A 205,640-nucleotide genomic window follows, 5' to 3' on the forward strand; every position below is an offset into this window, starting at 1 on the left:
GCTCTTTACCGCCAGGACCCTTCCCCTAATAAATACTGCTTTGGCCATTGTTCAGGGAGCCATCTTGGCGATGGCAAGTTCAAGTGTGCTCCTTTGCTTTGCCAACCAAATAAAGCTTCTTTCACTTTCAGTCTTTATAGCCGCACCAAGTGAGGACCAGAGATCCTGGTAACAGTGAGGATGGTACAGGACTGGGCAATGTTTCCTTCTGCTGTACATAGGGTCGCCGTGAGTTGAAATTAACTGGATGGCACCTAAGAACAACAACAACAGCCTCCTGGACTGTGAAGCAATACATTTCTGTTCCTACCACTTGTGGTATTTCTGTTACAGCAGCCCAGGTAGCTAGACCAGTCCACTGAGCAGGGGGGTGGGTCTGGCGCTGTCCACCACTGATGCCCCCTGCCCCCACCAAGCACACTGCCTGGCACAGAGCAGGCGTCCAGGGAGCTTTTGTAGCATGCGCTCAATGGGAAGGATTAGGAATCCCGAGGCCCAGTAGTGTGGCCCAACTTCTTCCCACCTTCCCTGGCTCCCTCTGTCAGTCGAGTCTGCTGCACCCCTCTTCTGTTGTGTGCAGCCCCAGGCAGCTCAGCTGGGACTGCCATTCACAGCACTGCAACCCCGGTCCCAGTGTGGTCCTCGGCCCAAGGCATGTGACCAAGCAGGGCCAATTAGACGCTTTCCTTGAGGTTTGCTATAGAGATTTGGCAAGGGGGTGGCCTGTCTTTGAGATGACAAACCATAAGAATGAAAGTTCTGGCCACAAAGAGGGAAGGAGGGTGGTGCAGAGATGAGAAGTGAGAACAACAGGCAAGAGAGACATCCCCCTGAGTGGGAAGATGGTTCCTCTGACAGGCCTGCCATTTCCATGAGCAAATAGATTCCCTGTGGGGCTTGTTTGAGGTGGGTTTCTGTCATTTGTGAGCAAAAGTGCCCTGACAATTATACAGATCCTGGCCAAGGTCCCGAGGTGGGCAGAGCCAGGGGGAAGAGGGCGGACACACACATAAGTAATCTGGGTCTTTCCTTGCAGGGGAGTTCCTGGGTGGTGCAAATGGTTAACATGCTCGGCTGATAACCGAAAGGTTGGAGGTTTGAGTCTACACAGAGGCACCTCAGAAGATAGTCCTGGGGATCTCCTTCTGAAAAATCAGCCATAGAAAACTCTCTGGAGCACAGTTCTACTCTGACATGCATGGTGTTGCCACGAATCAGGGTCAACTCAATGGCAGCTGGTTTTCTTTTTTTTCCTTGCAGGAGCCCAGTTGGGCTGGTGGGGAGTGGGAAGTGGGAACAAGAACCCAATCTGCAACAATGAAGCAATAGATATATGAGTGTCACAGTGATGAGGTGGGAGGTGGCTGGTGCCCTACAGGGACCTCTGAGTGTCTCAGATGCATGGGAGGCTGGGACCACTTCTGGCCCAACTAGTTGAGGGGGGCTTTGAGGAGCTGGTGGCTCTGGGGCTGGGCCTTGAGCTGGGCAGGGTTAGAGTAAGGACTTACTGCTGGAGGTGGGTGTGGCAAGAACAATGGCTGGTGACCTGAAATGCCTAAGGCTTGCTTCCTGTAGGCCAGCGAACCTGGAGGGTGCAAGAACCCAGGGAAGTCTGGCAGCTGGGCCTGGTCTGGGTGGGGCTCTGGGTACACCTGCTATTCAGGCTGTCCAAAGAAAGAGAAGGTCCTGCAGACAGCTACCCATTGCACCTCATGCTGCCTGCTGAAAGCCAAGGTCAGGGAAGACTCCACGTTTGCAAAGCAGGGATGCTGGATTTTCCCTGGGAGCAGGGTTCCGAGGGAGCTGCCCTCTACCTGGTCCCTGGGTCTCTTCTGTGAGCTAGACACTCCTTGGCCCTGGAGCTGAGCTGGGGCGCTCTCCTGGAGGGTCCTGGCAGCCAGGGTGCAGGTGGGGTTGGAGCAGGTACCCTCTGCTGATTCCCTGCCCCACAGCTCGGTGCTGGGGGAGATGCAGGGGTGTGGGGCAGTAGGGGGGGGGCCCTTAAATGACAAAGGCAAAATTTAGAGAAGGGGGGCTGAGCCCGGATCCTGGAGCACATGGGGAGCCCCGGGCATACTGGGGGCAGCACTGCCAAGGGTCTGCAGGGGAAGTCGGGGGACTGGCGCGTCTTGCTGGGCTTCAGGTGGCTGCTGAGAGCAAAGCCACTGATCCTGCTTTCAGCCGACAGGCGGTCCCACTGCGGTGTCCGTTTCCCCGGAGGGCCGCCCGCGCGCACTGGGGAGGTGACAGCAGCTTGCGTGCCTATGCGTGGCTGCGCCTGCGGCGTCCGCCTTGACACACGCGCGGGACCGCGTGGCTGTGGCCGCAGGCGGCCGTGCGGAGGAGCCGCCGCGCGTGCGCGTGGGTGCAGGTGGCCGGGAACCCACGTGGGCCACCCAAACAAAGGCGGCGCCGCGTGACCGAGCTCGCGTGAGCGCGGCGCCGCTCGCCCCCGCCCCGCGCACTTTCCCCGCAGCCCCGGAGCCGTTGCGCCGGGCGGGGACGGAGGTGGCGCGGGCGCGGGTCCGCTGGGCCGGGCTGGGCGGGCCTGGGCGGGGCGGGGCGGTGGCCGCTTGGGTGTGGGGGGCGGCGCGGGCGCGGGGCGGGTCCGCGGGCACCGACCGGGGCGAGGCGCGGGGCGGCGCGGGCGCGGGGCGGCGGGGCCTGGTCCGGCCCGGGCGGGGGAAGCGGCGGGAACGCGCGGGGCGGGGCGGGGGCGGGGCGGCGGCTGCGCAGCCGTGGGGGGCGGGACCCCGGGGGCGCGCAGACTCCGCGCAGCGGGACGGGAGCGCGCGACCTGGCGCCGCCACCGCCTCCGCGCTCGTGGCCGGGACCGCGGGGCCGCTCCTCGGGCTCCCGCCGCCCTGGGCTCCGGGCCGCGGCAGGTGCGGGGCGGCCAGGCAGGCCGGCGAGGGAGGCGCCGCGGCTCGTGGATGAGAGTTGACCCCGATCTCCGCGCAGGGTAAGCACGCGGCCACCCACACGGACCCAGCACGGGCACGCACCGGCGCGCGGTCACGCTCCCTTGTGCCCAGCTAGCCGCGCCGGCCGAGCCGCGACCCCCCGCGCGGGCGCGCCCGAACACACGCCCCGGGTCCCCCGGGCCGCTGTGCGTCCGGCCAACCCCCCCCCGCGCCCGGTGTGGCCGCGGGCGAGAGGAGAGGGCGAGGTTCGGGGGCGCCGGCTCCCCCTCTGCCTCGCGGTGCGGGGCCGGGGCTGGGGCTGGGGTCGTCCGGGCGAGGCAGGGTCCCGGCCAGGCCGCTGGAGGGGGACGAGCCGGGGCCCGGGCGCGACATTGTCGACCTTCCGTCACTCTTTGGCGGGACAGAGGAGGGGGAGGGAGCCCCCAGCTCCTGTGACCCCAGACACGACCCCCCAAACTTACGGCTCCTCGCCCCCTCCTTGCCCTGTGTCTTCTCCATTGTTTGGGACCCGGGACTCTGCCGGGCAAGTTGGCACCGTGGCAGGGGTCCAGGCCCGCGCGCCCGCGCGGAGGTGGGGTGTGGTGTGGCGCCCCGGGCCGGGCCTCACAGGCCAGCGATCGGGGAGGGAGGAGAGCCGAGTTGGCCTGTGGCAGGAGCCGGAGCCGGGTGGTTCTTGGGGGAGGGAGCGGTAGTTCCTCCCCCGGGAATGGGTGGGGGCCGAGTGTGACCCGCAGAGGTTAACTCCACGGTTGAGGCTGTTGCCAACCTTGTATTTCCCGAGTGGAGTCAGTTTGGGGGAGATCCTTTGCAGGAATGGGGTTTTCCCCTTGCCTTGCTGTGCAGAGTGGGGAGGACCCTGGGCCCCAGCCCCCTACTCCCCACTGAGCTCTGGGAGCTGTTTCAGGGCAGGGAGGTAGGGGAGCAGGGCCAGGAGGTAGGGGAGCAGGGCCAGGGCTGTGTATGGTTAGGGGCAGAGGGCAATGAATAAGCTAGGAAGGTGCAGTCCTGCCCCCCATCACCACTGCTCTGTGACCTTGGGCACTGAGAAGTCCTGTGCCTCAGTTTCTCACCAGTGAACTGGAGAGGGTCTGAGAGTTAAATGGGATGATGCTAGCAGATGGTGCACTCTGGCTGGGCACACCCAGGGTCAGGGCTCAGGACATGCTGGCTGTGGGTGGTAGCACCCTTTGCCCTGAAGGCTGTGGCTGAGCTGGGAGGAGGTGGGGAAGGGGTTCAGCTGTTGATTGGCTCTGCCAGGGAGTGTCCTGGGACCACTTGGGGCCATGCAGACAGGCTGGGTATTCCAGGGGTAGCCCCTGCACCTCCTGAAGTGGTTAGTGTAGTTAGAAGTTAAGGTGCTTGCCAAGCACGGAGCCCTGGTGGTGCGGTGGTTAAGAGCTCGGCTACTAACCAGAAAGTCAGCAGTTCGAATCCACCAGCAGCTCCTTGGAAACCCTGTGGGGCAGGTCTACTCTGACCTATAATAGGGCCTCTGTGAGTTGGAATCAACTCAGTGGCAATGGGTTTGGTTTGGTATGCTTGCCACATCCTGCAGCTATTAGCTGGGACACCAAGATTGGGCTCTGTCCCTTCCTGCTTCCCATGGAAGACTCCTTGGAAGGCCCACTGCCTGACCAGGAAGGGACCCGGCCCACCTGCCTCCTGGCTTGGCAGTGATGTTGACCCTTTGATCAGATTGTCATTTCTGTAGCACCCTGTGACCTGACCAGCGGTGGGCTGCGGGCGTGTGCACTGGGCCTGGTGACCAGCAGGTAGGAGCCCTTGATGGGCTCACTCCCCTCCTCTGCCTTTATGGTCTCAGACACTGGCTGGTGGTGTGTGGAGTGAGGCTGTCCCATGAGGCGGCTGGTGAGGGGGAGGGCTGTCCCTGATGTCCAGTCTTCATGCACGTGGGAAGGCCATATTTCCTGGAAACTGCACAACAAAGTCTCGAAGTTGTGGTTCCCGTTGTCGTGGCCCTGGAGCCTGTTTATCCTGGATGTCCTCCTGCAGTGGGCATTGGGCCAGTCCAGGTGGTCCCTCTCCAAACCGTGGCTTTGCAAATCTCCTACTTCTTATCTGCAGCGTCCAGCCAGCTCCGGCACTGGCTCCGTGTGACCTCTGCTGTCCTCCCCTCCCTGGGCCCCATGCTCACCAACTATCAAATGAGGGAGGAGTCAGCCCCAGGGGCCCTGAATAACCAGTTTTGTTGTATAATAAAATAGCATAGTGGTTCAGGCACAATGAAAGCAAAGTGCTATTAGATCTTAGTGGTGCCTTGGTGCCCGGGGAGGCTGTGAAGCTTCATTTTCGTTTTTCACAAAGAGAATAGCGAGTGTCGAAGCCAGGCTCCAGGTTACAGGATGCAACGGGGTAGGATGCTACAGAGGTACTGACCACCGGCTCCATGCGATCACTACAGTCGGAGGGACTGAGTGCTTCCCTGGGGTCCCCACGTGTGCTCTGTGTTAGTGGTTGTGTCGTCTGGAAGCCGGGCATCTCGTGGACCCCAGGGGCCCCTTCCCTTCCTGGGGAGCACCACACAGAGGCACCACAGTTTGGGGTTTCCCTCTGGGAGCTGGACATGCCCCAAGTGTTGTGAAGGAACGGGCTCCCACCTGGAGTGGAGAGGCTGCAACCAGGTGTTCATTTCTGGCCCCACCCCACCCCAGGGAGCAAGCCAGGTGGGCCCCGTGTGAGCTAGGTGGCTCCTCGGCTGCCGGCCTCTGACCGCTGGTCTTGGGTCCTCTGTGCGGTTCAGGATGGGGGCTCCTGCTAGTGGCCGTGTGTCGTTAGTTGCCCTTGAGTCTGACTCATGGTGACCTCACGCATGACAGAAGGACTGTTGCCTGGTTCTGTGCCATCTTGGTGATTGTTGGTGTGTCTGAGCACTTTAGCTTCGGTGAGGACTTAGGAGCAGGACCAGAGCACCTACTGAGTGCCAGGCCTGTGCCAGCTGGAAAGGAGAACCAGACCTGGGAACTGGCTGGAGGTTTGGTCACCCCCCTCTCTGAGTCTGGCTCCTACCCTGCAAGGCGGGCTCGGGAGGCCTCCCGGGGCTGTCAGGAGTAAAGGGGAGTTTTTTTGAAAAGCCTGGTGGTGGGTGCTGCCCAGAGGCCCTGCTGACTGTAGGTGTGGGCGCAGTGTCCCTGCCCTCGAGGAGCTTAAACAGGGCTGGAGAATGAGAAAGTGAGCCATAGGCGGGCACACGTGGACGCCCTGGGAAAACCATGCGTGGACTCTCACCTTGGGACCCCACATGTGTCAGAGCAGAAATGGGCCATAGGGTTGTCAGCAGGGCTTCCATCTGGTTTGTTCTGTTCACCTGGGGATCTATAAGAATTACCTGGGGATCTCGTTAAACTATAGATTCTGATTCGGTATACCTGAAGTGGAAATGCAGATTCTCAACAGGGGTTGGAACTCGAATGAACCCTTCGAAGCCCTGGTTTTCAGTGGCTGATTTTCTAGGAGCAAGGATGGGGAGACTTCGTCTCATGTACTTTGGACATGTTGTCAGGAGGGACCAGTCCCTGGAAAAGGACATCATGCTTGGTAAGGTAGAGGGTCAGCGAAAAAGAGGAAGACCCTCAACTAGGTGGACTGACACAGTGTCTGCAACAGTGGGCTCAAACAGCAGTGATTGTGAGGGTGGGGCAGGACTGGGCAGTGTTTCGTTCTGTTATGTGTAAGGTCACTGTGAGTCGGAACGGACTTGACTGCATCTAACAACAACGACAGTTTTCCAGAAGCGGATCACCAGGCCTTTCTTCCGAGGCATTTCTGAGTGGCCTTGTACCTTCAGCCTTTTGGTTAGCAGCCAAGTGTGTTAACCATTTGCACCGCTTAGGGACTCCCATTTGTGTATTAAAAACCCGTTGCCATTGAGTTCACTCCGACTCATGGTGATCCATTTGTGTCAGAGTAGAACTGTGCTCCATAGGGTTTTCAAGGACTAATTTTTTGGAAGGAGATTGCCAGGCCTTTCTTCTGAGGTGCCTCTGCGTGGACTCAAACCTCCAACGTTGCGGTTAGGAGCTGAACTTGTTCACCGTTTTCAACACCAGGCACTCCACGTGCTGGGAGGCAACTGCTGTTTGCTGAGCGCAGAGAGATGGATGTCTGCGTGGAGGTCTCCGGGCGAGTTTTACCACTCACATTTTTGTAGGCAGTTGGTTTGAGGTGCCTGTGAGGCGGCTCGGGGGCTCTTTAGGCATTGCTGTGGGCTTCGGTCTGTTTTTTTCTTGGTGGCATGGGAGTGGGGCTCTCCTGGGCAGAGTCTAGAAAACACCATCTGTAAAGGGGCAGAGGTCAAGCCCTCAGCAGTCAGGTTGTTCTCTGTTTTCTCTCAGCTGGCTGGTGCATATGGAGGAGGACTGGTCTCTTGAGTGTGGTGGTGATTTCACCAATGGTGTGTAAGACACGGCCCAGCCCACGACAGGTCAGCAGCTGCCTCGGTACCCAGGGCACCTACTAGGAGACACGGAAATGCAACTGGTGGACTTGAGAACTTAAAGGCAGGGTGCTCCGAATTCTGTTACAGACGGAGACCAAAAATGAGGGTTTTCTTAATTAGAGAAAATGGTTTTCTCTTCGCCTTTGGTGTCTGCTCCGGGCTGGGTGGAGACTTACTTTGAGTGATAATAAACCACTATTGACAGCCACGACTAAGGGCTATTGTAGGCATTTGAATTATAACTGTGGGTTGTGATTACGTTTAAGCCCTGTGATTAAAGTTCCCTGCGGTTACACAGGGGAAGACGGGAAGTGTGGGCCTACCCCCAAAATGAATAATACTAATGGAAATCGTTCAGTACGTGCAGCCAACATTGCGCCGAGTGCTTTACACATGCTGCCTCATGGAGTCCTCACGCCATGCGCTTTCACCCCCTTTCTACAGATGAGGAAGCTGAGGCACACAGAGGCTAGGCAGCTTGCCTGAGTTTCCAGTTAGTTAAATCAAAGAGTTGGGTTTTGAACTGGAGTTCGGTTCCAAAGAACTACCCAAGCTCACCATTTGCATAATAATCTTTTCGTAAAGTTCAGTTAAATTTTGGGGAGTTTTCTGAAAGAAATGTAGAAAATAAATTCAGTCACGGCGAGAAGGGAAGATCTATCTTTGCCACCAAATATACAATGAAGAGAGGTGACGTATCGCTTTCTCGCCCTGTGGCATTCTAAGCTCTTTATGTAGCTCGTCTTCATGACAACCACGAGGGAGATGCTGTTATTATTTTTATTAGCACCATTTCACAGATGAGGAAGCCCGGGCACCGAGATGTCAAGTACCATGTTTTCTTGCAAATAACGCATCCACACGTATAACGTGTGGACGTAATGGAATTAAAATGAAACAGTCCTGGCATAGCATGCCCGTGCATGTAGCATGCATCTCTGGTGACATCCCCGGAGGTGAATCTCAGCCCCGTTCACCTGTCTTGCCACGTTACAGGTAAATTGTATCATTCTCTTCATTTTCTTTAATCTTCTGCTTATGTGCATAGAAATTGTCTGAAAATGTTACTTTTGATCATAATTGTATAGTAAAGATATAAGCCGAAGTCAAGAAGTCATGGATCGAGTTTGATAGTCCCCTGGTGATTGGAAGATAAATGATCAAAACTGTGCATTTGTTTCTATTAATTCAGGTCGATTATTATAGCGCATTCGCTGAACAGTTGAAAGCGAAAACCTGATCGGATCATCTTAAGTGAAATTGTTAGGTTATGTTGTTGTTACTGTTGTTAGGTGCCATTGAGTCAGTTCTGACTCACAGCAACTCTGTGTACAACAGAATGAAACACTGCCTGGTCCTGCGCCATACCCACAACCGTCGTTATGCTTGAGCCCACCGTTGAAGCCACTGTGTCAGTCCAGCTCGTGTTAGATTTGTTTATCTCGTAGTTTAGTCATGTCTCCTTAGTGTCAGTTGAATTTACCTGTTGCCGTTGAATCAACTGAACTTAGCGGTGTGTAAAAAAAATTTGCATAGCTTGCTTAAAAAAATAACGCACAGGGGACGGTTGTGCGGTTGGAACAAAACCATCTAACCCGCATGTTATTTGCAAAAAATACGGTAATCTTCCCTGAGGCTCCAAGCTCATGGGCGGCAGAGCTGGGCTTGAACTGGGTGGTCTCTGCTCCTAACTAGGGCACCATGTGCAGGGACGGTTGTCGTGGTTGTCAGCTGTCATCGCGTTGCCCGACTCATGGCGAGCCCACACACAGCAGAACGAAACGCTGCCTGGTCTTGCTGCATCCCCATGATCGGTTGCAGATTGAACCATTGTGATCCATAGGTTTTTCACTGGCTGTTTTCTGTTTTTTTTTTAATTTTTATTGTGCTTTAAGTGCAAGTGTACGAATCAAGTCAGTCTCTCACACAAAAACCCATAAACACCTTGCTACACGCTCCCAATTACTCACCCCCTGAGACAGCCTGCTCTCTCCCTCCACTCTCTCTTTTCGTGTCCATTTCACCAGCTTCTAACCCCCTCCACCCCCTCATCTCCCCTCCAGGCAGGAGATGCCAACATAGTCTCAAGTGTCCACCTGATCCAAGAAGCTCACTCCTCACCAGCATCCCTCTCCAACCCATTGTCCAGTCCAATCCATGTCTGAAGAGTTGGATTCGGGAATGGTTCCTGTCCTGGGCCAACAGAAGATCTGGGGGCCATGAGCACCGGGGTCCTTCTAGTCTCAGACCATTAAGTCTGGTCTTTTGAGAATTTGAGGTCTGCATCCCACTGCTGTCCTGCTCCCTCAGGGGTTCTCTTGTGTTCCCTGTCAGGGCAGTCATGGGTTGTAGCTGGGCACCATCTAGCTCTTCTGGTCTCAGGCTGATGTAGTCTCTGGTTCATGTGGCCCTTTCTGTCTCTTGGGCTTGTAATTACATCGTGTCCTTGGTGTTCTTCATTCTCCTTAGATCCAGGTGGGTTGAGACTCATTGATGCACCTTAGATGGCCGCTTGCTAGCGTTTAAGACCCCAGACTCATTGGCTGGTTTTTGAAAGTAGATTTCTGGGCCTTTCTTCCTGGTCCATCTCAGTCTGGAAGCTCTGCTGAAACCTCTTCAGGTTCACAGGGATACTTCAGCCTCCACTGACAGACGGGTGGTGGCCGTGCGTGAGGCATTGGCTGGAAATGAAACCCAGGTCTCCAGCATGGAGGGTGAGACCTCTACTACTGAACCAGGGACGGTTAGGTGGAGACAATGCTGGGACCTGCCACTGTGTGTCCTCTGGGCCTCGCCTGGGTCACCTGTAATGAGAGGCCTGGCTTAGGATGTGGAAGGCTGCTGCTTCCTTGTCGTTCCTGCATCGAAGACCTCAGCTGGGGCTGGGCGGAGCGGCTGGGAGTTGTCTAGGAGGCAGGGCGCAAGACACCTGACCCATAAAGGGGTCTGAGGAGGCAGAGTGGGCCTGGAACTGCCAAGCTCTGTGCCTAGAGAGGAGTCCCTTGTCCATCTTGTCCACCAGGAGTCGTGGGAATGAGGCTCCATCTTGGCCCTGTCTTTGCCGCTGAGGCCAGGGTGGCAGGGGGGACCTTGGTGCTGGGCACCACTGAGGGCCGTGCAGTCGAGGACTCCTGGGAGATGGTTCACCCCTCTCTATTGGAGTTTGCAGAGTGTCGGGGCTTGCCCCCCATAATCACTGGAAAGGGTTGCCGTGTCTAGCCAGTCCCCTGGGTAGAGGGAGAGGGCTTAGAGCTGTCTGGGGTGGGTTTGCAGGGCAGGAAGGTGGGAGTGCCTCCCCAGTCCCAGTTTGTGCCCTGTGGTGGCCCCCCCAGAAGAGAGGCACAGACCTCTCCCAGCCCTTTTCTGTGCCCTCTGAGGGTGGCTCTGGGATGGCAGACTCCTGCTCTGTGCCCCCTTGCCCGAGAGGGCTCCTCTAAGCTCCTGTGTAGAGAAGCCCTGCCTTATTCTCCCTGTGGCTGTCACTGCCCACGCTGCCCCCAGGTCAGCTCCGTGAGGGCGGACCTCTCGGCTTCTTCAGCATCCTTGCCTGCATACCCAGGCAGCCCCAAGTGGGGGCTCTGCGAAGGTTTGGGGACCGAGGGGCCGCTGGAAGGATGAGGGTCGGGCAAGGCCTTGTCTGGAGGGGTGTGGCTCAGATGGCTCGCTCTGCAGCACCTGGGGGCCCTGGAACCCTGGCCCTGGTGGGGAAGGGGCCAGGGGTTCCTGCCAGCTCCCTGAGGGAGTGGGCGAGGCCGGGCATCAGAGTGTTTTGTTTTTGAGATATAATTCACATACCATACAATTCACCCGTTGAAAATGTCCATTTCAGTAGTTTTGAGTGTAGTCACGGAGTTGTGCAACCATCGCTACGGCCTAATGTTAGAACATTTTCATCACCCCAAAAAGAAACCCAGTACCCTTAGCCATCACCCCCTCAGCCCTCCTAGCCCCATATATCACCACCCACAGTCTTCCCTAGTATTAACATCTTCTGTTAGGCACGGTGTTGAAGCGCTTGGCCCTGATTGACGGGAGAGGGCTGTGGCAGTCTGCTTCGATAAAGATTACAGCCTTGGAAACCCTATAGGGCAGTTCTACTCTGTCCTGTAGGGGTGATATGCGCCAGCAGCGACTCGATGGCAGTGGGTCTGTAATATATTTCTTACAATTAATGAACTAATTCTGATACATTATTACTAGCTAAAGGCCACGGCTTATCCTGATTTCCTTAGTTTTTCTCTAATGCCCTCTTTCTGTCCCAGGATCCAATCCAGGGCTCCACAGAAGATTAGTTGTCATCTTTCCCCAGGCTCCTCTGAGCTATGAGTTTCTCAGACGTGCCTTGTTCTGATGACCTTGACAGCTTTGAGAAGGACTGCTCAGGCATTTTGTAGGAAGTGTCTTCGGTGGAATTTGTTCGGACCACGGGAGTTCCTCTGTTGGAACCTGGGTGTTTTTCTCCTGACAGGACCGGGGTTTTGCTTTTTAAGAAGAAGACCGCGGAGTACCATCGGCCTGACTCACCACTCTTGGTGTTGACCTTGGTTGCCTGGCTGAGGGAGTATTTGTCAGGTTTCTCCGCTGTAAGTTACCCCTCTTCTCCCCCCTTTCCATCCTGTACTCTCTGGAGGAAGTCACTATGCGCAGGCCACCCTTGGGTGGGGCGCTGGCTGCTAACCTAGCGGCTCTGTGGAGGAAGACTTGGCGATCTCCCGTTAATACCACAGCCTAGGAAACCCTATGGAGCAGTCCTACTCTGTCTTATGGGGTTGCTGTGAGTTGGAACGGACTCGGCGGCACACAACAACAACCTTGTTGGAGCATCTACCTAAGTTATTTGGAATTCAGGGGAGATTTGTGTCTGCCCTCATTTATTAATCTATTCAGTCATTTATTTCTGTAAGTATGACTACACACATACGTGTTTTTATTTATTTATTCGTTAAAAATTTTTCTAAAAATTTTGGTGGAAATATATGTAGCAAAAGATACCCCGTTTCAGCAATTTTTACATGTATAGTTCAGTGACATTGATTATGTTTTTCAAGTTGTGCAAGCATTCTTGCTGTCCTTTTTCAAATTATTCCACCACCGTTGTCCCAAACTCACTGCCCCCTAAAATTCCCATCCAGCCTTTCAAGTTGCCTTTGTCAATTTGATTTCACACGGATAGTTCTTTAAAAGAGCACAGTGCTCAAGGCAGACATATTTTACTAATTAAGGTAAACTAGTTTTTGGTTCAAAGAAGACTTCAGGGGATAGTTTTGGTTTAAGGTTTAAAGTTCTAAGATTAAACAGATACTTATTTTATACTTTGGATTATAAGCCAATACTACGGGATTCCTTTCGTTGCTCAGATTGTCCCACTTGTGGCCGCTGGGAGCTCTTTCAGTTGGTTTCTTTGTCCTTTTGACATGCTTCCATCAGTGTTATTATTTTTTTCTTCTCTTCCCTTTTCTCTCTCTTCTATTGATTTATTTTTTGAACCCTTACTTTCTGGCACTACAAAATGCTCCAGGCTCACCTTGTCTGTTCTTCTGCCCCAGCCAAAGAATCAGCCATTTCTCCAAGGGGCCCTGGTTTTATTTTTTAATTGGAGGATGATATTAGAAACCAAGATCTGGACACTGGGTGAGCTTGTTGCTGTTGGGGTGTCATTTCTCTTAGGTCTTCTCAACTGACAGAGTGAAGAAATGTACCTGTGTGTACTAACCTGTGTGTATACATACACTGTAAGCGTTTCTGTGTATAAGCGTCTGTGTCTATGTTAATCTAAATACGAGTTTATTCTGCGTGTCTCCAGCTGTAATCCATCACCGCACGGATCATTCCAGCCTCCTCCTCATCTGTAAATTTTCACTTCAGCAGTGAGAAACCTGGCTTCCAGCATTTACTTAATCGTTCCATTCCAGTAAACGTGTATCTTGGGATCAGAGTTGTTAACCTGTACCCCCGTGGGAAACAGTGTCATTGACTTGAGTCCAGTGCTTACTTAACCGCAGTTCCTTTTGCCTTTAGTCTCAGACTCCTGACACGCTGTGGAGACACAGCCGAGGGGGAGTTCTCTGCATTCCGCCTCCCCCGAGGTCGTTTTCTGACCTGCAGGGAGAGGAGAAGAAGGAAGCCTTGGAGAACTGGGGACCTCGCTGCTGGGCTTGGTCATGGCGCCCTGCAGGGACTGAAGCTCAGACCTCGGCATCCCTTTGAAATTTGAAAGTGGTGCTGACTTTGAACTTGCCCCAGAGGTCTGGCTCATCCACATGGAGGAGAAAGGCTGCCGGCAGGACCGTTTGGAGCCCAGATGGATCACTGACTCAGATACTGGATGTGTCTGTCCCCTCCCTGCCTCTGAACTTGCTGCTTTAGCAGGAGGCGGCCTTTGAAAGAAGGGAAAGCCGTCTGCACATTGTGCTACCCAGCGGCAAGTGCACTGAGCGTTTGCTCTCTCCTGGCATTACCCTCATCCCAGGCATCCTTGCTGAGTACCTGTCCTGCTCAAGGCCCGTGAGGAGTGTTGGAACAAGGGAACTGAGTGGGTAGCAAGGCTGCGTCATCCTGGGCACCTGCCACCCCAGCTTCCATTGCTGTATGGTGCGTGGTGGAGTCACCGCCCCATCCCCAGGGCTTGTATGTCCTGGTCAGTGAGGCCAGGTGGTAGGTGGCAGCCACTTGGGGGTCTTTGAGCAGAGCTCTCTTAGCTGAAAATCTGCAGGTGGGAGGGTGAGAATGTGGAGAAGTGGATGCTGAAGTTGGGGTGCTGGAGGGGACCCAGGCTGCAGGAGCTGAGATGCCCCAAGTCCCAGGAGGCCTGAGTTTGGGGGGCACTTGGCAGGGGGGTTATGTTCCTGAAGAGAGGAGTAGCCATCCATGCGGGTTCAGAGGTCACCTGCACGGCAGCTCTCCGTTTTGTTCCCGTTCCTTCTGGGGATAAAATGAGTCTGGGCGAGGACTCAGTGGCTGGCACAGGGTCTGGGCTCCTCTACTGAGCGGCGTGTTGGGGCTCAGCGTCTCTGAGGATGCCACCAGCCCCCTCCTGTCTCTCCCAATTGATGTGGAGGGTTGCAGAGTGGTGAGTGGGGAGCTGCGGTGCAGTTTGTGCTGTCCTATACATGTGGGGAGGTGCTGTGAGGACTGTGCTATCCTGTACATGTGGGGAGGTGCTGTGTGGACCGTGCCATCCTATACACGTGGGCAGGTGCTGTGTGGACCGTGCCATCCTGTACATGTGTAGGGAGGTGCTGTGTGGCCTGTACTGTCTACATATGTGTAGGGAGGTGCTGTGTGGACCTTACTGTCTGTACATGTGTAGGGAGGTGCATGTGGACCGTGCCATCCTGTACATGTGTAGGGAGGTGCTGTGTGGACCTTACTGTCTATACATGTGTAGGGAGGTGCGTATGGACCGTGCCATCCTGTACATGTGTAGGGAGGTGCTGTGTGGACCTTACTGTCTATACCTGTGTAGGGAGGTGCGTATGGACCGTGCCATCCTGTACATGTGTAGGGAGGTGCTGTGCGGACCTTACTGTCCATACATGTGTAGGGAGGTGCTTGGTGGATCGGATCGTACCATCCTATACACGTGGGGAGGTGCTGTGTGGACCGTGCCATCCTATACACGTGGGGAGGTGCTGTGTGGACCGTGTCATCCTGTACATGTGGGGAGATGCCTGTGCACCATACTGTCTATACCTGTGTAGGGAGGTGCTGTGTGGACTGTACCATCTACACATGCTTGGGGAGGTGCATGTGGACCGTGTGGGGAGGTGGTATGTGTACAGTGCTATCTCTACGCGTGTGGGGAGGTACCATGTGAACCATACCGTCTACACACTCAGAGAAAATGAGGTTCCACAGCAGTGCCCCCACTCCGGCAGGAGTGCCCGGCTCAGAGGGCCCTGAAGACCTTTCAGAGACAGGAAAGTGCACATCAGCATTGACACTGGTGGGGAGTTTGGCATTGATACCCTGAAGCCATCAGAATAGGCAAATGCAGAGACCAGAGTTCAGCAGTGGTTAGGGGGCCGTGGGCGGGGCAGTCATTGCTTAAAGGGCACCGAGTTTCTGCGAGAGTGATGGAAAAATTTGCGAACAAGGTAAATATAACTAATGTCACTGAATTGCACACATGAAAATGATTGAAATGGTAAATGTTTTGTTTTATAAATTTCACCACAAAACAAAAAGTTGGAAGCAACTTGGAGCAGTTAAAAATGCGGAAACCTGCTGTATCCCAGCACCTGGCCTCCCACCCTTAGAAGACCCAGGCTATAAACAGTGCCACTGCCACAGTCCACACCCTGATTGAAGGCTGGCTGTGTCCTTTGTTCATTGCACCCAGTCGCCCTGGTTTTACCCAGAATTCTGACATGCTGAATTAGGCATCTGCTTTTTTTTTTTTTTTGATCTGGAGCAGGAGCGGGACATGGGGGTCCATGGAGCACATCCCAGGGGCTGTGAGAGGGCCGGTGATCTGGGGGGCCCTGAGCCGGGGCCAAGGTGCTGAGAATGTCGTGGGTGTGTGAGTCATTTCACTTCTTCCTCCAAGAACTGAAACCAGGATCCGTGTGTGGGAGTGGTAGGGGGCAGGGGCTGCTGGGAAAGCCCAGCTGTCAGGCACCTACCGCCATCTCTGGGCCTGGGGCTGTGCACCCTGCAGGACCACGGACATGCCCTCGACTCCTGGGCTGGCTTCCTCTCCTGTTCCATCTGGAAAGGAAGGCCGGGCACCCTGCTCTGGGTCCCACAAAAGCAGTATGTCACCAGGGAGGCTGGACTCAAGGCCCTGTGTCACCCCGTGCAGCGTGTCGCCAGGTGGGCTGGCCGGAGCTGTGTGGAGGGTTTATGGCCGGGCTGCCTGGTGGGGGTTCTGCGGTGGCCGGACACGGGTCTGCCTTGCCCTGACCAGACCGAATGAGCACACAGCAGGCACAATTATCAGACCCGACCAGGTGGAGAAGGTGCTGTTTTGTTCAACAGCCACTGCTGAAGAATGCAGGGCCATGTGTGAATCATTTCTAAAGTATTCCATCCAAACCGTGAAGTAATGTGTAAGCACCTGAGAGGGAAGGAGCCCTAGTGGCTCAATGGTTAAGTGCTCGGATGCTAACTGTAAGGTCAGCGGTTCAAACCCACTTGGGCTCCGTGGGAGAAAGACCTGCCAATTTGCTTCCATAAAGATTAAAAACCAAAAATAAAATAAATAAACAACTAAACCCGTTGCTGTTGAGTTTGATTCCAACTCGTAGTGACCTTGTAGGACAGAGCAGAACTGCCCCGTGGGGTTTCCAAGGAGTGGCTGGTCGAACCGCTGGTCTTTTGGTTAATAGCCATGCTCTTAACCACTATAGCCTAGAACACCCTGTGAGGCAGTTCTGCTGTGTCACGTGGGGTCACTGTGAGGTAGAATCGACTCAATAGCACCCTACAGTAACAACTTAGAGAGAGAGTGAGAGGACCCAAAGCTGGCTGGCAGGCTGCACCCAGAAGTGGAATTTAAATAAAGGAAATTGACTCGTGGTCACTGTTGGTCCTTAGAACCTGTGTGCCCAACAGCTGAGGCGGCAGGTGTGGGCCCTTGGTGCCACTGAGTGTGTTTGGAGAAGAGGAAGTGAAATATGACTCAACAGTCAGGACGCTGGGGCACCAGGAGCAGGGCAGGGCATGGAGGATGGTGCTGGGTGGGGGCAGGAGGGCCCTCGTCCTCCTCCCTGCGCTGGCAGGCTGCCTGAGTGTAACGGCCAGACAGGGAGCCTCCCACATCCCAGGACCAGGGGCAGAGCTCTGGGCGGGGGGGCGGGGGTGAGGGCATCAGCATCTGGTCGGGGGAGGGGCGGGGGGAGGGAGTGTCCCGTGTGGAGGACCAGGGCCAGGAGGGCAGGCAACGTCAGGCTTAGTCTCTGGAAGCCTCACTACTTCTGCTGGACATCAGCAGTGGAGGAGTCTCAGGGCGGGCAGGCCCTGGAGGTCAGCTCCAGCCGCCCCCCTCAGCTGCCAGAGCAGGGCCCTGTGGAGATCCTGGGCACCCGGGGACGGATGGACAGCAGGGCCCAGGTGATACTCATGATTGCCAGCACTGTTCCCAGCCCATGGGACCCCTCTCTTGAATGGCCAGATGGCCTCTGGGCTCTGAAAGGCTCTCGTGCAGCCCTTGGTGGGGATGGTAGCCACCCTTAGGGAGTGTGCATTCCACCTGGGTTCCTGAGAGGCTGCTTGCCTGCTTCTCAGGGGGTCCTGGGCTGGGCTGTGTTCATATAGATGTCTGAAGAGTAGGCATTTTCTAAGCTCTTACAAGGCTTGCGTCTGACTTTTAGCAGCTACTGAGCTGCATCTGGGTTGGAGCTGCTGCTGCATATGAGAAACGGGAATTTGAGGTGCTCCCAGGGTGGAGGAGCAGGGAGTGCCTACTGCCCTTCCCTCTGTCCTCCTGCCCCATCTGCCCGCCCTAAGGCCAGTGTGGCCAGCTTCCTTCCTGGGTCCAGATCACTCTCCTCTGCCTGCCTCCACCCCGTGGGCCCTTCTATTTTCCCTGCCCCCACCTGTGGGTCCCTCTCCTCTGTCCCCACCCTGAGGTCCCCTGGCCTCTTCCTGCCCCACCCCATGGTCCCCTGGCCTCTTCCTGCCCTCACCCCGTGGTCCCCTGTCTTCTCCCTGCCCCCAACCCGTGGGCCCCTCTCCTCTCTCTGTCCCCACCCTGAGGTCCCCTGGCCTCTTCCTGCCCCCACCCCATGGTCCCCTGTCCTCTTCCTTCCCCCACCCCCTCCTCTCCTTGCCCCTACCCTGTGGGCCCCTCACCTCTGCCTCTACCTGTAGTTCTTCTCCAGGCACCCTGAGCCCCATAGCATTGTTAGTGTGTGGGGCCAGTGTTTGGTGGTCCCCAGGGTATGGGGAATGAGTGTGGATGTCGCAGTGGACAGGGCTGGACAGAGCCCAGGGTGAACGCAGGCCAGCTAGAGCCTGAGGGTCCAGGGGCTGTGCCTGAGCTCCCCTTTGTGCCCCCTGAGGTGAGGCAGCAGTTCTTGTAGCATCTGAGACGTCCCATGTAAAGTACTGACCGTAGAGGTGACCCTGAGTGGCAGCCGCTTGTGCTGGGCAGAGTGTGGGTACACGGTAGGTGCTCAGTCAGCACCCATCAGAGGCACCCCGCTGAGTTCCCTGTCTTGCTCGTGTTCAGTCAGCACCCATCAGAGGCACCCCAGTGGGCTCCCTGTCTTGCTGGTGCTCAGGAGAACCCTTCTGGAGCTGAGGAGCCCTCATCTGATGTCCTTGTTCCCTGCTGTCTCTCGGCAAAGTCTCTGCCATCTCCCCAAAAGCCCAGGAGCCTCGTGAAGAGGAGGGGGCCCTGAGTGTCTGTTGGGGCTCCTGCCTCACATGGTCCCAGGTTGGACGTTGGGAGGGACTGGGGCAGGAAGAGGCCAGGGGACCTCAGGGTGGGGACAGAGAAAGGAGAGGGGCCCACGGGGTGAGTGGCGATTACAGGCTGACTGACCAGTTTTTGTTGTTGTTAGGTGCCGTTGAGTAGGTTCCAAGTCATAGATAGCTACCCTCCGTTCCACGGAATGAAACACTGCCCGGTCCTGCGCCATCCTCACAGTGTTGTTATCCTTGAGCCCATTGTTGCAGCCACTGTGTCAATCCACCTCGCTGAGGGTCTCCCTCTTTTCCCCTGACCCTCTTCTTTATCAAGCATGATGTCCTTCTCCAGGGACTGATCCTTCCTGACAATGTGTCCAAAGAATGTAAGGTGCAGTCTCGCCATCCTTCCTTCTAAGGAGCATTCTGGTTGTACTTCTTCCGAGACAGATTTGTTCGTTCTTTTGGCAGTCCATGGTGTATTCAATATTCTTCGCCAACACCACAATTCAAAGGCGTCAACTCTTCTTCGATCTTCCTTATTCGTTGTCCAGCTTTCACCTGCATTATGAGGTGATTGAAAATACCATGGCTTGGGTCAGGCTCACCTTAGTCCTCAAGGTGACGTCTTTGCTTTTCAACACTCTCAAGAGGTCCTTTGCAGAAGATTTGCCCAATGCAATGCGTCTTTTGATTTCTTGACTGCTGCTTCCATGGCTGTTGATTGTGGATCCAAGTAAAATGAAATCTTTGACAACTTCAATCTTTTCTCCATTTATGATGTTGCTCATTGGTCCAGTTGTGAGGATTTTTGTTTTCTTTATCTTGAGGCGTAATTCATACTGAAGGCTATGGCCTTTGATCTTTATTAGTAAGTGCTCCAAGTCCTCTTCACTTTCAGTACGCAAGGTTATGTCATCTGCATAACTCAGGTTGTTAATGAGCCTTTCTCCAAACCTGATGCCCCATTGTATTTGCTCAGCATACAGATTGAATAGGCATGGTGAAAGGATACAACCCTGACGCACACCTTTTCTGACTTTAAACCACTCTGTATCCCCTTGTTCTGTCTGAACAATTGACCTATGTACAGGTTCCTCATGAGTACAATTAAGTGTTCCAGAATTCCCGTTTTTCCCAATGTTATCCATAATTTGTTATGATCCACACAGTTGAATGCCTGACTGATGAGAGCTACTTTTATCTGAGCACCTCTTGGGCGCGGGGGGCTTATAGGGGTGACTGCCACCCACCTAAAACCCCAGAAGGGGCCACATTGTCCCCACTTTACAGATGAGAGGTTTGGCGGTGGGGCTGGGGACCTGCAGGGGGCTCTGTTCTGGAACCCCCACCCCACCAGAAGTCCTGTGTCTTGGTATACCTGGCCTCCTTGTTCCGGCTTCTCTGATTCTCATCCTGCCTACTTCTAGAAGGGTGGCAACCCCTAACTGGGTGCAGGCGGGCGTGCTGAAGCCTGGTACCCATACCCCTCCATCCTGGGGCTCCCTGTCAGCTGTGCCTGGACCCCAGCCCCATCTCTTTCACAGTGGAAGGGGCAGCTGCCAGGACCAGCACGGTGACCTTCCAAGTCCCTTCTGGCTTTGGCCTGCACTTGCCCCTCACTCGGAGTTGCTGGGGAGGGCCGGGGGCCTTTAGGGGGGCTGCCCCAGGGCCTTGGTTTGCAAGCTTTGGTGGTGAGCTGGTGGCGTGCCCTGGCCGACCCCGGAGACTGAGCTGGTCTCCTTGGTGCTGGGCACAGGGGGAGGGGCCCATGGAAGTCCCTGGCATCCAGCCTGTATGGTCCCAACACTGCCCGCTTAAATCGGCCCTGGAGCCCGTGCCCCTGACTACCATTACTGAGAGGGATGGGAGGGGACTTTATCAGCGGGGACAGGCTGAGAGAGGGAAGGGAGGGTAAAGGAGAGGAGAAAGGAAAGGCAGATTGAGTGAAGAGACTGCCAGCCCCCAACAGTTAGCTGTGGCCAGCAGCTTGGGAATGCTCGGGAGCATAGACAGAACCATGGGGCTATTCCCAGAAACCAACGACCCCACCGAGGACTGTGCCTGGCTGTTGTCCCCTCCTCGTTCCCGGCTGCACAAGGCAGGGACTGTCCTGCACATCACTGTGTCCCAGTGCTTGCCCTCAGGCCTGGCACGCACATCGAGGGTGTCCTGGCATGTTGGTTGTTACTGACCCTGCCATCATCCCCTATCCAGATTACGTTGGTGCACAAAAATAGTCATGAAGTGGGCTAATATCTCCTAATTACACCCACTCCTCACTTATCGACATGGTTAGGTTCCACAGATGAGGTCATTATGTGAAAATCATAGTTATGCAAAAATAGAGGATGACCACATCAGATTACAAAATGGAAGTTGACTACATCATTACTTAACCATCAAATTATATCGTTAAGTGACTGCCAGATTTTGTCATTACCTAACTGCCAAACCACTGAGAATCATGGCCCAGCCAAGTTGACACAGAACCTTAACTATGAAAGCCACCTCACACCTTGGTGTTCATTACTGCCAGCCATGCGTTGTTAGTGTGCAAAATAGTCGGATAGTAGGTTTTTTACTATTGTCGTAAATGTGAAATGTCAAATAATGAGATAGTTGATGAGTGAGGAGTAGGTGTGTATTGAAGATATAGAAGTTTTAAGAATTAAAACTAGGAAGTTTATCTCCATTTTATCTATGGGGCAGGGTGGAAAGGGCTGTGCAGGAAGCGAGGCCAGCCTTCACTGCGCCGCCCCAGTGACTTAATCTGCAAATGAGTATTGTAGTTTTAAGTTAGGCAAGTGTGCATTTTGAGTAATGACTGTTTGACTGTAGGATTAAAAATAGCAAAGTGAGTTGTTTGCACTGAGTCATGGGGAGAAAGCTCACCGTGGTTACGCCACAGACTCAGCCATTCACGAGGATGATGGGCTCCTTCCCGAAGACTTGAGCTCAAAGCAGAATTCTCATCGTGGAAACCAGTGAGCCGGTTGCTGTTGGGACCCTGACTCATGGCACCCCATGTGTGTCAGAGCAGGACTGTCCGTAGGGCTTTCAATGGCTGGTTTTTCAGAAGCAGATCTCCAGGCCTTTTTGCCGAGACTCCTGTGGGTGGACGTGAACCTTCAACGTTTCGGTTAGCAGCTGAGCACGTTAACCAATTGCACCATCGGGGACATCATGGGAATCTTTGAAGTTCCTGGTTTGCACTGATGGGTTCGTGCCCTGTGATTGACCTTGAAAAAAATCTCTATTGTCAGGTGGCACAGACAGTTAAGCTCTCGGCTACAAACCGAAAGGTTGGCAGTATGAACCCACTCAGGTGCCTCAGAAGGAAAGTCTGGCGATTTGCTTCCAAAAGGTTACAGCCATTGACAACCTTGTGAAATACAGCTCTACTGTGCACACCTGGGGTCGCCGTGTGTCGGAATCGACACAACAGCAACTGGAAACTGGAGTGTCAGGTTTCCTGGCAGCATCTCCACCCGGCACTTCCAGGATGGGCTAGCATCGTGGAGGCCAATCACTGGGTTTCTGCCTTGTTACCAGTTTTCCTACATATAAAGGTTGACCCTGCTGTGTTGAGACAAAGAATTTTGGCACTAAAGAGAGCCTGTTGTGACCCATTTGTGAAGTATTTCAGACTCGCTTGCAAGAGTATTTTGTCCTAAATTCTGTATAATTAGAAGACATAAACCCTAGTTGGTGATTATTTTTGTGCACCAACATAACCTAAATTAGAACAATCGCATGTAGGTTTTTAAAAAAGAAAGCGTTTTAACAAAAACAGAAAAGGAACTGATTTTAGCTACACTGTTCTCCAGTGCTTGAAAGTAATGCATCTTTTGAAGTGACATTGAACCCTTTATTTGCTCAGTTATTTGACTTCGCAGACCTTTTTCTCTTCACCTGTAGCGGGACGGTCGATCTTACTGAAACTTGTAAAAAGTCCTCATCCATTCTGACTTTGAGGCGGGATGAGCTATGACTGGGCTCTCAGTTACCCAGTTTTCTCTTTCCTCATCCCCAGGCTAAGCCAGAGTTTGTCTGCAGGCTCCCGTGTCATACCATGTGACAGTTAAGTGGACACAGTTGGATGAGGGAAGGGCATTCTTGCTCATCCTTTTGGCAAATATTCTTCAAGACCTTCCTGCTAGGCCCTGCCACACAGGGAGGGCAGATTGTGACTCTCACCACCGCCCACTTGGAGGACGTGGGCCAGCATTGCCCTAGTGGCTGAATTTGGATAGCAGCATGTATGGGTGTTAGGAGGCTTTCAAGAGGGAAGACTCATGAGTTGAAGGTTTTCTTTTTTCTTTTCACCTTCTTTGGACCTTGAGTACCTAGAATTGGTTACGTCATAATGCTTGGGTCATTGTGTCATCATCCGTCCATGCATGACACTCTTTTGTTTATTTAATTACTTTTAATGGTGTAATCAGCTCCCGTGAACTCATCCGAGGGTATCCTCCATCTAATCCAGTGTTCGCCCAGCTCCCCCCGCTCCGGGTCTCCATCTCCACTGCCTCCGCCTGTGTTCTTGTTGCCCTGCTTTCTTCGTGTTTACCTTTACGTATCATTTCTATGGAATTTCCTGGAAGAAGTACAGCCAGCATGCTCCTTAGAAGCGAGGATGGAGAGACTTCGTCCACATACTTTCGACGTGTTTTCAGGAGGGACCAGTCCCTGGAGAAGGACATCACGCTTGGTAAAGTAGAGGGTCAGCGAAAAAAAGGAAGACCCTCAACAAGATGGATTGACACAGCGGCTGCAGCAGTGGGCTCAAGCATAGGAACGATTGTGAGGATGGCATAGGACCGGGCAGTGTTTCGTTCTGTTGCACATGGGGTCGCTACGAGTCAAAACCGACTCAAAGGCACCTAACAACAACATATAATTTCCTCAGAAGTAGAGTTATTTTCAGTTCTTTAAATTTTATTAAAAGGGTAATACACTTACGTCATCTCTTAGAAGTTGTTTATTTTCTTTTTCCCGCTGAATATTGCAGTGCTAAGGTTTGTCCATATGGTTGCTTGTAGTCACGTTTGCTTCATTCATTCTCCTGCTGTTTCTAAAATGTTGTTGCCATAAACAGTGCCGCTAAGAGCATTGTTACGTGTGCTTTCTCGTTGTGCGTTCGTATGAGTTTCTCTCGGGTGAATATCTGGAGTGGAAGACCCACTTGGTATTCCTTGGATATGTGTGTGTTCAACTTTAGGAACAGTGCTAGCCATTCCCACAGTGGCTGGGCCATGTTATCCTGTCTCAGTCACCTACTGCTCCTATAACAGAAATACCACAAGGGGGTGGCTTTAAAAAACAGAAATTTATTTTTTCAAAGTTTAGGAGGCCAGAAGTCCAAATTCAGGGTGCTGGCTCTAGGGGAAGGCATTCTCTCTGTCCACTTTCGAGAAAGGTCCTTGTCTCTTTTCAGCTTCTGCTCTTGGGCAGTCTTCATATGGCTTGGCATCTCTCTTCCCCCACCTCTGCTAGTTCACTTGCTTGTTTAATCTCTTTTAGATCTCAAAAGAGATTGACTTAAGACAACCTTACATTAATTCTCTCTCATTAACATGACAAAGAAAACCCATTCCCAAATGGGGTTATAACCACAGGCATAAAGCCAAAAACCAAACCCGTTGTTGTAGAGTCGATTCCCACTTACGGCGACCCTACAGGACAGAGTAGGATTGCCCCACAGAGTTTCCAAGGAGCAGCTGATGGATTCGAACCAGCAACCTTTTGGTTAGCAGCCATGCTCTTAACCACTTCACCACCAGAGCTCCAACCACAGGTATAGGAGTTAGGATTTACACATATTTTTGGGGGACACAGTTCAGTCCATAACACCCTTCCACTGACAGTGATTAAGAGGAACCACGTCCTAGCACTTGGAACTGACGGACTTAAATGTGCTGTTCAAATCGGTGCCATTCAAATCACTAAATAAAAACACAGAAGAGCGTCCCGCATGGACCAGTGACGACACCGTGTAACGAATGACCCAAGGAGCCTGAGTTATCCCGCTCAGTCCGTACGTTTCCCTGCTCACCAGCGACGTTCGGCACCCCTTTGCACGTTACTCAGCCGTGCGTTTCCCCTCCTCGGAGATGCTTGCTGATACCTTACGCCCCTTCCCTGTTGTGTTGTTTGTGGTCTTGTTGATCTGCAGGGATTCTTTGTATGTTCCTGATACTAACCCCTTACAGCTGTCGGTAACTGTATCGCCTCCCACACTTACGGGGTGGCACCGTCGTACTCTATCTCCTCCTACTTTTATCGGGGGGGCGCTGTCACCACTGTTTATTTCTAAACTTTTCTCATTATCCCAAACAGAAACCCTGTACTCATTAAGCAACACCTCCCTGTCTCCCTCTATGTATTTGCCTGTTCTAGATATTTCATGTAACTGCGGGGTCATGTAATATTTCACCTTTTGAATCTAGCTTCTTTCACTCAGCGTAACGTTTTCATGGTTCATCTGTGTCGTAGCGTGTATCAGAACTTACTTTCTCTGTAAGAGGGAAGACTCATGAGTTGAAGGTTTTCTTTTGATCTTTGGACCTTGAGTACCTAGAATTGGATAAGTCGTAACGCTTGGCTCCTCGTGTTATAGTCGGTCCATGCATGACACTCTTTTGTTTGTTTAGTTCCTTTTAATGCAATAAGCTCCCATGAACTCACCACCACCCCGGAGGGTAAACTCCATCTAACCCAGTGTCCTCCTAGCTCCCTCTGCTCGAGGTCTCCCTCTCTACCGCCTTTATGGCTGAGTAGTATTCCGTTAGGAGCCCTGGTCATGCAATGTTTAAGCTCTCGGCTGCTAACTGAAACATCTGTGATTTTGAACCCACCAGCTGCTCCACGAGAGAAAGACTTGGCAACCTGCTTCTGTAAACATTACAATCTAAAAAACCTCGTGGGGCAGCTCTGCTCTGTCACGTGGGTTCACTAGGAGTCAGAATTGGCTCAACAGCACCTAACAACAGTAGTCCATTGTATGTATGCACCATATTTTGTTAACCACTCACCTGTTCTTCAATATTTATGTTGTTTCCACCTTTTGCCCAATACCGATCTGTTACCTACCACTGCGTCATCTTAACAAAAAAAAAAAAACCCCCAGCCACGTTGCCGTTGAGTCGATTCCAACTCATAGCAACCCTATAGGATAGAGGAGAACTGCCCCATAGGGTTTCCAAGGAGCAATTGGTGAATTCGAACTGCTGACCTTCGCAGCTCATCTTAGGGCCTGGTATCTGGCCCTGCAAGGCCCTCCTCCCTGCCCCTCTTATCGTGATTGGATCTTGAAAGACTGGCGGAAGTGGACCAGACAGACTGGGTGGGCATGGAGTGGGGTGGAGAGATAATAAGAGGATCCTTGGCCGGGATGGGCACGCAGCACGCAGGTGTGAGGGGCCAGGTGTGTTCAGGGGTCTGTGGGAAAAACTGGAGTGTCTGCAAGGAGCTGGGGCAGAGGGAAGCTCTTGGACTTCCCAGAGGCCTTGGTGGAGGAAGGGGTGTCTCTGTGGATGGTGAGGAACCTTGGAGGTGAGTGCCCAGGAGGGCAAGATCATGGGGTGTCAGGGAGCCATATTTATTTACCGGTGGAGGGTGGCAGGTACCACAAGGCAGGGGAGGTGTAGAACCGCCCAGGAAGTAAGTAGAGCTGGGTCCCAGTGGACAGTTGACCCTAGCAGGGCCTAGAGCCTAGGAGGGGGTCTGGGCTGAGATGGTGCTGGGAGCCATCCTGGTCCTGGGCGGGGCGGAATCTCTCAGAAGGCTGCGGAGTGATGGGAGTGAAGGGGAAGTTGGAGCCCTTAGAAATCCGGGGTGAGGGTAGGTCAGGGCTCCAGGCCTGGAAGGCGGCCGCACTTAGCGCTTTCTGAAGCCCTTCAGAGAAGGCCTGCTTCTATGCTCTGGCTTCCGCCAGTGTGGCTGTGTTGTCTGTGGTTTGGTGCCGTTGTGTCTGCCGCAGTAACCAGCGTGTAACTGTGACCATCTGTGAGCTGGGCCTGTGTCCGATGCTGCAAGCAACAAGCTAAGTCAGTCCACTGTTTCTGGGCCCACCTTCCGGGGCCCACCACCCAGGGCCCACAGGGCCCAGCCTGGGAGGCCAAGCAGAGGGAAGCTGGGGTTCTTTGCCCCCCACTAAACTGCCAGGCCTGGAGAATGTGCCCTTCAACCCAGGACACGAGCTTTTTGCAGCCTCCTGGGAAATGAAAGAAGGAGCGGACGGTGCCCAGGACAAGTTTTCAGGCTGGTGGGGCAACTCAGGGGCCCTGGTGGTACAGTGGGGAAGAGCTCGGCTGCTAACCAAAAGGCCAGCAGTTCAAATCCGCCAGCTGCTCCTTGAAACCCTATGGGGCAGTTCTACTCTGTCCTATAAGGTCTCTATGAGATGGAATCGACTCGAAGGCAGTGGGTTTTTGTTTGTTTTTTTAGGGCTGCTCAGGGGTTTCACTACAGATGCAGATGAGTAACACAAACTTGTGGGGGCACTGGCCTCGGCAGGCCTCAGCCCTCAGGTTTCTGGACTTGGGAGAAGTTGGCCCTCGGGACAGGTTTTTCGCTTGGGACTGTTGGAGGTGGTGTCCTGCCCCGAGGTTTGTTTTCACCATCACGCTTCTCTAGTGCTTCCCCACCACAGGCCCCTCACCCCGCACCTCGCGTACCAGCCAGGTGGCTATGCTCTGAGTGAAGCAGTGATCACATCCGGGGCCCAATGGTTGGTAGAGGTGCCAGATCCCAGAGGTGGAGGACTCTGAGACGAAAATGGGGTTCCGTTGAGGCAGCTCAGCCCTGGGCCAAGCTGCAGACACCACTCCTGCCCTGACACCCCAACCCTCCCCTGCCCATCCTCACAGCACCTCAAAGTGTCGAGTGCCAGATGGTACAGACCCGCAAAGCCTATGTTGCCCAGCAAGGTGATGATCCTGAGGGCACAGGTGCAGGGGTTGTGTGGCCACAGCTGAACCGGGTCACCAGGCCCTCGGCCTTGAATCTGGCTCTCCTTCCCACCTCTGCTGTCTCCCAGGATGGCCAGGGAGGCTGCGGGGACGGGCATCAGGGAAGGAGCTGACCCAGAAGGCCTTGTGTCTTGTCCATCGAGCCCTCTGTCCTGGTTGGGGGCGCTGGCCACACTTTGCTGATCTCCCTGCGGTTGTGCTTGCCCTGTGTACCAGGCCGGATGTGCACATCCACCCCGCAGACAGCGGTTGGACTGCCCCATGGCCCCTACTCTGTGTATCCTCTGGACATAGCTCTGGATCAGACGGTACGAGGGAGGTCTGAGAACCACGGAGCTGGAGGTTTCCTCCTGTGTCCCCCAGAACTGGTTGTGAGGACAGAGACTGGCCGAGGCGTTCACCTGGGGAGGGAGACTCATGCCCAACTGCTGGGGTCCAGCTGAGTCTTATTTGGTTATATCTCATTGGGGAGGACAGACTAGCCCAGGTCTGGCTCAGTGCACGCCATGGAGAGAGACTCCCGGGCTGGCTGGTGTGGTTTTGCACTCCGGGTCTTCTCTGGTTAGACTGCATTTATGAGGCTAATAATTACCTGTCTTCACAGGTGTACGTGTGCTTAGTATGACAGGTGTCACCAGTAGCCCCTCCCAGAGCCACAGGCCCTTTGGCCACAGGAAGGGCCTCCTAACCACCTACTTCCGGCTGGTGCTTCCTGGGCGTGGCCAGGTGCTACACACTTGACATGGGGTCACTCACCTCACTGAACTGCAGCTGAACTTGTTTCCTTTGGAACTTGGAGATTAGGCCCTTAAGGTGGCATCACCTGGCCCCTTAGGGCCCTTCTTCTGCTGGCCCCCGAGACCTCCGCATCTTTGCAGAATTTGTCCAGCTGGTGGGTTGACTCAGCTGCTGTCTCAGGTAGGGCCAGGAGCCACCCTTCTCAGATCTGTGCACAACTTGTTTGCCTAGCCCAGTGGGGTGGTCACGCCTGCTCTCCACAGTCCAGCCCTCCCCAGGAACCAGTGCCCAGACCTTGGACCCCCTGGTGGGGCGGGCTGAGAGTGGCTCCCCGAGCAGGGGCGGTACAGAGACACGCCCTTTGATGTCTGAGGCCGGAACCCAGGTGGCCTCTCAGGTGCCAGGCGTGGGCCTGGCATCGCCTCACAGGGCAGCTATTGCTCACTCGGTGTTGACTCTGGCAAGTGGCATGCCGTGGGCAGGGCTGCTTTCAGGAGACTTTGCTCTGGCTTAGTGTGGAAAAGGCTGGGTATCCCAAAGAGAAATGATCAGAAGCCCCCAGAGACGGGTGTGGAATGACACCATGTGGTGAGTGGGTCTTCCTTAGATCCAGTCTCTCTCTCTCTCTCTTTCTTGTTTTTTGGTTTTCATTAGGACAAAAACAAATGCAGCTTTATTTGCAAGTTACTGTTCTGGGGCACTTTGGTATAAAATGTAGGTTTTTAACCCGTGATCAGCTTGTAGACCTTGCCTGGAACATGGGTGGACGGTGGCGTGCAGCCTGGGTGGTTGCATTTTTCAGTTCACTAAGGGTTTGGCGGTGGCGGCCTTCTCTTGATCCAAACTTTGATGAAAATTCTTGCAAGATGCCTGTGTCTCCTTTCCTGCTCTGGTGAGTAGAGAGTTGTGATGGGGATGGATGGAGTTGCCATTTTGTATATTGGTTTTTGTTGCCCATAATGGTAATTACTGAAGCACAGGATGTTGTCTGGGGTATGTCCTGTCCTGGAGCCCTTTGATAAAGTTGCTCCCTTTTTCTCCTCTTTCCTTTTTTTTAAGTCAGGTTTATTAATGTATAATTTATGTACAGTAAAATTCACCCTTTTTAGTCTTTTTTTTAAATCGTGAAAACGTACACAACAAAGCATACGCCAGTTCAACAATTTCTACTTGTACAAGGCAGTGGCGTTGATGATACTTGTCAAGTTAACCTTTTAGTTTTGACAAACTCATATGGCCATGTGGCCATGGCCCCAGTCAAGATATAGAACCATACCATCACCCTCCAAAATTCCCTTGAACCCTTTTGCTCAAGCCTTCCTCCACCCTAGCCCCTGGCAGCCCCTGATCTGTTTTCTGTCCTTACAGTTTTGCCTTTTCCAGAATGTCATAAAAGGAATCATACAGGATGGAGCCTTTTGAGCCTGGCTTCTTTCACTTGGCTTAATGCCTTTGATTGTTGTTGGTGTCTTGGTGTATCAGATGTTCCGAGACTTTGAGAACATCCAGGCAGAGTCCTTCTTTTTATTGCTGAGTGGTGTTCCCTTGTACAGGAGTCCCTGGGTGGCACAAACCTTTAAGCTCTCAGCTATTGGCTGATAGGTTGGCTGTTTGAACCCACCCAGAGGTGCCTTGAGAGATTGTCCTGGTGATCTGCTTCCGAAAGGTCACAGCCTTGGAAACCCTATGGAGCATTTCTCCTCTGCATGCATGGGGTCACCGTGAATCAAAACAGACTCGACAGCAACTTACAACGACAGGGCACCATTGTACAGATATACCAGTTTGTTTATTCATTCGCCAGCTGAAGGACACGTAGGCTGTTTCCATTTCTTGGTGATTATGGGCAGAGCTGCTATAAAGTTCATGTAAAAGTTTTTGTGTGAATATAGGTTTTCACTTCTCTTGGGTAGATATCTAGGAGTGGGTCATATGGTTAGGCGTGTATTTAACTCTGTAAGAAATTGGCAAACTGTTTTCAAGAGCAGTTGTACCATTTTGCATTTCCACCAGCAGTGTATGAGAGTTCCAGTTGCTCTGCATCCTTGTCAGCACTTGGTATTGTCAGGTTTTATTTTAGCTGTTTTAATAGGTGCGTATGGTACCTCAGTGTGTGTATTTATGGTTTTTCTTTTTTGGATGTAAATATACGTTTTATTTTTAAACTGCCCCAACAGAATGAACAACTTTGTCTCCCTCACATCTGTTTTGGGAACCACCATGACTATCAACTTCCGAAACACTTTCATCACCCCAAATAGAAACTCTGTACCCATTGGGCAATGACTCCCCAGTCTTCCCTCCCTCAGCTACCGGTAGCCACTTATCTACTTTCTGACTCTATGCATTTGCCTATTTTAGATATTCCAAGTAAGTGGGACCATACAATATTTTTTCTTTTGTGTCTGACTTATTTCACTCAGCATGACGTTTTCAGGGTCTGTCCATGTCATAGCGAGCATCAGGACTCCATTCCTTTCTACAGCCGAGTTAGTGCATTCCTCCTCTTTTTAGAAAATGAGTTGTCTTGATTTGTTTACTGCTGGATTGTGGCTGATCAAGGATTCTAACCCACTGCCACTGAGTCAATTCCGACTCACAGATTCTGTTTAGTTGAAGTACTCGTGTGTGTGGGAGGGTCTATGTGGGTGCAGTCCTTAGTTTAGAAGGTAGCAGCCCTCTGCAGGAGGGTGGGGGACCCCATGGTCAGATGGGGTGCTGTGGCACCCGAGAGGCAGGTATACCTGATATCAGAAATGGGCTGTTGCTGCTGCCACTGGAAGCCAAGTCTCAAGGCCCCGAGAGGGCAGATGAGGGCAGGATGGGTGGGGCTTTGTCCACTTGCAGCCACCCATATCAGCTCCCTGGGGCAGATTTCGGGCTGGAACTAAGAGGGGAGGGACAAATGTGGCCAGAGGAATGAGTGAAGGGAGGAGGCGTGTATTGAAGAGGGGTTAATGCTAAAAGGTAAGACAGTGTCCCCTGCATAAGCTGGGCAGGGCAGGGTCCTGGGGACCTTGTGTGACGGGGCAGCTCAGGAGTGGAATAATGAGGTGTAGGGTGACGTGAGGACATTTCGAGGCTTCGAAAGCATCCAGAGGGGCAGCGAAAATGAGGGACACCTTCCATGAGATGGATTGACACAGTGGCCACAATGGTGGACTTGTTCCTACTGATAGAATTGCCCTACACTGGATTACAGGTAGTCTGTGGTTTGCGATGGGGTTCCGTACCAGCAACTTCATTGTAAGTTGGTTCTGATGTAAGTTGGATACTTCATTTCAAAGTAACAACTGATGATTCTGATGGTACAAAACACTGAATGAGATCACGCTATGATGAAGTCGGAGTTGTCATGGCTGTCAGGTGGTGGGCAGTTCGGTTGTTGCGTGTTGTTCGAGTTGGAAATTGTCCACCTTTCTGTCTGTTACGCCTCCCACACTGATGTCATTGTAAGCCGGGCCATAGCCTGCTCTGCGGCAGTGTTTCGAACAGTAAATCATAAAACTGGACATCTGGATGTGAAATCTGAGAATGGTAACATCAGCGAACTACTCACTGCGGCACTGTTTGTGGTACGCATCACTGACGGTAAGATGTACAAAAAAAAAAGGGCGGTGGTAAGTGCGGTTCGTGGTAACCCGACTGCGTCATAAGCTGGGACTACCTATTACAAATCTCGTCTCACATTAAAACACCAGGACAGCTTGCTGTTTGCGCCAAGATTTCTGAAAGGACTCCTTATTTAGTCAGAAAGGCTGTTGTTGTTCGGTGCCATCAAGTCGGTTCTGACTGATAGCAACCCCGTGTACAACAGAGTGAAACACTGCCGGGTCCTGCACCATCCTCACAATCGTTGCTATGCTTGAGCCCACTGTGTCAATCCACCTCGTTGAGGGTCTTCCTCTTTTTCGCTGACCCTCTACTTTACCAAGCATGATGTCCTTCCCCAGGGACTGATCCCTCCTGACAACATGTCCAAAGTGCATGAGACAAAGTTTCGCCGTCCTCGCTTCCAAGGAGCATCCTGGCTGTACTTCCTTCGCCCTACGCTGATACTGCCCCATTGACATAACACAGAAAACCCTATGCCCAAATCAGATTATAACCACAGGTATAAAAGGATTTACAACACAGATTTTTGGGGGCCACGGTTCGGTTCACAACACTGAGCCACACTTTGCGAACCACCGTTTTAGGCACTGAGAGAGATTTCCCTCCAGGGGTGAACGGGCCTCCCTCCCCCATTTCATTTAAATCCTTCTTGTTTGTTTTATTTTAAAATTTAGTTTTAAAGTTTTAATTTACTGTTGAGTAGTCAACACATTCAGAATTCAGAACTGGAAAGGAGTGGAAGTGTAGGATGGGTCCCCAGCTGCCCATCCTGTCTCCTCAGCAGGGTCACCAGTGTCCAGGCGGGTCCTTCTGAGCTGCTGTCTCTGTCATTGTTCTCTCTCTTCTTCTGCTGTTTCTTCCTCTTCCTCCTCCCCTCCTCCCTTCCTCCCCGTGGCAGTGCATACTGGTGAGTGCTGTGCTCTCAGTGGGTAACTGCATTGGCCACCTCACCACAGAGTGTATGAGGGCCCCCCTCCTTGGTAAGGTCAGGGCTCCCTGTGTGACTGTCCCCTGGGCGTGGACACTGAGGTTGCATCCAGCCTTTTTTTCCCAACTGCAGAAACCACTCTGCAGGGTATAGCCACAGTGGAGAGCAGTTTGGTGGGTCCTCAAAAAGTTGAACATAGAGTCACCGTATGGCCCAGCAACCCTAGCCCTAGGTGTGTACCCAGAAAAAGTGAAGGCAGGAATGCAACAGAAACCTGTCCACCAGTGTTCATTGCTGCACTTTTCACAACGGCCAAAAGGTGGAAACAGCCCGTGAGCGGATAAGCAAAACGTGGTGTATCCGTACAGTGGACTATCACTCAGCCGTAAAGCGACATGAAGTCCTGATCCGTGCCACAACACGGCTGGACCTTGGTAACATCATTGCTGAGTGAGATAAGCTGGTTGCCAAAGGACAAATACTGTATAATCTTACTTACATGAAATAAACAAATACGTAGAAAGCAATGATTGTTGGTGGTTACAAGGGTGAGAGCAAGGGGAAAAGAGGACGTTCTTGCTTAGGGGGTGGTGAGCGTGTGTTGATGGTGGAGGAACCGTTAGGAAAAGGGTAGCGAAAATGGCAGCGTGACAGGGAGAATGTGATCGGCTTCACTGAATTGTACATGTAGGAAGCGTTCAGCTGATGTATGTTTAGTCGTGTTTATTTTCAGCACGATTAAAACAAAAACAAGAACCCCGTTCTCCCTGTGCCTTGTCCGTGCATCATTCCATGTGTGTGAAGAGGGGAGACTCCTGGAAACGCAGTTGTCATTTTTCTAGATATTGAAAAATCGCCCTCCACTGGCCCTTAGGAGAGACCCAATCTCTGTCCTCGCGTCCACGCCGGTGCGCCTTTGCCGGTCCTCTAGGTAGGCTGATTATTCCGTGTGGTTCTAACCTGCATTTCTCTCACTGTAAGTGGGTTTAATCGTCTGTCTGTGAGCGTTTGAGAGTTGTTTGTTTTTCCTTGTTTGTACCTTTTACATTCAAGTTTATCATCCATCTTGAATTGATTTTGGGAAGGTATGAAGTGTGAATCTTGTGTTATCTTCCTCCAGATAGCCACTCCTCCCTCCCCCCGCCCCCAAAATAAAACAAAACTCGTTACCGTTGAGTTGATTCCAACTCATGGTGACCTCACGTGTTACAGAGTAAAACTGAGTTCCTTAGGGTTTTCCTCTCTGTAATCTTTACAGAAGCAGATTGCCAAGCCTTCCTTCCGTGGTGCCGCTAGGTGGGTTTGAACCCCTGACCCTTCGGTTAACAGCCAAGCGCTTAACCTTTGTGCCACCAGGACTCCTTGATAGCTGCCTGGGTGTCCCTAATCACTGAGTAACTTTTCTCTGTCCCTCCAATTTAAAATGCCACTTTGGTCCCGTGGTTCTTGTACATTCCAGTTTGTTCCGTGGCTCTGCTGCATGTTCTTGTCACCCTTTTAAAATACGGTCGCTGTCTCAGGTTTTACTCCATGGTGGGGCTGGTGCCCTTCATCACTCTCGTTTTCCTGAATTTTCCCGCCTATTCGATGTGCTTGTCCTTCATTATAAACCTAAGACTTATGTTGCTTCCTTTAGAATCTTTTTGTTGTTTTTTTTGAGATGATCCCATTACACTGACAGATTGGTTAAGGGTGAGTTGGTCTCTCTGTATCTGTTTTGTTCCTTTAGCTGATTTCCAACTTACAGAAAACTTGCAAGTTCTCTGTTTTCCTCACTCATTTAGTCGATATTTATTTATTCATTTTAGTGTTGACTTGTGGATTCTTATTTAATTCAGTTGTGGCTAACATATTATTTTGATGACCTGATGACCAAGGTGCCCTGACTCAGTCACCTCATATGCATGAGAAAGCTGGACAATGAAAAAGACAGAAGAATTGATGCATTTGAATTGTGGTGTTGGCAAAGAATATTGAGTATACTGTGGACTGCCAGAAGAACAAACAAATCAGCCTTGGAAGAAATATCACCAGAATGTTCCTTAGGAGCGAGGGTGGAGAAACTTTGACTCGGTTACTTTGGACACGTCATCAGGAAAGACCAGCCAGTAGAAGCGGACGTCATGTTTGGTAGGAGAGGGTAACCTTTCACGAGATGAACTGACGCAACAGCTCCAACAGTGGACTCAAACATACCAGTGATCGTGAGGAAGGCACAGGACAGGGCAACATTTTGTTCTATTGTATGTAAGGTCTCTGTGAGTCAGAACCGCCTTGATAGCCACTAACAACAAGAGTCGTATTTTACCATCATTATTTACTTTAATCTCAGTTTGTCCCAGATGAGGGCAGTGGAGCCCCTTTAAGTTGGCCCCTGTGTCCTTCTGGCCCGTCTCCATGGTTCTTTGAGCACTGACTTTCTTTTCAGCCCAGGCCCACTTGTTCTTTCCCTCTGCTAGCCTGGGAATCAGCCATTTCTCTCAGGAGCCTGGTTCCTTTTAATGGAGAAGGGATATGTCTTAGTTATCTAGTGCTGCTATAACAGAAATACCACAGGTGGATAGCTTTAACAAACAGACATTTATCCTCTCACAGTTTGGGAGGCTAGAAGCCTGAATTCAGGGTGCCAGCTCCAGGGGAAGGCTTTGTCTCTCCATCAGCTCTGGGGGAAGGTCCTTGTCATCAATCTTCCTGTGGTCTAGGAGCTTCTCGTCACAGGGACCCCGGGTACAAAGGATGCACTCCCCTCCTGGTTCTTCATTCTTTGTGGTGGGAGGTCCCTCTCCTCTCTACTCACTTCTCTCTTTTATATCTCTAAAGGGATTGACTCAAAATACAACCTAATCTTGTGGATTGAGTCCTACCTTATTAACATAACTGCCTCTAATCCTGCCTCATTAACATCATAGAGGTTAGGATTTACAACGCATAGGAAAATCACATCAGATGAGAAAATGGTGGACAACTATGTAATACTGGGAATCATGGCCTAATCAAGTTGATAAACATTTTTGGGGGCCACAGTTCAATCCCTAACAGGGTATTTAGAAACTAAGATCTGGGGGACAGATGTGCTCATTGCTACTGGGTGTCATTGTTTCTAGCCCCTCTAAGTGGACAGAGCTAGGAAACACCTGCCCATATCTGCACATATAATTGTCTGTGTATATGTATATGTGTGTGAATATATTTATATATACATAAGACAGCACACTTCTGTATTCATCTCTCTGTGAGTTCACACAGGGCTCCTTCCGTCCTCCCTCTTTCTATGTAGCTCCCTCCTCCAGCATGAGAAACCTGGCAGTTGTTTCAGAGTGGATAACCCACCTCTATTCCACCTCAACATAAAGAACACAAAAATCCTCACAACTGGACCAATAACCAACATCATACTAAATGGAGAAATTAATGATGTTGTCAAGGGTTTTATTTTGCTTGGATTCACAATCAATACCTGTGGAAGCAGCAGTCAAGAAATCAAACGATGTATTGTGTTGGGCAAATCTGCTGTAAAAAACCTCTTGAAGATTTTGAAAAGCAAAGATGTCACCTTGATGTCTAAGGTGCGCCATGGTGTTTTCAGTTGCCTTCTGTGCATGTGAAAGCTGGACAATGAATAAGGAAGACTGAAGAATAATTGATGTTTTTTTTTGAGTTATGGTGTTGGCAAAGAATATTGGACCGCCGTGGACTGCCAGAAGAACAAACAAGCTGTCTCAGAAGTACAGCCAGAGTGCTCCTTGAAAGTGAGGATGGCAAGACTCATGTATGTGTTATCAGGAGAGACTTAGTCCCTGGAGAAGGACATCATGTTTGGCAAGGTAGAGGGTCAGCGAAAGGGAGGGAGACTTCTGATGAGATGGATTGGCACAGTGGCTGCAACAGTAGACTCAAACAGCAATGACTGTGAGGATGGCCCAGGACCAGGCAGTGTTTCATTGTCTTGTACATAACGGCCGCTATGAGTCAGAACCAACAGCACCTAAAAATCACAGCATTTGTTTGGAGGAATCCCTGGGTGGTACAAACAGTTAACGCTCTCGGCTGCTAACCAAAAGGTTGGGGGTTTGAGTCTACCCAGGGGCACCTTGGAGGAAAAGCCTGGTGGTCTTCTTCTGAACAACAAGCTATCGAGAACCCTGTGGGGTGCAGTTCTACTCCGACACACGTGGGGCTGCCATGAGCCAGAGTTGACTTATTTGAATGGAGTTCTTTTTATCGTTCACCGGAGGGCATAGAGCCCCTGTAATGTGTCCAAAAGCACCTCTGTATTATTCATTTGAAATATGTGGTGGTGCTTGGGTTTCCATTTGTATTCCACTTTGAGGTAGAATACATCTCCCTTTCCTGGTTGAGTTCCTTTGTTCTCTTGTTGAAGCATGTGACATGGCTCCAAAAGCCAGGTGCACACAAAAAGGTCCCCTCAAAGACGTGTCACCCCCATTCCTTCTGTTCTCTGCACCCCACTCCCTTCCACCCCTCTGCTGACAGTCCCCGGTGCCTCATTCTCCCTGTGTTTCTCTTTGCACAAATGAACAGGTAACTGCCCATCACGTTCTCTTTTATTTCTCCTCCTTTCCAGGTCGGAGCAGCACACGAAGCGAATGATGGATACACTCATCAGGTCTTTGCTTTTTCACTTGAGGAATTAGCCTGGCACTTACTCCACGGCAGCGCATAGAGGTTTCCAGAGTGGACTCTCTTGGTGGCATGTATTCTTGTTCAGGCTCACGACAGACCTTCCCACTTGCTCGGCTCTCTCTCTCTCTCTTTCTCTGGTCTCGTGATGGGTTCTGGCACATTTTTATGGAAGTTAATTTCCAGGCACCTCATTGCCTGGAGTTTCTCTCTCTGGGTGTTTTTTCAGGCCTCGTGTCTTGGGGTCAGTGGGGCCAGCTGACTGGGCGATGGGAAGGCAGTGGTGCTGGGCAGAGCCTCCAGGGCTGGTGCTGCCCTTGGACAGTGTCCTTGCCAGGAAGTGACTGGGCATGCCCCACTTGCTTCCAGGTGGCACAGGAGGGCTCCGGCCTGGAGTCAAGTCCCCCAGGGCTGTGGATGCTGTATGCACCAGGCTGGTGGCTTTGAGATCCTGCGAGTCACCCACAAATGCAGGGGCCCTCAGGTGCCACTAACTTGACGTTTCTTTATATAGAGAGTTCCCGTGTTTAGGTCACAGGTGTAAAGGGGTATGTGCCATAGTGGATGGCTTGGGAAAAAACCTGAATTGGGTTCAGACTTAGCTGTGCCACTTGCGGGTGACTTGCAGACCTGGTGGGCCTCAGAAAAAAGGTGGTAGTCCCTGACCCCATCTCAGGCTCAGCTGCTCTCTGAGGGGGCAGTCCCAGCCTGGAGGACACACAGCGTCACTGTCCAGTCAGCACAGGCCAGTCCTTTGACCCCAAGACACAGGGGCCACAGAGAGCCCAGGGGAACTAAAAATAGTCACCAAAGGGAGAAACCCCACACAACAAACTGCCTGGAAACGAGCATTTACACTGAGGTGCTGAGCTGTTGGGGAGGAGCCATGACTGGGGACTGGTCTCCCAGGTGCATGTCTGGCCCCGGAGCAGGCTGCCATCATCACTAGCGCCTTGTAGGGTTTCCTGCAGTGTAGCATCCAAGAGCCGTGAGCTAGTGCCTAGGGGCTGGGCCTGGACGGAACACTGACCCTGGTCCTTTACACCCTTTGTGATCTGCCGCCTGGTGTGGTCCCAGTGGCTTGTCAGGAGAGGCATCAACTCTAGAAGGGCAGGGGCCCAGAGGTCTGGGAGACCCTGACATTTCATTTGGGGACCCTTGGGGCTGGATGGCATTGAGCACAGCCTGAGGACGGCGGGCGGGCCCTGGAGTAAGGGTTTATTAGATGGGGCTGGGAGGGGCGACCCTGGCCCAGATGCTTAGGTCCCCTTGCCCTGTGGACGGCCTACCTGGTCTGCATGGGTGTAGCTGTCTGGTTTCTGCTCCCAGCGTTGTCTCTGGCCTCTTTCTTCCTCCTGGGAACTCACATTGTGCATTTGACCTTGGCCCCGTTTCTCGCGTCTGCCCCTGAGTGCTGCCAGGAAAGAAGGAGGTGAGAAGGAAGCTCTGTTGTTGACTGAGCCTGGCTCCATTTCTTGCATCTGCCGCTGAGTGCTGCTGGGGAAAGAGGCACCATTGTTGACTGAGCCTGGCTCCCTGCGTGGTGTTGACAGCTTGAGACAGCAGAGTCGAGCAGTAGTAGGCTGGAGCCAGCTCATCCCAGTAGCCACAGTGAAAGGCCTAGGTCCAATATTTGCCACTCCCCAAAAAGTTCTGAGCCGGGCTATAGTTCAAAATGGATGCTGGTCCTGAGTGACCAATGTCCAAAAAGAAATGGGAGGAGTGAGACAGAACCCCCATGATGTGTTATTAAAAACCCCGTTTCCTTTACTGGGCTTACCCACCCTCCCTCCCCACTAGCTTTGCATTTTAATCCCACTTTTGCTTGGAGGTTTTATGTAAACCCATGGCGCCTACATAGTACGATTAAGAATGTTGACAACATAACTTGTATGAACTCCTTACATGTAAACCCTTTTAAAAGTAACTGGCCTGCCCGCCCTTGCTGAGCAGTCTTGGCAGCAGCAGCTCTGACTGACTCCATTTCCTTATACACGAAATCTAGGTACCTTTCCTGTTCTTCCACCTCGGTCCCTCGTTTATTGGCCAATACGAGTCATGCCGAGCACGAGCCTGGGGTCTCTACCTGGTAACATTTCCAAGAGCTGATATTTAGGTTGTCAGGAATTTTGTGAGTTGGCCATGAGTAAAAGTTAAATTATATAAACTTACAACTATAATGAAAACAAAGATACTAAATACTCTAATACCCCTTAGAAGTGGGGATGGTGAGACTTGGGCTCACTTACTTCGGACATGTCATAAGGAAAGACCAATCGCTAGGAAAGGACATCACGGTTGGTAAGGCGGAGAGTTGACGAAGGCAGGGGAGGCCCTTGGTGAGATGGATTGACATGGCAGCCACAACAATGGAGTTAAACATACCAACAATCATGAGGACAGTGCAGGACCAGGCAGCGTTTTGTTATGTCTTACATAAGGTCGCAATGATCGAGAGCCAACTTGGCAGCTAACAACAAATACTCAAAATGCATTGCTTCTGAATTATTTCACTACAGTTTATTGTTGTCTGTGCTCTTGGGGTTATCCCTGTCTGTTGTGTCCGTGTGGTGGGAATGGTCTAGAATGATGGCGACTGTGCATTTCCTCCAACATATGTGCTCGCTCGGCAGCATAACTTTGGCAGCTTGAAATTGGCCGTGGGGAGTCTTTACACTGTGGGAATGGGCACACATCACAAACCAGGGCTTCGCTTCACTTATTGTGCTGTTGGTTGTCCAGGCTAAGGAAAGTAATGGAGAAAATGCTGATATGCAGATTAAATGTAAAAAGTATGCAATGTTTGTAGCTGTTCATCGTGAACGGCACAGAAATTGAGGAAGCATCCTTCTGCTGGTAGGAAATTGCCGTCTCATTCAGCGAAGACCTTTGCCATGTCGTGGACTCACCGTGATATTCCAGTACATGTCTTGGTGGTGTTTTGTTGATGTAAGCAAAAGTCTCAACCAACATTCTTGTTGGAACCATACTCATTTGTCATGGGTTGACTGTGGATACAAGAGTTTAGCAGAAATTAATGGAAGTGTTCTATGGAAATCAACTGGCTATGTGGAATTTACACTAAAGAGTACTCTGTATTTTGTTGTTATTTGTGAATTGTGTGCTAGAAATTAAACCCAGTTGCCATCGAGTCAGTTCCGCCTCATGGAGACCCACAGGACAGAGCAGAACTGCCCCATAGGGTTTCCGTGGCTGCAATCTTTATGGAAGCAGACTGCTACGTCTTTCTCCCGTGGAGCAGCTGGTGGGCTCGAACCACTGACCTCCCAGTTAGCAGCCAAGTGCTTTAACCACTGTACCACCAGGGCTCCTTGAAGTGTGTGCTACACTTCCTTATATCAGTAAAACTTATAATCCACATGTGTGCGTGCATTTATGCATATGGTTCCCCTCTTCCACTGTCAGCTCACCCCTGAGTCAGGAGCACAACCCACTTCACGGAGGGTGGAACGCAGGCTCAAAAAGGGGCTCCCAGCTCCCCCCTTCCTTCTCTGAACAGGTGTGTATTGAAGCAGAGCCAGTGTCTGCAGCTTGGGTGTACCCAGGAATTCCTGGGGAGCTGCGCCCTCCCAGATGGAGATTGGGGTCCCAAGGATCTGGGAGGAGCCCAAGAACTTGCATTTCTAACAAGCTCCTGCATCCTTCTGGTGGGTCTGGTCTGTGGCTCACCCCAGGGCGACACCCAACCAGACAGGGAGCATGGGTTCCAACAAGGAGCCTCAATGATACAGAAGTTGAGGGCCCCAAGTCAAGGAGACAGGATAACAACATTAAAGGGGGCCACCTGAGAGAGGGCGGTCGAGGAAGAGGAGCCAGAATGGGAGCAGGAGTGGTATGTGGGCATCCCCCAGGAGGTCCACTGGTCGCTGAGTGTGGGGAAGGGGAAGGGGCAGGGCAGGGCAGGGCAGAGTGTGCTGGTGAGACTTCGCATCTTACCCTGGTTTTTCCCCCGGCAGGCTCTGACTGCAGTGTGGCGGAGAGGTTCCACGAGGCCCTGGGGCCATTAGTCATGGGGGCGACGGTGGTCTGGGCCTGGCTGGGGTAGGGGATGGAGGGCAGAGGCATGGACAGATGTCGGCCAATGTGGAGCCAAGTGGCTGGAGCATGTAGTTGGTGGCTAAGCAGTGAGGGTGGGGGAGACCTAGGGACCCTCAGGGCCTGGCTTGAGCAGCAGGTGAGTGTGTTGAGTCCTTTACTAGGATGGGGACTCTGGGAAGGTGCTGAGAACCCTACTCTGTGCTCAGTGTGTTGTGGTTGAGGTGCTTATGAGGTATGCAACAGGGGGCTGGGGAGCAAAGTTGCCAGTCAGCAGGGCCCCAGGGTGTTGGCTAAGCCAGGAGTGTCTGGGATCCTGCTGCCCTGCAGGCCCTGAGCCCACCCTGCAGGACCCGGGCACAAATCCAGGGCGAGGGGCTGCTTCCTGGACAAGCTTGGTTTTTGGGGACCTCTGTCATCTGGTGTGGCATAGTGGTTAAGTGCTACGTCTGCTAACCAAAAGGTTGGCAGTTCAAATCCACCAGGTGCTCCTTGGAAACTCTATGGGGCAGTTCTACTCTGTCCTATAGGGTTGCTATGAGTCAGAATTGACTCAACAGCAGTGGGTTTGGTTTTTTGGTTTGGTCATCGGGTGTGAGCCAGGATCCTGAGCCTGATGCTGGGGTGACAGTGAGGAGGCTGGGGGACAGGCAGGGTCAGCATCGCTCAGCGGGCTTCTGGGTCCAGGGGAGCACCCAGGTCCTTAGGCATGGCCCGGCTGCTCCTATGCGGTGGTGGGAGGGTGTACATGGGCAGCTTGCTGGTGTGGGGCACTTGGGGTGTCACTTAGAGATGAGCTGCAGTCGACGTCTCCTCCTTAGTTGAGCCCTCGGTTCCTAAAGAGCTCAGGATCTGCCCTCATGGGCTCCCTAGCTGGGGGCTGGTGTTCTGGGGTCTGACAGCCATCCCAGGACAGACTTGGCAGGGGACCGGGCAGTCTGCTGGGCGTGGTTTTGGGGAGGGGGAGGAGAAGGATGCTCAAGTCTTGCTCAACTCTGTGATTCCCCACAGGAATCTTGTTTAGGAACAAGGGCTGCTTCCTGTGGGAAGCAGACACTGTTTACCGGGGATCTGCAGGAGAGCCGCCGGGTAATGATGGGGTGAGGGCCACAGGGCTGGGGACCGTGGAGGGTGGAGGAGGGGTCCAGCGGGGGGAGATGGCATGTACTGCGGGCGAGGGGGTAGTGCTGAGGGGGGCGTCTGGGGGACTTGGCCCAGCGTCTGAGGCCAGGAACCACTTCTTTTTAAATCTTGGGCCAAGAGGGAGAAGTGAAGTCCTTTGCGGTCCCCAAGCCCAGTGTTCCCCAGACACTGCCCCCTTTGTGTCCAGAAGCTGGTCAGTGGTTTCACAGTGGCGTGCCGTGTCCCAGGGCTAGCAGGGGGCTGGTCGCGGAGCCCGGAGCTGCTGGGCCCTGCTTCCCAGGGGCCAGGGCTCCTCGGTGTCAATCCCTCTCTGTGGCACACATTACCAGTTCCTTGCAGAGTCTCTGGTTCTGGAGAATGGGGGGCCTGAAGTAGCTGCAGCCGAGGACCCCTCCCCAGTGCATCCACTTCCAGATGGAGGTACGAGGGTGGTGGGGGTTGAGGGGACACAGGCCCTGCCCGGAGCAGATGCCCCAGCTGTCCCGGGGGCAGGGGTCTTCCAGAGCCCATTTGGGTCCCCTGTGGAAGGGCTGCGGCAGCACACGGATGGTCAGTTAGCTGTCAGCCCCCTCTTACCCCACCGAGATCCAATGGTACTGTAGTTGTGCGGCCCAGGGAAGGTTCAGGAGGAGGGAAGGGAGGCCACCTGGGGACCAGGCAATGCTGTGGGAACTCGCAGGAGAAAGGAGCCAGTTGTCTAAGAGTGTGGGTCCAGCCACACAGGGTCAGGCAGGAGAAGACAGAAGGGAGGCTGGTCTGAGAGGGTGACCTGCACCATTGGAGGTGGACATGCAGGAAGTTTCTGGAAGCTGGGCATTCCCAGTGGGTGGGCCTGGAGGTACATGTGGAGGAGGTGGGGTCAGCTGGAGGGGTGAGTCTGTGGAGAGTGTCTGGGACTGCAGGTTCAGGAGTTGGGGCTCCCTTTCCATGGGTCGTGGGGTGAGGGATGGGTAGCTGGGAGGGGGTGGTTGGGTGAAGGGAGGGTGGGGGGAAGCAGTAGCAGAAGGGAGGGGCAAGGAAGGCCTGGGCAGGAGGTCACCCCTGGATGTCAGCTCTGTGGCCCCATGGGAAAAGCCCCCACAGCAGGCTCAGCCTTGGGTTGGACACAAGCCTTGCCTTTTCCTGCCCCAAGACAAGGCTCCAGGCACAGATGCCCTTGGCCTCGGGGTCCTTGTCTGTGAATTGGGGGCACCTACGTGAAGGGGTGTCACATGTGCTGGGACGGGAGGGAGCACAGCTTCGCTGCGTCCCAGGGTGAAGGTGGCTGGTGTGATACTGGCTGCACCCTGGTCCCTATCCCACCCCAGCACTAACAGTCATTCCTGTCCAGTAGCAAGGAGAGCGGTGGGCCTGGGACTGGGCCTGCTGGGCTCGGTGGCATCTTTGGATGCCCTTGGCCCCTCACCCTTCCCGAGGGCTGATGTGGGTACCAGGACAAGAAGCCCCGGGGTTGAGGTGGGCTTGGCAGCTGCCGGCACAGCTGGCACCCACGCTGAGGCCGGGAGGGGAACCAGGCAGGGCGGCACTCGCTCCTTTGTCTCTGGCGGCCACTCATTCGCTGGACGCTGGACGGAGCTGGGGCCGGAAGGCCACCCCCGCTACAGGGAAGGCGAGAACCCCAGAAGGTCGGGATTCTCTGACACAGAGCCCTGAAGCAGTGCTGGCAGCAGCCATTCTCGGGGCACGGCTCACCGACGAGCGAACAGTCTCCGCTTTCCTCCAGGTTACAGTTGGGTACTGTCTGCTGTGGGATTAGGAACCCCAATGCCTGGCTGGTTTCCCCTGACCTCTCCTCCCAGGGCGCTCAGGGAGGAGGAATCCCTCTTGGTCTCTTGGAACCAAAATAAGTAGGTCAGACATTGCTGCATTTCCCTGACCCTGCTTATTTGTATCTTTAATCAAAATTTGTATTTTTAATCAAAAAAGTGATAAGAAAGCATTACAGAAAATTTGGAGAGGGAATCCTCTGGACTTCTTTTTTTTTTTAAATGGATATATTATAGTTTGTTTAGCTATTTCCTTACTTTTCAGTTAGGTTATTTCCAGGTTTTCACTATTAAAAATAAATAGTATTAGGAAAAGCTTAGGAAACTCAGAAGTTATGAGAGAAGGCTTACAAGTTTAACCACATAGAACTTAAAGCTTTTGAGCCGCACTAATAATTTGTTAGCTGCCATCAAGTCCGCCCTCGACTCACGGGGACCTTGAGCACAATGGCTGGGTTGTTGTTGGCTGATGTTTTGGAAGTAGACTGCCAGACCTTTCTTCCTAGTTCACCTTAGTCTGGAAGCTCTGCTGAAACCTGTTCAGCGTCATAGCAACACGAAAGCCCCCATGGACAGCTGGGTGGTGGCCACACATGAGGTGCATGGCCAGGAATCGAATCTGGGCCTCCCGCACGGAAGGCGAGAGTTCTGCCGCAGGCTTCTTGTTAATAACAAAACCAGCTGCCATCCCGTCGACTTCAACTCCTGGTGACCCGTGTGTGTCAGAGCAGAACTGTGCTCCACAGGGTTTTCAGTGGCTGGTTTTTCGAACGTAGATTGCCAGGATTTTCTTCTGGGTGGACTCGAACCTCCAACTTTTCCGTTAACAGCCGAGCGCATTCACTGTTTGCACACCACCTGGGGACTCCTACTAATAACTAAAACCCAAAACCAAACCCGTTGCCGTTGAGTTGATTCTGACTCACACATGACCCTACAGGACAGAGTAAAACTGCCCCATAGGGTTTCCAAGGAGCAGCTGGTAGATTCGAACTGCTGAACTTCTGGTTAGCAGCCATAGCTCTTAACTATTGTGCCGCCAGGGTTTCCATAGTGACCCTGGGGTGATACAAATTGTTACATTGTGATATTAATCTCTCTTGTCTGGTGCAAGCTAACAAGGCCTGATGTTGGCAGAGAAGAGGAGACGCTCTCAAATCCTGCTGGTTGGCGATCGCATCGCTAAAACCGTTTTGGAGGGCAACGTGTTCGTAGACAGAGAAGTTTAAATGCATCCCCACTTTGACTCGGTAGATTCACCCCTAGTCTACAGAAATATGCTTACACATGTGCAAACAGCATTGTGCAGTTCAGTGAAGCTTTGTAAAACTGAGAAAGTGGAAAATTTAAAAAATAACGCTGAAAATAATTGCTCGTCCTGCCTTTTTGCACAGGTACAAGTAATTTTCTAGGAACAGCACCTGGGAATTTCAGAGTCAGAGTTTGTACCAGGGCTTGGGACAAGTTCCTTCCTGTTGACACCCCTGCTGAGAATTTGCATTTCCAACAAGTTCCCACGCGGTGCTAATGCTGCTGGTTAGGGACCAATTATGAGAACCGCTAGTAGAGCAGTAGGTCTCAAAATTTGTCATACATGAGACTCACCTGGGGATCTCCTTAAACTGTAGGTTCTGATTCAGTGTATCTGGGGTGGAAAGGCAGATACTCAGCAGGGGTTTGAATAACAACGAACAAGTTTGGAGCCCTGGTTTGTACGTTTAAAATATAAATTAAAAAAAAAAACCAAAAACCTGTTGGCGTCAAGTTGATTCCGACTTACAGCGACCTATAGGACAGGGTAGAACTGCCCTATAGAGTTTCCAAGGAGCGCCTGGTGGATTTGAACAGCTGACCTTTTGATTAGCAGCTGTAGCACTTAACCACTACGCCACCAGGGTTTCCAAAACGTGAATAGATGCTGCCAAACTGCCTTCCAAAAAGGCTGTGCCAATTTACACCCGTATGAGAGTTTTGGGCAATTCTCCCAAGCTTGGATATTATCGATCTTACTGATTCTGGAAGTTTTACAGAGGAAAAAATGGTATGTAGTTGTTGTTTGGATCTGCTTTTTCCTGCTTACTGTTGAGTGAGAGATCTTTCCGTGTGTGTATTTACCACTTGTCTGTTTCCTCCTGTGACCCACTGGAGTTTTTAGATGTTTTCAGTAACGGTGGCCGCAGTGTGGTCACCTTTGTCATGTCCCGTTGGCGGCATTCTGTGTGGTGGTTTTTCAGGATTCCACGGGGGAAGTCCGTGGGCAGTCGGAGCTCTCCCAGGTTCTTTGGCGTGGACTTCCTGAGCGTTTTCAGGCACGCGACACTCTCCACAATCTGAGTTTTTTCCTAAGATGGTGATTTCAGAGGTGGAGTCACTGTGGCAAACAGCATCACTGTGTTGGTGATTTTTTTTTTTCTGTACCTTAGATGAAGGTTTATAGACCAAACTAGTTAGTACACATATTGTTTTGGGATATTGGTTGCCAACCCCACGACATGTCAACACTCTCCCCTTCTCGACCTTGAGTTCCCTGTTATCAGCTTTCTTGTGCCCTCCTGCCTTCTCGTCCTTGTCCCTGGGCTGGTGTGCCCCTTTAGTCTCATTTTGTTTTATGGGCCTGTTTAATCTTTGGCTGAAGGGTGAACCTCAGGAGTGACTTCACTGCTGAGCTAAAAAGGTGTCTGGGGACCATACTCTCAGGGTTTCTCCAGTCTCAGTCAGATCAGTCAGTCTCATCTTTTTTTTTTTCTTTTTCATGAATTAGAATTTTGTTTTACATTTTTCTCCAGCTCTGTCCATGACCCTCTACTGTAATCCCTGTCAGAGCAGTCAGTGATGGTAGCCGGACTCTATCTAGTTGTGCTGGACTCAGACTGGTGGAGGCTGTGGTAGTTGTGGTCCGTTAGTCCTTTGGACTAATCTCTCCCTTGTGTCTTTAGTTTTCTTCAATCTCCCATGTTCCTGAAGGGGTGAGACCAGTGGAGTATCTTAGGTGGCCGCTCACAGGTTTTAAGACCCCAGATGCTACTCACCCAAGTAGAATGTAGAACATTTTCTCATAAACTGTTAGGCCTATTGAGCTAGATGTTCCCTGAAACCATGGTCCCTGCAGCCCCCAACCCAGCAATTCGCCCCTCAGGGAATTTGGACGTGTCCATGGAGCTTCTGTGACCTTGCCTGGGACAGGTTATGCTGGGTTCCCCAGTGCTGTGTACAGACTTCTGTGTTGGTGATTCTTGATACATCTGGCCACGGGATTTCACGCTTGTTTCCTTCTCGGTGAGGTTGAAGTCTTCCGTACGTGGTGGTGCTGTTAGTTACAATTCAGTCGGTTTGACTTATGGTGGCCCCACGCATTACAGAGTCGAACTGCTTCGTAGGGCTTTCTTAGCTGTGATCATAACTGGCGACACTGCTGGTTGGGTTTGAACCGCCAACCCTTAGGTTAGCAGTCAAGCATAAGCGTTGCGCCATCCAGAGATATTTTATGGGCGGCGGTGGGCGGGCTTCCTCTTGCTGTGAATTTCTCTGCCGGTGGAGTCTGCTCATTCATGGCCTGAGCTTTTTCGATTTTTATCAACTTATTCAAATGGTTTTACAACAGAGATATTAACCTTCATATATCATTTCTGCTGCAAGTATTCCCCGTTTCGTTGCATTTTCTAGTAAAAATAAAAGTTCTATTAGAAATTAAAAGTAGGAAATAAACAAATGGTTTGGTGGGTCGACTCATTTTGGTGGGAGGCAGGTGGCAAGCGTTCAGCCGGCAGATCCGGGGCAGGGGTATCTGCTGCCTGGTGCTCCCGGGGTGGGCCCGGGCCACATGGGGGTGGCTGTGTGACCTTGTCTGCCCTCTCCCCTCTCCAGGGACCCCGACCGTCATGTTAAGGTGAAGCAGAGGGGTTCGGTGCTGAACATGCTAAGAAGGCTGGACAAAATCCGGTTCAGAGGTCACAAGAGAGACGACTTCCTCGACCTGGCGGAGTCTCCCAATGCCTCGGACACCGAATGCGGAGAGGAGATCCCCCTGAAGATCCCTCGGACTGCACTGCCCCGCGACAGCGAGGAGCTGAGGGACCCTGTGAGTGCTGTGTGCGTGCCACCTGCCTGGTCTCAGGCTGATCCCTTGGGTAGGAGTGAAGGTAGGGGGCTGTCCCAGCTCAGTTCAGCACCCTGGTCCCTCGGGTGGGGTGGGGGCTATCCCCCTCCGCAGATGCCAGGGGAACATGGCCCTCGGAGGGTCCAGTCCTGCGCAGCTGGAGAGAGACAGATACCAGGTTTTTGCCCCCTCATTGTGACTCCCTTGGTCGCCCCCACTGCCGCAGATCTCACGGGGGCTCTCAGCCCTGGTCGGTAATACAACAGCTTCCTTGCTCAGGGTTTAGCCTGAGCCCTCTGCCTCCTGAGTGGTTTCCTGGACGGTTGGCACTCTTCTTGTGGGAACGTGATGCTGAGGGCCCAGGCCTGACCCTGGGAGTGTTGACATGGAGTGGGGTGGGCAGGCAGGGACTGTCTGGAGGCAGGGGCCCCCTCACCTGCCTGGCTTGCCCAGCTGGCTGGGCCAGGGTGCACTTCACTGACCCCTCATCAGCCCCATGGAGTCCGGCTGGGCCTGTGGGCAGTCGGGTGCACTTCATTTGGGGCAACATGTACCCGTTGGGCATCTCTACTGGGTACCTCTGCTGGGCACTGTGTCAGGGCACTGAGGCTGGGCACCTCTGCTGGGCACTGTGGCTGGTTACTGTGGCTGGGCACCTCTGCTGGGCACTGAGTCTGGGCACTGTGGCTAGGCATCTCTGCTGGGCGCTTTTGCTGGGCACTGTGGCTGGGTACCTCTGCTGGGCACAATGGCTGGGCATCTGCGCTGGGCAGTGTGGCAGGGCACCTCTGCTGGGCACTGAGGCTGGATACTGTGTCTGGGCACTGTGGCTGGGTACCTCTGCTGGGCACTGAGGCTGGATGCTGTGGCTGGGTACCTCTGTTGGACACCGCAGCTGGGCACTGTGGCTGGGTACCTCTGCTGGGCACCTCTGCTGGGCACTGAGGCTGGATGCTGTGGCTGGGCACTGAGGCTGGGCACTGTGGCTGGGTACCTCTGCTGGGCACTGAGGCTGGGCACTGTGGCTGGGTACCTCTGCTGGGCACCATGGCTGGGCACTGCAGCTGGGCACTGAGGCTGGGCAGGGGTCAGACACATGTGGTCGTCACCTTCTGGACGCCTGCAGAAATCATTGAGTCAGTGGCGGGGGACTTATTGTGGCCCTTCTCTGGCCAGACATGACCACTGGGCTCAGCATTTTGGGCATGCCTGTCTGAGTCCCCATTGCCAGCGAGGGCCCAGACTGTCTCTTGCCAGCTGTGGACACCCAGTCTGGTGGCCGGGGTGTTACTCGAGCCCTGGCCAGCATTCTCAGGGTGTGGCTGTGGGCGGGCCTCCCAGGCCTGCATTACTAATGCTGTCTAACAGGACGGTGAGCGCGAGCGAGTCCCCAGGCCCGGATGAATAATTTACCATGCAGCCTCTCAGCCGGCCTGCTCGCCTGGGTGGCCGGGCTGCTTTCTGGGCTGGGCTGCAGGGCTCCGGTTTGCTCTGCCTGTCCTCTGGCTGCTGGGCCTGGGTGGCTGGGGCCCAGCCTGGTGTGTCTCCTAACGTGGGCTGTGCACACAGCAGAGGGAAGCAAGGCTGGAAGGAACGGTGGTACCTTGTCTTGCTCTTGTGCACCTGCCTGGAAGGCTGGGGGCTGTGGGTCTGGATGGTGGTGGGCGCCTGGGGAATGAGAGTCCCACGCGTGGTCCCAGTCTCAGCGGGGAGGGGGCAGAGCTCTTTTGCATGAGGGTCTTGGCCTGGGCTCGGTGGTGCCTGCCTGGCTCTGGAGACTGTCTAGGTAGAGACCCAGTCTCTACCTATAGCTAGGCCCTGGTTTGAGCATGTGTGTGTCTGCGGGGGCATAAGGCTGTGTGAGAGAGGAAGACAGTGTGGAATTCAGACATTTACCAGCCATGAGGCCTTGGGCAAGTCACCCAGCCTGGTGGGCTTGTGTGCAGGTCACAAGGGTTACTGTAGAAGGTCTGGGTGCCTGGTGTGGTGGGTGTCTGCAGTGTGGGCTCCTGTCCCTACGAAGACGGGGCAGGCAGAACTGGTCAGGAAGCACCCTCTGCCTGGGGCCAGGAGTACAGTGGGGTGCAGGGCTCCCTGGGTACAGGTCTGGGTGGGGGAAGGGGAGGGGGATGATAATGTTGTCTGCCTCTTAGCATGCTCCAAGTATTAAAGAAGATAATACATGAAAAGTGCTTAGCCAGCATCCCACACATCGTTAGCATGCAGGCAGCTGTAATTATTAATGACCATGAGTTATTGATGAATAACCCTCCCCTGGGCAGCAGGCCACCCTTCACAAAGCCTTCCTGTAGCTCTTGGCATATGCCCCTCTCTCTCCATTCAGGCCGCATTCACCAGTACCACACTGAGGCCCAAATGGGTGGGGTGCGCTGTGGATTCTCTCCCACACCTGGCCCGCCTGCCCACTCCTTCCCTCGGGGGGCAGCTGCTCTTCTTCCCCTCCTGTGCAGGTTCCCAGGACCACTGGGGATCCAGAAACAACAGCAGGGCTCTGTGGTGCTTTATGTCATCCACGTACTGGGCTGCTCACCATTTAAAGTGCACACTTCAGTGGTTTTCCATATATTCACAGGGTTGGGTAACCATCACCGCAATCAAGTTTTGAACCTTTTCATCATCCCCAGAAGAAACCCCGTACCCGTTAGCATTCACCTCCCATCTTCCCCTCCCCTCCCCCCAGCCCCTGGCGATCACCAGTCTGCTTCCTGTCTCTATGGATTTGCCTGTACTGGACATTTCGTATTGATGGAATCATGCAGTGTATAGCCTTTTGGGTCTTGCTTCTTTCACTGAGTATCATGACCTCAAGGCTCATCCACATTGTAGCATGTATCAGGACTTCATTTCTCTTTATGGTTGAATGACATCCCAGTGTGTGTACATGCCACAGCCTGTGTGCCCGTTCATCTGTTGATGGACACGTGGGTTTCCTCCTTTTGGCTATCATGAATAATCCTGCTATGAACATTCACGTGCAAGTTTCTGTGTGCACAAATGTGTTCATTTCTCTTTGGTATGAACCTAGGAGCAGAATTGCTGGATCATACGATAACTCAGTGTCTAACCATTCGACGATCTGTTGCCTGTTTCCCCCAGCGGCTGCCCCATTTTCCATTCCCACCAGCAGTGCGTGAACGCTTCCCTGATTTTCTTTAGCGCAGTTGGGCGCCCACCATGTTGGCTGTGCTGTACCCTGGTTTCTTCGTGCACCTTGGTGTTGCTCGGAGCTCTTTCTCCAGGGTCAGGCTAGAAGGAGCTGCTCAGCACCCTGCAGTGGGATACCCACCCTTTTATTTAACCTCCCCCTGGCACACGTGGGTGGCTTTAAGGGTCAGAAATTTCGTGCGTCATGGTTCTGGAGGTTAAAGGTCCCAATCAGGGTCTCAGCTGTGTTGAGCCTGTCTGTAGCCTCTTTTCTAGTTTCTTGTGTCTGCCAGCAATCCTTGGGGTTCCTTGGCTTGTGGATGGGTCCTCACGTGACATCTGTCTCCCCATGTGTGTCGTGTCTATTCTGCCCTTTTTATAAGATACCACTCAGAAGTGATTAGGTTTAGAACCCACCTTACTGTGGTATGAATGACCCCTGGTGGCCCAGTGGTTTAAGCACTGGGCTGCTAACCACAAGATTGGTGGTTCAAACCCACCAGCCATTCCAAGGGAAAAAGAAGTGGCAGTGTGCTTCCATAAAGATTTATAGCCTTGAAAGCCCTATCAGGCAGGCAGTTCTACCGTGTCCTATGGGGTGGCTATGAGTCGGAATCAACTCCATGGCAGCGGGTTCTACTCTGGTATGGCCTTATTAACATGACAAAGGAAACCCTGTTTCCAAACAGGGTCCTATTTACAGATACAGGGGTTAGGACCTCAGCACATATTTTTGGGGACACAGTTCAGACCTTCCAGTCTCTCGGCCTGGTCCTCCCCACCCCCCCCCACCTGCCCGTGTAGGACATTGTCCTGCATATGGAAGTGCTGAACGCGCGGTGTGCGTGTGTCACTCCCATGGCTACTGCCAGAGTGCTCACCTAAGGGCCATTTGTCTTCCCGTAGCAGGCAAGGGTCTGTCCGCCCGCAGCCTCGCAGCTGACACAGCCACCAGCGGGTAACGATGGCTTTGCCGAGGGCTCTGAATTGGCTTGGTTTTTATCGTGAGGAGGTTGGCCATCTCTGCATGTGTCTGGGCTTCATTCTGTTCTCTCTGTACCCGTATTCCTGATGGGGGCAAAGGAGGTGAGGGAGTGAGTTCATGGAGGGTGAAGATCAGGCTGGAATAGGAGATGAGGGACGAGGGGGACAGGGACAGAGGAGGGGGTCCTGGGCTGGCAGGTGGTCACCAGGCAATCTCTCCACAGGTGAAGGGGGTCAGCAGAGGCATTCATACTGCACATCTGCGGAGCAACGTTCTAATCAGGAAGAGTAAATGAAATATACCCCACTTCTCACTTATTGACACAGCTAGGTTCCAAAGACCGGGCTGTTATGTGAAAAATGGAGGATGACCACATCATATCATGAAATGGAGGATGACTACATCATTACATACCTGCCAAATTACATCATCACATAACTGCCAAATTAAGTCACTACATACTTGTAAACCACTGAGAATCATGGCCCAGCCAAGTTGACATGCAACCTTAACGATCACAACCAGCATTACTCTTGCCTCACACCTCAGCATTCATTACTGCCAGACGTATGTTGTTAATGTGCAAAATAGTCAGATAATAGATTTTTTACTATTGCTGTAAATGTCAAATGTTGGATAACGAGGTAGTTGATAAGTGAGGAGTAGGTGTATTTACAAACTGCCACCTGGAAAGATGACCCATGGGAGAGCAGGTTAGCCTGGAGGGTGGGAGGTGATAGCCTGTGAAGGTCTTTGGGGCATGTGAGCTGGGCTGGGGGTAGACAGGCTGTCATATCTCATTTCAGTTCAGTTCAATTCAACATGTAAGACCTGCCTTTTCCTGAGACACAGTATCACTATCTCTGGCCTTGGCCTTAATGTGATGGGGATGGGGGCAGGGTTCAGCTCAAACATCATGAAAGGGGAGAGGGTTTTGGAAGAGAGCTAGACAGAGGCAGAGAAGGAGAAACGGGGATGGGGGCCACTGGTGTGCATGTCTTGAAGCTGCACCAGGTGGAGCTGGAGGGTGAGGGGTGGGGGTGTGGGAGAGGGGATATAGTGGGGAGCTCGGCTCTGGCCAGCATCATTGGCAGGGCGGCCTGGGAGCGGTGAGGAGGTCTGGGCTAGGAGGTCGCATGCAGGCAGCTGTTTTTGTGTTTGGGATTAAAAAAAAAAAAAACAAACAAAAAAAAACCCCAAAAGCTGTTTTTTGCTGGAAAATATCAAAAACATCACACAGACTTAGAATTGAGAGGGCCCTGTGGCCCACGCTCCCCGTGTTCATCATCCCCAGACCCCCCTCTCAGTGGTGTCTCTGCCCTCCCTCCCTAGGCCAACCCCTCCCACTGGGTTAAACCATCGCTGTCGAGTTGACTGTGACTCATGGTGACCTCATATGTGTCAGACTAGAACTGTGCCCCGCAGGGTTTTCAATGGCTGGCTTTTCAGAAGTAGATCTCCAGGCCTTTCTTCCAAGGCACCTCTGGGTGGACTCGAACCTCCAATCTTTTGGTTAGCAGCTGAGTGTGTTAATTGTTTACACCACCCAGAGACTTCAAAGCAAATATCAGGCATCTTGCCATCTCATCTTACACCTGTCAGGATCCACCTGGGGAAGATGTAGAACAAGTAGTCACAGGGTATGGGGGTCCAGCTGTAGGGTTTGTAGTGCCTCCTCATGACTGAGTTTGATTTGTGTGGGTGGTGCCAGGTGGGGCACCAGCAGGAGCGTGTGCTCCGCCAGCCTCCTCTGCCTCCGAAAGCTGCACTGTGGAGCTAGCTCCACTGGACAGAGGTCCCCCCTCAGGGCTGCCCCCTGGCACGGCGTTTTGCCTGCTTGGAGCCCAGGCCAGAGCTGCACCAGCCTTTGCGGGAGCACCAGGCTGCTGCAGGGGGTGTTCGGGGACTGAATGCTCTTAGTGCCTAGTGTCCATGGGCTCCCAGCAGGAGCAGTGCACACCTTCCTGCCTGCAAGCCTCAGGTCAGGGAGGGACCCCCGAGTTTGCAGCTGCTGTCATCCCTGGGCGTTTCACCTGGTGGCCAGCAGGTGGAATGACCTGGCTTTGGGCCGTGTCCCATCTCCCGTGATCACCCCTGCCAGGCTGCGGACACATAGGGAACCACAGCCTGTGGAAGCTCCGGCCCAGGACTGGGAGGCTAAAAGTCCTGGAGGTCAGACACCCAAAACCTGCTGTTCCTCGAAGCCTCTCCATCCTCCTTGGCTGTGGCCTCCAGCAGGTGACACATGTTATTGCAAGTCCACTCGGTACTGGCCCCGGAGGACCTGGCCGAGAGGGGCCTGGAGGCATGGCTCCAGGTCAGGCCCCCACTGTGGGGTGGGTGCACCCCCACCCGCATGCACGTCCACGTCCCCTGAGGGGCAGTGGCAGCAGCAGCATCACTGTGGGCAGACAGCCCAGCTCCTTGCACCCCGAGTCCGGGCTGCCACACCTCCTCTTTCCCGCTGTCAGTACCTGCCAAGCCTGGGCACAGAGCAGAGGTTGCCTGTAATCCAAGCTGATCGTCTCCATGTTTGTGAGATGCTGCTGGGCCTTCTGGCAGTAAGGGGAAGGCCCCACTTGGAGTTTGGGCACCTTGGACCTCAGGGCCTTGACCCCCCCCCGGCTGCCCTTTTCAGATTATCCAGCGGGGCCACGGAGGTGCCCTCTCCCCCTCCCCTGCCTTCCAGCCTTCCCCCCTTTGCCCTCCAGCCTCCCCCCGCCCCCGTCCTCTTCAGAATTCCTGTCTGTGCAGCTCCCAGGACGAAGGCCCAGCCCCGTGGGTGTGAGGGTGGCAGGTCACATGCTCTGCACTGTCACATGGGCGGGCGCGGTGCCCACCCAGGCCCGCCTGCCTCCTGACTTTTTCTTGGCATCTCTCCACTGTCTCAGTGCCTCCGCTCTAGGCTGGGTGGCGAACCGGCCAGGCTGGTGTAGATGCCGCTAACACCTAAGATCAGTGTTGGTGACTGTCCACGAGGTTTGGCCTCAGGCTTTTGGTTTAAATACTTTATTATTTCTTAGTCCACCTCACAGTGACCCCAGGGCTGTCTGAGTGGTCCGAGATGATCCTCCCACCCACAGGCAATGCTGAGGTGATGATCTGGGTTCCTGCCGAGGTTCCCTGGAGCCCCGGGCTGTCGGCCCACCTGCCGACCGCCACCTCAGGGCCCCTTTGAGATGCTGCCTCACCCCTCCTGAGGCTCCGGGACATCTTGGAGATCTGAGGGGGAGAAGTGGGGGCCATGTGGGCCACCCCTGAGTGCCTGGTGTTCTCTTCCAGGCCGGCCCGGGAACCCTCATCATGGCTGCAGGGGTCCAGGACTTCAACCGGACAGAGTCTGACCGGCTGAACGAGATCAAAGGCCATCTGGAAATCGCCTTGCTGGAAAAGCACTTTCTCCGTGAGTACCCTGGAGGGACGGGAATGGGGCCAGTGTCCTGCTGAAGTGCCTTTAGGACTGGGCTGATGGACCCACTGCTGGCTCCATCCCTGGACGCGTAGGGGGATGGCTGTGGCTGGTGTGAGTCCCTACCTGTGGCCTCAGGAGGCCTGCACTCTCTGCTCGGCCATGGGGCCATTGCCCTGGAGTAAAGGAGGCTCATGAGGGAAGAATAAAGTGTCCCAGGAAAGTTCTGTTTGTCTTAGCGAACCTGGTACAGTGTGCTGCAACGGTGAGCTCAAAATCGGTCAGTTTTGTGCCTCTTGAAGGAACCTGAAATTTCACATCCTGGTGTGTTCCTTGAGTGGGTACCAAGGAGGAGGGGGTGCAGTGGGGTTCACTGTTTTCTCACATGTCGGTACCTGGGCTGTTTGCGCTTCTCAGCCATGGCGTCCTCACCTCTTTGGCTTTGTCTCTGGGGTGGTGCTCACAGGAGATTGTTCTGGAAGGGCCTGTGGAGCCTGCATGGGGCCAAGCGCCTTACAGACTGGTCTCGCGCCTCACTGCCCCTCTGTGTACTCCCTACGTGACAGTCAAGGACACCGAGGCCCATTGGGTACAGTCCTCTGAGGCTCATGGGTTCAAGCCAAGCAGCGTGATTTTAAGGGCGAGCCTGGTGACACCCTGACAGTGCTGTGGAGTGACTCAGTCTCCTCACGCATTGAAGTTGCTGTTGAGCTGGCTCAGGTGGGGCGGGGGCCAGGCTGAGTCTGCCCCAGGCTGTGGGAGGGATTGGATCACCTGGCTATAGAGCTGGCCACATGGAGCCTGGGAGGGTGCGCTAAGGTGTGCGGCATTGGGGTCCCTGGGGCTTGGGGGTCTCTGTGTGAATGGCTGTTGTAGCAGGTAAGCATGGGAGCACACTCCTTCAGGTGTCTGTCGGTCTCTGCCGCTGTCCAGCAAGTGCTAGTGGAGCACCTCTGTGGGGAGGTTGTTCCAGGGGCCCGGAGAGGTAGAGCTGGACAGACCTTTCCTGGCCATCAGCCCCAGGACACCCGCCTCACCGCGTGGACCGTGTGAAGTTGCCCTTTTGTGGGTCAGAAACAGCTGCATATTGATGGTGTGCGAGGCTCAATGAGCCACCAGTGCAAAGTGCTCCCAGGAGAGGAGAGGGTTCCGTGAGAGTATCTAGCAGAAGCCCTGGCCTGGGGCAGGGGGCCTCCAGGGGGAGGGATTCCTTGGGTGGAGATGGGAGGGGGGAGGCAGACAGGGAGACAGGTCGGCGGGGTCCTTGTGATGCTGTCAACTTAGATTCATTTTGAGATGGGTCAGGACCCAGTTACTAAACCAAGACAGAAGCCTAGGGCACCGCTTGGCTGATGGACCTTGTTGAAAAGGTCTTCCTGGTCACGGCGCTCGGCTCCTGGCCCCCTGGGACCCCGCTTGTGCTTTCTGCCATTTGTGCTTTGCCAAAGGACTGCCTAGTCTGGCTCCCCATCAGCTTCTGTAGCGAAACCACACACTTCAGCTCTGACAGCATGTGGGAGGGCAATTACGGGCACTTTTTTAATTATGAAAAGTTTCGCATCCTCACAGAAATAGAGCAAATAGCGTAACGAATGTCTCACGTGCCTGCCATCAGCTTCAACAAAATCAGTTCATAGCCAGGCTGTTTCCTCTGCACCCCCATCTCCCCCCCACACCCCCACCTCCCCCCCGAGGCCCCACCTCCCCCACTGATTATTTTGAAGTCAGCCTCAGCTGTCCTATCATTTCATTTGTGAATATTTTAATATGCAGTGTAGTATGTTCTAAAAACCAAGGCCACGAGTCCAATATCCCAACTAAAAAAAAAAGTTTTTTTAATATCCGCAGAGATCCAGCTTAAATTCAACTTTCCCTAAAACAAACCAACCAACCAGCCAACCAGTTGCCATTGACCTGATTTCGACTCATAGGGCCCCTATAGGACAGAGTAGAACTGCCGTATAGGGTTTCCAAGTAGGGGCTGCTGGATTTAAACTGCTGACCTTTTGGTTAGCACCCAAATGCTTAACCACAGCGCCACCAGGGCTCCCAACTTTCTCTGAGTGTCTCATAATTTTTTTGCATCTTTGAATCAACAGCCAGACCAGGCTGTATGTTGTGATTGGTTGGCTTATCTCTGACATCACCCACTCTGTAGGCTCCCTCTGCTTCGCCCTTTTCCCCCTTTTGTTGAGGAGCCAGGTCACTGCCCGTGGAGTTGCCTACACTGGACTTTGCTGATTGGGTCCCCGGGTATTAGCATGTGATGTAGCCTGGCTGTTGTCCCCTCTACTTCCTGCAGGGAGGACCTAGACACTCGATAGAATTCAGGGTGATCTTTTGGGGGGCTCTTTTGTTGGTGGTGTGTCCTTCCAGGAGGTGATTTTTTTTCTTTAATGTTAGGGTCTCGATGATTATTGCTAAGACCCATGATTTCACTGATGACGGTGATAGCTGCCGCTAAGTCGACTCTGACTCACGGCGACTGTATTAGCTCTTTGGTGCTGCTGTAACAGAAATACCACACGTGGGGGGGCTTTAACAAGCAGGATTTTATTTTCTCACAGTTTAGGAGGCCAGAAGTCCGAATTCAGGGTGCCAGCTCTAGGGGAAGGCCCTCTCTCTCTCTCTCTCTGTAGCTCTAGGGGAAGGTCCTTGTCTCTTTTCAGCTTCTGTTTCTTGGTTGCTTGGAGATCTCATGTGCCCTGGTGTCTACCTCCCCCCATCTGTGCTTGCTCGCCTGTGCCTAATCAGCCTGGTTTATATCTCAAAGGTGGTTGGTTTAGATGCAGCGGACCCTGAAATCGCTTAATTAACATAATAGAGAAAACCATATTCCCAGATGGGATTATACCCATAAGTACAGAGGTTAGGAATTACAAGACATATTTTTGGGGGACACAGTTTAATCCCTAACAGTGACCTTATGTACAGCAGAATGAAACATTACTTGGTCCTGCGTCATCCTCACAGCCGACAGCATGTTTGAGTCCATCATTGGAGCTACTGTGCCAGTCCCTCTCCCCGAGGGTCTCCCTCACCCTTAGTGGCCTCTGCATCTCCAAACATGATGTCCTCCTGTAGTGATTGATCCCTCCTGATAATGTGCTCAAAGCAAGCAAGTCAGACAATGTTCTGCTGTGATCCGTAGGTTTTTATGGGCTAATTTTTGGCAGTAGATTGCCAGGCCTTTCTTCCTAGTCTTGTCTCTGTAAAAACAGCATGGGGGCAGTGTCTGACCTCCTCCAACCCCACAAGGGGGAAGGAAGACCAAGATCAACAGCACAAAGCTGACTTCCATGAGGTGGAGGAGGCCAGACAAGCCTCCTCTCTCTGCCATCTTTACTAATTCTGACACCAACCATCCTTCACACAGCACTCTTGACTTCTCTGCTGCGTTTGATAATTCATTGTGATAACCACACAGAACTCACAGAGCACACTCACCCTAATAAATTATGGGGTTTATTAGGGAAGTAACAGGTAGAATTCAGGCTCAGGAACACTCAGGATACAGTTCTTCCATCAGGACGACCTCTTCCCAGCCGTGCTTGCAGGCACGCCTCTCCCTGGCCCTCAGTCTCTGCCCAAAGGCACTCAGCTTTCTCTCTCCATGGGCCAGGAGAGACCCCAGGCTGCTCGGTCTTTCCTATTGGTCTCTCCTTCCTTGGTGGTGGGTTCCCCTTCTCTGCTCTGGAATTAGCTGTCTTTTAAGGCAAAACTGACCAATCCCCTTGGTAGGCCACAGTTACCCTATCATACAGTCACCTGGGTGGGAGTTACAAGACCATGGCTGGAAAGGCCACACACAAGAGTAATTAACTGCACCGCAGTCTTAGTGTGAAAGCTCCGCTGAAACCTACCCGCCCTGGGTGACCCTGCTGATACTTGAATACCGGTGGCATAACGTCCAGCATCACGGCAATGGGGAAGCCACCACAGCACAGCATGCTGACAGGCGGGCGGTAGACCATTTCATTAGAGGCTGAGGGTGGTCATTTTTCTCCTTCTGCCTTTCTTTCTCCATTCGCTACCTGACGCGTTTCTGAAAGCCAACTTCCCTTCATCAACTGTTTGGTCCCCCTGAGGTGTCGTCCATACAGGAAAGTCTGGAGGCGTGCGTGACTTCCCCCCTTTGTTTCCCAGTTCTCAGAATAATGAGCTGGTGTCAAAGGTGACCGGTGATGGTGTTGTTTTATTTGCGTTTGGCGTCATCGTGAGGTCACGGGTTTAACCGTACGTGAAGCGCTGTAATCATCGTAGTTGCCATCTCCGTGATACTCACCCCTGTGGTCTGAGAGAGCCCTTGCTTTGTGGTGTAACAAGATATTCCAGGTTCATCTTAACCATTTCTGCAAAGAGCCCTGGTTCCTTTTGGTGGAAAATGGTATCCAGAGACTCAGTGAAGATTCCAGGGCACTTGCTGCTGCTGGCTGGTCCTCCTTTCTCGGCCTTTTCAGCGGACGGGGCTGGGGCATCCGGAGATGACCTGAATTCACATCCAGAACCCTGGGCTTTTCCCCTCACCTCATCAAACTGCTGTCTCTCTTGTGCTGAGAATCCTGGTTCTCCGTGAGTGGCACCAACAACCGCTTGTTTGTTTTAATCTCTTAATAGCAGACACAGCAGCCTCAGAATAAAGTATCAGCACTACCGTCAACAACGGGATTACTAAAAACCGCTTTTGTTTGTGTTTGTTGGCAGTTCTTTTGTCTTCAGGGTAGCGCAGTCACATTGCTGTGTCTCCAAGTCGCGGGCGGGCGGGGCGCGTGCTCCTTCGCTGTGGCTGCGTCATCTACCCCGCACAGAGTTGGGCTTATTTGTTTTTGGTTTTTTCACTTTAAATTTTTGAGAATTGCTGGGATTTTTTAATTTTAACTTTTCTGACACAATTTTAGAGTTACAGAAAATTTATAAAATCAGTACAAAGGATTTCCCATACTCTTCACCTAGATTATTCCCCCAAAGTTAATATTTTTCCATATTTGCTTTATCTGTGCCCCCTCCTACCGTCCTTCCCTCCTATCCATCCCTCTGTCCATCCATCCATCCGTCCATCCATCCATCCATCCATCCATCCATCCATCCATCCATCCGTCTGTCCATCCGTCCATCCGTCCACCCACTTACCCATCTACTCACTCGCCCATCTACCCATCCATCCATCATCCTCCCGTCTATCCACCTATCCATCCATCCACCATCTGTCTTTTTTTTTTAGCTGTGTGAGAGTCGTTTGCAGACTTGATGCCCCCTTAAGCTTGCAATACTCTTGTGAATTCCTGAAAGCAAAGATACATAACCACAGAACAGTATAGTTATCAAAGTCGGGAAATTAACATTGGTGCCGTATACTATTATCCACGACCTTATTCAGTTTTCACTATTTTGCCCCAGTAATTGTCCTTTATAGCAAAATAAAATCCCGAATCGCACGTTGCGTTCATTTGTCCTATCTCTTTGGTCTCCTTTAATCTGGAGCAGCCCCTCTGTCTTCCCTTGGGTGTCCTGACATTGACATTTGTGAAGAGCACAGACCAGTTACTCTCTAGACTGCCCCTCAAGAGGCTTTGTGTTCTTTCTGGTCATGATTAGGTTCAGGTGATATAATCTTGTCCCCAGTATCACATAAGTGATGGTATGTCCTTGTCACTGCACTGTGTCAGGAGGCACGTGATACCATTTTGTCCAACTATGCCTGGAGGCCCTGGGTGGTACGAATGGCTAAGCACTCGAGTACTTCCTGGAAGGTTGGTGGTTCAAACTCACCCAGAGACGAGTGGGAAGACAGGCCTGGCGATCTGCTTCTGAAAGGTCATGGCCTTGAAAACCCTGTGGAGCAGGCTGTTCTGCACACCCGGGGCCACCAGGAGGCGGAATCAACTCTGCAGAAACTAGTAACGACAACAACAACACACGGTGTGGTAATTTCTGTTACAAGTTATTTTTTATTGCTGATGTAAAATGGTTTATGGGGCTCCGAAGTCAAGGCAAACTAAGAGAAGCTGAGTTCCTTTCCCTGTTCTCCCCCCCCGTTCACTCCCTTCCCCTACAGATAACCAGTTTTCTTTTAATTTTACTGTTTATCCTTCCATTAAAATGTTTATAGAACGAACGTGTGTTCGTTCTTACCTTTCCGCTTAGTAAACATCAGCACGTTCACTCTTCCCCCACACTTATATCCTGCGGATCAGATCACTCCAAATGCCACGTAAAGGTGTCCCCTGATCTGTTGTGCCTCTGCATTCGCTGTGTGGAGTCGTGTGCTTCAGTCAGCCTGTTCCCTGTTCATGGACAGTCTCCATCCTTTGCCATTAGAGAAGTTACAGGGAGTCCTTGCCAGGCTGGCTGTGCCTTGAGCACATGGGCTGTGCTTACTTATTTTTATACCCTGAACATCTAGCACGGTGTCTTGAATGCAGTATTAGTTCAGAGAATGGAGCAACTACATAATTGCAAAAAAACATAGAGTTGGAATTTGCACGGGAGAAGCTGTTCCCTTCTTCCATTATTTCCTTGATCTCAGTACCCAGAAGAATATAGTATATAAGAAAGGATAGAATACAATCTTGGGATCCACAGAGATGTTCTAGTTGTCATTAAACCTATTTCTGTGTGCTGGTTTGTTGATCCCTGGTCTGCAGGAGGGCATGTGTCTGAGGGGTACAGAAAGAGCTTTGGGTCTGGGTTTGGGATGCCAGGCTTCTAGTTCTTGACTCAGCCTCTAATTAGTGGGTAAACCCAGTGCTGTCGAGTCAATTCTGACTTATAGCGACCTTATAGGACAGAGTAGAACTGCCCTATAGAGTTTCCAAGGAGCGCCTGGCGGATTTGAACTGCCGACTCGTTGGTTTGCAGCTGTAGCACTTAACCGCTATGCCACCAGGGTTTCCTGTTAGTGGGTATCCGTGAACATTTTGAACATTTAACCATTTAGGGCCTTGCCCCCCGCCCCCGCCCTGTCCGTAAAACGACTAAGTGGTCAGTGTTAAAATTCCATTCAGTTGTCTCTGGTACTTTCTCTCAGAAAGCAGAACCATTATTCTTCATGGAGAGGAGGTAATGGCCTGACCATACTGCTACTTTCTTCGCTTATTAAATATTGAAGATCACAAATGTTCCTGTGAGAAAATGACATCGGGTGAAGATTGGCTTGTGGCTGAAGGCAGGATCCTGAATTTGTTAAAGAAGCACATAAATAAATTAAAGCATCGTGCATTTTCTTTTAGCCCCAACTTCACATTTCAACCATTGCTGGTTTTCAAGGATAAATACATGATATCCCACAGTTTCTGTACATGAGTTTGCATTTATTGATCACCTGCTGTGTGCAGGCTCTGGGGAATGAAGCTTTCCCGCAGCGTGAGGTGCTCTCACAGGCTCTACCCCAGAGCAGGTGGTACACTCACAGATGGTTGAACACAGAGAAAACAAAAGGGTATCCGTAAACCACACTCCAGCGCCGCTGCTCTGTGGGGCCAGTCCCTTCTGAGGCCCTGGGAGGGGCCCTGGCAATGGATTCTCTTGGTCATGCCTCTTGGTAAAAATTTGCAAAAGTAAGATACATTTACGGGCATTGACAGGTGTCAGCTAGGTGAATTGTTAGGGGTCCTGGTGTAAGAACGGCTTCCAGGAATAGCCCTCCGGCCCACGGAGCCGACTCCCCTGGCACTGTCACATGGCGTGTGAAGAAGTTGAGGAGAAGAAACATTCAGAGCCAGGAGCTAGTCTATGGTATCCTTCTGGTGAGCAGCTGTGTAACATTGTAACCAGAAGATCCGGGTTTCTGCAGATGCCGGAGTAAAACCAAAGCTCTGATTGTATCTCCAGTCAGGACGGTCCTTGCAAATGCAGCGTATAAATTATAAATTCACCTTCTTTTAAACGTCTTTCGATAGGAACTATGTGAAGGGAATTTATCAGAATTCTTGTGTTTATTCAGCATAAGTGTATAGCACGGCTATAAATAGCATGAATGTCTCTGATTTGACAGCCGCCTAAACGTTTACACAGTGTCATCGGTAATGAACTCTGAAGTGGAAGGAAACTTTCTGAGCTGTTAATGAGAGAAAACAAATTTTGCTCAACAGAGGAAAGCTAGTTTTCATTCCCGTGCCTCTACAGAAAATGATGTTATAGACTCTTACCAGGTAAAGAGGTGATCAGAGAAGATGCAGCTCCTTGGCTGGGTCTGGTGTTCTGGGGTCTGACATTTCTACCTCTGTTCTCCCTGTTTATTTGGTGGTGGTGGGCTGAGAGGATGAACTCCCAGGGCCCAGGGACTGGTCCGGTCTGGTTCTGTTTCTGTCATGATGCATTTATTAAAGGGTTTCTGCCCGTGAGGACAGGGCTGGGTCCCGTGGATGGATAGCAGGTGGGTGACCCAGACAGACAGAAGGGAGCAAGCAGATTGAATGAGTAGAAGATGAAGACAGATAATATAGACGAGAGGTGCTAACTAAAAGGTTGGTGGTTCAAACCTGCCTAGCGACTGTGAGGGAGAAAGACCTGGCAGTCTGTTCCTGTAAAGGTTACAGCCTACAGAACCCTATGGGGCAGTTCTACTCTGTCTCGTGGTGTCACTGTGAGCCAGAATTGACTTGATAGCACTTAACAACAGCAACAACAGACATCTGTATTACATAGATTTTTTTCAAGGGAAAAAAAAACCAACAAAGTTTCATGTTGTTGTTAGGTGCCATCGAATGGATTTCGGTTCATAGCGACCCTAGGTACGACAGAACGAAACACTGCCCGGTCCTGTGCCGTCCTCACAATTGTTGTTATGCTTGAGCCCATTGTTGCAGCCACTGTGTCAATCCATCTCTTTGAGGGTCGTCCTCTTTTTTGCTGAACCTCCACTTTACCAAGCATGATGTCCTTCTCCAGGGACTGGTCCTTCTCGATAACATGTTCAGAGTACGTGAGACAGTCTCGCCATCCTTGCTTCTAAGGAGCATTCTGGCTGTATTTCTTCCAAGATAGATTTGTTCGTTCTGTGGCAGTCCATGGTCTATTCGTATTCTTTGGCAACACCACAACTCAAAGGCATCAGTTCTTCTTCGGTCTTCCTTATTCATTGCCCAGCTAGAATTTCATGGCCTTTAAGAAAATTAGATGTCTGATTGCCTGGGCTTTGCATTTCACATTTCTGGATCACTGCCATTGCCAGATGAAAGTCTGCTCTTTGTTAATTGTTCCCTGACCGTGCTCGGCCTGAGGCTGCCCCTTGCCTGGGACAGGAGGTCTTGGAGCACGGGGGAGAGCTGGTCCACCAAGCAGCATTGCTGGGTGAGGATGAGGCCTGCACTGTGTCGCCCTGGGGTGCCGACTGCTTAGCCAGAGGGGATGCTTGGCCTTGGTGGCCTGGCTGTGTTATTCCGGCTGCCTGTTCCCATAGTCTAGCAGGATCACTCATGCTCTGGATGATGGTAGAGGCGAGTTCCACGGGGAGTGTTAAGTCAGGAGCCACTGCTCATCTCTGTAGCCTCTCTTGTCAGCTCTCTGTGTCCTGCCCCACAGGACAGGTCGCCAGCTCTTTGGGCCACTGGTGAGAAGGGTTGGTGCTTTCCTCATTTGCAGTGGCACCACTGAGGTCCTGCATGCACAGTGAGCAGAGAAGTTCCCCAGGCCAGCATGCCCTCCCCGTACTCTGCCACCTCCTAGTGCGGTTCCCACCTCCTGAACCCTTCGTCTGCATGGATGAGGCTGCCCTGATGGGGAGGGGCTACCCAGTGACATTGGTGAAGTATCAAGGTAGCACTTGGAGTGGTCTGACATTCCAGCTCCTTAGGGGGCCCCTTTTTCATCTACATCTCACCACTGCTACGAAACTGGACTCGCCTGGGAGACAGTGAAGCTAGCTGCTGCTTATCTATGAATTCCCACAGCATAGGCCCAGTACCTGGCAGCTAGTGTATGCTCAATGCACATTTGGATGGAAGAATGGATGGAAGGAAGGAAGGGTGGATCAATGAGTGGGTGAGTGGGTGGATGGATGGGTGAGTGAAGAGATGGATGGACAGATGGATTGATCAGTGGGTGGGTGAGTAGGTGGGTGGACAGGTGGGCTGATGGGTTGGTGAGTAGATGAATAGACGGATGGTGGGTGGATGGATGGATGAATGAATGAATGGGTGGATAGATGGATGGATGGACAGATGGATGGGTGAGTGGGTGAATGTGGGGATGGATGGATGAATGGGTCGATGGGCTGTTGAGTAGATGGATAGATGAATGGATGGATGGGTGGGTGGATGGATGGATAGATGGGTGGGTGGGTGGATGGATGGATGGGTGGATAGATGGATGAATGAGTGAGTGGGTGGGTAGATAGATGTATAAACAGATGGATGGGTCAATGCGTGGGTGAGTGGGTGAATGTGGGGATAGATGGATGAATGGGTTGATGGGTTGGTAAGTAGATGGACGGATGGGTGGGTGGATGGATGGATGGGTGGGTGGATGGGTGGGTGGGTGGATGGATGGATGGATGGATGGGTGGGTGGATGGATGGGTGGGTGGATGGATGGACAGGTGGGTGGATGGATGGATGGGTGGATGGATGGATGGGTGGATAGATGGATGAATGAATGAGTGGGTGGGTAGATGGATGGATGAACAGATGGATGGGTCAATGGGTGGGTAAGTGGGTGAATGTGGAGATAGATGGATGAATGGGTTGTTGGGTTGGTAAGTAAATGGACAGATGAATGGATGGGTGGGTGGATGAATGGATGGGTGGGTAGGTGGGTGGATGAATGAGTGGGTGAGTGGTGAATGGGTAGATGGAGAGGTGGGGGATGGGTGGATGGATAGGTCAATGGGTTGGTAAGTGAATGGATAGCTGAATGGATGGATGGGTGGGTAAGTGGATGGATAGATGAATGGATGGGTGGGTGGATGGATGAATGGGTGGGTAGGTGGGTGGATGAATGAGTGGGTGAGTGGTGGATGGATAGGTAGGTGAATGGGTAGATGGAGAGGTGGGGGATGGGTGGATGGATAGGTCAATGGGTTGGTAAGTGAATGGATAGCTGAATGGATGGATGGGTGGGTTAAGTGGATGGATAGATGAATGGATGGGTGAGTGAATGGATGGGTGGGTTGTTCCCTCCACTGGGGATACCCCCTGCACATCCTTTGAGGCCCCTCTGGAAGCTCCCACCAGAGCCTGCCCAGCCCCCATGTGCACCTCCTGTGCTCCCACCTGTCTGGTGTTTGGTCCCCAGGTGCAAGTTTCCTGTGTGCCACCTTTCCTTCCTGGTGAGCTTGCCCACTTGGGGGCTCAAGACCATCTACTTACCAACCCACCCACCCATTGCCCCCCACCCACACTGAGCCCAGGTGCGTAGCAAAGAGCTTGTTGCCTGGTGGTCATGGGAGAGGACTGAGTTGTGTGTGTAAGGGGGCACAGCTGCTGGGTGCCAAGCACTTGGTCAGAGAGAGATGGAGAACGAGGGCATGGCATGGGGGATGAGAGTCTTCACCGTCAGATGTGTGCTGTTCCTGGCTCCGGGGTCCTGCAGTGGTGGTGTACACGGTTCCTGGCTTTGGGGTCCTGCACTGCTGGTGTACATGGTTCCTGGCTTCGGGGTCCTGCAGTGGTGGTGTACATGGTTCCTGGCTTTGGGGTTCTATACTGCTGGTATACATGGTTCCTGGCTTTGGGGTCCTGCACTGCCGGTGCACGCAGTGCTGGCATTGGGGTCCAGGGCAGCAGAGCCCACAGAAGTCAGATGCAGGCGCTACCATCTGTTGCTCAAAGACAGTCACAGGTTCCTGAAAATCAGGTGTCCTGGGTGAAAGAATGACTGAGGTCCTACTTCTTATGACAGTGAAACCTGTGGAAGCTGGAGCTTGATTGTGAGAGCTGGAGCTTGATGGACTGCCTTGTTTTCCAGGTCTCACCGGTTTCCTGCCTTTGTCAGGGTGTGCAGTCTTACTATTTTTCTATTGCTTGTTTTAGAGGAAAATATTTTAATTTTCCTTCTTTGACAGGTTTCCATCTGACACGGGTTCCAGGTTTCTCAGGTGTTAGTATTCTTTCACATGGCAAAAATGATAACATGCTACTTGCCACCCCAAACCCCATCTGCCACCCTAAAATGTAACCGAAGCACAATGACGTGCCAACGGGTAAGCAGCAACTTGTCATGTTGAAAAGTAAAGTGGGTAAAACATTGCTTACTGGTCCCAAACAATCAGTATGGTGGTTGGCAGTGTTCATTGTCCATAAATGTTATCTCTACGAACAGTAAGTAACAGTAGTAAGTAAACGTCAGGGGGAAATGCAGACAGAAGTTTACGAGAGAAGGCAGCTCCTGAAATGACCTGCTTTCCTCAGGTGAAGAAGAGAGGAGGATGCGAGCGGCCCTTTCTCCACTGCTGCTGAAAGAGGAGATAGCAAGTCGGCTCAGGAGCTCCACGTGATTCTCTGGCCACTTCTGGGGGCGGGGTGGGGGAGGGGAGGCAGTGGGGAGGCCATGGCTTGACCTTCTAGAAAGGTCTCTTGATGGTGAATTGGGCTGAGCTGCCCGGAGGTGTGGAGACCAGGTGGGAGGTTGCTCCAGAGTTCAGCGTGAGCGGAGGAGGTGCAGGGGCAGAGCCTTGGGTGGGCGGGGCCTCCAGGTGTGCCAACCTCCTGCTCTGGCCAGGTGGCAAGGCAGCTTTCTGCATAGGCCCTAAGTCTGCAGTCCTGGCTTGCTGCTGGAAAGGAGTTTTATTTAAGGGTTATCACTTGATTTTTATTTTTGCCTGAAGTGGGGCCTGTTGAATCGGGTGCCAGGAGGATTCCTGCTTGAGAGTTCTACTTTTGCAGGTTTTAAAATAGCCTCCAGCACTGTTTTCCTTCCTCTCAGTAACGTCCAGTGGGGCAGGAGTATGGGGCTGGGTGGCTGCCTTCAGCTGTCATCCGGTTCCCTGGGCGGAGGTGGCTGAGGCCAGGTGGTCTCCTCTGCTGCCTTTGATTTGGGGATGGCCAGTCTGCACTTGAGAGGATGCTCTTGGGGGTGCACCGGAGTCACCGCTGACTTTGCTGCCCTGTCCCTCTCCCTCCAGACACGGGGTGGGGGTAGACCTGAAGGGTGGCCTCCTCCAGCCTCTGTCCTAGGCCATTTTTGTAGGAAAGGCTTCATTATGGCATGTTCTTCTTGTCTTCAGGAGTCCCCATGGCGGTAGCTCATTTTGCCAGGTCCCTTTGAAAGCAGTGGCCAGCGAGTAAATAACACAGGTTGCGTGCTCAGCTGGAGCAGCTTGTTAGGGGAGTTGACACGGATTGTTTAGACAGCTGGCCGTATGGACATAGCATTTGGATGAGCTCATGGGAGACCTGGGGGTCTGAGGGTTCCTGTGGCCTCATGGAGTGTTCCTGGGTGCCCCCCCTCCCCGGTCACACTCTGCTGGCCCTCTGCTGTCGGGGCCGGGGTTGGGGTGTAGGGACCGGCCTCATCCCCTCAGCAGGGGCTGGCACCCCACACCTGCACAGTCTCGCGCTCCTTCCTGTTGTCTGGCCTGAGGCCACAGAGCTCTCTGACCTGCTCATGTGGGCGTCTTTGTTAGCTGAAACCCAGCGAAGCGAACTCGAGGATTGCAGTACAGAGTTCTCTCTCTGGGTGCGCCCTTGGAACTAAGGGCGTTTTGGGGTCTGACTCATTCCTTGGCCCAGACATTTTGGCTCCCCGTGGCCTCCCTGGGCTTCTATGCCCCTGACAGGCCCCGGCAGTCTGTACCATGTCAGCCGACACCGCCCCAAGGGCTCAGCCCATGATGGCTGCCCCTCCTTGGAGTGGAGCCAGTGACCTGGGTAACCTCAAACCTTCTACCAAGTGGCTCTCCAGCCCTGCAGAGCTGCAATTCTGTGGTCTGACATGCTGGGGCTGCAGCTTTCACTGATGGAGACCCTCCCTGTACTTGGGTGAACCTCCCCTGTTACCTAGGTGAGCCTTACCTGCAGTTAAGTGAACCTTGTGTTATGTTGGTGAGCCTCACCTGTATTTAGGTGAATCTCCCGTTACCTAGGTGAGCCTTACCTGCACTTAACTGAACCTTCTGTTACCTGGGTGAACCTCCTGTTCCGTAGGTGAACCTTACCCATTACGTAGGTGAACCTCCCCTTTACATAGCTGCTGGCAGGTATGAAATTGAGTGCTTCCCTCCCCACGGGTGTGGTTTTGCCAGCCAGGTGCAGCGGGAATCTGAGGGGTAATGCAGGCAGAGGGTCTCATGAGAGTGAAGGCCCCTTCTGCAAAGCAGCCCGTGAGTGCGTGGAGTCAGGACACGCTTATAGATGGTTACAGCAAACAAGCGTGTCCCCTCAGCTGTGCACTTTTCATAAGCGTTTAGAGAAGGTCGCAGAGTGCTTACATTGTCGGGGTCTTGGCATCTGCCAGGCATGGCAGCGTGTGGGGGTGCTGGTGAATTTGCTACAGGTGGGCTTGGGGGCACAGCTGGGGTGGTGAGGAGGATGCTGAGAGAGTGTGGCTGCTGGGTACCCCGTGCCCCCAGAGGGTCATCTGACCTGCTAGAGGAGGATCCCCATGTTTTGTGACACTGGGACTACAGGGACAGGAAGGTCCCCCTGGGGTCATGTGCTGCTCTGCAGAGCCGAGATCTTCCTCAGAGAACCAGAGTCCTCACTGTTCCAAGCCCAGCTCCCTTCATGACCCCTCCTTTCACAGTGGTGGCCTCAGGCCGACACTGTCTCTGGCCAGCGAGGGGCCTGGCCGCCCGGGGCAGTGACCACCTCCCAGACCTTTTTAGGCTGCTGCATGTGTGGAGGAGCGCTGGTGACACAGTGGTTAAAAGAGTTCAGCTGCTAGCCAGAAGGCCAACAGTTCAGTCTACCAGCCACTCCGTGAAAACCCTATGGGGCAGCTCTGCTCCAACCTACAGGGTCAGTATGAGTTGGAATCTAACTGATGGCACCGGGTTTAGGAGTAGACCTTTGTCACAGTGGCCTGAGGATACCCGTACAGGGAGCATCTGAGGGGCCCACTGCTCACTCTGTGTGTGGCATTGCTCCTCACCTCTGTCCCCCAGGAGACCCTCTCGGCCCTTAACTGATGGGGGAGTGGGCGCTGTTCTGGGGGCCCTGCATTGTTGGGCTTGTGGGGGGCTTAGCATATGAGGAGGTTTCAGGCTTCTGTACCCACAGCAGTGGAGGATTTCCCGGGACTGGGGCCTGGGGCTCTGGGGGACAGCTGGGGCACCTGGGAGGTGGCCTGAGCAGAGAAGGAAGCTTGGAGCTGTGGCTGTGACGACTCACAGAAGGTCACAGAGGTGACCTTCTCAATGACCAGGTCAGAGCTTTCCTCTGGGCAGAAAATCGGCCCTCCCATCTCTTTTCTTACTGTGAGAGGAAAAGGGAAAATCGATGCCTGGGTTCTGTAGTGCCTTTGTCCTGTGGAAAGTGGCGGCTCCCTGTGCTGCGACTGACCTGAATATGTCACCGTCGGAGGGAGCTGGACCCATATTAGCCTGGTGGTGAGATCCAATCGTTTCAGTATTTGTAAGGAGAGCTGCCCAGCCTTGTGGGGAGCCGTAGGCTCAGAGAGAGGAGGAATTCACAGGAGATAAATAGTGAGAACTCCCGAGTGGTTTTCTCTATCCAGCTGTCTTTGTACCACCAGGGAGGCAGGAGTCTCTCCGTGGCTTTGCTGCTGACTGGAAAGCTAGCTGGCCAGAGTTGGAGGGTGCTGGTCTACAGTGGGCCTGAGCCCCAGGAGATGGTCGCTGTTCCACACAGTCTGCCCTGGGTGGCCAGGCCCCTCGCTGGCCAGAGAGAGCGTCGGCCTGTGCTGCATTTATGGAGGGAGCGGGCGTGGAGGGAGCTGGTGAGGTGGGCCTGGAAGAATGAGGACTTTTGCTCTCTGGGGAGGATCTCGGCTCTGCAGAGCAGCACCTGACCCCAGGGGGACATTCACCCAGACCAGGTAGGGGGGCGAGGGTCTCCCCTCAGTCCCTGGGCCAGCAGGAGCTCCTTTGGCCACAGATTATGGTCTCCAGGGAATCACGGTTGGCTGGTCATGGCCTCCAGAGATGCCATGTGCCAGTCCCCTGATCCTGTGCACGAGCCTTCCCACGTGGCAAAGGGGCTGTATGGTTGGTCAAGTGAAGGACCTGAGGTGGGTGATGTCCCGGATCACCTGGGCGGGCCCCTTGTTATCGCAGGGGTCCCTGTAAATGGAAGCGGGAGGAGGAGGGCCAGAGAAGGAGCCTCGAGGATGGCAGCAGAGACTGGAAGATACTACAAGGCTGGGTTTGAAGGTGGAGGAGGGGCTGTGAGCTGGGAGTGCAGAGGACTGTGGTGGCCTCCAGGAGCTGGAGGAGGGAAGGAGACAGCGTCTCCCCTGGAGCCTCCAGAAGGAACTTCTACAGGCCTGCCCACACCTTGATTTAGGCCGTCTGAGACTCGTGTGGGACTTCTGGCCTCCGCAGCTGTGGGAATAAATTTGTGTTGTTTTAGGACACTGAGTGCCACTGGGAAGGGGGGAAGTCAGGAGGGACAGTTGGAGGGGTTGTGGTGGTGAGTCCCACCCCTGGGGACATCCAAGCAGGTGGGGGGCGTTTGTCAGGGAGAGCCAGAGTCAAGGACACTGGGCCCCTCCCTGCCCAAGGCCCCTCCTTCCCTGAGATCCTTTGTGGGCCAAGCGTGTGTTCATACCCCCTGTGGACGGGGCGTGCACAGGTACCCCTGTGGGCGGGGCATGCACTGGTACACCCCTGTGGGCGGCGCGTGCACTGGTACCCCTGTGGGCGGGTTGTGCACTGGTACCTGCTGTGGGCGGGGTGTGCACTGGTACCACCCTGTGGGTGGGTTGTGCACTGGTACCCGCCGTGGGTGGGGCGTGCACTTGCACCCTTGCTGGCCGGTGTGGTGTGTGAGGCAGGTCTTGGGAAGGGACCTGTGTGTCCACACGTGTTCGCATTCATCTTGGGGCTGTGACAGGCCGCCCACCCAGGCTGAGGCTCTACCACATGCGGAAGCTGCACCACGTTGACCTTTCACAGCTTGGTGACACGGGGGGAGGGGGAGTGCAGGGCTGCTGAGTGAGGGAGAGTGATTTCCTGTAAGAAGAAGGAATGGATGTTAGTGAAGGCAGGGGTGGCTGCAGGGCTTCCACTAATGCATGTGGAGGGAAAGGAGGTGTCCAGGGCAGGCTTGACCTTCAGATGAGGCTCGAAATCAATGGACAGCACTGGGATTGGGGTACGTGTGGGTGTGGAGGGGCTCAGAGGAGCAGGCGGGGAAAGTGCCAGAACACTCCGAGTTTGCTCTTTCCTTCTGCCCAGGTAACCCGGCCAAGAGCGCATCTTTCCGGGGGCTAGACTGATAATGCGAAGTTTTCCACATGCTGACAGTCGCTGTTACACGTGAAGATGACAGAGAGACACGTGGTTTAAAAGCTTTGTCTTAGTTACCCAACCCAGCCCAACCCAACCCACCGCCGTCGAGTCAATTCCCACTCACAGCGACCCTATAAGGACAGAGTAGAATTTTGCCCCATATGGTTTCCAAGGCTGTAATCTTTATGGAAGCAGACTGCCACATCTTCTTCCCGTGGAGGCTGGTGGGTTCAAACTGCCGACCTTTCAGTTAGCAGCCGAGTGCTTAACCCCTGCACCACCAGGGCTCCTCAGTTACCCACCCAGTGCTGCCCTAACAAAATATGCAGCACGTGGGTGGCTTTAAGGAACAGAAGTGTATTGTCTCACAGTTCCAGAGGCTCAAAGTCTAAGTGAAGGTCTTGGCCATCCTTCCATGGCTTCCTCCTTGTTTCTGGCGTCTGCTGGCGATCCTTGGCGCCCTTTGCTGCTAGATGGGTCCGTGCGCGGCGTGTCTTCCCCCTGTTGTGTCTCTGTATCTATTCTGCCCTTTTTATACAGACAGCACTCAGTAGGGATTTGGTTTAGGACCCCCCGGTCTGGTATGATATCCCTGACATAACAAACCCCCCCAGACCAAACCAGTTGCTGCTGAATTAATTCTGCTTTGTGGCAACCCCACGCGTGCAGAACAGAACTGTGCTCCGGAGAGTGTTTAAGGCTGTGAGCTTTCGGAGGTGGATCTGGGCTTTCTTTTGCGGTGCCTCTGAACAGATTGGAGCCCTGGTGGCACGTGGCTAAGAACTCAGCTGCTAAACAAAAGCTTGACAGTTTGAATCCACCAGCTATTCCTTGGAAACCCTGTGTCCTACTCTGTCCTGTAGGGTCATTATGAGTCGGATTCGACTCGATGGCCGCAGATTTTCTGGGTGGACCGAGACCTTCAATCTTCTGGTCAGTAGCCAGCACTTAACTGGTTATCCACCCGGGAGCCCTGACATAACTAAAGAAACCCCTTTTCCAAGCAGAGCCATGTTTGTAGGTACAGAGATTAGCACTTCAACATAACTTTGGAGACACAGTTCAACCCATGACAAGGCCCGTGGCTTCCTTGGAGAACGCGTCTGAGCCTCTTTGCAGGTAGAGGTGACTGAGCCAGGTGAGCGCTCACCTTTGGAGAGGGAACCCTCCTGCCTTCATCTGCCGAGTACCTGGTTTGCAGGTTTCAGGACTGTGCCTCCACTGAGTCCCAACTGTATGCCTGGCGCATTGCTGGGGAGGGCCGGGGACTCCCTGGGAAGGAGGCTGTGTGGGCCGCCTGGGTCCATGAGGCAGGGCGCTCCATCTCAGGTGGACACAGAGCTGAGGATGGAGGTAAGGACACAGCCTCGCCTGGTGCCAGCGGGCATGCGGTCTCTTCTAGGAGGAAGGACTTTCAGGTGCCCCATGCCCCCCATCAACGGTGAGCCACCTGTACTTGGAGACACCAGTCCCGCCTACCAAGGAGCACACGAGGGCTCCCCAAGAGCCACTGGTCAGGCTGGGGCCAGTGTCTGGCCCGTTCACCTGTGGTGCCGCTCCCTGTGACACTGGAGCCTCCGCTCTGGGCAGGGGGTGTCTGTGTTGTTTCTGTGCCACCGCCAGCACTTCATACAGCCCCACACATTGTCCATGCTCTGTGGGTGTGTCCTGGGTGAAGGCACCGAGCGGAGCAGCAGGCTGGGGGCAGCTGCATCCCCTGGTGAGGTCAGCCTGGAGCCTAGTGGGGCTCATGGTGAAGGGCCAGGCTGGCGTTCTGTGCTCTGACCAAGGGGTTATGCAGTGGACCCTGATGCCTGTGTCTCCCCTGAGGTCCACCCCGACCTCCCAGCTGGTCAGCATGTATGGGGTGGGGCGGGGGGAAATGTCTGTGCTGGAGCTCTTCCAGGAGTGCCGGGACCCTGGTGGAGGCTGGGGGGACTGTGCTGCTTAGGCATGTGTGTGGGATCCCTGTGCTCGGTATAGGGTGAATACGGGGTGCTGGGATGCAGGTGTCTGTGTGGCGTCGCGGCCTGGGCACCAACTTGCCCTTAGCACTGGGTCTCCCCAGTCTTCTCTGCAGTAGATCCATGATGGACCTGTGGTGTGGCGTCTTAGCTCCCTCAGTAGGTCCATGATGGTGACCTGCGGTGTGGCATCTTACCGCTGTGCCCTCAGTAGATCCGTGATGGTGACCTGCAGTGTGGCGTCTTAGCACTGTGCCCTCAGTAGATCTGTGACGGTGACCTGCGGTGTGGCGTCTTAGCGCTGTGCCCTCGGTAGATCTGTGATGGTAACCTGCGGCGTGGCGTCTTATCGCCCTCAGTAGATCCGTGATGGTGACCTGCGGTGTGGCATCTTACTGCTGTGCCCTCAGTAGATCCGTGATGGTGACCTGTGGTGTGGCGTCTTAGCACCCTCAGTAGACCTGTGATGGTGACTTGCGGTGTGGCATCTTAGCGCCCTCAGTAGATCTGTGACAGTGACCTGCGGTGTGGCGTCTTAACATCGTGCCCCTGGTAGATTAGGGTCTGTGACGGTGACCTGCGTTTTCTTCTCCCACGCAGAGGAGGAGCTTCGGAAGCTGCGAGAAGAGACCAACGCAGAGACGCTGAGGCAGGAGCTGGAGCGTGAGCGGCAGAGGCGGCTGGAACTCGAGCAGAGGGTCCAGGAGGTGCTGAAGACCAGGTAGTGAGGTCACATCTGTGGGGGATGCCCCGGAGCCAGGCTGTCCCAGGCCCTTCTCCCCCGCCGAGAGTCACCGGGGTTCCAGGAGTCCTTGCTGGAGCCTCTGCTTAGAGCCTGGTGGTGGCCCCAGGGCCAGGAGCTCGCCATCCGTGTTGGGATGCGGCCCCTGCAGGCCTGTATCTTGTCTGTGCCCCCCACCTCCCCCACCTCCACTCCCCGCTGTGCGGAGCCCCTGGGGGCAGAACTCCTTCTGGCAGGGTCCTGAGGCCCCTGTTGGGTGGGAGGTGCCTCCTTGTCCCTCACCCTACTTCCTTAGCCCCCTGCCAGCGTCTGCTGGGCCCAGAGCGTCATGGAAGCATCACCCCTCAGTGCTGGAGGGATCTGAGGGGAGAGCTGGGGGTCTCGAGCCTGGCCCATTTCTTGTGTTTAAAGCTCACCTGTGCAGTTTCTGGGGGTAGGTTACTTGGGAAGGAGGCTGCCTTCCTGTGCCTCAGTCTCTTCGTCTGCAAAGTGGGGGCATAGGTACTGCCATTACTCCCCAGAGGGATGAGAGTTGCAGCAGAGCCTGAAGCCAGGAGGGAGCCGACCAGGGGTGGGGGCGTTGAAGAATAACTCTGCTAGGAGCCCTAGAACCGCCTCTTCCTCTGAGTCTTGGCCTGCAGACCCCCATCCCTCCTCCTGCTCTCCCAGCTCCTGACCGTGTCCCTGCCCCAGAGGGCTGGCTGGAGCTCATGGGATCCTGACCCTCCTGACCCCCCCCCCCAATGCTTTCCCGCCCTCACCTTCCCCCAGTCTCTGCTGCCCATTCAGCGTGCTCCCCTGCCCCCTACACCTGGCCCGGCCTTCAGAGGACATTGGACACCCCACTGTGCGTGCTGAGGCCTCGGGATGTGCCTGCCTAGGTCCCACTTTGCCTGGAGGGTGTCACCCAGGCTCTGGGGAGGAGGTGTCTCCTGCCCCACCCTGCACACATGGGCACTGCCATCTTTGCATCACGATGCCCTGAGCAAGAAGCGGGTCACTCCAGAGTGATGTGTGTGCAATATAAAACCAGCCCTGACTGCTTTCCGTGAGTTCTCCACACTGTGGCCAAACGGTCCTGTAGCCTGGAAGGTCAGGCCAGCAACCCCTGTAGCGTCCAGACCCCACAGGCCCCACAGCCCCTCAGTCTCCAGCCCCCAGACCCCCATACCACACCACTGTCCACAGCCCTCCACCAGCACCCCCACCAGAAACTGGCTTCTTGGTAGATGAGAGAGCATTGTCATTGTTATTAATTATAATTATTTGTGAGGTCACGCTCTTGGCAGGGGTGCAGTGGCCTCTGTGAGCTGCCCCTTCAGCCTGAGGCCGACCCCAGGTGACCACGTGCTGCCCAAGGTCCAGTCCCTGTAAAGGAAGCCCCTCCCCTCCCTATCACTGCAGATGCAGCTTCCTTAGGGTTTTCTCACTGCATCCTCTGTGCTGAGAAACAGGTACACTGGGCTGCCTTTGGGGGTGCTTCCTGGCCCTCCTGGCCACTGATGACAGCCCTTCCTGTGTTTTCTCTTGCTCTCAATGAAGGCCGCCCCTCCACCTGGCCCCGCCTACCCTGTCCGCCACCCCCTGGGCTGCCCCGGGTCAGTGTGGCCTGTTGGGGGGCCCTCCAAGGCTCCCCCTGGCTCGTCTAGAGAAGGGAGCCACCCCACTGTGCCACTCTGCTCTGGCTATGAGGTTGCCACCCCTCCTCGGGTCAGAAATTGGTACACAGGCCCCACAAGTACCTTGCTGGTGCTGAGCCCTCTCTGAACATCTGTAGAAATTCAGAGTTTAAATTGTGGTTAATTGACATTGAGGCACAGCCAGGGGCTGACCTGGGTGTGGAGGCTGAACTCTTATCCCGCACTGTCCCAGAGCCATCTTATGGTACCCACCCCCACCCCACCAGGGTTTCTGCCCACCAGGGACACGCGTTCGTGTCTGGCTTCCTCTGGGGGTGGTGGGTGGCCCACTGGGCGCAAGGCTGACTTATGTCCCTGCTCACTGTCTCTGAGTGTCTGCATCCTTTGTCTCCCTGCCTCTTACCCACCCAGCTGCCACTTGGGCTGCAGTCCTCATTCTTCCAACAAAGCTCATTGGGGGCCACAGTAAAGACACTTTTAGGTGTGGCTGAGGGTGGAGGCAGAGGGCCCCAGGGAGTATCAGGGGCTGCTCTCCTGCTCTATATAGGGGTGGAGTGTGTAGTCAGGAACCTTCCAGAAGTTTCCAGGAGGAACCTTCTGGAAGCTGAGACCTGAAGGAGAAGGGGTCCAGGGGAGCAGGAGGCTCCAGGCAAAGTGACCTCCTTGCCATCTTGGTGATGGTTCGAGGTGGGTCTGGGGTGACTGGGACCTTCAGGGTGGATAAGTCTGTGGAGGGGTCCCCCTCACACATGTACATGTTCACACGCACCCCAAACCCCTCACACCCCAAAGCTGCAGGTGAGCTACAGCCACAAGCACTGGTGGCAGTAGAGTGAGGGGTTAAAACACAATCTTTCTGTTTTTAGAAACTTCTTTTTTGTTTTTCAGAAAATTCCTAAAAAATCGCACACTCCAGTTATTGACCCCAGAAACTGTGAAAACACTGCTGTAACGAGTTCTGTTTGTCCGTTGCCCACCCTTCAGTGGTCTCCTAGTGTGGTTTCCCCCACAGCTTCTGTAATGGCCCTGATCCCACAGCCCCATGGTCAGGGAAGGTGGACAGGAGGCCAGAACGCACCTTCTGGACTCGGTGCTGTCGTGACTGGCGCTGCTGGTGCCTAGTTGCGGGGAGCCGGGTGCAGAAACAAAACAGGCCTCGATGACCGTCTGGTGCCCCCACCCCAGCCTAGTCCCAGGGGGCAGGGCCAAAGGGCGTCGGGTCACAGCGGGGCCTCACCCTGGGCCTGGCATTGAATACCAGTCTGGCTTAGCTCTCTGCCCTGTGCCCGTGGGTGATTATGAACCAGGGAAGATTAACCAATTACCAATTGCCATGGAGTCTCAACTCCAACTCATGGCAACCCCGCGTGAGTCAGAACAGAACTGCTCCACAGGGTTTTCAGTGGCTGTTTTTTGGAAGTAGATCACCACCTCTTCTGAGGCACCTCCAGGTGGACTCGAACCTCCAGCCTTTCAGTCAGCAGCCGAGCGTGTGAACCATCTGTACCACCCAGGATGTAAAATTAGATTTTACAAGAGAAATTCTGAGATGTTCCACCCCAAACTCGTTTGTTTGATCATTGACGAATATCAGCTTCAGTCATTCGGAACCTCTTTGAAGGATCAGCAGTTGTTAAAACGACACAATGGCCTTTCCTCCGATAAGCACAGTCAGGTGGCGTTATGCTGCTTTGAAGACGCCCCATCTATGTTGCACTTACCATCGGAAGTGGTGGCAGGGCAGCTTGCTGGAACGTGTCGGCAAGGCTGTCCCTCTGTCTTCCTTTTAATTAAGAAAGGGTGACTGTATCAGTCTGCTTCCTGTGCCCAACGCACGCTCAGGCAAAGTCACAGTCCACGCATGGCGGGTGTGAAGGAGGTGGATGCTCTCGGCTGGGGTACGGCTGGCCCTCAGGAGTGCCTGACCCCGCCTTTCTGTTCCCAAAGGTGGCACATTCGTATCCAGACGCTTGTTTGCTTCTAGCAGGTGACCGTACTGGGAAGAATCACCTGGCCGATACCCATGCAGTGTCATTAGCTGCAAAGCAAACAGGGACAACCAGCAGTGCTCAGAGCCCCAGGCTGTTGCTAGAGGGGCCCTGTGCATCACAGCAGGTGTGCCTTGCTCCCTGCGCTGAGTCCTTGTGGCACACCTGGACAGAGGTGTTGGTGGGCCACAGTGTTTTCGTGCTCTGGTGAAGGGCATCTCGTGGAACCCCAAGACCTGGTCAGGAAGCTGCCCCTGGACCCCGAGCTGTGGTTCCTGCCCCGTCTAGACCTGGAGTCTTGTATGCGCCCCTGGACCCCGAGCCATGGTTGGTGCCGAGTCTAGGCCCAGAGTCTTGTATGTGCGCCTTGACCCCAAGCTGTGGTTCCTGCCCCTTCTAGACCTGGAGTCTTGTACATGCCCCTGGGACGCTGAGCAGTGGTTCCTGCCCAGGCCTGCGGTCTCGTACACACCCTGGACTCCAAGCCATGGTTCCTGCCCAGCCTAGGCTTGCAGTCTTGTGCATGCCCCCAGACTCCAAGCAGTGGTTCCTGCCCATGCCTGAAGTCTCCTACACACCCCGGGCTCTGAGCTGTGGTTCCTGCCCAGGCTTGAAGTCTCATCCGTGCCCTGGACTCTGAGCTGTGGCTCCTGCCAAGGCTAGGCCTGGAGTCTCATAGGTACCCTGGGCTCTGAGCCATGGTTCCTGCCTGACTAGGCCCAGAGTCTTGTGTGCACCCCAGACTACAGCTCCTGTTCTGTGGTCCCCATTTTGCTGGCTGCTTTGAATGTGGGTGGTCACGGGGAGGGGTGGGACCACGGCCCTTCTCCGGGTCTCTGTCTCTTTGGTCTCTGCCGTCTTGATGTCCTCCTCATCCACCCTTCATTGTGTGCAGGCTTTGTCTCTTAGCCCTGCCTCCTGGTGGGTGTACTTGGCTGCCCCCTGCTGTCTCCCTCCTCCTCTATGCCAGCTGCCTGGTCTGCATTGTAATTACAAACCCCAAGCCAGTGAACGTGCCCCCTGATGGATGTACTCAGTCACCCCCACCTGCTGTCTCCTCCAGCCAGCGCGTCTTCTGCACCCAGATGCCCGGCCTGCAATGCAATTACAGACTCCAAGCCCGTGAACCGGGCTGGTTCTCACAGGGGCTGGTGGGAGCCGTGTGAGGCACTGGAGCCAGTCCCCTCACCACTGGTGACATGTACGTGTGCCCAGTCTCCGTCTGCTGTCCTTGTCCTCCTAGAGCACGCTCTGCCCTCCCAGCCTCCACCGAGGTCTGCTTGGGGCGCTGCTCCCCAACGACATGGCTTCCTGTGTGCTGGGAGCTGTGTGCAGGCAGGTCACGGGGTATGTCTGTACCCAGGCCAGGGCAGGAGGATCAGGGCCAAGTAGGCTGGCCAGGACAGAAGCCCCGCTGGGGGACAGGTGCAGGCAGCCATGGGGATGGGCCCGTAGTCAGGAGCCAGCAGGTGGCAGAGACTCTGGGAGGGGCTGAGCCAGCAGGGCTCAAGGCCCCAGTGCCTGTGTGGCCTGGGTGAGGCTGGGCAGGGTCCTGCTGATCTAGGTGGGGGCAGCAGGTAAGGCAGGTAACTGACACAGCCAAGCTAGGACCTGGACAGAGACGTTGAAGTGGGATTTCCCAGCTGTGGCCTTGCGTTATGCTTGACACATGCACGTGCAGGTGTGAACGAGTATCTTATTATTAGCAGACAAATTAGTAACATGGGGGCACTGGAGGTTCGGTGGTAGAATTCTCGCCCTCCATGCGGAGACCCAGGTTCGACTCCTAGCCAGTGCACCTTGTACACAGCCCCTGGAGCTCAGAGCTGAGCAGGAAGGACCTGAGCTCACTGGTGTAAGCCCCACCCCAGGGTACACACAGAAAATGAGGCCCGGGAGGGCGTGCCTCACCAAGGAGCACGCTGGATCAATCACCCTGGGTCTAGCAGTGGAGGCTTATGTGTTGCTCGCATGCTGAACAGGTTTCAGCAGAGCTTCCAGACTAAGACTAGGAAGAAAGGCCTGGCGATCTGAAATCAGCAAGTGAAAACCCTATGGATCGCAACAGTTTGATCTCATCCGATCATGGGAATGGCAGCTAGCAGGACCAGGCAGTGTTTTCCTCTGTTGTGCATGGGGTCACCTTGAGACAGGGTTGACCTGATGGCAGCAAAGAACAATTAGTAATATGAGAGTTATTTATTCTGAGCAAGAGGGTAAAGAAAGAAGTAAAAGTGTTAAGTAGAATAGGAAAGAAGAGTTGTATATTTATAAGATGTTATTTACTCAGCTGGAGCCGTGGTGGTGCAGTGGCTAAGAGCTGTGACTGTAACCAAAAGGTCGGCAGTTTGGAAACCCTACAGGGCAGCTCTACTCTATAGGGTTGCTATGAGTCGGAACTGACTCCATGGCAGTGGGTTATTTACTCAGTTAGGAGTCTCTGGATCGTGCAGAAGGTTAAGTGCTCGACCTCTAGCTGAAAGATTGGCGATTTGAATCGACCCAGAGGTGCCTCGGAAGACTGGCCTGGCAATCTGCTTTTGAAAGGTCACAGCCGTTGAAAACTTTATGGACCACAGTTGTACTCTGCAGACGTGGGGTCACCATGAGTTGGAATTGACTTGATGGCAACTAACAACAACATTTTTTCAGTTATTAAAACACAAAAAGTGTGCCCATGGCAAAGCCAGCTCTGTGCCTGCCCGCCACCATGATAATCAGTGATCGAACGTCAAGGGTTTCCACACCCAGGGGTCGGTGAACTGAAGCACTGTCCCGTGCAGGTGGTTCCCTTGGGGAGGGCTGGGACTCTGCAGAGTGCTGGCCATGCTCCATTTCGTACTAACGGCCCACTCACCTCTTCTCCCCTCTCTCAGATCCGAGGAGCAGCCGGCTCAGCAGCCTCCCAAGGGGCAGGCGCAGGTTAATAACGGAGCAGGTAAGCAGGTAACGTTGTTGGATGAGGGCTCTGTCTCTGGCCTCCCCGCGCAGCTTGGTATCTCCTGTGGAACCGGGTCAGGGTCTCTAACGCGAAGTGGTGACTAATCAGAGCAAACACAAGTCATTCAACCAGAATGCGATTCCGTTTTCTCCTGAAAGTGAAGCGCGTCGTCCGCCTCAGCCTTCCCACCGAGGATCTCAGGGAGGCAGTCCCATCAGTCCCCAGGTCATGTTGCTGATGGCTTGGTGGCCTGTCTTCATTGGCTGGCGATCGTCAGAGGGGACTGCATGGGTGGTGGCCCTGGGTCAGGGACAGGCCCTTTTTTCCTTTTCTTCCCGCCCCAAGCTCCTGTTCTCTTTCTTACTCAACGCTCTGTAATCATTGGTTCAGAGGTTGGTGTGGGTAGACACCAAGGGCCCCAGATCCACGGGGTCCTGGCTAACGCCCCTGCTGGCCACAGCGCCCATCCCTGTAGGCTGGCCACTCCCAAAACCTCCCTGTCTGTGCCTCTGGAGCTCAGAGCTGAGCAGAAAGGGCCTGAGCTCACTGGTGTAAGCCCCACCCCGGTGTACAGACAGAAAATGAGGCCTGGGAGGGTGTGCCTCACCAAGGAGCACCCCAGATCGAGCAGCCTGGGTCCAGCACCCCGGGTCGAGCCCAGCCTGCACAGAGCTGGGTCTCCTGTGCCTAGTCAGGGCTGCACCGTACTTGCTCTCACAGGCAAGATGGCAGACGCCCAGCTGCACAGCCTGGTTCTGAAGCCTTCCAGGAGCCCAGGGCTGGACCAACAGAAGCTGGGCTCAGGTGGGGGCTTGGCGGTGCATCCTATAGGTAGATCCCAGCTCTTAGGCCCCTGGGCCAGGCTTAGTTCTAGAGTCCTTTGGACAACCAGCACAAGACCCCAAGAGACCTTCACCTCTCACAAAGAGATGGACTGCCTCCTGTCCCTGAGTCAGAGAATGTGATGGGAAGGCCATGACCCATGTCCTCCCATCCAGAGCCTGTCTGATGGCTGTGACCCACACTGCTCGGGGGCGGGGGGAGCAGCGTGTGGTGGGGGGGGAAGAGGGCTCCAAGTACCAGCCTTCCAGCCCCCATCCTGAGGATGGGTGGCAGCCACCGTGCCCTGGGAGGGTTGAGCACTGGGATGCAGGCCGTGTGAAGGTGTGGAAGGGAAAAGCCTTGTTAGAGTTGTCTGTTTCCTCCAGGGAATTAGCCTCCCCTGGCCGCTGGCCCCGAGTGCACAGCCAGAGGCCCTCCTGGTCGAGGTTAAGGAAGAGAAGCAGATAGGCCTCGTCGTCATGGGCAGGGCTCAGGCAGGAAGTAAAGCCTGGCCTGCATAGACAGCAGGTTCACGTTCCTTAGACTTGGGGCCAACTGCAGCCCACCAGTTAGAAAAAAATCAAAAGAAGAATAATATTTTGTGACGTGCGAACATTATCTGAATTTCAAATTTTCAGTGTTTTTTTTTTTTTTAATTGTGCTTTAGGTGAAAGTTTACAGCTTGTTAATTTCTCTTTCAAAAATGTACACACGTATTGTTTTGTGACATTGATTACAGTCCCCACAATGTGACAGCACACTCCTTCTTTCCACTCTGGGTTCCCTGTGTCCCATTTGACCGGTTCCTGTCCCTTCTGCCTTCTCATCCTACTTTTGGACGGGAGCTGCCCGTTTGGTCTTGTGTATCTGATTGAACTAAGCAGCACATTCCTCCTGTATGTTGATAGTTTTCTTATAGTCCCGTCTAATCTTTACCTGAAGAGTGGGCTTTGGGAATAGTTTTAGTCCTGGGATAACAGAGCATCTGGGGCCATAGTTTGGGGTGTAAATAAAGTTTTATTGGCAGCCAGCCACGCCCATTTGCTTGCCTATTGTCTCTGGCTGCTTTCGTGCTACACATAAAGGCTGAGCTGAGTAGTTGCAACTGAGACTGGGAACAGTATGGCCTACAGAACCTTAAGTATTTACTCTCTGGCTTTTTACTGAGCAAGGTTGCCGACCCCTGCCTAGTTCTCTCAACTCAGGAGCTTTGTGACACTCTAGACCCTCAACTAAGAAACTTTGTAATCCTTCTGACCTTCAACTAAAACTTTGTAACCCTCTAGACCCTCAGATAAGGAGCCCTGGTGGTAGCACAATGGTTAAGCACTCAGCTGCTAACTGAAAGGTTGATAGTTGGAACCCACCCAGCGACTCCGCTTGAGAAAGACTGACAGTCTGCTTCTGTAAAGATTACAACCAGAAAACCCTATGGGACGGTTCTACTCTGTCACACGGGGTCGCTATGAGTCGAAAATCAACTCCAGGACACCTGAGGACAACAGACCCTCAAATAAGAAACACTGTAACCTTCTAGACTGGCAACTAAGAAACTTTGCAACAGTGTAGGCCGTCATCTCAGTCTTTGTAACACTGTTGTTGTTGAGTGCTGTGGTGTGGAATCTGCTGCACTCCTAGCAGCCGCGTGTATAACGGAATGATGAGTTACCCGGTCCTACGTCATCCTCACAACCACTGAGCCCGTTGTTGCAGCCACTGTGTCAGTCCATCTCATTGAGGGTCTTCCTCTTTTTTGCTGACCCTCTACTTTACCAAGCATGATGTCCTTCTCCAGGGACTGGTCCCTCCTGATAACACGTCCAAAGTACATGAGATGAAGTCTCACCATCCACGCCTCTAAGAAGGATTCTGGCTGTACTTCTGAGACAGATTTGTTCCATCTTCTGGCAGTCCATGGTATATTCAGTATTCTTTGCCAACACCGTAATTCAAAGGCATCAATTCTTCTTCGGTCTCCCTTATTCATTGTCCAGCTTTTACATGCGTATGATGTGATTGAAAACACCATGCTTGGGACAGGCCCACCTTAGTCCTTAGAGTGACATATTTGTTTTTTTTCTTAACTTTTTTTCACACTTTAAAGAGGTCTTTTGTGGCAGATTTGCCCAATGCAATGCTTTGATTTCTTGACGGCTGCTTCATTGGTTGTGGATCCAGGTAAAATGAAATCCTTAATGACTGCAGTCTTTTCTCTGTTTGTCATGATGTTGCTCATTTGTCCAGTTGTGAGGAATTTTGTTTTCTTTATGTTGAGGTGTAACATTGTAGACTCTCAACTGAGAAACTTTGTAACCCTCTAGGCCCTTAACTTAGAATCTTTATAAGGTTCTAGTTAGGGTACCAGAAGCAGCCTACCAAGGGTCCTTAACCCCAGGCTGCTCTCTCTGCCCAGAGCTCTTCATGCCTGGGGCCTCTGGGCCTCTGGGCATTCCTGAGCCTTTGGCCCCAGTGTCCACACCCCTCAGCTGCTTCTGGCCTTGGTTTCCTCAAGGCCTGCCCCTGGGCACACGGGCACACGGAACAGAGCACACTGTGCCTTCTCTCCAGTCCCTGTGCTCCTTAACACTGGTCAGACAGCGCTCCCTGCAGGTGATTGCACAGCCTGCTTTCGAAGGGACAGACTTTTGATCCACAAAACGGTGCTCAAGCGTGGCAGGATTCCAGAATCTGCGATCTGGGTCTCTGGCTAAAGGTTTTAGTTGTTGGCGAGCAGGCTCTGAAATTGTCACGCGCTGACATCTGCCTGTGAGCTACCCCAGGCCTGGTGACTTCACTCACTGGGGCTTATCCCCTCCCAGGACGTAGGCCCCAGCAGGTACACTCATTCGGGGCTCCAGGGAAGGGGCCCACCCAACCATTACCTGAGATGGTTGGGACTGAGGGAAGAGACAGGAGGGAGGCGTTGTGGACTCCCAGACAGGCTGAGCTGTTGCCTCCGTGGCGCCAGGTGCTGCGGACAGCTTCGAGCCAACAGCCTCAGCAGGGGAGGGGCCAAGTGTGAGAACCTCAGATGTTCAGGCAGGTACAGAGCCCTGTTACTGGTATTTGTTTGTGCTTCAGGGTAGAATCTGGGTTGTGTCCCCTCTTCAGAGAGCTGGGCCTTAAGGGTTTTGGCAAAGACCGTCCATTTTTCAGCTTTGTAGGGAAGCCCCACACAGGAACTGCCAAGCCCCCTGCCATCTTGGGGGGTTTTTCCTGGGTCCCCACCCTGGTGGTAGGTGTCTGCTCTGAGGCACCCCCCCCACTTCAGCAAGAAGCCCACCAGGCAGATGTGGGAATGGAGGCTCTAACCTCAGCAAGGGGTGCAGACCCTGGCCAGGCCCTCACTGAAACTCACCTATCCCCACAGACCGCCGGGGCCAGGGGCTGTGCACCCGCCTCCAGAAGTGGTTCTACGACAGGTTCGGGGAGTACGTGGAAGACTTCCGGTTCCAGCCAGAGGAGAGCACTGTGGAGGCAGAGGAGCCCCTCAGCGCCAGGAGGTAGGCCTGCTTGATGTGGGGGCGGCTCTGCCTGGGTCTACAAGGTCCAGCTCTGTGTCGGGGGCTGGGAGTGCAGCTCTGTGTCTGGAGCTGTGGGGCCCTGCTATGTGTCCGGGGCTGGCCTCGTTTGAGGCTTCAGAGGGAAATGCGGTGTTTTGTGTTGTTGGATGAATCTGCTGGGTTTGGCTGCTGCGGCCCTGGAGGCTCATCTGCGCCTTGTCCTGAGGAGCAGAGGAAGACAGCTTGGGCGTTGTGACAGAGTGACAGCTGAGCGTGCGTCCCCTGCTCTGCCCACCCAGTGCTTTTACTTGCGGTTTGTGCAGACTGTTGTGTGGGGACAACAGGCTCGGGGCTCACAGCTGAGAACCTGCTGCCTGGAGCTTCCTGCATTGGATGGTCAGCTTGTCCACTCACCCCTCGCCCACTCTGACCTTCAGCTGTCATGCTGGGCCCTGTGCTAGGCCCGGGGGACCCAGACCGGCCAGGTCCAGCTCTTAGAGGACTTGGTTCTTGTGGGACGTGGTGAAATGCCCCTGGCCTCCTAATGTGCTCATTGGGTGAGGAGTGCCATGGGCTTCACTGTGCTTGGTGGCCCTGTGCAGGGTGGGAGCATGCACGGAGGACATCTTCCTGTGCTCTCTGTGCTCCTCGAGCACCATAGTCACGGGGCAGGAATGCAGAGCTGGCAATAAGTTAACTTCTCTCCCCCCTCCCCTTAGGTTAACGGAAAACATGAGGAGACTAAGTAAGTACTATGACATTCCTCTGTGGCTTTGTAACGTGCTCAACATTGTTCTTGGGTGATGGGCAGGACCTTCAGGGGACAGGGGTCCCGGGGTCACGAGCCAACCTGAGCTGCTTCCGGAAAAAGCCCCTTCTGTCCTTAAGGGAAGGTTACATTGGAAGTCTGTGTTCGGCCCACCACGTTTGGGGGCTGTGAGTGGGCAGAGGCCACTCCCCCCGCCCTGGGCCTGGGAGCCCCAGCGTTTGAGGTGGAAAACAGTGCTTCTCTCCTGCTCGCCCCTCCAATGTCTCCCAGGTGCTGAGGGTGCAACGGAAGCTCCTCCCACGTGTTTCTGGCCCCAGCTCCCCTCTCTCCCCCTGCCAGCCGTCAACACGGCAGGTGTTGGATGACTTTTGGGCACTGGGGGGTAGTCCCCACATGGACGGCATTGAGGTGGCTATAGGGGCACTGGGTTGGTGCAGGTGGACTGGGAGCTTTGCTTGTCTGGCTCTATGTCAGGCGTGTGGATCCAGGCTGACCTTCCAGGAGGGACATACCGAGGCCGTGTCCATGGCTGACTGCAGCCATGACTGTGTTCTGTCTGCAGAGCGCGGTGCCAAGCCTGTCACCAACTTTGTGAAGAACCTCTCTGCCTTATCTGATTGGTATTCCGTCTACACGTCTGCCATTGCCTTCATTGTGAGTGATGCTCCATGGGGATGGGGGCCATCGGGGGTGGAGCTGGGCCACCATCCTTTCCCAAGTGGCCCCGGGCCAGCCTTGGCCACTGGGATGCAGCCAAGGAGATTTCCCGAGGGACCCCGTCTTTGAGTGGAAGGACATAGCACTCTGCATGCAGATGACAAGTCAAGGTGGCAAGGGATCTGCCCCACCTCTGCCCCGGCCCACCTTCCCGGGAAACTGTGCTCAGGGTGGCTGCTGCTGTCTGGGGCCCTCAGAAACCTCTGCGCCACCTGGTTCTGTTATCACAGAGGCCAGCAGGCCGTCTGAACCACCTCCCAGGACTCTGCCTGAGTTCTGTCCTGCCCCCTTCCTAGCAACCCCTCAGGCCGTAGTTCTCTGCGGGGACAGGGGGGACACAGGGGAGGGGCCCATGGTGCTTGTGGCATGTGACACATGGTAGGTTCTCAGCCAGTAGTTGGCCACCTCGCCCACTTCACACCAGGTCGTGGTGATGCCTATGCTCTGGTGCTTGGGAGCCACGACAGGGTCAGCTGGGACCTCACGTAGGCTGGGCTGTTCAAGACCCTGTGAGGACTGGGCCAGGACCCTTATATAGGCCGGGCCATTCGGGATTCCATGTAGTCTGGGCTGGGCCGGGACCCCGTCTGGGTTGGGCTTTTCAGGACCCCATGTGGACTGGGCTGGGACCTCTATATAGGCTGGGCCATATGGGACTCCATGTGGTCTGGGCTGGGCCGGGACCCTGTGTGAGCTGGGCCAGGAACCCTATATAGGCTGGGCCATTCAGGACCCTGTGTGGGCTGGGCTATTTGGGACCCTGTGTGTACTGGGCTGTTTGGGACCCTCTGTGCAGTCGGCACCTCTTGCTGATCTCGGCCAAGCCCAGCAACTGCCCCCGCAGACGTTGAGCCTCCTGCCTGTCCTCTGCGATATGTTCTCCCACCACCCCTTAGTGGTTTCCCCTCCCCCTGTAGCCCGAACCAAGGACACAGCCTTCTTCTGGCATCCCCATCGTTCCTGTATCTGAGTCACTGCAGAGATGCAGGGGCCTGGCCCCGCTCAGCACTGTCCTGCCAGCTGGGCTCCTCGGGACTGCCTGGGGAGGGAGGAAGGAGGAGTGCGCGTGGCCCGTGTGTGTTGGGGTGACTAACCCTCCCGCCTGTCTCCCTCCATCTGCAGGTGTACATGAATGCTGTATGGCATGGCTGGGCCATCCCCATGTTCTTGTTTCTGGCAATCCTGAGGTTGTCCCTCAATTACCTCATCGCCAGGTAGGTGAGCGGTGCTGCTGTGTGGCGGCTTCATCCCATGGGATGCCTGGCCGTGGCATCTCCCAGTATCTTCGCAGACAGTGTGGCAGGAGGGGTGCTGGGCCAGCTCCTCAGCAGCACTGATGTCGGGGAGTCCCCTGTTAGCCTTGATAATACCCAGGCAGGGTGCTGGACGATACCCTGATGCAACCCCGACTGGTTCCACACCCCCAGGTAGAGATATGTCCAGGCCCCCAGCTTCAGAGGCCAGTGCCTGCTCCCCGCACTGGGCTGTGGTTGGGCAGGGACGTTTCTGGTGGCCCAGCAGGCGGGCCAATACCATCGCAGAGGCTCTGTTCTCCACGAATGTCTTAGTTATCTAGTGCTGCTGTGACAGAGGTACCGCAAGTGGGTGCCTTTAACAAGCAGACGCTTATTTTCTCAAAGTTTAAAAACCAACCAAACCCATCGCCGTCAAGTCGATTCCGACTCATAGCAACCCTACAGGACAGAGTAGAACTGCCCCATAGGGTTTCCAAGGAGTACCTGTGCCGACCTTTTGGTTAACAGCTGAACACTTAACCATTGTGCCCCCAGGACCCGAGACTAGAAATCCAAATTCAGGAGTCTGTGCTGGGGAAAGACTTTCTGTCTGTTGGCTCTGGAGGAAGGTCCTTGTCTCTTTGAGCTTCTGTTCTGGGCAGTTCTACTCTGTCCTGTAGGGTCGCTATGAGTCAGAATCGAGTCAATGGCAACTGGTTTGGTTTTGGTTTTTGGACCTGGGTGATCTTCATGTGGCCTGGCATCTCTCTTCCCCCATCTCTGCTTCCTTGCTTATTTGTCTAATCTGTTTTATATCTCAAAAGAGATTGACTCAAGGTACACCCTACACTGATCCTGCCTCATTAACATAACAAATATAACCCATTCCCACATGGGGTTATAACCACTGGCATAGAGGTGAGGATTTACAACACGTATTTTTGGGACACAACTTAATCCATATCAGGGGGGTTCCCGGGAGGCTCATGGTGTGAGACGAACAAGACATAGTTGAGATCCAGAGCGAATGCCAGTGGTTCATAGACGGGGTATTTGCCGCTGCAAACGTTTTCCGCCACCACGTCAACAGTTCATTGAGTCAGTGCTATTCTGTTCATGCTCCCATGAGCACACGCCCTCCCACAATAAGGGTATAGGTGGAGCTTGTGGGAACCAGCCCCTGTGAGGACCTGTCCCCAGACGGGCTGTATTGGCCAGCCCTGTGGGAACCAGCCCTTGTGAAGACTTGTGCCCAGACGGGCCATGTTCCCTGGCCCTGTGGGAACCAGCCCCCATGAGGACCTGTCTCCAGACGGGCCATGTTTCCTGGCTCTGGGGAAACCAGTATCCAGGAAGACCCGTCACCAGACTAGCCGTGTTTCCTGACTCCTGGGCACTTTTGGGGGTTTATTGGCTGGTGGCTGCCCGGTGGAGTGAACTTCTCCTGGACCCTTCAGTCTGAAGATGGGTACCCCTGCATTCCACATTTTTACTCAGCCTTTCAAAATTCCACATTTGTATAAGCTAATTAAAAAAATTTTTTTAAATTTTTCTGGGTCATTCTATATCTCATTTGCGTTTTTTCCCTAGAAAAAAGGACTTAAATACTCTGGAAGGGGTCAGCAGTACCCAGCGCTGAGGTCCGGTTAGCCAAAGGACTTGCTGTGACTGCTTTCAATGAATTTGTGTTGAAATGCTCCCCTCCCACTCCCACTGGCTACACTTGAACGTGGGCCCCCAGAACCCAGAGGAGGGCCAGGGAAGGTGAACTGGACCCTCCACTCCCAGGAATCAGGAAGGGGCCCTGGAGGCTCCCAGCCAAGGCGGGGGTGTCAGAAGCCGCCCTCTCCCCTCTGCCGGCACCTAAGGAGCATTCAGGGTGCCCCCTCCCTGGTTAGGAGCATGGGAGACGGGGGTATGATGTCACCTGTAACTGAGCAGTGGCTCCTTGTGTACAGGGGCTGGAGGATACAGTGGAGCATTGTTCCGGAAGTGTCCGAAGTTGTGGTGAGTCCTGTGAGGGCACAGGGCATCCCCGTCTCCCCAGTCAGTGGCAGCTGTGTGGAAGGGCCTGGAGGTTTCCAGAGGACCCTGGCTTGGGGCATGTGGACAGCCACTGGGAATCCCGCCCACTGGCCTCCTTGTGCCCAGGTCCTCTGGCTGTTTGGGCATACCAGAGTTGCCACCAGGTCCTTGGGGTGGGAAGGGCCACCGACTGTTTTTGTCGGTAATTTTCAGTGGAAATTCTCTTTCCCATTTGACTGAAGGAACCTCCCAAAGAAGACTTGACTGTGTCCGAGAAGTTCCAGCTGGTGCTGGACGTGGCCCAGAAGGCCCAGGTATGGCCACTGGGCCAGCCATGGGAGGTGGTCCCTGATGGTCCCATCTAGGCGGTGGCTGATGCTCGGGCCCTAAGCACCCCCAGCTCTAGGCCCGCTGTTGGCTGATTGAAAGCTGACTCATGTGTGCGGGGTGGGGGGAGGGTCTCTCACAGACAAGCAGCCCACTCCACATCTGCAGCAGCTTTGGTTTGGAGGGTGGGCCCCCTGATGAAGCCTGAGCTAGTCTAGAGCTGAGCTCCTGGAGGGACCCGGCCTGGGCTGTCCTTGCCAGTGTCGGAACACTGACCAGACATGTCACCTCCTCCCGGGCCATGAGGCTGGCCAGGACCACAGGGTGGGGTTGGCACAGCTGGTGTCTCTCGGTTGCGGCCAGCCCGTGGTCTCGCCCCCCGGTTGTCTGTTTGCCCCATGTCACGTGTGCTACAATCATGGTTTCGTCTTCGCACAGAACCTCTTTGGCAAGATGGCCGACATCCTGGAAAAGATCAAGAAGTAAGTCTCAGCCCGACCCGGCGGTGCGGTGGGGCCCGCCGTCCGCTGAGCCTCCCCTCTCCCTTCCAGCCTGTTCATGTGGGTGCAGCCCGAGATCACGCAGAAGCTGTACGTCGCACTGTGGGCCGCCTTCCTCGCCTCCTGCTTCTTCTCCTACCGCCTCGTGGGGCTCGCCATGGGTAAGGGCAGGTGTCTCGCCTTTTGGCTGTCCATCAGAACCACCGCGCGGGTACATATGATACAAGGAGGGGACAGCGGTGTCTGCTTCCCGGCCAGTGTCTGTGAATGTCGCATACAGGGTTAATTCACACTGGCGTTCTGCCGCAGGCAGGCTGGGCCTCCTGTGCCTCATCCAATCACGTTGTCAGATGGCTAAATCTGGACCTTGAAAAAAAACCTGTTGCCATTGAGTCAATTTCGATTCATAGCGACCCTGTAGGACAGAGTAGAACTGCCCCATAGGGTTTCCAAGGAGCATCCAGTGGATTTGAACTGCTGACCTTTGGGCTAGCAGTCTGAGGTCTTAACCACTGGACCTAGAGACATGATTTTTATTGGTTGCCGTGGATCCTTGTCTCCGACTCACAGTGACCCCGTGTGTGTCAGAGTAGAAATGTGCTCTGAAAACCCAGTGCCGCTGAGTCTTAGCAGTAGGGTTTTCAATGGCTGATTTTTCAGATAGATCCCTAGGCTTTTCTTCCAAGACACCCCTGGGTAGACTCGAACTGCAGCCTTTAGGTTAGCAGCTGAGCGCTTTAGCTGTTTGCACCCCTCAGGGCCTCCAAGACACGATTAGTGTTTCTTGCATCAGGCATGTCCTTTGTTTCTAAGAACCCCTAGTTTGCCACAGAGAAGAAGGGGTTGTGGGACCCTGGGGCCTCCAGGCTGCTGCTCTTAGGTAGTCACCATGGGGTGTATGACAAGCATCCTTGAGTGCTTGTGGGCTTGGGGTTACCCCTGGGAATGGGGACCCTGGTTTGGGGTGCAGGGACATCAGGCAGTGCCCGTGAGCTGGGGAAGTAGCTGCCAGCGTTCAGTGACGTGGCGTTGGGCCCAGGATCATCTCCACCCTGAAACAATCGTTTCTTGATTTGATTATCTGGAAGGGAGAGGGTGTGTGGCTGGGCAGCGGGCACCAAGCTGTCTGGATGCGGGTATTGGCATGACCAGGACCTCATTGCATGGCAGCTTCCGGCAGCCCTCCTCACCCACTTCCATGCTGCTTGCTTTACTCTCTGTTTCGTGCTGGCACCAGGCCTCCCTCCTTGCTCTTTTGGGCCATGGGAGCCAGGCGAGCACAAACAGGGTGGCCCAGCAAGCTGTACAGTGAGGGAGTGGAGCACGGGCTGTGGGCTTCACACTTGATGAGGTATGGGAGGGGCACTCGGTTTCAGGGTGCCCCTAGAGGAGTAGTCAGTTCAGTTGTGTTGCTGCGGCGGAAGGGGAGGTGACCTCATGCGGCCTTTCCTTGACACCTTCAGTCATCAGGGAGACGCCCTGCAGTGAGGATGGGGCCTGTGTCCTGGCAGCCACAGCGTGTGGGGACACAGCGGGATGCAGAGGTGCTAGGCAATGGCGTGTCCCTCCCACAGCCAGGGTGGAAACGTGTCACTGCCTGGCACAGTCCTGCTCCCCTTGCCCGCTGTGCGGCTTGTGGCCCGGGGAGGGGGGGTGCTGTTCATTGTTGACTCATTGGATCTGTTGTCTGCCACTGGACTGTGACCTCCTGGGGGCAGGAACTTTGTCAGTTTTGTTCATTTTTAGCCCCAGCATTGGGCACAAACCCCGCTGGTGCTGGATACCTGGATGGATGGTGGGCAGGGGAACGGACAGCTGAAGGCCCTTTTTTTGCCTTTTAAATTTTTTTAGAGCAGTTTTAGGTTTACGGAAAAATTATACAGAAAGTATAGAGAGCTCCCATCTCCCCGCTCCCCCCTGTACGCTCTTTCTCCCGTCATTACCATCCAGCGTTCTGAGGTGTGTTTGTTACCATGGGTGGGCCAGTGTTGATACATTGTTACTAACTGATGCCCATGTTTTCTTAGGGTTCTCTCTTGGTGTGGTACAGTCCTGTGGTTAGGCCAAGCCCTCGATGTCCGTGTCCACCAGTACAGTGTCACACGGAACAGTTACACTGCCTCCTGGTGGCCGGTGGTTTGTTCTCTTTTCTGAGAGTTTTATTCTGTGGCCTGAGCCCCTCTGGGTTTGTGGTAACAAATTCAAAAGTGACCCCTCCTCAGCCCTCGGCTGCTTCATCTTTTTGCTTCCGACTGCCCCTCTGCTCTGACTCCCCCAGGGCTTCTCACCTCCCTGCTGGCCCCCTCTTGCTCTGTGGGTTTGATCAGGCTCCCTGGCCTGTCTCTTCCCTCTGTGGAAAGTGCTGGGGCTGTCACGCTGAGCAGACAGGCAGGATTGCTGAGTTCTAAGTGAAAGGGGCTTGCTTTCCACCCCTTCAGGACTTTATGCTGGAGTCAAGTTTTTCCTCATCGATTTCGTCTTTAAACGCTGCCCGAGGCTCCGAGCCAAGTACGACACGCCCTATATCATCTGGAAGAGTCTCCCTACGGACCCCCAGCTGAAAGAGCGTGCCAGTGCTGCCACCGTGTCACGCCGGGTGAGTGCCAGGCCCGGGCGGGGGGTGAGGGTGAGGGGCTCTCCAAAATCCTGTCAGCTCTGGACTCAGAGTTCTGTGCCAGCTCAAGACTCATCTGGGAGCTGATGTTTTCTGGATTGTTTGGGGCCCTAGAAACAAACACAGAGCATGTGACGGCCCCCCGTTACTGGGCATGGCTGTCCCTGAGACTCATCCTGCCCTTTGTGTCTCTGTTAGGAGCCAGCTGCCCTGGGTGGAAGGTGGGTGTGGCCACCACGGGGAATGGGCTCCACCTGAGTGAGGCCAGTGGGCACACCCTGGGCGGGCAGGGCAGGGTGTCTTGGGCAGCTGGGCCAAGCAGCACCTAAGAAGGGCCCCCTGGCACCAATGGGCTGCCCTGGGCCCCTAGCACCTCTGGGTGTCATACGCCATGCCCAAGCAGGCCACAGCTCGCCTCAGGCCTCCCAAATGAGTAGGGGTCCTGGGCCCAGCGGGACTCCAGGGTGGTCTGGTGGCTTCCTGGAGGAGGGCATGTTGGTGAGCAGGGTCCTGTGTGTAAGTGTCCTGAGGAGAAGGTGTCCTGTTAGTGGGAGCAAAGCTGTGGGGTGGGCGGCCCGGGTCCCAGGACTGCAGACCTGTTTGGAGCCAGGACTCACCCACCAGGGCAGCTCCGCCTTGGGGCGGCTCAGCCTTGGAGGTGGCTCATCTGGGTGGAGCAGCCTGTGCTGGGTGAGCTAGCCTGGCTGGCTCTGGCCACCAGGATGGCTCCATGCCTGGGGCTCAGTCTGCTGACCTCAAGGCAGGAGGCTCCTCTTACAGCATCGGGGGGACAAAGGCCTGTCTTGGTCTTGGGGTGGCCGGGAGGGGGTTTCCTGGAGGTCAAGACTGGGGAGCCCCAGTCACTCTCGGAGAGGGTGGGGGAGCGAGGATGTGCTACTCAGTGGGGGCCATCCCCACCGAGGGTTTGCGCCCAACTGCTGTGAGAGAGCATACTGGAAGCATGTGGCAGGGCACCTGCATGCCTGTGCTTGCGGCTTTGCTCTGTGTGTCTGACACGTCACGTGGACCCTTTCTCTCTTGTCGTGTCCCACCTGTGTACCTCCCTCCGGCCAGCTCTCAGGCCACGACAAGGTACTGTGCCTGTGTGCCAGCCCTCACCTGTGGCCTGATACTGTGCCGTGAATTTGCTTGGTGTTTTCCTGCTGCACTGGGTGGCCTGCCCCGCACCTGTTTGGGTCTCTGCACTGTCCATTTTAAATGCCTTGCGCTGGACACACACTGGGCAGCAGCTGTCCTTGGTGGTGTGTGCTGGGACGCAGGCTTAGTGCAGCCCATGTGGTGGGGACGGCCGTAGGGAAGTTGAGGGGCAGCGAGGGTCCCCCCACTGCGGTGGGGCTTCTCTGCCCAGAAGACAGGGGGTGGCTGTGACTAGAGCCAGGCACGGGCAGGGGCCTCAGGGGGCCTCACCCCAACCCGGCCATAGTTTGCAAGAGTGCAAGCCTGCAGCCTGTCTGAGTTTGCAGTGGGAGCTGTCCCTCCCCGCTGCCTGACCAGGGCCTCTGCTGTCCACAGCTCCAGACCACCTCCTCGCGGAGCTGTGTTTCCAGTGCACCAGCTGGCCTAGGCAGAGACGAAGATTCCGGTCGCTTTCATGGCACCAAGAAGGGCAACTTCCATGAAATCTTTAACCTGACGGAGAACGAGCGGCCACTGGCAGGTGTGTGTGCAGTGATCAGACACTGGTTGTGGGCTGGAGACCCCACCACCACACACTGACCACAGCCCGGGGACCTCACCAGATACTGACAGCGGGCCAGGGGAGGGGTACATACACAGAGTGGTGACCCTTCCATGTCCCAGAGCTCCAAGTCAGAGGGGAGGCCAGTGGGTGCGGCTGGGAAGCTCGGGGTTACAGCCACATCCTGTGTTTGGGAGTGGAGGCCTCACAGGGCCTTTCCCTGCAGACGAGGTGGGGGAGGGCATGCTCCCGGCCTGTGCATGACAACAAAGGTTCGACGGGCCTGCTCCCGGGTGCGGGGGCGCACTGACCCGTCAGGTGCTGTGGCCGCCTGGAGCACCAGCTGCTGCCTGAGAGAGGCAGGCCCAGGGCTCTGGTCCACCTCTCGACAGCAGTCTCCTGTAAGGGTACCGCATGGTGGACTGTCAGTGAGATGTCCTTTTACACGGTCCCTCCCGACCCCCACAGTGTGTGAGAGCGGCTGGCGCTGCTGCCTCATCAACAGAGATCGCAAGATGCCCACTGACTACATCCGGAACGGTGTTCTCTATGTGACGGAAAAGTGAGTGAGGCTGGGCAGGCGCCGAGAAACTGGGGGGGAAGAGCACAAGGGGGCTTCTTGTGGAGGCGCCTGGACAGGCGAGTGGCCTGGCGAGCAGTTTCCAGGGCCCCGACCTGGCCTGAGCACCCAGAACCAGGCAGTGGGCTGCCTGATGTGGGGCTGAGTCCGGGAGCCCCTGCCAAGAGCCTCCCTGTTCTTGCTAAAAATCCAAGCTTCTGGGGGAGGGTCCCGCCTCGAACCCAAACATGCTCTATACTCTCATCTCAGTGAATCTGGGGTGCACTGGCCTGGGGTGCTCGTGAGGGGCTCCGGGTGTTTAGGGAGGTGAGGAGTGAGGTCCCAGCCACAGGACAGGGGGTTCTTGTACTGCCCGTTGGGGGCACAGCAGCCTGAGGTAGCTTTCTTCTCTCTCCTGAACAGGACTGTGTGGAAGGCTTACCTTGAGGCTGCCCTGGATGTGGGTGCGGGAGAACCTGGGGTGGGGGGCTGTTCTCAGCCTTGTTGGGGTCCTTGGTGTCCCCTCTCTGTCTCCCACAGCAGCCACCCAGGGCCTCACCTCCCTCTCTGCCCTCTCCACTGAAGGAACTGGTGGAGGAGGTGCCCTGGTCCAGCGTCAGGGACGTGGTCTCCTCCTGGAATCTAAATCTTAGGTTTCACATATAACGGTGGCTTTTGTTTAACTGTGAAACTACCTAAGAGAGAAAGCCTGTGTGAAAGGCCAGCCGTCACACCAGAAGTGGGGGCTACTCTGCAGGGGGGTGTGGGAAACTCCCCCAGTGGCCCAGTTGATAGATTGCATCTCTGTCCGTCCCTCCCTGCTCAGTTACTTGTGCTTTGAAAGCTCGAAATCCGGGTCTTCAAAACGAAACAAAGTCATCAAGCTGGCAGACATCACAGACATCCAGAAGGTGGGTGTGACAGCCACCCCCACCACCACCCTGTGGCTGGGCCGCTTCCATGGCTCCCTGTGGTTCAGGAAGAGGCAGCCATGGGGGCCTGAGGCTGGGGACTAGGCTGGAACCTGGATAAGATTAGTGTCGCTGGCTCCAGAGATACCCCCAGGCATTGCCTGAGCCTGCGCCGGGATGCCCTCCTCAAGGGGCTTGATGCAGAGCTCCCTCCGCTCCCTCTGAGCCTCTGCACCTGCTGGCTGCACTGTGCGGTGCTAGGCCGGGGTGGGGGGTGTGCAGGCACATCCTCTCACTCCTGTGGAGCACAGCGAGGGTGCCTGCCAGGCTGTGTGGAGTGGGGGGTGGGTTCACACCCAGGCTGTGTGTGTGGATTGGGGGGTGGGTTCACACCCAGGCTGCGTGTGTGGATTGGGGGGTGGGTTCACACCCAGGCTATGTGGAGTGGAGGGCGGGTTCACACCCAGGCTGCGTGTATGGAGTGGAGGGCGGGTTCACACCCAGGCTGTGTGGAATGGAGAGCAGGTTCACACCCAGGTTGTGTGGAGTGGAGGGCGGGTTCTCACCCAGGCTGCATGTGTGGAGTGGAGGGCAGGTTCACACCCAGGTTGTGTGGAGTGGAGGGTGGGTTCACACCCAGGCTGCGTGTGTGGAGTGGAGGGCGGGTTCACACCCAGGCTGCTTGTGTGGAGTTGGGGGCGGGTTCACACCCAGGCTGTGTGTGTGGAGTGGAGGGCAGGTTCACACCCAGGCTACGTGTGTGGAGTAGAGGGCGGGTTCACACCCAGGCTGCGTGTGTGGAGTGGAGGGCGGGTTCACACCCAGGCTGTGTGGAGTGGAGAGCAGGTTCACACCCAGGTTGTGTGGAGTGGAGGGCGGGTTCTCACCCAGGCTGCATGTGTGGAGTGGAGGGCAGGTTCACACCCAGGTTGTGTGGAATGGAGGGTGGGTTCACACCCAGGCTGCGTGTGTGGAGTGGAGGGCGGGTTCACACCCAGGCTGCTTGTGTGGAGTTGGGGGCGGGTTCACACCCAGGCTGTGTGTGTGGAGTGGAGGGCAGGTTCTCACCCAGGCTGCGTGTGTGGAGTGGGGCTGGGTTCACACCCAGGCTGTGTGTGTGGAGTGGGGTGGGTTCACACCCAGGCTGTGTGTGTGGAGTGGAGGGTGGGTTCACATCCAGGTGGTCAGACTCCTGGGCTGTGCTCATAACCCTGTGCTATCATCTTAAGTCTGAGACGCCTCAGAATGCACATATCCACCCTAGATGTGCCCTGGCCCGTGTGCAGCCTGGCTGGGGGCTGGGAACAGGTGACCTTGTTCCATAGACAGAGGAGGAGATTGGCTCCATGGGGCCACCTGCGAACAAGGGTGGGGGCTGAACCCACTCCAGAGCCTCGCACCAACCATGTGCCCCCTGCCCTCTGACACACACGCCTGCCCCACGCAGGTGGCTGGGCCCCCCCAGCTCCTTCCAGGCCCCAAGCATCCTGGGTAAAGGTGCAGGTCCCAGGAGGGTGGACACCAGCGGTTGGTGTGGCAGGTCTCCCTCCAGGTCTCCATGGGAGTAGGGTCTGTCTCACCTGCCCTTGGGGTTGGGTAGCAGGGACAGTTGCCCTTTGGTGACAGCACTGGGGAGTGTGTTCTGTGCCCCATCCCTACCTGCAGTGCCCTAGGCATCACCCATTCGGGCCAGCTCTGTCCCCATTGGCAGCAGGGTTGGGGGGCAAGTCTCAGTCAGATAGCTCTGAGATGCCCTTTGCCATCCCGTGCAGCCAGGAAGCCCTGGCTCCTCCCTGAGACCCTGCCCCAGGTGGGCGGGGGGGGGGGTGGAGGGGCGGTGAGGGCTGCAGGCAGCCCTGGGAGGGGCCCATGGTGACACATGTGCTCTTGCCTTACAGTACAAGGTCCTCTCTGTCCTCCCAGGGTCAGGCATGGGGATCGCAGTGTCGACACCCTCAACCCAGAAAGTAAGTGCTGGTGGGCCTCAGGGGGGCCGGGTGGGCACAGGGCTTGGGGTGGGGCCTCGGGGGGGCCAGATGAGTGCAGGGCTTGGGGTGGGGTCTCGGGGGGGCCAGATGAGTGCAGGGCTTGGGGTGGGGTCTCGGGGGGGCCAGGTGGGCACAGGGCTTGGGGTGGGGTCTCAGAGGGGCCAGACAGGTGCAGGACTTGGGGTGGGGTCTCGGGCCTCCCCCTGGCAGCAGACAGCTGCTGTGCTCTCAGGAGTTTGGGCCTGGGAGACTTGCCCTTTCGGGGACTGCAGAATTAGCTTCTCGGGACCGGGGAGAAGGCGAGGCCACGTCTGGGTGGGTGTGGGTCTGCCCTTTGAACCCCAGCCCCTTTGCTGATGAGGGCAGGTGGGCCTGGTGTGCTGGTCTGGGGTCCGAGTGGCTGCCGGCTCACCAGGCCCCCTCCCGCCAGCCGCTGGTGTTCGGGGCCATGGTGCATCGTGACGAGGCGTTTGAGGCCATCTTCAACCAGTACATGAAGATCACATCAGCAGCAGCCGCGGGCGGGGACAGCTAGTACCAAGGCCTGCACTGCTGGGATTGCCCTTTAACTGTGTGGTAGTGGAAACAATCGGACATACTCATGATCTTTTGCAATAACCCCGGACCGTGGTTTCTGCTGTGCAGCCCCGAATCTTAGACACCTCCCAGTGGGGCTGGGTCTGCAGGCTGGTGCTGCTGCCACCGGCACCTGAAGCACTTTTTATGCACATTCGGGACATGGAGGGGGAGGGTCCCTCAGAAGCCTGGGTGAAGGAGGACAGCAGAGGCCTGTCTCCGCTGCCACCACACCTGGCTCCTCCTGGTTCCAGCCGGGATGGAGAAGGTCCCCCGCGGCTTCAGAACATGGAGGCGTCCCAACCACCAAAGCCATAGCCGGGGCAGGGTGTGGGCTCCCACCTCTGAGGTGGAAGGTAAAGGAGACATCAAGGACCACCGAGGGAAAGGGGCTGACCGGTCTTACCCTCCCTCAGCAGGACCCCGCTGTGTTTGTCCTCGGGGTGGGCAGGGCTGGTGGGGGCACAGCTCCGTCCGCTGACCCGGGCTCGTCTTGGGCATGCGGCTCTGGGCCGAGCCTTCCGCGAGCCGGTGGGAGGGAGTGGCGGTGGCGCAGAGCAGCGCCTAGGTAAAAAGCACATCTCCCGACACTTGCTGCTTTGGAGGCCAGGGGAGCGCCCACCCAGCCTTTGGGGCGCTCCCAGCTCTGGCGGCACTTGGAGAAGTCACCCAGCTGACCGCAGCTCTGGGCTGGGTTCCAGTCCATGTAAGGGGGCGGGTGACTAGGGCAGGCAGGAGTCCCTGGGTCCATGGTGCTGGTCATCTTGGAAGGTCACCGCCTGGCGCCCAGAGGGTAGGGGCCAGGGCTTTCCCACCCTGACGTCCACCAGTGCCCACCTGTGCCCAGCCGCTGCCCTCCCCGGGAAACAGCCTCCCATGACTCCCACACCCTGGGAAAAGGTGGCCGATGGGGGGCTGGGGAGCGGTTCCCGGGCAGGGTTTATTCTGAGACCCCTGCATTTGGCTTGGACAGGAGGAGACGCCCATTTGGAGGCTTCCGGACAGGCGGGCAGCCTCCCTGGAGAAGGGGTGGGCGGGGCTGCAGACGCGGCCAGCAGAGCAGTGACCCCTTGGTCCACTGGCATGTCCACCCATCCGGAGCTTCTGCGTATCAGGAGGGCGTTTTTTGAAGAAACAGAAGATTATATTTTTTACAGAGAGCAAGCTGTTTTTCTTATTTTTGTATCATTTTTCAGATGTGATTTTTACCTATCCTCCGACCTTCATTTGCTGGCTTGGGGAGGAATCTGGTGGCGGTGGTGGCCTGTTAACCCCCTCACGTGGGCGCTGAGGGTCTCGCAGCTGGTTCCAGGGAGTGCTTTGGGGGGGGGGTGACACCGGCCAGCCAGGGGAAGCACGTGCCCCACCTGACGTGGTCCACAAGGCTGCGGGGTGGGGGGAGCTGGCGGGCAGTCGGCGTCGTCCTGTCCTGTAACCGCTCGGGAAGGAAGGCGGGCCGCTGCATCCCTGGCTTGGCCCTGACCTGGGATGCATGTGGACTGGTTCACACAGGGTTATGTGGAAGCCTCGGGGACACGTGGGATCACACTCCAGGGGGACTGCCCATGGTGCCTGAGGCGTGGCAGGGGTGGCCCCGAACTGGCCTGGGGACGGCTGCACAGGGACCCCTGCTGCCAGTCACATCCCTTCCACAAGCCTGGCAGCAGCGTGGGGGCTGAGGCCCACAAGGTCTGAGTGCCACCCCACCAAGTGCCTCTGTTTAAGTGGCAGGAACTCTGTCCCTGAGCGCAGGGCAGGGGTGTAGGGGGTGTCCACTGTGGGAGGGCTTTAATTTCTTGCACAGAAGTGGGTGGTTTAGCCGGAGTCCCTTCTAAGGAGAAAGGGCAATGAAAACTGACCACCACGGATGGCCTGGGAGGCCCCGGCCCAGCACGTGGCTGTAGCTGGGGTGGTGGATGGGGCCTGACCCGGCGTCTCACACTCTCCAGTGGCAGCAGGTCCTTCCCGGGAAGCCGGTGAAGGCAGACAGCCTTTGTCAGGGCGGACTCGGCCCTCTGGGGCCGCTGGGCTCCTGCCAGAGAGCGGGCCCGGCCGTTCTTAAGGAATTGGGTGAATCTGGGCCGATATTTAATTTCTACAACTAATCATTGACCTAGAGTGAATGTTGACTTTTTTACGTCTGAAGCTTGAGTCTGTTCTGGACCTGTGAATACTCGTCACCTGTGTAACTTTTGTCCAACAAAAGGATTGTACTGTATGAGGAACCCATGGAAACAATTCCCCTGTAACATTTTTTTAAAGAAAACTGTTTAAAGAAAAAGTCTTGTATAAATTATAATTTTTATTTAAATAAACCTGAAATGCCTTGTGCTAACGCATGCGATTTAAGTGCGTCTTGGGGGGTGGAGGCAGGGACCTAGGGGGCCGGATGAAGGTGCTGGATTGTGGGCATGGAGAGGCAGGGAGCAGGGTGCCCAGGGTTCCAGAAGATTGTCAGTAGGGGAGTCAGGTGGCAAGGCGGAGGTTGACGGCGGGGAGCCGTCCAGGGTCAGCATGGGGAGGTGGGGAGTGGGGCTGTCACCTTGGGGGCAGGCAGAGACAGGCAGAAGCAGCACCTTGAGTTGGGATGCAGGTCCTGGCCCTCCGACAGGTGGCACCCTGCCTTCCTGGGGACTGTTAGCTTCTGGGGAACAGACACTGCCCAGGCCCGACCTACTGACCATTTGTCATCCCTTTTTCTGGCAGAGGAGCCGGTGGCTGTGACCTCGAGGGTACTAGCCTCCTCTCCCCTCAAAGTCCAAGGTCTGAAGGGTGGGAAGGTTCACGGACCTGGGCACAGGCTCCCCCAGCAGCCCTGTGGCTTGGCCACTCCACACACTGGCACTGGGCACAGTGGGGTGCAGGAACCTGCCCAGCTCTGAGACTGCCCCAGTGGTGCACTGACCTGGGCCAGGGCACCCATAGCCCACAGCTGCCCATAGCTCTGAGCCCTGGTTCCCCAGAGTGAGGTGGAGGCAGGATCTGGACCAAGTCTTGTGGATCAGCTCTGCCTTCACAGGCCTGGCCTCATGAAATTGTGTATTCGCATACTCTGTCCATCCACTTATTCACCCATCCATCCATTCATCTGTATTTCCATCCCTCCACCCATCCATCTATATCTCCATTCATCCACATTCCCATCCATTCCCATCCATCCATCCATCCATCCATCCATCCATCCATCCATCCATCCATCCATCCATCCATCCATATCCATCCATCCATCCATCCATCCATCCATCCATCCATCCATCCATCCATCCATCCATCCATCCATCCATCCATCCATCCATCCATCCATCCATCCATCCATCCATATCCATCCATCCATCCATCCGTGCATGCTGGCCTCGCCAGGCACTGGGCCCTGTCTTAGGTGCTGGGATACAGCAGTGAAGAGACCACTACCCCAGGACACTGACAGCCACAAGCATCCTCAGGAACGCTGCCCTATTACCCCTCTCCTGGGTGATCCTCTCAAGAATACAAACACACTGCAATTTTCCCATCTCTGAACAAAATGAATTTCTCCGCACCCCACCTCTCCTGCACCTACCAGCCAATCCTTGCTTCTCTTTGAGGCACAACCCATGGTCTCTCCACCCCCCAATCAGTCTTTGCCCCTGAGAGCCCCTCCCACTGCAACTGGTCCCCATGGAGCCAGTCCCATCTGCTTGGCCTTATATCTGCAGTGGACACACAGTGCCCCCTCCTTGTGTCTTCCTGAGAACACCACACACTGGAAGGAAAAGTGGGGGCACAGAGTGGGGAGCGCCAGGCCGTGGGGAGCACCAGACCGTGGGCAGCGCAGGCCCCACAGGGGAGGCACCACTTGAACCAAGCCATGAAGGAGGGGGCAGCAGTCGCCAGGTGGGTCTCTGGGCAGCCTGTGTTCATGCCCAGCGGTGTTGTGGGTGCTGCCTTGCCCAGCACCATCGCCCTGAGCAGCCTGGTCTCTACCTAAAGGGGCTTCAGAGAGCAATGCTGCCCCTCCATGCGCCTGCTTTACATGGACTTAATCATTTCAGGAGATGATTCGGGAGCACACATAGAACCATGTCACTGCTTTTTTTTTTCTTTTTTTAAATATTTTGATAACTACATTTCAGTGTTATGTTTCCTTTGCAGCCCTGTAGATTTTAATTTATACACTAAAACCATTACTCTGAGAGGGGCCTTGAGGCTTTATCTGGCTGACAGAGTGGGGTCTGGGGGACATCAGGTCAGGAACCCCTGGTGGGGGCCCTGTCCCCACTGCAGGATTCAGGCCGAAGTCAGCACCCTGACTGCTGATCGGAGGAGGTTTATTGGTTTATTGTGGAGGCAGGGGAAATTGGGGGACAGAGGGGAGCCAGAGCACAGATGGAGATGACGCTGTGGATGGTTTTGTATGGGGCCAGGTATTCTCTTCATAGGTATTTTCTATTTTTTTTTAATCTAGTATTTAATAAATTGAATGAGTGAATGAATAAGTAAAACCAAAGGGCTACACAGTGACCACAGAGGAGGGTGCAAGCTGACCAGGGAGGATGACGAATCCAACTCTGCTCACTGAGGTCACGAGGGACATGGAGGGAAAGGACCCCAGGCTGATGCTCTGCTGCCCTCAGACAGGACACACTGCAGGTGGGTGTTCTCAGCATTAACCAGCAGGAGAGGGTGACTCTCAACCGCTGTACCTAATGACTTAGCCTCAAAAAAGAGAAGGCAAAATTGGCAGTAAGTAACAAATCCACCAACATCTTAGTAAATGACAGACCAAAAAAAAATCAATAGGACGTGGCACGGCTGAATACCGTGATTAACCTTGTATAATGGGTCTGTGCATCCAGCTGTGCGCCTGGCAACAACAGGGTAATACTCTTGTCAAGTACATGAGAACATTTTCAAAAACTGACCACATGATGGGCATAAAGCAAGTACCAACAAAATCCCAAAGACTTCAGAGTGTGCCACACACACCACTTTGTCTAGCCAATAAAGTTTAGAAATTAAGAAACACTTATAAACTACCGGGTCAGGAAAGAGATCTCACGCACACACACACACCCCAATAAGAAAATGTCTCGAATGGAACAATTACAGAAGCACTGCAAAGCAACACGACAAATACAGGACAATTAATACCAGAAAACCAAGGTTACAAAACAAGGGCAATGGCAATAAAATTCAAAGCTCGTTCTCTCGAGTGACTAATAAAATTGACCAAGTTCTGTAGAGACTAATAAAAGGAGGAGGAAAAACACAGCGGACAGTGTTAGGATTTTAAAAGGTGATGTAGCTAGAGACATGAGATGTTAAAGAGGTTATGAAAAATAATTTTATGCCAATAAATTTCAAAACGTCTGTGAACTGAACAGAGTCCTGGTGGCATGGTGGTTAAGAGCTATGGCGAGCTACGTCTACTAACCTGAAGGTTGGCAGTTCAAATCCACCAGCTGATCCTTGGAAACCCAATGGGGCAGTTCTACTCTGTCCTACAGGGTTGCTATGAGTAGGAATTGACTCGAAGGCAACGGATTTGTTTTTTCTTGGTATACCAGACTATAGACTAAGTAAGGACAGCTCCATTTTCTGTGGCGAGAATACCTTTGCTACCAAAACCTGCCAAGAAAACTGTGAGAACAGAAAATTATGGGCTAAGTGATTATACATAAAAAAAAAAAAAAACCCTCAAATAAAATACCAGCAAAGCAAACACAGCATCCTGTAAAACAGGCTGATGCGTCACGAGCAGGCCGGGCTTGTTCCAGAAACGCGAGGTTAACTTGCCATCGGAAAATCGGTCTCATTTGCATTAACAGTTAAAGGAAACGGAATCAATACGATTTGTCTCAAGAGATACAGAAACAAAAAGCATTTGGTATGAACTGGCATCCATCCATGATTTTAAAAATAATTTAGCAAACCGATGAAAAGTTGAAAGCATCCTGTCAGGGTCCAGTTGGGAGGCTGGGCCCACACAGTGTATGAAATTAAACGGGGAAAGTTCAAAGGATTGTGAACTACACAGGGATAGGAGTCAAGGGAGGGGAAACTAAGGGGCTGTTAGCTGCTGTCAAGTCGGCCGACTCATGGCTGCCCGCGCACGATGGGATGAAATGCTGCCTGAGTCTCCGCCACCCCGTGATCAGATGGGGATCGGACTGCTGTGATCCGCAGTTTTCACTGGCTTATTTTTTGGAAGTGGGTCGCCAGCCCTTTCTTCCTACAGTCTGGAAGCTCCACTGAAACTTGTTCAGCGTTACAGCAACACGCCAACCTCCTCTGACGGACAGGTGGTAGCTGCACTGACTGGGGATTGAACCAGGGTCTCCCACACGGAAGGCAAGGATTCTACCACTAACAACCATTGCCCCCCACTCGTTGGGTGCTGTCGTCGAGTCTATTTCCACTCATAGCAGCAACCCCATGTGACAACTGCCCCATAGGATTTCCTAGGCTGTAGTCTTTACAGGAGCAGATCAGCAGGTCTTTCTCCCCCAAAGCTGCTGGGTGGGTTTGAACTGCCAACTTTTCAGTTAGCAGCCAAGCGCTTGACCATTGCCCCACCATGGCTCCTTGCCCCCTATCAAAGGGTAAGGTAACTGCACGGACTACAGGAATCACAGATGGAGGGGGCAGCCACCACCCCCTGACTGAGGCAGAACACCGAGGAAGGGTCTAGAAGCCCCTGCCAGAGAGGGTGGTAAGGGGCTGTGCTGATGGGACTCTCTGGAATCCACCTTTTGTGAGCCGCCCGCTGCCAGCACGCAGCCCTGAACCAGTGTCCCTCCAGCGCCCTCTACTGCCCATGTCTAGCATTGGACCAGCCAGAAACAACGCCAAGGCCCCAGAGAAGAATGGATGATGGTGTCTGCCTGGAAGTTCACAGCTCACCGGGCTGGGCTACCACTGCCCAGCAGAGTCACGAAGCCCCCAGCTCTGCACGCCCACGTGGGTGCATCCCAAGTTAGGGAAAACGACACTCAGTGCAATCACTGTTTTAGAAAGTGCAACACCCGTGAGGCCAAACGGCAGACTGTCAGAGAATGAGAACGTGGGGAAAAGCCAGGACCCGATAAACTCAAATTCCATGATGGCAGTTGCCTCCGAGGGGGGGCAGGGAGCTTCCCGTGAAGTTCAGTTTCTCGGTGTGCGTGGAGGGTGCGCCATTGTTCTGTTTATCCTGGCTCTTTAAAGTGTAGATGGACGTTTCCATAGAAAACACTACGCTTCGAAAATGACGAGGATTTATAAAAGAAAGGAAAAAAGCCAAACTCTGCCCAAAGTAACTTTATTTTTGTCTTCTCAAATGTATCAGGTCAAATGTGCCATTTTCTAATCTTGAAACCAGCAAGATTTGAAAGAAAATTAAGCAACCTTTTCCCCACCAACACTTCCCTGTCGTACAAGATTGCATTAAGGGACAAGTCAAATCTGTGCCCCTCGTGACTCGGGGACAGCTTACAAGGCTCTCCGCTCCTCATCAGGAGAAGCGGAAAGTCCTGGGCTGACTGCTGCCTAGTTTTTTTTGCACCAATGAGCAAGGAAGTTCATCAAAACGTAGACTAAACCTTCTAAGTGACCCTATGTTCTCATATCTAACCGTCACTTTTCTTGCTTGCTTTCTTTTAAAACTATGAACGACTGTGTTGTGGCTATTCCAGCTAAGTGAGGATACATGAGGGCTGGAGCCTTTGATTAGGCCTGTCTGAGGGGTCACCTCCTGCCCCGTGTGCAGGTCACCTGGGGGCTCGGGGAATCCTGCCATGAGCCCAGAGAAGTTTCTAGGTTTGCCCTTTTGAATGTCAGTATGCAGTTGGTGAGAACACCAGAGCTATGCCAAAACTGGCCCCTCGGCATGGCCGGGGGTATCTTGTTGAGCGTAAAATGCTGACTCTTTGCCTGGGCCCTGTCTCTACAATTGGCAGTGGATTTTAGGGTGGGCCATGCATTGGAAAAATTTGCCGGGGACGATAAAGGCTTCGAGGAATCTTTGGGGGACCCTGCAAAGTAACACAATTTCAAGGGGCAACACCAGGGCTCCCAGGGCTCCACAGCACCCCCAGGAACCCTCTTCCCGCAGCCCACTCGGGGCTGGGAGTGACACTGTGCCTGACCCTGTGGTCCTGGGAAGGACCGTGTGCTGCGTGTCCTCTACCCCGTATGCCAGTGCTGCTCGGGGCTCCGGGGACCCCGGCCGCCACTGCCTGCTCCCAGGGAGCTGCCGGCCTCCACCCAGGAGCAAAGCATTCAGACCAGAAACAGCTGCTTTCTGTGCAACCATCCGATCACGTGGTCCGTGAACAATGCCGGAGACCTGCCCTTTATCCTGACCGGGGCAGGCCAAAATGCTGCAGCAGGAACCTTGGCGTCCACGTGACAACGTAAACCGCTCTGAATGGAGTCTCAGGACAGTGTTAGAGGGACACACTGCTTCACCTGTGACATCCACCCCGTCAGCATTGCAGGACAGCCCTCCTGTAACAGTCACCTCCCTGCAAACCAGAGTTCAAGCTGCCTCTCGCTGTATTTCAAATTATTTTACAGACACTTCACCATGCCTACGGGCATGGATAAAAATAACACAAGACAGAGACACGACTGAGAAGTGGCCATGGGTTTGAGCAGGAATGTTTTCAGGGGGGTCTCCTCTAGCTAGCCTACACCCACGTGCTTTAGCAGGAGGTGAGAGATCAGTCAGGACAGGGACAAAACACAGACAATGAAGACGCCACTGACAGTTCTGGCTGAAAAGGATGGAACGTTCAATAAATACACAGGAATGAGTATGAAGAAAGGAAAAACGCAGACCCGCGGGGCTCCGGAGCCGGCCCCACAGCCCCCCCGTGGCTGGAACGTGTGCCCTGCCTGGGGCAGGATGCTCGTGTCTCAAGTTCACAAAGAATCACAAGGCGCATTTTTTTTACCTGTCGAATGCCAGCTTCTTCCCGTTTCCCTCGCAAAGCCTAGCTGTACCATCTACCTCTTGTCGATGTACAGCATCGGTGTTCTCCATTCGTGACGGTAAAAACCTGGCTAGCACTTTACAAACTGCCCCCGCGGCCGAGTCCCTGTTTATGGAGCCCCAGCTCCTGGCACCTGTTTACAGAGTGAACCCCGGGGCTCCTGCTGCCGGCTGAATTGTCTCAGAAGCCAGACTAGGTTGAAAGCAAGGGCTGAGGTTTTAAGGATAAAATCTTCTGACTCCTAGTGCCTAGTGCCTGCCTTACACTGAAACGGCCTAAAGCTTTGAGGTCGCCTCCAGCAGGACCGTGTTGCATTGTAGTTGCAGAGTGCAGGAAGGACCAAGCGGTCACACTGTGGTCATAACCTAAGGTGAAGATAAAAGGAAGGCGGAGAATCCACTGCCTTCCAGAACTTGACCACAAACAACTACAGGACAAGTCTCGTGCCTGGCCAGAGAGGCCTTGTGGCCACCTCGTGCCCGGATGGGGCAGCCTCAGTGGCGTGCGCTCCTATTATCACGTTCCTAAGAGTACTGCAGAGGAGCCACTAAGTGTGGCCGTTTGAAAATCTGTGCGGCTGGCGTTGTTGAAATCTACGGAGCAACGCCCCTACCTCTGCGGATCGGTCACGTGAAGCCCAGCCCAAGGAGTCACAAGGAACTCAAGATGCCAAACATATACAGGACATTGCTGACCACAGGTCCTTTCCTGAAATCAAGATTGAACTATCAAAAATAAACGTCTAGAGTTCTAGAATGCATATATCGCCATAACTGGTCGGTCGCCGTTTCCTTCAGTTGCTCCCACACTTGCCCTGGGGCGGCAGCAACGTGGATGGGGCGTCAGGGGCCTCAGCCGTGCGATGCTTGCTTTGGATTCTCTTCAATCCCCCGTGCAAAGAGCCGAACCAGCTGGCAGTGGACCCTGCAGAGCAAACAGCCACATCTGAAGCCTTGTGGGTCCCTCCACCTGCAGCCCAGAGAGCCCCACACCTGGCCGGGGTCGAAGGCGGAGGCTCCCCTAACCGTGGACCAGCCCTGGGCCCGTCACCTGTGGGTCAGGGGTTGCAGTGACCCACTTACCCTCTGAGCCCCCCATTTTGTGCACTGGGGAGCCAAGGAGAGCCACATGGGGCCAGGACTAATCCCAAACCCTGCTCACTAACTCCTCACAGTGACAGACCCCCATTCAGCCCATGCTCTCGTTTCAGTAATTTGCAGAAAAAGCGGGTGCCCAGGGTGCGGGTGAGGCCTCAGAGCTGGCAGCACCTGCACACAGAGATGTGTGAGAATCATCGTGGAGAGAGAGTGGGCAAGAACTAACGTCACTGAATTGTGGGCACAAAGAATGCTGAAAGGCTCGAGACTTGTTACATAAACAGTGCAATCTGTAAGAGCCGCAACGTGATGGGACTGCCTTGTTTTTCTGCGTCTCACAAGTTTTCCACCTTTGACAGGCTGCAGTCTTACCACTTTTCTATCAGTCGTTTTAGTGGAAAATATTTGCGTTTTCCTTCTCTGACAGGTTTCTGCCTTACATGGTTCCGCCTCTTACAGGTTTTACTGTATATTTACATTAAAAAAAAGAAAAAAGAGAGGGAGGGAGGGAGGAAAGGAAGAAGGATGGGGCACTCCCTCCTGGTGGGCCCCACGCTGAGGCAGTCCCTGGAGTTTGACGCTGGGGTCCCAGCCCCCTGCAGGGGACCGTGCCTTCTACAACAGCAAGCTCCGGGACGAAGACTTGGCTCGGGTGATCTGAGTGGGCTCCTGGGTCCCTGCCTGCGGGGCCTGCCCCACACACGAGAGCACCTTTCATTACACCGAATGATATCGATGACGACTCAGAAATCTGTGAGTAATACGAATCCTATAATGACATCATTCACTGTTCAAAACATGTGAGCTGTATTTCTTAAAAGAATGCCTCTCCGAATTTTTAACGTCTCCTATTTCTTTAGTACAAATGTAAGCCGTCATCAAATGTTACCCATTTCCTTGTAAGATGAGTCAACAGAGCCGAGTCCTGAGTGTACAACGGTCTCAGTGGGTTTTCTGTAATCCTCCTGAGTGGGGCGGGCAATCGCTCCCTGCTAACCGGGTCCTGACCAAAGCAGCAACAGCCCAGATGGTGGTGGCCCATCCAGGAGCATCAGACACACGACCTCGAGGTCTGAGAGCCCCACTCCATCAGCTTGTGTGGGCGCTGGTGGCAGAGCGTCTCGACCCTGCACCTGGGCCACGACTGGACGTCACATCGAAAGTGGGGCGCCATCAGACAGTGGCACGCCCACGACCTTAGATACTTCCGCTTCAACATCAGGGTACACGCGTTCCCCACTGTCCAGTGTTGGGGGAGCGGGGCACTGGTGGGCCCCCTCGCCATCCTTCTCATGTAATCTGGACCCCCAACGCATGGTCAGCGAGTGCCAGGTTTGGTTTCGGTAAAGCAGACCAAGACCTTAGAACCTAGTGCCATTGAGTCGATTCCGACTCATAGCTTGAGCCAGGTGCAAAGTGAGCTGTACAGAACCCTCTAGACTTCTACAGTGTCCTCCGGCCTCATACGAGTTTCTCACCCACACCCAGTTTAACACCCTTTTTTGTAAACAACTTCGAGTTTATTGTGTCTTTTCAAATCATTAACTTTCGATCCCATATAAAAAAAAAAAACCAAAGAAGAAACGACCTTTCTTTGTGTGCCTGTTTCATCTGGTTATGTAATATAATTCACCCCATTACAGATTTCCAGAACGAAACACAATGGGCCCCTAGGAGTTTGGGAAGGTCATCATTTCCCCACTTGGCCAGGCAGATCAGGGAGCAGGCATGGCAGACTCCAGCAGGGCCAGGCCTGGGTGTGCTGGGTGCTCGGGCCTCTCAGTGTCCCCAGGTTCCACACAAGTGTCCTCTGGGCTTCTCTACCTGGGCACAAGGGGGCAAGGTGGCAGGTGGGGCCTCCAGGCTCCAGCCCCTCTGGTTCTCCCTGGGCCAATCTAACCAGCCTCACGGCTCCAAACTCCCTGGGCACGCTTGCAGGCCACACCAACTCCCTATCTTCCTTGGCCACGTGCCTCTAGGAACCCGGCTTCCTTCCCCTGCTCTTCCTCACCTTCTTCTACCCCATGCCCCGCCACGTCCCTGTGGCCAGGCTGTGGTCTATGCTGGGACGGGGGCTCCTTGAGGGCTGGGACCTTGTCCGGCTGGATACAGCAAGCCCAGGACTTAGAAAATGTCCTGAAGGTGGTTCTCTTTTGTTCTTTAGCTAGAAGACGAATGAGAATGCCAGGCCAGAGACCAGTGCCAGTGCCAGGGTGGAGCGCCGGGGGTGGGCGGTGGGGACAAAGGAACACATGGGAGAGGAGTCAACAGCCTCTGACAGTGAACTTCACATGCGAGGAGTGTGGAAATGGCAAGTGTTTTGTTACCTATGGATTTACCACAATTAAAAACAAACCCATGACAACTACCTGCAAAACAGAATGCAGCCTGGCTAGACACCCTAGAGTCTTCCCAAAACTAAGATAATGCTATCTCACCCCAGATTTCATAACGGAAACAAAAAAGCCCATTTACAGTGCACTGTTAGCGTCTGTGTTCTAGACTGTAAGACGCAGGCGTCACCACAGCTCCGGGAGCACTTGGTGCCTTGCTCTCCTGTGGCACACGTCCGTGGGGACACATAGTGACTCAGCTGGCTCAGTGGATGCAGGCAGGTGACCGGAGGGCCTGCCTGCCCTCACCTGGCCTGAGGGCCCAACTGGCTCACTTGGCCCAAGGGTCTGCCTGAGCTCACCTGACCACCTACCTGCACTTACCTGACTACCCGCCTACACTCACCTACCTGCCTGCACTCACCTGGCCAGAGGAATACTGTGCTCACCTGACCACCCACCTGTGTTCACCTGACCACCTGCCTGCACTCACCTGACCATCTGTCTGTGCTCACCTGACTGGAGGGATACTGTGTTCACCTGACCACCCGCCTGCCCTTAACTGGCCTGAGGGCTCAACTGGTTCACCTGACCTGGGGGCACATCTGTGCAAACCTGGCCTGAGGATCCACCTGTGCTCACCTGGTGTGAGGGCAGGCCTGGACTCATCTGACCACAGGTACTGCCTGTGCTCACCTGACCACCTGCCTTCACTTACCTGACCACCCACCTGCACTCACCTGTCCACCTGCCTGTGGTCACCTGACCACCCACCAGCACTCACCTGACCACCCAGTTGCCCTCACCTGTCCTGGGGGCCCACCTGTGCTCACCTGGCCTGAGGGTCCATCTGTGCTCACCTGGTGTGAGAGCAGACCTGCACTCATCTGACCACAGGTACTGCCTGTGCTCACCTGACCACCTGCCTGCACTCACCTGGCTGGAGGGACACTATGCTCACCTGGCCACCTGCCTGTGCTCACCTGACCTCGATGGCAGAGTTGCTCAGAACCTCCCCGTCACAGTTCCAGGAGCTGTTGGAGGCGGTGCAGCAGCACGCGGGGTGGTCCCTGCAGAGTTGCCCAAACCGCTTCTTGCTGCCCTCCCTGAGGTCGCTGTCCTCGTCCTCCAGGTGCTTCGATGTGAACTGGAACTTCTTAACACGATAAACTTCCACAAACGTGAAGTCAAACTACCGAGAGAGGGTGAGAGGGACAATGTCACTCCTGAAGTCACTGGGCTGGGGACGTGGAAAGTCCCAAGACAAGCCTCTCAGGTCTCAGCCGGGGGTGGACCAGCGAGCCTTTTCCTTTGGCTGCACACAGTGCCCTTCTCAGGGGACACCCCCACTGGGTCAATACCTCTGACTCATTACTTAGAGACAGTGACACCTGCCTTCCCAGGACCAGTCAAAGAGACTCACACTTTTTAAGGAATTCTGTACTTAATTAGTAGCGATTTGTAGAATTTTCTATTATCGTTTCAGCAAGCACTATTTAAGATGAGGAGCCCTGGTGGTGCAGTGGTTAAGAGCTCGGCTGCTAACCAAAAGGTTGGCAGTTCGAATCCGCCAACCGCTCCTTGGAAACCCTATGGAGCAGTTCTACTCTGTCTTCCAGAGTTGCTGTGAGTCAGAATCGACTCAATGGCAATGGTTATTTAAGATGTCATATTAAAGCTGTGTTGGCCTAGAACTTAAATAAAAATTTTTACAAAAAATAGAGACTGTCACCAAAGTCTCAGTTCTGTTGACATCACAGATGCAACGATGTCCATGATGTCGGTGACGATGGAACGGCTCGCTGGAAGCTGGAAGGGCCTGAGCGGAGCCCACATCTGGGAGCCTAAGGAGTGTACTGCCAGCAGCCTGCCAGAGCAGTGTGGCACTTCACCGCTCTCTTCGTTCAGCTTTTAAGCAGGAAGGGAAACACCAGGTGGGAAGATGCATGTGAACCCTCAGGCCTCGCTGCTTCTGCCATGGAAGGTCTATATTTTTATGTGACATTCTACAAGGAGCAACTGTCACTAAGAGTTTAGAAATCAGTGAAAAGCAAACAAACAAACAAACAAAATCTGTTTTTCCTTCCTTTGAATTAAATAATGGATTTCTACTCTCCATAACCGCCACTGGTCTGTCGGTTTGTGATGCTGGAAACTGTGCCGCCGGTACATCAAACACTAGCAGGGGTGCCCGTGGTGGAGAGGCTTCAGCAGGGTCAGCTCTCGGCAGCTAAGGACAACGCCCTCTGTAAATCACATTACCTCAATGTGATCGCTTGACGCCACAGGTCACACAGAAAAGCCACCTCCACTCACCTGGTCGTACTGGTTGGTGTGCCTGACCAGGAATCTCAGGAAATTGAACCTGGAGCACTTCCGGATGAGGATGAGGTCGGAAGACCCATCCCCCAAGTGGGCAGCCGGGGAGAGGCCTCTGGGGCTCCGGGGACAGGCGCAGGACATGTTGGTGGCGTTGATGGCCAAAAACTTCCCACAGACCACCTTCCACTCCTCCACCTCCTCTGAAGCAGAAAGAGCAGGGCAGACGTCACATGATGCAGGACATGGGTGCAGGATCAGTGTTCTCATCCTGACAGGAGCTGGGATCAAATCACCTCTGAGCCCCGCTCTGGTCTGGGCACCTCAGGGGTCACTGGACCACACCATTAGGAGTTCATGCTACGGACTCCTCATCATCAACACCAACAGCACCCACCTGAAGACTGCCCACCTGCCCAGGAAGCTGACCTGACTGCTGTGCCCAAGGGCTTGCTCCCTGCAAAGGCACAATGGCCTTATGGACAACGGCTTGGAACAGGAGTTGGCAAACTATGGCCCACAGACCAAACCTGGCCAGTCACCTGATTTTGTGTGGCCTTTTTTTTTTTTATGAGCTGAGAAACAATTTCACATGTTTAAATCGTTGGAAAAAGTCAAAAGAATACTTTGTGCCATGTACAAATTACGTGCAATTCAACTTTCAGTGTCTAGAAATATAGTTTTCTTGGTATGTAGCCTGGTCCTCTCCCTGACGTATTTTCTGTGGCTGCTTTCACTCCACAGTGGCAGAGTGGAGCGGCCGCGGCAGAGACCACATAACCCACAAGTCTAAAACACAGACTACCTGGACCTTAACGGGAAAAGTTTATGGTCCTATTCTAGAGGATAAGGAAACAGGGGCCCTGGCTTGGTGTTACAACAGCGACTCAGAGGAAGATGGCGTATGTGGAAGTTTCTACAAAATCTATTGTCCCCAAAGGTCTGGTCAACGACAGCAATTTGCTGCTGCCTGAAGCCAAAGAGAAAACCGATATGCAAGGAGACACAGAAAAATGAAAAAGACAAGACCTCAGGGAGACAAGCCAGTGTGCTGAGCGACGGCAGAAAGTTAAAAAAAATTCTAGAACACATGATTATAGCCTGGAGACTGTCGGATAGAAATTACCAGTGTTTTCTAAGCCATACAGTGATTTTTTCTGCTCTTCTTCGAGCTGCTGCTTGCTCTGCCTGCAAACAAAGCATCTGAAAGACAAGAACAACGAGCTTTTCTTTAACACCTGTATGTAACAGTGAAATACCTGTCTCTGGCACACAGAAAAATATCCCGGCTCTTTTCATGTAATAAACGGCTCCATTTCAAAGGCTTCACTGGATATATTTCTTGTACATACTAATTTGAATTTTCAAAAGTAGATCTACTTTTAAAAAATTACTCATCGACGTGTTCGTCTCTAAAATTTATTGCTGTTGTTGGGTGCTGTCGAGTCGAGTCCGACTCATCGCGACACCACGTGGCAGAGCAGAACTGCCCTGTAGGGTTTTCTAGGGTGTGATCTTTACGGAAGCAGGTTGCCAGGCCTCTCTTCCACAGCGCTGCCAGGTGGGTTTGAACCACCAACCTTTGGGTTAGCAGCTGAGTGCTTACCTGTTGCCCCCACTCCTCTAAGATGTACAAACATCGTGAACAGCAAAAACCACAGCACACGCTCCACCCTCTACACGGCCCTTTGCACCCAGGCCTGGAGTCGGCACAGCGCCAGCTGGGATCAACGGCTAAAGTGCAGAGTCCACCGGGGGACTCCAGGTGGGTAAGAGTTCATTTACTTTCAGATAACAAACGCTGAAGAGCCAGCTTAGGACACTGCCACTGTGGTTGTTAGGTGCTGCTGAGTTGGTTCCGACTCACAGTGACCCTGTGTACAACAGAACGAAACACTGCCTGGTCCACTGGCCTAGAATATCTTTTGGTCTCAGGTACCACCGGGCTCACACGGTGTCAGAAAGGACAAGCACTGGCCCTGCAAAGTGGCCCATCAATAACCAGACTCATGGCAACTGCCTCTCAGTATTCTGACTGTACGGCCTCAAACCCTCCACTGAAAGGAAGGAAGGAAGGAAGGGGCTCGGGGGAAGGAGGTCCTAAGTCGGAATGACTTAAACCTATAAAAACTAAACCTGTGCTTTGGAGTCGATTCTGATTCATGGTGACCCTATAGGACAAAGGAGAATTGCCCCACAGGGTTTCCAAGGCTGTAAATCTTTATGGACGCATACTGCCACGTCTTTCTCTTGAGGAGCAGCTGGTGGGCTCGAACCACTGACCTTTCGGTTAGCAGCCCAGTGCTTAACCACTGCACAGCCAGGGCTCCCTGAATGATTTAAAGGGCAGGTTTGCGGGGTTTGATCCACTCTACTCTGCAGAGCAGGATTATCAGAGAGAGGCTTCGCTGTTGCCAATGTGACGCCACGGCCTCGGGACAACTGGTTATAAAATTGAGCTAAGGTTCTCCTTTAAGCTAATCACGTTACCACATGTATTAGGGGGCGAGGGGGGATTCACTAGAGAACGGCTGTGTCTGTGCACATGACGTCTGCAGCTGGGGCTGACTCTTCACGGTCTGCGGTGGACAGCCCATGCCCTTGGGTGGTATTGTGCCGGTTCCTGGGTGGTGGCCTCGGCTGGTGAAAGGGCTTCTGTGGAAGGGCTTGCTGGGCAGGGAGAGCCCACTGCCTGCCCCGACCCCCGACCCCCGACCTTCAACTGCTCGCACGGCTGCTCACCCAGTGGTCGGAGGTACTCCTGGGGACCTGGGGCGCCTGCAGCTGGACTGCTGGCCTGGTGGTGGGCCAGGGCCTCCCCCTCACCTGGGACGGGGGCCCGCTGGTTCCCCTTTGTGCCCTCCTCCCTAGGCAGCTACCTCTGGCCTGCATTCAGGGGCCCACCAGCAATCCTGCTGATTTGTCTGACTGGGCGTGGGGTTCACATGGCACAGGAATGGCTCCCAGGTGGGGGTGAGGCCAGAAGGCTCCACATGCATTTCCCACCAAAAACCCAGGCTCCACCCAGTCCTGCCCCACGTGGTATCTGTGAGTCATGGTGAACAGGGAGAGTTTGTCTTTCCTCATCTCTCACATGCGTTCCTGTCCATCAGACCCCAAAAGTGTGCAAAAGACCGTCCCCCAGGAGCAGATGTGTGGATGGAGCCCTCACCCAGTGGGAGAAGTATGGCCTGGCCTCCCATTGCCTCCGTCGTGTCCTTACCCGTGGACGGGGACCATGCTGTCCTGCCCACAGTGCAGGGCTGGGGTGAGACTCTCTGTGACTCGTGGGGCCCTGCACACACCTGAGGTGCCCACATTCAGAAGACACTTCCTGTGCTCACCCTTGTAACAGAAACACCACCCAGCCCTGCTTTAAGCCACGTCACCTGCCATAGAAACAAGTAGGAAAAGTGCTTACCCTGCCCGGCAGGGTTTCCTGTCCCTCGGAGAGCCCACGGTGTGCTGGGCTGGGAGGAAAGAGACCATTCCTTCATAGTAGTGATGGGACAGAAAGGTCTTTAAACCTGGGGACAGGGCGTGGTGGATAAAAACGTCCACAGGGTCAGTAAGTGGTTATGACACCGTGACCACCACCTTCAGAAACACCGTGAATCTGTCTACAGAACACCGAGGGGCTGAAGGACAAACACCCCAGCTTCCTGTTTTCAGAAGGCACGGTATCCATGTGGGCTTGGAGACTCGGGCCCCCACGTCCTGAGACCCATTGGCAGAAGCAGAGAGAGACCCAGCCATGCTGGGGACCTTGTCCCAGGCTGCTTTCAAGTGGACGTCTTTGCCTCCAGGAACCTTCACTGGCCTCTGCCTGCAGACAGGTGCTGGTGTCCAGCGAGGACCCCCACGCCTCCCTACTCTGAAGAAGACATCATCTCTGCCCCTTCCAGACTGTCAGCAAAGTCCCCAGCGTCCGCTGTGCTTGGCCTGGCCAAGGCCATCCGTGACCCGTGGAGCATCTAGAAGGACTCAGGTCAGCAGTCCAGTACCATCTGGAAGGCTGCAGACGGCCCCCCGGCCAGCTGTGGTGGACTGTGCACTGTGCCACCAGGATGTCACGCCTGTGTGCCCCCACACGGCTAAGGCAAAGTCGTCCCAGGGGCACACTGACCCCAACATGTTTGCTGGGAATCTGACCAACTGTTCTGAGAAAGCAGCCAAGTTGGACACAGAAAGTGGGCGGAGGCACGAGGGGGGGCGCCTGAGGGCCTGGGGCCACACTGGGGACCAAGCTGTGACCCCGCCACTTCTGAGGCTGGGGCTGCAGTGCCCTCAATGGCCACCATGTCTGTGCACAATGCCACTGGCCCCAAGCACTGCATGGGCGGCCTCCATGGTCTAAGACATCTGGGCCGTCCCAGAGACAGGGGAGGGAGAGAAAGGCCCTCTGCCATCAGGCCCGCCCTGATCTGACCCCCAATATTCCAAGACCTTCCATCCTCCGCCTGGTGCCCAGGCCCCACCCATCAGGTACCGTCCCCATAGTGGTGACAAGTGGGCCGACACTCATCTGCCTACCGCTGGGGCGTAAGCACCAGGCCAGCAGGGCTTCCTGCCCACTCTGCCCACAGGGAACCAGGGCAGGTACACAGCAGGTTCTCCACAGATACATGAATGAACACATGAGTGGCTGAGCGAAGGAATGATGGCTAGCTGATCTATAAAGCCAACAAGGCAGCTTGTGCTTGAACAGCAGTGCAGTTGGCTACGGGCAGATGTCTAAGTCTGAACTTCTCAACAGTGACCGCTCCTGCTATTTTGATGAATACGCTCAACCCATAAGCATGTCCTTACTATGCTTACTGCTTTATTTTTTTCTATCAAAACTTCCACTTCCACAGTCCAGGACAGCTGGCTGTGACCCACCTTATGGACGTGAAAATGGACGCTGGGATCTCTCTGGATCTCAATCAGTCTATGACCTCCAACAGAGAACTCAATGTTTTCTATCAAATTTACCTAGTCTGGATCCGGGGCATGGAACATGGACCCCAGAGTCCAGGCTCAGATACACACCGCTCTCTGGACACAGGCTCAGACCCAAGGTCACCGCTCTCTGGACACAGGCTCAGACCCGAGGTCACCGCTCTCTGGACACAGGCTCAGACCCGAGGTCACCGCTCTCTGGATACAGGCTCAGACCTGATGTCACTGCTCTCTAGATATGGGCTCTGGCCCATTGTCACCGCTCTCTGGACACAGGCTCAGACCTGACATCACCGCTCCCTAGATACGGGCTCTGGCCCATCGTCACCGCTCTCTGGACACAGGCTCAGACCCACTGTCACCGCTCTCTGGACACAGGAAGACCAGGCGCTCGGGTTCCTAGCTGTAAACCAGGGACAGTGGTTTTGTAGGTTACATCACGTGAGGTGGGTAAAGGTAAAGGCACCCGGTCTGCCACCAGCACGTGGCAGGTCTGCAGCTGCGTGGACGGCTGGGAGTTACCTGAGAAGTCGTATCTGACGAGGCCCATCCACCGCTTCTTCTCGCTGTCCTTTATGATGTCCCCGTAGAAGCCGTAGCCCAGCAGGGACACGGAGTAGCGCAGCAGCGTGCTGTTGTGGTGTACGGCAGACACGTCCATGGACAGCGAGTCTCCTGCGGGGAGGGGTGCCCACCGTGAGCTGGCACATCGACCCCAGGCCGCACCCTTCCCATCAGACTGCGGCCGCCCTGTCGCCTTCGACGGGACTTCCCAAACAGAACCGACTTGTTGCCGTCGAGTCGACTGTGACTCCTGGCGACCCCACGTGTGTCAGTGAGAACTGCGCTCCGTAGGGCTTTTAATGGCTGGTTTTTCAGAAGTGGATTGCCAGGTCTTTCTTCCGAGGTGCCTCTGGGGGGGCTTGAACTTTGAAACTTTTGGTTAGCAGCCAAGTGCTTAACCCTTTGCACCACCCAGGGGCTCCTCTGCAAACAGAGGAGTTAATTAAATAAAACGTAAAATGAACAGAATGTATTCAGTGTAGTGGCCCACTTCTCTCGGGGCACTGTGGTACTGGGTCTGCTTTTCAATGACGAAATCTCCCTGATGGCAAAGACGGGCTTGGGAAAGTGAGAACAAAACTGTCCGTTGTCACCACGAGGACTGCTGCCTGCCACTGACTAAGGAAGGCACATGGCATTTTAAAATACAAAATAAGGAAGGTATTATTTTTAAATATAATATTTATGTTACTTCTAGTGTGCGGAGTAATACTTATCGGGGCAGGGGCAGGAAAGGAAGCTAGAAGCACAGCCCTTGCCAAACGGGCGCCTCAGTGAGATGGGAGAGGCTTCAGGGAGCCACCGCTCCCCCTTGCGTCCAGGGCTCAAAGCAGGCCCTTTGTGTGAGACTGTTGACAGAGGGCTAAACAGCTCTGCAAATCTTCCAAGCTCTCTGCAAAGAGCTGAGAGCAGGCTCAGTGTGTGGACAGCTGGTCGACTGCAGCAGCTGCCAGTTCACTCCTGCACTCATCCGTCTGCAGACATGAATTGAGTCTGCTCTGCCGGGCCTGTCGGGAGTCGGCCGGTGACTGGCGTGCTGCCCTCGGCCAGCGTGTGCGTGCTGGGGGCAGTGAGGGCGAAGACAAATGCAAAATGGGTAAAACAGTTTCAGACAGTGACAGATTCCATGAAGAAGGTATCGCAGGATGAGAATGGGACAGAGGGTGCAGGGGCAAAACGGGGTGGCATCCAACAAGGTGACATTTCAGCTGAGACCCCCCAAACGATTTAGCAGTGTGCCCATGCAGAAGAAGGGAGGGAAGGGGCAGCACAGAGCACCGAGACCTGTCTGAGGACATGAGAGGCCAGAAGGAACAGTGGGCTCCAGCCCCTGTGGCCTCCGGTGTGTTGGTCGGGGACGTGCCATGGACCCTGGTGCCTGCAGCCACTAGGGTGCTAGGCAGAGGTGTGCTGCAGACCCAGGCCCACAGGGTGCTGGGCAGAGGTGTGCTACAGACCCTGTCCTGTAGGGTGCTGGGCAGAGGTGTGCTACAGACCCTGGCCCACAGGGTGCTGGAAAGAGGTGTGCTGTGGACCCTGACCCACAGGGTGCTGGGAAGAGGTGTGTTTCAGTCCCTGGCCCACAGGCTGCTGGGAAGAGGTGTGCTGTGGACTCTGGCCCACAGGGTGCTGGGAAAGGTGTGCTTCAGACCCTGATCCATAGGCTGCCGGGAAGAGGTGTGCTGTGGACCCTGGCCCACAGGGTGCTGGGCGGAGAGGTGTGCCGTGGACCCTGGCCCCTGTGGCTAGCAGTGTACCGGTCGGGGGTGTGTGTGAGGGGGTTTACACTGTTAAAGCTTCCTCTGACAGCTGTGGGAAATAGGACTGGACAGAATCTTGGCCGGGGGAGCTGAAGTTGGGAAGAGGGGTCAGCCCAGGAAAGACCTTGGAGGAGACCTTGCCAAGGGGCAGCTGGGCAGGATGGGCAGCAAGGAATCGGGCTGCTCTGGCATCCATCGCAGCCAGCAAAGGTCTGCCGAGAACGTGAGACAGGTGCCTACCGATGACGATGTGCAGGGCTGATGTCTCCGCATCGTTGGTCCCGACCGTCGAGTAGCACACACAGTCTGTGGACCCTACAAAGGCAAAGCGAGGTCCTTAACACATCCTAATTATCAACCCAGCCTGCAGTATGCTCTGCCTTTCCTTCCACGTCCTGGAGTAAATAAGAGGAATAAGCAGGACGTGTCCTGTGTCTACAAAGTGCAAATACGGAGACTGACTCATGACAAATACGAGACTGAACTTGTAACGATATCAACGAGGTACTTATAGGACCACACGCCTCTGCGGGCATTGAGACTGCTCCTGAGCTGCATCTTAGAACACGGGGCTCCCGTGTCTGCCATCTCGGGCTCCCCACCTTCCTGTGCTCTGCCCGGAGAGGTGATGTCTATGGTCCGTCTACACAGGTGACCTCTGTGGTCTGTTTACACAGGTGATTCCTCACCCAGCTATCACACAGGTGACCTCGTGGCCCCTCCCCAGCTCCTCACACAGGTGATGTCATGGCCCCTCCCCAGCTCCTCACACAGGTGACATTGATGGCCCCTCTCCCAGTTCTTCCACACAGGTGTCTTCAGTGGCCCCTGGACAACAGTGTTTGCTTCATGGCCCAGATCACAAGAGCGAAAGCAGACACAGAGTCCTCACCAGGAGGAAAGTGTACGTCAAGCAAGGGGGACATGAGAAGGTCACAGAAAAAACAGCACGTGTTCATACTGAGACAAGACTTAAAGCAATAGCACCGTGCTTCACTGCAACGTCATCTTGTTTCTGCACCTGTGCAGTAAGAGGCCAGGGACGGGGCCCAGCCCAGTCTGCAGCTGCCCCCGCCACCTGACACAGTGTGGAAGGACAGGCGGATCCCACCCTGAGCCTCACTGACCACTGTGCACACACACCTGGCCGCCGGGCACACATACCTGGCCTCCAAGCACACACACCTGGTCGCCAAGCACACGCACCTGGCCACCAAGCGCACACACCTGGCCACCGAGTGCACACACCTGGTCGAGACTTTGCCTCCTCATGGCCACTCCCTCATCTGTAAGGTAGGGGTGGCCATGGGGTGACCTCAAAGTGCTGGGGGAGGAGGGTATGAGTCACTAGCCCACAAACCACTCAGAGCAGCACTGAGCTCCTGCCTGGACGGCTGTGATGTGACTGCACTGGACTGGGCCACCTCGTCTTGTCTTGGTTTCAGCTGGGTCATCGTGGAGGTCACTGGTCCCAGCCCCAAGTGGGCACAGAGAGGCCCGGGGTCCCCAATCTGAGTGGGCACAGAGAGGCCTGGGGTCCCCACCCCAAGTGTCACAGAGAGGCCCTGGGTCCCCAACCCTACACATTCAGACTCAAGAGGGCTGGAATGGGCTCAGGAATCTGAGTTATTAATCGGCCCTGGGTGACCTGCTCAGCAGTCCAGCAGCACTAGGCTAGATTTCCCAAGAACAAACTGTGTGACAACCTCTGGAGTTGCCTGATATTGCTACACACATAAGCCGCATAGACTAAGGTCCAAGTTCTCATAGACCGAGAGGAAGACCCTCAAGGAGATGGACTGACTGAGAAGAAGACCCTCAAGAGATGGACTGACACGGCGGCTGCAACAACAGGCTCAAGTAGAACAACGATTGTGAGGACCGGGCAGTGTCCCGTACTGTCGTACAGAGTGTCGCTATGTGTCGGAACTGACTCGATGGCACCTAGCGACAACAACAAGGTCCACCAGGGAAGAGCACGGAACACGCCGCCCTCATCTGCAGGTCTCCCTCATGGGGGACACTGATGAAGCCTCCAAGTTCATGGTCCCAAACAGACAATGTGGGGCTGCAAATGCTCTTTATGAACTCAGAGTAACAGAGCCTGGTCAAGCTTTAGGTCTTAATGGAAGACGCTTCATTACTTCATCTCAGTGGATAGACAGCCTCTTCTGTTTGGTGACCTATATAAATACACACATTTATCTAAGTGGCTGGTAGACCTGAACTGACAACCTTTCGGTTAACAGCCGGGCTCTTAACCACTGAGCCACCGAGGCTCCACTCTCAGTATGTATGTGTGCGTGTGTGTATGTGTACATATATGTATGTATATAGACATACGTTGTTATGTATCTATATACACATATATGTATATACATATGTTGTCATGTATGTACACACCCATACACGTGTATACATACATGTTGTGTAGGTATAGACATACATGCCTACACAGCATACGTTTATATATGTATATGTTGTTACGTACATATACATACATGTGCATATACATACGTTGCTGTTAGGTGCTGTCAAGCCTGACTCATAGCGACCCCACGTGACAGAGCGGAGCTGCCCCATAGGGTTTCCCAGGCTATGATCGTCATGGGAGCAAATTAGGTCTTTCTACTGAGGAGCTGTTGGTAGGTTTGAAGCGCAGACCTTTCATTTAGGGGCTGAGTGCTTTAACCACTGTGCCACGAGGGTTCCTTATAAACACGTATGTACATGAACATGTATGCACATGTACGTATGTATGTACAGCCATTGGTGGTTCAGCGGTAGAGTTCTCGCCCTCCATGTGGGAGACCCCGGTTCAATTCCTGGTCAACACCCCAAGCACAGCCGCCGCCCGTCTGTCAGCGCAGGTTTGTGTGTCGCTGGGACGCTGAACGGGTTTCTATGGGGCTTCTACACTAAGGTCGACTAGGAAGAAAGGCTTGGTGACCTACTTCCAAAAATCAGCCAGTGAAACAGATCCCTGTGGACACAACAGTCCGGTCCCATTGCACATGGAGTCGCCAGCTTGACAGCATCATATAGAGGTGACTAATTATTGAAATGCAGTTAACGATATCTAAGAAAAACCATGGTTTGGCACTATTTGCCGCCCCCACATCTTTATAAGTGAGGGCAGCTGAAAACTGAGTGCTAACACCAGGTCCTATAAACCCAAGAGCTGCTCTTTATTTCTGGGCCCTGTAGAACCCAGTCACTCTGGATTAAGCAGACATGAAAGCAAAGTCGGAAATCTTATGAAAAGACTTCAAGCAGGGTTCTGTCCTGGGGGAGAAAGGTAAGTATGTCCAACCTTGCTACATCATTCTTTTATCATCGCAAAATTTATGGTCACAACAATACGAAGCCTTGCTGACCCCAACGCCCAAGTCTTGCCCTTTAGAAGCTGCTCGAGAGGTGGCTTGTCAACAGGTGACTGCGGCTGCACAGAGGGGGGTCCATGTGCAGGGAAAGAGGGCCATGTCCAACTTCCGCCGCACCTCGGGCCCTGGCCAGTTCGGTGAGCTGCTATTATGATCTCCCAGAGCGGCTACCTGATTACTCCACGTGACAGTAAGATGCCCGAGCAACAATTACGGACCTATTTAATCAAAGACACAAATTTTGTGCCATCAGAAAATGAAAGAAAACGTTATTCGAAGCCAAGAGCTTCTGGCAGACTTTGCCCCAGCTGAACTCAGCGGAGGGGACGTCACACCTCAGCAGAGCCTCTCAGGGATCCATTGCACCCCCACTCCACACTGCTCCCGTCTGTGGGGCAGACAGATGTCAGTCAGTCAGAGCACCTCCTGACGCAGGGCACCCCCAGCTGCCCGCCATGTGGATAGCGCTTCTGCTCCCCAACAAGGGGACCCGTTTAGAGTAGCACCCCATCCCCCACCCATGTATCTGGCCCTGTATGAACTTGGGGGTGGGGTGAGGAGGGAAACTGCATGGCCCACAGGGAACACGTGTGACTGGACATCTTAGTAACCATAATTGTTGTTAGCTGCCATCGAGATGGCCTTGATTCATGGCAATCCCGCGGGTGCAGAGCAGAACTGCTCCACAGGGTTTTCAGTGGCTGCGATCTTTTGGAAACAGGCCGCCAGGCCTGTCTTCTGAGGCGCCTCTGGGTGGACTTGAACCTCTAACCTTTTGGTTAGTTGTTGAGCGCTTAACTGTTTGCAGCACCAGGGCCTCTGTAACTGACTGGATCTAATTACGACAGCGTTGTTGTTTAAGTGGTGCTGGGGGCCTTCTCTCTATGGACCATCTCCCCCAAGTGTCACCAGATGGGTTGAGTGTTTTTGTTTTTCTCACAGTAAAGTGTGCGGCCAGGCTATCCTTGTCACTGCTCAAGGGAACCTCACCCAGCGTGTTCTTTACAATCGACGTGAAATAAAGCTCCTCTCTCTATAAGTACCTGTTTCCCCAAAAGCCAAGTGAAAGGGTTTCAAATAAACCATTTTCCTTCGATACAGCATTAAAACCATCATCATAGTTACAGACCCATGAGCCATTAAGCTCACACAATCCCTTGGATGCGAGTCTCTGTGCTGAGAACTCCAAGACGCACCATGCCAGAGATCACCGACCCTAGCACCATCGTGGTCAACGACTGAGCATTAACGGGTTAAATGTAAAGGGCGGCTCCCTAAAGTCAACGTTACTGCGTGTTACTAGGGGCGGGGGGAGGGACTGAAACAAACAAACTAAAAAAATTCATTGCCATGGAGTCAACTCTGAGTCATAGCGACCCTGTAGGGCACAGTAGAACTGCCTCCATAGGGTTTCCAAGGCCGTAATCTTTATGGAAGCAGACTGTTCATGGAGCGGCTGGTGGGTTTGAACAGCTCACCTTTCAGTCAGCAGCTGAGCACTTAACCACTGTGATACCGGGGCAGAGCAGATGCATTTAAAAGGGGCTCAGGAGCAGAGAGCCCTGGTAAGGGCCACCCCTCAGGCAGGGCAGGGCAGGGCAGGGCAGGGCAGGGCAGGGCAGGGCAGCCCACCCCACCCATCGCTCTGGGTGACCTGTGGCCTTGGGCCCACTCTTAAGCCACACAATGGGGTGGTTAAGTCAGTGGTAAGCTTGTGGTGTGGACGGAAGCTGTGTGTGGAACGTTTGGCTGCAGCCAGCCACTACACACTGGATGGAGGGGAGGCCCTGGCCCAGCTGAGTTGTTTGCAAAGCCCTGGACTAACCAGGCACAAGCCTGCACCCTTCACTCAGCTAACCCCGTGAGTTTTCCAAGAATGAGCTGCTTCCTAGAAAGATGTCAAACACACCAACGCCAACCAGCGTGGTTCCAGTCTCCCTCCCGCACCTCCCTAAAACCTGTTGCCGTCAAGTCAATTCCGATTCACAGTGAACCTATAGGACAGAGTAGAACTGCCTGATAGGGTTTCCAAGGAGTGGCCCAGTGGACTCAAACTGCCGACCTTCGGTCAGCAGCCAAGCTCTTAACCACTGCAGCACCAGGGCTCCCCCACGCCTCCCTGCACATACACAAAGCTGGACAAGCCAGTTCTCTGGCAAGGACACACGGCTGGCTGTCAGGTAAACCCACTGCCCATTGTTAGGGCCAAGGCTAAGCCACCTGCCCCAGCAGGTACTTCTGGAAATGGCAGGGGTGGTGCCCAGCGTGATGCTGCCATCTGCTGAGGGCTGGGCGTGAAGTAGGCCGGGGTGTTGTTAGGTGGGGTGGGAACAATCCTGCTCGCCAACACGTACTAGGGCTGGTTAGTGGATCACCAACCATCTCTCAGAACAGCATACAATAGTTGAAAGAAATCATAACTTACATAAAAGCATGGGCCTGAAGGAGAAACCAAGACTGGCATTTCCCCACTGTTGGCACCGCACAGTTGCCGTTGAGTTGATGTCAGCTCATGGAGGGACCCCGTGTGTGCAGAGTAGAACTGCTCCATAGCGTTTTCAAGACTGGGACCCTTTGGAAGGAGAGTGCCAGGCCTGTGGGTTGGAACCTGGTGGGTTGGAACCACCAACCTTTCGGCTTGTAGTGGAGTGCTAACCATGCACCCCAGGGACTGTGGGCTCGGCGGTCTCTGCAGGAGACCCTCAGTAACTACACTGAGAGCAACACACTGCCTGGGGTCCCTGAGGCTGCTTCTGCACGGACACTCCCGATGGATGACAGGGCCGTACCCGCGGGGATGATGCCGATCCTGAGAGGGCTGGGGACCAGGGCGGCGCGGGGGTGGTTCTGGTCCACGCCGGCATTCTGCTGCGTCCTTCCTATCAGGCCATGCAGGACCTCACTGAACGTGCCGTCCCCGCCGACACAGACGATTCTGTGGAGGAGCACAGCGTTAGAACCGCGCAGTCTCCCGGAGAAGATGAGCGAGACGCTCCAGCGACAACACACTCCATCCTCACCCCACGCTTGGGGTCAGCAGTGTCCCACCAAGTGATGATCAGGCTGACTCGGCATCCAGCCTCCCTCCTAGTGCTCTGCCCCCGTCACTGCAGCCCAAACGGTGTCCCGCTGTCCCATTGCCTGCAGCAACCATTAGCTATGCTGCTTGTCCTCTGCTGCCTCGGCTGGGTGGCCACCTCCCTGTGACCTTTCTCCCTCTGGCTCACTCGCTCACTCCCGTCTTTTCAGAGCTTCCACGCCAGTGAGAAGGCCCCACGGTCATTTACACGCTGACAATGCTCCCAGCAGCCCTGCACAGAGGACTTTTGATTCCGTTTTACTTACAAGGTGGAGTCCCTGGGTGGTGCAAACCTAAAGACTGGAGGTTCAAGTCTAGCCATAGGTGCCTTTGAAGAAAGGCCTGGAGGTCTACTTCCCAAAAAATGAGGCTCTGAGAACCCGGTGGCCCACCGTCCTACTCTGACACACATACTGGGGCTCGGGCTGTGCAGGCTGCTGGGGGCACACGGCTGCGCGGAGGCGGGGGCTGGATAAGTGAGCCCTTGCACGCCCACACTGCTCGCTCTCACAGGCTCATCCACAGCACACCTCTCTCCGGGTGCCAGCCCTCCCCGGCCCTATGAGCCTGCCCTTCCCTTCAGAGCCAGTGTGAACAAAGAAGTAAGTCAGAGAGACAGGGCCTCTCCTCTATGCCCACGTCCTTGCCTCTGTCCCCGACCCACAGATGTGAATCTGGCTCACCCGCACCCTCTACCCTAAATGACCCGCACCAAGGTCACAGGAACCCCACCCTGCAGGCACCCTCTAAAACATCTCAAATGATCACCGGGGCCACCCTACAGCAGGTGACACGTTGGTCCTTCCTTCCCTCCATGAGGCTCCCGCCCAGCTCCCACCACACACTCTCACGGGTGCGACCTCCGACCCTTCTCTCCTATTTCCCACTCGGCTCTTTCATCAGAGCACTCAAACGCCGCGCCATACAGAATCCAGAATGCAGCCCCTCTGCCACTGCGGGCCCCCAGCCACCCAAACGCTGACTCCTAAGTCTACATCTTCCAAAGAAATCCACGTCTTCTTCCAAGACCCTCTGCTGAGGCCCACTCTCCACACTGCCAGGTGTCCCCTGGGGGCGCATTCACCCTCTGGGAACCCCAGCCTCCATGATCACTTATTCCCACGTCTCCTCAGCCCTGAGACGGCCATGATCACACCCGTGGACAAGGAACCTCGGCACAAAGGGTGAAGTGGTCCGTCCAGATGGCACGGTGGGGCTGGGGCATCAGAGCGGGCGTCAGGCCTTTGCGCTGCCCTGACCCCACACCTCCTGGCTGGCACGCTCTAAACCTCTGTACCAACCACCTGCAAAACCTGCCTCAACACCCGCCTCCTGGCTTAGGCAGTAGCATCACCCTCCCACTCACCTGGGTCAGAAGCCTCAGCACCATTTTCACTAATATCCTGCCGTGGAGGTCTGTCAGTTCTACCCCCAGTGTCTCTGGAAACGCCCTTCTCTGCATGCAGCCTCTGCACTGTCCAGCTCAGTCCTCACCACCTCCTGCCCACCACACTCATCCAACACCCGGCCTGGGCCCCGACCTTTCCCAGCTCGTTGCTAATCGCCACATGGCTTTCAAAGTACTTTCCCTGCCCCTAGGGTCTCACTCGCCTTTCACGGCTGCGCGGCAGGCACTGGGCTGGGTTAGAAGACAGCCTGCCCTCAGCAGCTGGCACCATAGCAGGCGCAGACAAATACAAAACAGCAAGCAAAGGGCCAAGCTGGCATCACATGCCTTCTGGCAGATGCACTGCAGAAAACACGACAGGCCTTTCGTGTTAGTGTGGCCCCAGGCCTGGCCTGGTTCCCGTCACGAGGAAGCACCAGACGGCCCAGCCGGAGGGACAGTCTACAAAATGACTGGCCAGTGCGCCTCACAACTGTCATCACAATACACAGAAGGAGGCAGAGTGGCCGTTCCACACTCAAGGAGACTGAAGAGACACGTGGTGCACATGGTTAGTGCACTCAGCTGCTAACTAAAGGCTGGCAGCTCAAGTCCACCCAGAGGTGCCTCGGAAGAAAGGCCTGGCAATCTACATCCAAAAAAATCAGCCACTGAAAACCCTATTTAACACAGTTCTTCTCTGAAACACACGGAGTCGCCAGGGTCAGAGCCAACTCGACGGCAACTGAGTCTGGTAAAGAGACGTGACAACCGGATTCAAAAACAAGACAGGGTCCAGGGTTGTCTTTTGCTATAAAGAAGTATGGAGCATCTCACATTTTCTGAATAAGGGCTGGCAGAAACGGTGGCTGTCACTTGCCAAGTGAGCCAGGAGCCAGCTGCCCCCAGGGAAAGGGCTTGTGTTTGGAGGTGAGCGTTTTCGTCACAACTCACTGGTTAGGAGACTTGGTAGGTAACCAAGACCCAGCTCCTTCCTTCACCGGCTGCAGATGAAGATAACGTCATTTGCTGCCATGGCTGCTGTTCAGATTAAGATCGGGGGTGATGTAATTGAAAGAATACTACCTGCACTGCGCTGACATTTGAGACAAAGGAAGGAACGGCCCTCCGACCAGCATTCTGAGGGTAGGGACTGGTTTTATTTCCTTTCTAACCTCAGCACCCGAGGAAACTCTAAGGGGCGGTTCTACTCTGTCCTATAAAGTCGCTATGAGTCAGAATCGACTCGAAGGCACACAACAACAACAACCATAGCCACAGCCCCCTTGGCACCCAGCACAGTGCCTGGGCTCGGCAGACACTCGGTAATGTTTGTGAAATGAATAATGACTTAAAAAAAAATGTTCACATCGTAGCTTATAACACGTTGCTCACAGAGTCCCCGATGGAACAGAAGAGTTAAAAACAAAAAGTCAAGCAATTATAAAGCAAGTAAACTACAGGGCAATACTTCACTAAACTCAAGATGAATGAATTTCTAAGCACAAGGAAAAGCTGAGAAAGGAAAGGATATAGTTGAATACATATATCTGAAAACTTCTACTGGCTGAAAAAACACCACAAGCAAAATTAAAACACAATGAGCAAACTAGGAAAAAAATCAGCAAAAAATATGACAGTAAGTATGGCTTGTCTGTTACTTATCGAATACAAGAACAAATGAGATTATGACCAACAGGACAAAAAAAAAAAAAAAGGGCCCAGGAAATAAGAATTAATACAAAGAGGAAATCCAATTAGTCAATAAACACATTTTTTAAAAGCTCGAGCATTTTCATATGTCCAACTAGCAGAGTATTCAAAGTGGTAATGCCACATACGTTGGCAAGATAATGGATGCTGTATTCCGAGAAAGAATGAAAATTAACAGAATCTTTCTAGACAGCAATATGGCAGCACACAGCAGAGATTTTAAAATGTGAATCCCCCATGACGGAGTAATTCCATCTCCAGGAATTTAGCTTGAAAAAGAACAAAGATGTCTGCAGAGGTGATCTGTGCGCAAGAATGCGATTTTACCAGCACGGTGGTTCAACGTGAAGAATGTCACCAACGTCACTGAATCGCACATGTAGACACTGTTGAGATGGCGTATGTTTCGTTACATATATTTTCTCCATGGTACAATTTTTCAAGAAAAGAATGCTGTTTTGTTATAAGAGCAGACAGTGGGAAGATCCTAAGCACCCAGTAACAAGCAGCCAGATGAATAAATTACGCTATACCCATATACTAGAACATGACACAGGCATTAGAAATAACACTTTGGAAGGAACCTTTAAAGGCAAGGAAAAATTCTTAAAATATAATAAAAAAGCAGAGTCCAAAACTGTCAAAGTGGCAACTCCTCAGCTTTAGAACAAGCATTATTTCTATTTCCTGTCACCACTACCAGCTGCTGGCTGCTGTCGAGTCGACTCTGACTCACGGCGACCCAGTGCATGTCGGAGAACTGTGCTCCACAGGGTTTTCAGTGGCCATTAGATTGCCAGGCCATTTTTCCGAGGCACCCCTGGGTGGACTTGAACCTACAACCTTTGGGCTATCAGCTGAGCACATTGATCATTTGCAGCATTCAGGGACTCCTAAAAATATAGAGCAATATAAACACGTATTGTGAACACAGAGCTGGTCAACAGCAGTGATGTCCAAGGAGTGAAAAATGTGTGGCTCTGGACATTTTTGCCTTTTTCATACTTTCTACAACAAGCATGTTCTACTTTTACAATTAGGGTAAAATGAAATAAAATAAAGGAAAGGGAGGTGCCATCAAGTCGATTCCAACCCATAGCAACCACGTATGACAGAGCCGAACTGTCCCACAGGGTTTTCTAGGCTGTGTGATCTTTATGGGAGCAGACACCCGGTCTTTCTCCAGTGGAGCTGCTGGGTGGGTTCAAGCCGCTGACCTTTTGGTTAGCAGCCGACCTTTCAGTTAGCAGTCGAGCGCTTAAGCATTGTGCTGCCAGGGCTCCTTCGCCATCTGTTAGTCAGGATGAAAGTTTACTCACCCGTCATATTTATCTATGTTCATCTCGTATAAACTCTCTTTGGCATGATTAGCACGTTCAGTCACTGTGGAAAAAGTAACACCACGTCATACAGCTTATTTTCAGATCTATGAATCCTTAGTGAAAATAAAAAGCAAATAAACAGCTCTTTAAAAATAAGGTTCTAAAACATCATCAGGGGATTTCCTGTAAGAAATTCCTTCCCAGATCTTACCCTAATCCCTTTACGGGAATGGAACCCAGCTGCCATCAACGGAACACCCCCCTCTCAGGTTATATTCTGCTGAGTAAGGTCTAACACTCTCGGCATTTAACCCTGGCATTTAGTAATATTTTGCTAGAAAAAGATCATTTTTTTTTGATTTTATAATTTTTTTTCTTATCACAAAAGTTATTTTGAAAATTTTAGAATACACCAAAAAGTAGGGGAAAATGTTATAAAATTCTTAGAATATATCAGAAAGTCGAAGAAAATGTTAGTCCATAGTCTCTATACCCATAGTTAAAAAAAAAAAAAGTGATTTTAACCATTTTTAAGCGTACAGTTCAGTGTGCAATTCACCATCTCATGTAACCATCACCACCATTCCATTCCCAAATGTTTTCACCACGCTGAGCAGAAACTCAGTGCCGGTCAACAGTGAGTCCCCAGCCCCTGGTAACCACTAATAAACTCAGGTCTCTAAAATAATATAATAACGTTGTTGCTGTGTTGTTAGGTGCCATCGAGTCAGTCCGGACTCATAGCGACCCCAGGTACAACAAAATGAAACACTGCCCAGTCCTGCGCCATCCTCACAATCATGGTTATACTTGAGCCCATTGTTGCAGCCACTGTGTCCATCTCGTTGAAGGTCTTCCTCTTTTTCACTGACTGTCTACTCTACCAAGCATGATGTCCTTCTCCAGGGACTGGTCCCTCCTGATCACATGTCCAAAGTATGTGAGACAAAGTCTCGCCATCCTTGCCTCTAAGGAGCATCCTATCCTGGCTGTACTTCTTCCAAGACAGATTTGTTCATTTTTCTGGCAGTCCACAGTAGATTCAATATTCTTCAGCAACACCACAACTCAAAGGCATCAGTTCTTCTTCAGTCTTCCTTATTCATCGTCCAGCTTTCGCATGCATACGAGGTGACTGAAAACACCATGGCTTGGGTCAGGCGCACCTTAGTCTTCAAAGTGACATCTTTGTTTTTTTTTTTTTTTTTAACACTTTGGTCTCTAAAAAATATAATACTACTGCTAATAAAAATATACTGCACACATAATTTTGTATACTTGTTTTCTCCATATTACATCATAACTATTTTTTGTATCAATAAAAATTCTTTTTAAAGGTCACTTTCAAGAGCTATATAATGTTCCTAAGATTCACCCCAACTTCATTTTTATGGCTCCTATTTGGGAATTTAAATTGTTTCCAATTTTTGCTAATTTAAAAAAAGTGGCAGTAGCCACTGCTGTACATTAACTTTGTGCATATCTCATTATATTCTCAGGAAAGATTTAAAAAACATGGCCTGCTGGCCCCAAATCCTCTCATTTTTAAGGCCCTTGCCACACACAGTCCAGCAGCTCTTTAATGAAGGTCACACAAAACCATCAAGACACTGAAAGGGAGGAAGACAGCCCTCTGCCACAGCTTCCGGCAACAGATGCAGGAGGACTTGCACTGAAAACTCTGGGTGGCATAAGTGACATTTTGATCCAAGATTCTGTAGAAGAATCCTGAACAAAAGGGGGAAAAAAACTGAAACAGAATTACAAATTCTCAGTGGAATCCAGACTTTCCGGTGCCAGTGAGGCTGGATGAACTCCTGAAACTACTGCCCTGAGATGATTTTTAAACCTTAAACCTCAAGCCACAACTTTTCCCAGAAGTCAGCTTTGAACCAAACAACCAAAAAAAAAACCCAGCTGTCAAGTCAATCCTGACTCATAGTGACCCCACAGGACAGAGCGGAACTGCCCCATAGGGTTTCCAAGGCTGTAATCTTTACAGAAGCAGACGGCTGCATCTTTTTCCCGAAGAGCTGCTAGTGGTTTTGAACCACCAACCTTTTGGTTATCAGCCAAGCACTTAACCAGTGCACCAACAGGGACCCTGAACCAAACAATTGTTTAACCTAATTAGTAAAGTATGTCTGCCTTGACCATCGTGCTCTAAGGTTTACTGATGTGTGATCATACTGACTACAGCGTAGCGAAAGGTTAGATGAGAAGCTGAGGGGGCAGTGAGTTTACGCTAATGGTGGGGGGATAAATTTGAAATGGATAGCGAGAACAGTTTCAAAACTTGAAAAATGTAAACAATGTCACTGAATCACACATGCAGAATTTATTGAAACAGTGTATCCTTTGCTGTGTATATTTTCACACACAAAAAAGCAGTTATCACACTATGTTTCTTTAAATTTCACTTGCTGGTGAAATTATTTCTGAGATTCAGTTCCTGTCCATGGCCTTTGACCTTTTATCTTCTTCGTGTTTTCTTGACTGCTTTATATGCTAAGAATATTTACCTTTGGCTAGAAAAGACTATATTGTTTATTTTGTAGTCTTCCTATTCTTGTAAGCAAGAAAAAAAATACATTCTGTTTTGTTTAAAACAATCTTATAAGATAAAAATCTCCCCTAGTGACTATCTTTGAATCACCTCAAATTTACTTCTACACATTATTTTAAGAAGTTATAATTTGCAAGCGGCCATTCAAAGTACAGCAATTGGTCTCCATTCACCTGGAGCAAAAGAGGAAGAAGGAGAGTCAGGAATAGGAGGAGGAAAAGGAATGTGTAGCTAATTGCCTCCATGAACAACTGCGTCCTTTGTCATGAGACCAGAAGGACTGGATGGTGCCCAGCGACCATTACTGAATGTCTATAGTAAAATCCTAATCAAAAGGGGGAAAATGCAGCAAAGAATTTCAAATTCTTATGGACTCCAGACTTTTTAGAGCCATGGAGGTTGGATAAATCCCCAAAACTATTGCCCTACCATAATCTTTAAACCTTAAACAAAAAATATGACCTGAATTCTTCTTAAAACCAAACAATAGTTTGGCTTAGCTAGTAAAGAATGTCTGCCTTGAGCATTGTGCTCTTTTAAGATCTATCTATATGGAATAAAACTGACAATGGTAACTAGAAAGATTAGATAGGAAATTTAGAGGGCAGTTTCTTTTTTTTAGTTTATGCTAATGGGGAAGAACAACTCAAAAAAGGAGGGTGAGAATGGCTGCACAACTCGAAGAGTGTGATCAATGTCACTGAATTGTACGTGTAGGAACTGTTGAACTGGTGTCTGTTCTTCAATGTATATTCTCAATAACAACAAAAATAAAATAAATTATACATATATATATATATAAAAAGAAGCTATACCTTACCGATTACCTCAGTGTTGATGGAGGCTAAAGCAAATAACGGAGCCACCTTCTTCTCATAGATCCTCTTGCCTTGTCCTTTTCCTCCAAAGGGATTGATAAACACCAGTAAGTGCTTTGGTCTACATGCTACCAAAAAAAAAAATAATAATAATTAATTAAAAAATAAATCACAACGAATGTAACAAATTATCAAAATTAAGACTGTGTTAACCGAACAAAATCAAACCATGATGGTTTTAGAATTCTGCTCTGTATTACCTGATAAAAGGTATTTTAAATCTTAAAGAAGAGCTATAAAAAGCCTCCTAATTTATGAAAAGCAAAACAAACAAACAAAAAAAGCAGGCTACCAGGATATGCAAGGTCCCTGGGTATTGCAAACAGTTGGCTCTTGGCTACTGACCTAAAGGTTGTCAGTTCGAACCCACCCAGCAGCACCATGGAAGAGAGGCCTGGTGATCTGTTTCTGTTAAGACCCTATGGAGCAGTTCTACTCTGTGACACATAGGGTGGCCATGTGTTTTGCACAGCCACTAGAGGCAATGAGAGCCCCAAGGATGCTGAGTTCTGCTGAGGACAGACTCACTCGCTGCTTATGAAGGAGCCCGTGAAACATGAGTTCTGCAAGGCAGCAGCTTCCTTCTCTGCCATGTGGAGGAAAGCAAGCTTGTAGAGAACAAGGAGAGGGAAGCAGATGCACAGAAAGGGGCATTCAGACGGACAGACAGGCAGACTTAGTTACAGAAAGAAGCTTTGGAATGGAGATGGACAGACAGACAGAAAGACAGAAACCAAATGGATTCCAGTCCCTGGTTACAGCCCTCTCAGGAGGCCCAGCTAAACTCCTGCGCTGGAGTTTCAAGTTGTTGTTGTTGTTGGGTGTCACTGAGGTGGTTCCGACTCATAGCGACCCCACGTGACAGAGCAGACCTGCCCCATACAGTTTCCTAGGCTGTAATCTTTACAGGAGCAGATCGCCCGGTCTGTCTCCCGGGGAGCCGCTGGGTGGGTTTGAACCACCGACCTGTCGGTTAGCAGCCAAGCACTTAACTACTGTGCCACCAGGACTCCTTGGGGTCTCATGAGTCTTTGCTATTTTCTTATAATAACTTCCATATTTCTGTTTTGGTCAATTCAAGTAGATTCTCTTACTTAAAATGAAACTTAAACTCACACATCAATAAAAATAGCAAAAAGGTATTAACCCAACAGAACTGAAAACTTGTCCACACAAAAACCTGTGCACAAATGTTGATAGCAGCACTATTCCTGATAGCCAAGAAGCGGAAACAACCCATTTACCTACCACCGGATGAACGGATGAACAAAATGTGGTCTATCCATAAAAGGGACTAAAGTCCTGACATAATACATGCTACCATATCGACGAGCCTTGAAAACATGACGCTGAATGAAAGAAGCTAGACACAAAAGGGCCCATATTGTATCATTCCGTTTATAGGAAATACACAGAATCCGTACTGAAGAAAGAAATACTGCAAAATATTAACAGCTGCAGGATCTAGGTGGTGGGTCTATGAATGCTTACGGTACAATTCTTTCAGTTTTCCTGTATCTTTGGAAATGTTCATAATAAAATATATTAGGAGGAAATATGCAATGGTGAGAAATAGGCCAAGGCAAAAGTTGAGTCTTTAAAAAATCACAGAAATTGATAAATCCCAATAAAACTGGTAAAGAAAAAGGGAGAAAAGGCAAATGACCAATACCAGGAATAAGAAAAGGGTGTCACTCTCTGGAGTGATCTATAAATATCACAAAGAAAATAAAAGGATCCATTGACGAATATATGCCAATAATTTTACAAATTCGGACAAATTCCTCAAAAAATTCAATTTACTGAAGCTGAGAGAAGAGTTAGAAAATCAGAATAATCTGGTATCTAATAAAGAAATGGGAACCATTACCAAAAACCTTCCCACAAAGAAAGTCCAGGCCCAGATGGCTTCACCAGTGAAGTCTTCCAAACTTTTAAGGGCAAAAATAGCCCCAATGTTATATGAACTTTTCCAGAGAACAGAAAAAAGGAAAGGAGGGGAGGGGAGAGGAGGGGAAGAGAGGGATGTGGAGGGAGGGAGGGAGGGAGGGAGGGAGGGAGGGAGGGAGGGAGGGAGGGAGGGAGGGAGGGAGGGAGGGAGGGAGGGAGGAAGGAAGTAGACAGACTTCTCAACTTCTCAGTGAGACCACTGCAACCTTGACAACAAACCCAGCTGTCTTAATCGTCTAGTGCTCCTGTAACAGAAATACCCAAGTGGATGACTTTAACAAAGAGAAATTTATTCTCTCACAGTCTAATAGGTTACAAGTCCAAATTCAGGGCGTCAGCTCCAGGAGAAGACTTTCTGTGTCCACTCCGCAGGAAGGTCCTTGTCATCAATCTTTCTCTGGTCTAGGTGCTTCTCCACGCAGGAACTCCAGGTCCAGTAGACTGGCTCTGCTCCTGGCACTGCTTTCTTGGTGCTATCAGGCCCCCATGTCTCTCTGCTCGCTTCTCTATCTCAAAAGAGTTTGGCTCAAGGCACAATCTAATCTTGTAGATCTCATCAACATAACTGCCGCCGATCCCATCTCATCAACAACAATAGAGATAGGATTTAGAACACATAGGAAAATCACATCAGATGACAAAATGGTGGATAATCACAATACTGGGAAACATGGCCTAGCCAAGCTGACATATATTTTGAGGGGACACAATTCAATCCAGGACACCAGCCAAGGACATTATCAGAAAGGAAACTTAGAGCCCCACTGCCACCCTTAGGTGCAAAAATCCTAAACGAGACGTGGGTAAGTCAAATGCAGCAATATATATAAAGGGTGACATAGCACGGCCAGGTGGGGCTTACTCCAGGAATGCAAAGGGCTTAAACAACCAGAAATCAATGTGATTCATCAGCCCATTAACCCAAGAAGAAGACAATCACTTGATCGTCCTAATACATGCAGAAAAAGCATTTGTCAAATTCAACACCCATTCATGATAAAAACTTTCAGCAAACTGGGATTAGAAGGGAACTTCCATAATATGATAAAAAATAATCGATTTCAAAAAAGCCTAAGCAAGCAAGTCTTAATGATGAAATAATGAAAACATCTCCCCAGAGGCCAGGAATGAGACACAGGGGCCTGCTGTCTCTGCTGCAGTGGGGGTCCAAACCAGGGCAACAACCCGAGGAAAAGAAGCAAAAGGCATCAGAATCGGAACGGGAAAAATGTAACTGTCATTATTCACAGATGACATGATTGTGCTTCTAGAAAATCTAAAAGAATCATCAAACTATTAAAATTAATGAGTGACTTTGGGAAGGTCACTGGAAACAAGGTGAATATACAAAATTCAACTGTTCTTATGTACACAAGCAATAAGCAAATAAAAAACAAAATAGTGACACTACAGCCTGGCGGGGACAGGACAGTCTTTTCAATAAATGACACTGGGCCAATCGGATGTCTATATTTTTATAAAATGAACCTTGTCTACTTACCTCACACCACCACACAAAAATCAATCCCAAATAGTTTATAGATCTCAATGTGAAAGGTAAAACAAGAAGGCTTTGAGAAGAAAACATAGGAGGACCGCTTCATGACCTTGAAGTAGACAAAGGTGTCTTAAGTAGGACACGGTCTAACCATAAAGTAAAAAAAAAAAAAACTAAGATAAAAGGGGCTATATACTAAAATTAAGAACCTCTTTTCATCAAAAGACACCAATAAGAGAGTGAAAAAGGGCAAGCCACATAACGGGAGAAGGCATCTGTGATTCATAAATCCCACAAAAGATTCAGACCCACATACGCATAGTCCCCCACCCAGCAACCCCATTCCTAGGTACACGCCCCAGAGAAACGCAAACATGTGCTCACCAGACGACATGTATAGCAGGATTATTCATAATAACCCAAAGCAGGAAGCTATGGAGATGGCCACCAACAGTACAATGATGTATAAATGGTCGTATAGTCACACCATGGAATACGGAATTCCGCACAGCCCTGAGCGTGAACAACCTCCAACCACACATCGTTCTGGTCTACACATGGATAAATTTCACAGACATAATGTTGACCAAAAAAAGCCAGACACAAAAGAATTCATACTGTGTGATTCTATTCACACAGATTACAAAAACTAGTCTAGTTGTTAGGAGTTGGGGTAGTAGATCCCCTTGAAGGGGCAGTGACTGCAGGGGGCAGAAGGGGGACTTCTGGGGGCTGACCATGTTTCTTGATCTGGGTGCTGGCTACATGAGCAAGTTCAGCTGGTGAAAATTCATCTAGCTGTGTACTCAGGATATGAAGCACTTTTCTGCATCTATGTTACACTTCAATAAAACATTAAGACAGAGAACACAAAGAGAGGTTAAAACTGCAGAGTAGCTGAAGGACTAGAATCATGTATTCAGATACAAGCAGACTATATCACCACCCCCGTCTGTCGCTTCGTCATACTGTGGTGATTTTATGTTGCTGTGATGCTGGAAGCTACACCATGGTATTTCAAATATCAGCAGGGTCACCCGTAGTGGACGGGTTTCAGCAGAGCTCCCAGACCAAGACAAAGAAAGCGTGGTGATCTACTTCCAAAACTTAGCCAGCGAAAACCCTACGGACCACAGCAGAACGCTATCTGACATAGTGGTGGAAGATCAGCCCCCTAGGCTGGAAGGTGCTCAAAACACAGTTGCCACAATGATGGGCTTCGGCACACCAACGATGGTGAAGATGGCTCAGGAATGGCAGCATTTTGTTCTGTTGTTCATGGGGCCACCATGACTTGGGGCTGACTCAATGGCAACTAACAAAGACTATATAAAATATACAACTGTATGGGCTGTTCCACAAATCACAGAGAAAAATAATAAATCCACGTTACTCAAGGGGAGGCAGTGTTAAGAGGGCGTTCTCTTCCAGTCCCCACCTACAGTGTCACGCCTTGAATGCAAAGACTCAAAGTCTAATGAAAGCAAACAGATAAGACAGGACGGAAGGGAAAGGAGAGCGAGCACAGATGGGGAGGAGGTGTCCAGAGACCAAGGAGGAGAAGGCCAAGAAACAGAAGGGAATTTTCTGAGCCGAATGCTACAGAAACGCTGAAGGACAAGAGTTGGCACAGAGCTCGCGAGGTTTGAAATGTGAGGAGAGGTCAACACGAACTTGTAATGAGGACTGCGCCCCACAGGATAAGACAGCAAAAGGCAGAAACCAGGTCCTGCTGCTCAGACGACAATCTAAAGATGTGCTTCTTCAAGCAAGGGAGCTTTTCCGAAGCTGACGCACCTCGTCAGGGCCTGCCCTTGACAAGTTTGTTTCCTTGCAGGGAAATACCACTTTCTTAATTGAGATACCAAATGAATCCAAAAAGACATAAAACCAACCTAAAATGCATGCTGTTCCTAATTCTGTGGTGGAAGTCTGTACCTGAATTGTCAGGACTGTGTATTAAGATTATAACCAAACAACTTGAAATGGTTCTGTACATACAGAATGAATTAACATCTACCATGATTTTAACAATGGCGGACTGCCTCGCGGCAATTGCTAACTAATTCTTTAGGTTCCTACTACATCTCAGATGTAAGGGACACATCCCAGATGTTTAACAGGAACATTCCTGCACTTGTTGTTAGGTGCTGTCGAGTCAGTTTTGACTCACACTGATCCTATGTACAACAGAAGGAAACATTGCCCGGTCCTATGCCATCCTCATAATCATTGTCATACCTGAGCCCGTTGTTGCAGCCACTGTGTCAGTTCATCTTGTTGAGGGTCTTCTTCTTCTTTGCTGACCCTCTACTTTACCAAGCATGATGTCCTCCTCCAGAGACTGATCCTGACTGACAACAGGTCCATAGTATGTGAGATGCAGTCTCCCCATCCTTCCTTCTAAGGAGCATTCTGGTTGTATTTCTTCCAAGACAGACTTGTTTGTTCTTCTGGCAGTCCCTGGTATATTCAATATTCTTCACCAACACCACAATTCAGTCTTCCTTATTCATCGTACAGCTTTCGCATACATATGAGGCGATTGGAAACACCATGGCTTGGGTCAGGTGCACCTTAGTCTTCAAGGTGACATCTTTGCTTTTTAACACTTTAAAGAGGTCTTTTGCGGCAGATTTGCCCAATACAATGCATCTTTTGATTTCTTGACTGCTGCTTCCGTGGGTGTTGATTGTGGATCCAAGTAAAAGGAAATGCTTCACAACATCAATCTTTTCTCCATTTATCGTGACATTGTTTATTGGCCCAGTTGTGAGGATTTTTGTTTTCTTGATGTTGAGGTGTAATCCATAGTGAAGAACGTGGTCGTTGATCTTCATCAGTGTTTCAAGTCCTCTTCACTTTCAGCAAGCAAGGTTGTGCAATCTCCATAATGTAGGTTGTTAATGAGTCTTCCTCCAACCCTGATGCCCTATTCTTCTTCATACAGTCCAGCTTCTTGGATTATTTGTTCAGCATACAGATTGAATTAGTATGGTGAAAGGATACAACCCTGATGCACACCTTTCCTGACTTCAAACAATGCAGTATCCCCTTGTTCTGTTTGAACGACTGCCTCTTGATCTATGTACAGGTTCTTCATGAGCACAATCAAGTGTTCTGGAATTTCCATTCTTGGAAATATTATCCATAATTTGTTATGATCCACATAGTCAAATGTCTTTGCATAGTCAATAAAACAGAGGTAAACACGTTTCTTGTATTCTCTGCTTTTAGCCAGGAATTTTGCCCATAGAACCCTTCGATATTGCAATTCAAGGCTTCAGTTCCTTCAGCTTGAGAAATGCTGAGTGTAGTCTTCCCTTTTGGTTTTCCAATTCCAGGTCTTTGCACATTTCATTATAGTACTTTGTCTTCTTGAGCCCCCCTTTGAAATCTTCTGTTCAGCTCTTCTATTTCATCATTTCTTCCATTCACTTTAGCTAATCTACATTCAAGAGCAAGTTTCAGAGTCTCTTCTGACATCCATTTTGGTCTTTTCTTTCTTTCCTGTCTCTTTAATGACCTTTTGCTTTCTTCATGTATGATGTCCTTGATGTCATTCCGTAACCCATCCGGTCTTCGGTCATTAGTGTTCAATGCATCAAATCTATTCTCTCTTTTTTTTAATTGTGCTTTAAGTGAAAGTTTACAAATCAAGTCAATCTCTCATACAAAAACTTACATACGCCTTGCTAGTTGCTCTCCCCCTAATGAGACAGCACACTCCTCCTCTCCACCCTGTATTTCCTGTGTCCATTCAGCCAGCTTCTGACCCCCTCTGCCCTCTCATCTCCCCTCCAGACAGGAGCTGCCCACATAGTCTCATGGGCCTACTTGAGCCAAGAAACTCACCCCTCACCAGTACCATTTTCTATCTTATAGTCCAGTCCAATCCCAGTCTGAAGAGTTGGCTTTGGGAATGGTTCCAGTCTTGGGCTAACAAGAGATATGGGGACCATGACCTCTGGGGTCCTTCCAGTCTCAGTCAGACCATTAATCAAATCTATTCTTCAGATGGTGTCTAAATTCAGGTGGGATATAGTCAAACTTGTACTTCGGCTCTCGTAGACTTGTTTTACTTTTCTTCAGCTTCAACTTGAATTTGCATATGTGCGAATGATGGACTGATGTGTAGTTGGCCCCTGGCCTGGCTCTGATTGATGATATTGAGCTTTTCCATCATCTCTTTCCTCAGATGTAGCTCATTTGGCTCCTGTGTATTCCATTTGGCACGGTCAGTATGTACAGTTGCTGCTTACATTGTTGAAAAAGGTATTTCCAATGAAGAAGTCGTTGGTCTTGCAAGACTCTTATCATGCGATCTCTAGCATTGTTTCCATCATCAAGACCATATTTTTCAACTACTGATCCTTCATCTTTGTTGCCAATCACCAGTAATTATCGATGCATCCTCATTGCATGTTCGATCAATTTCAGACCGCAGAAGTTGGCAAAAATCTTTAATTTCTTCATCTTTGGCATCAGTGGTTGGTGCATAAACTTGAATACTAGTTGTATTAACTGGTCTTCCTTGTAGGTGTATGGATATTATCCTATCACTGACAGCGTGTACTTCAGGACAGATCTTGAAATGCTCTTTTTAACAATGAATGTGACGCCGTCCCTCTTCAATTTGTCATTCCCGGCACAGTAGACCATAAGATTGTCTGATTAAAAATGTCCAATACCAGTCCGTTTCAGCTCATGAATGCCTAGGATATCTACATTCAAGAGTTCCATTTCATTTTTGACAACTTCCAATTTTCCTAGATTCTACATTCCACGTTCTGATTATTAGCGGATGTTCTATAGCTGTTTCTTCTCATTTTGAGATATGCCACAGCAGTAAATGAAGGTTTTGAAAGCTTGACTCCATCCACGCCACTAAGGTCGACTTTACTTGGAGAAGGCAGCTCTTCTCCAGTTGTCTCTTGAGTGCCTTCTCATCTGAGGGACTCATCTTCCTGCACTATATCAGACAATGTTCTTCTGCTATTCATAAGGTTTTCACTGGCCAATTTTTTAGAAGTCGATCAACAGGTCCTTCTTGCTAGTCTCCTAGTCTGGAAGCTCCACGGAAACGTGTCCACCATGGGTGACCCTGCTGGTATTTGAAATATTGGCAGCATAGCTTCCAGTATCACAGCAACATGCAAGCCACCACGGTACGACAGACTGACAGACAAGTGGTGGTTTCCTCCTCTTACCTGGTTTAATGCTCACAATCACCTTGATGGTAGGTATTACCATCCTCATTTCCAGTAGAAAAAATCGATGCCCAGAAGGTTAAGTGACCTGCCCTAGGTCTCCCGGGGAGTAAGGGGTGGAACTGGGACTCAATTCCAGTGTCTCGACTCTGGAAACGCGTGCTCTTTCCAGCACACTATGCTGGCCCCCTAATTAAAAAAACAAACAAAAAACGGTTGCCGTCGGGCTGACTCCATCTCATGGTGACCGTGTGTGTGGCAGAGTAGAACTGTATGCGCCATAGGGTTTCCAATAGCTGGTTTTTCAGAGGTAGATCACCAGGCCTTTCTTCTGAGGCGCCTCTATGTGGACTTGAACCTCCAACCTTTTGGTTAGCTGCCGAGTGTGCTAATGGTTTACACTACCTAGGGACTTTGGCCCTCTAAAAAAAAAAAAAGTCAAACTTATCAAATTCACCCTAGTTAGAACAGGTTTTATAAGGAAAGGAGAAGGGATGTACAGAGACCTCTGAAGTACACATAAGCTTGGTTCTGTATTTCCACAAATGCATAAACACATACGTACTCAGCTCCTCAAGCAGCTCTCTGAGCGTCTGCAGCCACAGGTTACACAGCTGCTCTTCGGTACTCCAGAAAGTCACCTGGGCCCGCTTCCAGCGGTGACGCCGAGCTCGCTTCACGCAGTGCACTGTGCAGAGACAAAGGCACCTGTGAGCACAAAGTCGCAGTGCACTGTGCAGAGACAAAGGCACTCGTGGGCACAAAGTCGCAGCCTCTCTGGCAGAGCCGCACGTGAGCTTGCTTCAAATGCATGCTCATTTTCGGTACATGACTCAACATTTCCCAGCAGTTCTCTTTTCTGCCAACTAGCTAGTAACTTTCAACGTGTATTAGAAAAAAAGATTCTAGTTCTCATTTCTTTTAACCCACTTAAAAAAAGAATAATAATAATAATAAAAAAAACAGACGATCAACAACCAAAACATTCACTAAAAGCAGATCTTGGGAAAGCTGATATTAGAAAGTTTCCAATAAAGATAAGTCAAGAAAATGACAAGCTTGTTTAAGGAGTCCTGGTGGCACCATGGTTAAAGTGCTCAGCTGCTAACCAACATGTTGGTGGTTCAAACATGCCAGCCACTCCATGGGAGAAAGTCTGCTTCCATATAAATTACAGCCTTCAAAACCCTATGCGGCAGCTCTGCTCTGTCCTGTAGGGTCGCTATGAGTCAGGACTGAGTTCCCTCCCCTGTAATCTACGTGGAATTAATGAAGAACTGTGGAAGAAGGTATTGAGGATTTGTCACCTGTAAACGCATGAGGCTTCTCCATTTTCTGCCATTTTCCACTGGTGTAGTGTTTCCCGTTAACATCTGCTTCTTCCACGGTGATGATCTCGGAAACAGGCACAGAGCAGACATCTGTAAAGACAGTACACTCTTACATCTAACGAATTCATCAGTGAGGTCCAGCTCATGTCCGGAATCCAACTCCACAATGCTGGCAATATGGTGTTATTCTCATTAAGAAAACCACAAGTAAAAAGTAAGGTCGTACGCCATTTTTTAAATTCAGAGCTGGGCAAATACTGGAAACTCAAATGTGATTGGAAACGGGGTGTTTTATCCAACAGAGTCACCAAATGCATGCTGTGGCCTGTCAAGCAATGTGTTCACCCATTCAATCAGCATGTGCTGAGGGGAGCTACAGCACTGAATTGGGGAAGCATGTACGAAACACGGTCATTGTCCTCAGGACGATGCTTGGCTCAGAAACGCAATTGGAAAATGACCCGTAACATGATTTTAGTACAACACAGACAGTGGCACCTCAGAGGTCTACAAGGGGCACAGTACCACAAGGGAGGCAAGACTGGAGGTGACAGCCACATCACCAAGAAGACCAGGAGTAAGGACTGGGGCCCCAGCACAGGGGATGACCTGAACATAGCGCAGTGTCAGGGTCTGCGGAAGCCAGCTTGTCCTGCTGCAGGGACAGCCAGGACGCAGGGACAGCCAGGGCCACTGAGTGCATGAATGAGAGACGGTCAGGGCCGAGCCAAAGGAGAGACAGGGAGAGGAGGGTTCCCGGAAAGACCATGTTGAGTTTGACTGGATGCCAGAGAAGAAGGGGAGATGTGGATGGGCTGACTAGATGACAGTTGCGGGTACTCTCTGGCCCTGGAAACCCAACAAGAGGCAGGTCTGATCCAAACTCACTGAGCCACTTTGGGTGGGCAGGTGCAATTACAGGACCGCAGATCCAAAGGAATTTCTGAGCTGGAAACATGGCTACAGGAGTCACAGGGTGACGACTGTAACTGATAGGGCCATGGCTATGGAAGACACAGGGTGACAGCTGTAACTGATGGGACCATGACTACAGGAGTCACAGGGTGACGGCTGTAACTGAGGCCGCGGGTCTGAGAGGTGCCACCCGGGAGGGTGTACCCACTGAGAAGCAGAGGAAGACAGAGGCACCAGGGTGAACAGGCTCCCTCCATAGGCCAAATTGTGAACTGTTGACGGGAACCCCAAGCTTGGTGGTTAGCATCTTATGTTGGCTCTAAGGCCTGCAGCACAGCTGAAATACTGTATCTCTGCAATCACTAAATGGAAAAAGTTCCATCAGTCGGGAGGGGCTGCTTGAGGGCCCCCCACCCTCAAGCTGTTCTGACGTGGGGTCTGTGAGACCGAGTGGGGCAGGGCCCATGGACCCCAGATCAGCCCTCGCTGTTCTGCCCAGGGAGGACAATACTACGCCCTGCCTGGGCTCCTGCCCCATCCCCTGCCTCCTCCTCCTTGCTGCTGCCAAGCTTCTAGAAGGCAAATTTCCACCCAGCTCCCATGTGGCCAGCTCCTGCCAAGGGGCACGTGCCCACCTACAGCATGGGGGCCCCAGCCCGGGCTGTCAGTCCCTCACCTGTCAGCGCCTCACCGTTTAACTCATCCGTCAGCACCTGTGAGCACAGCTGTGCTGGCTGGCAGGGCGTCCTGTGACACCCACACCCCAGAACACGGACACAGCATCCTGCCTTCAGTGTGCGACCAAGAGCCTGTACTGACACCCCCTCCCCTTTGCTGCCATGCCTGCCTTGCCCTCTGCAGCACCCCAGGCCCTGTGTCACTGGTGGCCTGCGCCCTCCCCCCACCCCCACACTCAGGCTCCCACACTGGGTGGCATTCTGCTCGAACCCTGCTCTGAATAAGAGGGTGGGCCAACGGCTGCCCAGGCCCTTCTCGTGCAGGCTGTCCCGGGATTTTAGGGGCTGACTGGGGAGCATCCTTTACAACTGCGCTCTGAACTCAGAACAGGGAGGAAAGTGGATTTCTCAAGAGAACAAAGGGCATTTTGAGGACAAAACATAAATATAATCAGTTTTCACTCTCTTCAAGCATTAAATATTTTCTCCTACAGCATAAATGTCATTTAAGGTAATTTTCCACTTCTTAAAAGGTATCCGGGATTTGCAGATGTGAACAACCCCTATTTCCCCGTAGAGGACAGTGCACCCCGACATTCACCATGACCTCACCGCAGCACACAGCCTGAGTCGGGTGCCCTCACCTGTCGTCCCTCTGCCCAGGTGATGCTGGAGGGAAGTGCAGGGAACAGACGACGAGCATTGCTTAAGCACCTACTGCATGCCTCTGTAGTGTGACAGATGTCTCTATTTCAGCCCCAAATGTGCACATCTGGGAACTGCTTCCCAGGTCCCCTCCCCAGCCCCCAGTAATTCTCAACGATTTTTTTTCTTCTAAAGAAAGTGTCTTCTAACGCCACAATGTATCTAACCCATTGCTGTCAAGTCCATTCCGACTATTAGCAACCCTTTAGGACAGAGTGGAACTGCCCCACAGGGTTTCCAAGGATGGCTGGTGGATTTGAACTGCTGACCTTTTGGTCATCAGCAACAGCTCTTAACCACTGCGCCACCAGGGCTCTGCAGTGCAGCTAGTTACCTTTAACAGGTCTCTCCACCATCCACCTGTCAGTTTGTCCTACTGTGGTGGCTTGCATGTTGCCGTGATGTTGGAAGCTATGCCACTGGTAATCTCAATGCCAGCAGGGTCACCCACAGTGGGCGGGTTTCAGCGGAGCTTCTAGACTAAGACACTAGGAAGCAAGGCCTGGAGAGCTACGTGAAAACTAGCCAATGACAACCCTACAGCACACAACAGGACACTGTCCTACATAGAGCTGGAAGATGAACCCCCGGGTTGGAAGGCACTCAAATACACAGTGGCCGAAGATGGCGCAGGACCAGGCAACGTTTCCTTCTGTTTTACGTGTGTCAGAGCCGACTTGATGGCAACTAACAACAGATCTTTAAACTCAACAGAAATGGGAAATCGGTCCTAGAGTATGGCGTTCCGACAGGACCATTCAGGGCGTACCGAGGAGGCACGGCCTCCACGCTCCAGGAGGAGGCCGACGGCAGGTGGATGAAGGTGTAAGAGTGGTGAGGCCACGTGACCGCCACCTATCCCGCTCACCAGCTGAAGGGGAAGCAGGTGTCATGCAGGGATGCGGCGAAAGTGTGGATTTTCTGTGAAGTCTCTAGATTTTAGAGTGTTGGCTACAAATCAAAAACAAAAAAAAACTCACCGCGCAAGTCAGGTAAAAAGTATCAGTGTGAGGGCCACCGTCCACTGCCTCTAGGGGGAGGGAGTGCTGTTGTAAGGTGCCGTGCGACTCTCTGTAGTCCTCCTGACCACGTGGATCACAGGTGAAATCTCACTCAGCACCCTCACCACGTTTTTTAGCCTGGCCCAAGACGCCAAAAGTGAAATCAGATTTCTATCATTGAAAACAAACTAACGTAGCTCCGTATCAACTTTTTAAGTGTTATATAAGGCTCCAGAGCTTCCCCAGCCCAAGGTTATTTGTCCAAATGCGGCATAGCAAGTCCTGTTGGCCTCACCGTCAACAGCAGACACCATGTGTAAGAAAAACATTGCTTCTACTAACGATCTATTTGAATAAGGAAATTTTCACTTGCCACCATTTCTGCTTCAGCGTTTATTTTAATAACAAAGTTTCAAATAAAACTCTAAGCATATCCTAGCTATGATGGGCTCACGCAGGCCAAATGATCACGGAGATGGTGCAGGACCCAGCAACATCTTGTTCTGTTGTATATGAGGTCACCACGAGTCAGGGCTGACTTGACAGCAATAACGACACAGCCCAGTGAGCCCCCCAAAATCCATGATGGTCAGATGAGGCCCTTGACCACTATGATCTGCTGTTATGTGAACCACTAAGTGTGGTCTCTGCGCCTTGCCTGCACGCCCATGTGTGCCTTCTTCATTCTAGGGACATATCTTGGGTGAAAGTAGCCATTCCAGGTGAAACCCACCCCATAGGTTCTTCCGTGCCCCACTCCAGCCTGGCAGGCACCTGGGTGTGCTGGGCGAGCCCACTGGCTATGAGCCTGGTACCACGCGGGCCCAGGGCTGCCTGTGGACCAACCTTCCTCTACCATCCTCTTCCTGGTGCAGAGGCAAAGCCAGGCTGAGTTCTCCATCTCTCTTCATTCCAGCCAAAACCACAGCACTTACCATTTAAGGGAACAGCTAAGTGTGAACCCGGGGGCAAGCCTGCTGAGGCTAAAACCCAGCTCTGGCCCTTCCCAACGGTGTGAACCTGGGCACATTACTCTGAGCCTTGGTTGCCTCATCCGTAAAATGGCGACACTCAGGGATTAGCTGGGGCATCATCCTTCGCCTTGGCCCTGACGTAAGTACCTTCCTGTACTGCAGTTCAGCTGCAGGTGAGTAAGCCTTCTCTGAGACTGTCCTGCCCTTGGGGGACATTTTGCCCCTCCTTGGAATTATGCTACCCACATAGCAGGGCTCACCGCAGCTTCAGAATGTCAGAACTGCTAGCTGGTGTGGTGAGAAGCAAAGTCATAACCTGCCTTCCAGATGAGCTGGGAAAGCTCTCAGCAGGGAACACTCTCTGGAGAGGCAGGAGGAGGCTAGGCAGGTTTACAGAAAACGGGAGGAGAGAAGGGCCAAAGATTGGACGGGCAGAGGAGGGCCGGCACCAGGCGTGTGCTCCGGGAAAAATGCACAGACCGGTTCACCCGTCTTTGGTTGAGGCCCCTACGGAGCACATTTCCACTCTGCACACAAGGGTCGCCATGAGTCGGAGTTAGCTCAACGGCAATAGGTTTGGTTTGGTTGCTGGTTCATGAGCAGACACCGTTCTAGACAGAGAGGTGGAGCGAGAATGGACAAAGCCCTGCCCTCATGTGGCTAACATTCTGAAGATGGGAGACATCACCACACAGTAACATCAACATCAGTAAATCCTGTTAGAGCGAGCAGCAGAGGGGCAGGGCTCGGAGACTCGATGGAGGAGCGGGAATGAGCCCTGAGACTTCTAACTGCGGAGACGGCCAGTGCAAAGGCCCTGAGGCACGAGGACGAGATGAGGATCAGGAGAAGGGCCTCCTTTCCTCCTCAGGGAGGTGGAGCCCAGAGCCCTGGAGGGTCAATCTGCCTACCTCCATGGTAGGAGAGTCACCTACCAGGCCACCAGCACTACCAGCCCTGGTGACCTGGATGCTCCGCCATACCTGACTGGTGGGCACTGCACACTAGGGGTTGTCCTAGGCTCACAGCTCTCGCCACTCAGGAGAGAAAAAAATAGAGACCAACCAAGACAGAAAGAGCGAGAGACAGACAGTGAGAGAGAGAGAAGTGCTCACAGGCCAGCTGTACCTGCAGGCTTCACCTGATGCCCACAAAAGCCCTGGGACGAGAGGGCCGTGGACAGGTTACTCAAGTCAGGTGGCCTGGCACGGGTGACCCAGCACAGGAACACACCCGCCAGGGGCTTAGGGTGTGCACGGCCTCCAGTCTGAGGCGATCGCAGCTCCTTGTGGGCAGGCCACAAGGAGGCCACACCCAGACAGCAGGGGCCTTCACAGGCTCTGCAAGGCGGGACCCCCAAATGTTTCTCTCATCAGTGAGGTGACCAGAAAGCCGCTGCTGGATTGTGGGGAGAAGGGCAGACAGAACAAGGAGGCAGGGGCTCATATCCCAGCGGGCTCCCCACACAGTACCACAGCCTAAAGTTCACATGCATGGGCCTCTCTCAGGTGACATTCTCCTGCAGGCCTCCCAGGGACCTGGGGTAGACAGGCGGGCCTGCATCCCAGCTGGGGGACCCTGACATCTTCCCAGGGCCACCCCTGACTTGGGCCACGGAAGGTGGGAGACAGGGAAGCAGGAGGCTTCTAGGGTCACTCTGGGGACATGTTCTTCCTTTGGGAGGTGATGGGCAGGGGTGCCCTTGATGAGGACTCGGGGTCTTCTGATGAGGACTTGGGGTCTTCTGATAAGGACTTGGGGCTCTCCCTCCCTGGACAGTGCACTCCATGACCTACAGGGTGGTTGACTCTGGTATCCCATTTGCTTCTCACAGTCGGGTTGCAGAAAGTCAGGGGCTGCTCTGCCAGTGAGCGGGGAGGGAAGCAGACCCCAGAAATCTCTGCACCCCCTACCCCAGTGCTCTGAAGAAGGGTGGCAGAGAGACACACCATAGCTGCTGCTGACACATCTGTCACTGCCATGTGAAGGAATGTCATTTACAGAATCTGTTATGACACACAGACACATCAATGTGTCCTTCCAAAAAACACACCTGAAAAGCAACAGTCGAATTCACTATGTCTTAGGAAGAATTCTGCCTCAGAGGGGAAAACCAGGAGGTGCTGCTTCAGGGCCACGAGCTTCTGTGAGGGTAGTGGAAACATCTGGAAATGGACAGTGGTGATGGTCACACAGCAAGGGGGACGTAATTAATGAACTGAACCATGCACGTAAAGATGGCCGAGATGGCAATGTTTTGTTATATATATTCCACCACAATAAAATACAAAAACAATAGTCATTTAAAAACAATAATAATTCTGACTTAAAAGGGATCCCATATGCCTCCGTCACATGAGTCGGAATCGACTCAACACCAACTAACAACAACAACACCTTGGTAAGGCACAGGTTCTTTCACACCTGAGACAGACACAGACACTCATCAGCATTTTACGGGACCCAAGACCCAACAGCTTCTAGGTGGTTTACACAGCCCAGCCCAGCGCCCTCGCGGGCGTGCCACACTAAGGGGTCCTCTGCACGGATTCCGTTCCCATCGATCGCAGGGCCTGATGCGGAAAACCCAAACCCTGACTTTTCCGGAAGCCTCACTGCCGTGAGCTCTGTGGATGGATGATTCATTCCACCTGCACAGGTCCCCTTTGTGGCCAATCCATAAACCAGGTGCTGTCGAGCCAACCCCGACTCGTGGCGACCTTGTGTGTGTCAGAGTAAAACCGTGCTCCATAGGTGCTCAGTGGCTGATTGTTCAGGAGCAGATCACCAGGCCTTTTCTGCCGAGGCACCTCTGAGTGGACTTGAACCTCCAACCTTTCGGTTAGCAGCCGAGCACGCTAACCGTTTTCCACCACCCAGGGACTCCAGCCAATCTACAGAACTAGGTTTTTCTGGTTAAACTACAGGTTCGCTTACACATCTTTATCTCCTGGCCTGTGGGTTCACGGGAGTGCTGCATTAATCCGAGAGCCACTTCTATTAAACCAGCCAACCCACCAGCAGAATAGCTAACCACCGTCCAATTTACACTAGCACCTTAGGGTGTGTTTTCACCTCTCATTCACCCCTCTACCCATGTGAGATGTTGTCCTGGCATCCCCCTCGCAGAGACAGAAAAGAGGGCCAGAGGACCACAGGGGCCTGTCAGTGCCACCTGGGAATGCAAGGCTGAGAACCGGCTGATTGCCGCTCCGAGAACCCTGCCCTTTCCCCCTTGCCATGCTGCTTTGCAAGCCAGTGGGATTACTTCACGAACTCCAAACCTGTGTCCTCGACAAGTGAGCACTCAGGATTTCAGAATCCACTCTGAATTCCCTCTGCCACTTACCAGCGGTGGCCTCTCTAAGCCCCAGACCCTGTCTCTAAAGTGGGGATGATAACAGGACCTCTGAAAGGGCTGCCCTGAGGACTGCATGAGGTTATGAACACCAAGCACTGTAAGGACACAGTGAATGTCAGCACAGATAACAACGGCACTAAGACAGGACGTCTGGCCAAGCCTACGACAACCTCTCTCTCCCACAGATGATGCTAAGAGCTCTGGACATGAAACACACTGTCTTAGGGGTCTAGTGCTTTTGTTTGTTGTCATTTGTTAAGTGCCACCAAGTCGTTTTCAACTCATAGCAACCCTGTGCACAACAGAACAAAACACCGCCTGCCCTGTGCCATCCTCACAATTATTGTTATGTTTGAGCCCATTGTTGCAGCCACTGTGTCAATCCATCTCACTGAGGGTCTTCCTCTTTTTCACTGACCCAAAACTTTGCCAAGCATAATGTCCTCCTCCAGGGACTGGTCCCTCCTGATAACATGTCCAAAGTAAGCAAGATAAAGTCTCACCATCCTTGCTTCTAATAACCATTCTGGCTATGCTTTTTCCAAGACAGGTTTGTTCATTCTTCTGGAAGTCCGAGGTATATTCAATATTCTTCCAGTGCGCTATAACAGAAATACCACGAGTGGATGGCTTTAACAAACAAATATATTTTCGCACACTTTACGAGGCTAGAAGTCTGAATTCAGGGTGCCAGCTCTAAGGGAAGGCTTTCTCTCTCTGTTGGCTCTGGGGGAAGGTCCTTGTCTCTTCAGCTTCTGTTTCCTTGGCGACCTCTACGTGGCTTGGCATTTTTGTCATCATCTCTGCTTCCTGCTCTCTGTTAATCAGCTTGGTTTATACCTTGAAGGTGATCAGATTAAGACATATACCCTACACTGATATAGCCTTATTAATGCAATATAGAAAACCACATTCCAAAATGGGATTATATCCGTAAGTATACAGTGTGTGTGTGTATGTATGTAAAACCTGTTGCCGTAGAGTTGATTCCGGCTCACGGTGACCCTGTAGGGCAATATAGAACTGCCCAATAGGGTTTCCAAGAAGCAGCTGGTGGATGCGAGCTGCTGACCTCTTGGTTAGCAGCAGAGCTCTTAACCATTGCACCACCGGGGTCACTCCACAAGTACAGGGGTAAAGAATTACAACACATTTTGTGGGAGACAAATCCAATCCATAACACACACGAAGGCACTTAACTGCAGACTCTAAAAAGCCAATAGAAGCAGGCAGACTGGGCAGTGAAGTCAACACCTGGAGAGTGACCAGTGAGCTTCCTGGTTTCTTCTTTCCTTCTTTATCTCCAGCTTTGACCCAAAGGCTGCCTCAGATAACGCAGATGTGGACAGAAAAAGACCCACCCCTCTGGCTAGCAAAACCAGAGTGTGGGCGCAGCCTGGGAGAGGAGAGGGCTGGACAGGGGCACCCCTGGTTCTGTGTATGAACTGACACAAGTCCTGGGCTCACCCTCGGCTGCACAGGGGCAGGACACACCCAAAGAAGCACAGCACACGACATGGATGAGCCTTGACAACGTCATGCTGGGTGAAATAAGTCAGTTGCAAAAGGACAGATACCGTATGATCTCACTTACATGCAATAAGCAAATATATAGAAACCAAAAGTTATTAGTGGTGACCAGCCAGAATGCTCCTAGAATTGAGGGTGATGAGACATTGTTTTGCTTACTTTGGACCTTTTAACAGGAGGGATCAATCTCTGGAGAAGGATAACATGCTTGGTAAAGAAGAGGGTCATCGAAAAAGAGGAAGACTCTCAACAGGATGGTTGACACAGCGGCTGCAACAATGGGCTCAAACATACCTACTACTGTGAGATGGTGCAGGACCGGGCAGTGTTTCGTTCTGTTGTACATGGGGGCACAATGAGTTGGAGCCGACTCTGGGCACTGAGTTTATGTTAATGGTGGTGGAATAATTTGGAAAAGACAGGGATAATGGTAGCACAACCTGAAAAATGCAATCAATGTCACTGAATTGTAAATGTGGGAAGTTGTACTGGCAAATGCTTTGGTGTACGTATTTCAGCCACAATTAGAAAAAAGCAGCAGCAGCAGCACAGCAAAGGCCTTGAGATCTTAACTATGTTGTTGTTGTGGTGTGCTGTTGAGTTGATTTCGACTCATAGCAACCCCCTGTGACAGAGTAGGACTGCCCCATAGAGTTTCTTAGGCTATAATCTTTATGGGAGCTGACTGCTAGGTCTTTACCCTGCAGAGTGGCTGGTGGGTTCAAACCACCGACCCCTTGATTAGCAGCTGAGTGCTCAATCACTGTGCCACCAGAGCCTCATTTTAACTAACACATTAACTATCATATGTACCAGTTCCCATGTCCCAGCCTAACCTACTGATGAATGTGAGGGGCAGACCCAAGCAGCATAGCCAAGGCCTTGAAAATGGGCTGACACTGGAACTACTCCCACAGATGTGCAGTCTGTGCCCAGTCGGGTCAATCACCAAAGCATTCTAAAATTCCCCAGAGTATTTTCACAGGACACCAGTCTTATACCACAATACTCGAAATGTCCAGGATACAATCTGAAATTAATCAACATACCGAAAACCAGGAAAACCTGACATTCTCAAAGGAAAAGACAACAACAGGCGCCAACCCTGAGATGACCCAGATGTTGGAATTATCAGATACAGGCTTTAGGGCAGCTATTATATCCATGCTCCACAAGGTAAAGTTGACATTCTTAAGATGAATGGAAAGACAGAAATTTTCAGGAGAGAAATAGAAACTATTAAAAGGAACCAAACGGGAAACTTGGAACTGTAAAGTGCAGTATCTGAAATTTTAAAAAATCACCCGATGGGCTCAGTAACAGAATGGAGACGCTACAGCAAACAGTCAGGGAAGTAGATAATAGATCAACAGAATTATTCAATCTGAAGAACAGAGAGAAAATAATATTAAAAAATAAATAAATAAACAGGGACCTTTCGTTTCTAGGAAGATGGAGTAGACAGATTTTTCTCTTTTCCTCCCACTAAGTAAAAACCATGGATATCACGTATAAAAGGAACATAAGAGGACTCTGGAAAGCGGAAGGAAGAGGGCTGGGGACTTTGGGACTCAGGAACAACATGGCAGTGAGTTCCCCAGATGTTCTTTTTGCCTCTACACTGTATTTTTACACAAAAAACTCGAACCTTCTACTTTTGTTTGCCAACTGCACCCTCCCCCCACAAGGTATTTCCTTAAGCGTGCAATGCTAATTATTTTCATAGCAACGTGTAAAAAAAATTGGCATAGCAGCGCTTACGAAAATACTTCACGGGGGAGGGCACAATTGGCAAACAAACATAGAAGCTGCGCATTATATGCATAAAAATATGGTATCCCAGACTTGGAACTGAAGAAGTAGAAACTTGGAATTACCAATGAGAAAAGACTTAACAACAACAAAAAAAAGTCCCCAACAAAAGCCCACTCTCTCTGGCTCAAGGACCAGGAAAGGGGCAGCCTAGTGAACAGAAAACTTTTAGATAGGAGCAGCTCTACTCCAGCCAAACATCACCGAACAGTGTGGCCCCACCCCCTTAAGCCAGCGATGACCGAGTGGGGAGCCTAGACTTGTACCCTCTAGGGTTATAACAAGATGTCCCAACACCCCCACAAGGTAGTGGCAGAGAAGGCAGAGTAGGGAGCTAGGGCTGCCAACCTCTCAGGCTAGGAACAAACCCCATGCCCCTGTGGTGAAAGTGCAGACAACATGGGGAGCCTGGACTTGTAGCTCCCCAGGAGTAATGAGGAGCCCCTCCACAGGTGTCAACAGAAGCCTAGTGGGGGAACTTCTACCCTCACCTGGCAGGAAGCAAGTGGTGTCCCCTTTCCTGATGGAGCATTATCAGAGGACACCAGCTAGATTGGAAAATTTAAGTAATATCCAGAGTTTCTAAAATAATACAAAAATATCTAGGTTTGAACTGAAAATCACTTATCATAGAGTCGGCAATGACTCTATAGCACCTAACAACAACAAAATCAGGGGCAGGAGGGAAAAGGAAAAAAGGGACGTTTTGTTAGGGGGCGTTGAGTTTACGTTAACGGTGGTATAATATTCTGGAAAAGGATAGGGATGATGGTAGCAAAACAGAAAGAGCTCAAACGAATGCAAAGAGACAATCAATAGATGCCTGACATTGACTGGGAGGACAGAGACTGAGCTAGAACTACGTGGCTGAAATTTTAAAGCAGCCACGGCAAAAATGCTTCAACAAGCAATTCCAAACATGCTTGAAACAAATGAAAAAACAGAAAACCTCAGCAAAGAAACAGAGAGCACACAAAAGAGCCAAATGGGAATTTTAGAGCTGAAAATACAATAGCTGAAATGGAGAACGCTATGGATGGCCTCAACAGCAGAATGGAGGGGACAGAAAAAAGAATCAGTGACCTGGAAGGCAGAATAATACACACTACTCAATCTGAACAACAGAGAAAAAACAGACTCAAAACAAAACAAAAAATAATCACCCAATCAGAACAACAGAGGAAAAAAAGACTAAAAAAATTAATAGTCTCTGGGAATTTGAGGGGTTCTAACAAAAGAGCAAATATATGTATCACTGGAATTCCAGAAATAGAAAAGGAAGAGGATGGGGCTGAAAAGTACTAAAAAAAAAAAAAAAAATGGCTGGAAACTTCTCAAACCAGGCAAAAGACATACACCAGCAGATTTAACAAGCTGAGCAAACCTCACGTAGGATAAGGTCAAAGAATTCCACACCAAGACACATAATAGTCAAATTTTGGAAAACTAAAGACAAAAAAAAAAAAAAATTCTTAAAAGCAGTGAGAGAGAAACAACACGTTACCTGCAAGGGAAAACAATTCAGATAGTGGATTTTGCATCAGAAATCATGGAGACCAGCGGTGCAGTCACTGTGCAAAACAGTTTTTCCAAGAAGTAACTAGTAGGTTTGAACTGCCAACCTTTTGGTTAGCAGCCGAGCTCTTGACCTCTATGCCACCAAGGCTCCTCCCATCCCGGGTAATCACTACTAATTTCTGGTTTCTATATATTTGCCAGAGAGCCCTGGTGGCTCATTGGCTAAGCACGTGGCTGCTAACCAAAAGGTTGGCAATTCAAACTCACCAGCCGCTCAGATGAAGAAAGATGTGGCAGTCACCTCCCGTAAAGATTACAGCCTTGGAAACCCTCTGGGAGCAGTTCTACTGTCCTACAAGGTCACTGTTAGAATCAATTCAATGAAAATGGGTTTATGTTGTTGTTGTTAGGTTCTGTCAAGTCAGTTCAACTCAGAGGGACCCTATGTACAACAGAACAAAACACCACCTGGTCCTGTGCCATCCTCACAATTGTTGTTATGTTTGAGGCCATTGTTGCAGCCACTGTGTCAATCCATCTTGTTGAAGGTCGTCTTCTTTTTCACTGATCCTCTACTTTACCAAGCATGATGTCTGTCTTAGTTGTGTAGTGCTGCTATAACAGAAATACTACAAGTGGATGGTTTTAACAAAGAGAAATTTCTTCACAGTAAAGTAGGCTAACAGTCCAAATTCAGGGCATCAGCTCCAGGGGAAGGCTTTTTCTCTCTGTTGGCCTTCTCATCAATCTTCCCCCAGACTAGGAGCTTCTCCACACAGGGACCCTGGGTCCAAAGGATGTGCTCTGCTCCTGGCACTGCTTCTTTCTTGGTGGTATGAGGTCCCCTACTCTCTGCTTGCTTCCCTTTCCTTTTATCTCTTGTAAGATAAAAGGTGGTGCAGGCCACATCCCACGGAAACTCCTTTACATTGGATCAGGGATGTGACCTTACTAAAGGTGTTACAATCCTACCCTAACCTCTTTAACATAAGATTACAACCACAAAATGGAGGACAACTACACAATACTGGGAATCATGGCCCAGCCAAATTGATACACACGTTTTTGGGGGACATAATTCAATCCACGACAATGTCCTTCTTCAGGGACTGGTACCTCCTGATAACATGTCCAAAGTACGTGAGATGACGTCTCGACATCCTCACTTCCAAGGACCACTCTGGCTGTACTTATTCAAGACAGATTTGTTCATTCTTTTGGCAGTCCATGGTATAGTCAATATTCTTCACCAACACCATAACTCAAATGCATCAATTATTGGTCCAGTTGTAAGAATTTTTGTTTTCTTTATCTAAAGGTGTAATCCATACTGAAGGCTGTAGTCTTTGATCCTCATCAGTAAGTTCTTCAAGTCCTCTTTCAGCAAGCAAGGTGGTATCATTTGCATATCACAAATTGTTAATTAATCATCCTCCAATCTTTATGCTTCACTGTTCTTCATAGAGTCCAGTTTCTTGGGTTATTTGCTCAGCATACAGATTGAATGAGCACGATGAAAGGACACAACCCTGATGCACCACCTTTCCTGACTATAAACCACGCAGTACCCCCTTGTTCTGTTCAGACAACTGCCTCTTGGTCTATGTACAGGTTCCTCAGGAGCACAATTAAATGTTCTGGAATCCCCATTCTTCACAATGTTATCCAACATTTGTTATGATCCACACAGCTGAATGCTTTTGCATCATCGATGAAACACAGGTAAACATCTTTCTGGTATTTTCAGCTTTCAGCCAAGATTCATCTAACATCAGCAATGATATTCCTCATTTCACACCCTCTCCTGAATCCAGCTTGGATTTCTGGCAGTTCCCTGTCTATGTACTGCTGCAACTGCTTTTGAATGATCTTCAGCAAAATTTTACTTGTGTGTGATATTAATGGTATTGTTCAATAATTTATGCATTCTGTTGGATCACCTCTCTTTGGAATGGACACAGATATGGATCTCGACCAGTAGTGGGCCAGGTAGCTGTCTTTCATATTTCTTGGCATGGATGAGTGGGCACTTCCAGTATTGCATCCGTCTGTTGAAATATCTCAGTTGGTATCCTGTCAATTTCTGGAGCCTTGTTTCTCACCAATGCCTTCAGCGCAGCTTGGACTTCTTTCAATATCATCGGTTCTTGATCACATGCTACTTCCTTAAATGGCTGAATGTTGACCAATTCTTTTGGTCAACAGGTTTATGTATTTGCTTATTTCATATAAATGATATCATACAGTTTTGTCATTTTGCAACTGACTCATTTCACTTAGCACATTTTGCTAGTGGGTTCTTTTTGGGGGTGATGAAAATATTCTGGCACTGGACAGTGGTGATGGTTGCACAACCCTGTGAATATACTAAAAACCACTGAACATCACATTTCAAATGGGTGAATTTTATGATACCTGAGTTTTTATCTTAATAACAATTAAAAATCAAAGAAATAACACAGAGAGATCCCTTGCATCCCTTTCCCAGTTCCCCCCACTGGTAACATCTTACAAAGCTATAGTACAACATCACAGCCAGGATGTTGACACTGAGGTGGTTAAGATACAGAACATTTCTATCCCCTCAAAGGTCCCTCACCTTGCCCTTTTGTAGCCACACCCACCTTCCCTCCAATCCCCAGCCCCCTCCTTAACCCCGGCAACCATCAATCTCTTCTCCATTTCTAGAACTTTGCCATTTCAAAAATGTTATATAAATGGAGTCATTTAGCATGTAATCTTTTGGGATTGGCTTTTTTTTACTTAGCATAATTCCCTGGAGATTCACCCAGGTTGTTGTGTGTGTATACTGCTCATTTCTTTTTATTGCTGAGTAGTTTTCCATTCAGTTGGACCACCTTTCTTTGGAATGCGCACAAATATGAATCTCTTTCAGTCAGTAGGCCAGGTAGCTGTCTTCCAAATTTCTTGGCACAGACAGTGAGCACTTCTAGCACTGCTTTTGTCTGTTGAGATATCTCAGCTGGTATTCCATCAATTCCCGAAGCCTTGTTTTTCACCATCCTCTTCAGCACAGCTCGGGCTTCTTCCTTCAGTACCATAGGTTCTTGGTCATATGCTACCTCCTGCAATGGCTGAATGTCAACCAATTCTTTTTGGTACAGTGACTCTGTGTATTTCTTCCATCTTCTTTTAATGCTTCCTGCATCGTTCAGTATTTTTTCCATAGAATCCTTCAATATTGCAACTCAAAGCTTGAATTTTTTCTTCAGTTTTTCCAGCTTGAGAAACGCCGAGCATGTTCTTCCCGTTTGGTTTTCTAACTCCAGGTCTTTACACATGTCATTATAACACTTTGTCTTCTTGAGCTGCCGTTTGAAATCTTCTGTTCAGCTCACTTCATGGTTTCTTCCATTCAATTTAGCTACTCAATGTTCAAGTGCAAGTTTCAGAATCTCTTCTGACATCCATTTGTTTCCCGTTTTTTTTAATGATCTCTTGCTTTCTTCATGTATAATGTCCTTGATGTCATTCCACAACAAGTCTGGTCTCCAAATATTAGCGTTCAATGTGTTAAATCTATTGCATTGGAAAAATCTGCTGCAAGAGACATCTTTAAAGTGTTAAAAAGCAAAGATGTCACCTTGAAGACTAAGATGCACCTGACCCAAGTCATGGTGTTTTCAATAGTCTCCTACGCGTGTGAAAGCTGGACAATGAATAAGGAAGACCGAGGAGCTGACATTCATCAATTATGGTGTTGGCAAAGAATACTGAATGTAACATGGACTGCCAGAAGAATGAACAAATCTGTCTTGGAAGAAGTACAACCAGAATGCTTCTTAGAAGCAAGGATGGTGAGACTTTGTCTCACGAATTTTGGACATGTTATGAGAAAGGAAGAGTCCCTGGAGAAGGACATCATGCTTGGTAAAGAAGTTGTTGTTAGGTGTTGTCAAGCTGGTTCCGACTCACAGTGACCCTGTGTACAACAGAAAGAAACACTGCCCAGTCCTCTGCCATCCTCACAATCGTTGTTATGCTTGAGCTCACTGTTGCAGCTACTGTGTCAATCCATCACGTTGAGGGTCTTCCTCTTTTTCACTGACCCTCTAACGTGCATGACGTCCTTCTCCAAGAACTGATCCCTCCTGAAAACACGCATGAAGCATGTGAGACGTAATCTCACCATCCTTGCTTTTAAGGAGCATTCTGGTAAAGTAGCGCATCAGGGAAAAAGAGGGAAATCCTCAATAAGATGGACTGACACAGTGGCTGCAACAGTGGGCTCAAACATAGCAAAGATTGTGAGGATGGCGCAGGACTGGGCAGGGTTTCGTTCTGCTGTGCACGGGGTTGCTATGAGTATGAACCAACTCGATGGCACCTAACAACAATAACAGTTCTCCTTGGTTGCACAATGGTGAATGCACTCACAGCTGCAACCCAAAGTTGGAGGTTCGAGTCTACCCAAAGGCACCTCGGAAGAAAAGCCTCGCAATCTGCTTCTGAAAAATCAACCACTGAAATTTCTGTGGAGTACAATTCTACTCTGACATACATGGGGTCGCCGAGAGTTGGAATCGACTCGATGGCAACTGTAATTTTTTTTTTTTTTTTAGTTTTCCATGGTATGAAGGTACCACAGTTTGTTTAACCATTCACCCATTAAAGGACATCTGGGTTGTTAGAAATCTTGTTGTAGGTGCTCTTGAATGGGCTCTGACTCATGGCGACCTTAAGTATAACAAGACGCTGCCCAGTCCTAAGCCATCTTCACGATCGTTGGAATCAAGCTGCTATAAACATTCGATGCAGGTTTTTGTTGAACATAACCCTCATTTCCCTGGGGGGAATGCCCAGCATGCAATGGCTGGGCTTCACGGTAGTCGCATGCTTAGTGTTTTAAGAAACTGCCACACCGTCTTCCAGAGTGGCTGCACCACTTTACACTTCCAGTAGCGATGAAGGAATGTCCCACTTTCTCCACATCTGTGCCAGTATTTGGTATTGTTGTTATTTTCTGCAAATGGTTAACGCACTCAGCTGCTAACCCAAAGGCTGGACAGTCGAATGCACCTAGAGGTGCATCTACTTTTGAAACGTCAGCCATTGAGAACCCTATGGAGCCCAGTTCTACTCTGACACACATGGGGTCGCCAAGTGTCGAAATCAATCCAGTGGCAACCGGTTTGGTTTTTGTTTAGTATGCAAATCTAGAGAGAGGTTTGATTCTTTTCTGAGATAGGCAGATAGCATTAGTGCTTATTTCCTATTCAGGTATGATGAGGTTTCTCCATATGAAAACACACGGGTAATTAGCTTTCTACAATCTGACTATTTACCTTACTTTTGACTTCATGTTGTTGTTGTGGGGTGCCAGCGAGTTGATTTCGACTCTAGCGACTCCATGTGACAGAGCAGAACTGCCCCATAGGGCTACCTAGGCTGTATTCTTCATAGGGGCAGATCGCCAGGTCTTTACTCCCGGGGAGCCACTGGGCGGGTTTGAACCGCCAACCTTTCAGCTGTCAGCTGAGCATTTGACCGTTGCGCCACTGGGGCTCCTTTTTGACTCCGTGGTGGGGTGAAAATACAGGTGCAGACGGCACATCGGGCGGGTGTGGGGGACGCAGCACTTGGGTCAGCCTCCTGGCCACCCGCTGGCTGCTGGCCCACGTTCACTCAGAGGACAGTAAGGTGACCAGAGAGCATCCAAGCCCAAAAAACCAAGCCCACTGATGCCCAGTCCATGCTGACTCACAGCAGCCCTGTAGGGCAGAGTAGAACTGCCCCATATGGTTTCCAAGGCGGTAGTCTTTATGGAGGCCAACTGCCGTATCTTTCTTCTGTGGAACAGGTGGTGGATTCCAACCACCAGCCTTTGGGTTAGGAGCTGAGTGCTTTAACCACTATGCCACCAGGGGTCCTCAGGGAGCATACCAACCCAAAACCCATTGCTGTCGAGTTTATGTTGACTCACTGTGACCCTACAGGACTCCAGAGACCTGCCCCATAGGGTTTCCGAGGAGCAGCTGGTGGAGTCGAACTGCCAGCTCTTGGGTTAGCAGCCGAATGGTTTAACCACTGCGCCACCAGGGCTCCGCAGAGAGCATACAGAGTGAGAAATCACTGGACCCCCCCACTCCACGTCACGTTCCCGTGCGAGTACAGTGGCGGCCACCACAAGCCGCTGGCACCTCCCAGCTCATTGCCCAGAGGGCACCTGGCCAACCCAGTGACCAGAGATGCTAGTAACATGACGAGGGCGCTGTGCGCTCTCCCGAGTCAGCAAGGGGCCAGCCAAGCCTTTCCTTCACACACCCACTCACAGATTTACACAGCACACTCAGGGACGCAGAACAACGCGGGGCGGGGCTCCTGGGGAAGCGGAAGAGGAGGCAGGCGGGAAGGTAAACCGGAAGTGGATTCCGCTCTCAGACAGGAGGCAGGGGAGATAAGACAATACCTTAAAAATTTAAAAAAAGAAAAAAGAAGCAAAACCCTGACACGAAGCGGAAAGAAACGGTGAGGGGGATGTGCCAGTAGAGTTTCCAGAAAATCAAAAGAAAAGGACAAGTAAAGGCTAAAGAAACAGTCACCTGCTGGTGAAGGGAGCTGGCCGGGACGGAGGGTGAGACTGCAACGTGGGGAACTGAGGAAAAAATATTTCCGGCAGAGGGAGCAAACAGCAAATCGAGGAGAAGATGCAGGGGTGTGTGTATGGGGGTGGGGGCAATCACAAATGGCTCAGCTGGGCTCAGAGCAGGTGAGCACGGGAACAGGTGGGAGCCCTGAGTGCAAGCCAGGCCGTGGGCCGCGAGGAGTCTGCTGAGTCCTGAACAGGATGCATGAACTTTCCAACAGCACAGTCGGCCCCAGGGAGGGGCCGCTGAGGTGTTCACATCCCCGGGAGCTCGTCTGGGGACTGAAGGACTGGTGGTCGGAGCAGAGGTTCCTGGGGGGGCACACAGTTTGCACTCGGCTGCTAACTGAGTGGCTGGTGCTTCAGATACGCCAGTGGCAGCTTGGAAGAAAGGCCTGGGGATCCACTTCCATGAAGATTATAGCCAAGAAAACCCTGTGGAGCAGCTGTTCTCTGTAACACACAGGGTCATCATGACTCCGAATAGACTTGACGGCAAGGGGGTTTTGGATGGAGTAGAGGAAAATATGGCCTTAGTGATAGAAATGACGCTGAAGATCACATGATAGAATTCTGCAAGACCAACAACTTCTTCCTTGCAAATACCTTTTTTAACAACATAAACGGCAACTATACACGTGTACTTCACCAGATGGAATACATGGGAATCAAATCAGCTACACCTGTGGAAAGAGACAATGGAGAAGCTCAACATCATCAGTCAGAACAAGGCCAGGGGCCGACTGTGGAACAGACCATCAACTGCTCAGATACAAGTTCAAGTTGAAGCCGAAGAAAATTAGAACAAATCCACGAAAGCCAAACTACAACCTTGAATATATACCACCTAAATTTTTTTTTTTAATTTAGAGACCATCTCAAGCTCAGTTTCGACGCACTGAATACTAATGACTGAAGACCAGATGAGTTGTGGGATGACGCCAAGGACATCATACGTGAAGAAAGCAAGAGGTCATTAAAAAGGCAGAAAAGAAAGAAAAGACCAAAATGGATGTCAGAAGAGACTCTGAAGCTTACTCTGGAAAGCAGAGAGCTAAAACAAATGGAAGAAGTGATGAAGCAGAAGAGGTGAACAGAGAATTTCAAAAGGTGTCTTGAGAAGATGAACTATTATAATGACATGTGCAAAGTTCTGGAGATAGAAAATTAAAACTGAAGAACACAATAGGCATTTCTCAAGCTGAAAAACTGAAGGAAAAAATTCAAGCCTCGAGTTGTAATACTGAAAGATTCTATGTGGAAAATGGAAACCCTCGTGGGTTTCCTGCAGTGGTTAAGAGCTGTGGCTGCTAACCAAAAGGTCGGCAGTTTGAATCCACAAGGCACTCCATGGAAACCGCATGGGGCAGGTCTACGCTGTCCTACAGGGTCGCTATGAGTCAGAATCAACTCGATGGCAACGGGTTTTTTATGAGGAAAATATTAAGTGATGCAGGAAGCATCAAAAGAAGATGGAAGGAATACACAGAGTCATTATACCAAAAAGAATTGGTCAACGTTCAACCATTTCAGGAGGTAGCTAGCATATGATCAAGAACCGATGGTCCTGAAGGAAGAAGTCCGGGCGCACTGAAGGCACTGGTGACAATCAAGGCTCCAGGAACTGACAGAATACCAACTGAGATGTTTCAACAAACGGATGCAGCGCTGGAAGTGCTCACTTGTTGTCATGGATTGAATTATGTCCCCCCCAAAAATGTGTGTATCAATTCAGCTGGGCCATGATTTCCAGTATTGTGTGGTTGTCCTCCATTTTGTGATTATAATTTTATGTTAAAGAAGATTAGGGTGGGATTGTAACACCCTAACCCAGGTCACATCCCTGATCCAAAGTAAAGGGAGTTTCCCTGGGGTGTGGCCTGCACCACCTTTTATCTCTCAAAAGATAAAAAGGGAAGCAAGCAGACAGAAAAAAAAAAAAAAAATTTTTTTTTTTTTTTTTTTTATATCACCAAGAAAGCAGTGCCGGGAGCAGAGCGCGTCCTCTGAACACGGGGTACCTGCATGGTCCTACTACAGGGGAAGACTGATGACAAGGACCTTCCTCCAGAGCCAACAGAGAGAGAATTCCTTCCCCTGGAGCTGACGCCCTGAATTTGGACTTTGAGCCTACTTTACTGTGGAGAAATAAATTTCTCTTTGTTAAAGCAAGCCACTTGTGGTATTTCTGTTATAGCGGCACTAGATGACTAAGGCCTTTGTCTATGACAAGACAGGTACCTGGCCAATTGCCTGGAAGAGATCCATATTTGTATCCATTCCAAAGATAGGTGATCCAACAAAATGTGGAAATTATTGAACAATATCATTAATATTACACACAAAATTTTGCTAAAGATCATTCAGAAGCAGCTGCAGCAGCATATTGATGGGGAGCTGCCAGGAATTCAAGCTGGATTCAGAAGAGGACGTGGAACCAGGGATATCATTGCTGATGTCAGATGGGTCCTGGCTGAAAGCAGAGAATACCAGAAGGATGTTTACTTGTGTTTTATTGACTATGCAAAGGCGTTTAGCTGTGTGGACCATAACAAATTACGGGTAACATTTGGAAGAATGGGAATTCCAGAACAATTTAATTGTGCTCATTGGGTACCTGTATATAGATCAAGAAGCAGACGTTCGAACAGAACAAGGGGATACTGTGGGATTTAAAGTCAGGAAAGGTACATCAGCGTTGTATCCTTTCACCATACTTATTCAATCTGTATCCTGAGCAAATAATCCAAGAAGCTGGACTAGATGAAGAATGGGGCATCAGGATTGGAGGAAGACTCATTAACAACCTGCGTTATGCAGATGATACAACCTTGCTTGCTGAAAGTGAAGAGGACTTGAAGTACTTACTAATGAAGATCAAAGACCACAGCCTTCAGTATGGATTACACCTCAACATAAAGAAAACAAAAATCCTCACAACTGGACCAATAAGCAACATCATAATACATGGAGAAAAGATTGAAGTTGTCAAGGATTTCATTTTACTTGGATCCACAATCAACGCCCAGTGAAGTAGCAGTCAAGAAATCAAATGATGCATGGCATTTGGGCAAATCTGCTGCAAAAGACCTCTTTAAAGTGTTAAAAAGCAAAAATGTCACTTTGAGGACTAAGGTGCACCTGACCCAAGCCATGGTATTTTCAATCGCATCATATGCATGCAAAAGTTGGACGATGAGTAAGGAAGACCAAAGAATGGATGCCTTCAAACTACAGTGTTGGAGAAGAAAACTGAATATACCATGGACTGCCAGAAGAACAAACAAATCTATCTGGGAAGAAGTACAAGTCAGAATGCTCATTAGAAGCAAGGATAGCGAGACTTTCTCTCACTTACTTTGGACATGGTATCAGGAAGGACCAGTCCCTGGAGAAGGACATCATGCTTGGTAGAGGGTCAGCACACAGGAGGAAGACCCTCAATGAGATGGATTGACACAGTGGCTGCAACAATGGGCTCAAGCATAACAACGATTGTGAGGATGGCACAGGGTCGGGCGGTGTTTCATTCTGTTGCACATGGGGTCACTGTGAGTCGGAGCCAGCTTGATGGCACCTAACAACATCACCACCACCCACTGCTATTTCTCTACTGGGCTGTCTTTTTCTTGTCAGTTTTTATGTAAGGTTATTTTTATTTAACCTTTTGACTATTATATTTGTTGAAAACATCATCCCCCTCATTTTTTAATTTATGATATTACAAAAGAAATTTTAAATATTTCACTTAGTCAAATATATCTGGGTTTTAAAATAATTTCTTATGGAGTCCATCTTGGTTAGGAAGGTCTCCCCCCCATTCCAAGACTATAAATTGATCTATATCGTCTATATATTGATCTATATTTATTTTTACACGAAAATCTTTAATCCATCTGTCTCAGTTACACAGGGCTGCTGTAACAAAAATACCACAAGAGAGGGGGCTTTAAAGAACAGGAATTTATCATCTCACAGGTTTCAAGGCTGGAAATACAAATGAGGGTGTCGGCTCGAGGTGAGGGTCCCTCCTTGTCAGCAGCCCCAGGCATTCCTTGGCACCCCTTGATTTATAGCAGCACTTCCAACCGGTTAGTTCCCAGAAAGTTATACATACGAATCACCTGGGGATCTTGTTAAAACGTAGATTCCGATTCAGTATATCTGGGGTGGAAAGGCAAATTCTCAGCAGGGAACTTGGAAATGCAAATTCTCAGCAGGGAACTTGGAAATGCAAATTCTCAGCAGGGCTTCGAACTGGAACGAACCGAACCGGTTGGAAGCCCTGGTTGTAGCCGCTTGCTCCCAGGGCCTCTTCCCAGGTGCGTGCACCTCTTTCCCTGTCCGTGTTCTCTTTTTATAAGGTGCCACTCAGAAGGGATTAAGTTTAAGACCCACCCTGCTCCAGCATGACCTCATTAACCTCACAAAAGAAAAACCCTGATGTCCAAACAGGGTCACCCTCACAGGTACAAGGCTCAGGATTTCAACATACGCTTTCGGAGGACATGATTAAATTTAGAACAACATCTGATTCTGAATTTGAGACACTTTCTACCGCCGTCAGTCAATAAATCAGGCATTGGTAATGTCCCTGCAATACAACACTGCACGGCCAGTGTACATCATGTTTTAGAACGGACATTTTCCTATGGCCTGGCAACTCCACTCCTTAATATTTACCTAAGGGAAATGAAAGCATATGCCCCCAAGAACCCAAACCCGTTGCCGTCGAGTCGATTCCGACTCATAGCGACCCTATAGGACAGAGTAGAACTGCCCCATAGAGTTTCCAAGGAGTGCCTGGTGGATTTGAACCACTGACCTTTCGGTGAGCAGCCACAGCTCTTAACACACAAAAACAACTAAACACAAATGATGACAGCCTCTTCACTCATGCAGCCAAAATCTGGAAACAGCCTAAAAGTCCATGAGCAGGTGGACGGGTAGACAAACTGTGGTATACTCACATGATTCACTACCACTCAGGAACAAAAAAGGGCAAACCACGACACACAAACACCGGGATGGATCTCACTGCAGAGGCAGGGGAAGGTTCTAGGTGATGTCAACGCTCCATGTCTTGATGGGGTGATGCTTACGTGGCAGAGGCATTTCTGAAAACTCATCCAAGTAAACCCTTAACGTGCCTTTTATAGCACTCAAATTATACCTTGCTAAAGTCCGTTTTTAAATACCATGTTTTAAAAGGGTAAATAATTATATAGAAAACATTCCACAGTATGTTTTCCTAACTTGTCTTTCATGTACTTTTCCATAAGCCAAAAAAAAAAAAGTTCCCATCAAGTTGACTATAACTCACAGCAATCCTATGCGTGCCAGAGCGGACAGCGTTTTCAAGGCTGTGATCTTTCAAGAGCAGGTTGCCAGGCCTTTCTCCCAAGGTCCTTCTGAGTGGGTTCAAATTACCAACCTTTCAGTTAGCTGCTGAGTACTTAGCCATTTTCCCTGTTTGCATTTACACAAATACTACATATTAATTAGTGCTTAAGTGTAAGACTGGAGTGCCTGGGTGTTGAAAATGGTTAACGCGACTAGTTGCTAACCAAAAGCTTGATGGTTTGAGTTCACCCCGAGGTGCCTCAGGAGAAAGGCCTGATGCTCTATCTCCAAAAAAATCAGCCATTAAAAACCCTATTCAGCACATTTCTACTCTGAGGATGGCTTTTTTTCTTCTTCTTCTCTGTGCTCTTCTTTGTGTTCTAGATTTTACTAAATTAACGTGAATTACTTTTGCAATCAGAAAAAAATTATTTAGGAATGACTCAGAAAAGGAGGGTGAGAATGGTTGCACAACTTGAAAAACGTCATCAACGCCACTGAAGGGTACATGTAGAAACGCTGGAATTGGTACACACTTGTGCTGTATGTATTTTCAACAACAACAATTTTTTTTTTCTTTAAGTTTTTAAGCATCTGTGGCCTGCTCAGGCTTTGCCCAGCACGGTGCAGGGAAAGCTGGGGGTGCGTGGCATGCACACAGCAGCAGCCCACCCAGGGCACTCCCCGGCAGCTTCGGGGGGGGTCCCGGTGGGGCTGGCAGAAGGAAGGGGGGGACTCCCTGTCAAGGTCCACGGTGGAGCGTGGGAGCCAGCACTCTCTCTCCGTATTCTTCATCATTGCCTGTGGCCCCTACCCCACCCCACACACAGTCCTCAAGCTCCAACTCCAAAAGAACAAACCCAGAGTCTATTTAAGCGCCTTTAACTGCAGCTTAGAGTTATAATCAGGACGTAATGTCAGTCACTTTCAAGTTCATCCGCTCGGCCCACTTTGAGAAGCCTCCCCCTGGGGCTTCCTGTTTTCCGTCTGCCCTACTTCCGACCAGGCTGGCCCAGCTGGGCCCCTGCTCCTTCACAGCCTCCTGGGGCACAAACTTGCGGCACTCCCGGCTCCTCTTTACCTTTGCGGGTGAGCAGGGAGCAGCTCTCCCAGCCTGGGCCAGCTGCGAGCGGGAGCAGATGTCTGCCCTGAAAGCCAGCTCCCTGTGCACCACAGCCCCTGCGGCAATCAACACCACGTCCAGTTCTCACGGCCTAAAACAAGAGCCTTAACTGAGTAAGGTCTCTGGGTGGTGCACCTTGGGAGAAAGGCCTGGTGATCCGATTCAGTAAAGATTCTAGCCTAGAAAACCCCATGGAGCAGTTCTACTGTGAAACACATGGGGTCACCATGAGTTGGGGGCGACTGGACCCCAGCTAACAACAACATTGAGTCACCGAGAGCATTACATGAAACAATGTGGGTGACCACACCCAGCACCGTGGCACTCGGGGGCCACTAGGTACTCTGGCTATTCCTTTGGCCCATCCCCACACGAGGGCTCCCAGCTTGCCTCTCAATTCCTCCTGACCCCACCTGTCACCCCCAGCTCCTTGGCTGCTCTCTCCTCACCACACGGGCCCTCTGGGAGCCTGTGGGAGTACAACCCCCCTCGCTCCCCCCAGGCCCGGCCCAGCCAGGCAGGCCCAGACAGGAGCCCCGGCCCAGCACCCCTGGGCAAGCACCCTCTCCTACCGAGCCAAACGTCCCTGACTGGTCCAAATTCTGCCCTGGCGAGCTCACTCACGCCCTAAACGCTCTCACATGGGCTTGGCTCCTTTTGGGGGTCACGAGCTATAAAAAAAAAACCCAAAGAGATGGAGTGGCTTCATTTCTGCAGCTGCAGCCCAGCCATTTTCGATAGGGAATGCACAGAGGGGTCTGTCTCTGGGCAGCCAGAGGGGGAGCCCTGGATGCCTCCACACAGAAGCACCTTCCCAGTCAGCATGAGTGAAGCAGCTACCATTCCCAGGAAGAGGTTAAGCAGCTGTGGGCCTTAGCAGCCCGGAAAACAAGCAGGCTAAAAGTAGACACAGCCCCACACAGAGCCCAGAACGTGGTGACAGAAAACCATAATGATAGCTGGATGAGGAGCCCAGCCTAAAACAGGCAATGAGTGACTCCCCGCCCCTGGTACCCCGTCAGGGCGGGGCTGTCCAGCGTCCACATAGCCCCTTAGCTCTTGAGGGAGGCAGGACACTCATCAGGGACAAGCATGGGGCTGGAGTTGGACCCACTGAGCTTCAAACCCCAGCCTGACTGCCAGCAGGGCCAGTTCAACATTGTCATGGGCACAGGAATGCCATAGCATCTGAATACGACACAGGCGTAAAGCACACTTCCTCATACGTAGTAAGTGCTCCACAAAATGGCACCCATCACCATTAAGCCAAGAGATTTGTAGGGATGCTCAGTTAAACACCAGGCCCCAAGACAGGTGCCAAATCACAGGTCCCTGTGGGGCAAAGTGACATCCCCACATCCAACAGAGCAGGGGACTGGATATACCATTCATGTGGGGGTACTCGGCCGAGGGTCATGTTTGAGGCATGATGTTTCTCCCAAGAAGACGTCCTACGGACCTCAGAAAGGAGTAGTCTCAGGCGCCTACTCACATATCTCCCCAAAGACACTGTTTCTGGTCACGCCAGGGTGGGAAATCAACATTGGTGACAGGTCAGAGGCCTGGGCCCCCCACCCTCTCCAGCCCACCTGGGGACTCTCAGCACCCATCCTCTCACCCACGGTCCACAAAGCAGTGTCTAAAAGGCATCCCAAACTCAGAATGGCCACACAAGAACTTCTGGCCTCTGCTGCACACCCACCCAATCACCAAAAAAGCAAATTCTTACTCCCCGTGGGGTCCCTCTCTCAGTCAACCACAGCTTCAATCCGCCCCAAACCTGGAGTCCTTGCTTCATTCGCTCCACAAACCAACCCTGCTCGAATGTCCCTAATCAGCACGTCCCACTCGCCAGGATTAGCCCAACAGTCTCCTGACCGTCCCTCCTCTTCTCTGTCCAGCCAGCAGCCAGCGGTCCTTTTTAATTGTCCAGTTTGCTAGAACCCTCCAGTGCCTCCTGTCCCAATCACAGGAAAAGGCGAAGTTCCATCCCAGTCTCCCAGGCGGACTTGCTGGCCACCTCGGCCTAGAGTCTCAGGATCTCTGCACTCACTGGCCCTTCCTGGATGGGTCTCTCCCCAAGGGTCACAGAATGCAGTCCCTCCAGGTCTCCAGGCAAACATCACCGCGCAGTGACACCCATACAAGACAGCGACCTGCCACCACCTGCCATGCCTGCCCCTTAGCCAGTGCCCACCTCCATCGGACAATGTGGAGAGAGCAGGCTCGCTGAAAGCAAACGTAGAGGTAAACAACACATGAAAAAGGGAGACAAAGAAGATGGTGCAACTTAGAGGACGAAAAAGACCTTATCAACAGGAGACATCAGGACCAATTAAGTCATAAACAAGGACTTAGCAACACCATCCAAACGGGCTCAGAGAGCTCCAACGTGTATGAAAGGAGGGAGTCATAACCAGAGCCAATCGATCATACACTGTGGACTGGGAAGCAGGCGGCCGCGGCAGCTCGCCCTGGCTTACTCTTAGGTCACTCCCGACCCGGTATACGTCACCCTCGGTCATATGTTGAAAGCTAAGGGATAATAAGCCCTTACGCTCAAGAGACGTCATAGAGATCCACGAGAGAGTCTCGGGGATCGAGGCTGATCTGACATCCGAGCCATTGACAACGTCAGGGGCCCGGGTTTGCCTGGACCAGAAAATAACAACGCTTAAACATCCTTCTCATTTGCCATCATTGCGACTCCCTCTCCTCACGACAGACAAGCGTTTCCTGCCTGTTCCCCAAGCCCCTTTCATGGACAAAGCCCCACTGCAGCAGAGGCTCCGTGGGAAGCAGTGTCCCCAAAAGGCTCTCAATAAACACTCGCGAAAGATCAGGATGAATGAAGTGGAGCACACCCACCAGGTTTCCTGTGCCCCAACCACCCTCCCGCGTCACACCCTCCAACTCAAGCTGGGTAATCCTCCCCCTCCTTCCGAAGCTCAAGTGACACCTCCTCTCTAAGCCAATCCCTCCGTCACCAGATAGCTCTGCAAAGGGACCAAGCAGTCCTTCCCCTGCATCTCAGGCCAGCTGCCTTACAGGAAAGGGTATGTCCTTGCCTCTCGCCAACCCCTGCACCGTGCCCTCCAGGTGGCAGGTACACAAAACTCCAGAAATTACGTGTTCTCAGAACTGGGGGGCCCTCGAGGTCACTCCTTCAGCCTGTGGCACCAAAATGAACGTCCCACCCCCTCACGCACAGAGAGCACGCAGAGAGAGCACATCCCGGCAGAGGTCACCCAGCCCCTTCTCCAACTTCTTTAGCCACAGTTACCCTTACCCCGCCAGAGTACTCCCTCCTGTGATGGTACAGGAAAGCATCCACCTTTGGGTCAAACTGAAATGACTAGGGGGCCTTGTACCATCCTCGTCCTTAACACATCTGAGCCCGTCCGGATGGCTATTCTCTAGATACCTGCAGACCCGTGTGTGGAAGGGCCCATCAAGGCCACCTTCCCGGCTGCTGACCTCCCCGGCGGGCATGCAGGCGCCTCGCCCAGGGGGTCACTCCGGGAAGTGACCACATCCCCAGGACGTCCCCCCCCCTCCGCTTGCTCTTTGTCCTCCCACGTCTCCAGAACGCAATACCTTCCGCGACCCGAACCGGACCTTTTCTTGCCAGCTGCCGTTGAGGACTCTGCACCTCCCCCCTCCTTCTCCGTACCCTGCCCCCCGCCTTCCTGGAACCCCCGCCCCACGACCCCGGGGTCTCCCTCGGCCTCCCCGTCCCCAGCTCCCGCTCCCCAGGGGCCTCTTGTCCCCAGGCTCCCAGTCCTGCTCTCCCCCGTCCCCGAGCGAGCGCGGCGGGCCGGCGACACTCACCCGCGCCGGGGGCGCCCGCGGGCCCCGGGCTCCGCCACCAGCGCAGCTGCGCCCGCGCGGGCTCCAGGCTCACGGTGCAGCTCTGTGCCTTCACCCACAGCAGCGAGCGCAGCGGCTCCATCGCCGCCTCGGTTCCCGCGGGCCGGGCCGGGGGTGCACGCGCGGCGGGGGCGCGGGACCGTTAGCGGCGGCCACGGGGGCCGGTCGCGGCGGCGGGGGCGGGCCTGCGTCACCCCGTACGCAGCGGGGGACGCGGGCGGGGACGGGGTGCGCGGGTCCGCGGCGGGGGGACCCGGGAGCGCGGCTGCCGGGCGCGGGCACGGGCTCCTCTCCGCGGGGCCGACGGTGCACCGCCCCGGGGCGGGCCTGGAGCCCAGGAACACCTCCCCTCGGGCGGCGCTAAGGACAGGAAGGCGGCGGGGCCTTCCGCGGCCCAGAGAGGGGCTGGTGGGCGCGGACACCACGGGCGGAGGCAGGGGAGCTTGAGCGTCGGATCCTCCTCGGTGCAGGGTGCCACGACCACCCACCCCCACGCTCCCCTGGGGGACCAGAGGCTCAGCGAAGGACCCTCCCTGTGCAAGGCTGTGGAGCTGCAGGCGTGGCGCCAGATTTTGACCGAGGCAGCCTGGGTCAAAGGGTCCTCAGGTGCTGGGCTGACCAGTCCCTAGGGGCAGGGGCAGGGGCAGGGTTCAGAGGCCTCGCAGTGTGCATGGGACCTGGGCTGGGGTCTGCAGGGTGCCCACGGTCGGCAGGAGCAGGATGCTGGGGTGTGAGAGGGGGCCTGCAGCCTGCAGGGACAGACACAAGGGGGAGGAGGCCTTCCTTCTGGGGCCTGGGGGAAGGGGGCGGGGGAATTGCAGAGCCTGTGAACTTCTCCGGGAGGGCTGAAGTCACCTGGGAGGAAGCTGGAAGGTCAGACAGCCAGGCTTCCCCTGCCCGTGTTCAGGCCCAAGGCCAAGGGAGATGCAGGTGCGGTACCTGCCCAGCTCAGGAGGCTTCCAAATCACCCCGCCCCCGCCCAGCGGGCTCCAGCCCCCCTCCACCCAGAGCCCCTGCCTCTGGAATCATCTTTAATTCCCGTTCGCTGCCCACCCGCGTTCACACGAGCTCTGCAATCCGGTGGACTTGTCCATCGATGCACCCCAGAGCCCAAAACTGCCCGGCACATAGAGAACACCCAAATGTTGAACGAGTACCAAACCAAAACCCAAACCCATTGCTGACCCCATGTGTTACAGAGGACTATATGGGGTTTTATGTGGTTAAAGAGAAGAAAACTATGGGGTTTTCTTGGCTATGATCTTCACGGATGCAGATTTCCAAGCCAAGCCAAGCCATTCTTCTGCAGCACCACTGGGTGGGTTCGAACCCCCAACCTTTTGATTAGTAACCACTTGCTCCAGGGACCCTTTAAAATGAGCACCTCGCTCCCTAATTTATCATGAAGAAGCTGCGGGCAGGGGGTTAAGAGAACCCAGGGCGAGAATGTGGTGGAGCCGAGACATACACTGAGGTTGGGGTCCAGGACTCAGTGGTGCAGTGTGCCCGCCAGTCTGACAGCCGCCCAGCCCAGCCCTGCTCTGCCAGGCGTCTCTGTCAGGAAGGCTCCCCTGCATAGTGCCACGTGGCTGTGCTGCCTGTGTCTGGCACAGGCAGCTACCTGTACCGTCTTATCCTGCCAGCTCCCTGACTGTGTACCAGCAGAACAAGCCATGCATGATTCACCCACGCTAGGAGCTCAGCCCCAGCTTGGCCAGTGCCAAAGAGGCCCCAGGCAGTCCTGCAGCCTCCTTCTGGCCAGCTGGGGAGGCGAGGAGAGGGCAGAAGGCCCCATATGAGTCCCAGCCCCACCCTTGGGCAAGCCATACCTGATCTCCCGGTGCAGTGGGCTGGACAGACAGCATGGCCCACCTGCTCCACCCGCCTAGGCTGCTCCGAGGCCCAGGGAATGTGGGTGTGAAACTTCTTCAGGAGTGTTGTGCCAGGCAGATGCTGGTGTCACTGCTGTGCATTGGGCAGGCAGAGACGTGGGGGCCGGGCTCTGAAATGCCTCGTGCTGCATGCCAGGGAGGCCCGTCTCTGCCTTTGCCCCCCTGTGGCTCCTTCTGCCCCTCCTCAGTTATTTGTTGAACGGCACTCCAGATGCCACGTATCAGTTCATGAAGTCCTTTCTACCCACGCTGCATGCTGAGTGAGGGCCCAAAGAAGACTCGGACCCGCCCCAGCCCTCGGGAGCTCCATGGAGGAGCCCCACCTGAGCCCCTCCAGGGCGAGGCAGGCACCTGAGAAGAGACACAGCCTCCTTTGCTCGTAGACGCACCATCCGCTGGCCAGGCTGGGGTCTGCCGGGGCCCTTCCACCCAGGGAGAGGCCTGTGTTCCTGGGGTTGGCTGGAGAACTGCCTGGCCAGTATAGGATGAGCTTGGCCAGCTGGGGCCCCACGTCTGCCCAAGGACCTCATGTCTTCCCAGGGCCCCACCTCTCCCTGGGGACCCATGTACTGCTCAGTCCCCCACTTCCACCCAGGGCAGGTCCAGCGTGTCTGAGAAGGGGGAGAGGGCAAAGTAAGAAAGGCCAAGTTCTCAGAAGATGCGTTCTTTCCTGCCCTTGAGATGGCTGGGGAGAGGGGCTGGGCAGGGGGTCAGAGGACTCTGGGCCTCTGACTCTGATCACAGTGTGGAATGGAGCTGGTATGGGAGGTTTGCCCAGAGCAACAGCCAAGGTCCCCTCAGGCCCCACGGGACCTGGCTGTGAAGGCAACTGGCAGAGCAGCTGAGAAAAGCCTTCCAAGTACTTAGTCGGCCTGGGCCTGCCCTTGAGGCCTACCCTCTGCCATCAGGGTGCCTGGGCTCCCCACGGCCCCTCTCTCCTGGCAGGCCCACCTTTCCCATGTGGGGCCTGGCCTAGTGTCCTGCATGGGACCCCCTTCACCCTCCTCTTCCACCACCCCCCACCCTCCCGCAAGCTGCACCAGCCGGCAGCTCACGCCACAGGCCTGCATCCCTGATGCTCCAGCTGCATGTCGACCTTGGGCACTGTAGGATGTTGTTGATGCCTTCCAGCCAGGTGTATGCAAAGCTGGCCCCAGCCCTAAGCAGAGCTGCCGGGTAGCCAAAGAGTGTGCCTCAGCCCCAGCGGCTGGAGCCACAACTGCTCAGGCCCTGCCCTGCCACCTGCCCCATCCCGTGCCGTCTGCAGGCCTGGGCTGCTGCCCAGCACCCTAACTGCCCTGGGGCAGAAGCCCAGCCAGCTTGGCTAGGCTGACCTCCTCCCAGGCGTGACGGCGCCCATTGCCTGGACTGTGTCTGCCCTGCTTCTTTGGCACGTAGGCTGTCTGGACTCGGACGTTCTGTTTAGGAGCACAACATGCCACACAGCACCCACGAGTATCTCACCCATGGAGTCACCCATGCCAGAGGCCCGCCTGGCCCCTCCTGCCCAGAGGGGCATGCCTGTGGGACAGTGGCATCACTCAGGGGACATGGAGGGGGTGAGGACCACCTCGGGGTACACTGTCAAAGGGGATGACACCAAAATAACTGTCTATAAAATTTTTATGTGGTGCTTCAGAAGAAATGTATTATGTTTTATAAAAATATCTCTGTAGTTAGGTATAACAACAAAAACATTTTTTGTAAGCCCAGCTTACATGTGTCGATATACCTATAAGGCTAAAACCCTACGCTAATTCACGTTCTGAACCTTCTAGCGCGCTGCGGTCGGAGCTGTCATTCTTATCCAGTTACAACCATGCTTCTGATCGCGTGGTTTTGTCTGCACGTGGTACAAGCACACGCTGTTACTGTCGTTGCTGCCTGTATTTTTATTGTCACTGATTTTGTCAAATTTTCTGGCGTTTTAGCTACAACATTGTGGCAATTAGTATCCGTTAACCTATATCACTAACTTTCTTTGTGATTGAAGGAAAAGAAGAAAAATTTTAAAAAGGCTTCTGATCATTTACCAATAACGTTGTAACTACTAACGTTGGAAACCCTGGTGGTGCAGTGGTTAAGTGCTATGGCTGCTAACCCAGAGGTCAGCAGTTCGAATCTGCCAGGTGCTTGTTGGAAACTCTATCGGGCAGCTCTAGTCTGTGCTATAGGGTCGCTATGAGTCAGAATCGACTCAACGGCACTGGGTTTGGTTTGTTTGTTCTGCTACTAATGTTGTAATTCAATGCAGAATGACTTTACAAAACAACTTTGTTGTGAGTAGTCATACAATGGAGCCCTGGTGGCACAGTGGTTAAGATATCGGCTGCTAACTGAGAGGCTGGCAGTTCGAATCCACCAGCCACTCCTTGGAAACCCAAGGGAGAATTCTACTCTGTACTATTGGGTCCTTATGAGTCAGAATAGACTCAACAGCAATGGGTTTGGTTATTCACATAATCTAAGAAATATTACATTTAAGCAATTTACAACTGTATTTATCACAGAGTCAAGAAGTTCACTAAGTACCGAAATGCTTGTCTATCTGTTCCTGTTTATAGTATCATTTCACTTATGAGTATATTTCCGTGTGCATTGGCTACAACTTCTACATTATCTGGGCCACTCTTGATTATGCAAATCTAATCCATTAATGTATCTCATATAACGGTAAAGTTTAACATTAAAATAAACATGACTTTGAGGCGGAGCCAAGATGGTGGAATAGACAGACGCTTCTGTCATACCCTCTTTACACCAAAGACCTGAAAAAACAAGTGAAACGAGTATATTTGTGACAAGCTGGGAGCCCTGAGCATCAAAGGCAAGCTTAGACAACGAACTGAGGGGCAGGGGGAGGAAGAGACCATTCAGAAGCGGAGAGGAGTTACCGGACCTGAATTGTGGGGAGCCCTCAGGCACCATTCCTGGAATGGCGGCAGCGGCGACAGCAGGCTGGTCCTAGCGTTTGGCCACAGTTTCCTCAGGGAGGAGCAGCTGGCCACACAGCCCACTCACACCCCCAGAACCTGAGGAGAATGACGTGCTCTCGGCAAAAGCTAAGTCCTTGCATATATTTTACCGTGTCCCGCCACCCTCAAGCTGGCTTCAGCAGCTGAATCCCTAGGCCTGAGACAGACCCTGGTGAGCACCTGGAGCCGTCCTCCCAGCCTTGGGGAAGGAAAACATTTGCAACTGGGGGGAAAAGATAATTTCCTAGCTCCATTAACTTGAGGAGCTCAGGACAGAAGCAGCTCCTGCCCAGGCATAAAGCATCCGTGAACCTTGAGCACCTTTCCCTTCCATATGGACCTATGTGGGCCCTATTTTGGGAGAATAGGCCCTTGTTGGCAAACTCCAACCATTTCAACTGTGCGGAGGAGAGGTGGGTGTTTGATGTTTCACATTGCTCTGCTTATTAAACAAGGTCCTCACCTACCCACATCAGGGACCTAAGGATTGGTAGCTCCACTCAGGTCATCCAGCCACCCACGACAGGGGTCCAAAGTTACCTCCCAGTCCTTACAACCAAGAATTTTGGCTGCCATGGTTCCTCTGCAGAACCCACCCACCAGGACAACCTAGGGAACAGAGGCACATTTTTCTCAGAGACCCTCAGGGTTCGATTCTCAGCCCCCTGCCTTGTTCAGAGTGTGACCCCCTGCTGCAATCAGAGACCAGTATATATGCCAATCACCCCTGCCCCTCTAAGACTGTAGGACAGAGCCTGTGCCACACACTTGATGATCAGCTACCTGGACACCTGAGCTGAATTCATACGAGAAAATTGAATGGACTCCTAGACTGATATACCTGATAATAGCTCTAGCCAGCTGGGGACAGGACACCAGAGCTCCAAAGGTAAAAATAATCGAGCTAGCTCACTCAAACAACCCATAGGGGTATACCAAAACAAAACAAAGCAGGAAGCTACGACACAGTAAGCAAGCATAAACTAATACAATAACTTACAGATGGCTCAGAGACAACAGTCAATATCAAGTTACGTAAAGAAACAGACCATGATCACCTCAACAGGCTCTCAAAACCAAGAATCCAGGGATCTTCTAGGTGAAAGTGCATTCCTGGAATTACCAGATGCAGAATATAAAAGTTTAATATACAGAACCCTTCAAGACATCAGGAAGGAAATGAGGCAATACACAGAACAAGCCAAGGAACACACAGATAAAACAACTGAAGAAATTAGAAAGATTATTCAGGAACATAATGAAAAGCATAATAAGCTGGAAAAATCCGTAGACAGACAACAGTCAGAAATTCAGAAGATTAACAATAAAATTACAGAATTAGATAACTCAGTAGAAAGTTAGAGGAGCAGAATTGAGCAAGTAGAAGCTAGAATTTCTGAACTCGAAGATAAATCACTTGGCACTAATATATTTAAAGAAAAATCACATAAAAGACTTTAAAAAAATGAAGAAACATTAAGAATCATGTGGGACTCTATCAAGAGAAATAACCTACAAGTGATTGGAGTACCAGAACAGGAAGGGATAACAGAAAATACAGAGAGAATTGTTGAAGATTTGTTGGCAGAAAACTTCCCTGATATCATGAAAGATGAGAAGATATCTATCCAAGATGCTCATCTAACTCCACATAAGGTAGATCTTAAAAGAAAGTCATGAAGACATATTATAATCAAGCTTGCCAAAACCAAAGATAAGGAGAGAATTATAAGAGCAGCCGGGGATAAAGGAAAAGTCACCTACAAAGGAGAGCTGATAAGAATAAGCTCAGACTACTCGGCAGAAACCATGCAGGCAAGAAGGCAATGGGATGACATATTTTAAAAATTCAAGGAAAAAAATTGCCAGCCAAGAATCATATATCCATCAAATTGTCTCTTAAATATGAAGGTGAAATTAAGACATTTCCAGATAAACACAAGTTGAGGGAATTCATAAAAACTAAACCAAAACTACAAGAAATACTAAAGGGAGTTCTTTGGTTAGAAAATCAATAATATCAGGTATCAACCCAAGACTAGAACACTGGGGAGAGCAACCAGAAGTCAACCCAGACAGGGAAATCCCAAAAAACAAAGCAAGATTAAAAAAAATTTAAAAAGCCCAACACAGGGTAACAGTGATGTTATTATATAAAAGAAGACAACATTAAAATAATAAATAGAGACTAAGAAGTGTAATCATACACCTTCCATATGGAGAGGAAGATACGGCGATATAAAGAAATAAAAGTTAGTTTTAAATTTAGAAAAATAGGGGTAAATAATAAGGTCACCACAAAGGAGATAAACTATCCTACTCATCAAAATAAAACACAAGGGAAAAATACAGACTCAGCAGAAACAAAATCAACAACAACGAATATGAGAAAAGTACAATATATAAAGAAAATCTACTGAGCACATAAAGTCAAGTGGGAAAAAGAAACTGTCAACAACACACAAAAAAAGACATCAAAATGATAGCCCTAAATTCATACCTATCCTTAATTACCCTGCATGTAAACGGGCTAAATGCACCAATAAAGAGACAGAGAGTGGCAGAATGGATTAAAAAACAAGATCCATCTGCATGCTGCCTACAAGAGACACACCTTAGACTTAGAGACGTAAACAAAATAAAACTCAAAGGATGGAAAAAATATACCAAGCAAACAACAATCAGAGAAGAGCAGGAGTGGCAGTACTAATTTCTGACAAAATAGACTTTAAAGTTAAATCCATCAGAAAGGATAAGGACACTATAGAATGATTAAAGGGACAATATACCAAGAAGATATAACCATATTAAATATTTATGCACCCAATGACAGGGCTGCAAGATACATATAACAAAATCTATCAGCATTGAAAAGTGAGATAGACAGCTCCACAATAATAGTAGGAGACTTCAACACACCACTTTTGGTGAAGGACAGCACATCCAGAAAGAAGCTGAATAAAGGTGTGGGAGGTCTAAATGTCACAATCAACCAACTTGACCTCGTAGACATACAGAACACTCCACCCAACACCAACCAAGTATACTTTCTTTTCTAGTGCACATGGAACATTCTCTAGAATAGACCACATATTAGGTCATAAAGCAAGCCTTAGCAGAATACAAAACATTGAAATATTACAAAGCATCTCCTCTGACCATAAGGCCATAAAAGTAGAAATCATTAACAGAAAAAGCAGGGAAAAGAAATCGAACACTTGGAAACTGAACAATACCCTGCTCAAAAAAGACTGGATTATACGAGACATTAAGTATGGAATAAGGAATTTCATAGAATCCAATGAGAATGAAAACACTTCCTGTCAGAACCTTTGGGACACAGAGAAAGCAGTGCTCAGAGGTCAATTTATATCAATAAATGCACACATCCAAAAAGAAGAAAGGGCCAAAATCAAAGAATTATCCCTATAACTTGAACAAATAGAAAGAGAGCAACAAAAGAAACCCTCAGGCACCAGAAGAAAACAAAAAATGAAAATTAGAGCAAACTAAATGAAATAGAAAACAGAAAAACAATTGAAAGAATTAACGAGACTAAAAGCTGGTTCTAAATGCATCTAAAATGTACCAGTTGGTCTCAACCCACCTGGATCAAAGGAGAATGAAGAACACCAAAGACACAAGGTAATTATGAGCCCAAGAGACAGAAAGGGCCGCATAAGCAGAGACACATCAGCCTGAGACCAGAAGAACTAGATGGTGCCCAGCTATAACCGATGACTGCCCTGACAGGGAACACAACAGAGAACCCCTGAGGGAGCAGGAGAGCAGTGGTATGCAGACCTCAAATTCTCATAGAAGTCCAGACTTAATGGCCTGACCGAGACCAGAAGGACCCTGGAGGTCATGGTCCCCAGACCTTCTATTAACCCAAGATAGGAACCATTCACAAAGCCAAGTGTTCAGACAGGGATTGGACTGGACTATACGATATAAAATGATATTGGTGAGGAGTGAGCTTCTTGGCTCAAGTAGATCCATGAGACTATGTGGGCAGCTCCTGTCTGGAGGAGAGATGAGAAGGTAAAGGGTGTCAGTAGCTGGCTGAATGGAAATGGAAATAGAGGGTGGAGAGGAGTGTGCTGTCTCATTAGGGGGAGAGCAACTAGGAATATATAGCAAGGTATATATAAATTTTTGTATGAGAGACTGACTTGATTTGTAAACTTTCACTTAAAGCACAATAAAAATAATAAAAAAAGCACCGATTAGACAGTAGATGAGAACTACTGTAGGTGAAGGGAAAGACAGCACACAATACAGGGGAGGTCAGCACAACTGCACTAAACCAAAAGCAAAGAAGTTTCCTAAATAAACTGAAGGTTTCGAAGTCCAGCGTAGCAGGGGCAGGGGTCTGGGGACCATGGTTTCAGGGGACATTTAAGTCAGCTGGCATAATAAAATCTATTAAGAAAACATTCTGCATCTCACTTTGAAGAGTGGCGTCTGGGGTCTTAAACGCTAGCAAACAGCCATCTAAGAAGCACCAATTGGTCTCAACCCACCTGGATGAAAGGAGGATGAAGAACACCAAGGACACAAGGCAATTACAAGTCGAAGAGACAGAAAGGGCCACATGAACCAGAGACTACATCATCCTGAGACCAGAAGAACTAGATGGTGCCCAGCTACAACCAATGACTGCCCTGACAGGGAACACAAGAGAACCCCTGAGGGAGCAGGAGAGCAGTGGGATGCAGACCCCGAATTCTCATAAAAAGATCAGACTTAATGGTCTGACTGAGACTGGAAGGACCCTGGTGGCCTCGGCCCCCAGACCTTCTGTTGGCCCAAGACAAGAACCATTCCCGAAGCCAACCCTTCAGACGTGGATTGGACTGGACGATGGGTTGGAGAGGGATGCTGGTGAGGAGTGAGCTTCTTGGATCAGGTGGACACTTGAGACTATGTTGGCATCTCTTGCCTGGAGGGGAGATGAGGGGGTAGAGGGGGTTAGAAGCTGGCAAAATGGACACGAAAAGAGAGAGTGGAGGGAGAGAGCGGGCTGTCTCATTAGGGGAAGAGTAATTGGGAGTGTGTAGCAAGGTGTATATAAGTTTTTGTGTGAGAGACTGACTTGATTTGTAAACTTTCACTTAAAGCACAATAAAAATTATTTTAAAAAAAAGCATGAGGAATAGCTGAGGCTCAGAAACAACTGGATGCAGGATCTTGAGAGCAATCCTCACTCTTTTTCTGTCTTTTCCCTGCTGTCTGTAGCATTTGTCTGTGTTCTCTCCCCCTCCCCCCAAACAGCCTGGGATCATACAGCTTCTGCTGGGGAAGGGGCTGCGAGCCATTCTCAGACCAAGGCCATCCTGTGGGGCAGGGGGAACTCCTGGACCCAGAGTCTCACCCAGAGGGCTGTGGCCATGGGGCAGGGCCAGGGAAGAACGTGGCAGGTAATAGGGAGCCTGAGCACAGAGGGGAGGGTCCCAGGAAGAGGGGCAGTTTCTCAGAGCCTTGGGGCTGCCAGGAGCCTGTCCTAATTCACACTGTTGCTCATGTCACTCCCATCCCTAAAAAAAAAAACAAAACACCCACTGCCATGAAGTGGATTCAGACCCACAGTGATGCTGTAAGACAGAGTAGAACTGCCCCCATAGGGTTTTCAAGGAGTGGTCGGTCGTTGGAGTCGAACTGCCGGCCTTCCGGTTAACAGCCAAGCTCTTAACCCCTGCACGACCAGGGCTCCACCTTTTGGTTAGTAATCCCTAAAACCCATCAGTAATTCACGCTCTTTAATTTATTGGGCATGCCCTTCATATCCATGATCGTAGCCATCTTATTTTTCTTTACGTTAAAAAAAATTCTCAACCTTTGTTTTCTGGGTTAAAAAAACCAGAATATATTGACAAACTATCAAAACTTATAAGAGATTACCTCAGGGAGGCTGGGAGCTAGAACCAAGGTGAAAATATTCAAACCCCACTTACGTAAAATACCTAGGAACAAAACACAAGAAAGGGGAAAAGCCCTGTGAAGAAGCTATAAACCTTTATTGAAGGACATAAAAAATATGGTTGGAAGTAGGAAGAAATTTTATTGTAGTAGAATGAATCAAGCAGTTCATGGGAAAGATGCCCCGTGTAAGACATTTCTGAATTTCTTAACATATGAAATATTTCCAATCAAAGAATTTCCTGAAATCCTGCCACCCAGAGGCAACCACTGTTAACACTATGAGTCCTACTTGTGGTGGGCATTGTAAAGGTCACCCAGCCAACCGTGTCCCATTTTGTAGTGGTTATATGGGTTTGGGAGGGATGGCCCACATCTTGCTCCAGAGGCAGGACCTGACTGGTCTAAATCAATCAGAGTAATGTCATCCCCTTTACAAGGTGGTTGCTTTAGGGATGGCAAGAAATGTAAGCCTAAACTAATCAGTGCAGGTCACTGTCCTGGGCATGGTGACTGATTGGTTCAGGGATGGCCCAATTGGAGTGAAGCCATTTTGTTAAATGATTGTGGGAAGCAAAATTCTCACTTCCCCAGCAGTGAACAAGAAAGTCTATAGCCCTGGTCGTTGCTTGTGAGTCTGAGGGAAGCCATCTTGTGTCTGAGGCGAAAGTCAGAGAGACGCCTTCTTGGGACTCCGAGGGAAGGGAGCCCACCTGAAGACAAAGACTTTGCACACAAAATTAAGAAAACTGCAGAGACGCAGCTCTATCCACAATAACCACAAGGCGGAAGCAGTCCAAATGTATGTCATTGAATGAGTGGATAAAGAAACTGTGGTATATCCATACAACGGAATATTGTTGTTGTTGTTAGGTGCCATCTAGTTGGTTCCTACTCATAATGACCCCATATACAACAGAACAAAACACTGCCGGTCCTGCGTCATTCTCATAATTGTTGTTATGCTTGAGTCTATTGTTGCAGCCACTGTGCCAATCCATCTCATTGAGGGTTTTCCTCTTTTTCGCTGACCCTCTACCAAGCATGATATCCTTCTCCAGGGACTAGTCCCTCCAGATAACATGTCCAAAGTATGTAAGACCAAGTCTCGCCATCCTTGCTTCTAAGGTGGATCCTGGCTATACTTCTTCCAAGACAGGTTTGTTTGTTCTTTTGGCAGTTCATGGTATATTCAATATAATGGAATATTATTCAGTAATAAAAATGAATGAAGTATTTATACATGCTACAAAATGAATGAATCTTTAAAACATGCTGAGTGTAAGAAGCCAGACAAAAAAGATCACATATTACATGATTTGCATGATCCCATTTATATCAAACTACGTATTTGATATCTGCTGCAAAAGACCTCTTTAAACCGTTAAAAATCAAAGATGTCACCTTAATGACTAAGGTGCATCTGATCCAAGTCAAGGTATTTTCAGTTGCCTCGTATGCATGCAAAAGCCGGACAATGAGTAAGGCAGAACGAAGAAGAATGCCTTTGAATTATGGTGTTGGTGAAGAATATTGAATATACCATGTACTGACAGAAGAACGAACAAATTCATCTTGGAAGAAGTACAGCCAGAATGCTCCTTAGAATAGAGGATGGTGAGACTTTGGTTCGATTACTTTGGACATGTTATCAGGAGAGACCAGTCCCCAGAGAAGGACTTTGTACTTGGTAAAGTAGAGGGTCAGCGAAAGAGAGGAAGACCCTCAACTTGATAGATTGACACAGTGGCTGCAACAATGGGCTCAAGCACAACAATGATTGTGAGGATGGTGCCAGACCCAGTGGTTCATTTTGTTGTACATACTCGATGGCACTGGGGTTTTTTTTAGGGTCACTATGAGTCAGAATCGTCTCGGCAGTACCTAACAATAACAGTTTACATGAAATGTCCAGAACAAGTAAATCCATAGAGACAGAAAGCAGCTTGGTGGTTGACGGGCTTGGGTGGGGGGTAGGATGGAGAACAACAGCTGGTGGGTACGGGGTCTCCCTTGGGGTTGATGAAAATATTTCAGAAGAAGCCAGAGGTGGTGGTTGCACAACATTGTGAATGTTCTAAATGCCACTAAATTGTTTAATAGTTTTCTGTGACGTGAATTTCACCTCAATTAAAAAGAAAAACGGCAGAAAAATGGATCCGCAGCCTAGATTGAACTGTATCAAAAGTCTTTCTTACACCTGGATTTTCAGTTACTGAACCAATAAATCCCTTTTATTATTTCAACCAGTTTGAGTAACATTTTCTTCATCTGAAACATCCTAACGAATATAATAATGGCCTTCTAGAATTTTTTTCCAGGTCCACATGTAAAACGTTTTCTAAAAAATTAACCTGACTTTTCCACTTAAACAATAAAAGTTGCAGATGGATGTCACTATTGTCATTGGTTACATCCTACTGTGCTGCATCAGTTATTGTCTCATAATTCATTTAGCTCATTGCCTTTACAGTTGGACTTTTAGATGGGTCTTGCCTTTTTTACTGTTTTCAGGCATGTTAGAGGGAGCACCCTTGGGCATGTATCTGTGTTCATATGTCCAGTTACTTCCTTAGGACATACTCCTAGAAGACAAATGGGAAGGTCAAAGACTATGCATATTCGTAGGGCTTTTGATTCATCTCGTCAAACTGCATGTCTCAAATGTCATAGCAATTTACACTCCAACCCCCAGCATAGCATGTCCATTTCCCAGTCAACGTTCATGTCCTCACCAACATCATACTTTTTTAACTTTGCCTGCTGAACAGACGAATGGTATTTCATTTAGTCTGCTTTTTTCAAAATTAGTAATAAAATCCTACTTTTTCCATCTGCTTACTTATCATTTCTATTTCTTCTTCGAACATGTCCTTTGATCTATTTGACTTTTAAAATGTATATATAATTTTTGAAATCAAATGTTTTTCTTTTGGGGCCTTTTGAATTAGTATTTATAAATTTGTATTTATTAATCTTTTGCCAGACATGTTGTTGTTGTTATTAGGTGCCATTGAGTCACTTCCGACTTATAGCAACCCTATGTACAACAGAATGAAGCATTGCCTGGTCCTGTGCTGTCCTCACAATCATTGTTATACTTGAGGCCACTGTTGCAGTCACTGCGTCAATCCATATCCTTGAGGGTCTTCCTCTTTTTCTCTGACACTCTACTCTACCAAGCATGATGTCCTTCTCCAGGGACTGGTCCCTCCTAATAACATGTCTAAATTATGTGAGACAGAGTGTTGCCATCCTTGCTTCTAAAGAGCATTCTGGTTGTACTTCTTCCAAGACAGATTTGCCAGTCACAGTGTACATATTTTACCCGGCTTTTAAAATATTTTGTCAAACAAGCTCACGTTTTAGCTGTCGAATCTATCATTTTGTTTCAATATGGTTCCTTCCTCTGGTGTTGTAGTGGATCTTGGCGTTGCTTCCCAGCACCCATTCCACCCCTCCCTCATTGTGGTAGCCACCACAACATTTGGAAGGATTGACTTTGCTTTGGATTGAATTGTGCTCCAAAATATGTGCTGCAAATCCTAACCCCCTATACCTGTGGTGACACAATGGCTAAGCATTCAGCTGCTAACCAAAAGTTCAGCAGTTCAAATCCACCAGCCCCTACTTGGAGACCCTATGGGGCAGTTCTACTCTGTCCTAAAGGGTCACTGTGAGTTGGAATAGACTCAATAGCAGTGGGTTATACCTGTGGTTATAATCCTGTTTGGGAATGGGTTTTCTTTGCTATGTTAATAAGGCAGAATTAGTGTAGGGTGTGTCCTGAGTCAATCTCTTTTGAGATATTAAAGAGCAGATTGAACAGGGAAGCACAGTTGAGGGAAGAGAGATGTCATATGAACATCTCCAAGGAACCAAGGAAGAAGATGAAAAAGCGACAAGGACTTTCTCCCAGAGCCAATGGAGAAAGACTTCCCCTAGAACCAACTCCCTGAATTTGGACTTCTAGCTTCCTAAACCGTGAGTAAATAAATTTCTGCTTGTTAAAGCCACCCACTTGTGGTATTTCGGTTATAGTAACATTAGATAACTTTTTTTTTTTTTTTAACATTAGGTAACTAAGACATACTTCTATTGCCAGCTACAAGGGGGCATTTTTCTGTCCACAATGACTGGTTCAGAATGACTGGTAGCACATGATCCAAGTGGGCCCAATCAGAGGCATCCTGTGACCTTAAGGGGCACTGTTCCTGGAATGGAGGAAAGAGACAAAAAGAGAGGGGGCCTAGACTCCCTTGGCACCATATTTTTTATTTTTATCTTTCCCCTTCTCCCTTTTCCTTCTTTCTCCCACCTAGGCTCTTCACTGCCTTTACCTCTTCCTGACAGGCTGTGCTGTGCCACCTTGCAAGAGAGACATAGGCTTGCCTCCACCCCAAAACACAGAGAGGATCATTGAAGATTTGATGACAAAAACTTCCCTAATATCTTGAAAGATGAAAAGCCAACCATCCAACAAGCTCAACAAAACTCAAATAGGATAGACCCCAAAATAAAGTTACCAAAACGTATCATAATCACACTCTCTAAAACCAAAGACAAAGAAAGAATCCTGAGAGCAGCTCAAGAAAAACAAAAAGTCACAAAGGGGAAGCAATAAGACAAAACTCTGATTACTCAGCAGAAACCATGCAGGCAAGAAGGCAATGGGATGACGTATATAAAATCTTGAAAGAGAAAAAACTGCCAACCAAGAATAATATATCCTGCAAAACTGTTGCTCAAATGTGATGGTGAAATTAGAACATTTCCAGATAAATGGAAATTAAGGAAATATGTAAAAAGCAAACCAAATTTACAAAAATTATTCAAGGGAGTGCTTTGGTAAGAGAACCAACAACATCAGACAACAACCTGGATTTAGGACATAAAAGAGTATCAGCCAGATACCAACCTAGATAATGAGCTCTCAAGGATAAAATAAAACTAAAAAATTTACAACAGTGAACCAGAGAGGACAATCTGGAAATGACAACAACATCAGAACAATAAACAAGGGAATAAACAGTGTAGGTATAGAACTTTCAAATGGAAAGGAAGTCAAGGTGTTACCAGGTGATAAAACACTGGCTTAAACTTAGGGAGATAGGAGTAAATTTCAAGGTAACCACAAAGAAAGTTAACTAACCCACTCATCAAAATAAGAAAAACATAAAGTCTCAGTAAACATAAAATCTACAAAAATGAAAGAAACAGAAAAAAAAATCCACAAACAAAAGGAATTCCACTCAGAAGAGTAAGAGGAACAACAACAACAACAAAAAAACACTACAAAATGACAGCAATAAACTCACACCTACCAATAATCACACTGAATGTAAATGGCTTAAATGTACCCGTAAAGAGACAGAGAGTAACAGAATGAATTAAAAAAAAAGTACCCATCAATATGCTGTCTACAAGAGACACACCCTAGAAACAAACACATAAATATATTAAAAATCAAATGATGGAAAAAATATATCAAGCAAACAGCAACCAAAAAAGAGCAGGAGTGGCAATACTAATCTCAGATAAAATAGACTTTAAAACAAAATCCACCATAAAAGATAAGGAAGGACATTATATAATGATTAAAGGAACAATCCACCATGAGGACATAACCATAACAAATATCTACACATCCAGTGACAGGACTCCAAAATACGTTTAAAAACAACCTGTAACAGCTCCGAAAAGAGAAATTGACAGCTCTGCAATAACAGAAGGAGACTTCAACACACTCTTCTTGGTAAAGAACAGACATCTAGAGAGAAACTCGACAAAGATACAGAAGACCTAAAGACCACAATCAACCAACTTAACCTCGTAGACATATATAGAATACTCCACTCAACAGCAGCAAACTGTGAATTCTTTTCCAATGCACATGGAACGTTCTCCAGAACAGGCCACATCTTAGGCCACAAAGCAACCCTCAACAAAATCCAAAACACTGAAATAATAAAAGCATCTTCTCTGATCACAATGCCATAAAAGTAGAAATTAATAACAGTAAGGGAAAAAAATCAAATACATGGAAACTGAATAATACCTTTCTTAAAAACCACTAGGTAATAGAAGAAATCAAAGATGGAAAAAAAAATTCCTAGACTCAAACAAGAACGAAAACACATTATACCTAAATCTCCGGGACACAGCCAAGGCAGTGCTTAGAGGTCAATTTACAGCAATAAATGCACACATCCAAAAAGAAGAAAGGGCCAAAATCAAAACATCAGCTATACAACTAGAACAAATAGAAAGAGAATAGCAAAACAAGCCCACAGCCACCAGAAGAAAGGAAATAATACAGATCGGAGCAGAAATAAATGAAATACAGAATAGAAAGACAATAGAAAGAACCAACAAAACCAAAAGTTGGTTCTTTGAAAGGATCGATAAAATCGACAAACCATTGGCCAAACTGACAAAACAAAAACAAGAGAAGACAAGAATAATCCAAATAAGAACTGAAATGGGGGACATTACAACAGACCCGACTGAAATAAAAAGCGTAATAACAGAATATGATGAAAAACTATACTCCAACAAATTTGAAAACCGAGAGGAAATGGACAAATTTCTAGAAACACACTACCTACTTAAACTAATACAAACTGAGGTACAAAATCTGAACAGACCCATAGCAAGCAAAGAGATTGAAAAGGTTATAAAAAAAATTCCCAACAACAAAAAAAGCCCTCCTCAGATGGCTTCACTGGAGAATTCTACCAAACATTTAGAGAAGCGCTTACACCAGTGAGGAAATCAGGAAAGCAATACCATTGATAAAAGCCCTTTAAAAAAAAAAAAAAAAAAAAAAAACTTAGGAATAAATCTAAGCAGAGACGTAAAAGACCTTTACAAAGAATACTACGAAATTTTTACTGCAGGGAACCAAACAAAATCTACACAAATGGAAAAACATACCATGCTCATGCATAGGTAGACTTACATTGTGAAAATATCATTTCTACCCAAAGCAATCTACAAAAACAATGCAATCCCTATCCAAATACCAACAGCATTCTTATTGAGATGGAAAAACTAAGCATTAACTTTATATGGAATAGAAAGAGTCCCCAGATGAGTAAAGCACTACTGAAGAAAAAGAATAAAGTAGGACTCACAGTACCTGACCTCAGAATCTACTATACAGTGGTTAGAACAGCCTGGTACTCGTATAACGACAGACATGTTGACCAGTGGGACAGAACTGAGAACCCAGCTGTAAATCATCCACCTACAGTCACCTGATCTTTGACAAAGCTCCAAGGTCCATTAAATGGGGAAGAGACAGCCTTGTTTTTTTTTTAATTTTTATTGTGCTTTTCTTTTTTAAGTGAAAGTTTACAAATCAAGTCAGTCTCTTCATACAAAAATTTATATACACCTTGCTATGTACTCCTAGTTGCTCTCCCCCTAATGAGACAGCACACTCCTTCTCTCCATCCTCTATTTCCATTTCCATTCAGCCAGCTTCTGACCCCCTCTGCCCTCTCATCTCCCCCTCCAGACAGGAGCTGCCCACATAGCCTCATGGGTCTACTTGATCCAAGAAGCTCATTCTTCACCAGTATTATTTCCTATCCCACAGTCCAGTCCAATCCCTTTCTGAAGAGTTGGCTTTGGGAATGGTTCCTGTCTTGGGCTAACAGAAGGTCTGGGGACCATAACCTCCAGGGTCCTTCTAGACTCAGTCAGACCATTAACTCTGGTCTTTTTATGAGAATTTGAGGTCCGCATGCCACTGCTCTCCTGCTCCCTCAGGGGTTCTCTGTTGTGTTCCCTGTCAGGGCAGTCATCAGTTGTAGCCAGGCACCATCTAGTTTTTCTGGTCTCAGGATGATGTAGTCTCTGGTTCATGTCGCTCTTTCTGTCTCTTGGGCTCGTAATTGCCTTGGGTCCTTGGTGTTCTTCATTCTCCTTTGATCCAGGTGGGTTGAGACCAATTGATGCATCTTAGATGGCTGCTTGCTAGTGCTGAAGACCCCAGATGTCACTCTCCAAAGTGGGATGCAGAATGTTTTCTTAACAGATTTTAAAAAGACAGTCTTTTTAACAGATGGTGCTGGCAAAACTGGATGTCCACCTGCAAAAAAAAAGAAACAGGATCGATACCTCACCATACACAAAAACTAATTCAAAATGGATCAAAGACCTAAATATAAAACCCAAAACAATAAAGATCAAGAAGAAATATAGAGCCCCTAAAACCAAAACCAAAATGAAACCCAGTGCCGTCAAGTAGATTCTGACTCATAGTGACCCTATAGGACAGAGTAGAACTGCCCCATAGAGTTTCCAAGGAGCGCCTGGTGGATTTGAACTGCTGACCTTTTGGTTAGCAGCTGTAGCACTTAACCACTACGCCACCAGGGTTTCCAGAGGCCCTAATATATGACATAAATAACATACAAACCATAACTAACAATACACAAACACCAGGAAATAAGTTAACTGGGATCTTCTAAAAATTAAATACTTATGTTCATCAAAAGACTTCACCAAAAGAGTAAAAAGAAAACTACAGACTGGGGGAAAAAAAATTGGCTATGACAAATCTGACAAAGGCCTAATCTCTAAAATCTATACGAAAATCCAATACTTCTACAACGAAAAACAATCCAAATAAAAAATGGGCAAAGGATATGAACAGACACTTCACCAAAGAAGTTATTCAATCAGCTAACAGACACGTGAGGAAATGCTCGAGATCACTAGCCATTAGAGAAAAGCAAATCAAAACCACAACGAGGTGCCATCTCACCCTGGCATTACTGGTACAAATCAAAAAAACAGAAAATAACGAATGTTGGAGAGGCCTTGGAGAGATTGGAACTCTTATGTACTGCTGATGGGAATGTAAAATGGTACAACCATTTTGGAAAATGATATGGTGCTTTCTTTAAAAGCTAGAAATAGAAATACCATGCGATTCAGCAATCCCACTCCTAGGAATATATCCTAGAGAAATAAGAGCTGTCACACAAATAGACATATGCACACCCATGTTCTTTCCAGCATTATTCACAATAGCAAAAAGATGGAAACAACCTAAGTACCCATCAATAGATGAATGGATAAATAAACTATGGTACATACATACAATGGAATACAACACAACAATAAAGAACAATGATGAATCTGCCAAGCATCTCACAATGTGGATAAGTCTGGAGGGCATTACACTGAGCAAAATAAGTTGTCTTAGTTATCTAGTGCTGCTGTAACAGAAATACCTCAAGTGGATGGCTTTAACAAAGACAAATTTATTTCCTCACAGTACAGTAGGCTAAAGGTCCAAATTCAGGGCATCAGCTCCAGAGGAAGGCTTTCTCTCTCTGTAGGCTCTGGAGGAAGGTCCTTGTCCTCAATCTTCCCCTGCTCAAGGAGATTCTCACGCCCAGGGACCCCAGGCCCAAAGGACATACTCTGCTCTTGCACTTTCTTGGTTGTATGAGGTACCCGCCCCCGCCCCCAGCTTCCCTTTCCTTTAATCTCTTGGGAGATAAAAGGTGGTGCAGGCCACACCCCAGGGAAACTCCCACCCTAATCTTCTTTAACGTAAAATTATAATCACAAAATGGAAAACCACAGAATACTGGGAATCATGGCCCAACCAAGTTGATACACACATTTTTTGGGGGACATAATTCAAACCATGTCGTAAGTCAATCACAAAAGGATAAATACCGTATGAGACATGTTTGGTTCTTACATATTTCCTTAATTTTTGTTTATCTGGGTTTGTTTTTTTTTTTTTTTTTTTTAAAGACCTCCATATCCTAATCTCTGGAAACTGTGAATATGTCACTTTATCGCCCTGGTGGCACAGTGGTTAAGAACTCAGCTGCTGGCCAAAAGGTGGGCAGTTCGAATCCACCAGCCGCTCCTTGGAAACCCTATGGGGCAGTTCTACTCTGTCCTGTAGGGTGGCTAGGAGTCAGAGTAAACTTGAGGGCAATGATTTGGTTTGTTTTTTGTTTTTGACGGCAAAAGGATTTTGCAGATGTGATTAATTTAAGACCCTACAGTCTTAATTTAATTCGAAATTGTCTCATGGGCCCAATTATTTACATGGTTTATAAGACAGACCTGGGAGGGCCCAGAGCAAGAGAAGGAGGCAGTGTGACCATGGAAGCAGAGGTTGGAGTGATGCACTTTGAAATGGGGGAAGGGGCCACAGGCCAAGGAATGCAGGTGGTCTCTGGAAGCTGGAAAGGCAAGGAAATGATTTCTTTCCTAGAGGCTCGAGAAGGACCATTGTCCTGCTGACACCTTGATTTTAGTCCACTGAGAGTCATCTCAGACTTCTGACTCCAGCTGTAAGAGAAAAAATCTGTGTTGTTTTAAGCCGCTAAGATTTTTTGTGGTAATTTGTTGTAGCAGCCACAGGAAACTAATACAAACATAAACCATCACCTCTTGGGCACAGGCTACGTGCTTAAAGAGACTGCAGCACCATGAAACTTGGAAGGAGAGCTTCACAACGCACAAGTCTGAGCATTGTCTCACTCAGTAAGTTCCTATGAGAGAAAACTTAGGCCAGATTCTGGCCCATCTGACAGCAGAGAAGACAGAAAACACAGGTTTGCTAAAAAAAGCCCTTTCTACCCATCTATGATGCATGAAAACCCAATAATCTGGTGCTTACCAGTGGTGAAGAGCAAATGCTTTACCTCAGTGGTGGCTCACGCAAAGACAACTTTCAGTACAGTCGGTGAGACAGAGGCGTACTATGCTGACCATACTATCTAATTTTAATCTGGATTTCTAGACCAGCAGCTATGCTTTTTAAGAAAAACAAGTTTTTTCTAGGTGGTCAAAACCAGGATGCGAAACCATATATCCCAAGTGTATGCATACTTAACCAAGTGACCACCTGCACCCCTCGAAACACACGTACTCAGGAAGAGTGCTGTCTGGGTGCTGTTGCCAACAAGATATTTTTGCAAGATAGAAAAGGAAAATACACGTATGTATCTTGTGACATCTTGTGACCACGACCTAAGTATCCTGTGAAACTATCTGTAATCACTAACTATACTATGAATAATCAGTAACCAGAGTGTGATTATTACAATATTCACTGATTTTCCTGTAATTGCCCTCCTTATAGTTTGGTTCCTTTTTTTACCCCACGAGAATACTTACATAACGAAACTATCCGGGACTACCTAGTTCCACTTTCAATGGGAGTCATAGTTCCTCAATTGCAATTGTTTTAAATTCTTAATAAACCTCTGTTTCAACTTGAAACAGCGTTCAAGTTTTTCTCTTCAACGAGGAAGGGTTAGCAAGAGTACAAGGGCAGAGGAGGCACAAGCCAAGAAGATCCCCAGCCCAGCCCTGCCCTAGGACTCTTTCGGGCCCCTTTCCAGATGCAGCCTCTCCCTGACAAAGAGGGCATGCAGCTGGGATGTGGTCCGCAGTATGAAGCATATAAGTTATTGGCATCTCAACCCCGAGGCTACTGCTCCTGACACCCTCCCAGCAGAGACCGTTATACTAAGAATGGATGGGAGGTTTAGGCAGAGTAGTGTGCCCTATTGCTAAGAGACAGAGGTTTCTAGTTTAAATTCTACGACTAGATGAATGAGGTCTTTGGATTTGCTTCCTCGCACCCAGACTTGACCAGAAGCAAACTGGCTAAAGCTTACTCAGATTCTTAGGTAGCTGTATAGCTAAAGAAATCCCAAGGTTGGTAACAACAGCTCAACCCCCTGGGGAATCCCCAGGCCCCAACTTCGTGCAACAGGAATTGAGCTGCTAAAGTGCTGCAGCTTCCAGAAAAGACATCGTCCCATGTCTGTGCTCAGAAGTGGCAGCAAAGGACAGGGGAGAAACCAATTCCCCACAGAGACTTGATTGGCAGGGACTGACCATGGAAGCTGAAAAGGCATCTTCTCTCTCTCCTCCTGCCCTGCAGGATGTAGTATGTGCTATGGTTCATATTGCACTGGGTGTTATTTCCTTTCCCCTCTTCAAAGCAGGAGTTTTTATGTTAAGAGGAGAGAGCCTCCCCAAATTCATCTACCTGGGACCTCAAAATGTGCCCATATTTGGAAATAGGATTGGAGATGTCATCAAGTTAATATGAGGTCATACTGGAATAGACCCCCCCCCCAAAAAAAAAAAACCGTTGCCGTCGAGTCGATTCCGGCCATAGCGACCCTATAGGACAGAGTAGAACTGCCCCATAGAGTTTCCAAGGAGTGCCTGGTGGTTTCAAACTGCCAACTGTTTGGTTAGCAGCCGTAGCACTGAACCACTTACACCACTAGGGTTTCCTACTGGAGTAGGGTTGGCCCTAAATCCAATATGACTTGTGTCCTTATAAAAAGAGAAAAACTTGGACACAGAGACACAGACACACACGGAAGAAAGCCATGTGAAGACAGAGGCAGAGATTTCAGAGCTGCATCTACAAACCACGGAGCACCAAGGATTGGGGCAACCACCAGAACCTAGAAAGAGGCATGGAATGGCTTTTCAGCCAGATCCTTCCAAAGGAACCAGCCCTGCCCATGGCTCGATTTTGGACTTCTGACCTCTGAAACTATGAGAGAATAAATTCCTGTTGTTTTAAGCCACCTACTTTGTGGCCCTTTCTTATGGCAGCTCTAAGAAACAGATATAGTGGATAAGTCTGCCTTACACATGACCCTGACAGAGCGACATCATGGCGCCCAGACACGCCAGATCTCAGACAGGATGAGTCCTCAGCTGGCTCCCTGTAGCGGCAGGGCATCTCAGGCAGGTGTGGTCATCTGTGAAGGTGGAGGTATGGAATAGGACTGTCTTAGGCTGGGTTCTAGAGAAGCAAAACCAGTAAAGCATGTAAGTATACAGAGAGATTTATAACAAGGAAATGGCTCACATGGTTATAGAGGCTTCTATTGATTTACGTAGCCACAGGGGCTGGCAAACCCAAGATTGGCAGGTCGGAGAGCAGGGCTCTTGCTCACAGGCTGCGAAGATGGACGAATCCCAAGATCAGCAGGCAAGACCACAGGTAAGCTGCTAACTCAAGTCCTGAGAACCAGAGGTCAGATGAACAGGAGCCAGCAGCAGGAACCAGAACAAGCAAAAGTCCATGAGCTTTGCCAGAATGTCCACTTATATTTGATGTAAGCCACACGCCCAAGGAAACTTCCTTCCAACTGATTGGCTGCTCACAGAGGATCCCAGCATGCAGGAGATTGCATTATATCAAATCTCATCATGGAAGTGATTACAACATCATACAACTGCCAAACCACTGAGAATCATGGCCCAGCCAAGTTGACACACAACCTTAACCACTACAAGGGCCCATCGGGATGCGGGTCACCAACAGACTAACCTGTAGTGCACCTGGCCTGGGAACTTGCTCAGCTTGCATTTCCCTCTTCTTCTTGCCCTCAGGACTCTGAACTGTGTTTCTGTCTCTACCCAGGTCTCTGTATGTGCAGCAGTAGTGCCAGAGGTAGGCCCTGAATAGTTTGAACCAGTATTACATTCCTTTCCCAAGTCACAGTGAGTGGCTAGAGGTGGGCCTCAGCCAGACATGGAGTGGTCCTGGGCTTTGCTGGGTGTGATGGTTAATTTTGTATCAATGTGGTTAGCCTATAGTTCCCAGTGGTTTGGCCAAACACTGGTCTAGTTGCTGTTTGTCAGTTGGCCTTAAGCAAAGCAGATCACCCTCCATAAAGTGACCTAATCTAGTGTAACCCATTACTCAGTTGAAAAGGAAGTTTCCCTAGGGTTGCTCTGCCTCCAGAATATGGATAGATCCTTTGACAGGACTCTCATCTCACTTGGTCACAAGCCTGCAGAAGTATCCAGCCTGTTGTCTGATCTACGAATTTTGGACTTGCCAATCCCCCAAAATGAATGTCAGAAGAGACTCTGAAATTTCCTCTTGAGTGTCTAGTAGCTAAAGCAAATGAAAGAAATGATGAGGAAAAGAGCTGAACAGAAGATTTCAAAGGGCAAAGATTTCAAATGGGCAAACAAACAGAATTAGAAAACCAAAAGGGAAGAACACGTTCAGCATTTCTCAAGCTGAAAGAACTGAAGAAAAAATTCAAGCCTTGAGTTGCAATTTTGAAGGATTCTATGGGCAAAATATTGAATGATGCAGGAAGCATCAAAAGCAGATGGAAGGAAAACACAGAGTCACTGTACCAAAAAGAATTGGTCAATATTCAACCACTTAAGGAGGTAGCATATGATCAAAACCAATGGTATTGAAGGAAGAAGTCCAAACTGCACTAAAGACATTGGTGAAAAAAAAGCTTCAGGAATTGGTAGAATACCAATTGCTATGCTTCAACAAATGGATGCAACGCTGGAGGTGCTCACTCGTCTGTGTAAAAAAAATTCGAAGACAGCTACCTGGCCAACAGACTGGAAGATCCATATTTGTGCCCATTCTAAAGAAAGGTGATCCACCAACAGTATGTGGAAATTATTGAACAATATCATTAATATCACATGCAAGTAAAATATTGCTCAAGAGTATTCAAAAGCGGCTACAGCAGTATAACAACAGGGAACTGTGAGAAATTCAAGCCAGATTTAGAAGAGGACATGGAACAAGGGACATCACTGTTGATGTCAAAGGGACCTTGGCTGAGAGCAGAGAATACCAGAAAGATGTTTACCTGTGTTTTATTGACTATGCAAAAGCATTCAACTGTGTGGATCATAACAAACTACGCATATAACATTGTGAAGAATGAGAATTCCAGAACACTTAATTGTGCTCATGAGGAACAGGTACATAGACCAAGAGGCAGTTGTTCCAACAGACCAAGGGGATTCCGTGTGGTTTAAAATCAAGAAAGGTGTATGTTAGGGTCGCATCCTTTCATCATACTCACACTGAGCAAATAATCTGAGAAGCTGGACTGTATGAAGAAGACTGTGGCAACGGCATTGGAGGAAGACTCATTAACAACCTGCGTTATGTGGATGATACAACATTGCTTGATGAAAGTGAAGAGTATAGACAGCAGGTTTGGGTTTTTTTTTTTTTTGACTGGGTCCTTGAAACAAACCATTCTCTCTCTTTCTCTATACAGTGAAACCTGTGAGAGCCAGAACTCTACAAGACTGCCTTGTTTTTCCGGGTCTCACAAGTATTCCGCCTTTGACTGGGTGCGGTCTTGCCACTTTTCTATTGCTCATTTTAGTGGAAAATATTTGAGTTTTCCTTCTCTGGCAGGTTTCCACCTTACACAGTTCCCGGGTTTCACAGGTTTTATTGCATATATATTGTTGTTATCTTTAGGTGCTGTTGAGTCAGTTCTGACTCATAGCAACCCTATGCACGATAGAACAAAACCCTGCCTGGTCCTGCACCATCCTCACAATTGTTGCTGTGCTTGAACCCACTGTTGCAGCCACTGTGTCAAACCATCTCGTTGAGGGTCTTCTTTTTCGCTGACCCTCTACTTTATCAAGCATGACGTCCTCTTCCAACGTTCCTCCTGATATCAGAAAATAGCCCGCAAACTGGGAGTCGGCTGTTTTCCTGGATAAAACAGAGCCTTTTTTCTTCTTCTTCTGCCTAAATCCCTCCCTTTCTGGCTGGGAGACCGTTGTGAGGACACGATGGAGTGATGACACTATCTTTTGACCATGAGGCACTGTGCTTTGTCTGACACATAGATTGGGTAGATTTCCAGGCAGGAGATGCACTCGGAAGTCCAGCCTGGGAGGGAGAAGTGCAGGTCTGGGTGGAGGAGAGATTGATCGGGCTGTGATTCATCACAACTGTGGCCTCCGGTGACCATCCTACAGGGATCGCCTGGAGCTGGGGGTGCCCTGCAAAGATGGCCTCACTGGGACCAGAGGCTGTCATTGCCATCGCTGTCAGGGCATTTGTGCTTCCTGTGCTCACAGCTCTGAGCTCTTCCAGAGGTCCTGATTCCCAGGGTGAGAACGTTCCAGAAAAGGGCAGAGAGAGTCTCAATAAACTTTGTGTTACATCTGCCATCCACTCACTTCAGGCACCTGTGCCAAGAGCTGAGCAGGTGAGGAAGGGCCACTTGGTCTTTAGGAGGAGGTGGGGCAGGGAAGAGGGAATTTGGCACTGAGATGAACCTCTGGGTGTTCCTTGGTGCTCTCCTGCCCATACGGATGGCAAATGGGTGCGTGCAGCAGACATGGCCTGGGAAGCCTCTATCCAGGCTGAGAGTCTAGGCCACTGCCCCAGGTAAACATCTGGTGTTCCCAGACCACCTACAGATCCAATGCGAAAACCTTTGGACAAGGCAGGTGCTCTGCCCCATCCTGGGAGACTCCACAGATGCCAGGCACTGGCTGATGGGATGGGGTCTACCTTGGGTAATAGTGGAAGGAGATGAAGAGTGTCCACTGTGGCTGTGGGGTCTCTTCAGCAGAGGATGCTGGAGTTTGTCACATGAACCTTCCTCTTGTAAGTCTTTCCAGAAAAGGAGACCAGCTAGAGCCCTGAGATGTTCTTCCCAGATGGGGTGAACTTATACGAAGCAAGTGGGTCTGAGTGGTGCAAAGGCTGGTGGGCTGTGGTAGATGCTGTGATGTGCTGCCCAGGCACCCCACAGCACTACGGCTCTCATTTCCCCCAAGTGCTGGTAGATGTGGTTCGGTGGATCCATTTTATGTGGCCTTTCTCACCACGGTCTTATAACTCCTACCAAATGATTGGGTGGGACCATGCAATGAGGTGTTTGTGGCCCACCAAGGGAATTGGACAGTTTGTTAATAATGCAAATAAGGTGTATGGAACCTTAATGAGGGGATTGGTCAGTCTTGCCATCTTCTGGGCTTCAAATGAGCCATCTCACAAGCAGAATGGGGGACTTCACTAACACCATGAAAGAAGAGCTATGAGTGAAGTGCATCCTTTGGACCTGGGATCCCTGCACCGAGAAGCTCTATACCCAGGAGACAGAGAGAAGGAGCTGTAACACCAAAGACAGCAAGAGGTAGCAGCGCAGCATTAGCAAAAGCGATAGTGGCGAGAGACAGCAGGAACCAGAAGACCAGTGCGAGATGGCTGTGATGGGGCTTGCCAACCTATGGAGCTAGAGAGCTGAGTACCTTCAGGCAGAGGCTTGCTGGCAGAGTGGGATGTCCCTGGGCACTTACTGGCAGAGCTAAAGAGCTTTGTAACACTCGCCTGAGCAGGGCAGAGGCTGGGCCAAGGGGCCAAGGACCAGAAAGAGGTTTGCCTGTGGGCACGGCTGAGAAGAGGCTGTCCTGGATAGAGGCTTCCCAGGCCATGGCTGCTGCACGCACCCATTTGCCATCCGTATGGGCAGGAGAGCACCAAGGAACACCCAGAGGTTCATCTCAGTGCCAAATTCCCTCTTCCCTGCCCCACCACCTCCTAAAGACCAGGTGGCCCTTCCTCACCTGCTCAGCTCTTGGCACAGGAGCCTGAAGTGAGTGGGTGGCAGATGTAACACAATCCTTCTTGGTGGCAATTATCCACACATTCCATTCCCTCCCCCTATTCCTGACTCTTCTTCTCCCTCTGTTGCTCCAGGTGAATAGAGGTATTTGTTGTGCCTTGGATGGCCACTTGCAAGATTTTAAGACCCCAAGCACTACACAACCATCTAGGAAGTAGAACACAAGCAATAAATACATTTTAGGCCAATTAACTGAGATGTTCCATGAAACCGTGACCCTGAACCTCCGAACCAAGGAATCAAATTCCATGAGGTGTTTGGTTGGACATAAGCAGCCTCAGCAGCCACTCTTTTTTTTGTCATTGTTGTAAATATATCTATCACACAAGTTTTGCCATTTCAACTTTTTTACAACTTATTGACACCAATTATAATAATTGGCTGCGCAATCCTACCCTTAACCAATGAAAGTGGGTTTATGTTAATGGGGGAGGAACAACTCAGAAAAGTAGGGTGAGAAAGGTTACACAACTGTAATCAATGTCACTAAATTGTACATGTAGAAGCTGTCGAATTGGTTTGCACTTTGTTGTGTATATTCTCAACAACAAAATAAATA

The 205,640-nt window shown here is 51.3% G+C and overlaps 2 protein-coding genes across 7 annotated transcripts; one reads left to right on the plus strand and one right to left on the minus strand.

Moving 5' to 3' along the window:
- Positions 1-2,791: 2,791 nt before the first annotated feature.
- On the plus strand, positions 2,792-103,534 carry GRAMD4 (GRAM domain containing 4). 6 transcript variants are annotated; one of them, XM_049884672.1, is made up of 19 exons: positions 2,792-2,962; positions 48,459-48,672; positions 56,123-56,243; positions 76,160-76,280; positions 82,806-82,867; positions 87,063-87,195; positions 87,915-87,940; positions 88,527-88,618; positions 89,804-89,895; positions 91,875-91,923; positions 92,184-92,255; positions 92,707-92,750; positions 92,820-92,929; positions 95,207-95,364; positions 96,916-97,060; positions 97,550-97,643; positions 98,467-98,551; positions 100,450-100,518; positions 100,970-103,532. In XM_049884672.1, the coding sequence occupies exons 1-19, from the start codon at positions 2,934-2,936 to the stop codon at positions 101,072-101,074; spliced, it is 1,821 nt and encodes a 606-aa protein (XP_049740629.1). In that variant the 5' UTR covers positions 2,792-2,933; the 3' UTR covers positions 101,075-103,532. The 6 variants fall into 6 exon arrangements, with proteins under 6 accessions (XP_049740629.1, XP_049740632.1, XP_049740635.1 ...); XM_049884675.1 differs by having other exon boundaries at positions 100,475-100,518; XM_049884678.1 differs by lacking the exon at positions 2,792-2,962 and adding an exon at positions 8,591-11,963.
- Positions 103,535-108,378: 4,844 nt separating this feature from the next.
- CERK (ceramide kinase) lies at positions 108,379-177,109 on the minus strand. Its single transcript, XM_049884680.1, has 13 exons — positions 176,798-177,109; positions 147,377-147,490; positions 146,635-146,757; positions 137,354-137,479; positions 133,965-134,028; positions 129,256-129,401; positions 123,324-123,398; positions 121,282-121,434; positions 119,240-119,345; positions 116,945-117,021; positions 115,816-116,021; positions 114,483-114,691; positions 108,379-110,993 (listed from the first exon to the last, which is right to left on the minus strand). The coding sequence occupies exons 1-13, from the start codon at positions 176,916-176,918 to the stop codon at positions 110,921-110,923; spliced, it is 1,593 nt and encodes a 530-aa protein (XP_049740637.1). The 5' UTR covers positions 176,919-177,109; the 3' UTR covers positions 108,379-110,920.
- Between the last annotated feature and the right edge of the window lie 28,531 nt (positions 177,110-205,640).

The sequence above is a fragment of the Elephas maximus genome, chromosome 4, assembly GCF_024166365.1.
Source record: "Elephas maximus indicus isolate mEleMax1 chromosome 4, mEleMax1 primary haplotype, whole genome shotgun sequence".
Classification (NCBI taxonomy): domain Eukaryota; kingdom Metazoa; phylum Chordata; class Mammalia; order Proboscidea; family Elephantidae; genus Elephas; species Elephas maximus.

Bases quoted from the DNA above. Each gene is read 5' to 3' on its own strand.
- CERK (XM_049884680.1), bottom strand. From the start codon at position 176,918: ATGGAGCCGCTGCGCTCGCTGCTGTGGGTGAAGGCACAGAGCTGCACC. The intron at 121,435-123,323 runs GTAGGCACCTGT...CCCTCCCCGCAG, and splicing joins AGCCCTGCACATCGTCATCG to GAGACTCGCTGTCCATGGAC. The intron at 114,692-115,815 runs GTGAGTGGAGGT...CTCTCTCGGTAG, and splicing joins ACACCAACCAGTACGACCAG to TTTGACTTCACGTTTGTGGA.
- GRAMD4 (XM_049884672.1), top strand. From the start codon at position 2,934: ATGAGAGTTGACCCCGATCTCCGCGCAGG. The intron at 48,673-56,122 runs GTGAGTGCTGTG...GTTCTCTTCCAG, and splicing joins GCGAGGAGCTGAGGGACCCT to GCCGGCCCGGGAACCCTCAT. The intron at 98,552-100,449 runs GTGGGTGTGACA...CTTGCCTTACAG, and splicing joins ACATCACAGACATCCAGAAG to TACAAGGTCCTCTCTGTCCT.